Source organism: Haliotis rufescens, unplaced genomic scaffold (genome assembly GCF_023055435.1).
Source record: "Haliotis rufescens isolate VD_foot unplaced genomic scaffold, xgHalRufe1.0.p SCAF_16, whole genome shotgun sequence".
NCBI lineage: Eukaryota > Metazoa > Mollusca > Gastropoda > Lepetellida > Haliotidae > Haliotis > Haliotis rufescens.
The window spans coordinates 14867951-15093513 of NW_025963846.1; the positions used below are offsets into that span (position 1 = coordinate 14867951).

A 225563-nucleotide genomic window follows, 5' to 3' on the forward strand; every position below is an offset into this window, starting at 1 on the left:
TTCTGGTAGTTGGAATGTTTGCTGCCTTCATGAAAAAGGACGTATTTGTCTGCAGAATTATATACTGCAACTACTCAGATGAGAGTTGATAAATATTGGATCAGGTTATTAGGAATGAATGAGATCAAAAATCCCCGTCACAGTTACACTGTGCTAAGGAAAATTGGATGAAATTGGAAAAACAAATTGGACATCTGAAATACGCTATTTTAAAATCTCTTGCGGAGTTTCACATGTATGGATTGTACAAGACGTCGGTGATGATAGACAATTCTTGTATATATTAAGACAAAAATATAAACAGATATGTACATCCAGACCTGGCTTGATGCAATTACAAGTTCTAACTTTATCTTGTCTCATCACAGTGCCGTGAAAGTATCTCCCCTTGAATCAGGATGGTATATCAACAACCTAGATGATAGAACCATAGAATGATTTTTCTTTAAGTTTAGAATATTTTTACATAACTTTAAGGTTAATATTCCAGGATGAGAATCATGTGGTCTGGAGAATGTTCACCCACTCTACCTGCCGTGCTTGTGCCAACTGTCGTTGTCATGTTGGAAAATGAGTAATTAAAGAGTTATGGCCCTTGCTCCATGATTTTCAACTCAGTGCATACTGCGTTAAATGAGGACAAGTTTTCTCAGAAACTGCTGAAGTTACATGAATGAATGCTTGCATGCTTATCTAAGAGATACTTGTCATGAATGAGCTCGAAAATTGGTCCCGTCAATTTGTTTTACAGAGTTATGGCTAAAAGCCGTGATTTTCGTCCTAGTGCATCGTGTGTGCAATGTTGACAAGTATTCCCAGAAACTACTGAAGTTTCATGAATGAAAATTTATCAAGAGACACGTCGAAAAAATGGTACCGTCAATTATTATTTTACGGAGTTATGGCCCTTGATTCATGTTTTCTTTCTTGATGCATAGTGTGTGCAATGGGGTCAAGTTTTCTCAGAAACTACTGAAGTCAGCTTATCTAAGAGATACTTATCAAGACTGAGTAGTTTTTTTCCCCAGAAAATTAATTAATTTCACAATTAATCATGTTTACTGATGACGTAAAGTGTCCAAAGGGACTATTGCTTCTCAAGGCTTTATAGGACTCCTTTTATAGTTATATTCACAACTATATGAACCAAAAAATGTTAATGTGACCCATGGCGGGTGATAGTGATAACGCTGTTTTCTTGTTAATCGTGAAAGATATCTGTTATGTTACAACTGACTTGATCAAGTTGGCAATGCAGCTTTACCTAATTATGTCAACGAAAACATCTTTGAGAATGTACATTTATGTAGATCTATGGCAGACGGGAATCTAAGCTGTGATAGGTATGCCTGATCTATTTACTGTGCATCAAATTTGTTTAAACTTTGAGTGAGTGATTGAGTGAGTTGGGTTTAACGCCGCTTTTAAGAATATTCAAATTATATCACGGCGTGTCAGCTTAATGTGGGAGGAAAGCCCGAAGTGATGCAGGCCTCAGACGTTTACCACTTCGGTGAAAACCATGAGCACGGGTATGGTGCTGACAAACCTAGAAACATAATCGGGGCGAACTGGGATTCAATCATAGGTTTCTGGCGTGTTCAAGGCACGCAACTCTGCACAGCGAATCGCGGCGCCTTAGACGACTGGGCCACCCGTGCCCCCTTTAAACAAATCAACAATACAATTACAATACAGTTAATATGTCTCACAACTTCATTTAACCTTGACTATATATGATATTGAGATATGTGGCTTTACTAATTTGGCAGGTATTGAACGGGACATTTATAAACTGTGCTGAGAGTCGATGCCAGCATTCGTGTATACTTTCCAATATTTAAAAACTTGGAAACACAACAAGGTTTTGATGACAGATAATTTGTTTAATCTGTCCAACTCTTTGAATCATATACGTTGCCTAAGAAAGGCCATGTGCCACGCCTACATTTATATGGTACTGTTACAGCACTGTGATAAGACACAAAAGATGAATGGATTTCAGCTTCTGTATTCTCTGTATATAACGTTCCAGGTATTAACTTCTGACCTTCCTCTTGGCAAACGGTCTTCATATTTAGTATTTCTGTCAACTGCCAACTTCTAAATGCATATCAAAGACCTTTCGGACATCTAGAATTGCAAATACAAGGCATCAGTCTGTCGATATTCATGTTTACATTTCGGTCTCAAAGGAATTAATCAGATGTAAAATCACACGCAGTTGGGAACACGGCTACAAAGCATCGCCATACGGAGACAGTTATATAGCTATGTATAATCCCATCCTCTGGAGTCATCTAGATGCCGGAGTTTCCGGACCAGCGAGGCAGAGTCTGACGTCCAGAACCACATCATCACATCGCCACGTAACTCTCACACCACATACCACCTTCCTCAAGCTATTAATTAGAATATGTTTGTTTGTTTTGTTCGTTCTGTTGTTTGTCGCTGCACTCAGCAATATTCCAGCTATATAAAGGCTGCCTGTAAATAATCGAGTATGGACCAGACAATCCAGTGATCGATATTATGAGCAATCTTCCTCGCCGTTGGGGTACGATCACACGCCTTCAACCAAGTCACCGAGCCTGACCACCCGATCCATTTGGTCGCCTATAAGGACCAGCATAGGTTGCCAGGGACCAATTTTAACCCGGAATCCCCATTTTAGTATTAACTAGGACATACTCCATATGACGTGATACACTTGATCGTCCATGTAACGTCTATATGACATCTGCTGTCATACACTTGAGCACTCATATGACGTCTATGAACCGTCTATTGTCACATACATGAGCGTTCTTATGATGTCTATAAGACATATACTGTCACACACTTGAGCGTCAATATGATGTCTATAAACGTCTCATAGCCTGGCAAGGACGACGTGGTACAGTAGCACAGTTGATAGTCCGTTCGTTAATGATTGCTTCGTGTTCATATATTGATACTGCAAGTGAAGCTACTATGTCTAAACCATACTCCTTCAGTGACTCAAACGCATCAAGGTCTTCTCAAGAAAATCCTGAGCTCTGCGATAAGCAACGTTGAAAAAAGTCCCTTGTCAGGATAGTTCATGTTATTCTTGATCCCTGTAGATCGATAATGAAAACAGAGGATCACCACAACGACATTCGACACTGTAATGGGATCACCAACAGTCGACGCTGTTAGAGGATCACCAACAACATTCGACACTATTAGAGGATCATGAACACCATTCGACACTGTTAGGGGATCATCAACAACGATCGACACTGATAGGGGATCATCAACAACATTCGACACTGTTAGGGGATCATCAACAACATTCGACACTGTTAGGGGATCATCAACAACATTTGACACTCTAATGGGTTCATCAACACCACACGACACTGTTAGGGGATCATCATAAACATTCGACACTGTTAGATCACGAACGACATTTGACACTGTTAGGGGAACACTGAAAACATTCGACACTGTTAGGGGATCGTTCGTCAGGCTGAAGACCCGTGTTCGATTCCCCACATGGGTACATTGAGTGAAGCTCATTTCTGGTGTTCCCCGCCTTGGTGTTGCTGGAATATTGCTAAAAGCGGCTTAAAACCCTACTCCCTGACTTACTCAACAGTAAGGGACGCCACATTCTTCCCAACGTACGCTGGGGTCCACCGTATAGCACCACGGCACTTGATTGCCTGTCATCCGACAGTAGTTGCTCTCGTCAACTAGGGCGGGGTCCTCGGCTGACATTCCCCGGGGGAAATACAGACGATTGTGTGGGATGTCAGTGTCCCACCTCTGACATGTCCGGCCGGTGTTGGTAATGTTCAGGGTTCCGAGATAGAGCGTCGAATTCGTGATGCATAACTCCTCTGCAAAAAAGAACGGAGGCAGTTCATCATCATGTCATCGACGCCTTCCTTAAATCGTAAAATATGTCTTATGATGCTCATAAAATTGGGTCAGCGAAAGCGCTTGTAAAATCTCCATCATCATCAGCATCATCATCATCATCATCATCATCATTTTGCTAGCGATAAACATCATCATTGAGTTTTGATCACGCGAATACGATCCGGGTAAAGGCAGTAAGGTGACGGCGAGCAGCTGTATTTAGCAATGTGTTCAAACCAGTTACTGAAAGCACCCGATGAATGTGGACATGTACGTAGTAGCATGTTTAATACGTGTTGAATGTGGCCATTATAGTGATGAAAGGCTATATTAGCAATGTGTTCAAACCAGTTACTGAAAGCACCCGATGAATGTGGACATGTACGTAGTAGCATGTTTAATACGTGTTGAATGTGGCCATAATAGTGATGAAAGGCTATATTAGCAATGTGTTCAAACCAGTTACTGAAAGCACCCGATGAATGTGGACATGTACGTAGTAGCATGTTTAATACGTGTTGAATGTGGCCATTATAGTGATGAAAGGCTATATTAGCAATGTGTTCAAACCAGTTACTGAAAGCACCCGATGAATGTGGACATGTACGTAGTAGCATGTTTAATACGTGTTGAATGTGGCCATTATAGTGATGAAAGGCTATATTAGCAATGTGTTCAAACCAGTTACTGAAAGCACCCGATGAATGTGGACATGTACGTAGTAGCATGTTTAATACGTGTTGAATGTGGCCATTATAGTGATGAAAGGCTATATTAGCAATGTGTTCAAACCAGTTACTGAAAGCACCCGATGAATGTGGACATGTACGTAGTAGCATGTTTAATACTTGTTGAATGTGGCCATTATAGTGATGAAAGGCTATATTAGCAATGTGTTCAAACCAGTTACCGAAAGCACCTGATGAATGTGGACATGTACGTAGTAGCATGTTTAATACGTGTTGAATGTGGCCATTATAGTGATGAAAGGCTATATTAGCAATGTGTTCAAACCAGTTACTGAAAGCACCTGATGAATGTGGACATGTACGTAGTAGCATGTTTAATACGTGTTGAATGTGGCCATTATAGTGATGAAAGGCTATATTAGCAATGTGTTCAAACCAGTTACTGAAAGCACCCGATGAATGTGGACATGTACGTAGTAGCATGTTTAATACGTGTTGAATGTGGCCATTATAGTGATGAAAGGCTATATTAGCAATGTGTTCAAACCAGTTACTGAAAGCACCCGATGAATGTGGACATGTACGTAGTAGCATGTTTAATACGTGTTGAATGTGGCCATTATAGTGATGAAAGGCTATATTAGCAATGTGTTCAAACCAGTTACTGAAAGCACCTGATGAATGTGGACATGTACGTATTAGCATGTTTAATACGTGTTGAATGTGGCCATTATAGTGATGAAAGGCTATATTAGCAATGTGTTCAAACCAGTTACTGAAAGCACCTGATGAATGTGGACATGTACGTAGTAGCATGTTTAATACGTGTTGAATGTGGCCATTATAGTGATGAAAGGCTATATTAGCAATGTGTTCAAACCAGTTACTGAAAGCACCTGATGAATGTGGACATGTACGTAGTAGCATGTTTAATACGTGTTGAATGTGGCCATTATAGTGATGAAAGGCTATATTAGCAGTTTGTGCAAACCAGTTTCTGCACGTGATGAATGATGAATATTAGGGATAACATGTTATATACGTGATCAATGTGGACTTGTCAGTGATAGCATGTTATATACGTGATGAATGTGCACATGTCAGTTAAAGCATGTTACATACGTGATGAATGTGCACATGTCAGTGATAGCATGTTACATACGTGATGAATGTGCACATGTCAGTGATAGCATGTTATATACGTGATGAATGTGGACTTGTCAGTGATAGCATGTTATATACGTGATGAATGTGCACATGTCAGTTATAGCATGTTACATACGTGATGAATGTGCACATGTCAGTGATAGCATGTTATATACGTGATGAATGTGCACATGTCAGTTAAAGCATGTTATATACGTGATGAATGTGCACATGTCAGTGACAGCATGTTATATACGTGATGAATGTGCACATGTCAGTTATAGCATGTTATATACGTGATGAATGTGCACATGTCAGTGATAGCATGTTATATACGTGATGAATGTGCACATGTCAGTTATAGCATGTTATATACGTGATGAATATGCACATGTCAGTTAAAGCATGTTATATACGTGATGAATGTGCACATGTCAGTTAAAGCATGTTATATACGTGATGAATGTGCACATGTCAGTGATAGCATGTTATTTATTACCACCTGGTGAAGATACAGGTGGTAAGATACTAAATCCGTACGTCACACGTGTGTCGTACAAGGTTGACCTTGTTTTATTCGTTTTGATGTGATAACCGCGACCTCTGTCACACCGGGACTTCTTTTTTCATGCATAAAAAAATCATGAGACGTCATTCATTTTTGCAACTACAAGGCAGAACTGAAGCAATCTCATGTGAGCGAGAGATATTAACAAACACTTTATTAAACCAAACAAGATAGTCACACGCATCAAATTCTGTTTGCATCCTATATAAGTTATGCATTGAGCTTCCACAGACATTATGTAATCGAGCTATATCAAATTTCAATGAACGACTACCATTCAATATGTCGAGGGTCCCAATGGGCGTGATGTACCTGACCACGTTCGCAACTTCCAATTTGATTTAACGTAGCAGGATAAGCGTGGTGAAATGAAGTCAGTTTAAACTATCTGGACAGATATCTAGACTTACTTGGGATGATTCGGGCGGTCGGGTAGCCTAGTGGTTAAAGCGTTCGCTCGTCACGCCGAAGACCCGAGTTCGATTCCCGACTTGGGTACAATGTGTGAAGCCCATTTAAGGTGTCCCCCGCCGTGATATCGCTGGAATATTGCTAACAGCGGCGTAAAACCATACTCACTCACTCATTCACTCACTTGGGATGATCCGGTTGTGCCATCAGTGTCCTCTTCGAAGCGTATTTTGTGGCACTGTTTCGGGAGTCGTTTGTTCACGACTGCACAACCAGATCACTCAAAGTGAACATTTCCGTTACAAATCATTCGAAAACTCCGTAGAAGTGTGCCTGATTTCTGATTATGTGGCCCAAATATCCCATAGGTGAGCAATAACATTCCCTATCTCTAGCGTAAAACGGTTGTCTTTTCTTATTCCGGTGGTGATCTTGCCCTTCGTTCGAAGCTGTCACTGACATGCAAGCAGATTTGAGCGTGTTGATTTTCACGTCTTCAGTATAGGGTGGTACAGTAAACATGAATGTCTTTGGCGAACGCTCTGATTTCCCTCTTCCAAAATGGTACGGACATGATATAAATTCAGCTGATAGATCAAGGAAACCGAACCATTTTGAATGCACAGACGGGACCCCGGCAGTGCGAGTGACCGACGGTTGGTCCGATATTCAAAGCGCAGCTCTAATGTGACTATTCAAATTTTCTTATAGGTGTCCTGCGTACTAACAACATGGCACTTGAATTCTCATAAGTTGAAGAAATTCTTCCTAAAGGATATTGAGCGTCGGTGCTGTTATGTTTGAAAACACAACTGCAGGCGCATGTTGTTAATGCGTATGCAAAGGAGTGTCAGCAATGCCCATATTTGGGCATATATCAATATTCATGCACAACCAGATTTGGCAACCGGTTTCAGTTTGGTCTGTCAACGAATACAAGTTGTTATGTATTTACACTTACATACATATTTAACCAGGGTAATAAATAAAATACCACATTCATTCTCGTTAGATACCATTTTTACGAAACTCGTGAACTTTCTTTTCTCGCTTTCGCTCGGTCAGATACCATAGAAAGTCAACTCGTTTCGTAAAATTGGTATCTAACGAGAATGAGTGTAGCATTCTCTATATACGTAATGAATGTCGACCTGTCAGTGATAGCATGTTATATACGTGATGAATGTGCACGTCAGTTATAGCATGTTATATACGTGATGAATGTGCACATGTCAGTGATAGCATGTTATATGCGTGATGAATGTGCACGTCAGTTATAGCATGCTATATACGTGATATATGTGCACATGTCAGTTATAGCATGTTATATACGTGATGAATGTGCACATAATAGTTATAGCATGTTATATACGTGATGAATGTGGACATGTCAGTGATAGCATGTTATGAACGTGATGAATGTGGAAATGTCAGTGATAGCATGTTATATACGTGATAAATGTGCACATGTCAGTCAAAGCATGTTATATACGTGATGAATGTGCACATGTCAGTGATAACATGTTATATACGTGATGAATGTGCACATGTCAGTTACAGCATGTTATATACTTGATGAATGTGCACATGTCAGTTATAGCATGTTATATATGTGATGAATGTGCACATGTCAGTGAGCATGTTAAATACGTGATGAATGTGCACATGTAAGTTATAGCATGTGATATGCGGAATGAATGTGCACATGTCAGTGATAGCATCTTATAAACGTTATGAATGTGCACATGTCAGTGATAGCATGTTATGAACATGATGAATGTGCAAATGTCAGTGATAGCATCTTATAAACGTTATGAATGTGCACATGTCAGTTATAGCATGTTATATACGTGATGAATATGCACATGTCAGTGATAGCATGTTATATACGTGATGAATGTGCACATGTCAGTGATAGCATGTTATATACGTGATGAATGTGCACATGTCAGTGATAGTATGTTTTATACGTGGTGGATGTGCACATGTCAGTGATAGCATGTTATATATGTGATGAATGTGCACATGTCAGTGATAGCATGTTATAAACGTGATGAATGTGCACATGTCAGTGATAGCATGTTATATACGTGATGAATGTTTACATGTTAGAGATAGCATGTTATATACGTGATGAATGTGGACATGTTATTGACGGTTAGCTATATGCGTGATTGGTCGTGGGCATGTTGTCATGATCTGTTTATAGAAGTGGACAGGTTACCTTGTTCACATTCGTAGGTCCCGCCCCTGTCTCTACACGTTTCGTTCACACTACACGGCCTTGGCCCACAAATTCCGGCAAGTCGCTGAAAAGAAGATCAAATTACATTGGCTTTTTGATACCGTGATTGTTTTAGTTTAGGGACGGTTGTTTGAAATCAAATCTTTTCTTTAACTTTCTAAGTTAGATACAGTATATATACGAGGGCTGGTCAAAATGTTCTGAGCCTAACAAACAAACCAATTTTGTGAAAGTGTTTTTAATTTTATTTGACAACATAATCTCCATTCTTTTCAATACACTTCTCACATCGACAGTGAAGCTTTTCAATTCCAGTCAGGAAGAAATTTCCTTAAGCGACCCTGAAATACCCATTCACGGCAGCTTTGAGGTCGTCATAGCGCTTTCAACGAAGGTGTTCTTTCAGTTTAGGAAACAGGTGGAAATCACTTGGCGCCACGTCTGGCGAGTATGGAGGGGGAAGAAGCTCTTGGAACCCACATTGTCGCCCAGCAGCCTTTGCAAGTTGAGGTGTGTGAAAAGAGGCATTGTCACGAACTCCAGCATTCCCCGCCCCTTTTCTTTGATAGAATCTCTTAGGTGATGAAGCAAATCAGCATAGTAGGCACCGGTAATCGACCTTTGCCTGTCTACGTAATCAGCAAGGATCACACCCTTTGCATACCAGAATACAGTGGCCATAACTTTCTTCGCTGATCTTGAAAACTTGACTTTCTTTGGTGCCGGAGAAGTGGAATGGTGCCATTCCATGGATTGACGTTTTGACTTGGGAGCATGTTTCATCACCCGTTACTAATCTCTTTTTGAATTTGACGAAATCCTAAATTTCCACATGTTTCTTGACCTGCTATTGGGCGAACAACGACTGTCAGAGGACAGAGTGAACAGTGCTGATGATGATGACAAACAAGACTCAGTTGACGAGAGTCTATATCCGAAGTTCATGGAACTCAAGTGGTCTGTTGACCAATGCAAGGACTGCATCCCATGGTAACAGATTTGGTTTGGCATCGCAAAGATGGGCAGCTGGTAACACGACTTCTCTCTCTGCCGCCCATCCCAAAAGCATGCTCAGAGATCATGTCATGTGGATGCTCCAAGGAATGCCTGAGTAAACTCTGTAGCTGCAGGAAAATGCGCTTACTGTGCATTAAAGCTTGCAAATGTCACATTCATGCAGAAGAATGCAGTAACATTCTACCTGATGGTACATAAACTATGTCACCAAGTGGTCCTCCACACACAGTTAGTTATGTAAAATTACAACAATTTTATATAAAAGATAAAAGTTTGATATTTCTGCAATGTTATAAATGTATCATGCATGGATTGATATTCAATATGAGAAACGTTAAAGAGATGAGATTTCGCTTTCACTATGCAGCTCATTCCTATTCTACGTGACCCGTGAAGATTCCGGGGTAGAATAGGTCTTCAGAAACCCATGCTTGCCGTAAAAGGTGACTCTGCTTGTCGTAAAAGGCGACTAACGGGATAGGGTGGTCAGGCTCGCTGACTTGGTTGATGCATGTCATCGATCCCAATTGCGTGGATCGATGCTCATGATATTAATCACTGGATTGTCTGGTCCAGACTCGATTATTTACAGACCGCCGTCATATAGCTGGAATATTGCTGAGTGCGGCGTTAAACAACAAACAAACAAACAAACCTATTCTACGTTGATCATTGACAAGACTGTGGGAAGTTTCAATCAAAAATGTTGACGGTGAAGGCAAACAACTATATTTAACTATAGCTGTATCATTTACAGTTAGTTTCTCCCACATTACAACCATAATAGTAAAGTTGAGTCACTCATATAAATAAGACTCCGTTTGCATCAGAAGCAGTCAGTAATCGAATTTGCCTTAATATGGCGGCCATCTTGATTTCTTGACATATTGAGGGTTAACGTATGGTTTCAATGGATTCCTTGTACATGAAAACATACAGAGAAATGTTGTTTTTTTGTGGTCCCACCATGTTAAGTACCAAAGATATGACAAAAATATTTGTTTAAAGTTTCGGTGGCGGCCATTTTGATTTTATCAAATTTGTGGGTTAACCGTTGAAGATACAGCCGGGCAAACCCCCTAAATTAATTTAGAGCATATCAATACGTCTAGAATAGTTGTTTGCCAGCCGTAAACATGAAATGCCACCACCATTAACATTTTCTGAAAATTTGACTAGTCTATTTGTTACATTTTGTGCTTTCTGCATTTTCGGCTGGCCTGTCCCTCTTTGGGACTCATGTGTGTGAGTAGGGTACACATGCTTATTGTTAGTTTTAGTATTGGCAATATTTCTGTTTATGTATTGATAAGATTTCTATTTTCGTATATTGATATTATTTCATTTTTGGCTGCTCTGTTTATATACGTTCGAGTAGCTGTCCATCCCTCAGAAATAGAGTTAGTTTGGCCTTCGCTATTGCATCTCGTGCCTCTGGGAGATCTACGACAGATAGGGAATCTAACTGCAATTCCTGTTTTAACCGAGCCCGGGCTTGGGCTCTTGACATTCCAGTAACAAGTGAGCAATGGATTCAGGTTGATTGCAAGTTGGGCATACCTTGTCATTGTGCTTTTTGTTACTAGGTGTTAGGCGTCAGGTGGCGACTTCAACTTTGAGTATGAGTTTGGCTTTTGGTGGACCTTGGGTTCAATTTTGTGTAGTCATCTACCGATCTTTGGGCAATGGAGGCTTTGATTTTGCTTTTTATTTCTTGTTTACTGAAGGGAATTCCACTTTGTCTAGAGCTAGCTTCGCCAAAGTGTCTGCTTTCTCATTTCCATATGTGAGGCGCTGACCTATAATTTTGTATATTCGTGTAGAATATTATTGACAGTGTTTTGTCACGAATTTGAGTTTCTGCCGTTGATGGCTTGAAGTGCACATAGCGAGTCTGATAGGATGACTGCCTTCCGGAAGTTCCGGTATGAGTTTGAGTGAATGATGAACTGCCTCCAGTTCAGCAGTGAATACTGTCTGACCATCATGCAGGCGAACCTAATGTGCTTGGGGTTTGGAGCTACGGATTTGGATCCTGTAACCAGCACTGGTGTGGATAAGACTCTTGGATCTATCAGTGTATATATGGGCCCAGCTGTCCCAGGTAGTTTGAATTTTAGCAATAGCTACTGATCGTAGTGGGGGTTGTTTTTTTTTAGTGACTTCTGACGTTAAAGCAGTGTCAACTATGGGAGGGTGAAACCCTTTGTATTGACTTTCTAGTGGTTAAATGTCATCATAATTGTTACTTATGATCAGATGGCTTATCCCAGATGGCTTTAGTGAGGGATTTTTTCCGAGCTAGGGCCTAATCTCGGGTATTTTTGTATTGCCGTATCTTTTTCACCAAAGAGTTTGATGTTCGCCCCCACGATAATATTTCCTGCTCTCTTCTTAGTTTCAATGGGAGTTCTCCTGTTTGTAGACAGTTTTTGATGCTGAGGTGAGGTGAGGTGAGGTGAGGTGAGGTGAAATGGGGTTTAACGTCGCGTCCAAGGTTATTGCATTTATATAGCGATGTGCATGCTCGTGTGTGTGTGGCTGCTTGTACTAGTCCGGACTGATGCCGATTTATAGTGCGAGCACACTTTGATATCATGCTGCAATTGAACATAAATACCCAACTCAGACACAGTATACTGACTCCGAGCCGACCAGTCCTTGTTTTAGCCCTTTAATGCCGAGCGCCAGACAGGGTTACAACAAGTACCATCTTTTAACGTCTTTTGTTATGACGCGGCCTGGGATCGAACCCCGGACCTTCTGCTCTCCGGGCGGACGCTCTACCACTAGACCGAGGAGGCGGTCTGATGCTGAATGAAAGGCATGTGGCATGTGGATCTGCACCATATTGGTGGCATGTGAATCTGTACCCTACTGGTGACATGTGAATCTGTACCCTACTGGTGGCATGTGGATCTGCACCATACTGGTGGCATGTCGATCTGCACCATACTGGTAGCATGTGGATCTGTACCATACTGGTGGCATGTGGATCTGTACCCTACTGGTGGCATGTGGATCTGCACCATACTGGTGGCATGTGGATCTGCACCTTACTGGTGGCATGTGAATCTGCACCATACTGGTTGCATGTGGATCTGTACCATAGAAGTGGCATGTGGATCTGTACCCTTCTGGTGGCATGTGGATCTGTACCCTACTGGTGACATGTGGATTTGTACCATAGTGGTGGCATGTGGATCTGTACCATACTGGTGACATGTGGATCTGTACCATAGTGGTGGCATGTGGATCTGTACCATACTGGTGACATGTGGATCTGTAGCATAGTGGTGGCATGTGGATCTGTACCATAGTGGTGGCATGTGGATCTGTACCATACTGGTGGCATGTGGATCTGTACCATAGTGGTGGCATGTGGATCGGTACCATACTGGTGACATGTGGATCTGTACCATACTGGTGACACATGGATCTGTACCATAGTGGTGACATGTGGATCTATACGATACTGGTGGTATGTGGATCTGTACCATACTGGTGACACATGGATCTGTACCATACTGATGACATGTGGATCTATACGATACTGGTGGTATGTGGATCTGTACCATACTGGTGGCATGTGGATCTGTACCATACTGGTGACATGTGGATCTGTACCATACTGGTGGCATGCGGATCTGTACCCTACTGGTGACATGCGGATCTGTACCATACTGGTGACACATGGATCTGTACCATACTGGTGGCATTCGGATCCGTACCATACTGGTGGCATGTGGATCTGTAGCATACTGATGACATGCGGATCTGTACCATACTGGTGGCATTCGGATCTGTACCATACTGGTGGCATGTGGATCTGTACCATACTGGTGCAAGTTGGATCTATACGATACTGGTGGCATGTGGTATCTGTGCCATAATGATTAACTTGTGATTACGATCGACATGTGCCTGATCACTAAGTAGTGAATGGGTACCCGGTAGGATGTTGTGACCATGTGACTGCTGTGACGTATGCCTCCAACATACAGTTTTGGTAGAGTATAAAAAGGTGCACCTGAATTCGTTAATCGGCGTCCTACACTGACACACACTTGGAGCCCTACCTTCCACGGGTCAGTTTTAAGAACAAATGTTATATTCATTATTTTTATAATATTTATAATTATTATTACTTACCGATGGCATATGTGACGCGCTTGCATGGTTCCAACCAGAGGCAGCCACCATTCCAGAAGGAGCCGTTGTCGAGTTGTCGTAGTTGAGCTCGCATTGTCCCGCCTTGAAGTTCAAGCTGACGCAGCGAGACTGCTGCAAACATGACGTCACACAGTCCTGTAGGGTGAGGGTCTGGAGCACGAGGTAGACTGACCCCACGAGCCTACTACTAGCCATGAGCCCGGGGGTGTTAACCCCTCGACTGCATGTCCCCGTGACTTGACCACACCCTGTCATCAGCTCCACAAGCAACATTGTTGTCAGAAAGCTTTTCATTTTGTAGGTTTTTAAAATTATTTCCTCATAACATTATATCATTAATCAAGGTCGTCGATGTCCACTCGTGCAGTTGTGACGTTAAGTATGTGTTGGACAGGTCACTTCCTTACCTTCTTAAAAAATGTGTCTCTTGACTGTTTCACACGTCTGTTATAAAAGCTGTGTTTATTACAGTCTTCTTAAAATCAGTGTTTCTTGTCATCCATACACTAGTAGTTATTTCGTCACTCTGTTATGAAAATGATTAGTTTCACGATATATCATGGAAGGAAAATATCACTCCAAGCATTCTGCGTCCGTGTTGCCTTCAAGGCCCTGTGCATGGTTGAAACAGAGGGCGCTGAGTTGGTCTTTCACGTTCCAGGCGCAGAGTACCCGAGCGCATTAGTCGTCTTCGTCTGATCCACCTAGAACATCGTTGTTCAGTACGCATCCGGGTATTTAACATAATAGTCAATGTATGCAACTTAATTAATTGTAGAGTTCATGTTGGTGAACTGAGCATTGATAACCGGATGACTGATTGTTTAAAGACTGAAATGACTTAACTGTGCCCTGACATAAACAATAAGAAGTATTCCTTTGGGGTGGGGGAGGGGGGGTTCAACGGGTCTTTCTTCGGCAAATTGAATGTATTACTCAGTCTTGTGTGGCTAAGTGAATTACTTAATCATCAATCAATTGATTACAATTCCCAAGATCAAACAGCAAAACACGCTACAGAAATTGTCTCAATGAATTTAAAAAATATTTGAAATGTCGAGTGCAGATGCCTTTAGAGTGTAATATGTGTATAGGCTGACTATATTGAGCGTCCTTCTAAACAAAACGCTCTTCTGAATCATTGATGACAAACCTCGTCCGTATCCATTGTGACGCACGTAACAGACCAAGTCAACCCTGTCTGCTTCAGCGGGTGAAAGAATTGTTTTTCACTTGATATCGCAGACGTTCATTAACCACACTGCCGCTCATTAGTTATAACGGCAACTGTGATGTAGCAGATATAACCGACAGCGACGTTTAAATATGATCAAACTATTAAACTTTTAGCCAACGTTTGACCCGGTGGGGAACTGCAGGTTCACTTGGCACAAGTGTTATCGTCTTAGAAGACAAGGTGTGGACCAGCATGGCGCGCAAACGGCATAACTATTGACGCCAGTATGTTACCTCGGTAGAACTGTCCAGTGACCCTTCCTGAACAATACACAGTGGCGTCCAGACAGTCAAATTAAATATTTCAATTTCTTTATTCAACGTACTGAGGAGGCCACAGGCCTATAGTACAATCATGATTACAGGAGCAATTGGTACAATCATATAATTTCCAAACTTGATTTTCTTTGTATAAAAGCATGATATATGTACATAGAAAGATTTCTTATGGTTTCAATGTTGCTAGTGGTCAGTAATAGTTTAAACTTAAATATTTTGGTAAATATACTTTTCTTAGTTCATCATAATGCGGACATACTAGTAAAAAGTAATACTCGTCCTCAATTAATCCTAGGTCACATAGTGGACAGAGTCTATTTTCTCTCGGAATATTTTGATATCTACCTTTTTCAATTAAAAGATCGTGTGATGAACATCGGAATTCTTGCAAGTGCTACCCTAACTTTTCTAAGACTAACACTGAAAAGGTATTGCTCTGCATTGATATATGACTTGAAACTGCTATATAACAGGGACTTTGGTGAACGCGTTAGAGTTGCATTCCATGACTGAAAATATAAATCTTTTAATCTTTGTGTTATAGCATTTATGAACAACTTCGGATAAGCAATATGTTCTAATTTAAAAATGTAACCAAAACCACAATTATTCAGCAGGTTCCTTAAGTCGGTTACCCAATTTGTTTTGCCATTGCTATCATACAAACACATCATATTGTAACATTTCTTAGGATATCTTGAGGAGGGCATATTAAGTAGTCTTATCCAAAATTTTATTATTTTCAGACGTGCTTCTATACACAAAGGGACTCGTCCACATTTACCATAAACCATCACGTTTGGGGTATTCATTTTAACTCCTAAATATTTCTTACAAGCATATAAATGAACTTTTTCCAGAGCATCTATTTGTGTAAATCCCCAAATTTCTGCCCCATATAAAAGAATGGGTTTAATTTTCGTGTCAAATATTTTGAAATATATTCTATAGTTTACAGCCCCAACATTTTTTAAACTACTGAACATGCCCAACAATATTTTCTTTCCCTGTACAGCAGCATTATTTCCATGTGTATTCCATGCCAACGTATTGGGAAAATACACACCTAATTATTTATAACCCTTAACTACTTCTAAACACTGACCTTTAAATAACCACTTTTCAAACCTTGATAATTTGCCACCTTTTTGGAAAACAACGATTTTTGGCTTATTTGTATTAATTTTCAAATTAAACTTATCACAATGAACTTCTAATTCTGCTATTTGTTTCTGCAATCCTTTCACCGTACTAGAAAACATGATAATGTCATCAGCAAATAACAGAAGGAAAAGCTTGACAATGTCTGGATGAAGTTATATACCATCTGTACAGTTCTGATGAACAGCTGTAGCTAGTTCATTAATAAAGAATACAAACAAAAAAGGGCTAAGTATACATCCCTGGCGTACACCAATGCTGCAGTCAAAAGCGGTGGACATTACACCGTTATTTCTTACACATGCTTTTACATTATTATTGATGCTACATAATAGTTTTACCATTTTACTGCCCAGGCCATGCTTGGTAAATAATATCCATAATTTACTTCTATCCACAGAATCAAAAGCTTTAGAGAAATCAACAAATAAAACGTAAAATTTACCCCCTTTGCTTGATATATAGCCCTGAATGAGATTATACAAAATCAAAAATATTGTCCGTGGTTGAGTATGCTTCCCTAAATCCTGCTTGTGCCTCACTGATTTTACCTGTAGCGTTGGACCAAAAAACTGGTCTTTTATTGATGATATACAAGAAAACTTTACTAAATATACCAAGAAGTGTAATACCTCGATAATTGTCAGTCATATTTGGGTCATCATTCTTGAATAGGGGTATGATAATACCAACATCCCAACATTTAGGAAAGTAAGATTTTTCAAGCATTAAACTAAACATTACCAGTAGGTATGGCGTTAATAAATCTTCAGCGTGTTTGAAAAACTCCGGGATAAGGTAATCTATTTCCGGGGGATTTATTTTTTTTAAGATGCCGAATGCTTACTCTTATCTCATCTTCTGAAATTGGTGGATCTAAGATATCCCTTGTAATATCATTCTCAAAAGTATTTTCCAAAACTGACTCGAAATAATTATGAAAATCATTAACATCTGAGCCATTCTCTTCTGATCTATCGTCAAATAAACCCTTAAAATGATTAAACCAGTCTTCCAATTTTATCGTATTAAACGTATAGGCAGGCAGTCATAGTGATCCCGCCCCGCATCATTACATACCCACCCACCCACCCAAATCTGTCATGTTGCCTTGGTTTGACTTTCGCAAGAGGTTCGTTAGGACGCCTCCAGGGACGTCCACGCCGATCCATAAAGTCCAGAGTGGATATAGACTCATCTGAAAACATCACATGAAACCATCGGCGAGTCTCACAGTTTCTTTGCTTTGAAAACAACTGGCGTCTGGCTAGAATGTGTTGATGTGTTAACGGTGGTACAAAAGGTTCCGTCGAGCATGCAGACATTTTCTAAATGTATTGTCAGGATGTTGAACTCCGCTTGCCTGGCGAAGGTGAACAGCGATTTGATTCGATTACTTATAGCCTGGTTTCTGATTGTTCGGTTCTTGTACTGAGACCATTAACATTCTGTGTCTGCCGAAAGCTGTTCCACAGTCTGTAAATCACACACTGAGACACATTAAACATATTTGATACCCTTTTGAAGCAGGCCAATAGCCCTTAGGCGTTCGTCACGTTGTGAAGGATGCATTCCAAATCTGATCTGAAATACTGCATTGAAGCAAGAGTGGAGAGTTCACTGTGGATAATGAAAATTAACAATACTTATGGCTCAGAACGAATTGATGACCTTTCCCTGAAGTGTCAAAATCAAGAATGACCCCCTATCCTTGTTCACAGAGATCTTCCTACCGATGACCGATCATAACATTTATATTTCATACATTTTTGTCGGAGAGTATAATATTGCTAGTTTTTCGTTGAATATGAATGTTTAATCGGCGATTAACCAGTAAAGGAATGCATCTAGTTGGAGAGACTTAAATTTACACGCACGTTAAGACGAATATACTCTGTTACTCGCTTCTGGTTATAAATCACTATCAGGCGTTCGCGAAAAGGTGAGCACCCGATGGCACCCGTCAACGTGCACTTGAAAGAAACCAATCAAAATTATCATAAAAACAAGAACGATTTTATTTTGCAGTAATATTATACTCTCACCAAATAAGCTGGTGAATGCAGCATATGAGGTTATGTATAAGATGCATAAATTGTAACAGAAGTTTTAATCTTATTTAAGCTATACCAGAGAGCACGGGGTTAAATTATGTATGGTGGTTATCTCAATCGCGATAAGTTACCAGCATTTCATGGTTGAAGCATAAAGTCGGAACAGCTCTAATAGGTCAATTCTTTCACGATTGAAGAAGAGAGATGACATCCTCTTCAAAAGGTATTTTTTATTCCATGTTTTAGAAGTTACAAGTGAACAACCGGGGTAGAATAGGTCTTCAGCAACCCATGCTTGCTTTAAGAGGCGACTGTGCTTGTCGTAAGAGACGACTAACGGGATTGGGTGGTCAAGCTCGCTGACTTGGTTGATGCTTCGTTCATTATGGAATTAGCTCACGTGAGGCACTGTCTTCATCCGCTGATGAACGTCAACAAATACAACTTCAATCCTTAATTGAACCATACCTAATGTCACTGCCTGTAAACCTCAGATTAAGCCAACTCGATATAGATTAGGTAATCACTATCTCCCAACAGAAACTGGTGGATGGTACAGGGTAAGTAGAGTGAGTGAGTGAGTGAGTGAGTGAGGTTTTACGCCGCTTTTAGCAATATTCCAGCAATATCACGGCGGGGGACACCAGAAATGGGCTTCACACATTGTACCCATGTCGGGAATCGAACCCGGGTCTTCGGCGTGACGAGCTAACGCTTTAACCACTAGGCTACCCGACCGCCCCGGGTAAGTAGAGAAAACTGAATGTGTACATGATGTAATCTTGGAATAGGTGACGAGCCACAATCTTCTCTGTATCACATGTTGTGATTTATAAGATTAAACTTGACTTGACACAAACACATGCACCGGCATGCGCACTACAAACAACTGACTCAGCGACTAGAATGACATTTAACCCTAGGTTCTGTGATAACGGTATGAAAACATTGCCTTGTGTTGATATTGTGAAACATGGGAACACGGAAACATTCGTCGTATGGAATCACGACACATAAGTTTTCTCACTGATGTGGCAGATTTGGAAAGCAATTGATCAATTTACTCCTCGTATACGGCAAACAGAAGTTTTGTTGTTTCACCTTTGATATTTGTGTAACTTGAATTACCGTATATGGCATATATTATTTATGTTGTTGCACAGTGCACATTCTTCTCTGTCAATCCCCCACCATGACATAGCTTTAACATAATTAATTGCTAAATTGCTAAATTCACCTTTGACATTTGTGTTACTTGAATTGCCGTAAATGGCATATATTACTTATAAATGTTGTTGACATTTGTGTAACTTGAATTGCCGTAAATGGCATATATTACTTATGTTGTTGCACAGTGCACATTCTTCTCTGTCAATCCCCCACCATGACATAGCTTTAACATAATTAATTGCTAAATTGCTAAATTCACCTTTGACATTTGTGTTACTTGAATTGCCGTAAATGGCATATATTACTTATAAATGTTGTTGACATTTGTGTAACTTGAATTGCCGTAAATGGCATATATTACTTATGTTGTTGCACAGTGCACATTCTTCTCTGTCAATCCCCCTCCATGACATAGCTTTAACATAATTAATTGCTAAATTGCTAAATTCACCTTTGACATTTGTGTAACTTGAATTCACGTATAGGTTTGACATTCCCCTGGGGAATACCAAACGAGTGTGTTGGATGTCAGTTTCCTACCTCTGGTATGTCCTGTCGGTGTTGAAAAAAATCAAACAAGGAAAGTTCACATCAATCCATTACATCTTAAATCTTAACATTGTTTTCTGAGACTCAAGTATTGAATGCGGAATCACGTCCATTGGAAGCGCTTGTAAAATCTCAAAATCTCCATCTTCATGAAATGGCCCCTGAGAGTAAATAAATATTCTTTCTTTATTGGTACTTTTTTCCTGGTGTACATGGACATATGAAAAAAACACCTTGTATAATGGATTACTAATAAGGTAAAGTTTATATCAAAGATGGTACAATAGAGAAATGAAGACATGTTACAAAATGCATAGACTTCGTAAGTGGGCTTTTCGAGATGAATCAATGGATCTAAACAATGGTTGCTTTCTTTGGTTACATTAGGCATTCCATTTACCTTTGTATCACGGATAACAGTAATTGATTTTAGTTATTGAATAGAAGATGGCATAAAGACCTGAATTTCACTTGGTGTTTTTACAAGTGGAAAAGGCATTGAATTTATCTATGTTATATGCATGTATAATTTTCCTTTGTAACAATTCAAATATTTAAAAGAATATTTTAGATGATTGTTGTTAAAAGATTAAAATGCCATTATGGGTTTTTTTCGAATTCTAGAATCATTCAAACAACCTATCTTCGTACACTTCTTAGGGGTATAATTTAAAAGCAAAACAAATATGTATGATAACATTCAGAATTCATAAAACTGACAAAATATGTTTGTGACAGGTTACTATGGTTCCTAGGGTGAATATATTATTTCCGTAAATCTGCAAATTCTTTACATGGAAGTGAAACATTAAACTCATTTTCCACAAAGTTAAAGCCATGTCGAGAGCAATAGGAACACAGTCGACATTCCAGATCTACGCCCCTGTTCAATCATTAGGTTGTGACAAACGCATCTCAATCTGGATAAGGCTTGTTTATAGATTCTTAGCTCTGTATGAGTAAAATAGCGCTTGACGTTTAAAAAGAGATATTTGTACGTAGAGTATGTTGTCAATTTTATGTATGAGTATGATGCTATGATGCATGAGGAAACTTATTGTCGTCCATTAAGAGACGTTTGGTCCAGAAATTTGTAACAACATGAGCAACAAAAACAAAATTCCTCCAACAGTCTCCTAGCACTGCAGCATACATGTATATGTAGTTTTTTTCAGACACATGATTTATTTTGTCTGGACTCTTTCAACTTGTTCCAATCGGTGAAACCCCCAAATTTCGGCTCCGTCTATCAAAGTAGGTAATTCCATGCTATAAAATAGAGTTACTGCAACGTTAACTGGTAATCGACCAGATTTTAAGTAACGGGCAAAAGAAACGCCACCATACAATTTTCTGGTCTAAAACAAAACAGACGCAAAATTTAGTAACAGTTAATGTTTTATGATGACGATGATGATGATGCTGATGCTGATGCTGATTATTATTATTATTATTATTCTAAAAACAATTATTCAAAAACGGTATTTGGAAATAACAAGATAAAAAACTATGTACTTATGCTGGGTGCACTGTCCAGTATTCGGTCACACCCGGAGACTCGACTTCAATATCTTTTAAAGTCCCGTGCTACACACATGGCTGGGTATTGGATGTGACCCCCTCCATCAACGATGCAGGCCCTAACACAACGTCGACAAGAGTACACGAGTCTCCTGACATTCTTATTAACGATCCTACGCCATTCTTCCTGCAGGGCAATTGCCAAGGCATCCTTCGTCAATGGCGGCTGTTGGCATTTCCGAATCCTGCGTCCAAGTTGGTTGCCATTTCTCTCCTGCCACTGCTGTACAGTCCTGGCCCATCTCACTCTGTGACGTCGGTGTAGAAACTATAACGTCACGGCACGGCACGGAGACCATACAGGCGGAGTCGTCTAGCAACGGTCCTTCTGCTGACTGGATGTCCAAGGCTGTTTGCGGATGATGACGTCACAGTTAGGAATCTGGACCCTAGGTGAAGCTCCCGTAAATACCGGTCTTCCTGTGGGGTCGTGACCTTGGGTCTTCCACTCCTCGGCCTGTCTGCAGTACCGCCAGTTTGCCTGTGACATGTGACAAGTCTGGCGATGGTGCACTTGAGGCAGCCCATGATCCTGGCAACGTGCTCCCATTTGCAACATACCGATGGCTCTCTCCCTCTGCTCTGCGGTTAGTCGAGGCATGTTCGTTGTTTTAAACGGTATCATGTGACGAGAGAGTACAATCCTGCTCATGTTTTATACCAGAATTTCACACGGGTAACTTTGTGCACATTTTGCATTTTTTAGTGATTAAATTCACTTTTCTCGCAAATCACGTGAAGCACGTGCACATGTTCACAGGGAATAGGTAAGTTGCATTCCATCTGTGTGTTCCCAGCTGTTTTCGTGCTGTTTGGCAAATTTGTTGAAACTGACGACCATTATTTATATGGTGGCGTTTCTTTTGGCCTCTTTGTTTATAACGAAGTAGATGAATAGATCATGAGACAAACATGTTCTGCTTGCGGTGCTAATGTTTTTGGTGTGAACACTAGTCCAAAATGTTTGTAATAAGACACTACTTTAATCTGTTATCATTTTTAATAGTATTTTCATAATTACGTTACTACCATCCGTCTTGGAAAACAACAATCTGAGATTTATGGATGTTGAGAGAAAGTCCCCCTTAGGAACAAGAAGTAACATGAAGTTACTGAGGCAATCAATCTGTTGTTGGAGTCTCCCTGCTGTGTCCGTTGAACTTGTTACATCATCTGCATGTATTTAGAGCGTCTTCAGAGATAGATATTCCTTTGCAATCCGATGTTGCCATTTCAATTACCAGTTCGGTGATAAATAATGCGAAGACTAGAGGACTAAGCATACATCCCTGTCTGGTGCCTGTCATCCTCCCGAGGCACGCGTGTCCACTAGCCTATATCAAAGCCTAGTTTCTACCCTTGCCACATCAAGGCCACTTTTCTTGGGGTAGATCGGGGCGGTCGGGTAGCCTAGTAGTTAAAGCGTTCGCTCGTCACGCCGAAGACCCGGGTTCGATTCCCGACATGGGTACAATGTGTGAAGCCCATTTCTGGTGTCCCCCGCCGTGATAATCCTGCAATATTGCTAAAAGCGGCGTAAAACCATACTCACTCATTTGGGGTAGATCACGAATTTTGCCCCTTGTAATGAAAACGCGATATCCAATCAGATCGCTATTCTTATCTCGTATAGCTTCACTAAAATGGCGACTACCATAGGCGACGACCTAGTCGATCCGATAACGAAAACATTCGTGATTTAATTCTGACACAACAACAAAGGGAATCATTAGATATACACGTGTCAACAAAGACGGGCGGCGGTAAATCACTTTCATACGAAGGTGTACCAGTCGTGGATGTTGATTTTGTGAAACGTTCTCTGATTGGACTATCGATATATGTGATAGTCTAATCATATTTAGCACAGGGAAGCGGGCTGGATGTGGCAAGGGTGAACACAAGACGTTGATAAGAAAGGCTAGTGGACACTCTTGCCTCGGGAAGATGGGTACCCGTAAAACACTTGAACTATTGAGTCAGGCCACTTTCTGTTCTTACACATGATCGTCACGATATGGCTGAAATATTGCCGATGTGACGTAAAGCTTTAACTCACTCACTCTTACACATGGTTTGGGCTCTGAGTACATACTTCTTATAACTGCCAGAATATTGCCGTGGCTGTATAGTGTATGAGTGGATACCAAGTTATTAGGCACTCGTTTGCTGATATATTGTTTGTAGTTTTAGATACCATCTAATTCTTCAGGTCCTTCCACGTCTTAGTATTGTGCTTAATTGACATCCGTTTATCTTTAATACTTTTCTTTCTTAATGCTTCTTTATTCTTGTTAACAAACATCTTTAAAATATTATTTCAACCTTTTATATTTATGAACGTCTGTGTGAGAATTTGTCACACGGAATATATCAAAAGCATTATATTTGTTTTGCTTTGTTACAATCAGAATGCACCACGCTGGTTGTGTGACCTCGTGTTGGTCACGTGATCGGTATCGTTTGCTTCTGCAGTCTGCCCTACTGTAAAACTCACTGATGCGTTTAGCTGCAATTTCAATATCGATATTATTACCCAGGTTATTCTTTTTTTCAAGTTAAATGTGCTGTTTCATCTGTAACTAATTCTTGGAAAACATCAGTAAATCGAGTAGCCCAGACGTGTCTCGTCCTGCCAGAGCTGGCAACATTTCTATATCATTTGAGCAATCCATATCAAATCCGCATATAACTGGAAATCAGTCAGAATCATCTAAATCACAAACCCTGAAGTCACTGATAGCTGAAAATGATGAACTTAAAGTAGTTTATCATGGAAACTGTCCATTGTTTATGTAAAATCTTCATTTGTATCACCTGGGAATTTCCAAATAACATTATGTAAACAATAAGTACAAAACGTATTTAGCAAACGCCTTCCAAAGTTATTTAGAAACATAATCGGGGCGAACCGGGATTCGAACCCACAATCATAGGTTTCTGGCGTGTTCAAGGGACGCAACTCTGCACAGCGAAACGCGGCGCCTTAGACGACTTGGCCACCCTTGCCCCCCCTTTCATAAGAAATATCTGCCCAAAACAGAATCGATTTTACGATTCCGACAATGTAATATGTAAATGTTTATGAAGCACTATCACATAGCGACAATACCAGGTGTTCGCGAAAAGGTAAGCATTTCCTGCCAGGTCGCTGGCACAATGTCGATCCCGATCCTAAATGCAGAACTTGTTGATATTCAACGTTGGCAGAAAGCAGAGCTTGTTGGGGATAGTCTAAAATATATCCATGAGATTTGCATTTTCAATTACATTGATAATTGACAAATGTTATATTTGGGGTAACACCTTCTCAGTAAAGAACAAATTCTTTACAAAGAGAAGTTATGCCAATGGCAACATTTGTTACATTAGACCACTTTCTAAATGGCGTTTTGTATTCATTGATAATTGATGTGAAGACTGCCGGAGGGTTGTATGGACGGAAGAGAAGAGATATATTGTTTCTATATTGATATAGTTGTGTGTGGTAATGTCATAGAAAGGACAGTGGTTAAAATCATGCATATAATGTGCAGTGAAAACGCAGCAGTTTATATCGTAACGATAGCCAATGGTAATTGTCCTGTAATTATAATCATGCATTTAAACACCGCGCCGACCAAGTAAGTTGTCACTCTTTAGGTCAGCGCCAACCTGTGTTTGTTATAAAGGCCTTACATACAAAAAGATTTCTGTTCGATCTCATGTAGTCAGTCTTTGACCTTGCTACGCCGTTACTTTCTTAACTATACTTAGGATAGTACATGGCAGAAGTGACAGTACGTCTTCAGCAACCCACTGCTTGTCGTGAGAGGCGCCTAACGGGATCGGGTGGTCAGGCTCACGGACTTGGTCAATGCATGTCATCGTATCCCAAATGCGTGGATCGAGGCTCAAGGTGTCAATAACTGGATCGTCTGTCTACAGGCCGGAATATTGCTGACTGTGGCGTTCAACAACAAACAAACAAACAAACAAACAAACAAACAGGTGTTAACGACACTAGTGAATCCAACGAGCAGGGATGTGTAGCAAGTCGACTATAATACAGTGTTATGTGACCTCATGTAAATCCCCCTATGGGGGGTACATGTTTTTTCTGGGATATCATGGCGTTGCTGAGGGGGGGGGGGGGCTGCTGTCATGCAGGTACACGAAGATGGGTATTATGCTGACAAACAAAGAATCATGGTGTGAGTATAGAATTCGAAATCACGACCATCGGATTCTGGTGCGCCTAAGGGACGCAACTCTGCTGGACAGCGACTTCCGTTGCCTAGGACTCGGTAACATACCTCCTTTTAACAAAGTATAAATAAGCTCAGACCGTTCTGTTGTTGGGATGGAACGTTAGTCAGTCATGGTAACTTAACAATCCATTTGAGTGAAAGAGTGCATTAACAACCTAAGTTGTTGGTTGGTTGGTTTGCTGTTTAACGCCGCACTCAGCAATATTCTAGCTATATATATATGAAGGCGGTCTGTAAATAATCGAGTGTTGACCAGACAATCCAGCGATTGACATCATGAGCATCGATCCACGCAATTGGGATCGATGAAATGCATCAACCAAGTCAGCGAGCCTGACCACCCTATCCCGTTAGTCGCCTCTTACGGCAAGCATAGTCGCCTTTTACGGCAAGCATGGGTTGCTGAAGACCTATTCTACCCCGGATCTTCACGTTTCTGTTGCTAAGGACTTGACTTTAAAATTCCTAAAGGCAGTGACATAACACAGGGCATCAGTATTTAATAGACAGTATTAATCATACGGTTCGAGGCATACTAAAAATATGTTGTTCTTGACAATACTGGATCTCTATATTGACAGAACATAAATTGCTGCATGGCCTAAAGACTGCTAAGTCTTTGTAAACAAAATCGAAATATATCCGCTTCTTATTTAAAAAATCAATAGAACTGCACCGAACAAATGATTGTTCGATAATGACAGCATTTAAAATGTTCAAACACAAAACAGACTGACGTCGACAAGAAAATTGGTCATATTGATTCGGTGATTAAAACTTGTCGAAGAATAGGAGAAAAGGTAAATTGTGTTTTTGTTTTGTGAAGTACATTACAACGTAATGACATTGTATCTCAATCATTCAAAAAACATACAACATCAGACGTTCTCATAATATAATAATGCCTTTAATGAATAGTATTACAAAGATATGTGAATTCTCGTTTACACCAAACTGTGCTTAGATATTAACACATGCTTGACATGTTTCAATCCAATTAACCACATTCCCATTATTATTTTCGCTGATAGATCCTGAACACGTTCAGACTGAAAGCATGTTTAGATCCTGTAGAACCTAAACATGTTCAGATTTGAAACACAATGCTTAACATGTTTAAGATTTAAACATGTTCAGGCCTCTGGGTGCGTTACAATAATTGGACAATTAACGTGCTAAGGTTTATGTTTAGCATCTATTAAAGCTAAAATGGATAGGATCATCATTAACTTATCAGAAATGAGCGGGCCACTGTAACTTGATAATGCCCTAATGTTGTTTGACAAAGGGCCTTTATCATGCCCGTTGTTAGGTTTGTTCTGTGACGTTTCTATATTTGTAAAAGTGGGTAAGTGACACTCGTGTTGATTGCAGTAAATGTTTCCAAATCGATATTGTGTTTTTTATTTTTATTTGACAACAAATTCTATCCATTTTAGCTCTAATAACGGTAAGGCTATTTTTCTTGGCATTATCATTGGCAGAAGCCATCCGTCATTACAACTGCCCTCTTTTGTCGGGCAGTTAATGGAATACCTCGGGCTTCTACAAATGATAATGCCCCGAAAAATAGCTTTACCCTTTGTGGCGTGTTTTACGGCGTTAGTTTGTCGTAGGAAGACTTAATTAACCAACAACACGTCAGCTGATCCAGAGTAGCATTTACTTCTCAAAGCTACATTGTAGGAACAGAGTTACTTCCCTTGTTACCGTACATAACAATTATGCACGCTTATCATAAATACGCCACACCCTTATCAGTCCATCCTATAGCAAATGGTGGAATATATTAGCCTTTCAGCCCTAGCCTTTCAGCGAAGAAATATTGAAGCCTTTCCTCGTCTCAATTCCCGTTAACAAATAAAATCTAGTGTACATTGATCCTTTGACCGAGCATGCTTTAGGATGTGTATTTGGCGCATTACATATATGTACATTACTATAAGGGTAACGCTATTTTTCAGGGAATTATCATTTGCAGAAGCCCGAGGTTTTCCATTAACTGCCCGACGAAAGGGGGCTGTTGAAAAGACCGAGGGCTTCTGCAAATGATAATGCCCTGAAAAATAGCGTTACCATTATTAGAGCTAAAATGGATGGAATTTGTTATCAAATAAAAAGAAACAACAATATCGGTTTCGAAACATTTACTGCAATCAACACGAATGTCACTTACCCACTTTTACAAATATGGTAACGTCATAGAACAAACCAGATGACGTCACTATTGAACGTGACGTCACCTATCCCAATCCTATGACGTCACCTAACAACAGCGTGATAATTGCCCGTCGTCAAGCAATGTGAGGGCATTATCAAGTTACAGTGGCCCGCTCATTTTTGATAACATGCGGGCGGCTTGTTGATAATTTTATCCATTTTAGCTATAATATAGATTAATTAAGTGACGCCGTATTTCTCACTGTCTTGGCAACTTTGACATTATGCGTACAATCGTATGACAAAGCGAAAGTACCTTAAATAATTATTCATTTAAAAGCTGCTGTATAACCCATGTCATGTCACATATTCTTTGTACATGCTCGTATGCCAATTTTTATAATAAGCCTGACGCGGTGTGATACACTGATTATTGTTAATTGTGAAAGATATATATTTTGATGCTAGTTGGCAATGCAGCTGCCGGTAATCCTATCAACGAAATGTACATGCATCTATGAATAAAACAAAATGGTTTTAGTGAGCAGTGCTCATGTCTCTAATTCTCTTCTTACATTTCTGCATTTAATGTGTAAATTGTAAATAGGCAAGCGTGTAAATCCATAGCAGAGGGCGATATAATATGTTATATGTATGCCAGATCCTTTTTTCTTTTGTAAATTCATTTTGTTCAAACTTATAACAAATCAACAACCCAATAATAATGCATCTGACATTTTGAAGAAATCATTTACCCTGACTTATAATGGTTATGAGATGTAGGGTTTTACCAATTTGGATGGCATTGAACGTGTGAGAGTGAGTTATCCCGAGTGGGTGATATGTGCTGCCAAGCGGAACTGCCTGTATAGTGAATGAGTATGGTTTTAAGCCGCTTTTAGCAATATTCCAGCAATATCACGGCGGGGAACACCAGAAATGGGCTTCACACATTGTACCCATGAGGGGAATTGAACCCGGGTCTTCGGCGTGACGAGCGAACGATTTAACCACTAGGCTATCCCACCGCCTCTATGCCTGTGGAGAATATGACATGTACCCTTTATAAAATGTATATTAAGCTGTGATATGTTTGTCTGATGTTTTCACTGTGAATAAAGTTTGTTTAAACAAATCAACAAATCAAAAATAATGTATTTAATATGTATGACAAAATCATATTACCTTGACTAAAGGTAAGATGTGACGTTTTACTAATTTTGCTTGTATTGAACGTGATATTTATTATATTTATGACGTCTATAACGCGTCCACTGTCACACACTTGAGCGTCTATATTACGTCTATAAACCATTACTGTCACACACTTGAGAGTCTATATGACGTCTATAAACCGTCCACTGTCACATACTTGAGCGTGTATATGATGTCTAAAAACCGTCCATTGTCACACAGGTTTCAACGTATAAATTGTTAATTGCCCTGCATTCCAGCGTCACTAATTGAGGCCTATCAAACGCGGTGTCGTACAGCAGCACAGTTGATCCTGAGTTTGTTCATGCTGGTTCGATTTCATGTACCGGTACTGCACGTGAAGCTGCTATGTCTACTGTTGTGATGTGCAGTCCCAAACGGTGTAAGCCACTGTCTCATACGCATCAGCGTCTTCTCAAGAAACCCCTGTACTCTGCTACAAGCTCGTTAAAAGAAATCTTCTGGTATATGCGTCTGTTGGGCACAATGAAATATTGGTGTATCGCAAGCATGGATCTGTTCACGGCAACCTTCGTCCTTATGTAGCCATGCTCAATCCTGAATCAAACGCCACCCCCACCCCGTCAGAACAGTTCATATTATTGTTTACCTTCCTGACTGCTGTGGGAATAGCACCATGGACCCAAGTGGACCCACCTTCAACTACCAACGAAGTGTTTTGGGATTACAAACAAATCGCCACAGGCAGAGGATCATGGCGTAGTCACGGCATCTTATTGGCTGAAGTCTCCCGGCGGGTTAAACGCAGTCCCCACCACGTCACCTGCTAATACCACCCCTCCCGTACATAGCCACACACCCAACCCCACCTATACACACACACGCACGCACACATCGACTCATCCCGACTCGACCCCTTTCCTCTCCCCCCTCCTTTCCCCCTCCTTCCCCCCTTCTTTATCGTGTCTTCCCTGGCGTCCTCTCCCACTACAACCCACCTACGGCCTTCCAACCCACCCTGCCGAGTGAACTTCTGTTGGTTACTATACCTCAGTATTAGAGACGATCGATCGGTTTATCGAATTTATAGATTCGTGAATTACATGCTGGCTAGTTGACACGAATTGAAGGGCCAAGATTGTAGATGGTAGTCAGTATACAGTTAAACAGATAATCCCAAGGTACAAAATGTAACAAACACAATCAATTGCTCCCCGGGATTGATTCCACACATGGGTAAAATGGCAGAACCCCCCTTCTGATGTTTCCCGTCGTACCATTGCTGGAATATTGCTAAAAGCGACATAAAACCCTACTCCCCTACTCACTCAACAGAAAGGGACGTTACATTCCTCCCAACGAACGCTGGGGTCCACCGTATAACACCACGGGATTGTGTGCCCCGGCATCCGACAGAAGTTGCGCTCGTCAACTAGGGCAGGGTCCCCGCGTGACATCCCCCTGGGAAAATACACACGATCGTGTGGGATGTCAGTGTCCCACCTCTGACATGTCCGGCCAGTCTTGGTAATGTTCAGGGTTCCGAGATAGAGCGCTGATGCCGTGTAGCATAACTCCTCTGAAAAATATCAACAGAGGAAGTTCATGACTATGCAATAACAAATGGACGCCTCCTCTATTTCTGTTTTATGCGCCTCAAGTAATAACGAGTGCGTAAATCGGGTCTACCCGAAGCGCTTGTTAAATCCCCACCATGATCATCATCATCAGCAGCAGCAGCAGCAGCAGCAGCATCAAATGGTTCCTGAGAGGAAATAAATCCCCCGACCACGTTCCTAAAAAGAGGTAACAAGTGAAGTGTCCTCTAGAGCTAGAGAGGAAACAAGACTCTATTAACCCAAGGAAAATTCATATTGCACAGGGGGCACGGGTGGCCCAGTCGTCTAAGGCGTGCAGGGTTACGTCCACGCAAGAAACCTATGATTGTGGGTTCGAATCCCGGTTCGCCCCGATTATGTTTCTAGGTTTGTCAGCACCATAGCCGTGCTCGTGGGCTTCACCGAAGTGGTAAACGTCTGAGGCCTGCATCACTTCGGGCTTTCCTCCCACATTAAACTGACACACCGTGATTTAAATGGAATACTGTTAAAAGCGGCGTTAAACCCAACTCACCCACACATATTGCACAGTTGATTTGCATTTAAAATATGAAAAAAGAAAACGTATGACATTAAAACATGTACATAAGAAAATAAGACACATGAGACTTAATATATGTCTTAATGAATACTCGTGGGTACACCATTGGTACAAAAACCATGTGACAATGACCATGAAATTGGAAAGACATGTAGGCGTTTCAATCACAGGTTGTCATTTAGTGAGTGATTGAGTATGGTTTTACGCCGCTTTTAGCAATATTCCAGCAATGTCACGGCGGGGGACACCAGAAATGGGCTTCACACATTGTACCCATGTCGGGAATCGAACCCCGGTCTTCGGCGTGACGAGCGAACGCTTTAACCTCTAGGCTACCCGACGGCCCGGTTGTCATTTATAAAGATAATAAGTGGTCTATAAGTCCTGCCCTCTTAGTCAGCTTTCTGTGCACATTAATCCTTTATGTGCTTCATTCTCCAATATCTAAATCAACATGTAATCTAGTTCTTTTGAAAATAAATCTGCAGATATCTATCCCCTCAAAGTGAGTTGTGGATTGTAAACACAGTTTAACTATGTAACTTGTCGGATGAACTTCAACAATAAGCTCTGAAAGGACCAGGCTTCGTGGGTTATCTTAATGAAATAATTAATTTTGCTTGACGCGGCTGGGCGAAAGGGTAAAGAAATATAAAGGCGCCCTTAAAATAACCAAGTCTGAACAAGCCAACTAGTGATTGGGAGAAAGAGCTGCACGTCATCATCGCAATGACACGCAGTCAGCCAAATCCAAGAGCCTGACCACCTGACCCGTATCTACCGGCTGTGACGGCATACATAGGATACTGTGGACTGCCCAGGGATACAGGGATGTTATACTCCAGCAAAAATGACTTGAATGACCTGAATAGCTATATTTATCTACCAGGGCCCTCTACCAGGGCCCACTTGCACAAAACGATCTTAGCGCTACGATTATTGTAAGCCTATGTTAAAGTATGGGAGTTAAGATCATCTTAGCGCTAAGATCGCTTTGTGCAAGTGGGCCCAGATGTAGTGCCAGGCTGTCTCAGTCCATGACAAGAAAGTGGAGACATACAGAATACAGAGGTCAACATCACCAGTTGGGCCCGTGAGTCACCGCCTTCTGGCATAAGGCTCTAGGCAGTTTATTCCACCCAATAGTGTGAATTCATACAGGTTAAACATGACCAAGACCAAAATATACATTAAAATACAAGACGCGTGTGCATATACAATATTACGTACAGGGCTTGGCATGACCAGCCGATTGTAAAGACCGGCCCATCTTACCACCTGTTTTGGCGAAGTAAGGGTCAAAGTAGTGTGTTTGGCAAAGGAACACAGTTCCTGGAACCTGTGCCCTCAACTACCAGAATCCCGTCCTCCACCGACACAGGGGCGCAACCCACGGCAAAAAGGGTTGCCCAATTTAGTCGCCTCATACGATCAGCAATGGGGTGTTGAGGACACATTCTACCCCGGGTCCACATGGGGAATATACGTGATGAATGTGGACATGTTAGTGAAAGCATGTCATATACGTGATGTATATTGACATGTAAGTGATCGCACACTATATACGTGGTGAACGTGAACATGTTATTGATGGTGAGCTATATGCGTGATTTATTGTTGGCATATTGGCATGATCTATTTATACAGATGGACAGGTTATACATCACCTCGTTGACATTCATAGCTCCCGTCCCTGTCTCTACATGTTTCGTCCACACCGCAAGGCCTGGACGCACAAATACCGACAAGTCTCTGAAAAGAAGACCAACATTCATAGGCTTTGTCGTACCATGGTTTCTGGGCCGTTGGTAGATGTCAATTTTTTTCTCTCAAGTCAGTGTCAATAGTATCGGTCGTATCAGATTCAATTTAGTGAAACAGGCGTTACGTGAAGAGATTAAAGTCTCCACCCGAAAATGTCATCTCACATAAACGAATTCTGTTCCGGTGAATTTCTTAACCATTTAATAAAAAAACGTCGCCTCAGTGTTAGAATGTGATTCAATGAAATATGTTTAGGGGTCCATATTTGAACAGGGTAAGTTTCACTCGTTCACGTGAGTATCACATCATACAGCCCAATCTAGCGGCTTAAATAGTTTTTGTCTTGAGATCAGACTGTTTATATAATTTCTATTAACCGTAAACAAAATCGATCGTCATGTTGTACGAACTACATGCGGCGGTATCGGACGTTACACGGACAACGTGGATACCATGCAATATCTCTACTCCTTTATGTAGGCATCATGTAAGTAAAGGGAACGGAATTGGCCGAGTAGTCATTCATAGGAAAACAAGGTTCATTCTGGCGATGATATTCCAGTTCGTTTGTTGTTCATCGCTGCACTCAGCAATAGCCAAGCTTCATGACAGCGGTCTGTACACATTCGAGTCTGGTCCAGACAATCCAGTGATTGACATCATGAGCATTGATCTTCGCAGATGACATGCATCAACCAAATTAGCGAGCCTGACCACCTGATCCCGTTTGTATGGGTGACATGTATGGGTTGCTGAAGACACATTGTATCCCGGACCTTCACGGGTGTATTTGGCAGTAGAAGCCATACCGAGACATCCGTCCCTTACCGACCAGGATCCGCTTGAGGGAGAGGGTAGAGGTGTCCATTCCCCCGATCTGCCTTGGTCTGGCCACATACCCGTGCTCGCGAAATTCCAACATTAAGCTGACATATACGATTTCGAAAAAAATATAGAGCCATACATTAATCAGTTATGCCATGATTATAGTATTATGAAAGAAAAGGGTGGTTATAAACTTTTTACGTATTTATATAACGCCATTACACAACCATCTTCCCGTGGCAAGAGAGTTAACTGACCATAAAAGTCCAGTTTCAACCCTTGCCGAACTAGGCTGGAATTCCAGTGGCTATTATGAGTTATGTCCCTTCTAAGCCTCTCCTAAAAGCCAATCAGATTCCACCTCTCGTATCACTTGCATTTGCTTCAAACAAAAGAGCGGCGCTCAGTCAAGACGATCTGATCGATAATCAAGGTCTATATTGTGATAAAACGGGTCTTACATCGCGAAATCCATCAAATCACGTGAGCACCTTGATAAAAAACATGAAACGATTTGGAAAATATCTGTTGACAACGAGTTGGCGGTACACATGCTTTGCAAATCCCGCAATCGACCGAAATCTGCACGACAGTTTACGAACCGGATTTCGATTTCGTTGCGCGGTTTTGATTGGACTATGCATAGACTCGTTGGTCAAAATGTTACTCCATAATACTAGCCTAGTTCGGCAAGGGTGGCAACTGGACTTCTCTTGCCTCGGGAAGATGTTACCGGTGCTTTTTGATTCAACACTAGGGATCAGGCCGCCATTGTTCCATCAAACATCATCACTAGTAAATATGCAAATAGACGGTCTCTGAGTTAAAAGCTTGCATTAATAACCTTCCTATTCGCAAGGCCAACCTTATTTCAAGTTTCAGTATTTCCATTAAGTTTATGTTTTATTCATAGCGAAAGTATACGGTCTATTTCACATTTAAAAAAATACCCGTGAAGATCCGGGGTAGAATAGATCTTCAGCAACCCATGCTTACCGTAAAAGGCGACAATGCTAGTCGTAAGGGGCGACTAAAGGGATCGTGTGGTCAAGCTCGCTGACTTGCATTTGCGTATATCGAGGCTCTAGATGTCAATAACTGGATTGTCTGGTCCAGACTCGATTATTTACAGACCGCGGTCATAGCTGGAATATTGCTTAGTGCAGCGTTAAACAACAAACAAACAAATCAAATCCAGATAGTTAACAAAGGGGTATGTTCCTCCCGGCTTTTACATGGATGGGGGCTAAACCGATATGGTTGCCAACGGACTACACATGTACGAGTGAGTGAGTTTGGTTTAACGCCGCTTTGAACAGTATTCCAGTTATATCACGGCGTGTCAGCTTAATGTGGGAGGAAAGCCCCAAGTGAAGCAGGTTTCAGGCGTTTACCACTTCGGTGAAACCCACGAGCACGGTTATGGTGCTGACAAACCTAGAAACATAATCGGGCAAACCGGGATTCGAACCCACAATCATAGGTTTCTGGCGTGCCCAAGGGACTCAACTCTGCACAGCGAATCGCAGCGCCTTGCCCAAAGGGACTCAACTCTGCACAGCGAATCGCAGCGCCTTGCCCAAAGGGACTCAACTCTGCACAGCGAATCGCAGCGCCTTAGACGACTGGGCAACCCCACTTAAAAGTGTGACTTTCAGAGGATCTCATTATTCAGAATTCAAAGTTATTCAAAAAGGAATATATAAATGAGTATGACTACGTTAATACTTAAGTAAATAGTGTACCAAGTAGTGTTTATGTTAGATGTTTCACTACAACAAGATACGACTGAACTTGATTCGTAGACCGCGGCTAAGATCGCCTACATTTTCCGGCTGCATAGTCACGTGACACAGCATTTCTGCATTTGGAAAACAAAACATATCATTGATTTTGACGCAATGCCAATACCTAACCTCACTACTTTTTCTGTAGGTTTGTGTGACACATGGGGAATTTAACTGATGCGAGTTGGCAACGAATACCATCTTGTGTGGTGTTCAGAAGGTCGGTATACAGTCCGTGTGTTGTTGCTTGTTAATGCGGCTAGAAACTGCTAAGGTTAAACAATCGATTATTTGTTCAAGATTCCAGAGATTTTAAGACTATTTGTATAAGAAAAAAAAGATAGTGTATTTTACAAAATAATTAGATACAGCATGTCCCGAATAAGGATTTTCTGTCGTTAAACAAATTAAACGATTCATAAATCTTTTAAATGATTAAATATCACCACGATTACTATATCTTAAGTAAATATGTTTTAAAATGAGCTATACGAGGAGCTTTGGGGGAATAAAACACTTATTTTTAAAGGGAGGGGTATCATATGTGGAAATAATAAGATGTCACTTTATGAGTATACAGTGCCTTTAAGAAAGTGGTCAAATGTAACATCTGTTATATTTAGGAGAATACTTTCTTAGTAAAGTACAAACTATAGAACTGTTTCGGGTTGTGTTGTGTGACTGATTAAAACCCACACTCTCAGAGTGAAACACCTAATCGCCAGCACTCAAAGTACAGCGATCTATCCCACTCAGCTACCGAGGCTGGAAGTCCGACAGGTGGTAGTCTGGATCACGTACTGTGTGTACCCCTCTGATTTAGTGAGTGAGTGAGCAATATCACGGCAGGGGACACCAGAAATGGGCACCACATTGTACCCATGTCGGGAATCGAATCCGGGTCTTCGGCGTGACGAGCGAATGCTTTAACCACTAGGCTTCCCGACTAAATTTCTGTTCAAAATATCACAAACAATTCGAATACATTCTGCTACACCTTCATTAACATTATCAGATAGACCGTAGATAACCACATTATTTTCCCTGCTATATTGTTCCTGATTTTTTCAATTCCATTCTCAGTCTATTTTAATCTGTCCTCAAGTTTCTTCAAACCCGTTTCGTCACCTGGTCATACTGGTGACATGTGACTCTCTACCGTACCTTGGTGGCATGTGGATCTGTATCATACTGGTGACATGTGACTCTCCACCATACCTTGGTGGCATGTGGATCTGTATCATACTGGTGACATGTGACTCTCCACCATACCTTTGTGGCATGTGGATCTGTATCATACTGGTGACATGTGACTCTCCACCATACCTTGGTGGCATGTTGATCTGTATCATACTGGTGACATGTGACTCTCTACCATACCTTGGTGGCATGTGGATCTGTATCATACTGGGTACACAGTCGGATAGTGTAAAGTTAGTGACCAAGTTAGGAGCACGACATTTTGAACAGTATGTTCACGATACATGAATATGACGACGTCTTAGCTTAATGTGGGAGAAAAGTTCGACGTGATGCAGATCTTAGATATTTGCCACTTTGGTGAAACCCACGAGCACGGGTGTGATGCTTACAGACCAAGGTTACATCTGGTAGGTTAACTAGTGACTTGGATCAATGTGTGTCCCATCTCCAAGTAGTGAATGGGTACCCGGTAGGATTAGGTGACATGTGATTGCTGACCTTCTAGCATCCGACATACACTTGAGTTCTCTCGATGGAGAATGATATATAAGTGCACATGGATTCATTACTTATGGTCCGACACTGACACACCCCTGGAGCCCGACCTTGCAAGAGTTGACGCTTAATGACACTGCTTACTTTTATTATTATCATGATTGTCATTTGTATCATTATATTTGTATAATTATTATTACTTACCGATGGCATATGTGACGCGCTTGCATGGTTCCAGCCAGAGGCAGCCACCATTCCAGAAGGAGCCGTTGTCGAGTTGTCGTAGTTGAGCTCGCATTGTCCCGCCTTGAAGTTCAAGCTGACGCAGCGAGACTGCTGCAAACATGACGTCACACAGTCCTGTAGGGTGAGGGTCTGAAGCACGAGGTAGACTGACCCCACGAGTCTACTACCAGCCATGAGCCCGGGGGTGTTAACCCCTCGACTGCATGTCCCCGTGACTTGACCACATCCTGTCATCAGCTCCACAAGCAACATTGTTGTCAGAAAGCTTTTCATTTTATAACTTCTTCAGATTAATGTCCACACGTTTGTCTTGAAAGCTGAGTTTAAAACCCGTTCTTGTTACCTCCCATTCACTTGTAGATATTACAACATCACTATGTTGTGACAATGATTAGTTTGACAACATATCATTAAAGGAAAATATCACTCCAAAGACTCTGCGTCCGTGTTGCCTACAATGCTCTGCATGGTTGAAACAGAGGGCACTGAGTTGGTCTGCCTCGGAGTACCCGTCATTGATCGTCGTCTTCTTATCCATCTAGAACATAGTTGCACGCATCCAAGACTGGCTTTTAACAAAACGGTAAAATATATACAGTTTAATTCCTTGTGGAGAACATTGGTAAACTAGACGGCATCAATAGCAGAAAGACAACGAACGTGACTATCAGTTCACGCCACAATATAACAGGTCCGTGAAATGACACAAGGCTTGATTGATTTCTGACTTCATGCAACAGTTACTCAGCTTCCAACGATTGATTGTTTTCTCTATACGCCCTGACATAAAGGTATTACTTTCCATGATGACAACATCTTCCAACTACCCATTTCGTTTCAATGACATACCACAAGCCAGAACCCTTAGCAAGTGCACCTGCGGCAAACAGTGCTGTTGGTAAGGGAGAGTGGTAAGTGTTCAACAAGCATATGCAGAATGGAATATTTCGTGAACCTTCACAACCTGTTACCATTCAGAACCATATCCTTGAACACGTTCATGTATAAAGCATGGCAAAAGTAAGTACTCGAAAGAGGCAGATTCACTTTCTTCATCCGTGATGACACGGCGGTGCAGTTTCAATCTCCCTCAGGACCTGTATCTTCGAGCAAACATGGGAAAGAAAGCCGAATTGTCGCACAGGAGACAGCTCAAGAATCTCCTGAACAGCCGCATATTTTGTAAAACAATCACCGTGTTGATCCAAGAATTAACATGGTCCCCATTGAAAGGATAACGATTCCGTCACCGTCCGACGTCGTTGTTTTCTACGTCAGGATGAAACGTTATCTCGCTTTCAAACACTAGACAATAATCTATGAAACTTCCTACAGGAACAAAGAAGCATTTCCAGTTTTAAACAAACTGACGCCAGGAAGCCAGCTTGTTTGTCAGGTTATCGGTTGGCTCTAGGTGCTGAGACACTATTGACCAATGAGCGTGAGGTTGCCAACGCGCGTGTGACGTTACTAATTAAACTAATACCGTTAACAAATATGCCTATTATTATCCAGCGCTACCCGTGAGATCTGGAATACATCGGTAATCTAATCTATGGCAAATGAAGGACTTCCCACACTTCAAGATCGATAAACAATAAATTGAAGAAAGGACACGATTATTCGGATGTAGCGTCTAGCTTTTCTAGCTGAGATTTCACCTGTACTAAAGTCCCCAAACAATATGGTTTTTTTTAATGAGATGTTGTTGTCGTTGCTCAATGACATTCGTATGAGAATTTTTTTGGACATACTTTACCCATGTTAATTTTATTTGAGGGGAAATTCTTCATACTTCATAGTGAGTTTTCAGGGAGGGTTCAAGGGGTCTTTCTTCGACGACCTAAATGTATAGCAGTATGCTATTGGTATACATAATTATGTTTCTCATACTGTTCGCGGAGGACATGTTTTATGCTGAGTCAGCTGCAAAAGATATGTTTGGGCGGAGACTTTAAAACTGCGCTCAACTGTGTTGCAAAACGAATATTCCTTAACGTTTTTCTTTACTTATGAATAGCAAAATATCTGAACTTGTACACAGCAGACGTAATTCAAATTAAACTTACCATTTTTATTTGTTTCAACAAAATCAGTAATGGTACTCTCGTGTCACTGGATTTTCTGGGTCATCGATCACTTGTTTGTCGGGTTTGTTTATAGGCTAACGTCGCAAGGCAGGAGTACTGCTGTGCTGCGTCAGGCAAAAATTATTTTTTTAGGCAAATTGTATGAATGGCGGGGGCTACCGCTAGGGCAGGACATGTTTACCCTTTTCGAACACCTGGTACCATCACTCATTTTCAGTGATCCATTCATAAAATTTCCACTGCTATTTTCCCTTTAAGCCAAGTGGAAACTGTTTCGGTTGAAAATCTAGGCTGGTTATTCTCTTGCACTGACAATTTATATTTGTTGTCCGAACCACATGTTGGATTGCAGAGCTTCGTTAATACTTTATATGATTACGACTTGAATGGAGGCTCGATGTCAAACAATAATTATGGTTTTCCGCAATGGTGGAAAACTGAGATCGAACGAAGAATGGCATTAAGGAAATAAATCATGAACTTGAAGTTGTAGATAGTTTTAACTATTTAGGAAATGGTCTAAAATTTAACGAATCATTGTCCATGACACAGAAAACATTAACAGGAAAGGGATAAAATGTATGAATATACACCCAAAAGAACTATGAGTGTGAGATATGGGTCTTTGCCAACTGTTTAGGTATGGACAGGATTCATCTGAAATTTTGTAAATAAATATGTTAATTAAAAAAAGTAGTTCTGTATGAATTTTGGGGAACTTAGCAGATGCCTTTGCATATAAACATTTATGTTCCTATATTGGTTTAAACTTCTAGTTAACTGTATATTACAAACAATGTATACAATTTCACTTATTTTTTTAACAAAAAAATGTACTTCTTGGGCTAAAAATATGTCATATGTGCATGGGGTTTGGTAGTTCCTGGGAGTATCCCACGTATGTAAATAGTAGGTACATACGTGGGATTTCCAGGTACTTTTAAGTAAAGATTGGTTGATGTATTTATGCAGAAACGACTAGAAAATATGAGCAGCAATGGAAATCAGTTTGTTGTTGAAGACGAATATCACGATATCCTTATCTGTCCCAAATGTGTAAATGAACGTAAACTATATATTAAAATGTAGTAATGGGTAAATCTTAATGTTTATAAGATTGTACAGTTATTTATGTGTAAAAACAATAAAACCTTCACGCTTTATTATGTCACCATGCCCTATATATATGGATATGTATATTTTGGACGTGGACACAGTTGGTTCAAGAATAAAGTTTCTGTTCTGTTCTGTTCTATCCTGTTCTTTTCTGTTCTGTTCTGTTCTGTTCTGTTCTATAAATCAGCCTCCTGTGCGATCACGTGAATTACCGCATCATCAACTGATTACATTTTCCCTTTCCAAAAAAAGGGTTTTACCAAGATATTTGATAGAAAAAATATTGACCGCTCCCATTGTAACATACTTTAAAGATCAAATCCCTTTTGTGTATTTTATTGAACGTGATAATTGTTTTCAATACAAGTCGCAGACATTCGCTCAGACACTACATTATAACTGATGCACGCATTTTCAAGAATAATCGACCTATGATCTGTTCACAAGAAGTTTTAAAAGGTTATGCAGGCAATATATACCTTCCGGGCGGCGTTGTCTGCAAATTATAGACCAGAACAGGTTTTGAGACTAAGTGTGAATAAAAGCATACGTGAGTGAGATGGATTTTGCGCCGCTTTTAGCAATAAAATATGGGTGGGGGTGGGGGTGAATCATCGGGTCTTCCTTCGGCGTCGTGAACGTATTACTCAGCCTGTACCCAGCATCATCACGGCGGGGCACACCAGAAATGGGGTTCACGCGTTGTACCCATGTGGGGAATCGAACCCGGTTCTTTGGCGTGGCGAGCGAACACTTTAACCACAAGGCTACCCACCATTGCTACCCGAAATATTTGAACGTAAGCAAATCACGGTTTAACCTCAGCCGATGTTCTTGGGAGATGTTGCTAAAGACAATACAAACGTATTGAGAAAAAATTAATCATGTTGACGGACTCATATTTTGATTTTCTTCTGAAGGTGAAAATTCGTCCTTTTGCTGTAATTTTAGCCATTCCTGTATATTTGATGCCATAATGAACATACGTCCATACCATTGTACACAGTTTTCCGAGTTAAACGATTTTACACATACAAGTCAATAACGTATTGAAAACAAACACGACCATCCCACAATAATAAATATACGATTATTTGCATCAACGGTGTTTACTATCATGGTTATATGTTGGCCATCGTAGGTTTTCGATTTGGTTAACATTTTCGATATCAGTGTTTTTAGATCAAATACGTTTATTATTTGTTAAAATGTTTAATTGCCGAACTGTAAGTTGTTTTCCTAAACAATGCCATCGCCCTTCAAATATTTGAAGAGTGTGAGTCGGATGAGTGCGGTGCCTGTGGTGTTAACGTACGTGTTTCAGGTGTATTATTTATTTGAAGATAGATTACCCGTGAAAACAGGAAAATCGAAATGTATAGGTAATGTACCCATTGAGTGTAATAAAGATCAAAGGGCTTTGTCGGAACTATGCGTAATTGATCACACGCCATGTTAGTAATGTCACGGTCGCGAGGGATGTTGTTCCAAGGAATTTCACTATCATGCGAATTGGGAAAATGTCACGCCCCTGCGATTGAACACTTTAGGAACACACACGTAGACGTTGCTATATAAGTGCAATAATCTTGAGCGATGTGTTTAATCCCATTTCACCTCACCACTATATTGAGAAAAATACTTATGACCCATCATGTCCAGTGGAAATAAAACTTAGACCAGCTGTCATGGATTAAACTTAGCATACGTTGTGCGGGTGAGTGAGTGAGTCGTATTTTACACCACCTTGCACAATATTTAGGTTACATCACGGCGTGGCAAGTTATTATAGGAGAAAAGCCTGACATGATGCAGTTTTCTAGACGCTTGCCAGAAATCTGTAACTGGTGCTGACAAACCAAGGATCATAATCAGGGCGAATGGGACTAATACAAGGCTTGGTCGGGTCACTCAGTACTCTGACTCACACACACACACACACACACACACACACACACACACACACACACACACACACACACACACACACACACACACACACACACACACACACACACACACACATCCACACACACACACACACATCCACACATCTACACACACATCCACACACACACACATCCACACATCTACACACACATCCACACACACACACATCCACGTCGCCATACTAGTGCAATAGTCTTGACCGCGGCGTTATTCCCATTTCACCTGATAAGTTTCAATACATTATCAGTTTGTTAAATCTTCATTCGGTGTTTTCTATTTCCCTCTTTTTCACTTTCAAATGGAACATACATTGGAACGTCACATTTTCTCAGATCTAGGATTCGAGTTATATACTAAATAGCAGCTAAGTTTATATAAATAATACGACCGGTCATTTCCCCAACTGTGTATAAAAAGGGCACTTTCATGAAAAAAATAATTCTCTTTTAAAATGCTTTACAATTGGAACCGAAAACGACCAAACTTGATGAGAGCTCATAAGTAAACTAATATATGTATTTGTTTTTGAGTTTTGTAATCTTTTAAAGAAATATCAACAGTAAATAGCGGTTCAGATAAAAAAAATCAACGGGGGGAATGTAGAAGCCCTGTGTTCGGGCCACCCTGAGGTCAAGTCGCTTGGGGGCAGGGGCGATGCTAGCACATATGTCTTATGTTGGTGGGGGTTGTGCCATCAATGGACCGCCCTGTGTTGATACATTTGCTAGATATACCACCAACAGGGTAACCACATTTCTTGATAGGCAGTTTTTACCATATGTGTTTGTATTTGAGTGAGTGAGTGAGTGAGTATGTTTTTACGCCGCTTTTAGCAATATTCCAGCAATATCACGGCGGGGGACACCAGAAATGGGCTTCACACATTGTACCCATGTCGGGAATCGAACCCGGGTCTTCGGCGCGACGAGCGAACGCTTTACCCACTAGGCTACCCGACCGCCCCTGTTTGTATTTGATCATGTTGTAGTTCAAATTAAGGATTCTCTGAACATTGCAAAACAGATGTCAACAGGAGATAGGACACAAGGAATATAAGCTTGATGAAGTCTCTAAGGACATGTAGTGTGTGGTGCAGACTTCAACAATCAATGTATATACATGTATTATCATGGATTGTTAAAGGTTTGTTCTAACTCTAAGTGTATTTCTAATTGGGTATTTTACTTATTTGTTTTTTAATTATTTTAGCTGATGAAATGCATGTGTTCTTGGCACATGGTGGTAATATTTTTGTTCAATCATTTTGATTATTGATTGATTTCGTATCTCCATAGATATGCACATAGAAGTTTTCTATTTTTTTTATCATATTTCATATAATGAACCCTAAACCCTTGTGTGAGTTTTACACCGCAAGGAACACTATTCCAGTTATATCCTGCCATGTCAACTTAGTATTGAAGGAAAGCGCAAAGTGATGCAGGGTTCAGACGTTTACCACTTCGGAGAAGCACACGGGCACGGGTCCGATGCTGACAAAAAACATCATTTTGGCGAACCGGGATTCGAACCCATGATCATGGCGTGCCCAAGGGACGCAACTCTGCTCAGCGTTTTAGATGACTGGACCACCCGTGCCCCTCCCCCATCACCCCTAAACAAGAACCTAAAATATTAGTAATAGGTCTAATGTGGTTGATAAAGTCTCGAATATGCAAAGGTTATACACACACCTCTAGTTGCTGTGGACTAGACCAAATGATGTAAGGGTAGAGAAGAACTCTGGCTATATTTTATTGTCTCATGAAATATATTGCATTTTGACCACAACACATATATTTGGAGTTGTGATTCATTAATGCATCACTGTCACCAAACATTGTTACAAAGCATGAAGAGGTGCTGGCATCTTTACTGCCATAACTCTTCAAAGTTTGAATCAAGACTGAGAGTAATCGGCTTTTCATCTTTCTTTTAAAAGCCAAAAGAATATGATTCATATGTTTCATTATTACTTCATGGTATGTTTCAGAAAGAACGAAGCCACAAAGTCATTAATACTTCTCGCTGAAGTCCTAAAAATTGAAGTTCCAGGTCATCCAATAGTCCACAAACACGCCCAACGGTCCCTGAATTTAAGTCCACTTCCAAATGGGTAACCGGGTGCCCGCAAGGCTCCCCGTACACATAGGTCAAGTTACCGTAAACATGTAATAGACATGTGAAACATCGTATGTAAATCATATGACGCCTACCGATTCTCTGGTTACATCGCACACCGTGTATGGGCTTGCCCCCTGGTGAGGTGAATGTTTGTTTAAGGGGGTAAGGGGGGAAGTGAATGTACGTTGACAACCCTACCCCCGTACACCAACCAACAATCCTCACACACACACACACACACACACACACACACACACACACACACACACACACACACACACACACACACACACACACACACACACACACACACACACACACACACACACACACACACACACACCACTCACAAACACCCAAAGTCCACACGCACCCACACTAGTATATATTATGGAAACACAGCAACCCGGTCTGCTATATGTTATAACTTTACTATACACTGGGGTAACCATCAAGTTGTGTGGATAACGTATATAAACAGAGGAGCAAAACAAGCAATATCTCTCAGTTGATTTCATGTCATCTTTTATTTTAAATAGAAAATATCTTACGTTAGTGATATTATATCCAAAACATGAACTGTACTGGGGTTAGTCAGCACTCAAAGAAAACTTCCATATGGATCTATTTTTTTAAATATAATTTGATTCTTGATATTCTTCGCATAATACACAACTGATGATGGGTATCTTAGACATTTTATCTTTGAAAAATCAATATATTTGTTTTTTGGGGTACAGATTTACATTATTACAAACAGGGCAGGGATGTATCTTCATTTCTTACCCCAGTCTTCATTGAAGCAATATATCTTTATACAAAACCCTGCCACAGATTACCCACACTGTTGCAGGAATGAGTGATGATTAGTTTCATATAACAACCATTCCAAGCGGACATAATCAAATTTAACTTCAGTTCTTTCAATTACATAACAAAAACAAAATCGGTATACTATCTGTTATGGACATGTTGAAACTATGTGTTACAACAGTCTCATATTGACGTCTTGATTATACCCATGCACATATAAAAAAACCAGTTGTTGTCTCAAATAAGTATGGCCGTAAAACCATATGTTGATGCCGTCCATCAATCCGTAGTATCACGACGAAAATCACTCTCCTACCCAGAGTTCCATGCGGCCGGCAGCCAGCTAGCATAGTACCTCTGCCACAGGCCAGCGCCATGTGACGATTCGTCTCATCTTTCACAGTCCATTCAAGATATTGCATATGCTTTTCATCCGTTTCATGTTGGACAAGTCTACACATTTTCATAAACAAATGTCAAAGAATGGTTAACTTTCATTGAGAAAGTATGCAAATACGTAAAAATCTACTTGTTTTTGCGTAGTTATCCTATGTTTACATTGGTTGTACGGCTCCACGTGCTGTCATCGAAGCCCAACGGAGAGCTAGCGACACGGTCACTTTGATGCATAAATATATATTGTCATGCAACTCACTGTCGCAGTTGTAGTAGCATATCTATATAGTTATGCAAAACAATATGTAAAGCGCCCCCAAATACTTGCATTAGTCCGTTCTATACTGATTTCTGAAAAAGCGCGTTTGTTAACAAACAAGAGAAAAGTCCGGTCACGTGATATGCAAATTAGCCTGTGGCAGTGGTGTTTTGCTGAGTCACCACTGCGACGGAGTGTGGACGAAAATCATAATTCGAAATGAAGTTTTTCACGACTGCTTCAAAAGTTATTCGCGGGCATTTGTCATACTGCAGATGTATCTTATCACAATTAACCTGGAACCACACTTGTTCATATACATGATTATACCCTGAGAATATACTTAGTATATACTACAGCGTTGATGTGTTATTTTAAACAATTTTTTATTTAAAGTTAGCTATTTAGTCTATTTATGGGCGGTTTATACTTGAATATTTTACAGGAGACCCTAACAATTACCGCGTGAAGATCCGGGGTAGAATAGGTGTTCAGCAACCCATGCTTGCCGTAAAAGGCACTATAAGTGATAGAGATGACTAACGGGATCGGGTGGTCAGACTCGCTGACTTAGTTAATTACCTCTCATCGTATCCCAATTGATCGATGCTCATTCACTGGATTGTCTGTTCCAGACTCGATTATTTACAGACCGCCGTCATATAGCTGGAATATTGCTGAGTGTGCATACAAACAAACGGACAGACAAAACAAAGTATATATATTTATCAGTATGCTCGACATCGACCCCTAGTGGTTGCAGTCGCTAATAACACAGGTTCCAGTCACGAAATATCATTTAACATTTGACAAACGACATTGGAACAACGATGACACAGTATGATCGTCATTGAGAGCATACAAGGCGTACAATTGTGGCAGATTCTGATAGAACTGAAAGGTGCGGTTATACTACTCAACTTTTGATAGCGATAATTATGAGAATAAGATTTATCATCCAAAACTGGCTCCCACAGGAGATATCGCTTGGATGAGATCAAGCGATATCTACACTGTAGATATCGCTGCAATGAAATTACATCACAATGCTTTGCAGACCATTGTGACATCACTGGTTACCATGACGTCACAATCAAATGACATCACTAATGGCTCTGCTACTGAAGCCGTTTGCAGTACTTTTTACACTGAAGACACTACTAATTACTGTCTACAAATTGAAAAAGTTGAAAGAATGATGTTGGATGATAAATAAAATCTCACCCTCGTGTCTTTTGATATCAAATATATCAACACTCGTTGATAAAAGTGGCAAAAATCCTCGGCAAGCCTCGGATTTTTCCACTTTTATCAACTCGTGTTGATATATTTGATATCAAAAGACACTCGGGTGAGATTCTCTATTTGTGTATCATGGAAAGATAAAAACAAATATCCCTATCTAACGTAGAGTAGTATATATTGCGAACGTGGACAGCACACCATAGACTTCATGTTACGTCAGTAGATATTAAGTTGTATATTTCACCGTGGTGAAGACGATCACACCGCTGACACACGGTACCTGATACATGTCCCTTCCCCGAGTAACATATTTCGGCGATAGCGAATTGCTTTTCACCCCAAACAATGAATCTTCTGTCTTATTGATATGTTTTACAGTATATATTTAAACTTTAATAATTGCTGTAATGTGGATGGGTTGTGTTGCAAAACACACATGTCAATAGAATTTGTCAACACACACACACACACACACACACACACACACACACACACACACACACACACACACACACATGCACGTACGCACGCACATGCATGCACGCACATACACAAACACACACATACACACATATAAACACACACATACATACACACACAAACACACACATGCTCCCACACAAACGCACACACATAAACACATACGTACACACACACGTACAAATAATTGGTTGAACGTCGATATCAACGTAGATGATATTTCTTTTAATGTGGCACCAACACGCTTCCATGCAACACACATGCAGTTGTGTCTAATATTGTTATTTATTTAGGACGCATTGATACTTATACTTATTTAATACTGATACTCAAACACTACAAACTATAATAAATAAAGGTTTCATGATTATGCAAAATACGCCACGATGAAATATATCACTGTCTGTCCGAGGACGTGTTGGAGTTCCGTCAGTATTTGTGTTCATTACAGAAAACTAATATGTACAGACCTGTGAACAAATATTTTCAGTAAACATTCCCCTTCCCACGTGGCGGCGAAGGCATTACAGTGATGGGAGCCGTGCATTCCCTGATGCAATTCCAAATAATTCCAACTTACAACTCCACTCGTCATGTGACGTTGTTGTTAAAACATCCAGGCAAGTTCAATCAAAAGCATTACCGTGACCTTCCAGTGGATGCGATTTCAGCTAACTGTTGCATAACGCTTACTCAAGATGGGCCGCCCGTCGGTCCAGATGGCCTGCCCTGGTACCGCAACACGCTCACCCCTCCACGGGGGTCAGGATGTTGGGGTCAGATTCTTGTGTATTTATAACTGGCTGACACTGATGGACAATCATATTCAGCTTCTGCCTCCAACAGACAGGTCTATTGCAGCCTCAGTGATTTGTAGCATCGTTATCCTGTGTTGTTGGAGCGTTCTCGACAACTGTAAAACTTTTACTTACTATCCTTTTCAATTGAGTCTTAGGTTTTTCAAAACTTCCTAGTAGCCATGGACGCCATCAAGAAGAAGATGCTCTCAATGAAGTCCGACAAGGACAACGCACTTGAAAAATCCGAGATGTTGGAACAGCAACTTAAAGACATTGAGGAACAGAAGGCTAAGGTTGAGGAGGACCTCCACGATCTCCAGAAGAAATTCTCCAACCTCGAGGTAGAATTTGACAACGTCAACGAACAGCACCAGGAGGCAAATGCCAAGTTGGAGACATCTACCAAGAGAGTCACCGAGATGGAACAAGAGGTCAGTAGTACGTCCTCCAGGGCTACCATGTTGGAGGAAGATCTGGAGAGGTGCGAGGAGAAACTGCAGACAGCCACTATCAAGCTGGAGGAGGCATCCAAGGCTCAGGATGAGACGGAGAGGTCACGCAAAGTTCTGGAGAATAAGAGCAGTGCTGACGATGAGCGCATCGATCAGCTAGAAACTCAACTGAAGGACGCTAAGTATATCGCCGAGGAAGCTGAAAGAAAGTATGACGAAACTGCCCGTAAGTTAGCCATGACAGATTCCGATCTGGAGCGAGCTGTCACCCGTTTTGAGGCTGCTGAAACCAAATCCATTGAACTGGATGAAGAGTTGAAGGTCGTTGGAAACAACGTGAAGTCCCTTCAGATCAGCGAGCAGGAAGCTTGCCAAAGAGAGGAGACTTTCGAGGAGACCGTCAAAGACCTGACCCACAAGCTCAAGGAGTCGGAGCACCGCGCTGTGGAGGCTGAGAGGACAGTGTCCAAACTCCAGAAGGACATCGACCGCCTGGACGATGAGCTACTTACAGAGAAGGAGAAGAACAAGGCCATCCATGACGAGTTGGACCAGACATTCGCCGAGCTCGCCGGATACTAACTGTGAATGTGTACTACAGACAGGAAACTTGCCGGTGTTCTTCAAATCTCCAGTGGATATTTTCTGTAATGTGTCACTGATCTGTGAGACCCTGTGCTCAAACGGTAAACACTTTTTGTCTACTTTGTGTGATGCTTGTAATTGTCATCTCATGAGTCAGTGATGCCAGTGATTGCTTGCTCGGATACAATGGATACCACTGGAGGCCTGGTTGAACACTCAAGTTTATACTTGAAACTTCGAATCTCACATGAACAATATCAAGCTTTCTTTGATTTTAAATGTACCCATCCACTGCTGAATGTTGTAAATAGCCAAAATTGTATCAACTCATTACAACTATTTATTATTTATACAGTAAGTCTACAGACATTCAACTGTTCATTTGTGAATAAAACCTGAAAGTCCATGATACAAGTTGTTCATATATTGAATACGACCTGCCACCCAGTGTGACACCATTACTGTTCACAGCACCTTTTCACACACACGTGGCTTTTGTAGTTTCCAGGAAGTACTAACGGAAATCAATTTCTCGTCGGTGAGTGCATATTGTCTGCCGTTGTCAGCAACTTTACTGCAATATGCTGGATGTTATCCCCATCAGGTAAACCAGCGTGTAAGTTATTTTTTGGTCGGTAAATAAATAATTCATTGTTATATTTTAATTACTGTTTTAAGAAATCAAGTCAATGTTGCTGTTGTTTCTATTACTTAACTACAGTAAACTACGGTTATAACGAACACGCTTATAACGAACTGACGGATATAACGAACTTACTTTTGGGTCCCGACTATTTGCTGTTGTTATACTGTATATATGCTGATAACGAACTACGGTTATAACGAACTAAAATTAGTAGTCCCTTTGAGTTCGTTATAACCGTAGTTTACTGTATACTACTTTATATCTTTACTGAATATAAGTTTTTTAAATCTTGTCTAGAAACAAACTGGTCACTATTTTATAGGAACACTGTTTTTTAAGGAACACTCTTGTGGTCTGGAAACTTCACTTTGAGTTGTGGTATGAGTAATTTCAAAAACATATTTAATATTTGACTCCAAAAACCAGAAACCAGAACATCGAGTATGTCATAACAGGGCATATCTACAAAATATATCTGTCAGACAAGCACGTGTGGACACATGTACGTGACTTCAGAATACCCGATTGTGCTCATAGTGCATTAGTATTCCAATAATTATTATTGAGATTATAACTGGGAATTTTCAATATAGTTTATAAGATAAATGGGGGCATGGAAATCTAAGTACAATGAACATATAATATTACAGAGCGTACTTGCTGTTATCAACGACTTCAATGAAGAGAACGCTCACATTCATCTTCCCAGCCAGTTTAAGGGCTCAGTAAAGCTTTCAAAATGTTTTATAGTAGACATGGTGGACGTTTCCGAATTTAAGGCTTCAGTGACAAAATCCCTTGTTTTGCAGGCCAACAATTTACTTTCCTTTGCATGTGTTTTTGACGGGTGCCACCGGTGCGGCAGAATACGCTTATCTTTTCGCGAACACAGGGGATCATCACTATTTGATAGTCATTCAAAAAACATTTTTATGATATTGTCGGAATCGCACAATGCAGATTTCTTCTGATTATGGCAAGGGTTTTGTCGCTGTCATTGAACTTGTGGGTATTTAATATGCATTTCATGGCGCGCACGGAATGCCTCCCTGCCAACGCTTAGAGTACCCACCTTCAATAGAAACACACATAGAATTGAAAAAAGAGTATTCTTGTGATATATAGTTATGCATTAGGTTAAAGATATATATAATTCAAATGAAGCCCAGAAAAAATGCTGAATTTGAGGGCTGAGCTGAGGCAATCTAGACTTGCCAAATCATTCTAGGTTCGAGTTAGATTCACTTTTTATTTTGCTCTCTTATGTCTGTGAGATAGACTAGAAGACCTATGACAAACATGTTATGCCTCTGTGAGTTTGCGGCGACAACTACTTGGCAACAGAGGACAATTGGGAGACCCCTTACATCCCTTATACCTGGTAGCAGTGACCCACTATGCAAACCAACGGTACCGCTATTTCCAGAGATAAGTCACAGTATCTCACGTTTATCGGTGATATATCTAAATACCACGAACCATTTGCGGCAATCCAGGAATCTGAACAATGCTAGCATCACTCTTGAATCACACATGTAGGTGCCTATGTGCAATGACACTGTGTGAATATTCCTACACGTGTAACAGGACTGGTTATTAAAGTGATGGTCCTCTGTAATCTTTGCTGCAACTGTTTGTTTGTGTTACAAAATCCGTTTTTTTTTGTTCCTTCCAGTCTTCGTTTTGTTACATAAGGGGCCGGCAATTTGATATTCTGTACTGAATCAGCTACAGCTGCAAAACCAAATATTTTAACTGACACTTTGAGTCTATATATTTCTTTTGAACAAAACACCTTGCAACAATGTTTTTTGTCAAGCATTTTCTTGGCCAATAATTTCGTCGATAAAATCCCAGATCCCGACCCCCAGAATATCAAATGACTGGTCCCTAAGTAAGTGGGGGTGGGGCGGGGGGTAGTAGTGGGTGGAAGGGGTGGGGGTGATGGTTTATAACTAGCAAACCGACAAATGGTGAGCAGTGGAACCCACACACACACAGGGAAGACTAAAGCGCCCACTTGTGTCGTGCTAAATCATGAAGGGACATTAGAAGTAGTCCAAGTGGGTTGTAAACCAGCCGACTTCACCTACTTTAAGAATACTCTTGATATTGCGGTGTAAAATATGTGTCTTGCCTAGGATAGCCCAGTGTTGCTTATCGAAAAAACATTAAACGTCAATGCCAGAGTATAACACATCTCCATTAATTGCCGACACAGTTCTCCGAAAATCAGTGAGGACACCAGGTCAGCCCTTTATGTACTGATTATGTATCCATAATGACATCTAAGATATGTGTGTGAGAGTGTGAGTATGTGTGTGTGTAAATGACGCATCAGTTGCATTTCGGAATTCGTTTATTTGACTGATATGTTCTTTGCAATGAACACTGACACACACCACACATACCACACATACACACACACATCCGCGCGCACACACACACACCGCACATACCACACATACACACACATACACACACACACACCGCATATACCACACCCACAAACACACACACTAGCACGCACGCACGCACACACGTAAAAGGCAAAATAGCTGTGAAAAGTTTATGAATTATATGAAAATTATAAGTATTTTATATGATTAATTTCTTTTAGGGTCAAAATTATACATAATTTGAATTGAAATATCAGCAAGCATAAACAATTACTCTATTTGTATATACACATAATCAAAATTTGATTAAAGAATAACATTTTAAATGTATGTAAGTTGATATGTTCGTCAGTAGGAAAGGGAATGATATCTCAGTGTGAAATATGCACCCCATGGACACCCCCCCCCCCCCCCCCCCCCATACACACACACACACACACACACAAAACAAGTATCATAATCAGGGCGAATATGGGATTCATACCCACGGTCATCGGAACCTGGCATATCTACGGCACATAGCTCTGTACAGCGAATTGCGGCGCCTTGCACGACTTTAATATAGAAGTGTTGGAGTTGTATCAATGGCAGTCCAATAGCCTGTTGTGGTTAAAACGTTCGCTCTTTCAATTCCCAACACAGGTGAAATGTACGTGTGCAGTCAATTTGCCATTTCTGTCCTCCACGTCATACAAAAAGATATTAAAATGTGGTACTTGTTGTTGTCCTGCCTGTGGCTCTCGGCATTAAGGGACTAATACAAGGCTTGGTCGGGTCACTCAGTACTCTGACTCATACTAACACACCCACACACACACACACACACACACACACACACACACACACACACACACACACACACACACACACACACACACACACACACACACACACACACACTAACAAACAAACACACACACACACACACACACACACACTAACAAACACACACACTAACAAACACCCACACACACACACACACACACACACACACACACACACACACACACACACACACACACACACACACACACACACACACACACACACCTGTCTGATTATTGACATTTTGATGCGTCACATTTTTATGACCCCAATATGCATTTACACGGCACCAAGCTAAGCCAAGATAATTATTTGGTACAATGTAGTCTGTCATGTAGACCCTGAAAAAATATATCCATACATCTGTAAAACATATCTCAAAATTGTCGAAATGAGTTTACACAAATATGTCTGTCACCAACATCATAACAAAGGTTACTCGTGAAGAGCAAATTCCGAACATGAAATGCCTAAATATATCTATACCATCCATCTTCACGAGAATGCAATAACATTGCTACGTGTACCAGAACATATCAAGTCTATTGTAAACATGCATAAGATATATGCGGGGGCGGGGCGGGGTGGGGAGTTTGGGGGGTGGGCGGGGAAGTAGGAGGGAGAGGTTCGAGTAGGGGCTGAAGTAAGACTATAAGTGAAGAAGACCCTCTACCCCCTGGAATTATCAGCTGCAGGTGGTATGCACATGTGTTCGTGGGTGATGCATTAAGGTAATGAATTCTTTACGGTTCAAGAGAATCGAGGATCTTGCTTACTCGTGGTAATGATTATTGCAGCACCGATTGCATAAGATGAGTTGGCTTCTCCTTGTTAATGCCCACATCTGACCGCCGCGTGGGGTGTTGTACGACCGGCGTGCGGGGTGTTGTATGACCCGCCGTTTTTGCAGGGTGATGCGCAGCATCAGTGTCAATCCACAATCATAAACTTCAGATTTATGTGTTGGTGATGGGCGTGTTAGTCGTGCATGGATACTGATTGGCAAAGAGATGCATGTGTTTATTGCCATTGGTTTAGGCAATCTAGATTCCTAAGAATGTTTAAAGAAATGAGCAGTCTTGCAGTTCCTGAACCATAATATTTTCCCTTCTGCCCATCCCTTACTGTAGTGCCACTGCCCCAAATGAAGCAAGTCTAGATATTTTTCCACAGGTTCCGATATCTCCCATCTCACTGGGGCTCCTTTTCAATTTGAATGTAGTTGGTTGTTTCTATCAAAATTATATTTTTTCAGTGACTAAGCGTTTGTCTATTCACATTTTATCAACATGCATTTATCATCTTTCTTCATCGAAATACGTTCTAGATCCGTAAAGATCTACCTCGATATATGTATATGCAATAACGTCATTTAGTACATCCGGATCCTACACGGGTAGTCATAAAGATTACAGCAACGCCATCCAGATAACTAATAACATTAACTTAGACAAATAAAAGCGACAAAACCCTTTCCATATTCATGGAATAATCTCTGCAAAAAGCAGAGTTGATTGTACGATTCCGACTATATCACGAGCATACGTTATGAATCATCATCAAACAGTGATGATACCACCCTTCCAAAGTAAAACACATGCTTAAACAACACAAATGGATAAACTGGTATTGAAAATACCCCTGTCAAACACCACAGCAAAGGGAAACATCGTGACAAACGAAACATATGAAACAAAATGGTTTATTTCAAAAATTATACTTCAGCACATCGGTCAGATCATTAAAAGTTGCTATGTACATGGTTGAAAGAGCGGTAGTGATGTTCCACATACTGCCACGTTAGCTGTGACAATATATCAACACAAGTACTTCATGTATGGTTGCAGCATATGGAGAGAAGTCACTGACATCCTTCGGAGTCAGTAACGAGCACATATTTTCCTGGTAGAAACGCCGCTCGGAGTATAGCCTTATGTCACCTGTTGACAAGCACTATTGTAAAGCACATTGTTAGTTCAACCGTTTTGGGTTTATGTGTGTATAGTTGGCAAATGGAACAATCAATATTACGGCAAGATTGTTGAAATAAATATAAGCATAAATTAACATAAATAAGTGACAATTTTCCTATTCACCGTTATGTCCAAATCCAGTATCCGACGAGTCACAGTATAGAAAATATTCATTAGAAGTGTGAAGAACACTGACATCTTTCATGGATGAAATACACATTCAGTTAGTATCCGGCGAGCTCGGCGAATGTCTGGTCCAACTCGTCATGGATGGCCTTGTTCTTCTCCTTCTCTGTAAGTAGCTCATCGTCCAGGCGGTCGATGTCCTTCTGGAGTTTGGACACTGTCCTCTCAGCCTCCGCAGCGCGGTGCTCCGACTCCTTGAGCTTGTGGGTCAGGTCTTTGACGGTCTCCTCGAAAGTCTCCTCTCTTTGGCAAGCTTCCTGCTCGCTGATCTGAAGGGACTTCATGTTGTTTCCAACGACCTTCAATTCTTCATCCAGTTCAATGGATTTGGTTTCAGCAGCCTCAAAACGGGTGACAGCTCGCTCCAGATCGGAATCTGTCATGGCTAACTTACGGGCAGTTTCGTCATACTTTCTTTCAGCTTCCTCGGCGATATACTTAGCGTCCTTCAGTTGAGTTTCTAGCTGATCGATGCGCTCATCGTCAGCACTGCTCTTATTCTCCAGAACTTTGCGTGATCTCTCCGTTTCATCCTGAGCCTTGGATGCCTCCTCCAGCTTGATAGTGGCTGTCTGCAGTTTCTCCTCGCACCTCTCCAGATCTTCCTCCAACATGGTAGCCCTGGAGGACGTACTACTGACCTCTTGTTCCATCTCGGTGACTCTCTTGGTAGACGTCTCCAACTTGGCATTTGCCTCCTGGTGCTGTTCGTTGACGTTGTCAAATTCTACCTCGAGATTGGAAAATTTCTTCTGGAGATCGTGGAGGTCCTCCTCAACCTTAGCCTTCTGTTCCTCAATGTCTTTAAGTTGCTGTTCAAACATCTCGGATTTTTCAAGTGCGTTGTCCTTGTCGGACTTCATGGAGAGCATCTTCTTCTTGATGGCGTCCATGGTTACTTGGTTGGTGGTGAGTCGTTAATCTAAACGGAAAGTACTTTATACTACAAAGTTGTAGAGATAATCTCAAGGAGCGGACTGTAGGTTGTTGACGGCGGGAGGCGAAGACTGAATATGCCCTCTCGTTCAATATCGGTCTGTTTTATACCACTTACTGACCCCCATGTGGTATTATAGACAGAGATGGTAACCGCCATCTTTGAAACGACCCCCTGCCACGGCGCCAGTGTACCTCTCCCTGTACCGGCGGGGGGTGCATCTGTTTGAGCATGTGCTCTGCCCGTGTACATCGTCTTATGTCAGAAAGTATTTTGATGGAAATAATTAAATACTCAAAACTTGGCCACATAATCCTTAGAGGGGATATCAATGTCCTCGTAGTATCTGATGATGGATGCATAGATAATAGTAATGGTATCCACTTGCCTGATCTTCCTACTGACATAGGGTTCATCCTTCATACACCAGTGGGCACTAAATAATTTGTTGAACACCAAATGACAGTGCTTCTTGTGAAGCACACATTGATGCCTTCTATGCCGGTATATTATCTTCATTAATATAGTGTCAACAGAAGCAGGCAGACTTGTATATAATCTGCCTAAAACCCTTGGCATGATAAATAGGTTTGAACATTATTAAATAAACTTTGGTTATCTAAAAAATATAAAAGGTGCAGCCAGTACAAGGGTGTAGACAGCAAGTGGATCTCTTAATCAGGATTTCTTAATCCAGAAAATAATGACCACATTCCAAACTGTAACGCTATTTTAACTACTCAATCAATGCTGAAAGGGTCGTGCAATGTGTTTGATAATTAAAAACAAATAAATCTAATTACAGAGGCATAGCTGCACGCAGTTGTATGGGAAGTTATTAGTTAGATTATTAATGGAAGAAATGCCAAACACATGGACAATAACTCTATGCATGACATTTCACAGTCTGGATTTAGAAAACAGACCTCTGATATCAGATTTGTACTCAGAACCTTATTTGTCTCAGCAAAATCGCTAAAAAGAAGTTGTACACATGTTTTGTTAATTTCTAAAAGGCATTTGACACAATAGATAGATCACGTTTGCCATCTAAACTTTTATTAGTTGGTGTTTCCAGGAAGGCAATTCATATTAAATATTCGCTTCATGCTGACTCGTATTTCATATAGAGTAAATACCAGTAAGGGAGTGTCACAAACATTCCTATCTGATATTGGATGAGACAGGGATGTATCCTGTTTCCCACTCTTTTCAACATATTTATACACGATCTTTAGCAACACCTTAATTCTAAGCAAAATAGTGTAACTCTACATGATCTCAACATTGTCACTGCTTGCGGGTGAGTTTCTATTATTCGTAGACAGCCCACCCAATCTTGATACTCTTCGGGGGCACGGGTGGCCCAGTCGTCTAAGGCGCCGCGATTCGCTGTGCAGAGTTGCGTCCCTTCGGACACGCCAGAAACCTATGATTGTGGGTTCGTATCCCGATTCGCCCCGATTATGTTTCTAGGTTTGTCAGCACCATACCCGTGCTCGTGGGTTTCACCTAAGTGGTAAACGTCTGAGACCTGCATCACTTCGGGCTTTCCTCCCACATTAAGCTGACACGCCGCGATATAACTGTAATACTGTTAAAAGCGGCGTTAAACCCAACTCACTCACTCACTCACTCACTCACTTGATACTCTTCGTGTCTTCTGCATTAATAAAAAATAAATGGAGATAAATATAAAGTTATTATATTTGGCATATTCAGTAATTTGAATGCAAAATATTAACGGTAAAACATTGTGTGATACAAATCATTATAGTTATTTTGGAATAACGTTTGATCTATCTGGAAGGTTCATCTGGAAGGCGCTACATTATTGTTTAAACAAGGATTGGGAGCATACCACAAACTCCAAACTACCATTTTCAATCAAGATATTCCAGTACATCAAGCATGAAAACTATTCAAATCATTCACAGAACCTATCATTTAATACATCAATGCAATTTGGGGCATTAGTTCAATTCTATAAAACAGATTAACATTTTTACTCCTGAAAAACTTAAACTTCGATTCTGCAAATTCAGTGTTTGGGGCCAGTAGAACTACACATAACTGGTCATGCAGAGCAGGGTAAGGTTAATATCCTCTTCTATGTAGTACAATAGCTAAAATGGTAAATCACCACCATATTACCACCTCAGACAATATCATTCTCCGAAACGCTTTTGCTAAAAGTAAATCCCGAATCCTTAGAAGAATTGTTTATTTGCTGCTGGTCAAACGCTACATTTTAGTTACTCAGCATTAACGTCATTATTTGTAGTTGATCCAACCATCCAACAGAAATTCCAAACCCTTAATATACATTCTCTTTCAGATGCAGAATCTATGGCTACTGGCTCAGGAAAAAAATAAGAACATATAGAATAGTTAAAAATGATATTAAGTTAGGAACTCTTTAAGAATATCTCAAGAAGATATCGTGTTAAGTTGATACTTAGTGACCATTAACTTAAAAGTGAGCTTGGTACACGCACAAAACCGCCTACACCAATCCATCAAAGACTCAACTGCTCAACTTCACATCAGTAGTAAATGATCTTATTCACTGTATAAAACATAGCCAAGATTGAATAGTATTATATAATATTATTAGCTAACGAAGTTTCCAAAATAATATACTTACATTGAGTTGGCCTGTTCCAACATGCCCTCAATTAATACCATTTGTTAACATGTTTATAATTTCAACCAATAAATCCTAATACATCAACATAACCATCTTTAAAATATATTGTTTTATTCTTGTGTTTTATATACGCATTTTTCATGAGTTTGTGTAAATGTAAATTGTAGCTGTTTACATTTACATCTTTTATTTAAGAAATGTATTGCAATATAAATGATCTTATCGTATTTTATCTGAAGACGGAATTTTCTTACGGAGAAAGTATACATCAAACGTTGCGCCATTAATGGAGATTATCATAGAGCTATTAAGTAATTACCATCTCATCTTGTGAACATGCGAAGATAAGGTAGCATCTTGCGACATCTGGGTTACATGACTGTGCACTTTCACCTTCATGGTGGGGGGCGGGAGTGGGGGAAGGGTTTGCGTGCACCCCCGTGTTTCACACTGAAACGGGAGAAGCTTGCAATGTTATCACGTTTCATATGCATATATTCATCAGTAATCAGTTTAGATTTTGGTATTCGTAGGTTTGTACATGTTTGAAGAGCAATAGATCATGCTCTTTCTTCCAACATTACAAAGAGCGCCATACAACTCTTGCTCAGAAGTTGTTTGATCAAGGTTACAACTATCCTGGCCTCAGTAAACTTTGAACAAGTTTTATGTCAGACATGTGGAGGACATTTCCATGCAATTACCTATTTTGACTTGTACCATATGCTCCCGGTTTTTTTTAGGTGAACAATTGACTTGTCTTTGCATGTGTTTGTGGCGGGTGCCAATGGTGGGCAGCATGCGCTCACCTTTTCGCGAACACCTGGTGTCATCACTATTTGATAGCGATTCATAAACACATGCTAATGATACAGTCGGAGTCAGAAATCGAATATTTCTATGATTGCGGGTTCAAATCCCGGTTCGCCCCGATTATGTTTCTAGGTTTGTCAGCACCATACCCGTGCTCGTGGGTTTCACCGAAGTGGTAAACGCCTGAGACCTGCATCACTTCGGGCTTTCCTCCAACATTAAGCTGATACGCCGCGATATAACTGGAATACTGTTAAAAGCGGCGTTAAACCCAACTCACTCACTCACTCACTCTTATGACTATAGAAAAGGTTTTGTTGGTTCTGTTTGATTACTTTGCCTGTGGAATGTGATGTTGATGCATCTGGTATACAACTTCCAATCAGAATGTGATTCCTTCTAATTGAATGAATCTTTAATTCCCAGACATTCAGAAATAATGTATGTGATTAACAGCTCACACTATTCCTTTTACACGACTATGCCATCTTCCTTGAGAGCGGGTCGGTGGAAATCTAAAACTATTACTGATGATGGAATATGGAGTGAGTGAGTGAGTATGGTTTTACGCCGCTGTTAGCAATATTCCAGCAATATCACGGCGGGGGACACCAGAAATGGGCTTCACACATTGTACCCATGTCGGGAATCGAACCCGGGTCTTCGGCGTGACGAGCGAACGCTTTAACCACTAGGCTACCCGACCGCCCGATGGAATATAGAGCTGAAAGTAAAGGATTGAAGTCTGACAAAGCACCCGATATAGATGCTGTCCCTCCTGATTTTTATGAAAATACCATGGACATGTAACCGTATTTAACCATATATTTGATATTGGTGAATTTCCAGAAGATGTTGATCCCGCTGTAAAACAAGGTGATGTTGAAAACGTCCACAATTATGTTGTACTTTTACTATTAAATAATTTTGGTAAAATTTTCACATCAATTCTAGAACTGAGACTAAGAACTTTAATTGAAGTCAACGATACGGTGGATTAGGAAAAAATTACTCTATAACTGATCAAAGTTTCGTTCTCTTTGTTAGAAATATCTTAGAAAACCAAACCATATGTTCTAACATTATATTATTGATTATAAAATAAACGTTCGATCATATGACAGAAATAAGTTATAACTGAGAAGAAAAGGAAACTATACCTCACAGTTGATTTGATCATATGTTTGATATTCATTTTAAAATATCTTAAGTTAGCGATACATATAGTCAGCACTCAAAGAATATTTCTACATGGTTTCATTTTTTAAAATAAAATTTTACTAAAGAAACCTTTTTAAAATAGCAAAGATTTGCATTATACACAATGGCTAATGTGTACCTTACACGTTATATCTGTGACAATTCATAAATTTGCTGCTTTGGGAACAAATTTACAACATTTCAGACAGGGTGGGGTTCATGTGGTTGCAAATTAATAATTATTTCTTACCCCAGACTCCATTGAACCAGTTAATGTTTACACAAAATTACCCTGCCACAGATTACTATGTACAAACTGTTGCTGGGTGATGGTTAATCGTCTACAACAATTGTTTCAATTTTCAATTACATAAAAAACAAAAGCGTTACATCTTTACGCCTCAATTTACGTCCTAGTCGACAGGGGCATTCATGGGGAAATGTTTACTAACCTTTATAATATGTATGAAATTAACAAAACCTGTGCGAGGGTGGGACATGTGAAAACATAAATTTAAAAAACCAACACAGGTGTTATACAAGGTTGCATGTTTAGTCCAGTTCATTATATTTTTTGTTATGAAGGGACATGGATTAAGTGGTAATTTTGTACAAACAACAACCATTTATTCATTTTTGTTGATGATGTAACTATTGTTGATGATAGTATGACTGGACTCCATAGTAAAATAGATGTTTCAGAATCGTATTGCCAACCATTGGGACTAGAGGTTAATTTCGACCAAAAGAGTAGTTTTAGAAATAGTGGTTACTTAAGAACTATGTAGCAACGGTTGAATAAAGGTTCCCAAGTTAAAGTAGCACCATGCTCTAAATATCTTGGCATATTATTTTCTTGAAGACCTGTCTGGACTAAACCTTATGATACTCTATCTCTTCAGGCAAGAAAAGCATCTACCCCAGCCTTCATCATGTTGAAACATACTCTCGACCAATATAACTGCTGCTAAAATATTTGAATCAATGCTGCTCCTGTTATTTTTGCTATGTTTCAGAAATCTGGGTATACACCTAGAGAAAAAATATTGAAAAGGTTCACCTCAAGTCCTTTAAAAGGTATATTTCTGTTGCAAAAAGAAGCTCCACAAATGCTATTTGGGTGAACTTGGAAGAACTCCCCTATGTGTAAATTATTATAGTCGTTCTGTTACATATCGGTGTAGATTCGGTGAAAATAGATATCCTGGAAGCTTTGGACGACAATGGTAAAACAAAATAAGATTACCATTGTTTCAAACTGGGTTTTCATGTGTATACATTTCTCTAAACTGTGGCGATTTAAATTGTATCATGGCTTTTTTTAACAACGATAAAACGATTTCAAAACTGTCATTTAATGTAACAAATTCGTCTCTTGCATGTATAAACGCCACTCGTACCATAGAGACCTATCTATTTAGCCCCGGAAAGAGATCTCCGAACAACTTCATGTTGATTTGTCCATTTAAGAAACAAAGAGAGAAAGCAGAGAAATTATATGAATGAATCACTGTAAATCAGTGTTGGCACCAGGTGTTCATTGAAAGGGTAAGCATGGCCTGTCCTACCGGTAGCACCCGTCATGTCTTTGTAAACATGGGTGATGTTAACCGTTAGAATCCAGTGGTGGTATAACTGTTGCTACTGGTAGGGTAGGACATGCTTACCATTTCCGCGAACACCTGGTGTCATCACCTATTTTTCAGTGATCCATTCATATAGCTTTTACCGCTATTTTTCCTTTTACACTCAATGCAATCTGTTTCGTCGTATAATCGAGACTGGTTATTCTCTGGTGTTGACGTTGTATATTTATACACCAGGTGGAATGCCAGGTGGAATGCCAAAATATGAAAAACTTGTTTTATGGACGTGCAGGTTTTATTCACAAATGAACAAACGCATGTCTATTGACACACTGAATAAATAATAAATAGTTGTAATGAGTTGATACAATTTTGGCTATTTACAACATTCAGCAGTGGTTGGGTACATTTAAAATCAAAGAAAGCTTTATATTGTTCATGTGAGATTCAAAGTTTCAAGTATAAACTTGAGTGTTCAACCAGGCCTCCAGTGGTATCCATTGTATCCGAGCAAGCAATCACTGGCATCACTGACTCATGAGATGACAATTACAAGCATCACACAAAGTAGACAAAAAGTGTTAACCTTTTGAGCACAGTGTCTTATAGATCAATGTCACAGCATTAGAAAATATCCACTGGAGATTTGAAGAACACTGGCATGTTTCCTGTCTGTAGTACACATTCACAGTTAGTATCCGGCGAGCTCGGCGAATGTCTGGTCCAACTCGTCATGGATGGCCTTGTTCTTCTCCTTCTCTGTAAGTAGCTCATCGTCCAGGCGGTCGATGTCCTTCTGGTGTTTGGACACTGTCATCTCGGCATCCGCTGCGCGGTGCTCCGAGTCCTTGAGCCTTTGAGTCAAGTCTGCGATGGTCTCCTCAAACGTCCCTTCTCTCTGGCTAGCCTCCTGCTCGCTGATCTGAAGGGACTTCATGTTGTTTCCAACGACCTTCAATTCTTCATCGAGTTCAATGGTTTTGGTTTCAGCAGCCTCAAAACGGGTGACAGCTCGCTCCAGATCGGAATCTGTCAGGGCTAACTTACGGGCAGTTTCGTCGTACTTACTTTCAGCTTCCTCGGCGATATGTTGAGCATCCTTTAGTTGATTTTCTAGCTGATCGATGCGCTCATCGTCAGCAATGTTCTTGTTTTCCAGAACTTTGCGTGACCTCTCCGTCTCATCCTGAGCCTTGGATGCCTCCTCCAGCTTGATAGTAGCTGTCTGCAGTTTCTCCTCGCACCTCTCCAGATCTTCCTCCAACGTGGTAGCCCTGGAGGACGTACTACTGACCTCTTGTTCCATCTCGGTGACTTTCTTGGTCGACGTCTCCAACTTGGCATTGACCTCCTGGTGCTGCTCGTTGACGTTGTCAAATTCTACCTCGAGGTTGGAAAATTTCTTCTGGAGAGCATGGAGGTCCTCCTCAACTTTAGCCTTCTCCTCCTCGATGTCTTTAAGTTGCTGTTCCAACATCTCGGCATTTTCGAGCGCGCTGTCCTTGTCAGACTTCATGGAGAGCATCTGCTTCTTGATGGCGTCCATGGCTAGTTGGAAGGTGTTGTGGCGTAAAATGAAACGGAAAGTAGTTTAGATTACAAAGTTGTAGAGATAATCTTAACAACCGAGCGACGAATTGCTTATTCAGGTAAGAACTGAGAGCGGACCGTTGGTTGTTGACGGCGGAAAGTGAATATGGCCTCTCGTTTAATATCGGTCTGTTTTATACTACAGACTGAACCTCATATGGTATTATAGACAGAGATGGCCAGCGCCATCTTTGAAACGACCCCCTGCCACTGGGCCAGTGTACCTCTCCCTGTACCGGCGGGGGGTGCATCTGTTAGACCATGTGCTCTACCCGTGTACATCGTCTTCTTATATCATTACATGGATATTTCTTACGGAGAAAGTATACATCAAACGTTGCACCATTAATGGAGAATATCACAGCGCTATTAAGTAATTATCATGTCCACCTGTATACATACGAGGATTGGGTAGCACCCATGCGACATCTGGATTACGGAGCGGCTGTTTTCAATGTCCATTGGTAAAGGGTCGGGTTGGGTCCCCGGGGCGGATTGGGTCCCCGTGGTTCACACTGAAACGGGAGATGTCTGTAATAGTATATGTTTTCTGTTTCATATATTCAGTAGGTTTCTGTTTTTGTAGGTTTTGTGCATGTTGTATGTGAAGGTGTATCTTTGTTTGTTTGTTGTTTAACGCCGCACTCAGAAATATTTAAGCTATATGACGGCGGTTTATAAATAATCGAGTCTGGAACAGACATCCCAGTGATAATGATCACGAGCATCGATCTACGCAATTGGAGTTGGTGTATGTGGTGTACCACTTCCATGCTTCTAATCCAGTAAATCTTCTTTAATTCCCACTCATTCAGAAAAATACATTTGATTTACAACTGAGAATATTCCTTTTATACGATTATATATCTTTAAGACTGCCCCCGTGGTCTGGGGGATAGAGCCTCTGGCGTCTGGCCGGATAGAGGAAGGTCGGTGGAGACGTTAACCCCAATTCACCTCACCTCACCTATACGTTCAGAAAGTAAGCACTTCAAAGTCGAAAACAAACAAAATATACAAGCAAACTCGAAAATTAAAACCTGACATCTGTTTTATAGAACAACAAACATAAATTTAACTTATATTTATTCTATTCATACTATGTTATACACCACAGTATAATCATTTCAGCATGAAAAACCCAGTTTTTTTCTTTGCCGTAGATTTAGAAAGTGAGTGAGTATGGTTTCACGCCGCTTTTAGCAAAATCCCAGCAATATCACGGCGGGGGACACCAGAAATGGGCTTCACATTTTGTACCAATGTCGGGAATCAAACCCCTGTCTTCGTCATGACAAGAGCGAACGCTTTAACCACTAGGCTACCCGACCGCCCCAGATTTAGACAGAATCAACTGTTTTAAACGTTACATAAACATGTTAAGTTCATTTATTCATTTTTTTCATTGGCAAGGCCAATCCTTTAAGGAATCATTTACAAAACAAATATTTTAGAACAAATGCATAATTTTGACATAACTTTACAAGGTAGTTCTATCTTAGTAGTTAGGAAAAGAAATAACTTCGAGAAAATTTTAAATAAAATGCATTTCTTAATTAAATGAAAATCCTTTTCTTTTATCGCAAGTTGGCGTCATATTAAGTGCTGGGTAGAAGAAAGTACACACCCCTGTTTGATGGTGGCTAAAAATGAAACAAACAAGACATTGTTAATCGAGGTTGATGAATTTGATACGGGTATCATAGTTGTGTTTATGGACCTTCCGTTTGCAGTGTTTCGGGCTACTGTTTTCAGCCTAGTAACTTCTTTCAGTGGCATTTAGAACTTGGTGTGAAGTTAATATCACAAGAAGGATTTATAAGCCCATTAACAGGAATGTAGTCATAAGATCGATACGGATAGTTTCCAAGTTTGAAAGTCACATAATTATGAAAGTACGCTTGATTTATATTTTGGTATGCAATGTTTGTAATTAGTTGTAAACAAACATTATGGTGTTGTAAACATCTGCTATACATGGCTTATGTAATACTCTGTGTGGGATAACTTAATCATGTGAAATTGATATCAAAACTGTTCGTGTTCATATGTTCGAAAACGATCTGTATAACATGAGGGGGCACGGGTGGCCCAGTCGTCTAAGGCGCCGCGATTCGCTGTGCAGAGTCGCGTCCCTTGGGTACGCCTAAACCTATGATTGTGGGTTCGAATCCCGGTTCGCCCAGATTATGTTTCTAGGTTTGTCAGCACCATACCCGTGCTCGTGGGTTTCACCGAAGTGGTAAACGTCTGAGACCTGCATCACTTCGGGCTTTCCTCCCACATTAAGCTGACACCCGTGATATGACTGGAATACTGTTAAAAGCGGCGTTAAACCAGACTCACTCACTCACTGTATGACATGATTGCACCACGGCGGTATATTTGTTCCTCTTTGTCGCCGTGAAAATAACTGAAATACTTCCCAAAGAGACTTTAAAACCAACTCACTCACTTAAATATATATATAAAACGCCAGTCTCTATTATCTACCGATACAGATTCCATAGCGCATAAAAGGCAAACTAGCGATGAAAATAATATGAATGGATTACTGAAAATCGGTGATGACGCCAGGTATTGTGCACTCCCAGTCGAACCCACCACTCGCACAATTTCGATAAAATAGTGAGTGTTGTCTGACAACGCGCAGCAACACTCCTGTCATACGGTTGTGGCATATACAATCGAGTCTTACCAGACACTCACGTGATAGATCAGACTGTCCTACGCACGATAGCGCATTTACTGATTTTGTTGAAACTAAAACGATTATGTTACTTTTGAATAACGTCTGCTTCAAAGACACACCTGCAAATTTACAGTAATGCTTTATGATATAATTCTTATTTGAGAAATCTTTTACATATGCAATGCGAAAATAAAAATATTTGTATTGATATTTTGTTGTTGTTGTTTTTATGTATTTGTATGTTGTTAGTCTAGTCCACTTGGGAATAAGGGGAACAGGTAGGGGATTATCTGCCCACTGGACCATGAACTGTGTTGTTTTAAACTGTTATTGTTGTTTGTTTAAAGCCGCACTAGGCAATATTCCAGCTGTATGACGGCGGTCTGTAAATAATCGAGTCTACGCACTTGAGATACGACGACATGCATCAACCATGTCGGCGAGCCTGACCACCCGATTTCGTTAGTCGCCTCTTACGACAAACACAGTCACCTTTTACAGCAAGTTTAAAACTGTATAGTGGTGATTTGGGGAGGATGTCGGGTTTTTTCCGTTGCTTGTTTGTAGTATGATCAGAGTCATTGTGATTGTGTATACGCGATGTGATGCTGATGGTCGACAGACTGTAATTATGGCACAACGGGGTGCCTTTTCAATACATTAGTCAGGAGTGCACCGAGAGTTATTGCTTTATCTTATGTAATAAGCTATGGCGGTTTGCCCTACACGTGCCGAATGCTACCGTGTGTATCAAGTTACGACATTTCTCGCGCACTTGCCATGTCTGAGATCCCCGGGCATATGTGCTGCATTTCGTGTATAGAGTGAAATAACAGATCTTCAATAGCATGTTAGAAATACACTGAAATACACAATGCCATTTAGAAAGTGGTCAAACGTAACAAATCTTATTTTGGGATAACACTTTCTTAGTGAAGTACAGATTTTCGTACTTTTTTGGGATGAGTCCTTGGACAGAGCCCCCAAAAGTACGAGAATCTGTACTTTACTGAGAAAGTGTTATCCCAAATCAGAGACCATACATTTGTTACGTTAGAAATACACTGGTAACTAAACTGATGAAACCAATTTGCATTTGAGCAAAATCATACGGCCTCCTATATTCAAAGAGTTGACCATGGCTACCCACATTGTGTGAATGCATGAAAAATAAACATGATGTCAAGAAACAGGGTTTAATGGAAATCACACTTCATAATTCCTTGTTCCTGAAAAACTAGTTCCGCAATCCGTTTTAACGGTGGTTTCACTTTTGTAAGAACTCATATTTGTAACTCACAAACGAAAGAGTTCTAAATTCGTCTGCAAGCAGGTGCGTTGTCTCACGATGCTGATAAAAGTAAGAATTGTCAAAGTCATGACGTAATTAAAGTTGATAACACCTTGCTACTAAACATTTATCGAGACAATTTCAATGTAAACACCTGTGATCTTGGAGGCCATTTAGAAAGGTTTGTAAACAACCGTGGGAGCTTTTCAGACGTGCTTACTTCACTGGTTTACAAACCGATTTCGAGAGTGTCAAAGTCATACGAAGAAACAGAGACCATTTCTCCAGAAGAAAGTACCTGATGTTGAAGTAAATCTAGCTTTCTTTTGACGCTAGATGCTACACAGGGCAGCTGGCCAAGGACTCCTTGAAGGAGATGTGGAGCTTTGTCATTTTGATTATAACAATGTTATGTAAATGTTTCATTTACAAAATTGTGTCGATCTACACTACATTTACAGAAATGTTCTTAAATGTATCTATTTGCATTTGTTATCGAAGCCATTTCATAAGATTTTACCCCCATGTCAGTTCCGTGTCATAATTCTTTGTTCTGGTCACAAGACACGACTAAATGGATCGGGTGCAATACTCCCTACTTAGATCCAAGTCTACCGAGTCTATGCATAGTCCAATCACAATCACATAATGATATCAACATCCGGTTCATAAACTGCCGAGCAGATTTCGGTCGATTGCAGGATTTGCAATGCATGTGTTTCGTCAACTTAGAGTCAACCAATATTTTTCCAATCTTTTCATGTTTTTAAAAAAATCAACGTGATCAAGTGATTTGATGCACTTGGCAAAGTACGATCCGTTGTATTACAATATAGATCTTGATTATCGATCAGATCATCGTCACTGGGTGCCGTCGTTTTGTTTGAAGCAAAGCTAGTGATATGAGAGATGGAATCTGATTGGTCAATATGAGGGACATAGAAGGGACATAACCCGTAATAGCCATTGGTGGCTCTACGATCGTGCCCAGAAGTTCCAGCCTAGTTCGGCAAGGGTGGAAACTGGACTTATACAGTCAGTTAACTCCATTGTCTCGGGAAGATGCAGTTGAACTGTTACGATTCACTAGCGTATTCGGTGACTAGAACTGTATCCTTTCATGAATTGAATTCATTAATCGTGGTCACTAGAATCGAGTATTTACAAAACAAAAATGAAAAGAGATTTTTTAACTTGAAGTTGTCTGTTATTTATAAAAAGCAAGATATGCAAAATGGAATATATACAAGCCATGCAGTAGTACGTTGTGTGGGTCATCTACAACTCCAGTTCAGTCAACGGCTGATTGTCCATAATGCTCATGAGTTATTTGGACCCCAAAGGTAGTGTTGTGGCGTTTGATCACTGTTTGTTTTTTTGCAACCATGATTATGCAGACATGTGCATTTACATAACCTGTACCTGTACAAAATACAGAAGAACTTATTATATGCCTACGTAGATTTCTTCAAAGACATCACTCTTATATATTTAATTTGACAGCAATGTGGTCATTGGATATTGTCGCCCTTGAACAGATACTAGTACCTGGATAATGCAGTATATAAATGTATGATATTATAATAATAATTAACACTGTCAACATGGTCAAACCATGTAAAATAATTTATTTTGTTATTGTTTCACTGAATATAATAAATAATACATCAACTGCTGGCTTGTTATTGTATTTGTATATAAATATTCATAATCGTTACCCTATATTCGTGATACGTATCGTATTCGCCTCATAGTGTATTCGTTGCAGCCCTAATTCTCAGTGAGATGTGATGTTCACACCAATGTATATTTTACAAGTGAAGAATAAGGCATTCCAACATTAAAATCCCATGTCACTGGATGTCTTTTTAATTCTTTACAGCTGTAACTTTTTTCTACATTTTACTGAGCGCATTCAAAAACGAAACCCTTCATACACAGACGGGTAGTTTGTGTGTCCCAGCCAGTTGATATGATGAGGCAAACAAGATGCAATCTAGTCTGGGATTTCACTTATTAGAAATGATGATATATTACACATTAAAACATGTTAAAAGAATTGTTACACAACCAAAAATTAAGAATATTTGATCCAGTTCAAGGGTATCATTTGTGATGTTTTTGTAATCATAATTTTGTGATTGGTATTTTCACAGGTTCACTGAATCCACAATTGATGTCTCACAGTTTAAAACAAACTACATGTACTGGATTATCATGCAGAATTTGGACCCAGACACATTGATATAGTCATGGTAAGTATGACCGTTACTTTTTGTTAGTTTGCCCACTTCATTCTTATATCGGGGGGCGGTCGGGTAGCCTAGTGGTTAAAGCATTCGCTCGTCACGCCGAAGACCCGGGTTTCGAATCCCAACATGGGTACAATGTTATTGCTGGAATATTGCTAAAAGCGGCGTAATACCAAACTCACTCACTCACTCATATCGGGGGCACAGGTGGCCAAGTCGTCTAAGGCGCTCCGAATTGCTGTTCAGAGTTGCATCCCTTGGTCACGCCAGAAACCTATGATTGTGGGTTCGAATCCAGGTTCGACACGATTATGTTTCTAGGTTTGTCAGCACCAACCCCACTCATGGGTTTCACCGAAGTGATAACGTCTGAGACCTGCATCACTTCGGGCTTTCCTCCCACATTAACCTGACTCGCCGTGATATAACTGGATTACTGTTAAAAGCAGCGTTAAACCCAACTCACTCACTCAGGAAATGGTATATTCTTTAGGGATGCAACTTAACCTTGGTGATAACATATGGGAATCACACCCAAAAACCTTTAGGCCACACATTTTTTATTTTTCGTTTCACTTGCCCACAACCCCTACTGAAAAGCAGCCGGTCTAAGAAATAAATTAAATATAAAGTATTTATGTTTATGATGTGTCCCGCTGGTAATATAAACCCTCTTATGTACAATGCAAAGTGTTAACAGGTATTCATAAATTCCATGTCCACCTGCAGTTTTAAATCCATGGCAGAATGACTTTCATTTAGATAAATAAATGATTGAATTTTGTTAATTCTATTTCAACCGACCTTGTGTTGAAAAGTTGGAATAAATCTGTGAAACATAAAATTAAGTGTGGCCTTAATTTCTAATTGATCCTTTTATAGGATACCTTTAGACGAAATGCTTAACACGGATACCCCACTGAGACTCAGTATACTGACTCTACATGAACCAGTCCTTGTTTTATCCCCTTAATGCCAAGTGCCAAGCAGGGTAACAACAAGTACCATCTTTTAATATCCTTTGGCATGACGTGGTCGGAGATCAATCCCTAGTCTCATCTAAATCTCATCTTGCTGTTTGCTAACGCTAAACAAAGATCTGAGGACACCCCATAACAGGTCATGTCAGAACGACCTTTCTGAACATTGACTGACCAATGTAATGACTAACAAGAAGTCGACATTGTCAAACAGAAAGCAACTTTCTCGCGGTATAGGTGATGAATTTCGCAGATTCAGTCTTAAAGCCCAGAACTGTTGTTCAGAATAGCCCTTGTTAACCTTTTCCAAGGTTGCATGATTAGAAAATACATTCCGACTGTCACTTTTCTGATCTGGTAAGCAACGCTCTGGTTGGATGAAAGGTCGGTCTGATGTGAGCCTTAATGGCATGTCCTCAGACCTTTATTTAGCGGAAGCGATTACTTAGATCTGATTTTATCAAATGGATTGATCTCCATCCACTAGACCAAGGAGAAGGCCTCTGATTTGTTTTGGTCTTGTTAACCTCTCTGATGAAAGTCCTTATTTTAACCCTTTTATCTACCTGTTATGCTTGTTGTAAGAGGCAACTTACGTGATCGGGTGGTCAGGCTCGCTGACTTGGTTGATGCATGTCATCGTATCCCACTTGCGTAGATCAATGCTCATGATGTCAATCACTGGATTGTCTGGGCACGACTCGATTATTTACAGACTGCCGTCATATAGCTGGAATATGGCTGAGTGCGGCGTTATAAACAACAAACAAATGATTGCAGGTCTACATATTCGGCAGTGAGATGTTGCCCATAGTTTGATATCTAGCACTAGTTTGTCTGGTCTACGTATACGATGGTTACCTTCACCATTACAAATTATGGCTGACATCCAGCAGTATCGTTTTTCATACATCAAAATATATGATTGTTATATTCTTCCAGATCAGACCATTAAGAAATCTGCGAAGACTGCTGCTTGGCACTGTGACGTTTGTTGTTCCGGTCACAGTCACATTCATAGACCTCGTCGGATGTGTGGTAAAAGTCGAGGGAATTTCAATGCAGGTAAGCAGATTGTATAACAAATATCTGAGTCACATACTTTTTAAATAGGTCTTTAGCAACCCGTAAAAGGCGACTTCGCTTGTCGTAAGAGGCGACTTACGGGATCGGATGGTCAAGCTCGCTGACTTGGTCGATGCATGTCAATTATCCCAATTGCCTGGATCGATGCTCATGGTGTCAATCACTGGATTGTCTGATCCAGACTTGATTATTTACAGACCGCCATCATATAGCTGGAATATTGCTGAGGGCGGCGTTAAACAACAAACAAACTAATTGTATATGACTACTTGACAGCAACAAATCGACTGGATGGCCCCCAGACTAATTCTGTTTGACCTGTTCCTGCAGCCGGCCCTGAATCCACTAGGCGATGGCAGATCGGCAGTAGATTATGTGTTCCTCAACCGTTGGGCAGCAAGTGCATATCACTTCCAAAGAGGAGAAATTGTGTCACTAAGGTAAGTACTTCTGTCAAGTCTCCTAATACTCATTGATGACCTAACTTTCACAGACACCAGTCCACATGGATGGACATTATGATCGTGTAACAGACCGTGTAGTCATCCCACAGATGACATTCTTACCTTGTCAGCTTGCTGATGGGGTTAACCTCTTTGGTCATGTGTACAAGGCATCCAACATCGGATCAGAAGATTCTTTGCTTGAATCCCATCCCATTTTGTAACCATCACAGAGATTTCTGTAGACTTGCACAGAGGCCAATATTTGGCCACAAATCTGCCAAAATTGTCAGTAAAATTTTCAAATGGAAATTAAAAGGTTCCTATCTCATGTAGATAAAGTTCCAACTAATGTGATTGTTTGGTGACTTGTAGTCCACCTACAAATAAACCAAATAACACTAGACCACCCAACCAGCATTTTTTTAAATTTTACTGGTCCTGAAGAAAATACGCTAGGCTGTGTTAGTGTCACTGAATGCATGTAGATAAGAGAATGAATGTGCTGGGCCGAGTTGTAATTGGTGATGTCATATACATATATTTTTATATTTGTGTTTTACATGATAAAATATCAGTTTCATGTGTTATTTATTTGTTTTATAATGTTCCTTTATTTTATGCCATGTCTCTGGTTTGACTGTTACCTGCAAGTGTTGTGGATATGTGAGTGACACAATCAGTGGTCCCGCTGGCTTTTGAAACTGCCAGTCCTTGTGGAATGGCAACTCTAAAAATTACAAGTCCCCCTAATTTTTACCAGTCCCAACTTTCAACAAATAAAAAAAAGTATGAACATTTTTTAATTCTTTCAACATCATTTTCAGTGCAAAGATGTCATCTCATAGGTAACTTAGTTAGATCTATATGTCATTCACACAAACTTCAGTCAAAATTTTCTCTTCTCTGTTTTATATTTGGAGACGAAGTCGCTACGAATGGATATTTAACCTAGAAATAGACAAGGGGAAACCCTGATGGTAACAGACAAGCTGACTTTGTTCGAAAAATGTACTTATATGAATATTGCCAATGTTTTGTTCAACAACAAAGATTTATAACATACTTTATTTGCCGGTCCACGGGGAATGGCTGTCACATGAATTTATTACCAGTCCAAGCCTTATTTTACCTACCGGTAAAAATCTGGTAATTACCGGTAAACGGGAACGCTGCCCAATCTCCATAGTTGAGATCAGCAGGAGCTAAGACATGTAACATGTCTGCCCTGTGAACCAGTAAGGATGTAAACTTGTCATGTACATACAGTGTTAGAAATTGGCACTTGTCCCGTAGTCCTTGCCAAACTGCACAATAGTTAAGGTATAATAAGGACTAGTACAAATTTGCCATTTTTAAGGGTGTAACTATATGTTATAATTAAAAGGACAAGTGGATCTAAAACGTTAGTTTCTACTGCTGACATACATTCTTTTATTACTCATCCATGAAGAGATCACCTATTTAATAACAATGGCTATCAATACAGATCACAGAGATTGTTAACTGACCATTCACCTGATGAAGGAGTAAGCATATACTCCGAAACATTGTGTTTCGTCATAATACAGATGTTGACATCCATAAATTCTCTTCCTTAAATATTGATCAATGACGATAAATATTGGAGAAGTTTGAGCAAAAAAGCCGTAAAGAAATCAACATATTCACCCTCTGGTGAGTGGTGGCACATTTATGCATGGATTATGCTTTCGTTTTCGGCAATTGACATGATTGACAATAACAAGTCTGTTTTGGTAAATCTAAACTTTACTTCATCACAATAGCTTATGTAAGAAATTATCGATCACACAATTTTTATATCGATAACCGTTAATATTTCTTCCCATCAACGATTATTCAGATAATCGATCTTTTTAACCAGCCCTAATAATACACCTTTAGAACATATTGTGGAATAACATCAGACGTGGATGGGACTATTTGGGGCGTCAGCTAGTCATTCGAATGGGGGCATCAGGAGCACTATGCAACTGTTCCCTGCAAAGTCAACTCTACTCCCGACGGACAATACTATTTTCCATACACCATTGATGCAAAGACACACCATGTATCAGCATTAGAAATTGACACCAGTCCTGAAGTCCTTGCCAGACTGCCCAATAGTTAGGTATTTAAGGACTAGTTGAAATTTGCCATATTTAAGGGTTTTGCTTTATGTTATCATTGTAAGGACCAGTGAACTAAATACCGGTATGTTAGTTTCCACTACTGTGTATGCATCTCAGAACTGTATTATTAACATATTTTTCTTGAGTTTGTCCAGTCCATGACTTTTTGCACTTTCCTCTGACCTATCGCAGAACCTGCTAACAAATACGTTTGAAACAGAGTATACACCTTCTAGTGCAAGCATCATGGAGTTCTACAGTCAGTCCAATAACTAGCATGATTAATGAGAATGAACATAAATGAATGAGATACATTTCCTGTCACAAGTGTTTAATGTTCAAGAAAACATTGATAGCTGTAGAAATAAGCAAGAGCTTTCTCATTCTTTGTGAGTCTAACTTTCTTGGTTGAATATATATTTTATGAGTGTTTCTCAGTCACTTTACAGTTAGATTTTAGTAAATAGTTGTAGTTATGTAAATTTTCTATACATTTTCATTGTTAAAGATAGAACTTTATATGAAATTATAATGGAAAAATGAAGTCAAACAGAAGGATGTTTGCTTTAAAACTAATCAAGTGATAAAAAATAGTTGACATCCCTAGCTTGTTGTAATGCTCTCATACAGGAGTTATTTCCCTTGTATTGAGATGTGTCATGGTGTGTGCCAGCTCATATTCCTATACTAAATCGGTTTAATGAATAGTTTTATGTTTGTAAAATTGAGTTATTTATGTGATAGGAATTGATATAAATAAATATAATTATTTTTACAGCATGCTAAAACCTTTAACAATATTATTCTTGCCAAGTTGAAGTTTTATATCTTTTCAAATCATGCCACAACACACATTAGAAAAGTCGGTCAGCAACATCACTGACCAAAGATCATAAACAGCTGTTAACTAATTATCATACCTAAATGAGACAAGACTCTCAAGTTGGCTGAACATTAATATATATATGTTAAAAAGTTTTTTTACCAAAAGGACTCAAAACATATTAAGAATAAATGCCAGTTATGTCGACCGTGCGCTCCACTGGATGCAAAGGATTAATGACGTTGGATTGACATGATAATAATAAACTTGAAGTATATATTTTAGATTTATCTGGTATTTCTGACAAATACAATGATGACAATAAACGTTCGAACAACCCAGGTCAGATTTTTTAACTTAATCACTAAATTTTGATTCAAACAAGGAAATCCCCATCTATGTTTTTAACAGTCCCTTAAATTGGTTGATGTCTTTGGCACTTTTGTTGTTGACGGAAATGTTGTTCGAAAGCTTTGGACTGGCCTTTGGAAAAATCGGTCACCAAGTGACATAGTTCTGGTTTGGGGCACAAACAGGAGCTGACGGTTACCAGACCTGGGTGATCTTTTATGTCATGAAGTGCTTTGTATACTAACACAAGTATTTTGAGTTTGATGCGCTTTGCGATCGGGAGCCAGTGTAGTTGCAATAGTACAGGGCCCCGTTCCACAAAGCGATCATAACTACAATCAATCTTAGAGACTTACGTCGATTCTAAAATTGTCTTAGCTAAAGTTTACAACCGTTCCAGAAAGCGATCTTAGGGTGGTTGTAACTTTACAAGTTCTTAAGTAGCCGATCTTAACAAAGATCGGAATCTTCAGCCATAAAGATACGAAATTTTCCCTTGGTCATGTTTAGCAGACGACGCATTTCCTTGCACACCATAGTAAAAGTCGCCATCTTTGTTGTTATGGTACAATATTTAAGATCGATTTTAGCAATCCTAAGTTGGTCCGGAGCAACTTAGCATTTTGATCTTAACTTACAACTCTCTTAGTTAAGATTGCTTTGTGGAACGGGCCGCTGATCGTAACAAAAATTTAAGATCGCATACTTAGTGAGTTACAATCAACTTAGCCCTAAGATCGCTTTGTGGAACGGGGCCCAGGTGTAATATGTTCACTTTCTAGCATGGGTTACCTCTCTGGCAGCTGCGTTTTGAACACGCTGAATCTTTATGATCTGGTTTTTAAGCAACCCATACAGAAGAGCACTGCGATAGTCCAGTCGAGATGTACCGAAAGCCTGAATGAGAGCTACATGTGGGTTGATGCGTTTCCTCAAGAGACCAATATTTCTGATATTGTATGCCAGTATGCAGATGTTTCTGATGTGATTGTAGGAGGGCGTGGAGTCATCCCACAGATGACATCCTTACCTTGTCAGTTTGCTGACGGGGTTAACCTCTTTGGTCATGTGGACAAGGCGTCGGAACTCGGATCAGAAGGTCCGTGGTTCGAATCCCATCACGGGACTCGGAAATTTTATGGCCGCTACATGATCATTGAGGCTTAAACCAGAGTCCTGTATAACCCCAAGATTGCTGCCTGTGTTCTTGTCACTATTACCAATTTTAAATGGTGGTGATGACAGGCTGCGCAGTCTCGATTTGGAAAATAAAATAAAGTGGCTCAGTCATGTCGTTGAGTTTTAAGTAGTGAGTGGCCATCCATTCTCTGATCTGATCTGATCTCTTGGTGAGACAGTCGCAAAAGGATGTCCTACTGATGTTCTGCAGAGAGGTTTGAATGCCATGTACAGCTGTGTGTCATCTGAGTAAAGATGAAACTGTAGATTGAATCTTCCGACAATGTCCCCCAGGGGTGATGTGTAGATAGTGAACAGGATCAGTCGGAATAAATTTCTGTTGTGTTTTCTGCACTAAATGTTTTGCCACACATACTGAATATCGAAGCTGCAAATTCGGTTCCAAATTCAAATTAGTGCTGTTAAATCTACAGGTAACCTAGCTCTACATTGCAAACACAGCATATTTATCTCCTAAGTACATAACCGCCTCCGTGGTCTAGTGGTAGAGCGTCCGCCCGGAGAGCGGAAGGTCGGGGGTTCGATCCCCAGCCGCGTCATACCAAAAGACGTTTAAAGATGGTACTTGTTGTTACCCTGTCTGGCGCTCGGCATTAAGGGGCTAAAACAAGGACTGGTAGGCTCAGAGTCAGTATACTGTGTCTGAGAGGGGTATTCATGTTAAACTGCGGCATGGTATCTCAGTGAGCTAGCACTATAAATCAGCATCAGTCCGGACTAGTACAAGCAGCCACACACACACACATACATGTGCATGCACGTCGCTATATAAGTGCAATAATCTTGGACGCAACGTTAAACTCCATTTCACCTCACCTCACCTCACCTGAGTACATAGAGTGGTTGTTAAACAAGGGGGGTAACTCTGCTTGGCTAATCTGTCTACCAGGCCTCCTGTTGTCTGAGGAATGCTTTCAGTCTCACAGTATTTTCCCAGGCTGTTTGTCTCTTCAGATCCATAACCTTTTTTCAAACATCCAATTTGTCACAATTTATGCCCGTGGCATTTACCATGTTTGTTAAAGAAAAGTGTTTGAGATTTTTATCCATGTTGCCTTGGCAAGTAGCACAGTGATGGCAGCAGCCTGGTTGCTGATAAGAGCATGCAAACACAAGCACCTGTCAAGATTAGACTATGTCACCGTTTCCAGAGAAAGACACCTTTTGTCTCTGTGACTGTAACAGACTGTAACATTAGTATGTGAGATTTGACTGATATCAGCCTGTAATACTCCCCTTGTAGCACCTTTGTATGATCATACTTTGGATGGAATCTTTAATGACCGTATTTCCTCTAAAAAGAACATGCTGTGTAATAGGTGCCAGCCTCCAAAAAGTGCTGGGTATGAAGCAGTGTACAACACAATAGTATGCCAGGTATGTTAGATTTATGTTACGTCTCTCTCTGTGGAAAAAATAAAAGCTTAGAAAAGGTCTTTAGCACTGCATGGCAAGAGTCTTTGGTTAAAACTCCATTGTGTTTTTGTTGCAATTTCATATTACTTCCAGTATGTTCATGTCCACTCTCTATCTTGAAATAATTTGAAGAATATCAAATTCTATTGAATGTCAATTTATTAGTGACTACAGCTTATCGAACACCATAGATGACATATTACCATATATCGCTGTGTATAAGGCGACCCCACATATAAGACGACCCCCCTGTACAGGCCTTCGAAATCAACCCAAAATCCTAAACTCCGTGTATAAGGTGACCTGGAATGAAACACATTACAAGTGCGCGCACAAACCTTATATATGCAATAAAAATATGTTTATCTTGCGTTGTTTTTTTCTACGATGACTGGTCGTGTGTGTAACTCCAGCACATGTCGCACATGTCGCCAAATGCTGGGCTGGCTATCGAACGCCGGTTGACATCGCCAGTGGAAGCTGAAAGTGACACACCTGGAAAAAAACGTGAGATCTTCGACTCCGTGTATAAGACGACCCCCCTTCTTAACCCCCCGCATTCTAGGTACGAAAAACTCGCCTTATACACAGCGATATACGGTAAGCGCTGGGTCTGTAATTGCCACTGGGCCTTCATTACACACCAGGTTTTGAAGCTTGCTCAGTGAATAAGTACTGGGAGGAGATACAGTGTGTGGAATTTACTTTTCTGGGAGTGCTCAAGACGCATGCAAATGACATGCTCTTTAGGCAGGATGGAGCTGCTAGGTGTGCACTGATGCTATCGTGAGTGAGTGAGTGAGTGTGGTTCTATGCCGCTTTTACCTATCTATATTCAAGCAATATCAGGGAGGGAATACCAGAAATGGGCTTCATACATTGTACCCTTGTTGGGAACATTATAATAATAAAGATGATCAGGATAATGATGATGATGATGATGATGATGATGAAGATAATGATGATGATGATGATGATGAAGATGATGATGATGAAGATGATGATGATGATGATGAAGATGATGATGATGAAGATGATGATGATGATGAAGATGATGATGAAGATGATGATGAAGATGATGATGATGATGAAGATGATGATGATGATGATGATGATGAAGATGATGATGATGAAGATGATGATGATGATGATGATGATGAAGATGATGATGATGATGATGAAGATGATGATGATGATGATGATGTTGCTTGTACCATACAACTTATGCTCAAATAGCAACAAATAAAAACATGGACAGACTTTGGTCAAAACACCTGAGAGGTGAGTTTTCAAGAGATGCTTGAACTGAAATAATGGAGCAGCAGATTTTAGATCCATTGACAGGGAATTCCGTAGATCGGCAGAGACATGAGCAAATATCCGAGATCAGAATGTGGGTTGTAATTGCTTTGTTTATGATATTGCTAAGTACAGTGTTTATCAAGTGTTTGCAAAGCATGTCAATCAGGAATGTACCTTGCAATCTGTCAGCTTTTCAGCTTGGTACCGGGAAACTCAGTCTCTAGACTACCAAGTTACAGCGTTATGAAGGTTTGAGGTACAGTTCGTTGTTGGGGACCATGAAGATCTGGGGTAGAAAAAGACTTCAGCAACCCATGCTTGCCGTAAAAGACGATTATGCTTGTCGTAAGAGGTGACTAACGGGATCGGATGGTCAGGCTCGCTGACTTGGTTGATACATGTCATTGTATCCCAATTGTGTGGATCGATGCTCATGATGTCAACCACTGGATTGTCTGATCCAGACTGGATTATTTACAGACCACTGTCATATAGCTGGCTTATTGCTGAGTGCGGCATTAAACAAAAAATAAACAAACAAACCTGTGTTGGGGATTTGCTGTTAATTTTGTTTGCTATGAACTATGAGGTGTTGTAAAAAATACAACCACTATATTTTAACCCTTTAAACTACTAAATTAATTTCAAGGTTTGAAAAAATAAACTGCAGTATTTTGAAAAATGAAGTTCTCATACAAATTGCATTGTTTACCCATTTAACCACCACCCACAGAATCTCAATTTTACCCCAAAAAAACATTTTTATCCCTGAATTTAATGTATGAACGGTTAAACTTCTGGTCACACTAAAAATTGTTAAAAAAAAGTAGATCGGAACAGGATTTTTTGTATTGAATGATTTATGAATAATATGGAAGTAAAAAAGCCTTGCCATAGTTGCTGCACAGTTGCAGTCTGGTAACATGTTGACAGTTGGTATGATATTCATGTATTCACCTGGGGACCACCCAGTTACACCTGTGACCCTCTCCGATGCCACTTGTCGCAGACACCTGTCTTGTTCCATGACATATGGTTGTCTTCGACACAATCATGTTCCGTAGTCAGGGTCAGATGTATTTAACACTTCACGATATTGGATATTCCGACTATAACGCCATGGTAACAGATGTGTGTTCCGTGTGTGGATTCCGGGTTGGAATAGGTTCCAGGAACCTTTGTTGGTCGTCAGAGGCGACCAAGTGGATTGGGTTGTCTGGCTCAGTGATTTGATAGCTTGAGTGTCATCGTGCCCCGGCTTGGATCGTTACTCACAATATTGATCACTGGATTGTCTGGTCCAAACATGATTATTTACAGGTAGCCATCATATAGCTGGAATCATGCTTAGAGACACACACACACCACACCACACCACACCACACCACACCACACCACACCACACCACACACACCCACCCACACACACACCACACACACACACCACACCACACCACACCACACCACACCACACCACACAAACACACTGTAAATAAAAAAGCTTGGTTATTTCTTCACATCCTTTATTGCACATTCAGTATAAAAAAATTAATTTGATTTCATACAATTCAGTATTTTGATTTATGTATTTCATTAAAACCATAACAAGAGGGTAGCTAGCCAATTATGCTACCATATAATGTTGTTTTCCATGCACAACCAAACATCACTAAATCGCAAAATGAACACATGACATTTACAAAGCATGTCGAAATTACTGAAAATGTACATATTAATTGTAAATTACCATATTCTGCTTTTTTTAAATAACCAATATTGGTATTTTCATTGCCTACAATATCTGGTTAATAATTACATGTGACATTTTTTTAATTCTGGTTTCTAAACACTTTTCTGGTGATTTCTTTCTGTTTAATTGAATGAAGTATTTTGGGGGTTTGCACAAGGTGAAAAAGCAAATATCAGGCAAAAGTATGATAATGTCTGTTTTTTGGGGGTTTTTTCTATGTGGCATGTCTTCATGCAGTATATGGTTTCATAGAATTTCTCTGCATGCTTAGAATGTAATATTTATTCTAATCTTTAGGATGAGCAAGGCCCTTGTGAAACTATTGATTTGTTATACGATAAGAACAATTACTGTACAAATAAGGGTACAAAACTTAACTTGGCAGTGTTGAAAATAGGGATAAATATAGTTGTAATCTATGGCACTGATAAACATTCAAATAACAACTTCCACATAAAATGTACCAAGCATCACTCTAATGAAGCTCAAGAGGACATATAATCACGTCTAAGTTGTCATCACATATATATATGTATTTCATGTTTCAAATTATGCTGAAGAACATTGTGTATGTACGGTAGCAAAGACATTTTTATACATGATTTCTTTTATCAGGCTGGTGTTTCAATGAATCCATAGGCCTTATATTTTTTAACTGGTTTACAAGATTGACCAACATAAACAAAATCTGATATTTGAAGAAGAAGAAATATGACTCTTGATGAAAAATGTTTTGGCCGACTCTGTTTTGCAATTAGGTGAAATGAAAAAAAAACCCATAGATTTTATCACTGCTATTCGTAAGGGGAATAATGGGTATAAAAATCTATATTCTAACAAAAAACAATGAAATATCTTTCAGTATGTTGCCATGTTAAAACTTGTTTGTTTTTCTCTTGCATCAGTACTAAACTGGAAGTTGAAATTATAGATATATATATCTTATATTTTCTTACTACCTTTATTGACTTTTAGACCAGTTTTATTTGTAAACCAACAAATAAACAATAGAAGGCCTAATTACTGAATATCACTGATTATGCATATCATGTATAACATTTAAATAATTTATGTCTAATTACATACATTAGATATGGACAATATCTGTATGAAATGAAACTGCTTAAGAAAACTGCCCTAATTTGAATGATTCTACTCATAATTCATTTCAATTATTCATGATTTCTACATATTGATGACATTTTCTGGAAGCTGTCAAGCATTGTCTTTTGATTATATTCCGATATGTATGCTAATCAACAATGATAATGATAATGAACAACAAACTTGCACCGTGAAACAATATAAACAACAATATAATTCCATCTGTAACAAATCAGATATATACAGGTACATGCTACAAGTATACAATGGACCTTCGCATGACAGGCTTTATGAAAATATGCAATAATACACAAGACTGAAATGAAGTGTGTCTGTAACAACTTGTCACTGTGAAGTCGGAAATCAAATCAGAGCTTGTTGAAATCTAATCCAGGCCACGTTCCACAAGCAGTTTAGCAATGTACACAAAGTAGGGATGTTGATTGGAAACTTTAGTATCGATATGAAAACTCAAAAGTATGATAATATATTGGTATAAAATGAATTATTAGGTATGTATGAACATAATTACCGATGTAGACCTGCAATTGAATTTTCTGCTTACTTACTGTCCATCTTAACCATGATTATCATAATCAATGTAAACTTTTCTTTGGACTTAATTTGGTATCGATATTCACAAATTTGTATCGGTACAGCATCAATGTTACAAATCTACTGAGACATAGGTTACCGCTATGTGATAACATCCGTATCCCACAATGGTAGTGTTATACCTTGTCTTCAATGAACAGGGCCCAGGAAGCAGAGAAAAGCATACCACAACAACTTTTGTGATGATGTATAAAGGCTCCATGCCTCAACACAGTCTGAAAGTTATGTCAGTGTAATTAGTCTCTGTTTAGCTGCCTAGCAACTGGAACTTGGACCGTTTTGTGGAAGACTGCTCTGACTTGACTTATTGGGTATTTGTGTGCATGTTTGGGGTTGTACTTTCTGGCAGAGCCAGTTCTCAGCCATCGTGTAAGTGATTTTTGACATGATAATAATAGTTTTAACTAGCTTTTTCTCAAAACTGCTACTTTCTAAGAAACAAGATCTAATTTAAGAATGCATCCATCCATCCCCTTTTTGAAGCATACTATCCTAGTAATCATAACTGTAACTAAAGCATTTGGTGACAAAATAACATATAACTAACTAATTTTTCACTAACAAATGAAGATTTCTCCCCCCACCCCCCCCCCCCCCCACCCCCCCACCCCCCCCCCACCCCCTCTGAATTTTGAGCTAGCATGTTTGTATTTTAAGCGCACTCCCCTTCTTAAAAAAGCTGTGCAACCCCTTTTCTAAAAAGCAGTGCCCTGTCCTTCTTCAAAATGCTGTGTTCACCCTTTCCAGTATGCAAAATATGTCTTCAAATTCTTCGCAGTACATTGGAAACGCCCGTTAAATTCCCAATTAACTGACTAACCTACCCTTTTCTCAAAATGCTGTATCCCTGCCTGACATGAATCCTACTTTTTGTTTTGTATTCCATACCATAATTATTATTCTGCCATAACACATATGAACTTTGTTAGGAATAGCCTTGTGAAGATAAAGCTTTTATCATCACAGAAATGTAAATCAAAATAGGATCATGAAAGTGACAAAATATCATGTTTTGTTCCTGAAGCCAAATGGATATCTAGCCTGATAATGGGATATGGCTCTCGTGAGTCCAGAGTAATAACGCAGTAGTGAATGTTGCTTCATCATTTCATTGGTCTGCTATAGTATCATTACATTGGCACAGGCAGTACATATTCACAATAGCTACATTGTTACTGTATCTGAGTGTACTAGGTGCACTCTATGAATTATACACAGTTGAATAAAACCTATTATTATTTCCTCTACAAAGTGGATTCAGCTTGTTTAAATGATGGGCATGATACACAGATTATATAGGACACAAATGAGTGTCTTTTCACATCGTTATACTCTAGCAAGCATCTGATACTTTAGGACTGTTTACAATCCTTGCTACAATCTTTGTTGCATTGGTAGCTTGATATAGAGGGTTTTGAGATCATGCGGAAATAATGTGGCATCTGCAGTTGTGAAATGATTCAGGAAATATACATCTGTACGTTGATTCTGAAATCAGTATTTCATGACATATTCATTAAGAATGTTTACTAAAATCATTTCAAATTTGTTATTTATATAAAAGTTTATTATATAAAACATGACATGAGGAAAATTTTGTATTTAAATGTCAATGTCAGTGACTAATGTCTAGTCTCTGAAATGAACACATTTTACAGAAAAAAAGTTGTTAAATTATACTTACAAAATATAATAAAAAGAAGCCCAGAGACATACTGCAGTAATCTAGACTTGCCAAACGTTATAGACTTGCATGGGCTGTATTGGATATATTTGTTTCAGTGTCTGTATGACAGACTACTCATTGACATTACTTATTTCTCGTTTCTTGTCCTGAAAGAAGAGATGTTGCTTCAAAGAAGTACACTTGTATATGACAGAATATACTTAATGTCGATTTTTGCTTCCGAAACAATAATCTAAGGAACACATCTTGGAGTCATTTTGAGTTATATGAAATATGTCCATTCTTCATTCTATTATTTTTCATTTATGTTGATAATAATCTTTTGTATCAAGAAAATATCTGTTGCTATGAAAAAAGAAACAAAAACACAGTTAATATGTTTTCTTTAAATGTGAATATTTAAATTTATCTCTTTTTCTAAATAATGGAATCTTTGACAAAACTTAACATATGTTGGTTGGTAGGTAGGTGTAGCATGTGAGATAAAAAAATCATATTCGGAGGTTGCATTATGAAAACAGTTTACTATTTTAAAAAGCAGAAACAAACGTACAATAAAAATGCCAAATTATGTATTATTCCCTATTTGCAAAGTAAAAAGTGACACTAAAAGTGGCATGTCATTGAAATAATAGGATGGTTAATATGATTAAAATACTTCAGTTGCGCGTTATTGTTGGAAAAAACAAACATTGATATATGGCAGTTTCTATAGACTTGTGACTTCATATTGGTGACATGGGGCTTGATATCACTTCAGCCACAGTGTGCAGCATTCATCATGACAAGTACACAGATCTCTGTACCAAAATTCTGCACTATAGTTACTGACAGGATAAACGAAACGAAGCTATGATCGCGAATGAATCCAGAGAATACGTATCGTAATAGAATAGAAATCTGGTACACTGGATAATTAAGAATGTCGTGAATACGGAGATGTTTATATTTGGGCCAGTGGACAAATAATTAACCTATGGAATTGTTTGTGAATGCTTGAAGCAGATCAGAAAACAATAGAAATATGCACCATGAGACCGAATACACATTTAACTATGAAACAGTAGTATTGTTCAACAGTTTGATTGGGTTGTTATAATAAATTTGACATTTAACATCAATTTGACAATAAACCGTTTTGTGGAAATAGCTTTGTCTAGTATTCGTTTTAGGTTTTAGAATCCTCTGATCATGAATACTGAACGTTACATTGAAACACATTTCACACTGTCATAAACACTACTCAAAAGATGCTAAAGACACTCATATTATTATGGTAAATATGTCTTGTCATGACAGATCCATTATGGAATATGAAAGAATCAGGTGTTCTTTGACTTCTTTTGAGTAGCATGTATGTAAATACTAAATTCAATTAAAAAATTTTTTTCTAAATGAGCTTGCAATTTCTATGCCCTTTTAATAAGCAGCATTCTAATCAAGTACCCAAAGAACTTGAGAAAGAATGACTATTTTTCCTGTATTACAATATTCATACATTTTGCCTTAAAACACATGTGGTCCTGATGAGAAGGTTTCAAAATATGTGTGTGTATCAGTATCCAAGTTATTATTTTATATTTCATTTATCAGATAAACATATGATATTAGATTCACAGCAATGACATCAAAGAGCAAAAGAGTTATTCATTCTTACAACTGAACTTAATAAACACTTCCGCTTTGTTGACACCCCTATCCTTCCATCTGGACCACAACTGTTTTCTGCATCATTTGCTTTTAATGAAATGGAGTGTATACCAACTTATCAGATTAAGTTACTTACATATGACTGTATGCCAATTGTCATATGTTAGCAGTAAACCACATATCATTAGAAGTTTTCCACCTTTTCAGATGTTGGATTCTAATATATGACCATTGTATGCCAGTTTTCATATATCAGTGGTAAACCACCAGTCATTATTAGAAGTTATACCACCTTTTCAGATGTAGAATTCTTATATATGACCATTGTATGCCAGTTTTCATATATCAGTGGTAAACCACCAGTCATTATTAGACGTTATACCACCTTTTCAGATGTTGGATTCTAATATATGACCATTGTATGCCAGTTTTCATATATCAGTGGTAAACCACCAGTCATTATTAGCAGGTATACTACCTTTTCACAAGTTTGGGTTTGTTTGTCTGTTAAACGTTTAACGCAGCAATCAGCAATATTCCAGCTATATGACGGTGGTCTGTAAATAATCAAGCCTGGACCAGACAGTCCAGTGAATGACATCATGAGCAACGATCCACACATTTGGGATACAGTGACATGCGTCAGCCAAGTGACATCAAGCATAGTCGCCTTTTATGGCAAGCATTGGTTGCGGAGGACCCTTTTCACAAGCAGCTGCTCTACCACTTCCAGTCTGTTGAACAGGGCTACCTATTTCATACAGAAGGTGCAATAACACATTTTGATGCAACTTTCCATGTTTGTAAATTATTGTACCACCTTTCACACTGTTAAATCTGGGAATGTGGCAGCAGAGCTGTTCTGGAGGTGCACAGAGGGGTACTTGGGGGCTGGTACAGATTATCCAGGGGAATCTGAGACAGGGCGTCGCCCTTGTCCGGCTCCGGGTCCTCGTAGTCTTTCCGTTTCTTTAACTTTTTCATGACGGTGAAGATGCAGCACAAGATGACTGTGACACCAAGCACTGTGCACACACCTGCTATAATCTTGGGTGTTGTGATGCGTGTGATGCCTTGCTTGACACTCAGTTCATGTTTGGTGGTGATATTGCGGCAGTGGATAGTGAACTCAGCATCATACACAATACAGATTTCATATGTCGTTAGAGGTTTGAGACCTCCAAGTGTACATGTAGTCAGTCTTGCACTCAGTGGAACTACCTCACTGTCACCACCACTGCTCTCTTTATACTTCAGCTGAAAATTGGCTAGTTGACTCTTTTTTATGGATCCTCTTAATTGTAATGTTATGTAGTCATTTGAAATACTGATTGGATAGAACTTGAGATCTTTCTGTAGCACGTTCACAGCAGTTGAACTAATGTCGTACGACACAGCATTCTGGGCCTCACATGCATACGTCCCTTCGTCAGAGGTCCGAACGCCATGAACAGATATGGCAGTGTCTTCTACCAACATGACACGATCATTAGTCATGGAGGAGTTTAGAACCGTGCCATCAGGCAAAAGCCAATGAATCTTTGGTTGTGGAACACCAATAGCCTGGCACTCCAGATAGAGATTATCACCAACGGTGGTGTTGTACGAGTCTGTGAAGAGTGGAAGCGTAGTTGGGGGACAGACAGGGGGTAACTGGGAAAGTGGGACCTGCTTTAGCGGCATGTTAGATTTGCTGGTTGGAGAATCACACAAAAGCTTGTCAGCTTCTTTGATGTACATACTTGTGTCGGAACTGGAATTCAAACTCTCTTGTAGTTCTTTCTTGATCCAATACACATTGCAGTCACAGTGCAGGGGATTGTGGTAGAGATGGAGGTTTTGCAACGATGGCAAGCTTTCTTTGATATTCACAGACACTGCCATTAGTTTATTGTTGTGGAGAAATAATGAATTCAGTTGGGATACATTTTGAAATGCCTCTTGGTGAATGAAGATGAGATTTGGGTTGTCATGAATCATGAGATTAAGCAAACGAGGCAGGTTCTTAAAAGCACCTTTTTCAATGACTCTCAGCTGGAGTTGGAAGCTCAAGGAAATTTCCGTTATGTTGGAGTTGGTAAAGTCATTAGTTTCAATCCTCTGGAGCTGGTTCGAGTCCATCAGCAGAATCTGCAGCCTTCCAATGTCAAGGACACACTGAGGCACGTGCGTCAGCATGTTCCGAGAAAGATCTATGACCTTAATGCCATGCACATTTGTAAAAGACGTAGAATGTATTCCATGGATCTGATTCCCCGACAAGTCTAGGTGGACAAGATGAGGCATCGTGTCAAACACCTTGGGCTCTAGTTTTCCGATCTTGTTGTTGGCCATGTGTATCTCAGTAACCGATGACATCGATTGTAACCATAGTCTTTTTAGTTCATAAAGGTTGTTGTTGTTGATTATGAGTTTCTGAAGATGATTCAAACCACCAAATGCATGGATTTCTATTATTTGTAATGCATTATAAGACAGATCGAGAACGTCAAGATTTTTGAGACCGCTAAAGCTACCATGTTGTAGTTTAAGTATGGAATTGCCCTTTAGGTTCAGAACTTTCAGCAAATGGACATTTTCGTAAATCCGTTGATTATCCAAGTAGCGGATGTGATTATAGGACAGATCAAGACATTTCAGGTACGGCAGGTAGGGAATATAAGACAGGTTTCTCAGATTGTTGTGATGAAATAGCAGAACTTCCGTGTCAGGGGGTATGTCTTCTGGGAACTGTCTAAGATCCCTGTTACTGCAGTTAACCATATGTAGTCTTCCATTGAAACTTGGGAAGTTTTTAACGGAGCATGTACACGTGCTCGGGCATGAGGTCCTGGTGGGGTGGTTCTGTGTCATGTCGAGAGACGAGGCAGCCATCAGCAGAGCCCCTGCAAGGAAAAACCCTTGTGGCCTCATGCTGGAGGGGAAGCAGACATCTTACCCACCTGTTACGTTTAGGACTAACTGCACGTGCACTCTTTTCGCCATTTTGGTCGTTTGAAATTTCATATACCTTTCACATTTCCTTCCAATTAAGAACACCAAGGGTATTGCAGCAAACTTTCCACATGAAAATCACATATTCCATATGACAATGGTTTTCACGCTGTGCTCACAGAAATATGTTTAGCAAATCTTATTCCTCGTGTAGATGTATAATCCAGTGCCTGTTAAATATCTCTTGCACAGTTGTTAGGTAATTAGTATCCACATTCCGAGACTGGCATCAGACCGCAGTAGTATAACCTGTAAATAGTACAAAGAACATGATCAATACTTTAGTACCAGCATTATTTAAATCATCTGTTGAACTGGTCACCCGCATGTGTTTAATCAATGATACAACAATGGCTTGTACATTTGAATTCACCACAGTTCACAGTTCATATGATCAGAATCGTGATAGTGTTTGAAACTGAAAAGCATCCTAGATATAATGACAACCACAACAGGCATGAGTGATTAATGTTCACAGATTCAACAGTGCTGTTAGTGTCCATACATAACATGAACGATTTCTAGTTTGTCCATAATGACAATGATTTATTTTCAGTGTTAAAACAGTATTCCTGTTGGGATATGTTTGGTTTTCATCAAAGCTACTGATTTTTATATTGTTCTATCTATCATGTCTAATTGGAAATACACCTGTCTCGATAATCAGGTGCTGTAGGAAAAATTTCGTGTAAACATGGTACATTGTAGTCTATGAAGTGATAATTACTTGTTTTTAATTTATAATACTTTCTAAGGTAAAATATGTCTGTTTTACAAACAGATATTGATTAAGGACAGCGAGTGTTTTAATTTCATAGTCATTAACTGTTCTCTATGATTTGGTGTGATAGTCCCACCTTCGAAATTCACACGTCTGCTAGCCCAGGACTACTAATTTGTGTTGAGGAAAAGTAAAAAGCCAATGATGGTCGTCCTTATTTTGACTCATTGGCTATAGTTCGGAACCAGTTTTCAGTGCTTCAATTTATCTTCAAATTGGAACTGAATAAAACTGACAGACTATGTAAACACAGTAAAGAAGGACTAGCTACAAATGATGAAATATGGTCCAGTTTTAGAAAAGACGAATTCCTAAATATATCAGTTTCCAGTGTGTACATGGAGGCTTGAATAATTCCACAAGTGGGAGATGACTTTCCCCTCCCTCGACCATGCATTGATCTATTTCTCACCGTAGACACCACCTTCATGTAGTCGGCGTAACGTTCTCACCTAACCAGTTCAGATGCTTCATAGAACATGCACACATTTTTTATGCTCTGTATATTTCCAGGAGATTCTTGACATTTACCTCGAAGCTGTAACTACACACTGTAGACATTCACACACTTGTTTCATCCACTGCTGGTGCTAAACTGCCGGGACAGAATTCCAACTTTCTGGAACTATATGTAATAATATAGAGGTTGTGATAATGATACACTCGTGTAACAGTGGATAATCACACTGTGAATATAGATGTTTTCTCCTTTGTATGTTTTCTATGACATATGTAAGTGTTGACGTGTTTGGTCCGTAGAGCGTAAAGGAGGAGGGGAAACTGGCATTAGTCCAACATGGATGGACCCAAACAACGTAGTTAAGTAGTTAAGCTTACAATCCATAAGACTGCAATAAGAAAATGTTGAAAAGTTTTCCTATTTGTCATTATTTGAACATGTGATCAGCTGATATAGATATTTATGCCTGCTATATGTGCCTAGTATGCTGTTATGAGATGAAGTTAACACTAATTTATCAGTTTGTGGTAGGTAAGATATATATACTACTTAAAAGAAGATAAAGAACAATAAAAAATGTTCATATGGCTATGAATGACAGATTAACTATGTAAAAAATTGAGTGTACTTAAACTTCTTTTGAGTAATATACAACACAAATATGACATGGCAGTAGTGTAAAAAGGGATGATGAAATCCATACAAAAAGATAACATGTGGCTATGAATGACAGAATAACTATGTAAAAAATTGAGTGTACTTTTACAACACAAATATGACATGGCAGTAGTGTAAAAAGGGATGAAATTCATACAAAAAAATAACGTGATATGATCTATTCAGTGTTAGAAATAAATGTATATTTTCACTAGTCTGCTAATAAGAACTGCTACAGAGTTGCCATCTATCTAATGGTAAAAGTGGTAATCCAAATGTCACATATCCTCCCTGAATAGTACTGGACTCAGACGTTTGGACTTGTGATAACTCCGAACGCTGTTATTTGTACAGATACTAAAAGGGTATGGTTTAGGTGACAAAGGTGTACCTTCTTCTAATCGATTTGATACATATGAAGTATCAGTGAAAATTATTTATTGTTTCTTGCTGCAATTTTATTCATTTTGAACTGAATACAGCGTTCAAAATATTCCACTGAAAGATACAAGTTATGTACATGAAGAGTAGTTATGTCATCGTATATCGCGATATCGATCGATACTGTATCAATACAAATTCATGAATATCAATTCTAAATAAATAACTTACTGCAACAGAATCATTTACATTAACTAAGCTTACCATAGTTGTGAGATGGACAAAGAGAAATAAAATTCATTGTTAAATATTTATTGGCTCAGGCTACTTCATATTTAGCATTAAGTTGATTAATTGCAGGTCCACATAGTTAATATTTATCTTTGCACATTCAGCATAAGTAATTTTATTATTAATCAATATATTGATACTTTTGAGTCAATATATCAATACTATAATGTCTAATCAATGCCACCGCTAGTCATGGACCCTAAATATAGACACATTAAGTGTCCATTCTTTAATGAAGAGTAAATTTTAGCTTACAAAAACACTGTGTTGTGTCACCAACCATTTATACATATTGCCTCACCTTTGTACACATTCAAACAGGTTGTTGCTATCCTATACAAGAAATAGAACATGCAGTCATAAACATCAAGAGCCATATACCTTTGAGTCATACATCATAACACAGGGATAAAAGATCATAAATACTTCAAATATATATCTAAGTCATTCTGACCAAGATGTTATACTGCCGGTTTGCAAAGCCAAGGTTGTCTCATGCTAAACAACAGTGGAATGACAGACATCCAATACAAACCTGATGGTTGCAACTGAGGTCGAAAGAAGCCCCAGTCCCCCTTATGTGACAGGGACATTTGTCAGAGTTAATCACAGTCCCCTTAAAGTGGTCCAGCAAAGAAGGTTATAGCACTGCCAGCACCTGTGTTCGTTCAAGTAGAATCCAGCGTAGACCCAGCATCTCATAAAAACAGCCCAAGTTGTAGCAGTGTGTTATGCTTGTGAGCACAAAGAAGGTATTGATAGTGCCCTAACTGCCTTAATCAGACTATTAGAACACTCGGAATCCTCCCCAGAGGAATTTTTACTATTGTGGCACATCACTTCTCACCTGATTTTGGCAGTTGACAAGAAACTGGCCTGTTTGTAGGCAGTTTTGTGAACATGTGCACAGCAAGGTGTTGACATTGTTAAAAACTGTAAACAAACACATCATGTGTCCTTATCATCCTGCTGTAAACTTTGGGTCGAATCTCTGATAAATGCTACAACAACAGCCAGCACTGAGATAAGATATGTTTACACAGGACTATTTGCAAAACGCAAGATGACTGCAGATTTACCTGTTTGAAAATATCCCTGGAAAGTTTGTAGTGTGTACTTGTGGAATTGTGCAGCGTTGTTCGTGCGGTGCAGTTGAGTAGTGTACGTGAGAGTATAGAGCAAGAGACGTGCTAGCATTGATTGGCTCGTGAGCGAGATGCCAGCTGGCAGCATAGATAATGAGTAACTGGAACAGGTCAGACACACTCTCAGTGTAATTGGACGATTCATGTTATACTCCACCAATCACAAAACACCAGTCTCCAACTAAAAACTCTTTGGTAAACTCTAATTTTTGCTCTGTCAATGATCAAGAAGTTTCCAACTCTGCTCGAGTTTAGGAACGTGAATGAGATCGGAATCTAGCTTTTTTGCATTTTTGTGTGGAGGATTTAAGGGTTTCTTTGATCATTTTTTTTCTCAAAATGCAGTGAGTTGAACTTGAGTTGAATTGATTATTTAGAAACGGTTGTTCAATATATTAAAAGCTATGTGTTGGAAAGTAAGGTCATTGTAACCAGGAGGAGAGAGGTTTTTGTACTACAACCGAGCAGTGTGCATCTGGTTTGCTATTATTAGATAAGGTAGCTGCTGGTGTCAATGTAAGGCTAGGTTAAGCTGTAGTCTGTATATGAATTGAACAAACTGGTTAGTTTGTATTTATAATAAAATGGTAACTTCGTTTGAATAATACTCAAAATTGTACTGCATATGACCGAGTACTGGGTTTATGGTGACTGTCTAGAATGAGAGACTGAAATACGGCTGTCTGGATCAGCAATGCATTTCGGGATTATAGATTACTGAAGTTGTTCAACAAACTTTAGACACCAGTTCAGTTTACAAGTCATATAATTGAAATGTAAAGCTAAGCAAACATTGAAATGAATACTCACAAATTGAAGACACTCACATCAGACAACTTGACTGAAACATGCCCCTGTTGAAAAGTGTGACCTATTGACAAGTCATCAACAGTACGATAAACGGAGCTGGGGGCAGACACGGTGTTAAATCAATGAGGAGAGAGGAGAATGTGTTTTGTCTCTACACTGTAGTCAATGAAAGACCTGCACTTGGTAGCAGATGATTCAGCAAGAACCACCCTTGTAGCCAGGTACACATTCGAAGAAGTGACGCCTATCAACTGTTGAAAATGTACTGTTCAATAATCGCGCTGAAATCAATCAAGAATTCCTGAGTGCATTGTCAATGATGCATTCTTAAAATCTATTGTAAGTTTGTCTAAAGATAAGAGGGGCCTGGTTGACTCCATTTGCCCTCAGACTGATCAATAAAACACTTTTCGTGTTATCTGTCGAACAATTGATTTAAAAATTATTAATCAGATATTGAAATAATATAGAGAATTGTATTTATGTTTAGGTGGGTTTTCAAATATAAGCCATGACTTTGGGTATATATGCTACTCAAAATAAGTTAAAGAACACCCAATTCTTTCTTATTACTATAATTAATCTGTCGTGCAACTTTTTCCCAATTCTAAATGTTCTCAAAGGACATTAAATTACACCCGATTCTTTCATATTACTATTGTTGATTTTTCTTGGCATTAATTTTTTCCCAATTCAGTATATACTACTCAAAAGTACATGGCATCATCGCAATGGCATGACAGTATAACTGTAGTAAAACTGTGACATGAAAGAATCAGGTGGTCTTCTACTTCTTTTGAGTAGGATATTTAGAATTGGAAAAACAAAGGAAACAGAATCACAAGTTAATATGAACCATTTAGTTGTGTGTACTTTTTCAAAGATGATAATCACTTTCTTTGATGTTTAGATAATTATATAAGCATGCAATATACTAATCCGTGTAACCTTTAGATGAAAAAAAAGAACATAATTGCCAATGATACATGTAATAACAATAAAACAATTACTGTCAGATGACAGACAGGACTGTTCAATTGGATGCCTTAACGATCTGGACAAGTGCAAGTTATCACAATGCCCAGGGCATACATTGCCAGAGCCTACAGTGGTAACACAGAAAGTAATTCAATTAGATCATGATAGACGGCCATTGTTTCCCTCATAAACCTACTGAAAATATATTGACCCGGGCGAATATGAACATATGTACTCTATATTGACAGAACCATGGTCAGAAGACATGTTGAAGTTAATTACCACACAATGCAGTGAATTGCAGGTGGTTGAATATTGAACATCCACATCAGGGATGATAATGCAATTACCAAGACTTTACAGCCTGACCCAGCAGGTGTGCAAGGTGGTTTACAACACCTGTAATTAATCTGCAAAGTCCAGGTATATGTAGATTCGATAGACGCTTCATCGGCTGGTTGACCCTGGCAGACATTATCTTCTAGTGGAATTATTTTATGACTCTTTCCCTGATTTAATCAAACCTTAAGAGGAAGCTATCAATCCAGCCAGTGGTTTTGCACCTCCGACAAAAATTGATATGTCTTGATTATTGGATTGAAAGTGTCAATGGAAACTGGTTTGGGGAGAAAAATGGGTTTTATCTTTTGTGATGTTTATGGCCTTTTGACTGTCAATAGGTTTTATTGGTTGGTTTGTGTTTAGAGGGAAATCACTTGCACGTGGCTGGGAATATATTGACAATATTGTCACATCTTTACTTGTATCATCGTACATGTTTCTGGTTGAGTGAAGAAGACCGTTTGTGTTCCAGTACAACATTGATTAGATTTTTTCAGGGTATGACACGAATACATTAATTGCTTGTCATGTTGTGGCACACTGTCATAACGTGCGTGTTAGTTAGGGCTATTTATTGTTGCTTGGTTTCATGGATGATCTTTTCAAAACAATAGTGGTTAACGTTATTTGGTCGGATGAAATAAAGATATTATTGACCTGTTTTTTTTTCAATTTGTTACTACATAAATAAGACAAAGGATTCTGCTGCAAGTACAATAGATTGCTCTCAGATATTAATTTTATCCTAGATTTGTGGAATTTTGGATTGGCAGATCGGTTAAACATGGTTTAGAAAAAACTTAGCTCATCAATATGTTGTTTTTTTTACAGGTACAGTGCTGAATGTTTTCTTTTCTTTCATTCAGTCTACATAGCAAGTTTTTTTTTTCTTTTGTCTCTAGTGTTTATGGATGCTGGAAATCATTTGGAATATGTGAAGTATTTTATGTTCAGACTTTTTCAAACTCTGGCACTTATCGATTTTGTAGGATGGACTAAATGTCTGAATAATGAAGTCATTGTCTGTTATCTTAAAGGTTTTTAAAAAAGAAAAAAATTGATGAAGGCATTGTTAGAGCATACCAAGGTTCTCATTTATGATTGTAATGAATGTTGCTTTGGTAATTAATATGTTTTTATTCAATAAAATACTGACATTAATGCTTTATAAAGTCAAACTTGTATCTTGTACATCATTCAACTGTGGTCTCTAGGGAAAGAAAACATCTCGGGGGTGACGTATTTATTGGGTTTTAACAGTTTTCAATCACAGACTGAAACTGCTTTATCTCCGAGATAAGATTCTCATAATTACAACATAACCCCTATCGAGAGATGAAATGTTTTCATGAATTATAAATACCCTCATCGCCAACTGTTGATATTTTACCTCCTACTTCACAAAGGGGAGTTATTATCAGCAGCACCATGCTGGCATTAAATATTTAGAGGAACGTGGTGTCTAACAGCGTGAGGCTGGTGATGTACGAGATAGGATCTGCCAGGGTACACTGTGGCAGATAGGTCTTCAGGGGTACACTGGGCGGGTTTCTATAGGCTTTTCATGCAAGCTGTGATGTCAGATGACAGGTGGAATACATGAATTATTGCACGGCTATTAATGAATACTGGATTTAGGGAATGGAGAACTAATACAATTTTCTATTCAAATACCTCATATTTTGAGAGTTTTACTTCAACGTAGAATAGGAGCTGCATGGTGCATAAAAAGGGTTTGTGGTTTGGGTGTAAGATTATTTTATTGTACATATACACCCACTAAGGGCCGGGTACAAACAGCTAAGACATTATATAAGTGAGTTCATGGCGAATCACGATCACCAGTACTGGAAGTCATAATTTCCATTGTCACGCCTTTGAGCATATTTAAGAATATGGATCAGGTGTGTTATAAATAATAATTATTGTTGTTGTTTAATTAATTTAATATTATTGTTGTTAATATTTTCCTCCAGGATATAGGAACAGAGTTTATCCCTCGTTCTTTCTGTCTGTCCTTCCATTTCTCAAAAACTATTTAATTGAGAAAAATGAAATTTTACACACTGATGTTACTAGTCATAATCTCAAATGAGTTATGGCCCCTGCTATGTACTTGTCAACTTAGTGCATACTGTATGAAATGGGGACATGTTTTCTCAGAAACTACTGAAGTTACACAAATAAAAGTTTCCATGCTTATCAAAGAGATACTTGCCAAGACTGAGTTTGAAAATTGGTCCCATCAATTAGTTATTTACAGAGTTGCAGGGGCGGTCAGGTAGCCTAGCGTTTGCTCGTTACGCCGAAGACCCGGGTTTGATACCCGATATGTGTACAATGTGTGAACCCGGGTCTTCGGTGTGACGAGCGAACACTTTAACCACTAGGCTCACCCCATGCTTATAAAGTAAGCAATGTAGGGATGCTGTTACAGAAATAGCAATATAGCCACTTAGGTCTAGTACATGGAGCATTGGCCCGCAGAAATGAAGGTCACTGGTTCAGTCCCTGACCGCGTCATGATATAAGATGGTACTTGTTTTTTTCATGCCTGTTGCGAGACATTAAAGGAATAAAATAAGGACTGGTTGTTTCGAAGTCAGTATACTCAACCTGTGTGACTGGAGTATCCATGATAAACTGCGGCATGGGTGTCTCACTGGCTAAACATGGTATCTCAGAACTATAAAACTGGCATTAGTTCCAGACTAGTTCAAGCAGACACACACAGACAGACACATCAATCCCCATTTTTTTAAAACTGGCATTAGTTCCAGACTAATTCAAGCAGACACACACAGACAGACACATCAATCCCCATTTTATCTCACCTACAAAAATTAGGCAGCTGAGTTTGTACTTCCGAGTCTCTGGAATGGTCTGGTTGCTCAACTGTTACACCATACCAAAAACGTGTTGGTTAATGCAGACAACTCGGGAGGGGCACGGGTTGCTCAGTCGTATAAGGCTCCTCGATTCGCTGTGCAGAATTGCGTCCCTTGGGCACGCCACAAACCTATGAATGTGGGTTCAAATCCTGGTTCGCCCCGATTATGTTTCTAGGTTGGTTTGTCAGCACCCGTGCTCGTGGGTTTCACCGAAGTGGTAAACGTCTGAGACCTGCATCACTTCGGGCTTTCCTCCCACATCAAGCTGACATGCCGTGATATAACTGTAATAATGTTAAAAGCGGCGTTAAACCCAACTCACTCACTCACTCATTCACTAATGCAGACAACTCAGCCATTTCCTAAGTAAATATCACTTTCAAATTCAAGATTCAAGATAACTTCAGTTACAATTGAGATCAAAAGACATTAGCCAATCATAGCTACTCTTCTCATAGGTCAGGCGATTGTAGAGAAAATATTCCAAGTGTGACAGAGATGCTTGAAGAAACTAGAGATAATCCTCTGTTGACATGGTATTGTTCTCTGCCTCAGTGACACTGAAACAATGCAGTAGAATGATGTAGGAAGTGGATAATTGGATGCTTGTTTCCCAGGAGAGGGTAAGCTGTCAGCCCAGCTCATGTCATGCTGGTTGATTTGGCTGGCTCCATAGGTCAAAGTAACTCCATTAACAATCACCATCATTTTTGATCTCAGAGAAGTTTTAGTGAGCATGTTATTAAAAAGCCTCCTCCCTGATGAATTATGAGAATCATTATTATGTTTTTTTCTTAGGGAAAAATGAAAGAGAAGTGGGATTTTGGTATTTAGAGTTATTTTTTGAGACAGCCCTTCGGAATTAAATTCAGTGGTTATCTACTGAAATAGTTTGTTTGTTTGTTTGTTTGTTTGTTTAGTTGCTTGTAATGGGAAGTTAAATGAATTATAACTTGTTAGGGAAGAAATTATTATTGCCAGGTTTAATTATTTTGTATGTTTCACAGCATTCATTGTTAACTACTGACTTGGAACTTTACATCCAGACGTGTTCAGTCATGATTAGAGACGTCATCTTGCTTAAGATGATGCAATGTACGATAGGAATGAACGCTGTCTGTAGCATGGGAAAATGAAAGTGACAAGAACCATTTTCATAATCAAAAGAAATCTCTGGAGTTTATTGTGCGACTATCTCAAAATTATCGAACTAACAAATAGTGATGGTAGCAAGTGTTTGTGAAAAGGTGAGCATATCCTGCGAGGGGTGCGATGACTGAGTCAGGCTGATGTAGGGAAACTTCTGTCAAGGAGGATCCACTGGATGCAATGACTGGGTGGTTTGGCTGAGTGGACCCTTCTGTCAAGGAAGGTCCACTGGATGCAATGACTGGGTGGTCAGGCTGATGTAGGGAAACTCTACCTAGGAAGATCCACTGGATGCAATGACTGGGTGATCGGGCTGATGAGTGGACCCTTCTGTCAAGGAAGATCCACTGGATGCAATGACTGGGTGATCGGGCTGATGAGTGGACCCTTCTGTCAAGGAAGGTCCACTGGATGCAATGACTGGGTGATCGGGCTGATGAGTGGACCCTTCTGTCAAGGAAGATCCACTGGATGCAATGACTGGGTGATCGGGCTGATGAGTGGACCCTTCTGTCAAGGAAGGTCCACTGGATGCAATGACTGGGTGATCGGGCTGATGAGTGGACCCTTCTGTCAAGGAAGGTCCACTGGATGCAATGACTGGGTGGTCAGGCTGATGTAGGGAAACTCTACCTAGGAAGATCCACTGGATGCAATGACTGGGTGGTCGGGCTGATGAGTGGACCCTTCTGTCAAGGAAGGTCCACTGGATGCAATGACTGGGTGGTCAGGCTGATGTAGGGAAACTCTACCTAGGAAGATCCACTGGATGCAATGACTGGGTGGTCGGGCTGATGAGTGGACCCTTCTGTCAAGGAAGGTCCACTGGATGCAATGACTGGGTGATCGGGCTGATGAGTGGACCCTTCTGTCAAGGAAGATCCACTGGATGCAATGACTGGGTGATCGGGCTGATGAGTGGACCCTTCTGTCAAGGAAGGTCCACTGGATGCAATGACTGGGTGATCGGGCTGATGAGTGGACCCTTCTGTCAAGGAAGGTCCACTGGATGCAATGACTGGGTGGTCAGGCTGATGTAGGGAAACTCTACCTAGGAAGATCCACTGGATGCAATGACTGGGTGGTCGGGCTGATGAGTGGACCCTTCTGTCAAGGAAGGTCCACTGGATGCAATGACTGGGTGGTCAGTCTGATGTAGGGAAACTCTACCTAGGAAGATCCACTGGATGCAATGACTGGGTGGTCGGGCTGATGAGTGGACCCTTCTGTCAAGGAAGGTCCACTGGATGCAATGACTGGGTGGTCAGGCTGATGTAGGGAAACTCTACCTAGGAAGATCCACTGGATGCAATGACTGGGTGGTCGGGCTGATGAGTGGACCCTTCTGTCAAGGAAGGTCCACTGGATGCAATGACTGGGTGATCGGGCTGATGAGTGGACCCTTCTGTCAAGGAAGATCCACTGGATGCAATGACTGGGTGATCGGGCTGATGAGTGGACCCTTCTGTCAAGGAAGGTCCACTGGATGCAATGACTGGGTGATCGGGCTGATGAGTGGACCCTTCTGTCAAGGAAGGTCCACTGGATGCAATGACTGGGTGGTCAGGCTGATGTAGGGAAACTCTACCTAGGAAGATCCACTGGATGCAATGACTGGGTGGTCGGGCTGATGAGTGGACCCTTCTGTCAAGGAAGGTCCACTGGATGCAATGACTGGGTGGTCAGGCTGATGTAGGGAAACTCTACCTAGGAAGATCCACTGGATGCAATGACTGGGTGGTCGGGCTGATGAGTGGACCCTTCTGTCAAGGAAGGTCCACTGGATGCAATGACTGGGTGGTCAGGCTGATGTAGGGAAACTCTACCTAGGAAGATCCACTGGATGCAATGACTGGGTGGTCGGGCTGATGAGTGGACACACTCTATGCCAGATGATCCCATGACTGGGTGATCAGGATAATGTACCAGCATTAACACAACCTTTGTGAAATGATAACCAATGCAATTTGAGTTTTCTTATTGAACAGAAAGTACTCCTGCCATGCAAAGAGTCAACACAAAGCCTGCACATGAAAGCAGAACCATGACTGACGTTCTAATAAAGTAAAATAGTTCAAAGAGAGAAAAGTAATTTAACGCCGATGGGAAATAGTAATAAAACATCAAAGGATATTAAAGCATATTGAAGCACTGCAATGAGAACAAATACAGCATTGCTAAACAAAGGTAGTTAAGATTGTAATTCAGCAGCAACATGGCCTAATTTAGATTTACCACACAGAATGACTTTTCTGTACTTTATTATGCAAATTGTGTGAGTGAGTGAGCAGGACATGCTTATCCTTCCCGCAAACACCTGGTGTCATCACTGATTTCCAGTGGTCAATTCATATCATTTTCATCACGATTTTGCATTTTATGCCCAATGGAACCTGTTTCCGCAGATAAACGAGACTGATTATTCTCTGGCGATGACGATAAATACCGTATTCGAAATAATAAGCACCCAGGGCGCTCTCAAAATTAGAAATAGGGGGCTCTTATTGGAGTTGAAAGTTCGTAAATTTCGTGGTTTATACTGACAAACTGAAATATTTATATACGACATATATATTTTTCCAGGATTTAATTGCTCATAATTAAGGGTGCATATAACACACAAGTGCGTATTATACACGTATAAATAAGTCTTGTGTACATTGATAGGAAGGGGTGCTAATTGAGATTGTTCACTAGCCAATATATTAGCAAATAGCGCCGTAGGCGCCTATTAGAGTGGGGCCTTATTACGTCGAATACAGTATATTAAGCTGAGGTAACTAGACCGAACAGAACTTTACTAGACTCAGGCTTTGGACTAGTGGCTAAAGCTACATACTGGAGAGGCATGCGTAAATTCTTGGTGCAACAAAAAAACTTTGTTAAGAAAACAAAGATATTACACACAAGGAAATGGGGATGTGTAAACATTACACACAATACAAATGAATGAAAATGTCAGATTTTCCCTTATCGCTTTGAAACGTCATGATTGCAATGACAAGGATCAGCATTTGGGAACACAGAAAAGCTGTTAAATAAAACATTGATCCCATTGTGTTGTCAAAGCTTTTCAAGGCCACTGAGGCAGCTAGCTCTCAAATGATTGATTGAATGCAGAAAAAACCCAGTGACCTAAAGTGTTCCGGCTTCATAATGATGGAGGAAAATAACCAGGATGGTGATATATGTTGTTTGCCTATCTGCCATAGATCCAACTGTTATGAAATCAATGTCAAAATGAGCTTGATTTTAAGCCATGCTCCAGTTGTGTTTGTGAGTGTTTGAAAATGATATTGAAAGCTAGATTGTGCATTAATGAGTTCAAATGAGTTTAAATTATTTTCGCTTTGTGGTGACACGATGTGCAGTTCTGATTGACTACAAACCAGGCATGAAACAGCATGGATTTTTAGTAGTCATTAGTTTGTGTAGCTGTTATATAGCTGACGATACCTCGTTCAGTTCAATTCAGTCCAATCCATCTGTTTGTGTGTTTGTTGTTGTTTAATGCCGCACTCAACAATTATTCCAGCTTTTTGATGGTGGTCTGGAAATAACTGAGTTGGAAACCAGACAATCCAGTGATCAACATACTGAACATTAGTGAGCTGAGGTGAAATTGGGTTTAACGTCGGGTTTTACGTCGCGTCCAAGATTATTGCACTTATATAGCGACGTGCATGTATGTGTTTGTGTTTGTGTGGCTGCTTGTACTAGTCCGGACTGATGCCGATTTATAGTGCTAGCTCACTGAGATACCATGCCGCAGTTTAACATGAATACCCCACTCAGACACAATATACTGCCTCCGAGCCGACCAGTCCTTGTTTTAGCCCCTTAATGCCAAGCGCCAGACAGGGTAACAACATCTTTTAACGTCTTTTGGTATGATGCGGCCGGGGATCGAACCCCGGACCTTCCACTCTCCGGTAGGACGCTCTACCACAAGACCACGGAGGCAGTTCATGAACATTGGAATATAATGACATGCAATGACCATGTCAGCGATCCCGACCACCCAGTCCTGTTAATAACCTCTTACGACAAGAATGGGTTGACAAAGACCCATTCTAACCTGAATCTTTACAAGGGGAATCCATCTGGGTATACCTAGTTTGACAAGATACCTTTTAATAAACCTAACTAGTTAATCTAAGAAAAGTAAGACTGCTTCATGTTAAACAAGTTCTTAAGACAAGTTCTTATCACATGTTTAAAGTAATCAGGAGCATGAACATAGCCTTAAATAAGTATGCTCTTTTATCTTTTGCTTTTGGTATATTCTTTTTAGTCCAAAAAAACCAACCACACTTTAAGATGTTTCAACATTTTTTAAGGACTTCTGTCTTCTGAGACCAGTGAAGATCCGGGGTAGAATAGGTCTTCAGCGACCCATGCTTGTTGAAAGAGGTGACTAACGGGATCAGGTGTTCCAAGCTCGCTGACTTGGATGGTGCATGTCATCTTATCCCAATTGCATGGATCGATGCTCATGATGTCAAACACTGGATTGTCTGGTCCAGACATGATTATTTACATACCTCGATCATATAGCTGGAATATTGCTGAGTGCAGCGTTTAACAACAAACAAACAAATCTGTCTTCTGAAATAGGCTTCATATTTGTTATTCAAAGTGAATGTTATAATGCTATTGTGGCCAACCATTTCAATCAGTTGAAGTCAGGTGTTCTGTCTATTTACTGTACAAGATAGCAGTGATAGCTTCTTCTTGCTTGCTAGGATTGAGGGCTCGCATCCCGGTTTGCCCAGATTATGTTCCTAGTTTTGTTAGCATCATACCCATGCATCAGCATAGGGAAAATTATTTTTATATTTTTTGAGTCAAGAAGAGTATTGTGTAATATAAGATTTCATAGACTAAATGTCAGGCAAGGGTTCAACCAAAGTGGTATATGCCTGAGACCTGCATCACTTCAGCCTCCCACATTAAGCTGACAAGGAGATATAACCGGAATGCTGTTAAAAGTGGCTTTAAACCTAACTAGCTCACTCACTCACTCACTCACACTCACTCACTCACTCACTCACTCACTCACTCACTCACTCACTCACTCACTCACTCACTCACTCACTCACTCACTCACTCACTCACTCACTCTACCACCCACTCACCCAGGCTTTCCAAACCGAAGAAGCATTCATGCACCAGTTGATGATTTCAACTCAAAGACAGTACTTACTAAATAGCAAGCAACAGGGGTGGAGATTAGAGGCCGGCCAGAGTAGACACAGAACTGTGTTGTCTGGTACAGCAAACTAGGTGATAGATAGACTTCCAGTGATGAATGACAGCAGTATATTGGCCTGTCACTATCAGCCAGATCCGATGACTGCCATGTTTCAGTGCAGCTCCGTAGTCTTTAGTCTTCGCTGGACATTCAAGGAGTTGCCATAGCATCTGGAAGATTGCTCCTGACTGGGTATGTGTCAGAAGCTTTGTGATGGAAGTCGTTGGACAAATTTCAGATTTTTCATCTGGAAATGCAAGTTACACTTAATGTGTGTACATGAGGTTGCCTTTTGACCACAGAAAGAACCTAATTTGCTGTATTTGGCTGATGCAGTGGACCAGACTTAGGAGTAAAATCATAGGTTCATCTCTGGACTTGCTTCCACACAATAAAAATTGTTGGGTAGATGATGTTAAATTGACCAAATGAATTATTTGAGATTATTTGAGATAGAGATTGGAATACTTGTGAAGGCAGAAGGATAATCACCAGTTATCTTAGAAGTCTACACAATACAATTAGCACTGAGAATATACCGGAACACCGTTTTGAAGAAACGAAGAATGACCATTTTCAAATACCAATATCTTTCTTTTGACTTTTTGAAGATGAAGTCATTAACTAAAATTAATCTAAACAGTCACTTCCTCTGATGTTTGACAGGCTGCTGGTATTCCTGTGAATTACTTAGGTCAATGTGTTCAGTTAATTATTGGTGTGATAAGTGTCTCACATTGAGGACGGCAGTCACTGCCTGTAATGACCCTCGGTGAATGAGGTCACTGTGAAATCACTTTGACTGATGAGGACCACTGTTCTCTGTTATCACTGTAAACTAGTAGGGAGAGACTTCAGACTGATGGAGCATGGTGGAGAGAGAGAAATAATCACGGAATAGTCAGTGTTCTTTTACTTGGAGCTCGTGATCATCCTCTGAGGACTGCTTTGATAAATATCATAGTTCACCTGTTCATTAAGGGCTGGGAGATTTTTGTCTTTCAAGTACTCTGGAAATGGATCTGAGATTCACCTTAATCAAGTTCACTCTGACTGCTTCCTCATTGCATCTTCTTTCATTGGTATTTATTTCAATCAATACCAGTGAGGATTAAAATTTCAGGTACACGTATCTAAATTGTTCCATGGTAATAGCTGGTCAAAATGGTGACATTTATCTACACCGCAAATAAGCTACCATTTATTTAGCACCTATTTGGTATCGTTGGCTAGTGTTAAGTTTGTTTGGTCATCACACTGGAAAGTATTATTTCCCATGAGGGTACAGTTTGTGAAGCCTGGTGTCCGACTTGCTAGAGCTGGTTATAGGCCTTTGTGTAAAGTGCGCTGTCTTCAGAAAGGCTTCATATGTTGTTCCCCATGTAGGTACAGCATGTAAAGTGTCTTCATTCTAGATGTGGGAGCACGGGTGGCCCAGTAGTCTAAGGCGCAGCAATTCGCGGTGCAGAGTTGTGTCCCTTTGGCATGCCCGAAACCGTCAATTGTGGGTTTGAATCCCGGTTTGCCCTAGTTATATTTCTAGGGTCTGTCAGCACCATACCCATGCTTGTTGGTTTCACCAATGTGGTATATGTATATGACTTGGGCTTTCCCCTCACATTTAAGATGACACTCTGGAGCATAACTGGAACCCAACTCACTCACTCATTCTAGATGTTCTGGCCATTATGTTTTGAAAAGCAACTTAAGAACCTCTGCACATCCTCCCCTATACTAGTGCTTAGTCTCTGAAAATATATTATTTTGATAGAAACAAGCAAAAACATTCAAATTGAAAAGGAGCCCCAGTGAGATGGAAGAGAGGATAACAGACCCTGAGCTAGACTTGCTTCACTTAAGGCTTAGCAGTCTAATGTAAGGGCTGGACTGCTTGTTGTAAGAGGCGACTAACGGGATTGGGTGGTCAGGCTCAGTGACTTGGTTGATGCATGTCATCGGTCCCAATTGCGTGGATCGATGCTCATGTTGTCATTCACATGATTGTCTTGTCCAGACTCGATTATTTACAGACCGCCGTCATATAGCTGGAATATTGCTGAGTGCGGCGTTAAACAACAAACCAAAACCAAAACGGAGGGGAAAATGAGAGGCACTGTGAGATAGGCTAATCCTCATCCACTACATGTTGCAAAGTGACTTGGGACTCCTGAATATTCATTCACTTAAGTGTCAGAGAAACTATCAGGATCACCTTGAGTGGTCACTGCATTAAGATTTGAACTTTTCTTTCAAATAAATTCTGTCCTGATCTGTATTAGAACCAGTACCTTACCACAGACTTGTCTTCTTTTTATCCATTAATTGAATATAACTGCATCTTTAATGCATCAAATTTGATCATTTGAAAATCAATAGGAATATATTTCTGTACACGTTGATTTCGATACATACTACTCAAAAGAAGTTAAAGAACACCCGATTCTTTAATATGACTATAGTAACTCTTGTCATGGCATATGAAAAAATCAGGTGTTCTTTAAGTTCTTTAGAGTAGTATATTTTTTCTCTTTGTTTGAAAATGTAGCTGTCTGAAATTGAGAATTACTCAGAAGATAAACATTCTGTGTGTTCAATGTGGAGCTAGGTTACCTGTAAGTGTTACCCAGCAAAGTTGAATTTGGAGTGAGTGAGTGAGTTTGGTTTTATGCCGCTTTACGCAATATTCCAGCATTATCACGGCGGGGAACACCAGAAATGGGCTTCACACATGTTGGGAATCGAACCCGGGTCTTTGGCGTGATGAGCGAACGCTTTAACCACTAGGCTACCCGACCGCCCTGTTGAATTTGGAACCTACAGTTAACCTATCTCTAAACTGACAACACAATATGTTTATCCCCATTCTGTGAAATTACACAAAGGTAGTGAGTGGAGCGACATGGGTTCAGTCCAGTGTTATGAGTGAGTTGTCGATCTAAAGTTAGGAAAAGACTTTAAACTAACTATACTGCTTTATATGATTGAACATTATTTTGTTTACATCAATATACTTTAGTCAAATATTATATGCTTTGAAAGTGTGTATCACGTCTGCTTCGTAAGCCAACATGAAGTGGGCAGCCCCCCTGAACAAAATATTGCAAGCTATTCAAGATCTACACCACGCATCACTATCATAGCAACATTTCGTTCATTGTAACACCGAAGATATGATGTCACAGTTGACTACAGAAAAGTGGCAAATTTTAAGCTCTCTGTTGTCCCTTAAACTTGAAAAACGCTTTCTTAGTTGATTTATATCCTGTTTTTTACCTGTATTTTCACACATACTTTTAAGATTGTAGTATCGCAACTCTGCATTTTGTAAACTATAATTGTACATATCATGATTTCAAAATGCCTATCCACAGTGATTGAGAAAGAACTACTTTTCTAGAAATAATAACATCCAGCGTGATTGGCCATCAAATCAGCTGTTTCAATCAGAGATGGTTATTGTGATTTGAAACCTCTGATTGACCAACCAGAATCAAGTATTTTAAAGTGCATGGTAGAATGTACAATACCTCAGATTAACATGTTTATACTTTACAAGAAAATAAAGGCAGTCACAATACAAATGAAAACCAGTTTCAAGAGATAAACTCGTCACTATATGGCTGAAATAATGCCAATGCAACGTTAGATTTTAACTCATTCACTCACTCACTCCGTCAAGAGATGAAAGAAATAGAAGCAAAGACCTTATGTAATAAACATCCCATTGAAGCAACATTGTAAAATATATTATAGCAGGTAGGCATGCTACAGAGGTATGCTAATGGCCCCAGTTTTACAGCCGTGTTAACAGACTTCCTGCCAGCAGATTATGAGCATGTTGGACAAGGGGGATAGGCCTGGGAAGCACAGGAAAGTGCCTTGTTCTGGGAACTGGAAGTGTGTAGAACCATAATGAAGGCTAAAGAGTGATGAATGGGAATTCAATACAAAGGAAGCGGCAGGGGGAAGATTGATGCTTGGCTAACCCATCTTGGCAACCTCAATAATCAAGAAGAAAGTGAATTAAAGAGGAATCTATGAAATCTTAATATTGGATAAAAAGTCATAGCTAATTCTTTTCTTGTAATTGCTTTCGGTTCAACATGGACGTGTTACCTGGAGCGTTTTCAAGATTTTTATGAGTACTACTATAAAGGGATAAACAAGCATCGATTCGTTTGGACTGACCATATTTGCTGAACCTTCTCTAACTCAGAACAATTTATATCAACGATAATATAGTTGTCCTTGGAAGCCAAGTATGCCTAAAGGTTCAGTGGAAGACGACTTGTCAACAGTTTAATTAGATTGGTTAGCTGCTGTGATGTTTAAAGAGGGAACTCCATACACTGACCCTGCTAGAACAGTGATGGGGAGCTTGCACCCACTCCAGACCAACTGCTACTATTGACCAGCCATGCTTCATTCTCCAAATGACTGTGTATGAGTGCCGTCAGCCTACTAATGTGTTCCCAGCGCCACAACTTTGGTACAGAATTTCCAAACAGTCTGCATATATTTTAGCGAATCCATTTTACCAAATGAGATTGTCAAATTTCCAGCCATTTGCATTATACTTCATTCAGTTGTAATGACTTAACTGTCAGACTTCAGATTACTTTAGATTGGGTTTTATTTTACTAATCCTAGAAAACATGCACATATATTTGTCATTTGTTTTTCCCTGTCAAAATGAATAATGGTGGAGGCCTGGCCTCAAAGATAATCTGACGCATCTGAAGACATCAGCCGCACAAATTAAATTTCAGAGCAGGAAACATGGCTGCTCCAGAGACAAAAAGATGAGATATTCACTTTAAGACTGCTTTGACTTAATTTTGAGAATCCAAGTTGTGGTTTAGCTGCAAATATGCCCACATCTGACATATAAAAGATATGGTGAGAAATATACCTCGATTCAGAATATGATGTTAGAATCATAAGTGCTATGTCAACATAGAGTTGAAATAGCTTCAGCTCTAAGATTGCCTCTGTTTGTTTGTTGTTTACGTCACACTCAGCAATATTCCAGCCATATGACAGCGGTCTGTAAATAATCTAGTATGGACCTGTCAACCCAATGATTGACATCATGAGCAATTATCTACCAGGGATCCGGAAACCAGTATGTGGGCCACAATTTTCTGGTTCTGCCTGCAAAATGTTTGATTTGAAAAAGTGCAAACCGGACATTTCAAAATTTGCCAACCGCATATTTTTAAGGAAGGACTTGCCTGACAATACGGCCTAAAACCAGATATCATAACAAAAGATTTAAAAAAATGATGTGCAGGCGGTCTGACATGTGTTTTTTTGTTGTTGATTAGTGTGTATATGTGACTTGCAAGGGTGACCAAGCTCTGTAAAAGAACGGTGAGTCACCTCACACACGATTTTGCCAAAAATTTTAACAATAGTGAATGAAATTTTGAATAAATTTAATGGAACAGATTGCAAAGATGAGTCCACATATACAATGAACACTTTTTATAACCAGATAGTGTAAAAACAGGATTAAATTGTGTAATTCAGTACGGATTTGTTGACATTTTCTTTCTGGCATTATGTACTCAAGGTTATGGCTTTAGGTTGTGTTGGAGGAAAAAACATCAAAAATCATTGTGGTGTGTTTTATGGAAAACTAAGTGCACACTATACTCAAGAAAATACTGTATGATGTATAAATATGAGAAAGTGACTCTTAATGTTATTCTTTTCTAATTTTATTCATACATGAAAGTCGTAAGAGGTGACTAATGGGATCAGGTGGTCAGGCTTGATGACTTGGTTGATGCATGTCATTGATCCCAATTGCGTGGCTCGATGCTCATGATGTCAATCACTGGATTGTCTGGTCCAGACTTGATTATTTACAGACTGCCGTCATATAGCTGGAATATTGCTGAGTTCGGATTTAAACAACAAACAAAACAAAATACATAAATGAACGTCCACCAGTAACTGTCAAATATGAGATGGGAGTGACCAACACACAAATGTCCGATTGGCAAAACCAATTTTCCGTATCCCTGTTGACATGCATCAACCAAGTCAGTGAGCCTGACCAACCGATTTCGTTAGTCGCTTCTTAAGTAACAGAATCCAGCAAATTTAAGTGGTCATTTGAGAGCAGATTTGTAGCTTGATTACATGTAATACCGGTACCTATTTGAGTTGTACATTTATCTTCCTAACCACATCATCAGTTGTGGAAATCACACAGAAAGAATATTGATATTTTTTCAAAAATGACTATGTTATAACAAAGTATTATCAGTGTTAGAAATTGGCACTAGTCCTATAGTCCTTGCCAAACTGCCAAGTAGTTAAGGCATCATGAGGACTGGCAGAAATTGGCCCTTTTTAAGGGTTTTGCCATATGTTATCATTATAAGGACTAGTGGACGAAAACTGCTAGTTTCTACTGCTCATTATACAAATATATATTTTTGCCAAAGCTGCTTCTTGGATCATTCCCTTGCTTGTCACTTGAATTTAAGAATTTAAGTTTGATATCCTTCTGATCTAGTCAATTATATGGGAGATGAAAAATATGAACAATGCTTCAACATGAAAAGTAAACAACAACATTACCCGAGAGTGCCAGTAACTTAATTAGTACATGGATAATTTCAACTTGTTTTCAGCCTTGGTATAAGAAAACTCCATCTATGTGTCTATGTTTTCATCGTTGTTAAGTTTAAAGAGAGAGTTGATAACTTATTGCACAACAGTAGTTTCAGATCTCAGTCAATTTTCACTTCCCCAACTTCCATGATTTGTAAATAGTCTGAATTTCTGAAGAAAGAGATTTTTCTGATTTCTAATACTTTCTATCAGATCTCACTGTTGACTCTTGAAGAAAATACCCAACTTATGGGCAGATCAATGAACAATTCAACTGTTATCAATCCATCCTCTGACAAAAAGACCCATCTTCTTAGCGAAGAAGGCAATTGTTTAAGGAAACTGCGTGAATGATCAGAAGTGTGAAAGTACAAGAACTTACATGGAGAAGTCGTGGAAGAGATGTTCCAAGGGCAGCATTGATCAAGGCTACCACAGTGTTTGTCCGCTTGGAGTGTTTGCACTGACGCTACTCACAACCTCACGATGAAATAATCCCATCAGCAGCGGCACTCTGTAGTCCGAAGAGTGCCACCGGACACCACTCCATCAGCCTAACCTCTGCCCAAGTGGTCGGGAGCAGTGCCAAATTTCACACCCAGTTCATTACCATTTCGCCAAACTTTTTTACCGAGTATTTGCAAATGTCATCTGAGGCATACTTTTCCGATTGCATCTTTAACTGTGAAAATAGTTTCCATTTGTGCCTTCCGTGATATTGCGTTTGGAGTCCGTCTTCGGTGTAACAGGGCTGATTGGGCAGTGCCGTACAGAGCTCAGATGCATGATTAAAATCAATATTGAGCTGAATAGCTCATCTGTGAGGACATTGTGAGAATCACCATCTCTACTCCCAGCGACACAGCCTCCCCACAGAGCCCGATTTCCTCGGACACCAAACGAGGATTTCACCACAAGCAGGCGGCGATGAATTCATCAAGCTGCAGCTTTCACATTGACACATCAATAGCCAAATGTATCAAATTAATCCAATCTATGGTCGCTCGTAAACCTTGCAGTCACTTCTTGACTTCACTAAATGCTTGCACACGAAGGGTTTGGAATCGGCAGATTGCCACAACACCTTCCAACATGTTTTATAAGGGGACTTTTAGAAAGTTCTAAACTTTGTGAGTTTAGTGTTTAACTTTGTTGTATGTATGCTGTTAAGCCTATTGCTAATGTACACTTAAAATGAACGGAGTAGTGTGTTGCTTTTTTAAAGGAGTGTGTTAAGACCATATTCATTTACTTGCTCATTTATTACTTATTAAGTGCTGTGTAGAGGCCTGTAAAGATCCGGTTTAGAATTGACCTTTGGCAACCCATGCTTCTATTAAGAGGAAACTAACAGGATTGGTTGGTTAGGCTTGGTGACTTGGTTGATGCATGTCATCATGTTACAATTGTATAGATCGATGCTTATCAATCACTGGATCGTCTGATCCAGACTCAATCATCTACAGACCGACATCATACAGATTGAATATTGCTGAGTGAAACATTAATCAGAAACTAACAAATAAACTTGCTGTTTGGTTTTTGCCTGAAATGACTCACTTAGTGTAACCTTATTATTCCGCCTGCATGTGTTACTCTGTGGTGGGGAAGTTGTCACCCTGCAACTAACACACTCAAGCAAAGGATTCAAGCAGTCTCTTGGTTAATATGTTTGTTTGCCTCTGCATCCCAGCTAGAACCTTCTTTTATTGGTAAATGCGCCATTGTGTCACTGGATTTTCTGGTCCATCACTTGATTGTCTGGTTTATTAACAGGCCACCATCACATGGCAGAAGAACTGCTGTGCGACCTCAGGAAACATTAAATTTCTTTTTTTATGCAAATTGTGTGAGTGGCAGGTGGTACAGGTAAGGCTTGACATGCTTATGTAAGCAAGGATTATATCCTACCTAAATATTATCCCGGGGGAAGTTTTACTCTAGAGTATAGTATAGGATAGGATTAAACACACTGGTATGGGTTCAAATTCACTAGGGAGAATCATCCTGACACTAGAGAATTTCATCTCCGGGATAGAAAATAGGGTAGGATGATATTCACTCTTACACTTACGTGGTGTCATCACTGGTTTGGTTGGTTTGTTGTTTAACGCCGCACTCAGCAATATTCCAGCTATATGACGGCGGTCTGTAAATAATCGAGTCTGGACCAGACAATCCAGTGATTAATATCATGAGCATCGTTCCACGAAATTATGACCGATGACATGCATCAACCAAGTCAGTGAGCCTGCATGACCACCTGATCCCGTTGGTCGCCTTTTACGGCAAGCATGGGTTGCTTAGGACCTATATTCTACCCCGGAAGTGTCATGACTGATTTTCAGTGATCCATTCATAAAATTTTCATCTCTATTTTACCCTTAGGCCCAATGAAAACTGTTTCAGCGGATAATCAAGACTGGTTATTCTCTGGCATTGACGTTATGTATTTATTCGTATGGTTCAGAGTTGTTTCCCTCACTGCATGAGTCATTGGAATCTGCAGAAATACAGTTGAAAAGAATTTGACCAGGCTGAAGATGTATGAGAATTAGCGTCACACATGATCATTGCTTAACCATTTTGTATTGCTTTTAATGTGTGACATTACCATGTGTTTGCCAGATCCATGTTTAGTTGTCAACCATACAGTATCCTATCGTCAACACCCCACGGCACTCTCATTAATAGTGTGCATTTATACTGCATTGCCGTCAAGGAATCACTCACTGCCAACTGGCGCTTCTATTTCAGTTTCTTTAGCTTCGATATTCTGACACGCAATTTGTCAAATGCTTTCTGGTCACATGATCATGTGCTCAAGGTTGCAGTGTTTTCGTGAGTACGTTAATTCAGCCATGCATTGTATCATTGATTAAGCACCGGCCTGAAGACGGAATTGATGGCACAAGCAGAACAGCCATGGTTCCATTTAATCAGATCATTGATGGTGTTTTTTCAGTTTGATTAATAGAAGCAGGCCCTAATAACCAATTTTACATCAAACAGTTAGGCTACTATGATTCCTGCACCACTTGTCGTGTCACTTGTAGTGCTTAACACATGTTTAAGGGAGGTGATTCAGTCCTAATGTCACTCTATTTGAATGGCATTATCAATTTCCGCAATTTACAGGCAGAGAATAATCCTTTTTACTACTTAAAATAGCCCTGTGTTTATCAATTATTGTGGGCTAGAACCTGTTCTAGCTACAGTTTTATTTCCACGGCTGTCACCAAGATGGTTGGCCGCCTCTGTGGTCTAGTGGGAGAGCGTCTGCTCAGATAGCGGAAGGTTCGGGGTTCGATCCCCGGCCATGTCATACCAAAAGATGTTAAAAGATGGTACTTGTTGTTACCCTGTCAGGGGGCTAAAACAAGGACCGGTCAGCTAAGAGTCAGTATACTGTGTCTGAGTGGTGTATTCATGTTAAACTGCGGCATGGTATCTCAGTGAGCTAGCTCTATAAATTGCCATCAGTACAAGCAGCCACACACACACATGTGCATGCACGTTGCAAAATGAGTGCAATAATCTTGGACGCAACGTTAAGCCCCGTTTCATCTCACCTCACCTCACCAAGATGATCATGTTGAATAGTGCTATTGAACAGTTGGAAGTTCAGAGGAATCAACTTCCATGCCATGTCATCTTTTTCATCAGTCATATGTAGAAACAGAAAATACATGAGTTTTATCTTAAAGCCTTGGACATTATTGCACCTTATCATGCCTGCCCTGTCCAATCACTACAAATACCTTCTCCCTTGGACCCATCTGTTCAAGTGAGAGTCTTTCAGCCAACAGGTCTCTACCAATATTGATCCTAGGATGCATCAAACCTATCTTTTCACCAGCAAGTGGCAGGGTCGTGTTTTCTTACCATAGGATACATCCTTCTGCCTCAGTGCACCATTCACAAGATCTCAGGGCAGACCCGTGTAGCAGATAAAATCAATACTTCAATCATTCAGGCATTACCCATCATTTCGATGACTCGTAAGAAATCTACACCTCCACTTTTGGGATATGTACACCTATTTGACTTGGACTTCTAAAGATCTATATGGTGTAGGATATGTAGACTAACATCAAGTCTCTGAAATTCACATTTTTTATAGAAAAAAAAGAAGTTGTTAAATTAAAGTTATAAAATATAATAAAAAGGAGCCCAGAGACTTTCTGATACTGTAGTAAACTAGACTTGCTAAACATTATGGACTTGCATAGGCTGTATTGCATGGGCTGTATTAGTGGTTTCAGTGAAGGGTTCTTTTTTGGAGATGTTGCTAATTATGGGACAACTAATTTAGCTAACAGCATTTTGTGACATTTATGCCGAAACCTCTGCAATTATTTGTGATAATTATCTTGCAAGGATGATCCTGTCTGCTTCAAGATGTGTCAGAGATGTCCGATTAGAGTTTTAGTGTTCCATTGATATGTCGTTTCTTGGCTATTAAAATTGATTCCTACAAATTGTGAAGACGTGTAGTAGGAAGTACTTTTTGTATCTTTTATAACTTTAACAGTTTTTAACTTACACTCCAATTTTTGTAGAAATGAGGATGTTGTGAATAGTCTGTGATTGAGTAAAAAGGTACACCAAAACATGGTTTCACAGTTTTCTATCTCATTAAAATCAGATCTTAGTTTTCAGGACCGCTAAACAAAGATCTGAGGACATCCCATAACGGGTCACATCAGAACGACCTTTCGCGAACTTTGACCGACCAATGAAATGACTGACAAGCAATCGACATTAGCCAATCAGAAGGCAGCTTTCTCGAACTTTGCGACACAAGTTTCAAACTGGCAACTACGCTTCGAAACATATTTTGACGTATTCTCGATTTAAAATTTTTTAAAACTGATAAAAAGAACATTCTGGAATAGCTTATAGATGGCCAAGATTGTATGGAAAGATTAAAAAACGCGTAACTGTTGTTCGAAATACCCTCTGTTAATTTTTTCGTGGTTGCATGATGAGAAAACACATTCCGTCCATCACTTTCATGATCTGGTAAGCGACACTGATTGGTTGGATGAAAGGTCGTTCTGACATGACCCTTAATGGGATGTCCTCAGATCTTGGTTTAGCGATAGCGAGAACTAAGATCTGATTTTAATGAGATTGCAGTTTTTAAATTAAACTCCCTTTTTCGCGGAAATGATGCCAGGCACTCAGACAGAGTTAAAATGCTCCCCAAAACATGATCTATAGAAAATAATTCAGAAAATTAGAACATATTTGGACAAGAAATAATGAAAACGCACATATATTTTTTTCAGTAGATTTTCAGGTGGTTTGCTGTTTCCAGAATGTCTGTTGCTAGTGTGTTGCGGATGCAAGTGCATGACCTGGTTCTGATTCTGTAGACCTGCCTTACTCGCATCCATTGCACATGTGCTTGCAGCCAGGCAACTCATCCAGCTTATTTAGAGTCTGTTTACAAGTGTGTGCACTTTGAGTTTAGAGGGACTTAGCTGTGTGCCATAAAGATGTTGCAGTCTGCCTTCTAATTGATCTGCTAACGTCATTAAAGGGCAAACATGTGGTTCTGGGTCTTTGGGGTAGGTTTAGGAATGTGAGGATTAACATGGTGGGATCTCTCACTGTCAGACCAGTACTTAGGCAAGCGGTCTTTAGGATGAATAGATCATTTTTGAGAATTGTTTGACATATTGATTAATACCTGAAGTGATATGACTTGACAGTATATTAAGATGATATAAAAACACCACTTAGAAAAAAAACCAAAAAATTATATGAGTCAATGTCCCAGCATATGTGTTTAACAACATTTGTGCGGGTATGCAAAGCCTATAATTGGTTGTTGATCCTGAGGGCCAACTGCTAATGCAAGTACTTGTTTTTGTGTTGTCAGTCTCAGGTTGGTAGATTGTCAAATTTATGACATACAGTGATCCCTAACTACAACGCTACCATCAGGGTCCAAATAATTGATGAGCGATATAAACCATCAGCAGTTTAACCGTGGTGGAGTCGTAGAGGGTAGATCGTATAACCAACAAAACAAAACATAAGTCCAGATAAACAATGAACACCTTTTTATAACCATATATAATAATAGTATTAAATTGCCTACTTCAGTTCGGAATTGTTGACTGGTATTTCTGGTGTTATGTGATCAGCTGGTAATGGGGTTTTTTTTATGGGGAAAACATCATGTCATTGGAAAACTTGAGTTTATTAAATATGTAATTTTGGGAGCCAAGCTTTACCCCTCGATATAACAGAGTTAGCGCTAAATTTAAGAGCGCAACAGCGAGGGAACACTGTTACTTAAGGAGTGAGTTAGGTTTTAACAGCATTCCAGTTATATCACAGCATTTCAACATAATGTGGGAGGAAAGTGATGCTGGTCACCACTTGGATGAATCCACCAGCACGGGTATGGTGCTGAAAAGCCTAGATACATAGTCAGGGCGTTTCTTGGGGAAAACAGCTGGATGTACATCAAGGTACTGCCTTAAAGTAGGGTATTACCTGTCTCTGGTAAAAGCATTACAAAGCATTCGTCTGGAGAGAACGTTTTAGAAGGGAAAAAATAATTGGAGGAGAGATATATGTCCCCTTTCTATGGGTGGGCATTTGTAACCTATGGACTTACATCTATCACTATTTGCAAGGGTCCCTTGAATACTAGTCTCTTTCCCAGACCTGAGAATGTAAATTTAAAAAGGAGCCCAACTCAAGTCTAGAATGATTTGGCAAGTCTAGATAGCCTCAGTTCCTGAAATTAAGCATTGTTCCTGGGCTCCATTTGGATTTTATTTTTTTTAAATTGTGTATATATATATTTTTAAATAAGATAACTATATTTCTGGAACTACATGTCAGTCTACTTGATTACTAAAGTTGCCAAGTGTTAACATGGAGATGTTATATCACTTACTGGTAACTCTGGTGGCCACTAATCAACAGATGAGCTGGCATTCGGGATGTTCTAGTCTTGCACCATGACCGTGGAATATATTTATTTTATGAAAAAAACATAATCTAGAAATGCCTACAAAAGCAAGTCTAGCCAGCTCAAGCTAGCTCTATTCCACATTTCTATTCTGAAATCAGCATAGGGAATTTTATTTTTATTTTTAGAGTCAAGAAGGATATTGTGTAATATAAGATTTCAGAGACTAAATGTTAGTCTAGGGATGTTCATGTTGGCTGCAGTGTTAGGAGGAGAATGACCACACATCTCACACTAACTGATCCCTTTCAATATGTCACTGTTAGGAGGAGAATGACCACACATCTCACACTAACTGATCCCTTTCAATATGTCACTGTTAGGAGGAGAATGACCACACATCTCACACTAACTGATCCCTTTCAATATGTCACTGTTAGGAGGAGAATGACCACACATCTCACACTAACTGATCCCTTTCAATATGTCACTGTTAGGAGGAGAATGACCACACATCTCACACTAACTGATCCCTTTCAATATGTCACTGTTAGGAGGAGAATGACCACACATCTCACACTAACTGATCCCTTTCAATATGTCACTGTTAGGAGGAGAATGACCACACATCTCACACTAACTGATCCCTTTCAATATGTCACTGTTAATTGGCTCTTATGGCCTGTTTTTACAGCAGATATATGATCATGCAGCTCCTAATTGTCTGTTTATACAGGTAAAGTATTAGGCATGGCCCATAGGAATCTGCCCCAACTTAGAGGTATCATTTGGGCAAGTAGAAATTATGGACGTTTGCTCCTAATTTAAAGAAGGATGGATTATGCTCAGCATGTGCCTGATCACACTATTCCCTGGAGAGGGTAATTGCAACACTAAGTAATGACAAGAATATTAAGTATGGTCTACTTGGAATAACATGATGGAGACTGTGGTGAGATGGTAAAATTGACTCCTGGTCCCCCATGCTTATAAAGTAAACAATGCTGGGATGTTGTTACAGAAATAGAAAGACCGCCTCTTTGGTCTGGTGGAAAAGTGTCTGGCCGGCGAGCGGATGGTCAGTGGTTTGATCCCCACATTGACCGCATCATACCAAAATGTGTTAAAAGATGGTAATTTTTCGGTCTGAATTAAGGGGATAAACAAGGACTGGTTGGCTCGGAGTCAACATACTGTGTCTGGGTAGGGTATCCTTATTAAACTGTGGCATGGTACCTCAGTTAGCTAGTACTATATTTTGAGGTCCACATGCACACACATGTACATGCATGTTGCTATATTAGTACAATATTCTCGAACATGACGTTACACCCCATTTCACCTCACCTCACCTCATGATGGATGTGGTGCATTCCATTTTGTGGTTATTTTTGTCTCTTGGACAAATTTAACCCACCCTCACAGCAACAATGCCATTTAGCAAACTCATAGAAGCAAAACAAATTACATGATTTTCGACAACACAGGTAATGAGGTGAACAGAATCACTTCTGTGGCTGAGAATTGGAGTTTGCTGAGCATGACACGTAGAATCATTATTGGCAAGAATGCACCTGAATCAGTGTGTGAGGGTTTGTTTGATGCAATCACAAACATATAAGGTTGCTCACGTGGGTTAGGGGGTACAGCAGGTGAGGTTCAGGAGACAGGTGCAGAGAATACCCCTGATGATTTACAGTTTTGTACAGGAGGTAAATGATAGTCATTCAACATGACTGTGGAATGTATGCATTTTATGAAAACAAAATCAGTCTAAAAGAGCAAGTCTAGCCAGCCCAGGATCAGCTTCAGGAAAAACATTTTTTGAAAGAAGGAAATGTATTGTGTCATATAAAATTTCATATACTGTATGTTAAGCCCCATTCACATGGACAAAATTTACTCATGTAAGCAAATTTACTCATGGAGTATATTTACTCATGTAAGCAAAAGTATATTTACATTGCATTCACATGAAGTTTATGCAAGGCAAAAGTAAACATCATTTCATAAATAAATTGTGGACTTTTATCATTTGAGGCCATGTTGCTGTCGAAGATAGTCAACCAGAGGCGAAAGAGAGATCACATGACCAGAAATACTCCAGGAGCATTTATACTTATGAGTAAATATACTTTTACTTGACCTCATCAGTTGTAGCAAATATACTTTTACTCATGTCTCTTTACTCCTGGAGTATATTTACTCACGTAAGCAAATGCGTTCACATGCCACCATAAGTAAATTTACTTATGTAAGTATATATACTCACGTAAGTAAAAGTGTCCATGTGAATGGGGCTTTAGCCTAAGTCTAAGTAAATGACTACTTGGATCAAAGATGATTGAAAGTGTGATATTATGTAAATAAAAGAAACAAGACCCTTTCCATTATCATAGGAAATCTCTGCTAAAAGCAGAGTCAGTTGTATGATTCCGATTATTTCATAAGCATGTGTTTATGAATCACTATCAAATAGGGGGCAGTCGGGTAGCCTAGTGGTTAAAGCGTTCGCTCGTCCCACCGAAGACCCGGGTTCAATTTCCGACATGGGTACATTGTGTGAAGCCCATTTTTGGTGTCCCCTGCCGTGATATTGCTGGAATATTGCTAACAGTGGCGTTAAACCATACTCACTCACTCACTATCAAATAGAGGTCTTCGTGAAATGTGGAGAATCCACACTTGCTTCAGAACAGGTCAACTGTAGCTCATGCATAGTCCTGCAGTTCAGTGTACCAAATTATTTTACAAGTACCAAATTTTCCACACCATGTGTTGTGATTTCTCTTGAGGAATTCCAGGGTTCTAAATCCCATATGACCACATTTTTCAACCGAATAGATCGGATCACACCCTCACATTTCCTTCCACAAGTAACGATATGCAGACAACTGTTTTGTATGTACTACACATTATGTGTTGAAAGCCCTCACAGGTGAGGGTCTGACTGGCATCATCAGGTGGGGTTGATGCCCCAGGGGACAGGATACTGTCAGATGCACAGGGCAAGATGGTTGCCATGTGGCATGGTGATACTGTACACATATTGTTTTGTTGAATATCTTCAGTTTTTGACATTAGGGTCATGATGAGAACTCCTCCTCAATAGGGGCGGTCGGGTAGCCTAGTGGTTAAAATGTTCGCTCGTCACGCCGAAGACCCGGGTTCGATTCCCGACATGGGTACCATGTGTGAAGCCCATTTCTGGTGTCCCCCGCCGTGATATTGCTGGAATATTGCTAAAAGCGGCGTAAAACCATACTCACTCACTCACTCACTCCGCCTCAATAATTATCAATTAAATATGAAACAGCATCGCCAGAGAATTGTCAGTCTTGATTATCTGCCGAAACAGATTCCATAGGCGTAAAAGGCAAAATAGTGGTGGAAATTATATGAATGGATCGGTGATGATACCAGGTGTTCGCGAAAAGGATACCCTACCAGAAGCATCCATCACTCACACAAATTGGAAAAAAAGAAAGTGTTTGATTCACCGAATTATGGATGTTTGCCAATTTTTGAATTTGTGAAGAGAAATCCAAATTGTTTTACATGAACCATGTTACAAATCTTCATAACAACCAGTTAATTTAAAAAATGTTATATTTGGGATAAAACTTTCTTAGTAAAGTACAGATTTTCGTACCTTTTTGGGTTGGGTCCCGTCCGGGATTCGAACCCACACTGCCAGAGTGAGGCACCTAATCGCCAGCACTCAAAGTCAGCGATCTAACCCACATAGAACATCAGACTCCTTAGTAAGTTTTCCTCTTCACTTTCCCTCAAATGTAAATTCCAAGTAAAGTTTTCCAATCCTTTCTGTAAAGTTTTCATTCCATTTGGCAAGTAATGTAATATCAAACTATCAAGATCATTTTATGGTGAAAAAAAACAGAAAGTCAATTTCTATCCTTAGATGAAAGGACCTTTTTCTCATATCCAAAGTTCCAATAAGGTTGAGAACACTCTTCTGAACAAAAACCCCAGTAATAACAAACCTAAAACCACCCCCTTGAAGCTATGAACACATCCACCATTTCATAATCTGTATCTCCAGACACTCTAAGCTCATAAGATCTCTTCAAAATTGCTTCAACAGGAATTGAATGCCCAAACTTATCTAACCTTGCGGCAATGTCAAGTAAAATGATACCCCTATGGGAAATGAAATGCAAAAAACAGATGTGATTGCCTGCAGCGTTTTGTCAGTGTCTAATAAAATAGCCTGAAGGAGCATCATGTACCTTGTGGAGAAGTACCGGTATTTGTGTTCAGCAATGGGTAATTTTTTTGTTTAATCTTGTATTGTAAGAAAACCTCAGTGACATATCTTCTTATTTTCAGTTTAATTCCAGTAGTGTTTTGAGTAGTGTTTTCCCTGATACTGAAAAAAACACAAAGAGGTTGTTTACCTGGGATGAACTAGACTATCCGACGGGACTATCTGATGACATGTCAGTGGTATTCTTAGCAAATGAGGAGACGGTTCTACCTGACAGAAACTTCGTTTGAGTCACACTTCATTTCAGTGAGAGGTAGAGAAGAGGGGAAAAAATTAAAATAATGTAAGGTTTCTCTTGTATTAGTTAAAAAACAACTGAATTAGCTGAATAACTTCCAAATGTTCTCAATGATTGGAATGTGCCCAAAAAAAGTGGTGTGAGATTCTTTGTGTTTTTATAGGGGAACGTACTGTTGACATTAGACTTGCACAAGTCTGTAAGGCAATAATTATTTGTTTAAATCATAATTTCTAGATTATGTATGTAGTAAGAACGAGTTGTCCCCATAAAAGACTTGCATCCTGAGATGCACTGTCGGCTTATCTGCGCGTGTGTATTATAGGGACAGGATTACTACGCATCCATGGATGTATACTACTTAAAAGAAGTTAAAGAACACCCAATTCTTTCATATTACTATAGTTAATCTCACATGCCAAGAAAAATTAACTATAGTAATATGAAAGAATCGGGTGTTCTTTAACTTCTTTTGAGTAGTATATTTTCCAGTACAGCCTGGGCTGTGTTGACATTGGAAATCTGTAATACGTCTTTGATTTCTCAGTATTGTATCACTGCAACCTTGCGGTGGTGGGAGGTGTGACATTTCAGTGTAACATGATCCATGCTGTTGGGTTACGATGACACTAAGAAATGCAGCCAGACTTCAGGACTAAGTGGTGGAGTTTGTGTGGAAGACCCATGCTGTTTGGGTACAGTGACACATCCACACAGCCAGACTTCAGGACTGAGAGGTGGAGTTTGTGTGGAAGACCCATGCTGTTTGGGTACAGTGACACATCCACACAGCCAGACTTCAGGACTAAGTGGTGGAGTATGTGTGGATGACCCATGCTGTTGTACAGTGACACATCCACACAGCCAGACTTCAGGACTGAGAGGTGGAGTTTGTGTGGAAGACCCATGCTGTTTGGGTACAGTGACACCTCCACACAGCCAGACTTCAGGACTGAGAGGTGGAGTTTGTGTGGAAGACCCATGCTGTTTGGGTACAGTGACACATCCACACAGCCAGACTTCAGGACTGAGAGGTGGAGTTTGTGTGGAAGACCCATGCTGTTTGGGTACAGTGTCACATCCACACAGCCAGACTTCAGGACTAAGTGGTGGAGTTTGTGTGGATGACCCATGCTGTGGTACAGTGACACCTCCACATAGCCAGACTTCAGAACTGAGAGGTGGAGTTTGTGTGGAAGACCCATGCTGTTTGGGTACAGTGACACATCCACACAGCCAGACTTCAGGACTAAGTGGTGGAGTATGTGTGGATGACCCATGCTGTTGTACAGTGACACATCCACACAGCCAGACTTCAGGACTAAGAGGTGGAGTATGTGTGGATGACTCATGCTGTTGTACAGTGACACATCCACACAGCCAGACTTCAGGACTAAGTGGTGGAGTTTGTGTGGATGACCCATGCTGTGGTACAGTGACACCTCCACATAGCCAGACTTCAGGACTGAGAGGTGGAGTTTGTGTGGATGACCCATGCTGTGGTACAGTGACACTTCCACACAGCCAGACTTCAGGACTGAGAGGTGGAGTTTGCGTGGATGACCCATGCTGTTTGGGTACAGTGACACCTCCACATAGCCAGACTTCAGGACAGAATGGTGGAGTTTGTGTGGATGACCCATGCTGTGGTACAGTGACACATCCACACAGCCAGAAGTCAGGACTGAGAGGTTGAGTTTGTGTGGATGACCCATGCTGTGGTACAGTGACACCTCCACACAGCCAGACTTCAGGACTGAGAGGTGGAGTTTGCGTGGATGACCCATGCTGTTTGGGTACAGTGACACCTCCACATAGCCAGACTTCAGGACGGAATGGTGGAGTTTGTGTGGATGACCCATGCTGTGGTACAGTGATACATCCACACAGCCAGAATTCAGGACTGAGAGGTTGAGTTTGTGTGGATGACCCATGCTGTGGTACAGTGACACCTCCACACAGCCAGACTTCAGGACGGAGAGGTTGAGTTTGTGTGGAAGACCCATGCTGTGGTACAGTGACGCCTCCACACAGCCAGACTTCAGAACGGAGAGGTGGAGTTTGTGTGGATGACCCATGCTGTGGTACAGTGACACTTCCACACAGCCAGACTTCAGGACTGAGAGGTGGAGTTTGCGTGGATGACCCATGCTGTGGTACAGTGACACTTCCACACAGCCAGACTTCAGGACTAAGTGGTTGAATTTGTGTGGAAGACCCATGCTGTGGTACAGTGACACCTCCACACAGCCAGACTTCAGGACTAAGTGGTTGAATTTGTGTGGAAGACCCATGCTGTGGTACAGTGACACCTCCACACAGCCAGACTTCAGGACTGAGAGGTGGAGTTTGCGTGGATGACCCATGCTGTGGTACAGTGACACTTCCACACAGCCAGACTTCAGGACTGAGAGGTGGAGTTTGCGTGGATGACCCATGCTGTGGTACAGTGACACTTCCACACAGCCAGACTTCAGGACTAAGTGGTTGAATTTGTGTGGAAGACCCATGCTGTGGTACAGTGACACCTCCACACAGCCAGACTTCAGGACTAAGTGGTTGAATTTGTGTGGAAGACCCATGCTGTGGTACAGTGACACCTCCACACAGCCAGACTTCAGGACTAAGTGGTGGAGTTTGTGTGGATGACCCATGCTGTGGTACAGTGACACATCCACACAGCCAGACTTCAGGACGGAGAGGTGGAGTTTGTGTGGATGACCCATGCTGTGGTACAGTGACACATCCACACAGCCAGACTTCAGAACTGAGAGGTGGAGTTTGTGTGGATGACCCATGCTGTTTGGGTACAGTGACGCCTCCACACAGCCAGACTTCAGGACTGAGAGGTTGAGTTTGGGTGGATGACCCATGCTGTGGTACAGTGACACATCCACACAGCCAGACTTCAGGACTGAGAGGTTGAGTTTGCGTGGATGACCCATGCTGTTTGGGTACAGTGACACATCCACACAGCCAGACTTCAGAACTGAGAGGTGGAGAGCATTTGTGTGTTTTTACCAACCTTTAACTGGCTGAGCATGGCTTGGAGACCTTACTTCAAGACCTGAATATACTGTTCAAAAGAAATTGCCATGGTTTAGTCTTTAGTTTTGTTTTGGCTTGCTTTAGCTTGAGGGCAAACAGGCTTGACCAGTCAAATTATTGTTACAGACCTTTTTCATATTTTCTTTTTAAAGAGCACCAGAAGGATAGATATTTTATTGACTTCTTAAGTTTTTGACATCATTGACATTAGTTTGATATTAGAATAGAAAATTATTATGAATGGGAGAAAAAATTCAAGATAAACCCATCCTTATCTTCGAGTCACTAATGCAGTTCTCAAACAAACCCAGAACACATGCACTGAGCCTTGACCTACTGACATTGTTTAAGCTTACAAACAACATGACCATCATGATTTCCAATATGCTCACATGTAATAACATGGCAACTACACAATCAAAATAATGAAAGGGTTGAACAGATTACCCCAGTTTCCCAGCAATGCAGGTTACGTGGGGGAACTGTATTGAGGAGAAACTTGGCTCTCTGTAGTCTAGAACGTTGTCTATTGTCTTGCATCACTCTGTGCACTTGATGACTTGGGCCTATGTATTCTTCCACTCTAGCTGTGTTTGGGTCATGTTTTATTCATCCATGTGTAAATCCCAACTCACTATCAGTACGGGGACTGTGTGAAATATTGATGGTAAAATACTGCAATCTGCTGATACAGACACCTGCATGTTGTGAAAATTAGCACAGGGGATGGAATTCTTCATTACACAACTCAAAATTCCTACTTTTTGGGCTTGATTAAATTTGTATTGGTGAATGGTTGTTTGGTATCAGTAAAAATCCATTTTCATGTTAACAAAATGGTGTTACTCGGGATTGTTATTGCTGTTTGGAGAACATTGAGTTGTTTAATGATTGATTATTGTCAGACAATTCTTCAGTGATCAGCAGAGGCTGGCACTTAGTTGTTGATTGTTTACACACAAGATAATGGTTTCTTTGGATTTGTCAATAAAAGCCTACCTGGATCAGGTGTGTAGTTTGTTTGCAAACCCATTATGTAATTGCTAAATGATGCAGCATCCTAAATGGATTGTTATAATATATGATGGAATTATTTGTTCACCATTTTCACATTAAATGTTCATGTTTGGTTTAAAAGAACTGTATATAACCTTGAATTGTCATGAAGTTTTTGGAATTTAACAGATCAGATCAAATTTAGTAAGTTAGATCACGAATACAAAGGCCTGAGGGATCTGACATCTGACATCTGACAATTTGTAGCCTTACCAAGTCAACAGAAATGAAGAGCCATTCTTACAAAATTGTTTGGATCATTTTTAGAAATGGGGTGTCATTTTCAAATTGGGAGCCACAATTACTTGGTTATCCTTTCTCTCTGCATGGCGTGTCAGGGTGCTTGTCCGAAAATATTACTGCTTATCCTGCAGATGAATTTGCATTTATTGAATGCACATCAAAAGTCGATAATTTCCTATCCTGTTAAGTCAGCAACCAAGACAGTAAAGTCAAAACGGTCAGTCTGGAACGATGTTTTGCCCATCATGACTGCAAGACTGACATTGGCTTGTCACCAAATTCATGAAAGGGAGAGTCTGCCATCGACTGTCTCATCTCAAGATTTGCCATCATTTTCCATTCTTTGTTTCCGAGTAAAACTCTATGGCATCTTTAGGCAGTTGACACTACAGCTGTGTTGTTGATTTTCTGACAAGAGGATAGAAAGCTTTGTCCATAATGTCACTATCATATTGATATGATTGTTTATATATGACAAGAGCCAATCAAACAGCCTGTTTAGCAAGTCAGATACAGCAATAAAGCTCCTAACAGCGATACTTAGTTCCCTGTGCTGTAATGTGACAGTGTTATGAAGTGTTGTGCTTGCTGCGTAACATGGCACACTGCTCACTTCTGTCTGACATTGGCAAAAGAAGCATGTTGACGATTGTTATAGCTAAAATGGATAGAATTATCATTAAACCGCCCGCATGTTATCAGAAATGTGTGGGACACTGCAACTTGATAATGCCCTCATGTTGCTTGACGACGGGCCATTATCTCGCCCGTTGTTAGGTGACGTCATAGGGATAGGTGTCGTCATGTTCAATACTGATGTCATCTGGATTGTTCTATGACATTTCCATATTCGTAAAGGTGGGTCAGTGACATTCGTGTTGATTGCAGTAAATGTTTCAAAACCGATATTGTTGTTTATTTTTATTTGATAATAAATTCCATCCATTATAGCTATAATAACGGTAACACTATTTTTCAGGGCAATATCATTTGCAGAAGCCCTCGGTCTTTCAACTGCCCTCCTTCGTAAGGCAGTTAATGGAAGACCTCGGGCTTCTGCAAATGATTAAATGCCCTGAAAAAGAGCATTACCCTTATATTAATGTCTTAAAATAAAGCATTTTGAAGATTGTGAGTTTCCTCCACATTAGATACCATGCACCCAACTGACACATGTGGATCATAATTCTCGCATCATTATTGAAAAAGACACAGTGGTACCGCACACCAGGATGAATGCTGTAACCATCTTCAAATGGACATCAAATTTTATTTCGATTCTATTATTGCATGTATTATCTCATACCTGTAACTGATATTTTTTAGACAGTAAATGTTATGACTGTTACATGTCCACAAGCAGGGTAGTTCAGCTGACTTAAAGGGCAATGGGGTAGCCTAGTGGTTAAAGCGTTCGCTTGTCATGCCGAAGACCCGGGTTCGATTCCCCACATGGGTACAATGTGTGAATCCCATTTCTTGTGTCCCTTGCCATGATATTGCTGGAATATTGCTAAAAGCGGCGTAAAACCATACTCACTCACTCACTCACGCACTGAGCTTGCCCTTGACATCAAATTTACAGATGGTCGAGTCACTGAACAGGCTATTCTTCCCCTCTATGGATATTGTTGTGATGGAAGTGGAAGTTAATGTGATTTTCTGAAATGGTAGCATCATGTAGCACATCTACCCTTGATAAAAGAGTGCAGTACCCCTGGGAAATTGCCAGAAAGCTCAAGTTGCAGATTCTAGTTGAGACAAGACAAGGAAGATTGAACCGTAGCCGGCAGATAGACGCCTGCTGTTGGTAGGCTTCGTACATCACCAGGGATATTTGTGTCTCAGGACTTGTAGACTGTAACTTTTTAAACTTTTTTACTTATGTGGCTAGTGTCAGACATTATTTCGTTTGGTTTGGTTTGTTTGTTTAACGCCACACTCAGCAATATTCCAACTAATGACGGTGGTCTGTCAATAATCGAGTCTGGACAAGACAATCCAGTGATTGAAATCATAAGCATTGATCCACGCAATTGGGATACGATGACATGCATCAACCAAGTCAGCGAGCCTGACCACCTGATCCTGTTTAAGTCGCCTCTTACGACAAGCATAGTCGCCTTTTACAGCAAGCATGGGTTGCTGAAGAACTATTCTACCACGGATCTTCACGGGTCAACATTATTTCGACAGACCCAGGGGTACTAGACACGGTGACTTATGTGTACAGTTGAGTGAACTCTGCACATGCTCTTCCCAACATGTGGTTCATGCAACAATGTATGGAACTGTCTGTTGTCGTCTGTTGTCTATTAACTAATGGGCGGCACCATTGATCTTGCCTCCAACCATGATAGATTACTTGTTACACAGAGAATAGCATGTCACATATCTGAGGGTTGTATTAATGGTAGTGTTTTTCAGTAGAACGTCTCTTCAAAAACAAACTCATTAAAACTCCATTTCTACACGAAAGTAAGGCTTGCAGTTACACAAAAGGTGCTTGAGCATCATTTGAGACGTTTGTAGATTGGAATACCTGGAAGTTACTGTTACACATTTAAAAACTTTTGAAATATGACAGTCGGCCAACAGGTATGTATGTTTCTCCTATGAAAAACCTCTCAGACAGCACTTTATGCTGACAAGCAAAGATAGCAGCACATCATGATTATATATCACAAAAGGGCGGTCGGGTAGCCGAGTGGTTAAAGCTTTCGCTCTTATCACGACGAAGACCCGGGTTCGATTCCCGACATGGGTACAATGTGTGAAGCCCATTTCCCGTGACTCCCGCAGTCATATTGCTGGAATATTGCTAAAAGCAGTGTAAAATCAAACTCACTCACTCATATCACAAAACCCATGGGGATTCCGGGTAAGAACAGGTGCCAAGCAACCTATGCTTGTTGTAAGAGGCGACCAAACGGATCATGTGGTCAGACTAGGTGATTGCGTGTCATTGTACCCTGATGGCATGGATCATTGCTCACAATATTGATCACTGGATTGTCTGGCTGCTGTCATCAAGCTTATATAAGAATATTGCTGAGTGCAGCGTTAAACAACAAACAAACGAAACATTACAGTCTTGATGCCAAGTTACAGATCATCACAAGGACTGACGGGGCAGGACCCCCTTACTAACAGACCCACATTAGATGAGATGGTCAACAACCAGGATGTAATGACGTCCACAGTAAGGGAACCGAAATGAATTGGGTACAGGCAGGTGATAATAGTCCCCCACTTTAAATACTGTTAAGGTTCTTCTGAAGTGTCATTGACCTTTTGTGATTATTGTTTGACTGTATAGTCTTGTGCTCTGTAAGAGATAGCAAAGCTACTCAGTTTGTAATTGCGCTCTTGGATAGAGTGATAAGTGTGCTTGTTGGTTTTGACTGTTTTGCCTGTTTTAATGTTTGTTTTTTGTTTAACACTGCACTCAGCAATATTCCAGCTATATGACAGCGGTCTGTAAATAATTAAGTCTGGACCAGACAATCCAGAGATTGACCTCATGAGCATCGATCCACGCAGTTGGGATATGATGACATGCATCAGCCAAGTCAGCGAGTCTGATGACCTGATCCCGTTAGTCTCTTCTGATGACAAGCATACGGCAAGCTATTTTAATGAATCTGGCAGAATTGCCTCAGTTATAAAAAATAATTCTAAAGCTTGATGCATCTGTGACAAAATGATGATACATTTTCCTAATTTGACTTGTATCATATGTTCCCATTTTTATCAGGTCAACAATTGACTTGTCTATGCATGTGTTTTTATGGGTGCCACTGGTATGGCAGGATACACACTCCTTTTTGGTAACATGCAGTATCCTCCCATTTGGATAGTGATTCGTAAACACATGCTAATGAGTAATGATAAACATATATACCGTATTAGACGTAATAAGCCCCCAGGGCACTCTCAAAATTAGAAATAGGGGGCTCTAATTAGGATATTATTTTGTCGAAAGATCATAAATATTGTGGTTTATGCTGACAGCCTGGAATGATACAAAAGACAAATATATTTTTCCAGAATTTGATTGCCCATAATTAAGGGTGCATATAACACATGAGTGCGTATTATACACGAATAAATAAGTCTTGTGTACATTGATCAATTGGAAGGGGTGCTTATTGGGATTGTTCACTAGCCAATATATTAGCAAATATCGCCGTGGGCGCTTATTAGAGCAGGGCGCTTATTTCGTCGAATACGGTAGTTGGAATTGTACAGTGGACTCTGCTTTCAGCAGAGATTTCTTTTGAATTTGGAAAGAATTTTGTTGCTTATTCTATTTTAAGGACATGTAACAATTTGATCTGTCTTTAAATATACCTCAGTGATACCGAGATTAGCCTAAGATGCGTTTGTAGTCCTAAACATATGTCCTTCGAAGATCAACTTTGTCCCTACAAGGGCGGTCGGGTAGCCTAGTGGTTAAAGCGTTCGCTCGTCACGCCGAAGACCCGGGTTCGATTCCCGACATGGGTACAATGTGTGAAGCCCATTTCTTGTGTCCCCCGCCGTGATATTGCTGGAATATTGCTAAAAGCAGCGTAAAACCATACTCAGTCAGTCAGTCAGTTGTCCCTACAATGTAACCATGATGACAGCCAGACAGCTGTAAGACAGACAGACAGTTTCATGCCATCCTCACCTGCGCAACCCCTATCACCCTACTTCGCCTCCCTGCACCCCTACAATACAGTACAAGCTATCTGTTTGCCTCCCTGCTGTTTACATTAAGCACTCTGTCAGAACACAAAGCCCTCCTGATGCGAACAGAGACGACAAACCCGGAGAAGAACTACAGACCATATCCAAGCCCTAATCTCTGCATATACTTTCATGCTTGTGATTTAGAAATATCATATATCACTGTGTTGTCCTTAGCTCAGTGCTGTTGTATATGTTAGAAGCAATGGATGGATACAAGTTGGGTAAATCACAACAAAGTCAATTGTTGTGCTTACATTCTTTGATAAATGTTATTGAAGTATCAAATAAAAATATGTAAATCATTGACATTTTTTTATTAATTCAATGGTTCAATTTTCAAAGAGGTACTTTTACAGTGTACTTCTGTATCAAGATTGGCATTGACCAAATTATACACCGATTTACTTTTTAAGGAAACAAAACAGTGTGTATAGGGGCATGTGCATAATATATGCCACAATGAGTTTTGATGTTTTTTTCCCTACATGTATATGACATTTATTGAATCCAACCCTGATGCTTCCTTACATTTATGACTATGAAATCATGAAATATTCATGACCTGAATCATAGTTTCAGTCAGAAGCCTGTCTCGAGTAAAATTTCTTTCAGTCTAGTAAACTCACCGGATAATAGTCAGTAAATTACCATTGAAATGTTCTCAAAAAGGATAACAAGATACCAGTTAAGGCTAGGAGATTCAAAAGCTTTTGGCAAAGACTTCAGGAGAGATGGAAATTAGGGCAGTTTCCTTGTTGTTGCTGTAGTTGAAATAATCCTAAGCTTTTTAATCTGTTGAATTTTCCATAACAAGCCATTCCCAATGGATATTTCATTGAAAAGTAAATCCCTACTATCCTCTTTCACAGAAAGCCAAGTCCTGGGCAGATGTTGAATGGATGTAGTAACCTCTGATCTCTTGTAATCTGGTATTGCCGCCTTCCCCCTAACCACGTCCATTAAATCTCCACCCCACACCTGGCATATTGTGTACCTGGCTGCTGGCGCACAGCGGTGTGTATGGGTGCCTGGACCCGCTAGTGTCACGCAATATGTTCATCGCTGTGCAGTCATGGCTGTGATTGCTGGAGAAGGTGCTGCGATCCCCCGTGCATTAATCTGTCAGCAGGGGTTTGAGGAGCTGAAAAAGATATCCTAATGGGGATCGTGTCACTGAATTCTACATCAGAAGCGCAAAAGCAAAGGGCTTAATACACTCTATGTTCAAATGTGGGATAGATTCAATGGAGATAATTTAGTAAAACTGTTTTAATTATCATGTGTAATGTGTTCGCTTGCTCTTCATGTGCTCAATATTCCATTCCTATGTGTATTGACATAGTTTTAAAACCTATTTACACTTTTAATAGAAGTTTCATATTGTCACTTTTCTCTCTTGTCTTTTGTTAAATTCATATTTTAACAGAGTTCAATCCTCATGTAAAATCTTTAAAATTATGAGACCAAATTTATTATGAAGGAAAATTTATTACAATATTAATAGCCACAAGCGTGACATTGTGAGATTGCTTGAGTTCACATGAACTAGGCCCATGAAGATCTGGGGTAGAATAGGCCTTCAGCAACCCATGCTTGCCGTAAAAGTTGACTCATGATGCTTGTTGTAAGAGGCGACTAACAGGAACAGGTGGTCAGGCTCGCATGCATGTCATCGTATCCCAATTGCGTGGATCGATGCTCATGATGTCAATCACTGGATTGTCTTGTCCAGACTTGATTATTTACAGACCGCTGTCATATAGCTGGAATATTGCTGAGCGCAGCGTTAAACAACAAATAAACAAACAAAATCACATGAACTAGATATACAGTCGTCGATGTTAGCTGCTAGTCAGAAGCCCGAGCCTAGTACAGCAGCCTCTCAGACTAGTGGAACATCTTTTGTGGTAGCCCTAACGGTCTAAGAATGTTTTCCTCACATAGATGTGTCATCAAACAGTTGAAACTTGTACAGTGAAACATTCAGCAACATTCAGGATTAATGCTCCAACACGCATTAAACACATCATTGAAATTGAAAATTTCGAAAGTATTCTAAACTTAGTCTATGTTTGTAAACCTGCCACAGAACATGCAATGGTTCTGAAACTGTACCATATCGGGCTAGTAAACCAAAGCCTGCCCCTGCTAAACTTTCAAGAACAAGTCTTTGGGTGTGTGTGTCTGCTTGTTCTAGTCCGGACTAATGCCAATTTGATAGCACTAGCCAACTGAGATTCCATGCCGCAGTTTAACATGAATACCCCACTCAGACACAGTATACTGACTCTGAGCCGACCAGTCCTTGCTTTAGTCCCTTAATGCAGAGCACCAGGCAGGGTAGCAGCAAGTACCATCTTTAAATGTCTTTTGGTATAACGCGGCCAGGGGATCGAACCACCGACCTTCCTCTTTCCCTCTCAAAAATAACGTTGTCCAATTTACAACGTCATCAAGCGTATGTTCGAATCTCCAGAAATGATGTCATGATTGAACAATGTTTTATCATGAAATAAACCACACTTCGTTCTTCATTGTTCTTTGCGATTTATCGCGTAGCTATATATGGATTTAAAAGGTAATAGTGGAACAATATGTTATATTTCATAATATTTCTTTTCTTCAAAGGCACACATTATTTGAACTATTCTGATTGAAACCAGGAATACAGATATGAACAATGATCTAATGTGAAAATAAAAGAATTTGTTGGAATAGAATAAATAAATATTTTGACAGGTAATTAATCACTCAAGAATCCAGCAAAAACTTTGTGCTTATCCATTTCCATCTGTGCTTGTCTGTCAGATTAAGTTTACAATCCCACGAACAAACATGTTGTTTTTTTCAATCTGCTGATGCTGATCTTAAAGGATCATTATTCTGGTTGATTAGGTTGTTAACTGGGGCAAAGGCTTATTTTCTCCCCGCCCCAGGTACATGTTTTTCTCAGATCAGCATATGTGAAGACCTAATCAAGCAGTGGCAGGATGGTTGCTGCTTTGAAGCTCTACTAATATGTGATGGAAGCAGTGGCAAATTGGGTTTCCTGTGACCTGAATTCAGAACTTCTAGTTGTGGTTACTTGTCAATTTAAAGATTATTTTTCTTAAGCTGTTAGCTTCGCGTCTGAATCATTACAAAAAGACAGGCTTTTTTTTGTATGTCCAGTTTTGCGATGCAATCCGAGGCTCAGTTCAGCCAGAAGTAGTTGTTGCAATGTATGAATAATCCAGTGGTATTCACAGTGGATAGTCCCTCTGAGTATGAGTTATGGCAAGATTTCAAGAGATTGACCCATTCCAAAATGGTAGAATTGATCTTTTTGACATTGAGAACAAATAAAAAAACACATTTGCATTTTGAGAATATTCACCAAACGTTTGTTGTCTCCATTCGAATCTAGAGTGCTCATTCCTTTCTGTATAAACACAAAATATTCAACTTCATTTGAAAGAATGCAGTCAAAAGAAAGAGCATGATGTTAAACCCACATTTACCTCCCCTCATCTTTATCCTACATTTTCTTCTGTGAATACCAGTGCATGGTGATATTCTCACACAAAGAGATATGATACTCTATCAGCATTTGAAAACAATCCATTTCAGAGCCATCATCGGGGTACAAATAGGAATTGACATATTTCAATTGTGACCTTAAGTCTGAGGTCCTGTGTCGGTCCTTGTTGCCATCTCTGAATTCTCAGAGGCCTGGTAGACATTGATCTGTGGTAAATATATATTGATCCAGTCTGATGTAAAGGAAGCGACCGAGATTGACACAAAGTGGCTCAAAGGGTACTCAAGTGTTTTCCTTTCCACAATCCTGAGATGGAAAAACATTTTGTGTCTGATGTGATGCACAGCCTGTTGGTCCAGGATTTCATGGTGAATCATTACCCGAGTGTCAGATTCTGAGAACAAACTCGCCAAAAATTTGATAAGAATATTTGCCTCTGGTTTATAAATTCCAGTTGCAGTTATTTTGAGAGCGTGTCTGTTTTTGTGCGGATCTCTGATTCTTAAGAGGTTGTACAAGTCATGTTAGTTGATCCTGACCGAGATCCTCTTTGGCTTAGATGGTGTTGATGTTTGAACACTTGTCATATGTGATAGCCAGTCATAACATTACAAACTAACAGACACTTTCAGTAATAGGCTTTGAGAATAAATAGTTATTGACTCTGTGGGAATGGTGGAATTGAGTAGAAGTTATTTTATGTCATGGTCTTATGATGTCATATTGTCATTACGTAATCTGGTTATAAGACTTTGGTGTATTATACAGTGGAAACTCCAGTTACAGTTCTGACAGAATAGGATATGGCAACTATTTCCAACAACTATCATCCAGAACTTCAGAAACCCATAAAGATCTGGGTTAGAATAAGTCTTCAGCAACAAATACTTCTTGTAAGAGGCCACAAACGAGATTGGGTGGTCAGACTCGATGACTTGGTTGATGCATGTCATTGTACCCCAATTGCGAGATTGATGCTCATGATTGTCTGGTCCAGGCTTTACTATATACAAACTGCTGTCATAAAGCTGGAATATTGGTGGCTGCGTAAAACAACAAAAAACAAACAGAACTTCAGAGTATTTTTCATTAAGAAATACGCCCTGGGCAAATGACATTATGCTTGTTTCATGCAAGAATGGTTGATGCAGATGATTTTCATGAACATCAGTAACATATTGTTCTATGCTGTTCAGACATTTAACAAATGAAGAAACCTAGGTTAAATGGAGGCTTTGATATTCTGTTTTTACCATGTAGCTTTGTCTCAATCTTACACCAGTGAGTTTCAGGCAGAAACTGAGCTTTCAATTTGAGAGTTGTTAACCTTAGCTGAAATCAATGGAAGGGCTTTAATGTCTTCAGGCCTCAGAGTTCTTTAGAATTCTATAAAAAAAAACACAGAAAGGAAATTGTGTGCTGCAGTATAAAATCAGTCCTTGATTTGATTTGACCAAAAAAAAGACTAGACCATAATCTATTTAGAATCTCATTGCTCCAATCTTCCAGCAGTCTCAGGATGTGACTTGATGAAGAAGCATCGCCATTGCTTCCAGACCATCTTGACAAAAATGAAGAAGAATGATACTTGAGTTCCTTATCTGTTTTGTTGGAATCGATACAACTGAATTAACTTGAAAGAAGTTCAGCTCAGTATGTATCCCTTTGAAAGTACATGTACTCAAATCAAATACTCCATCTGTCCTAGTTTTATGACAGGATCAACTGCTAAGAACCCCTGGGTATCCAATTTTAGAAAATGTAAGTGTGTAATACATAGTTCTGCAGATTAATTACTGTTGTAGCTGTGAGTCAGTAGACTCCTTCAGAGTGTAATTGAATATTCTGACCTTAAGTATTTCATAAGCTGTACTCATCGCTCATGACAAAACAATAGCTCTCCAACAGCTGAGATCTTTTTTAAAAAAACATCTAAACTTACCTACCTACTGAGGCTGTGTATTGGCAAAAAAATTGTATTGCAATATTTTGCGACACTGGTATGTCTATGGCAATATGTAGTGCGATATATTGGGAGGTGAAGTGCTTGACAGTGATTGACAATAATTGTGTATGCAGATCCTATTTCCTACATGCTTAAGTAAATGTTACTTTACAATGTCAAAGTCAGCATGGTCACCCACTATGAGAGAAACATCACTTCCACGTTTCTGCTGTTTTGTCAATAAATTTTGAAGGCAAACATCATTTGTAAATGAATTTCTGTGTAGATTTTAGTTTAAATGTACCCATTTATCCTGAACACAGACAAAATATTGCAATGCATATTGTTTGAAAAGCGTATTGCAAAGAGAATTTGCAGTATACTCTTACTATCTACCCTATTTAAGTTAAGTGAAATATAATTGAAACTGCTACACTTTTTAGGCCTAACATTTTAAGGAAGGTCTTGTGTGATCTTTGCAGGTATGTGGAGTGGCCATTTGGTTTAAATTATCCACTTGGCTGCTCAGTTTTGCAGAAATGAATCTATCCAGTGCATTTGGAACACTGTCTCGGATTTCCATTTTGGTCACTTTAAGCCTTGAAGGCATGGCATGCACAGAATTTCGATCTATACTGGTCAATTCCTCTTAGCAATACAAACTGTCATATGTGTCATTTATTATCATGTTCAAGCTGAATATTTTAAATCAATATTTGTTGCATCCAGCACAAGGGAAGAAATAGTCATTCTGAAAACAGATTTTGTGTTTAGATTTCTATGGCAGTTGCTATTAATACCAGTCTGCTATTAAAGTGCCACCAATGTTGGCATACCAGTACATCATGTTAGGTCACTGGGAAATGAGAGGTGGAAGAAGATGGCAAATTAATGGATGTAATTTGATGGCATTCCCATGTTCAAGGCAGGGATGATCACACATGTGTTATTAGTTGTGTCAGGTTGAACCAAGTAGCTTTCATCATCACATTTCAAATCATATGGAGATATGAAATGACATAACTTGTTTGTTTTTTGCTGTAATTGCTTTTCTCAAAATAGTTGTGTGGTAAGTAGGATTGAGACAAGAGTGCGGGAGGAATTGGTTTCTTGGCACTGTGATCAAGAATTGACTTCCATATTTTGTACTTTTATGGAAGTATGAATATAAAATCCTTTGTGTAAATAATATCACAAAACATGTCAATTTTTATAAACAAATATGTCAACAATAATAATTTCACAGACTTCTTATTTAATCATCAACACACAAAATTGTAGACAACAATGTGAATTCAGTGACATCTTTCAGCACTATTATAGAAATTAAGTCCCGCCCATTCTATTTTCAGCCAATTAGGAAACAGTATCAATGCCATGAATTACTTGCGAATTAATTCTTCAGAGTCCTGTTAATGCTCTCAAGTAAATAAGTTTATACCACTGACCGTGCTAAAACAACTCCTTCAAACTTTTGTTTGACTTTGGTGTTCTTGAAGGTAAATTGGAATTCATTGCAGACAAATCTTGCAGTAACTTTTCAAGTTATTTTTGTAACTGCAATGTTATCAATTCATGCAATGTTCTTGTTCCGTGAGCCACTTCAGTAAAACTAATACTTCATTTTCTATAAATGAGAGCTTCCGATTTCATTTGTCGATTCGGTTCAAACCAATATGAAATAAGTCTGTTTCTGTAATATTGTTCATTTAGTGGCAGCGAGCATTTAATCTCCCATCTTCCCACTCAGACATGTGACAGACAAACTGTGGCTTCCTACTTCCAGTCCTTTCATGTATTCTGCCCTTGTTATCTGACACACAGTCCCTGTGCTAATATTGACACTTTAAAATTCTTTATTGTATGCCCAGGGTCCCTTCACATGGTACTTCTAACACTGTGCTTTTACCAGTATCTCCAGGAATCGATAAACTGTCTTCTGGATACTTCGGTTGCCAGATGTATTGAATCATATAAAATCTGCCTTGAATCGAAACGAATCTGTATTGAATGAAATGTTTATGCAAGAGAAAAACCAGTCTCTGTTATCAGGTGAAATAGATTCTAATCAGCATAATAGACGAAATAGCTGTGAAAATAATAGGAATGGATGACTATTAATCAATGCAAAACGTTATTATAAAATGTCATAAACAGGAAATTACCTACAGTTAAATTTGAAAGTATTATTTGAAGTTATGTTTTCACATTTAAAAAAGTTCTATATTATGATGAATATATTTAAATTTTGATAATGGGTTAAGAAAAGTCTTTGATAGGCATTTAGAAGATGGAAATCAATGTATAAAAAGTAATGCAATTTTGTCATTATCATCTGAATCAATGATGCTAATCTGTGAAACAAATACATTATGATTAAGTCCAGCTTTGTATCAACTATCATAATTAGATAATTACAAATCATTACAAGTGATATAATTACCAGTTATAGCATGCATTTACCAAAAAGAATATCTTTGATCTACACTGGCAAATGTGAAGCTGCTTTCATACCGTTTTGTTGATAGATTTTTCTTCATCAACTTTTCTTCCTAAAATCTCCAATTCTGAAATCAGTGAGATGAAAAATTATCATGGTAATTGATTTTCCATAACACTCTGGTCAATCTGTTTGGCTGACTAAACACAGAAGTTTAGCACAGCTTGGTTCAACATTAGGGATGGGTATTGGAGGTTTAAAGTGTGTCACAATATTTTGCGATGCACAAGGCCGTATTGCAATACATATCACGAAATATTGTATAATTCTAAATTTTGAATTCAGAAGCAATCTGATACATTAAGGTATGAATTGAAGTTCATAAATGGAACGAAACAAGATGCTGGTACAACATGGTTTTTACTCAGTCAATAAATATGCAGCCATCTTCCAGCCCTTGGATGCATGCTGTGGGGCAGCGAAGGCATTTGGCAAGAAAATAACATTAATAACATGATAAAACTCGCTATTCGAAATCACCCGATACATCAAGCAAGAAAAAATGATATTGTGATACGTATCGTGAAAGGAATGAACCTCAATTTACCGATATATAGAGATTACTACATGAGTGTCTGTCAGATACCATTCAAAACGTATCTAATGGCAGGTGTGTAAGAAATTGATAGTACGTACCGCACACCCTTATTCAACATGCACCAGGCAGTCCCAGCTTATAACCTGGGTAGAGGAACAAGAAATGATATGTTTGGGTCCTGAACTTCAAGATCAGCATGTGAAGCAGTATTATGTAAGGGATAGAGGACGAGTGCCAGTACCTTCTTGGTTATAAACATACCGTCAAGAGAACAAGTTCTCTATCTATCTTAGAGCACAGGCAAATACATGAGTTCCACAAACTATACGCTGCAGATTGCACAAATTCCACCATTCACATTTGAAACAGATTGCACGATTTCATATAAACTGTAGTTTGCATGCAAGGAAGAGACTATATTGATGTATAGTCTCTTCCTTATGTGTATCACTTCTAAATGCCTTTCAAAGACCTGTAGTTTGTATAGATAAGTTTTTGTTGTATAAGGCTTGTCTTGCTGAAATGTACATATTTGAAACAGATTGCATGATTTCATATAAACTGTTCAGTTTGTATCGTCAAGTGTTTGTTGTTAAGGCCTGTCTTGCTGAAGTGTACAAGTTTCACAAAGCACGAGAGTTTCATGCCTCTATAAATTGTATACTTTACAGTATTTTTATCGCATATAAATGTACTCCACTTGTCCGAAATGGTGACCGCCCATGAGGTGAAAGTACTTGCCTTATGAAAATTGAAAATGAAAAACAGAAGTATCACAAATGTAGGTAAAATAGGATGAAATACAAAAAGGTAAGTTCAGTAAAAGAACACCGTTTGGTGCTGCTCCAGAACTTCTGTTGGAATGATGTTTCTGTTCTTGTGTTTGAAAATCTCTTTGAGGAAGTCAACATTTTGACAATGAAGTTTTAGGTGGGTATGGTGTCACGGAATACTTTTTTTATTTTAAATACTTAAATACTGCTCCTTCATCTCCACAAGTCTCTGGCAGGGAATTATGGAAGAGAAGGACTTGATTATGTCAGTTTGTACAGAGAGGGCTGTCAGGGATGGCTAAATTGCAGCTGTCATGAACTACAACAATACATTTCAGCTTCCTTGCCCTCATGAAGGTAGCTAGCTGACTTTCAGAGAATCACAGAAATAAATTGTCTGTGTAGACATGAGCAGCCCTTCATAAGGTTGACCAGAACGTGACCATTCAACAGAGGTCAGTCTTCTTGCTCTGCAATTACAGTAATGTGATTAATCTGTCAACCTTGATGAGTCCATTGCCAGTAACTCAGGGACGAATCTCCATCCTGACAGGCACCAATATTGCCTCCAGACTTCAGGCACAGCAACTCCCATTCATCCTGGCCTTTTCCATTAAGATGATCATTAGTTTTATGAATTACCTTTTATGAGGAATTTCTTTTTGTACTGAAGAAATGATCACCTGATCCCAGTCCATGAACATTTTGAATTGTTAAAAAAAAAGAATTTATCTTTGCAATTTTATTTTTAGCTGATCAATCTGAAAATTTTATCCTGCCAAATTTAGTCTGTTAGTTGGAACATGGTTAGAAAACCTTTTATTAGTAGTGTATAGGCCAGGCTTGATCTTTACTGTACAAATAAGGCGACTATACTTGTTGTGAGAGGCGACTAACGGGATTGGGTGGTTAGGCTCGCTGACTTGGTTGATGCATGTCATCGATCCCAATTGGGAGGGTGGATTGTCATGATATCAATCACTGGATTGTCTGGTACAGACTCGATTATTTACAGACCGCCATCATATAGCTGGAATATTGCTGAGTGCGGCATTAAACAACAAACAAACCAACCGACTGTACACACATATTGAGATGGGTATTCGTTCCTCTGTGTAACCACAGAGCTATCTTACCTACACCACTTACCTTATCTACCTGTGTATAGTACACACTTTTTCCCCCCACAAAATACAGCTGTATAGGGGATGCACATGATACACATATACAATGTGTAAAACACAAAGTCTTTACCATGAGACCGTAACACTGGAAATAGCATGTCAAGAAATAAAGAAATTATTATTTCATTATCTGGTTATAAAAAGTTTTCATTGTATTGTATAAGAGATACAATGTAGTTTTCAACTGTGCGCTATATTTGGAATAGGTATATCCCCCATAACTTCTACCATCGATGGGGGATGTGCATAAGGCTTGGGTCATACTTAATACACAAGGAAATATATGGTATAATGCCAAACCTGCAACACCAGGTAACCAGTAAGCTATGGCAATCAATGGCATGATATGTTTTCTGTATCCTGGCAATCAATGGCATAATATGTTTTCTGTATCCTGGCAATCAGTGGCTTAATGCGTTTTCTGTATCCTGGCAATCAATGGCCTAATACGTTTTCTGTATACTGGCAATCATTGGCAAAATATGTTTTCTGTATCTTGGCAATCAATGGCATAATACATTTTCTGTATCCTGGCAATCAACGGCATAATATGTTTTCTGTATCTTGGCAATTAATGCCATGATACATTTTCTGTATCCTGGCAATCAATGGCGTAATATGTTTTCTGTATCCTGGCAATCAATGGCATAATACATTTTCTGTATCCTGGCAATCAACAGCATTATACGTTTTCTATATCCTGGCAATCAATGGAATAATATGTTTTCTGTATCCTGGAAAATCAATGACGTAATATTTTTTTGTATCCTGGAAATCAATGACGTAATATGTTTTCTGTATCCTGGAAATCAATGACGCAATATGTTTTCTGTATCCTGGCAATCAAAGGAATAATACGTTTTCTGTATCCTGGCAATCAATGACGTAATATGTTTTCTGTATCCTGGAAATCAATGACATAATATGTTTTCTGTATCCTGGAAATCAATGACGCAATATGTTTTCTGTATCCTTGCAATCAAAGGAATAATACGTTTTCTGTATCCTGGCAATCAATGGACTAATACGTTTTCTGTATCCTGGCAATCAATGGAATAATACTTTTCTGTTTCCTGGCAATCAACGACATTATACGTTTTCTGTATCCTGGCAATCAATGGACTAATACGTTTTCTGTATCCTGGCAATCAATGGAATATTATATTTTCTGTATCCTGGCAATCAACGACATTATACGTTTTCTGTATGCTGGCAATCAATGGACTAATACGTTTTCTGTATGCTGGCAATCAATGGAATAATACGTTTTCTGTATCCTGGCAATCAATGGAATAATACATTTTCTGTATCCTGGCAATCAACGACATTATACGTTTTCTGTATGCTGGCAATCAATGGACTAATACGTTTTCTGTATCCTGGCAATCAATGGAATAATACGTTTTCTGTATCCTGGCAATCAACGACATTATACGTTTTCTGTATCCTGGAAATCAATGACGTAATATGTTTTCTGTATCCTCCTCCTGATTGGAAGCCCGAATAAGATGTTTCCAAGTGTTTCAACGGTCCGTTTCAACCCTAAGTACTTCTTGACCTTTGTTGGTCTACAGTCATTACTCAACTGTAGACATAAACCATATACTGCTGTGCATTTTTCGGAAGGCTAATTAGGAACTGTTAATCTGACAACAGCAACACTGGTGATTGATTTCGTGGATACACATTTAGAAACAAGTTTGTCTTCAGATAACCTGAGCCCACTTTTAGGGCATAAGAAAGTGTAAAAAAACATTCAAAACTTTGACATCACTACAGAATCGAAACCCTGCCAGCTTTTCAAAAATAAATAGCCCATATTTTTGTGCCTTGGTTCTTGTTCAGTTTAGGAACACTATGCCAAATGTGAAATCTTATGTAATCAATCAAAGGTGAAACACATGTTTGCTGACATGTGTCTGTTAAGAATGGAAGTGTCAGACAAACACTAGGATACAGTTCCAGAGCCTGTTTACAGACATTTAATTGCTGTGTGATGTATTCCAACAAAAATGTTGTCAAGAAGAATATTATGAAGCTGTAAGAAGGATGTCATGAGGCTGTCAAAAGGATATATGATGATGAAGCTGTTAGAAGGAAGTCATGAGACTGTAAGAAGGATGTCATGAGGCTGTAAGAAGGATGTCATGTGGCTGTAAGAAGGATGTCATGAGACTGTAAGAAGGATGTCATGAGGCTGTAAGAAGGATGTCATGTGGCTGTAAGAAGGATGTCATGAGGCTGTAAGAAGGATGTCATGTGGCTGTAAGAAGGATGTCATGAGACTGTAAGAAGGATGTCATCAGGCTGTAAGAAGGATGTCATGTGGCTGTAAAAAGGATATATGATGATGAAGCTGTTAGAAGGAAGTCATTAGACTGAAAGAAGGATGTCATGAGGCTGTAAGAAGGATGTCATGAGGCTGTAAGAAGGATGTCATGAAGCTGTAAGAAGGATGTCATGAGACTTAAAAATGAATATCATGAGGCTATAAGAAAAATTTCATGAGGTAGTAAGAAGGATATGAGGCTGTAAGAAGGATATCAAGATGCTGTAAGAAGGGTCTCCTGCGGCTGTAAGAAGGATGTCATGTGGCTGTAAAAAGGATATATGATGATGAAGCTGTAAGAAGGATGTCATGAGACTGTAAGAAGGATGTCATGAGACTGTAAGAAGGATGTCATGAGGCTGTAAGAAGGATGTCATGAAGCTGTAAGAAGGATGTCATGAGACTTTAAAATGAATATCATGAGGCTATAAGAAAAATGTCATGAGGCTGTAAGAAGGATATCAAGACGCTGTAAGAAGGGTCTCCTGCGGCTGTAAGAAGGATGTCATGAGGCTATTAGAAGAATGTCATGAGGCTGTAAGAAGGATATCATGAGGCTGTAAGAAGGATATCACAAATAAGTCCTTTTTCAGAAGGATGACACTAATACGTCTTAAATCAGAATAATGGCATGGATATGTCCTTGCTTAAAGAGATTGGGTAAAGAAGTCCTTTGGTAAAGTGATTGAGTGAACAAGGCCTCTTTCAGAAGGATAGCCAGGATAAGTCCTTGTGTACAGAGATGTCACAAACAAGTTCTTTATTAAAGAGATGGTGTGACAAGTCCTTGGGTAAAGAGATGGTGTGACAAGTCTTTGGGTAAAGAGGTGGTGTGACAAGTCTTTGGGTAAAGAGGTGGTGTGACAAGTCCTTGGGTAAAGAGATGGTGTGACAAGTCCTTGGGTAAAGAGATGGTGTGACAAGTCCTTGGGTAAAGAGGTGGTGTGACAAGTCCTTGGGTAAAGAAGTGGTGTGACAAGTCCTTGGGTAAAGAGGTGGTGTGACAAGTCCTTGGGTAAAGAGATGGTGTGACAAGTCCTTGGGTAAAGAGGTGGTGTGACAAGTCCTTGGGTAAGGAGGTGGTGTGACAAGTCCTTGGGTAAAGAGATGGTGTGACAAGTCCTTGAGTAAAGAGGTGGTGTGACAAGTCCTTGGGTAAAGAGATGGTGTGACAAGTCCTTGGGTAAAGAGATGGTGTGACAAGTCCTTGGGTAAAGAGGTGGTGTGACAAGTCCTTTGGTAAAGAAGAGGTGTGACAAGTCCTTGGGTAAAGAGGTGGTGTGACAAGTCCTTGGGTAAAGAGATGGTGTGACAAGTCCTTGTGTAAAGAGGTGGTGTGACAAGTCCTTGGGTAAAGAAGTGGTGTGACAAGTCTTTGGGTAAAGAGGTGGTGTGACAAGTCCTTGGGTAAAGATGTGGTGTGACAAGTCTTTGGGTAAAGAGATGGTGTGACAAGTCCTTGGGTAAAGAGATGGTGTGACAAGTCCTTGGGTAAAGAGGTGGTGTGACAAGTCCTTGGGTAAAGGGGTGGCGTGAACAATCCTTGGTTAGATGCAGAGCATGAACAAACCATTTAACAGAAGGATTGCAAAAAATAGAAACTCTTACAGACGAATGGCAGGAACATATGTTTTGTTAGAAATTAAGTATGAACGGGACAGTTGTTTGTATGACATTAGCAGATCTATTGTCAGATTGCCATTGTTGGCTAATGAAATCTGACTAGGCAATTTGAACAAGCCAATAGACAAAAGGATTAACTAACCTATGGGGAACATACCTTCAACTTTCTTTGCCCTGAAAATATCTCATTTACTTATTGAAAATATCTCATTTACTTATTGACCTTTGGAGTAAACAAGTGATCATATCGCTTGATGTCTTCCTGAGATCATCACTCCTATCTTGACAAACAGCCTTAACTTGAGATTTCATTAGATAGACCCAAAAAATATTTTCCACACATTAACTCATCGTTTTTGATAACCCCTCTTTCTGTTCTCTAATTTGATGTCAGAATCCAAGTTTTTCCTTATGACTGATCGCACAAACTGTATCCTTTGCCAGGGAAATTGAGCTGCACAAAATGTCATGATCTTTTGCCTAATGCTCCATTATGCCACATTCTTGCATGATTCTGCCCATGTTAACACATGGTATTGGCTACGCATGTGTGTCTTGGCATGGGATGTATGTATATGACAACACAGGATTATTTATAACCACCTGATGCCAGCTAGCTTGTGTACCTGTGATTAACAGTGACACTAAGGAGCGCGTTTGATTATAGCGGCTGTCGTGGATGTGTACCAATGGCGAGAATATGAACAAGCTTAATCTTTTGATATTTATATGATTTTACGTAATATGTGTGATCTTGATGAAACGTTTTAAAGATTCATGATTTCCCATTATAATATTTGATTTTTATGATGAAATATTTTAAGATCATATTTCACATAAGTGATATTTATTATGAACTAGTTTTATGATTTTATGATTTCACATAATAGTATGTGATAGTTTAATAGTAATAATACAATGAAATATTTTTAATATTTTATGATTTCACATATTAATGATGAGATAATATAAGGTTTTATGATTTCACACATTAATAATGTGTGATCTTTACAATGAAAGATATTTAAGGTTTAATGATTTCACATATTTATGTTTGACATATCTTTAAGATTATATTTCGCATAATAATGTGTGTTCTCTATTATGAAATAGTTTTAAGATTTTATGTCTCTCAAAATAGTATGTGATCTTTAAAATGGAATATTTCAAGAAATTATGATTTCACATATTAATGTGTGATCTTTATGATGATATATTTTAAAGATTTTATAATTTCACATAATGTATAAGTTTTACAATAAAATATTTGACACTGCTGCTACATGCAATGCTCTAATCATCATATGCCAATCTTTGATGGTAAGCTGAAATATGTTTTCAAGGAATAAACAAGCCAGCTACAGACTACCCTGGTTTAAGCGGCCGCCCGGAGAGCGGAAGGTCCGGGGTTCAATCCCCGATCGCGTCATACCAAAAGACGTTAAAAGATGGTACTTGTTGTTACCCTGTCTGGCGCTCGGCATGAAGGGGCTAAAACAAGGACTGGTCGGCTCGGAGTCAGTATACTGTGTCTGAGTGGGGTATTCATGTTAAACTGCGGCATGGTATCTCAGTGTGCTAGCACTATAAATCGGCATCAGTCTGGACTAGTACAAGCAGCCACACAAACACAAACACGTACATGCACGTCGCTATATAAGTGCAATAATCTTGGACGCGACGTTAAACCCCATTTCACCTCACCTCACCTCACCTATCCTGGTTTAATGCACATGCATGCCCATGTGATCATGTTTCAACATCCTTCCTGTAGAGAGCAGCATGGAGTGACCTGGAGAATTGACTCGAGACACCTTCTGGAATATTCTAACTGATGTAGAGTGCCACACATTTAGTATCTCCCTGATTTACTGCATGATATCATTGCTGGAGGGATGGTGTTACATTCTATTTTGAGAAAATCTCTGAAGACTTAGATGATTCATCTTTATGGTCTTAGAGCCACGTTGTGGAACCTCATCCCAACTGCCTTCCCGCCTCATGACCGATGTGACTTATGAGTGGGACGGAGCAGACCTGTGTACATGCAGAGACCATCAATTCTTGCACAGACAGATCAAATCAGTTTTGTGGAAAGCACTATTCCGTCAACATCCATTGTATCTATTATTAACCGTGGTCCCAACTGAACATATTCTTCTCATGCCTGCTCCATACAAGTGTTCAAAGGTGTGCACTCTGTACCCAAATTTTGTCTTCAAGAAACTCAGCAAATTCTTTGTCTATTATAAATGACTTCATTAAATTCAGATGGCCGTGGGGATCTGGTTTGAATTTATCTTCAGCAACAAATGCTTGTCTTAATAGGTGACTAATGGGATTGGGTGGTCAGGCTCACTGTCTTGGTATCCCAACTACGTAGATTGAATCTCATGATGTCCATCACTGGATTGTCTGGTCCAGACTCGATAATGTACAGACCGCCGTCATAAAACTGGTGTAAACAACAATCAAACAAACACACTAAAGTACTCACGGAAATGAAAAAAAACTGTTTTTTCAACCTCAGATTTTAAATAAATGCAGTTAATATACAAAATATATAAATATTCAAACAACTCAATTAAGTACATAAAATTTACACGTAAAAGTGTGTAAAAATATGAACAAAACAGACTATTGTGAAACTGAGCATAACCAGGTGTTAGTAGATCAAGGTGAATGTCCATGACCTATGACACCTTGACGACAGGTGAAAACAGTTGCTTGAAACCCACGTGCATGTGATTCGTCAGTGGTTAGTGATTTGTGAGTGGCATTGTGGGATAGTGAATCATTGTCAAAATATCAGAAGGTAAAAGTAACATATTCCCTTCTCAAACAACAACTTACATGTCATTATTATTATGTACATAAACATAGCTGTTTTTTTTATTGTTGTTTTGATAACTTTTTTCGAGGCTAATTTGCATAATATCTATAGCCTGTTTCTGCCATGTCAATTTGGACTTAGTTTTATTTTTGAATGTTGAAAGTGCCTACAAATTACCTCCTGTAAAGTACATTTTGTATTGAGCACTGAGATAAAACTAGCAAATCCACACTAGTACTTTTCCAGTTGTTTTTTTATTTCGTATTTACATCTACGTAATGCTTTGTGTCGTCCAGCAAAACAGGGTGTTTTTCATTTCCATGAGTACTTTAAACTCAGGCATTTACATGTAAAATGGCCATTGCAAGAGAGCTGCCCCATCCAGCTGGGTCAGTTCCATCAGAGATATCTATTAGACACCATGACCAATTAACGGTTGCATTTGAAGATTTGAAGTAGGCTATATGTAGTTGTAATATGCCAAAGCAGTTAGAAGGATAGACTCACATATAGTCTATAAAATCATTTATGACTCATTGCTCTCTTCTAAAACAAGTTTTCTGTTCGCTCAATGCTGATGTTGCGGATACAGATAGCTAGTCTTGCCTATTTTCATCATGTAGATTGGTTTTGATAACATTAATGCAGATATTACAGTGCAGGACTTTTGGAAGGACACTAATATATATGCTGACGTGAAGTAAGGCTAGGTGTTGTGGGATTACGTGGACGCAGTTGGAAGGATGCTAGCTTTTTAACAGACTTGAGGTAAGGCTAGGTGTATCCAGGGACTATGACGACACAGTTGGAAGGATGCTAGTTAATAAACAGACTTGAGGTAAGGCTTGGTGTAGTGGGATTATGACGCCACAGTTGGAAGGATGCTAGTTTAAAAACAGACTTGAGGTAAGGCTTGATGTAGTGGGATTATGACGCCACAGTTGGAAGGATGCTAGTTTAAAAACAGACTTGAGGTAAGGCTTGGTGTAGTGGGATTATGACGCCACAGTTGGAAGGATGCTAGTTTAAAAACAGACTTGAGGTAAGGCTTGGTGTAGTGGGATTATGACGCCACAGTTGGAAGGATGCTAGTTAATAAACAGACTTGAGGTAAGGCTTGGTGTAGTGGGATTATGACGCCACAGTTGGAAGGATGCTAGTTAATAAACAGACTTGAGGTAAGGCTTGGTGTAGTGGGATTATGACACCACAGTTGGAAGGATGCTAGTTAATAAACAGACTTGAGGTAAGGCTTGGTGTAGTGGGATTATGACGCCACAGTTGGAAGGATGCTAGTTAATAAACAGACTTGAGGTAAGGCTTGGTGTAGTGGGATTATGACACCACAGTTGGAAGGATGCTAGTTAATAAACAGACTTGAGGTAAGGCTTGGTGTAGTGGGACTATGACGACAGTTGGAAGGATGCTAGTTAATAAACAGACTTGAGGTAAGGCTTGGTGTAGTGGGATTATGACGCCACAGTTGGAAGGATGCTAGTTTAAAAACAGACTTGAGGTAAGGCTTGGTGTAGTGGGATTATGACGACAGTTGGAAGGATGCTAGTTAATAAACAGACTTGAGGTAAGGCTTGGTGTAGTGGGATTATGACGCCACAGTTGGAAGGATGCTAGTTAATAAACAGACTTGAGGTAAGGCTTGGTGTAGTGGGATTATGACGCCACAGTTGGAAGGATGCTAGTTAATAAACAGACTTGAGGTAAGGCTTGGTGTAGTGGGATTATGACGCCACAGTTGGAAGGATGCTAGTTAATAAACAGACTTGAGGTAAGGCTTGGTGTAGTGGGATTATGACGCCACAGTTGGAAGGATGCTAGTTTAAAAACAGACTTGAGGTAAGGCTTGGTGTAGTGGGATTATGACGCCACAGTTGGAAGGATGCTAGTTAATAAACAGACTTGAGGTAAGGCTTGGTGTAGTGGGATTATGACGCCACAGTTGGAAGGATGCTAGTTTAAAAACAGACTTGAGGTAAGGCTTGGTGTAGTGGGATTATGACGCCACAGTTGGAAGGATGCTAGTTAATAAACAGACTTGAGGTAAGGCTTGGTGTAGTGGGATTATGACGCCACAGTTGGAAGGATGCTAGTTAATAAACAGACTTGAGGTAAGGCTTGGTGTAGTGGGATTATGACGCCACAGTTGGAAGGATGCTAGTTTAAAAACAGACTTGAGGTAAGGCTTGGTGTAGTGGGATTATGACGCCACAGTTGGAAGGATGCTAGTTAATAAACAGACTTGAGGTAAGGCTTGGTGTAGTGGGATTATGACGCCACAGTTGGAAGGATGCTAGTTAATAAACAGACTTGAGGTAAGGCTTGGTGTAGTGGGATTATGACGCCACAGTTGGAAGGATGCTAGTTAATAAACAGACTTGAGGTAAGGCTTGGTGTAGTGGGATTATGACGCCACAGTTGGAAGGATGCTAGTTTAAAAACAGACTTGAGGTAAGGCTTGGTGTAGTGGGATTATGACGCCACAGTTGGAAGGATGCTAGTTAATAAACAGACTTGAGGTAAGGCTTGGTGTAGTGGGATTATGACGCCACAGTTGGAAGGATGCTAGTTAATAAACAGACTTGAGGTAAGGCTTGGTGTAGTGGGATTATGACGCCACAGTTGGAAGGATGCTAGTTAATAAACAGACTTGAGGTAAGGCTTGGTGTAGTGGGATTATGACGCCACAGTTGGAAGGATGCTAGTTTAAAAACAGACTTGAGGTAAGGCTTGGTGTAGTGGGATTATGACGCCACAGTTGGAAGGATGCTAGTTAATAAACAGACTTGAGGTAAGGCTTGGTGTAGTGGGATTATGACGCCACAGTTGGAAGGATGCTAGTTAATAAACAGACTTGAGGTAAGGCTTGGTGTAGTGGGACTATGACGACAGTTGGAAGGATGCTAGTTAATAAACAGACTTGAGGTAAGGCTTGGTGTAGTGGGATTATGACGCCACAGTTGGAAGGATGCTAGTTTAAAAAGAGACTTGAGGTAAGGCTTGGTGTAGTGGGACTATGACGACAGTTGGAAGGATGCTAGTTAATAAACAGACTTGAGGTAAGGCTTGGTGTAGTGGGATTATGACGCCACAGTTGGAAGGATGCTAGTTTAAAAACAGACTTGAGGTAAGGCTTGGTGTAGTGGGACTATGACGACAGTTGGAAGGATGCTAGTTAATAAACAGACTTGAGGTAAGGCTTGGTGTAGTGGGATTATGACGACAGTTGGAAGGATGCTAGTTAATAAACAGACTTGAGGTAAGGCTTGGTGTAGTGGGATTATGACGCCACAGTTGGAAGGATGCTAGTTTAAAAACAGACTTGAGGTAAGGCTTGGTGTAGTGGGATTATGACGCCACAGTTGGAAGGATGCTAGTTAATAAACAGACTTGAGGTAAGGCTTGGTGTAGTGGGATTATGACGCCACAGTTGGAAGGATGCTAGTTTAAAAACAGACTTGAGGTAAGGCTTGGTGTAGTGGGATTATGACGCCACAGTTGGAAGGATGCTAGTTTAAAAACAGACTTGAGGTAAGGCTTGGTGTAGTGGGACTATGACGACAGTTGGAAGGATGCTAGTTTATAAACATTCTTGAAGTAGGGCTACCAGAGCAGATGTCAAAATGGGTGCAGTGGGATTCAAGCAGATGGAAAGATACATGGTATTTATGCAGTATTTTAAGTGAGTCTTTGAGGCTGAATGCAAGGATGGGTGTAGTTATAATATGATGAGGGAGTTGTAAAGGGATATAAATATCAAGTGTACATTTTATGGCGTCAGTCTGATGAAAATCACCTGTAGGTTGTTAGAATCAGTAAACATGATGTTGTGTGAGACTTCACACTGCTACACTTTACACTAGTTTGGCACACTTGTAGGAGAGTGTGTGTGTGGCAATCAGGTTGTATCTTTTTTCCTCCAGATATTTATTGTTTTAAGCTAAGAATTAAAGTGGCTTCACTAATTGAGTTCAGCTAACCAAGATTGGGATGATGGAGCATGCCAGAGTGAAATGGAGACCTTCATCACTCCGAGGAAAATGATGGAACAACGATGGAACAGTGATGGAACATTGATGGAACAGTGATGGAACAACGATGGAACAGTGATGGAACAACGATGGAACAGTGATGGAACAACGATGGAACAGTGATGGAACAACAATGGAACAGTGATGGAACAATGACAGAACCCATGATCATCTGAAGGGCCATATCACAATAATCATCATTTCTCTGTAAAATGGTAGCATATGTAAAAACGTCATCACCAATCAGTCTCAGTTATCCGACAAAACAGATTCCTTTGAGCATAAAAGATGAAAATAGTGGTGAAAATTATGTGAATGGACTAAAAATCAGTGATGACACAAGGTGTTCACAAAAAGGGAAAATATATGGTAGCACCTGCCACTCACACAATTTGTGAAAAAAGTAACTATTTATTTCCTGATGCCGCTAAACAGTATTCCTGCCCTGCGATGGCAGCCTGTAAACAAACAATACAATCAAGTCATGGACCAGAAACCCAGTACATTGATGGTGCATTTACTTATGTTTTTCAAAGTAAAAACGACATGATAATTTGGTCTGAGGAAGCTTTCTACAAATGCAGAGATTCTGTTGCATATAAGTAAAGAAAAATGTGTAAGAATTTATGAACCCTGGCCTATTATAGAAGCGTGAATGGTATGTCAATCAGATATGAGGCATCAATGTTGTTGTGTTTCCAAATCCCTCAGCAAAAATCTATCGGATGCTGTTTTTGTGTCTCCTGCTTCAGGCTTCCAGACTTGGCAGAAGAAAATTGGTGCACCCAGCTGAGCAACATGTAGTTATTCTGTAGGCTACTTGGCCATCATTGACAATCAGGCCATCACAGTTTGGCAGACTTCCATTGTCAAGCTGGGATGAGCGTCCCACTTCAGACCAACTTTATCTTTACGGACCAAACCGATGATTACCCCTCTCCAAGCCACTTAAATCAATGGAAGACTCATGCTAAAATCAACCAAACCTTGCACCAGTATTGGCCATTGCTTCTGAAAACACTGAAATTCCATCAAGACAATTACACAACCCCTTTCAAGTTGGAATGTTTTCAAAATACTGTCTGTTTTAGAAGCAAATATTGGACATTTTGTTATTGCCAATATGACTATGGTAGTTGGTTTTGCATGCAAGGGAAGATACATCTGTTTCCAACCGACACTTAAGGTTTGAAAACATAATGAATCTTTGCATCTTATTTCATTAGAAACATATGTTGATTTACCTTTGTGAGAACACGTGATTCGTCTGTGTCATCAGTGGTATGATTCGAAAAATATGTTGAAGATTTGTTTTCTTGTCAGAGATGAATGACTGTTAACTATATTTACTCCTCATTTCAGGGTTGTGTTAAATGTATTTGATCGTTAATTCATCAGGTTTGCATTTTACGGCTCATGTATGTGATTTTTCATCAAATTGAATGAACTGAACCCAGTGTTGTTCTGTGGATATGGAGAAGAGTTTGTTTGTGTTTTATTTAACACAAACACGATGTCCTAGTAAATATAGAGTACTTGTTACAATATCTTGAATTAGCCAGAAACAAGTATTAACACATTGGAGGTTGGCTAAGTATATCTAATGTTCGCTTCTCTCAAGGACAACTTGAGTTTGATTCCACAGACAGGTGTAATGTCTGAAGCCCATTCTTGGTGCCCCACCATAGAAATGCTGGTTAGAATTGGTCTCCAGCAACCCATGCTTGTTGGATCGGGTGGTCTGACTTGCTGACTTGGTTGATGCATGTCATTGTAATGCATTTGCGTAGATCGATGCGCATGACATCAAACCATGGATGGTCTAGCTGGTCCAGGCTCAAATATGTACGATCTGCCATCATAAAGCTGGATATTGCTGAGTGTGCTGTTATACAAACAAACAAAACGCTGCTATACAAGTGTTGAACCTCATTCCGCCATACACTCATACTCAAACGTGCACTGTCTACTATACTGATTAAAAAGGGGAAGTGTCCCTTTAAATATAGAGATCTGAGTGCAAAGAGACTTATTCTAATTTCCTGTCTGACTCTCCACATGTAGGATTGTGTCTTGACTCACCAGAACCAGGTCATTCTGTCCAGTAACACAAAGGCATATCGAACCCTGTTTAAATCATCGTCATTAATAACACAAATGGAATTGGCAGTTAGAGATCTGTATCAAGGATAGAGGATTATTAGATGGAGTAAATCATGCATGAGGAATTTATCAAGTAAATGATACATCATATATTGATCAGTGTCGTACAAGGTAATATTTCATACACCTAGCATTACCTGTATTGATCCAGGTGGTGAAATTACACACCACTTATTATTGACATAGTAATCCGATAACAATTTAAAGTAATACCATACTGTCAGTTAACCATATTTTGATTTAGATTTGCTGTTATGATAGGAGTGAGTTTGGTTTTATGCCGCTTTTAGCAATATCATGGTGGGGGGCACCAGAAATGGGCTTTACATATTTAACCCATATTGGGAATTGAACCCAGGTCTTTGGCGTGATGAGTGAACACTTTAACCACAAGGCTACCCCACCACACCTGTTATGATAGGAATTAAGGGGCTGAAGTAGACAACACTGTCTCGTGTTTGAGACATTCGGTCCTATGCTGTTGAAGATTGCTGGAGATGAATTAATATCATCTGCTGAGTTTGTAAAAAGGTATCATTTGTAGTCTGTCTCACTGTCCCCGGACGGTATTATTGTCCCTTCCGCCGAGCCCTTACTGTAATGAGTGAGTGAGTGAGTATGGTTTTACGCCGCTTTTAGCAATATTCCAGCAATATCACGGCGGGGAACACCAGAAATGGGCTTCACACATTGTACCCATGTCGGGAATCGAACCTGGGTCTTCGGCGCGACGAGCGCATGCTTTAACCACTAGGCTACCCGACCGCCCCCTTTACTGTAATGCTCTAGCCTTGAATGAAGCAAGACTAGATTTTCCACTGGCTCTGAATCTCCCTTCTTACAGGGGCTTCTTTACAATATAAATGGAATTGCTTGTTTCTATCGAAATTATATTCTGGTCCCTTAAATATTGGTAAGAACGTTATCAAACATGTTCATATGACTGCCAACTAGTCTTTCAGCTTTTGTAATGTGTTAATTTCTCGCGTGAAGAAAGGTTAAAATAAGTGAAAATGGGTGAGAAATTCTTACTATGAGCAAGATGATGACAAAGATGAAGTGTTTTCATATGTCTGCATGTTCCCTACACCTGCTACGTTTGGGTCTCTGATGATGTTCAAACATAAGAGAATGGTCAATGAAAAACTAAAAAAAAGAGCCTTTTAGACAGAATGTAGCCTTACCTTTACATTTAGTAGTGTTATAAGGCTAGGTGGTTTGATGACTTACGTAATGATTTCTAAAGGCTTGACTAATTTCCTAAATTATTATTATTATTAAAACATTGTTCACATATATTTAGAATGTTCTCATGTTAAAGTGAGTGAGTATGGTTTTACGCCGCTTTTAGCAATATTCCAGCAATATCACGGCGGGGGACACCAGAAATGGGCTTCACACATTGTACCCATGTCGGGAATCGAACCTGGGTCTTCGGCATGACGAGCGAACGCTTTAACCACTAGGCTACCCGACCGCCCCTCTCATGTTAAAGAATTCTGGGACGAATGTAATGCTTTCATAAATGTTATTTTTGGTCATGTTATTACAAAACAAGAAAATTATGAGTATCCAGGGGATCAAAAAGCAACAGTATGATACCTTGTTGTAATGAACAACCCTAGAAAGCCTCCACTCTCAATGTGCAATGCGACTGTGATGTTTAATAAAACTACAGCACGAGGGATATTCATCATTTCGTCCAGCACGGTTACCGTATCATCATTGTCCTAGCACTGCCATGTTTAATGTGCTCTCCTCCTGTTGCCGGTCAGCACATGTTTTATAATGTTTCTTCTGGTTGTTATGGTGATAAAACCATTTAAACTCATGGTTTGACAAGCAAATGAATAATCATTTCCCTGGAGAGCTCTTCACCAGGAATAGAAAAATGATTGTGCAAATCAGTTTGTGTGTTTCCTATGGCTCCGAGCGACTACTTGCTGTTTGTTCAGCAAAAATGGAATTGTAAAACAGCTTGAAAAATCACTATGTTTATGGAACGATGTTTGAAGGTACTCTATGATAAAGTGGTTGCTTAGTGTAAGCTAATGAAAAATACCAGATTTGCGAAATATATAGTTATGTTTTAAACTCTCTTTTTTTTGCCTCTGAGCTATTTTGATGAAAATCATTTGGCAGATAGAAATCTGATGTGTATTGATGTGTGACGCATGGCATTGTAAAACTGTTTCATGGCCGACATCCTTATGCAGCATTGCCTGTGGAACTGTTTGGAAGTGAAAGTTCTGTCAGAGCTGCACTGCTGCACTATTTCAGATTGGGCTATTATTATTTTTTATTTGTTAGATCAAGGATGCACTTTGTCAAAGTCAGAAGTCGGAGGATGGAATAAAAATACTTTAATAACTTCACATTATGCCATGTCGATTAGGTCTGGCATCAATGCTGAGGTCAAATGATGAATTTACCATATTTAGCGTAATCGTCTGCTGGAAACTTCGGTTTTTATTGGAAGACAAAGGAGTTAATATTTGGCAAAGTCTGCATATCAAAAACAAGGGAGGTAATTCTAGAATTATTATGTAAGGAATTACGTTGACTATGATTTGGCGAAATATTAAATGTTAACTTGAACATCACAACTTTCCTAGATGATTTTTTTTTAAGAACACTGCGTGACCAAAAATATTTTTGCATGTATGATGTGTTTCGATTATTTTGTTATCTCAAATTATGAAGAAAATAGTGACGGCGAATTCATGATCCAACAAATATAAACATAATGGCCTTATTAATGTGAGAAATTCACAGCCATTCGTGGCTATTGAGGTTAAAGCACCCCATCTTTAAAACAGGGTTAGAAACTAACAGTTTTCGGCCACTAGTCCTTATAATGATAACATAAAGCAAAACCCTTAAAAAGGGCAAATTTCTACTAGTCCTTATGATACCTTTACCATTGGGCAGTTTGGCAAGGACTGTAGGACTAGTGCCAATTTCTAACGCTGTAAAATGGTAAAGAGATGAATATTGTGTATATATGCACACACATTATGCATACAGGGCCATAAATTAGTATCCATATACCCATATACATAATGCAAAACATTGCAGAGAGGATTTTAAAAACATATTTATGCAAGCTGTAGCCAATAGAACCATGGGAAGCTGTAGCAGATTGTCCAATTCATTACGATCCATGGTAGTCATGTAGGTATGTATATCGTATTTCCTCTATTAGATGGCCTAGGTGTCTATTCATTTCAAGCTTTTACCAATCGTCTATTAGAGGGCTGGTGTCTATTCTGTTTAATGCTGGCACAGTGGCAACTCAAGACCTTATCGAAAAGCGAGTGCTACAGTCAGTCATACAGAGGGTACATTTGCAGGAAACGGTCATTTTTATTTACCAACATATCACAGAATAAAATAGGAAATTGTTATCTTGAGACCGAACGTCGAAGGGAGTGCAAGAGTGTGTCGGAGAACTGGCATGTATTAGCATCTAATAGAAGAACAACAGTAAGCAATATCAGGGATACTAGATGTCTCATCTGTGGAACTTGTCTACTGAAACTGATAAGGCAATTAAATTAAATACACATAACAACAGTCTGCAACTTTAGCCTCTGGTCCCAACCCCAAGTCTAGTAAATATCTGTACTGTCTTGTAAGCTTGGGTAATAGTAATAGTCTCTATCATAAGACTAAAATCTACTGAAATTGAAGCTTAGAGACATGTTCTGTCCAGTAAACTCAGATGTTTTTGGCACAGACTTTAACAATAACCGTGAGTGAGCGAGTATGGTTTTATGGCGCTTTTAGCAATATTCCAGCAATATCACAGTCGGGGACACCAGAAATGGGCTTCACACATTGTACCCATGTGGGGAATCGAACCCAGGTCTTCGATGTGAAGAGCGAAAGGTTTATCCACGAGCCTACCCCACCCCCCTGTAACAATTTGAGGATGCAGATAGGATGTATATTGCTGTTGCCGGTAAATAGGTCTGGCACAGGCAAACTAGTTTTGAAATCATGAGCACCAATATACTGTGACAGGCAGCCATATCAGGATGAGAACTTCATCATCATCATCATCAACATAACTTCAACTATAGTAAATAATAAATAAATCCATTAGCAATATTTTCTGTCATAAAGCCCGGTAAATGGTTTATTTGCCCATCGATATTGAGCACATATGTGACATACATTCCGTACCCTGGTCTTTGATCATATATACTACTCAGCAGTTTACAAGGACCAGACCTTTTACTGAGGTATCTATATTGGTCCTTAGCAAATATTGAGTAGTATATCAACAAGTTTCCAGAATCTGATCTTAACATTGTCATCTTGTTATGTACAGGACAGCCAATCTATTGATGCTGCTGATGTGAATCAACTTGGAACCACATCAAGTGTAGTGCCCCGAGCCATGTGTTTGTCCGTGTCTTGCACAAAGGACCGGAGATTCACATACGAAGACAACCTCTGGATTCTATATATACAGCACCATTGCACTGGATGCTCGAGCATTTGATGGATGCTAGAATCAATCTGTTATTAGATACGCACCACTATAAGCCTGGCCCATCTGCAACATTGTTATGTTCACAAATGTATTGACCACAGTTACAACTGTATGGACTACATGGGGTCAGCCTATTATGCTTTACATTGGTGTCACAACTAACCACTCCAAGTTTGACTTCTTCGATTGGCTGTTTTATGGAGACATCTACGTATTGTATTGGATGAGATGATGATTGTAAGGATTGTTTGTTTGTTTTTTAACGCCGCCCTCAGCAATATTCCAGCTATTTGACGGTGGGCTGTAAATAATCGCATGTGGACCAGACAATCCAGTGATTGACATCATGAGCAATTGATACACAATTGGGATACATAGACATGCACCAACCAGTGATTTATATCATGAGATTCGCAACTGTGATACAATGATCTGCATCAATGAAGTCAGCGAGCCTCACCACCCGATCCAGTTAGTCGCCTCTCAGGACAAGCATGTATTGCTGAAGGCTGTAGGGAAGGGTCTGTTGTTGGACATTGGCATTGAACAGAAACTGGTTGTAGCGTTTTTGCTTTGTATGAAAGAGAAGTCAGTTTGTTGTTGCAATCATTGATGATTACAGGGGTCACAGAGTTATTGGTGTTGATCCACAGTTGTTAAGACATTCTGGAGGAGTGGCTATATAGAGAATCTTGCCGAATGACTTGTGATGGAAATAACTTCTTGTGGGAGATTTTCAATATTTAGGAACCTGGTCAACCATATTTATATGATCAATAATGTAGAAGACTTATGAATGTAGTTGTTTATCTTCATTCAGGACTTGTGTTGAATATTGTTTCTGAATACATGCTTTAGAGTGAGTCAGTCAGCCTCTTCATCCCTTGGATGGGTGACTTTTCTTACTTTGAGCTCTCATGCCTCAATGGAATAAATAGATGTAGTTAACACTCTATTGTGCATACCCTCAATGTGAACTGAATTGTATAACTAAATGCATATCTTAATTTGAACTTGGTGCTTGACTGGACTTGTTCAACATAAGTAGATACTCTGAATGCAGTTGCCTCGGGTGAAATAGTGCAAACGTTTCTGTCAGTACTATACTGGTTCATTGTGAAGTAAAGAGAGCTTCATCTGCTCATCTGGGCGAGGGGCAGTCGGGTAGCCTAGTGGTTAAAGCGTTCGCTCGTCACGCCGAAGACCCAGGTTCGATTCCTGACATAGGTACAATTTGAAGCCCATTTCTGGTGCCCCCTGTCATGATATTGCTGGAATATTGCTAAAAGCGGCATAAAACCATACGCACTCACTCACTCATCTGAGTAATGGGGTAACCTAGTCATTAAAGCATTTGCTCATCATGACGAAAGACCTTGGTTCCATTCCCCACATGGGTACAATGTGTGAAGTCTATTTCTGGTGTCCCCTGTCATGATATTGCTGGAATATTGCTGAAACAATATTCACTCACTCCTCTGCTCATCAAATATATGATGCACTTTACAACCTCCCTTTGAAGTTGCGTATATACATATATTGATATCAATTTTTAACACCAATACCTTCAAAATCCATATATATCTTGTTTCTACAATCTGAAAGTTTATGATGTATGAAACAATTCCATATGCTTTCTTTGTTTTGTTGTTTCATGCCACGCCCAGAAATATTCTAGCTACATGACGGCGGTCTGTAAATTATTGAGTCAGGACTGGACAATCCAGCGATTGACAACATGAGCATCAGTCCACGCATTTGGGATATGATAACATGCATCAACCAAGTCAGCAAGTCTGACCACCTGATCCTGTTAGTCGCCTGTTACGACAAGCATAGTCGCCTTTTATGGCAAGCATGGGTTGCTGAAGACCTGTTCTTCCCCAGATCTTAACTGGGATTGCCTCTCTGGGCCCAGACAATCAGGGAGGGTGGGTTGCACACATGGATCACTCGAGCAGCACACAACACACCCAGAGGCATACCACTCACCAGCAATAGAAACGAACAGGTTTACTCCACTAGTCCTTATATTGATAACATATATCAAAATCCTTAAAAATGGCAAATATCTTCTAGTCCTTAAGGATAACTTAACTATTGGGCAGTTTGGCAGGACTACAGGACTAGTGCCAATTTCTAATGCTGTTCACTTATACAACTGATATGCATGAGTGCTATATCTTCCAGTACTTCTTACAAAATAATTGTGTGCACTTTGTCGGTTGCTTGTACATGAGGGGGGAACTGAACTGGAAAAGCTAAGAAATCATTAATCTATAATTATGAGATAATTTGGACCGGATATTTCAAGAAACATGTAGATTTGTAATGTACATCTGTCAATAATTAAAAAGGCAGCTGATAGCTTTCATCATACAACTGTGTACCCAGTAATTATCCAAAACCTGTTTATGATATGGTCATTCACCATATGTTGTTATGAATTTCATAATTATACTTAATTATAGTACATGGACAAATGAATTTTACATCCTCAATTAAGAAACTTAAAATGAGATAAAATTTTAGTTGATGGAAATGCACTTTAGGAAAATATCTTCTTGTGTCTGAAATATCTAATTATTGTTTAGGAAATATGTACCGTACAGAGATAGTAAGCAGAAAGAAATTCAACACAAAAGAGGCCATTGTGTCTGGTTAAGTCGTGGCCCAGAGATACCATCAGAGTTACATCCAGGCACTACTGCCGTTACATGCCGACTGAAAACTGCAGGTGATGTACCAATGATAAATACTCTATGCTCTGTCATCCATTCAAATCACATGAATACCATGAAGATCCGGGGTAGAATAGGTCTTCAGCAACCCATGCTTGCCGATAAAGACAACTATGCCTGTCGTAACAGGCGACTAACAGGATCGGGAGCTGAGACTCACCGACTTGGTTGATGCATGTCATTGTATCCCAACTGCGTACATCATTGTTCATGATGTCAATCACGGGATTGTCTTGTCAAGTCTCCATTATTCACAGACTGCCATCGTCTAGCTGGAATATCTTTTGACGCCTTGTTAAAAACAATAAATCAAAAGGAACTTGAACTATGTAAAATACGGTAGATGCGTTCTGATGACACAATCCTCTGTTCTTCAGTTGGCTTGTGTTTACACAATGCAACATAAGACTTATTGATATCTAGGTCACAATAATGCACCACAGTGTAGTATGTTTATATTGACATAACACCTGTTACTATGCCATTGTCAATATCCAGTCAGGTTCAAACTGAGTGCAAAGTAGGATTTTTAATTCTTCTATATAGAATTGCCATAGTGCTAAGTGAATGATGTAAGCAAACATATGATATATTCACACATTGTGGCCTACATTCAGCTGTTTCAAACCAAGATTGATTAACAGACAGCGTCCATGTCCTCTTTGCATGCACTTTCAACATTGATGATTAAAGTTTCTCGACAGGTAATGGGGTTGTCACACTTTTAAAAAGAAAGAAAAATTCTCATGTTTGAAAAACCAGTGCTGTGTCAAGAGACAAACGGTTTTGGGGTTGAAACATGACTCATCAATAGTGATGCAACAGCATTCGTATACCACATTCATTTCAACCAATCCGAAATTTTCAAGTAGTGATTATGGAAGAGGCAGAGTAAATTGTGGTGTAAGTGGCATGGCTCATATTGATCTGTCCATCTGACACAGCAGGGAAATGTCACACGGGAAATTGATTTTACTCATTACGAGATGATGGATAATAACTGGGCACAGTTCAGGTGTAAAGTGTACTGTGAGAGTGTACTGTGAGTGTACTAGTACTAATGGACGCAACACCAAGGGTGTCAACTTGTAATATAACTGAATCAATACACATCCCTGCCGTGCTTGTCGTGTCATTTCATGTCAGTCGTCTGTTTTTGACAGGAGTTTGGTTTAGATAGTTGGGCTGAGTCGAAAAAAATGATCTCATTCTTGTCATTCGTCCATGAAAACACATTAGAGTTTGCATTTTTAAGGGGTTTAGTTGGAGGTGCACAGCATTACTGGTATAGCACAGTATATGAAATACTAATATATACATATCATGAAAGCTTTCACGTATCGCAATATATAAATCATTATTGCAATAAATTGTGATACGAAATTAAGGCCAGTGACCGTCACTTGTTTTTGTAATTTACTTTTAGTTTCAAATCAAGAAATGATTTATATACTGAATACACAGCAAATTTAATCAGTACTATTCCTGTGTGAATACTGATATTAGCACCAATGCATTTTAGCGATTGTCAGTGCTGATTGGTCAGTTGAAGCCATGTGACATTATGGTGCTTCATTGTTGAGAAAATTACGATATGACATCATATTTTGTTCATGATGTCACAAAATGATCACTGCGCGTCATCTGAATAATGTTTGCCTTCACGGAAGTTTCTCTGTAGCTTGACATTTCATACGTCTGTTAATCATTTCTCTCTTAAAATGCCCATGTGATATATGATATGACCTACCCAAAACCCAAAATTTACTGATTTTCTTTCCTTTGAATGAGGGGCGGTCGGGTAGCCTAGTGGTTAAAGCGTTCGCTCGTCACGCCGAAGATCCGGGTTCGATTCCCGACATGGGTACAATGTGTGAAGCCCATTTCTGGTGTCCCCCGCCGTGATATTGCTGGAATATTGCTAAAAGCGGTGTAAAACCATACTCACTCACTCCTGTGAATGAAAGGCTTGGGATTGACAACATTCGTTCTATCGGGACATCAAATCTGTAATTCCTCGTAGCTCATTTGGTATTCCCTGATTAACTACTAATAACTAGATTACTTGATGTACTGATTTTGCTGATTGAAGGAACGAAGTCAGACACATGTTACAAGAAGGTTTGAAACAGTATTTCCAGGCTAATGCATATACACATATGTAGTCTAATCTTTATAAAAGAGCCAGCCTGAAACACTCTGATGGATACATTCTAAATAGTAAATGAGTCTAAAAGATACTAGACTGTTCTTCTTCAACCTTTCTTCATGCTTTCTGAAATTTATACCTTTTTTTATTTTTGTCCTTGTTGCTGACTGACACTGAAACAACTTGATGTTTCTATGTAGAGAGACTGTCCCGAGTGTCTTGATATCAAATATATCAACACATTAGTTGATAAAAGTTTAAAGGACCCAGGCTTGATAAGTGTTGATGTATTTGAGCTACTAGCATGAGATTCTATTTATACTGTAGAATGAATCTTCCAATTTTTTTTAGCTTGTAAACAGTTAATAGCCAGTATCTTTAGTGTAAAATGAACAGCTAGCCATCTGTGCAGGCCAGTTTTGGATGATAGATGAACGGGCCTATAATCTCTGGAGTGAGTGAGTTGGCTTTAACGCTTTGAAACAGTATTCCAATTATATCACAGCGTGTCAGCTCAATGTGGGAGGAAAGCCCGAAGTGATGCAGGTCTCAGACATTTATATGTAATTACCACTTTGGTGAAACGGACATGGTGCTGACAAACCTAGACACATAATAGGGGCAAACCGGGATTCGAACCAACAATCAAAGGTTTTGGCATGCCCAAGGGACACAACTCTGCACAGCGAATTGTTGGGCCTTAGACGATTGGGCCACCCATTCCCCTCCTATACACAAGTACCCATTATCACCTTCATCCTAGCTTCGTCAAGCAGTCTCATCTTTTTGTCATAGCAGCTTATCAGACAATCATGAGGTAACAGTTTCAATCAGAACTCCTGAAGCAAAGATCTACTCAATTACAGGCGTTAAGCCTTTCAGGATACACCTTGGCCTGGCTAATTGCAGCAAGACAAAGGAATGTGTGTGCTGGGTGCTATGACTGATTAGTTCTACCTAGACCACTGACGCCATGGAGAGATGGCGGTTCCTTAACACGAGGCATCTGGTTGCATCCCCATCAGGAGGAAGGGATGCATGTCAGTTTGTGTATAATCAACTGTGTCTGCATGACTAACACTGGCCTGCCATTCAGGAAGTGCAGGCTGACACGGATGACATCACGCGTTGCACTATCAGTTACCTGGTGACATGGCGGCAATCAGTATGAGTGTCACAAGTTGACACTGAAAGCCATTTAGATATGTGTTGGAGAATAATTTTTAATAAATTTGGGTATTATTTCATAAGTCTGTATCCTTTGATTTTATGTATTATATGTTTATTTAACCCTATTGTTGAAGGTGAACGTAATTTGCTTTTTTAAGTTTGTACCTTTTCTTGTTTGGGAACCTAATTCTTAAGATTTGATTCTGAGCTATATTTCCAGACATCCCATAGACGTAATAAACTTTAACCTATTCTACAAAGACTATGAATATCAAATACTCTGAGATGCAGTTTTGCATCATAAACTTGCTTCATGTTTCTACATGATTCCCCAACATAATATGTAAATATTTACCATGAAACACATGTGGTTGATGGTACCAGCTTGGAGAACTGGCCACAGCTCCAAAAGCCATCCCAATCAATAAATATAAGATTAAAAGCTCACCGTAACCACCTCCCAGCCACTGCCTTCTGGATGCCTTGGTCAAGTACATCAGTGCTAGGTATTTCCCACATCAGCAGATGACAAGATGCCAGATCTTCACCAACTCTCTCCTCAAAGGATCAATTGTCAGACTTGCTCATGTAATACACAGCAGTGATCATGTGCCGAATATTCACGCAGGAGTTGGGCCACAGCACTGTAAGGAGAGGCTGTGGATTCCTGTAGTATGATATTCTGCGAGGGTCTCACTCAGTAGCAGTGGTATTGAGGTGTTGAGTCCTAACTGCCTAAGGGAACCAGACAATGCTTGTGTTGTCATCATTTTATTTTGTCATGCCACGAAGCTGCTGATGGATAAATTGATTTCCCGCCAAATGTCATTTGAAGCCTGTGTACTTAATATCTCTAGTTCATTGTTATGTTGAAGATGTTATCTTTCGATAATTGTTTCAAAATTATTATTAAATGTATTGTCTTTCCAGTGGAAAATGGAAAAGTTTTCCTTTGATTGGAGATGGGGATAGTATTTTAAGTTATGAGAAATTCTTATACAGTCAAACATCATTGTCAAATCCAAAGGCACAGATTGAGGTGCCAGGACAAGCTGAATCTGGGTTCAAATCCTGGATCACCCTGATTTTGATTCCTGGTTTGTCAGCACCTGCAAAAACCTGCATCTTGCTATGCAGAGTTCGGCCCCAGGTGTGCCAGATTATCACTGGTTGCAATCCAAGGTGTGTCCTAATTGGGATCCTTGGTTAGTTAGCACCGTACCCATGTTTTGAGTTTCACTGAACACTTTTCCAGATGCTAATGTGGTTTTTTTTCCTTGTTCTTCCCTGTCTTCGTTTTGGGTCCAGACAAATAGATGCATAGTTGAGTGAATTCTCATTTTGAGCAATTATCTTGTGATTAACATATTCACTGCATACAGTGATCTACATTTAAACACAGTGATCTAGATTCAAACTCAGTGATTTGCATTCAAACTCAGTGATCTACATCTAAACTCAGTGGTCTGCATTTAAACTCAGTGATATACATTTAAACTCAGTGATCTACATTCAAACTCAGTGATCTACATTCAAACTCAGTGATCTACATTTAAACTCAGTGATCTACATTCAAACTCAGTGATCTAGATTCAAACTCAGTGAGCTACATTTAAACTCAGTGATCTACATTCAAACTCAGTGATCTAGATTCAAACTCAGTGATCTACATTCAAACACAGTGATCTACATTCAAACTCAGTGATCTACATTCAAACTCAGTTACCTACATTCAAACTAAGTGATCTACATTCAAACTCAGTGATCTACATTCAAACACAGTGATCTAGATTCAAACTCAGTGATCTACATTCAAACTCAGTGATCTAGATTCAAACTCAGTGATCTACATTTAAACTCAGTGATCTACATTCAAACTCAGTGATCTACATTCAAACTCAGTGATCTACATTCAAACACAGTGATCTACGTTCAAACACAGTGATCTAGATTCAAACTCAGTGATCTACATTCAAACTCAGTGATCTAGATTCAAACTCAGTGATCTACATTTAAACTCAGTGATCTACATTTAAACTCAGTGATCTACATTCAAACTCAGTGATCTACATTCAAACAGTGATCTACATTCAAACTCAGTGATCTACATTTAAACTCAGTGATCTACATTCAAACTCAGTGATCTACATTTAAACTCAGTGATCTACATTCAAACTCAGTGATCTACATTCAAACTCAGTGATCTACATTCAAACACAGTGATCTGAATTTAAACTCAATGATCTACATTTAAACTCAGTGATCTACATTCAAACTCAGTGATCTACATTTAAACTCAGTGATCTACATTCAAACTCAGTGATCTAGATTCAAACTCAGTGATCTACATTCAAACTCAGTGATCTACATTCAAACAGTGATCTACATTCAAACTCAGTGATCTACATTTAAACTCAGTGATCTACATTCAAACTCAGTGATCTACATTTAAACTCAGTGATCTACATTCAAACTCAGTGATCTACATTCAAACTCAGTGATCTACATTCAAACACAGTGATCTGAATTTAAACTCAATGATCCACATTTAAACTCAGTGATCTACATTCAAACTCAGTGATCTACATTCAAACTCAGTGATCTACATTTAAACTCAGTGATCTACATTCAAACTCAGTGATCTAGATTCAAACTCAGTGATCTACATTCAAACTCAGGGATCTACATTCAAAGTCAGTGATCTGCATTTAAACTCAGTGATCTACATTTAAACTCAGTGATCTACATCTAAACTCAGTGATCTACATTTAAACTCAGTGATCTACATTTAAACTCAGTGATCTACATTCAAACATAGTGATCTACATTCAAACTCAGTGATCTAGATTCAAACTCAGTGATCTACATTCAAACTCAGTGATCTAGATTCAAACTCAGTGATCTACATTTAAACTCAGTGATCTACATTCAAACTCAGTGATCTACATTCAAACTCAGTGATCTACATTCAAACTCAGTGATCTACATTTAAACTCAGTGATCTACATCTAAACTCAGTGGTCTACATTTAAACTCAGTGATCTACATTTAAACTCAGTGATCTACATTCAAACATAGTGATCTACATTCAAACTCAGTGATCCACATTTAAACTCAATGATCTACATTCAAACTCAGTGATCTACATTCAAACTCAGTGATCTGCATTTAAACACAGTGATCTACATTCAAACTCAGTGATCTACATTCAAACTCAGTGATCTACATTCAAACACAGTGATCTAGATTCAAACTCAGTGATCTACATTTAAACTCAGTGATCTACATTCAAACTCAGTGATCTACATTTAAACTCAGTGATCTGAATTTAAACTCAATGATCTACATTTAAACTCAGTGATCTGAATTTAAACTCAATTATCTACATTTAAACTCAGTGATCCGCATTTAAACTCAATGATCTACATTTAAACTCAGTGATCTACATTTAAACTCAGTGATCTACATTCAAAGATAGTGATCTACATTCAAACTCAGTGATCCGCATTTAAACTCAATGATCTACATTCAAACTCAGTGATCTACATTCAAACTCAGTGATCTGAATTTAAACTCAGAGATCTGCATTTAAACTCAGTGATCTATATTTAAACTCAATGATCTACATTTAAACTCAGGGATCTACATTTAAACACGATCTACATTTAAAGTCAGTGATTTGCATTCAAACTCATTGATCTACTTTCAAACTCAGTGATCTACATCTAAACTCAGTGGTCTACATTCAAACTCATTGATCTACTTTCAAACTCAGTGATCTGCATTTAAACTCAGTGATCTACATTTAAACTCAGTGATCTACATTTAAATTCAATGATCTACATTCAAAGTCAGTGATCTGCATTTAAACTCAATGAACTACATTCAAACTCATTGATCTACTTTCAAACTCTGTGATCTACATTTAAACTCAGTGATCTACATTTAAATTCAATGATCTACATTCAAACTCAGTGATCTGCATTTAAACTCAGTGATCTACATTCAAACTCAGGGATCTACATTCAAAGTCAGTGATCTGCATTCAAACTCAGTGATCTACATTTAAACTCAGTGGTCTACGTTTAAACTCAATGATCTACATTCAAACTCAGGGATCTACATTCAAAGTCAGTGATCTGCATTTAAACTCAATGATCTACATTCAAACTCAATGATCTACATTCAAAGTCAGTGATCTGCATTTAAACTCAATGATCTACATTCAAACTCAATGATCTACATTCAAACTCAGTGATCTACATTTAAACACACTGATCTACATTTAAACTCAGTGATCTACATTCAAACTCAGTGATCTTAATCTACACTCACACCGAGCTAATTAATTTACTCACAGAACACCACTGTGGTCTAGTGGTAGAGCGTCCATCCAGAAAGTGGAAGGTCCAGGGTTCGATTCCCAGCCGCGTCATACCAAAGATGATTAAAGATGGTACTTGTTGTTACCCTGCTTAGTGCTCGGCATTAAGGGGCTAAAACAAGGATTGGTCAGCTCGGAGTCAGTATACTGTGTCTGAGTGGGGTATTCATGTTAATCTGCGGCATGGTACCTCAATGGGCTTAGGACTATAAAATCAGCATTTAGTCCCGGCTAGTACAAGCAACCACAAACACACGTCTGGATGCATGTCGCTATGTAAGTGCACTCAATCTTGGACGTGATGTTAAACCCCATTTCACCTCATTCACTCGCTGCATGCAACATTACAACACTGCTATTTATTATGTCATGACTGACAGGGATGTCGGTGTGCCCTGCAGAATATCTGAGATGGTTGTAGGCAGCCAAGTGTGGATATATTGCTGTAAGCTGACAGCCAGGTTTTTTTGTGCCTAGAAAGCGTGATATTTATCATTTGCAAAAACTCCAGTAGTTCTTCCCTTGAAAGGATTACACAACAAGGTTAGTGCCCAATGATCACACACATCCACTCTTCACTGTAAAGTCCGCAGTGATCTCTTCACTCTGTTTTTCCAATCACCAGCAGAGAAAAAATGTAAACATTATCATTTGATGTTAGTTTAATTGTGAGGTGATTTGTAGTTGGAGACGAAGCAGATACATATCTTAGTGTGTGTTCCAGTGATTGTTGCATGGAATGCTGGGAATACCCATGAGTTACTCGAGTTATTCAAGTATACAAATCCTGGGAAACTATTTGCGTGTCTCTTTAGGTTCCGGAAATCATCAACTGGAAGGACTTTGGCTGGCTCGCTTCCGACATTTCAAAATCAAAAGAATCTATATCCCATTCAATCCTGATTCTGTCTGGTTTGTTTCAATGCAGTCATTCTACGATTTAATTCCTCAGCTTACTAGAACCCAAAGTCAAAGGTATAGAGCATGTTTGTCTATATCTAGCTAACCTGAACAGCCTTCAAAATCCATGTTTGTCTGCTAGCCTGAGACTACTAAAGTTTGCTGAAGGCAAAAATCCAACGATGTTTGTCCTACTTGACTATTTTTAGTGGCCTTTGAGGGCCATAATTCAGACCCAGTTCTCAATGCTTCAGTTTTGCTATAAATTGGAACTGAATAAAACTGAAATCGTAAACATAGTAAACATTTTTGTCTTGTTCAAACAGGACTCACTACAAACTCTAAAGAACCGCCTCCGTGGTCTAATGGTAGAGCGTCCGCCCGGAGAGCAGAAGGTCCGGGGTTCGATCCCCAGCCGCGTCATACCAAAAGACATTTAAAGATGGTACTTGTTGTTACCCTGCCTGGCGCTCGGCATTTAGGGGCTAAAACAAGGACTGGTCGGCTCGGAGTCAGTATACTGTGTCTGAGTGGGGTATTCATGTTAAACTGTGGCATGGTATCTCAGTGAGCTAGCACTATATATCGGCATCAGTCCGGACTAGTAAAAGCAGCCACACAAACATACACACACACATACACGTGCATGCACGTCGCTATATAAGTGCAATAATCTTGGACGCGACGTTAAACCCCATTTCACCTCACCTCACAAACTCTAAAGACCAGTGTAATTAGGTTTACACTAATCATCTGGACTAGTCCTAATGACATAAATTCCCAAAGCTGCTGCATCAAATGTCCAGTTGGCATTATGGCATGGCACACCGTTTGTTGTTTGTTGGCAGGAAAGCAGTACATTTATGAAGCTAACACTGACACCATTAGTTGTGTCATGAAGCTGATTGAAAATTCTAATCCAATTGTAAGCCTGGCTAAATTATTAAACAACTGATCTATTTTTTCCTTGATAATGATGCTACTTTGATGTATGCTTGGCCATTAATAGATTAATAATGATGTATCCTGTTGCACCATGTGGGGATCCAGTGTAGAATTGGTCACAGTCACCTATGCTTGTCATGATTTCTTTTGGATGGGATTTCTGATCATGCAGCCTCGAAAACTTTAACTACGAACGATAGTTACGGGTTTAACGACTGTATCCATACAATCTAGACCATCTATTAGCCATTCCAGAATGTTCTTTTGTTCAGGTTTCAAATTTGTAATCGAGAATTTGTCAAAATATGTTTCAAGGCGTAGTTGCCAATTTGAAATTAGTGCCGTAAAGCACGAGAAAGCTGGCTTCTGATTCGTCATTCCATTGGTCGGTCAAATTCGCGCAAGGTCGGTCTGACGTGACCCGTAATTGGATGTCCTCAGATCTTTGTTTAGCGGGAGCGAGAACTAAGATCTGATTTTAATGAGATTGTTTTGTTTGTTGTTTAGCGCCTCACTCAACAATACACTGGCTTTATTTTGTTATTATGACAGTGCACTGTCAAACATATCTGGACCAGACAATCCAGTGATTGACACTATGAGCATTGTTTGTTTGTTTGTTTAACGCTGGCCTTAGCAATATTCTAGCTATATGACGGCGGTCTGTAAATAATCAAGTCTGGACCAGACAATCCCGTTAATGACATCATTAGCATCGATCCATGCAATTGGGATACGATGACATGAATCAACCAAGTCAGCGAGCCTGACCACCCGATCCTGTTAGTCGCCTCTTACGACGAGCATAGTCGACTTTTAGGGCAAGCAAGGGTTACTGAAGACCTATTCTATGAGCATTGATCAACACTGTTGGGATATGATAACATGCATGAACCAAGTTAGTGAGTCTGGCCACCTAATCCAGTTAGTCGCCTCTTACGATAAGCATGGGTTGCTGAAGACCAATTCTAATGCTGGTAATGAGAGGCAACTAAATGGATGTGGAGTTCAGGCTTTGCGACTTGGTTCCTTGTGTGTCATTGTTTCCCTATGACAGGGACGTTGACCTTTATTTTCATATATCAAGCTATGGTAAAATTGTCTGATCCAGACTCATTAATTTCAGGCTGGCTTGACAAAGCGGGAATGTTTTGCAGACATCAAACAGTAACCTAGACTTGCACGTCTCTGATGCAATAATTATTAGTTGAAATCATAATTTCTAGATTGGGTAAATAATAAAAACAAGTTGTCGCTATAAGAGACTGGAGTCCTTAGTGTCAGCATAGCTAGACTTGCGTATTAGGAGGATAGAATTACCACACATCAATGGACTTATTTGTCAGTACAGCAAGACTATCAGTAACCAAAAAAATCATGTTGCATGTTCTTATGATCCAGGTGGACCATAGTGTTTTGCTGATATATTCTTTATTGTATTCAAGAATATGTTTGGTACATATTGATCTTACAGCAGACTGCTCACAATGAAGATCAAAGGTTTAGTTTGCCTTGTAAGAACTAAGTTTGAAATACAGCCTCATGAGAGCTAACTTTGAAATGTTTCTTTGTACATGAATGTACAATCTTTGAAATATTCTTCTTCTGCACAAACAGTAGCTTCAGCCAACAAGGTTATTGATCTCTGCTTCAGCTGTTCGGAAAGTAAATTGAGCGTTCATGTATAAAGTTTCCATGATCAGTGCTGCTTGACATTTTCAGATTGATTAATCTCTGCTTATTATCAATCAACATTGACAGGGCATATTAAAAAAATCCAATATGTTTGAGCAACATTGATGGGTTGTCCTAGTGCAAGATCTGAGGAAGATTAAAGCTGCCACAGTGTTGTATTGTTCATGTATGAGGACGCCATCAGTGGTATTGGTCATAATGTAACCTCATCAATTTTCGACAATTTTCATCATAATATCATAATATTGACTAATGTCTACATTGATCACCATGGCTCTGAGGCTCTGAGGTTACAGTAAGCCATGGTTTATCTCGTCTGTAATTAGCATGCGGATGACATTTTGCTAAGTCAGAGGTGGGGTGGGGTGAAATGGGGTTTACTGTCGTGTTCAAGATTATTGCACTTACATAGTGACATGCATGCATGTGTGTGTGTAGTGGCTGATGGAATTAGTACGGACATGGTTTCATGGTGCTATCCCACTGATATACCATGCCGCCGTTTAATATGGATACCCCACTCAGACACAGTATACTGACTCCTGGTCCACCAGTCCTTGTTTTAGTCCCTTAATGCTGATCACCAGTCAGGGTAACAACAAGTACCATCATTTTACATCTTTTGATATGCCGTCATCAGGCCAGGGATCAAACCACAGACCTCCTGCTCTCCAGACAGACGCAGGAGGTAGGTTAGCTATGTGTTAGGATGTGATATATGTTAATATAACATCAGAGTGATACTCAAATAGACACATCCCTGGTAGGTTAGCTATGTGTTAGGATGTGATATATGTTAATATAACATCAGAGTGACACTCAAATAGACACATCCCTGGTAGGTTAGCTATGTGTTAGGATGTGATACGTGTTTATATAACAACAGAGTGACACTCAAATAGACACATACACAAGTTCGCTATGTGTTAGGATGTGATATATGTCCGTACATCACCAGCGTGACACTCAAATAGACACATACCCAGGTTCTCTTTGTGTTAGGATGTGATATATGTCCGTACATCACCAGCGTGACACTCAAATAGACACATCCCTGGAAGGTTAGCTATGTGTTAGGATGTGATACATGTTTATATAACATCAGAGTGACACTCAAATAGACACATCCCTGGTAGGTTAGCTGTGTTAGGATGTGATACGTGTTTATATAACATCAGAGTGACACTCAAATAGACAAATACACAAGTTCGCTATGTGTTAGGATGTGATATATATCCGTACATCACCAGCGTGACACTCAAATAGAAACATACCCAGGTTCTCTATGTGTTAGGATGTGATATATGTCCGTACATCACCAGCGTGACACTCAAATAAACACATCCCTGGAAGGTTAGCTATGTGTTAGGATGTGATACATGTTAATATAACATCAGAGTGACACTCAAATGGACACATACACAAGTTCTCTATGTGTTAGGATGTGATATATGTCCGTACATCACCAGCGTGACACTCAAATAGACACATACCAAGGTTCTCTATGTGTTAGGATGTGATATATGTCATCACCAGCGTGACTCTCAAATGGTAGGTGTCACTCTGTGTTAGGATGTGATATATGTCTGTACATCACCAGCGTGACACTCAAATAGACACATACCCAGGTTAGCTATGTGTTAGGATGTGATATATGTCCGTACATCACCAGCTCAAATAGACACTCAAATAGACACATACACAAGTTCGCTATGTGTTAGGATGTGATATATGTCATCACCAGCGTGACACTCAAATAGACACATACACAGGTTCGTTATGTGTTAGGATGTGATATAAGTCTGTACATCACCAGCGTGACACTCAAATAGACACATACCCAGGTTTGCTATGTGTTAGGATGTGATACGTGTTTACGTACCATCAGAGTGACACTCAAATAGACACATACCCAGGTTTGCTATGTGTTAGGATGTAATACGTGTTTATATACCATCAGAGTGACACTCAAATAGACACATACCCAGGTTCGCTATGTGTTAGGATGTGATACGTGTTTATATACCATCAGAGCGACACTCAAATAGACACATACCCAGGTTAGCTATGTGTTAGGATGTGATATATATCCTTACATCACCAGCGAGACATTCTGGTACATCTGAGTGATGAGAATCAGGTCTGGGTAATACATCTGTTTACTTTAATGACATTAATTGGTGTCTGAATTAATGATGTTTGGCCTTGGTTCACAGACCACCAAGGAAAAGTGGTTTATATGCCATAAAAATGTCCAAATGATGCTGTTATTATATCAGTCCTGTCTGTTTATCCCTCAACATCAAGACAGTCGGACACCAGCCAGGGGCAAATGGTAAACCTGCCTACCACAGTACTCATTAAAACAGTTGGCAGATATGGAATGTTTTTAATGCTATGCGCTTATATTTTTTATTGGTTGGTTTACAAACATTTTTATCATAAAATTACATGTAGGTTGTCAAAAATATAAATTCAAAAGGGTAAGCTTCCAGGTTAGTACTGCTACTACTGAATGAAAAACAAAAAGTTTTAACATGGCAAGATACATGAAAGACGGTTGATTATTATGTTTAGATTTTTATACATATTATTCACCATTTCTTATGAACACCGGTGATAAACTCTTGTCTGTGTTTTTTCATTTCACTTAATTTAAAACAGAGTCGGACCAAGTATAAATTGTCTCTCTTTTTTGTACTTATTTCAGGGTTGGTCTTTTTTGTCGGTCGGTCTCATAAAGCAACTGAAGAAAAATAATATAAGGCATGACTGAAGTTAGGGAGGAGGATGAAAGATATGAAAATAAGAACATGTGATCGATCGCCAGAATGTTCATTTTCACAGACATAGCAACACATTGTGATGAAGCAAATATGGAACAGCCATTATAATGGAAGAAAATGTAAATCAACTTAATATGTTGGTAAATTACATGGTAGTCTAGATAATGCAGAAAATGTGTTATGGTACTTGATAGCTTTATAAAGGATGGATGATAGGCAAAAGAAATGTCTAATAACTTCCACATCATTAGCAAGAGGGAGAATGTAGCCAGAACCCAATCAGCTTATTCATGCAGATGAAAAAATGCCATAAATCTTACTGGTAATTGTCCAAATAATATCAAAGATGACAACCAAAGTGATGGCTTTAAAAAATATTCTTGTCTTTGAATGGCATTTTGTAGTTGTTTTTTTACATGAACATATATAATATGCTGTCTGCCTCTTAGCCTTCATTCACCTGATGGAGCAAGCATATACTCCAAAATGTTGTGATTCTTACATAATAAAGAAGTTGACATTCATAAATTCTCTCTCTTAAAAATACTCTTGATATCAGTTCCAACATTTTGGGGTTTTGAGAGCACTGATCCCCAAACTAATGATTTGAAAACCACCTGCCTACAGTATGAATGATAAGTGGGCAGTCCGATGATGGCAGCCACTGATTCTGCAGCTGCGCGTGCTGTCTAGACACACGTACCAAATACGGAACAAGTACCTATTGTTCTATCCATTTTCCAGGATTATGTGAATAACACCAGGAAATTATTCCTTATGTAAATACTGTAGGTCCTCAGGGATACTCTCCTGTCAGCATGTGCTCTCCAAATAGAGATTGTGAGTTGTTTATGAGCATGTTTTTCTACTCATTCTCTCGGGTGGATGAAACTGAGAGAAATGTTTTGTTTTGTTTTCTCAGGGACTAGACAAGGTGAAGTATTTTTGCACTATATTTTGCATGTCTTCTAATTTGGAAATATAAGAGGTTACAAGCCTTTTCAGGTGATAAAAAGAAATCTAGCAATAAATATTGTATTTGATGTAATTAGACAGCTAGAGTCTGGGGTGGGCATTGAACAGTTGGAAGAACATGAAGGCATGAAACCTTTGTGGATAACAACTTCCTTATTGTTTGTAATGACACTTCAGGGTTACTTCTTACCCCTTCATCGGGTGTATACAACCCTTCAACAGGTGTATATGACCCCTTCATCAGGTATACATGACCCCTTCATCAGGTATACATGACCCCTTCAACAGGTGTATATGACCCCTTCATCAGGTATACATGACCCCTTCATCATGTATACATGACCCCTTCAACAGGTGTATACGACCCCTTCATCAGGTGTATATGACCCTTCATCAGGTATACATGACCCCTTCATCAGGTGTATGCGACCCCTTCATCAGGTGTATACGACCCCTTCATCAGTTTTTTTTTATACATGACCCATTCATCAGGTGTATATGACCCTTCATCAGGTGTATATGACCCCTTCAACAGGTATACATGACCCCTTCATCAGGTATACATGACCCCTTCATCAGGTGTATACGACCCCTTCATCAGGGTTTTTTTTATACATGACCCCTTCATCAGGTGTATATGACCCTTCATCAGGTGTATATGACCCTTCTTCAGGTGTATGTGACCCCTTCATCAGGTGTATGTGACCCCTTCATCAGGTGTATATGACACTTTCATCAGGTGTATATGACCCCTTCATCAGGTGTATTTTACTTCTTCTTTAGGTGTATATGACACTTTCATCAGGTGTATACAACCCCTTCAGCAGGTGTATGTGATCCTTCATCAGGTGTATATGACCCTTCATTAGGTCTATTTGACTTCTTCTTTAGGTGTATATGACCCTTCATCAGGTGCATATGACCCCTTTATCAGGTGTATTTGACCCTTCATTAGGTCTATTTGACTTCTTCTTTAGGTGTATATGACCCTTCATCAGGTGCATATGACCCCTTCATCAGGTGTATTTGCCCTCTTCATCAGGTGTATATGACCCTTCATCAGGTGTATATGACCCCTTCATCAGGTGTATATGACCCCTTCATCAGGTGTATATGACTCTTCATCAGGTGTATATGACCCCTTCATCAGGTGTATATGACCCCTTCACCAGGTGTATATGACCCTTCATCAGGTGTATATGACCCTTCATCAGGTGTATATGACCCTTCATTAGGTCTATTTGACTTCTTCTTTAGGTGTATATGACCCTTCATCAGGTGCATATGACCCCTTCATCAGGTGTATATGACCCCTTCATCAGGTGTATATGACTCTTCATCAGGTGTATATGACCCCTTCATCAGGTGTATATGACTCTTCATCAGGTGTATATGACCCTTCATCAGGTGTATTTGCCCTCTTCATCAGGTGTATATGACCCTTCATCAGGTGTATATGACCCCTTCATCAGGTGTATATGACTCTTCATCAGGTGTATGTAACCCTTCATCAGGTGTATTTGACCCCTTCATCAGGTGCATATGACCCCTTCATCAGGTGTATATGACCCTTCATCAGGTGTATGTAACCCTTCATCAGGTGCATTTGACCCCTTCATCAGGTGTATATGACCCCTTCATCAGGTGTATGTGACCCTTCATCAGGTGTATGTGACCCTTCATCAGGTGTATGTAACCCTTCATCAGGTGTATGTGACCCTTCATCAGGTGTATATGACTCCTTCATCAGGTGTGTATGACCCTTCATCAGGTGTATATGACCCCTTCATCAGGTGTATGTGACCCTTCATCAGGTGTATGTGACCCTTCATCAGGTGTATGTGACCCTTCATCAGGTGTATATGACTCCTTCATCAGGTGTGTATGACCCTTCATCAGGTGCATATGACCCTTCATCAGGTGTATATGACCCTTCATCAGGTGCATATGACCCTTCATCAGGTGTATGTGACCCCTTCATCAGGTGTATACGACCCTTCTTTAGGGTGTATGTGACCCCTTCATCAGGTGCATATGACCCTTCATCAGGTGTATGTGACCCCTTCATCAGGTGTATTTGACTTCTTCTTTAGGTGTATATGATCCTTCATCAGGTGTATGTTAACCTTCATCAGGTGTATATGATCCTTCATCAGGTGCATATGACCCTTCATCAGGTGTATGTGACCCCTTCATCAGGTGTATACGACCCTTCTTCAGGGTGTATGTGACCCCTTCATCAGGTGCATATGACCCTTCATCAGGTGTATGTGACCCCTTCATCAGGTGTATTTGACTTCTTCTTTAGGTGTATATGATCCTTCATCAGGTGTATGTAACCCTTCATCAGGTGTATATGATCCTTCATCAGGTGTATATGACCCCTTCATCAGGTTTATATGACCCTTCATCAGGTGCATGTAACTCTTCATCAGGTTTATATGATCCTTCATCAGGTGCATATGACCCCTTTATCAGGTGTATTTGACCCTTCATTAGGTCTATTTGACTTCTTCTTTAGGTGTATATGACCCTTCATCAGGTGCATATGACCCCTTCATCAGGTGTATTTGCCCTCTTCATCAGGTGTATATGACCCTTCATCAGGTGTATATGACCCCTTCATCAGGTGTATATGACCCCTTCATCAGGTGTATATGACTCTTCATCAGGTGTATATGACCCCTTCATCAGGTGTATATGACCCCTTCACCAGGTGTATATGACCCTTCATCAGGTGTATATGACCCTTCATCAGGTGTATATGACCCTTCATTAGGTCTATTTGACTTCTTCTTTAGGTGTATATGACCCTTCATCAGGTGCATATGACCCCTTCATCAGGTGTATATGACCCCTTCATCAGGTGTATATGACTCTTCATCAGGTGTATATGACCCCTTCATCAGGTGTATATGACTCTTCATCAGGTGTATATGACCCTTCATCAGGTGTATTTGCCCTCTTCATCAGGTGTATATGACCCTTCATCAGGTGTATATGACCCCTTCATCAGGTGTATATGACTCTTCATCAGGTGTATGTAACCCTTCATCAGGTGTATTTGACCCCTTCATCAGGTGCATATGACCCCTTCATCAGGTGTATATGACCCTTCATCAGGTGTATGTAACCCTTCATCAGGTGCATTTGACCCCTTCATCAGGTGTATATGACCCCTTCATCAGGTGTATGTGACCCTTCATCAGGTGTATGTGACCCTTCATCAGGTGTATGTAACCCTTCATCAGGTGTATGTGACCCTTCATCAGGTGTATATGACTCCTTCATCAGGTGTGTATGACCCTTCATCAGGTGTATATGACCCCTTCATCAGGTGTATGTGACCCTTCATCAGGTGTATGTGACCCTTCATCAGGTGTATGTGACCCTTCATCAGGTGTATATGACTCCTTCATCAGGTGTGTATGACCCTTCATCAGGTGCATATGACCCTTCATCAGGTGTATATGACCCTTCATCAGGTGCATATGACCCTTCATCAGGTGTATGTGACCCCTTCATCAGGTGTATACGACCCTTCTTTAGGGTGTATGTGACCCCTTCATCAGGTGCATATGACCCTTCATCAGGTGTATGTGACCCCTTCATCAGGTGTATTTGACTTCTTCTTTAGGTGTATATGATCCTTCATCAGGTGTATGTTAACCTTCATCAGGTGTATATGATCCTTCATCAGGTGCATATGACCCTTCATCAGGTGTATGTGACCCCTTCATCAGGTGTATACGACCCTTCTTCAGGGTGTATGTGACCCCTTCATCAGGTGCATATGACCCTTCATCAGGTGTATGTGACCCCTTCATCAGGTGTATTTGACTTCTTCTTTAGGTGTATATGATCCTTCATCAGGTGTATGTAACCCTTCATCAGGTGTATATGATCCTTCATCAGGTGTATATGACCCCTTCATCAGGTTTATATGACCCTTCATCAGGTGCATGTAACTCTTCATCAGGTTTATATGATCCTTCATCAGGTGTATGTAACCCTTCATCAGGTGTATATGATCCTTCATCAGGTGTATATGACCCCTTCATCAGGTTTATATGACCCTTCATCAGGTGCATGTAACTCTTCATCAGGTTTATATGATCCTTCATCAGGTGTATGTAACCCTTCATCAGGTGTATATGACCCTTCATCAGGTGTATGTAACCCTTCATCAGGTGTATATGACCCATCATCAGGTGTATATGACCCCTTCATCAGGTTTATATGACCTCTTCATCAGGTGTATATGATAAAGGTGTAACAAGTAGTACTGAAATGTCATTACAAACAATATAAGAAAGGACCATGTCTTATTTTCAACTGTTTCCTAATAACAGGCAATGGCTGTTGTCATCGTTATGGTGTATGAGAGTGTATTGTTGTTATGAGGGCCTTCCCTTCCAGGACTGCTTGTTTTTAAGCCCTGGGCTTAATCAATTACAAATTTTGCCTACCTCAATTGAGTAGCATTTTATCTACATTTTAGCCCAGGGCTTAAAAACAAAGGATAAAACCATGATAGGAAAAATGAATATCCCAAGTTTAATGAAGAAATACCCCCATTTGAATGAGATTGCAAAACCATAACATAAGACATGATTTTCTTTTTCAACTTGAAAATAATGAGTAAAAAATCCATTAATTTTTCAACTGAATATAAGCCCATAGGCTTAAAAGCATTTTATTTTTCCATTTTTAAGCCCATGAGAGGTGTAACCTGGCGGTCATGACTTACTGTAGTTGTTGTACTGTATGTACACCAGTGGAAAATATCAACTTCTCAGGATGGGAATATCTACCCAAAGGGGACTGTTATTCAAAGGGTGGGACAATAGACTGAGCCAATTGGACTTGTAGTCGCAGTATAAAATGAATTCAATGACAGAGGGCAAGATAAAGACCACATGCAGCATGCAGACAACTGAAGTCATGACATGTAAGACTGAACACACTTGCATTACCTGCTCAGTGGGAAAGCAGTGGGTTACTACTAAACATGATATGTGAAGTTGCAGGTTAAAATCAGGCCATGGAATGTTTATGGGATCTTTTTGTGAAATGATTCTTTTAACCAGACTTTTAACCAATCAACAATCAACATCAGATGCATATTGAAGGCTGTTTATACAATTTGAATATAAAAATTGTGATTTTTGACCAATCAAAAGTCAACAATCGATTTATATCAAAAGGCCAGTTTATATAACTTCAATTGTAAAACTTGGGTCTTACAAATTAAATGTAAAACCTCAAAGCAGGTCATTCAGTTCAAACTGTGAAACCTAGGTCTTATAATTGAAATGTAAAACCTCTGAGCAGGTGCCACTTGAAAGAAGTACCTCTCACCAGGTTGTTGCTAGATAACAAGATACCCACAATACTACAATACTGTACAGGCAACAGTGGCAGTAGGTTGATAACATCAGCCAAAGGGCATGTAATTGGACATTTTCAAGGTAGGGAGGAGACTGAGTGTTGTGACCTGGTGGTCATGACTGGCTGTATTTGTTGTACTGTGTCCGAAGTACCGTATTCAACGTAATAAGCGCCCAGGGCGCTCTCAAAATTAGAAATGTGGGGCGCTTATTAGAATATTATTTTGAGTTGAAAGATCGTAAATTTCGTGGTTTATGCTAACAGCCTGAAATGTTTACATACGACAGATATATTTTTCAACAATTGAATTGCCCACAATTAAGGGTGATATTACACACGAGTGCGTATTATACACGAATAAATAAGTCTTGTGCACATTGATCAATCGGAAGGGGTGCTGATTGGGATTGTTCACTAGCCAATATATTAGCAAATATCGCCATGGGCGCTTATTAGAGCGGGGCGCTTATTAAGTCGAATACGGTAACTGCCTTCCCACCTGCCCGTGGCTGTTAACTTTTCTGTCAGGCTGGATCATATTTTCCTCCACCTGCCCAACTGTCTGGCAGAGAATTATAAGACTACTTACATATTCAGTGTAATTATAACTCCTGGTACATTCTCACGTAATTGTTTGCATTATTCCAACTGAATCGAGACTTGATATGTCTCTTAGTTTTTGTGAATTTTCACTATTTATAATGCCTGAATGCGAGGATGTAACTTTGAAAATGGGCAGGCAGCACAACTGAGTCACCTGCCCGACTGTCTTTTGGGGTTTCAAAATTATCTCATACTCTGAAACTAATAATGTTACAAAGTCATACAATACATGACCTCCAATCCCTCCACAGGGGTAGCCTTGTGGGTAAAGTGTTCGCTTGGCATGCCATAGTCCCGGTTCTGATTCCCCATATGGTACCATATGTGAAGCGCTTTTCAGGGTACCTTCACCATGATATTGCTGAAATATTGTCAATGGCAGCATAAAACCATACTCATCTCTCATTCCTCCTCCTCAACCTCCTACTATATGTCTGTATACATATATCTACCATATGACTAAACGATAGGTTGAGACTTTAAGTTCAGAGGGCACCTGCCAGATCATGTACGGTATCCTTCAAGCCCCTGGAGAAGCAGTTCCATCTTCCCCTGACCATTAAGCAGAAAGACATTCAGTGTCAGTCATGAACTCAAAAAATGAAAACATTGAAAAATCGTGTGTTTTGTTTCTTTTGGCACTGGTGGAATGTTCCGATATGTTGTGGAGTTCCGTCTCGCTGAGATGATGAAGGGATACCTGTTTAGACAGATCCTTTGGCCATCAGGGAGGTGAGGGGGAATAAGACACGCCTGAATGGCAGATGGCAGGGAAGTGAAGGAAGCAGAATACAGATTGACCATCTTGGATAGACTGGCATCTAGTCTCTGAAATGAAACTATTTTACAGACAAAACAATTGTTTAATTATCTGATAAAATGAAAGGAGGCCAGAGACTCTCTTTACTTTCGATCCCCGGCCGCTTCATACCAAAAGACGTTAAAAGATGGTACTTGTTGTTACCCTGTCTGGCGCTCGGCATTAAGGGGCTAAAACAAGGACTGGTCGGCTCGGAGTCAGTATACTGTGTCTGAGTGAGGTATTCATGTTAAACTGCGGCATGGTATCTCAGTGTGCTAGCACTATATATCGGCATCAGTCCGGTCAGTACAAGCAGCCACACACACACGTGCATGCACGTTGCTATATAAGTGCAATAATCTTGGATCGACTTTAAACCCAATTTCACCTCACTTCACCTCTTTATTTGCATTCTGAAACTGTAGTTTGCCAGTTATTATGGTCTTGCATGGGCTGTGTTGGATATATTGGTTTCAGGGTCTGTATGACAAACTACTTCAGCAACCCATGCTTGCCGTAAAAGGCGACTATGTTTGTCGTAAGAGGCGACTAATGGGATTGGGTGGTCAGACTCGCTGACATGGTTGATGCATGTCATCGATCCCAATTGCATGGATCAATGCTCATGATATTAATCACTGGATTGTCTGGTCCACACTCGATTATTTACAGACCACCGTCATATAGCTGGAATATTGCTGAGTGCGGCATTAAACAACAAACCAACCAATCTTCAGGTATGCAGTGCTACATGAATATATACGTACTTAAAAAAAGCGCTAAAGAACACCATATTTATTCGTATTACTATTGTTATGTCATGTTCATATGAAACAATCAAGTGCTCTTCAACCTCTTTTGAATTGTATATAGGGAACCTCAGAATCACCCACATTGTGCTGTATGGGTCGAATGATCAAGTTGATCATATATTTTTCTCAGAAAGAAGGGTATTACAAAGATGCAAGCAACAAACTACAGGAAGTAATGTAGTTCGTAATAGCCAGTTCTTACAAGTCATCATCAATCTCCACTTTATGGCGTGATGGATGGAGGAGAAGGAATTCATCATGAATAGCTTTTACTTTTCTTGCTATTTTTTTTATTGATGGTTTTACTAATAATGTGGCTTCAAAATTTCTGTGTGTGATTTGTTTTCATATTACCTGAATAAGTGACACAAGATCGATGTTTATAAATTCTGATTAGTTAATCAATCTTGCAGGCATTGACAAAATTGATTATTTGAACACCTATAAATACCTTCTGATTTTATGTGATATTTGAGATTTTGGTTATTGTCAAATTCTTTGAATGGAGCTGATTTTTTCAGTCCTAAATGATAATCAAAAATATCCGATATAATGCCCAGCATTTCTAAATTTATTTTCAAGATGGTTAAATCAGTCCTTGTTTATGAGTGCTGAAAACTGAACCCAGCTTACATTACCACTTAATTAGGGATGTAACCTCATGCACATGTATATTGGGATGCAGCAGATCTGTTTGCAAGGGTTGTGAAACAAGGTACACCTTCTGGATCAGTTACCCTATCTCTCAACATGGGAGGAAGATGGATCAGTGAACAGACTCCTCACATCGGGTCTAGAGCTGGCTGTAAGGGAATGGTACAACAGGTTGGCAGAATGAGAGGGGTGATGCGGGGGTACTTACCTGGGTCATCAACGAGCTGTAGGTAGGCTGCAGCATGGCGATCACTCAGAGGGGGTATTATCTGCCTCGTTGGCATCTGAGGAGATGGTCGCATGTTGGCCCTGAACAAATCTTCCATGCTCTTGGAAGTGTCATCAAAGCTGATGTGATATGTGTGCAGTGTTAGAGATTAAGTATGAAAAAACATGGGGTCATTAGCAATAGCCTGGTGTTAAATATTGAACATTTAGGGGGTTCCTTGATTCAATTGCTCATGCATTCACCCACCTTCTCATGCATCCTCCACAGCCCAAAACACACCATTCATGGAGCCTTTAACACAACTCACAACACACCATTCATGGAGCCTTTAACACAACTCACAACACACCATTCATGGAGCCACACAGCCTACAACCCACCATTCATGGAGCCTTTAACACAACTCACAACACACCATTCATGGAGCCTTTAACACAACTCACAACACACCATTCATGGAGCCACACAGCCTACAACACACCATTCATGGACCAGTGCAACCCACACCCCACCATTCATGGACCCTCACAGCCTACCAAACACCATTCATGGACCCTCACAGCCTACAACACCATTCATGGACCTACACAGCCTACAACCCACCATTCATGGACCTACACAGCCTACAACCCACCATTCATGGACCAATGCAACTGACACCCCACCATTCATGGACCCTCACAGCCTACCACACACCATTCATGGACCTACACAGCCTACAACACACCCTTCATGGACCCTCACAGCCTACAACACACCATTCATGGACCCTCACAGCCTACCACACACCATTCATGGACCCATACAACACACCATTCATGGGCCCATACAACACACCATTCATGGACCCATACAACACACCATTCATGGACCCATACAACACACCATTCATGGCCCCTCACAGCCTACCACACACCATTCATGGACCTTCACAGCCTACAACACACCATTCATAGACCCTCACAGCCCACAACCCAACACTTATGGACCCATACAACACACCATTCATGGACCCATACAACACACCATTCATGGACCCATACAACACACCATTCATGGACCCATACAACACACCATTCATGGACCCATACAACACACCATTCATGGACCCGTACCACACACCATTCATGGACCCATACAGCACACCATTCATGGACCCATACAACACACCATTCATGGACCCTCACAGCCTACCACACACCATTCATAGACCCTCACAGCCTACCACACACCATTCATGGACCCTCACTGCCTACCACACACCATTCATGGACCTTCACAGCCTACAACACACCATTCATAGACCCTCACAGCCCACAACCCAACACTTATGGACCCATACAACACACCATTCATGGACCCATACCACACACCATTCATGGACCCATAGAACACACCATTCATGGACCCATACAACACACCATTCATGGACCCATACAACACACCATTCATAGACCCTCACAGCCTACCACACACCATTCATGGACCTTCACAGCCTACAACACACCATTCATAGACCCTCACAGCCCACAACCCAACACTTATGGACCCATACAACACACCATTCATGGACCCATACAACACACCATTCATGGACCCATACAACACACCATTCATGGACCCTCACAGCCTACCACACACCATTCATGGACCCATACAACACACCATTCATGGACCCATACAACACACCATTCATGGACCCATACAACACACCATTCATGGACCCATACCACACACCATTCATGGACCCATACAACACACCATTCATGGACCCTCACAGCCTACCACACACCATTCATGGACCCATACAACACACCATTCATGGACCCATACAACACACCATTCATGGACCCATACCACACACCATTCATGGACCCATACCACACACCATTCATGGACCCATACAACACACCATTCATGGACCCTCACAGCCTACCACACACCATTCATGGACCCATACAACACACCATTCATGGACCCATACAACACACCATTCATGGACCCATACAACACACCATTCATGGACCCTCACAGCCTACCACACACCATTCATGGACCCTCACTGCCTACCACACACCATTCATGGACCTTCACAGCCTACAACACACCATTCATAGACCCTCACAGCCCACAACCCAACACTTATGGACCCATACAACACACCATTCATGGACCCATACACCCCACCATTCATGGACCCATACAACACACCATTCATGGACCCATACAACACACCATTCATGGACCCATACAACACACCATTCATGGACCCATACAGCACACCATTCATGGACCCTCACAGCCTACAACACACCATTCATGGACCTACACAGCCCACAACACACCATTCATGGACCTACACAGCCCACAACACACCATTCAATGGACCCACACAGGCTACAACACACCAGTCATGGACCCTCACTGCCCACAACACACCATTCATGGACCTACACAGCCCACAACACACCATTCATGGACCTACACAGCCCACAACACACCATTCATGGACCCACACAGCTCACAACACACCATTCATGGACCCTCACAGCCTACCACACACCATTCATGGACACACACAGCCTACAACACACCATTCATGGACCCTCACTGCCTACAACACACCATTCATGGACCCTCACAGCCTACCACACACCATTCATGGACACACACAGCCTACAACACACCATTCATGGACCCACACAGCCCACAACACACCATTCGTGGACCTTCACAGCCTACCACACACCATTCATTGACCCACACTGCCTACCACACACCTTTCATGGACCCTCACTGCCTACAACACACCATTCATGGACCCTCACAGCCTACAACACACCATTCATGGACCCTCACAGCCTACAACCCAACACTCGTGGACCCACTCACAACAGCAACATTGTTAATTTGTGAAGCAATAGCTTTTCATAACTTCAGTTTTGTCAATAATATTTTTAACAAGTTATGTCTTGCAAATGTTGCAATTCTTCAGTTCCCCCTAAGGGAATCAAGATAAGTTGCTTGTCTAATGTGGGTGGGCTTTTTGCAGTCATCTGGGACCTGAGACTTCTTTAAAATGTTGTGTGGGCTTTTAATCAGCTTGGACTTCTAACTAGTTGTTTTTTCTGGTAATTTGTTAAAAGTATTTTGACTTTCAAGGTAGAAGGACCCATGGTTGCGTCCTTTCCCACTTAGTAAAGTGTCGTTGAAGAACAGCAGAAGTCATTATTGCTGGTAAATAGAAAATAGTGGGGAATTTGCTTTCTTCTCACCAATACAGATGTGATGACTTTAACTGCATCTGCATGTAATAATGCACATCAGGCTTTCATAAGTTTAACACATGAGATATTTTTCATTTGAGATCCTGAAGTGTACAGGAGACAAGTGCTGCAAGAGTTGTGTGTATCTCAGCCGTTCATGCTTAGTTTAGTTAAGGCTTTGAAGATGAGATGCTTTTACTGATGGATCATGAATAAGATCTCGTGGTGAAGTAGGTGTTTGGTAAAGTGATCAGATGCCAAATCATTCCTTTGTGGGAAATACCTGAGAGTAATATTTGACTGCTGTAATGGCAAGTTAGTTATCATGTGACCCCTGTGGGGAATCTGGGTCCGAGTAGGTGGGGGAAGGGTAGCCTAGTGGTTAATGTGTTTCCTCATTTCGCCGACCACCCAGGTTTGATTCCTTCTTGTATAATGTGTGGGCTCATTGAAGATCCGAGTTAGAATAGGTCTTCAGCAACCCATGCTTGCTGTATTTAAAGGTGTCTTATGCATGTAAGAGGCAACTAATGGGGTCAGGCTCACTGACTTGATTGATGCATGTCATGGTATATCTCAATTGTGTTGATCAATTCTCATGTCAATCACTGTATTGTCTGGTCCAGACTTGATTATTCACAGACCGCTGTCATATAGATGGAATATTGCTGAGTGAGCCGTTGAACAACAAACAAACCAACAAAACAAACATTGAATGTTAATATTGTTAGATATTCATAAAACAAATCTCATGGAGCTGACTAATGTGTGGATCCGTTGGTCAGGCTCCGTGACTGTGCCACACCAACTCCATCAACCACTGGTTTACCAGGCCCAGGATCAACTGTATACAGGCCACAGTGTATGGCTGGAATATTGGCATAAAACATGTCTGTTATCTGTTTCTGGTATTTATTTAACATATGGTTAAAATTGCATTCTGTGTCGAATATTCAACAGAATCATGACAAGATTCCCCCCCATGGTCCAGGGTTAGAAATTGGCACTAGTCCTATAGTCCTTGCCAAATTGTCCAATGGTAAAGGTATCATAAGGACTAGTAGAAAATTGCCATTTTTAAGGGTTTTGCTATATGTTATCATTATAAGGACTAGTGGACGAAAACTGTTAGTTTCTAATGCTGCGGCGCCACCCCAAACCTTCAATATACAAATGACATTCCATGGATGTTCAAATATGAAGAGCATGTAACAGATATTTAGGAATTATTTGTATTATGCAAAAAGGTAGTAATAACAAGAGTCGCAGCCAGTTAATGATTTTCACTGTAAATATTGTTTACTGTCAAATTACAAACATAAAACAACACTGATATAGGTTTTCTTGAACTCTCCTTGCTCCTGATGAAATAGTGATGCTTTTCTTAAATTAGACAAATTGTGTGCTGTGTATCTGCCATGAGTCTTTCTGTTGACATAAACATCCAAGTATGTGGCATCTTGTTGTCTTACCCTGTGAGGTCCATCAGGTACGTGTATCATCACCCTGTGTGGTAGATTACTCTTTCCACAAGAACTAATAAACGCCACAAAGCCGTTACACAATATATTGTCTTTTTTGATGACCCTAATCTGATGGCTGATGACTGATAAGAGACCCGAGGTCGTGCCAGTTTGAAATAAAATCTGATGGTTTAGACGAACCAGTTTACCATTAAGAAGGAGCTAATTGAATTAGTGATGCTTGACTGTTTTTCCAGAAACTTAAGATTGGGAAAATGTGGATAAGCGATTGCGAAAATTAGTCGCCTCTTTACGAATACAATGGAAATTCCTTCATGAGTATAAAAAAAAGTTTGGATATTGCACCAAGGGTCTTTGATTACCCCTTCTGGGAATGACAACCACAGTGGGATCTGTTGTAGATGCTGGTGAAACAGCGTAATGCCCCAGCCATATGTGCACTCAGCAGCTTGTCAAATGGTTGTGGGTGTACAGGTATATAGGTTCTCCTCATATTGTAAAGTCCTCGATGTATTGAACATTCTAGACCTACGAAACCACCACTAGCTAGGATCATGTGTCAGGATTGGTGGCAGAGCGATCAGACTGATGCTTAGTTTCTGAAAGGTATAATTTTGATAGAAACAAGCAACTACATCATAATTGAAAAGGATACCCAGGACAATCTAGTCTTGCTTCTTTTTGAGCTGTGGCATTGAAGTATTAAGGGCTTGGTGGAAGAAGAAAAGAATATGGTTCAGGCACAATTTCATTAAAGTCAGATTCTTAGTACTCGCTAGTAACCGCTACATAAAGATCTGAGGACATCCTGTTACAAGTCATCTTTTCAATTGTGAAACTTACAGTTTTGAGTGAGTGAGTGAGTGAGTGAGTGAGTGAGTATGGTTTTATGCTTTTAGCAATATTCCAGCAATATCATGGTGGGGACACAGAAATGGGCTTCACACTTTGTACCATTGTGAGGAATCAAACCCGGCCCCAAGAATGACGAGCGAACACCTTGACCGCCAGGTTACCCCACCGCCACTACAGTTTGGAGCATATGTATCCAGTAATCACTTAGCATATACCAGAGGTCAGAGTTATAACCCTTGTGATATATGACACATTGTGGAGACCACTATCTTGGTTTCCGGACTGTGAGTGTTAAGTTTCAGGAGTGATAGTTACCATATTCGACATAATAAGCGCCCCGCTCTACAATCCCAGTTAGCACCCCTTCCGATTAATCAATGTACACGAGACTTATTTATTCGCGTATCATACACACTCGTGTTATACGCACCCTTAATTATGGGAAATTTAATTCTGGGAAAATATATCTGTCGTACATAAACATTTCAGGCTGTCCCCATAAACCACGAAATTTATCTTTCAACTCTGTTTTTTTTCACCCAAATAATATTCTAATAAGACCCCCTATTTCTAATTTTGAGAGCACCCTGGGCACTTATTACGTCGAACACGGTATACAAAGCATCAGACATGATTTAGTGAGTGATATATACCTGTTATGGAGATAGTCGTAATGGTTGCATGATTCTTGTATATCACAAACCTTATTTCCATCCCGACAGGACCATGATAACACATCCCAGCAAAACGGCAGTAAAGATCTCAGTATTTAGATTTATGCGCCTCAATGTGGACTTTAGTGTTCAGTCACAGTGTTTTGTAATGCTAAATAATACAATTAAGCACAATTCCGATCCGTTGGTTTGTTTGAGAATGTCAGATTTATACCACAGAGAAAAAATAGGCCATGATTCACCATCTATTTTATGGATTTGCTCTTGGAACATACGGAGAGAATAAAAACGTAACTTCAAAGACTGTTGTGGAAACGCTTTTGATCAGCTGTAAATTCCTGATCCTGGAGAAAATAGCTGCATGTTGGATAAGGAGGGAACAACAGGGGGATAAATGATGGGACATGCCACGGACCTTCATGAATGCTGATCACGGAAAAGTGGAATTCATGGCTTAGACACTTGGAGTCTGATAATGATAATAGAAGTTGTCATGCACATTGACAGGGATAATGGGTTATCTGGTTATCCCTGGATTAAGGGATTAGGCCGGGAGAGATGGTCGCAAGCTGTTGTGCATGTACTATTGATCTGTATAGTGGCCATGTTTTGCACTGGAGGCCGTATTCAGAGGCAGTAGAGGCAGTGAAATCTGATATTCCTCCTGCAGTTAATGGACCTGTAATGCGGGTTTTGAACTCCTGCTCTGGCTGCAGCTGTTTTGTTCTGGACCACTTGACCAGGTCTAATACCCCTCACCATAATCACCATTCATCTAACTAGCCTGTTCACTCCCATTCTTTTTACTGTTGTCTGTCGGGATGTAAGGGTAGAATTGGTTCCAAGCTCCTTGTAAATGTCTAAAAGGTAACTATATTTGGATGACCAGAGCATGTGATGATGAAAACTTTTTGGGTAGCTGACCATGATGCTTTAATCTGTCTGAGAATAAACTACAAAATGAATCCAATTCAAGTCTACAATAATTTGGCAAGTCTAGATTGATTCATCTCTGAAATTATCATTGGCCTAGGGCTCCATATGGCTTTCGTTTTTTATCTTGTATATATTTTTAAATAAGATGACTTATTTCCCTGACAGTACATATGTATCAAGTCTCATGCAGTCATGTCAGGGCTACATTGTAGAACCTCATAGACTCAAAACTAAAGACTGACATTCTTGACATATTTTTACTGCATTGAAAAGGAATCTTCTTGCTCTGTTTTGAAAATGAATTTTCTATCTCTGTCTTTTCTTGCTGTCTAATTTCTGGATATTTCTTTCAAGAATGTTTTGGTTAAGTGCACACTAGGGCTCGGACGAGTCCAAATTTACAACCCAGGTACCCACCCCCTATTACCCTACCCTACCCGGGTACCCACTGTAGGTCTCAAGAGGTAGGTACAAACTGTCCGATTGGGAAAAGTTTGACCGTAGCCCTGGCAAAATGCATTTAGATACAGGTATGAAATGATCTGGTCATGCATACACTGAAGTTTACTGCATTGAGTTTTATCTTTATTCAAACCTATAAAGGTCAGACGGAATGGGCGTAGTAGTCAGGAAGAATTGCGAAAATTAGTGCCTTGTAGTTTAAACATAGAGTTGTAGATAATTTTTGTCATTAAACAATATATCACATGACTAACCACAGGTCCGGGTAGTCCTGTGGGTACCCGGGTCCTACTCAGTACCCACCCGACCTGAGTACCCAAGTTACCCATCCCAGCCCTAGTGCACGCCAAGTTAATCCCTGCAAGACACATCAAGTGGGGATATTTCCTGATTGCTGGGACATTAGTGGAAAATCTAGAAATGTTAGCAGGATCATGCTCCATATTCAGGCATCAACACATGCCATGGAACACAATTGCCTATCAGATACACTGAGTGATGTTGATTGGAGGATATCTTGAAATCGTTAGTGTGTAAGCAAGGCGTGGAGGGGATGCCTTGAACTAATGAGTTGTATTGTCATTCAACTTGCAGCCCATGAAGATGATTCAGGGGCAGAAAGGATGCCATGCTTAAAACGATTGGTAGGTTGAGTGAGTGAGTAAATAATATTCCTTGTTAGTTGTATTGTCATGAAACTTACAACCCATGGGGATTCAGGGACAGAAAGAATGCTATGCTTGTATGTAAGTGAGTGAGTGAGTGAGTGAGTGAGAGTAATATTCCTTGTTAGTTGTATTGTCATCAAACTTACAACCCATGGAGATTCAGGGACAGAAAGAATGCTATGCTTGTATGTGAGTGAGTGAGTGAGTGACCTCAGTGATTTGTGTCATGGAATCCCCAAAGCAAGGAACCATACAAATTAGCAAGTATTACCACTGAGATTGTGCAAGATGTGTTTTTGTTCCCGTGATAAATTCCAGGACATGTTCCTTTAACTATTTCGAGCAACTGTAATTTCTCCAAAAAGCAAATAGAGACATTTTTGCAAATGTTTAATCATACATTGATGAATCAAATTAAGGACAATAAAAATTCAGGCTCTCGCTGTGAGCGAGCAAAATTGGAAATTTTAAAAGATCTATCGATCAAGAGCAAGTCCAACGAAAAAGTACTGTTCCTTGTGGATGAATGGGAGAATGCTTCAAGGGGACCCAGGGGAGCAGTGATGGAGGGAGTAGTGGTTGGTAATTAAGCAGGTTGTACCTCCTGCAGGCGCACTTAGTAACAGCCATTGATCACCAGATCCCTTGTGGACATGGCAGCCATTTTAGGGGAAACAAGGACAGAAATTGACCTTTTCGTCCTCTTTCATGATCACAGCATTGAAACTTTCATTCTTTTAACAGACAGAAGAAATGTGTTTATTATCCCCCGCCGCGCGAAAGCGCGAAGCGGGGGATATAGTATTCACTACCGTCCGTACGTCCGTCCGTACGTCCCACCTGTTTGTTGCCGCGATATCTCAAGAACTAAACACTGGATTGTCTTCATATTTGGAACTATGGTGTATATACAGACTCCGCAGACACCAGTCGGTTTTGGTGACCTTGATCCCATTTTCAAGGTCACAGCAGACAAATCTGCTTTTAGAGTTGGAAAACGGTGTTGCCGCGATATCTCAAGAACTAAACACTGGATTGTCTTCATATTTGGAACTATGGTTTATATACAGACTCCGCAGACACCAGTCGGTTTTGGTGACCTTGATCCCATTTTCAAGGTCACAGCAGACAAATCTGCTTTTAGAGTTGGAAAACGGTGTTGCCGCGATATCTCAATAACTAAACACTGGATTGTCTTCATATTTGGAACTATGGTGTATATACAGACACCGCAGACACCAGTCGGTTTTGGTGACCTTGACCCCATGTTCAAGGTCACAGCAGGCAAATCTGCTTTTGGAGTTGGAAAACGGTGTTGCCGCGATATCTCAAGAACTAAACACTGGATTGTCTTCATATTTGGAACTATAGTGTATATACAGACTCCGCAGACACCAGTCGGTTTTGGTGACCTTGATCCCATTTTCAAGGTCACAGCAGGCAAATCTGCTTTTAGAGTTGGAAAACGGTGTTGCCGCGATATCTCAAGAACTAAACCTCTCGATTGTCTTCATATTTGGAACTATGGTGTATATACAGACACCGCAGACACCAGTCGGTTTTGGTGACCTTGACCCCATTTTCAAGGTCACAGCAGGCAAATCTGCTTTTGGAGTTAGAAAACGGTGTTGCCGCGATATCTCAAGAACTAATCGCTGGATTGTCTTCATATTTGGAACTATAGTGTATATACAGACTCCGCATACACCTGTCAGATTTGGTGACCTTGACCCCATTTTCAAGGTCACAGCAGGCAAATCTGTTTTTGGAGTTGGAAAACGGTGTTGCCACAATATCTCAAGAACTAATCGCTGGATTGTCTTCATATTTGGTACTATGGTGTATATGGCGGGGGATATTTCGTCACTCTGTGACAAATACTTGTTTTACCATACCTTTACTCTTGACAACAAAATGTTTTTCCATTTGCAAATCTGGTTTCTGGGTTAAGTTATCTGAAAGTGGCTAACACTGAATAGCTGACATTTACATGGATGCCATGTATGTGGATATCCACCTGAAAAAAGAGGCTGACTGTCTTTGACATCATGGTAACTGTCTTGAAAGACGGACTGTCTGTGACGTCCTGATGACTGCCTTGCAAGAGAGAGAGACTGTCTGTGAGGTCATGTTGACTGCCTTGCAAGAGAGAGAGACTGTCTGTAAGGTCATGTTGACTGCCTTGCAAGAGAGAGAGACTGTCTGTGACGTCATGTTGACTGCCTTGCAAGAGAGATGATCTGTTTGTGAGGTCATGTTGACTGCCTTGCATGAGAGATGGACTGTTTGTGAGGTCATGTTGACTGCCTTGCATGAGAGACTGTCTGTGAGGTCATGTTGACTGCCTTGCAAGAGAGACTGTCTGTGAGGTCATGTTGACTGCCTTGCCAGAGAGAAAGACTGTCTGTGAGGTCATGTTGACTGCCTTGCAAGAGAGACTGTATGTGAGGTTATGTTGACTGCCTTGAATGAGAGACTGTCTGTGAGGTCATGTTGACTGCCTAGCATGAGTGACTGTCTGTGAGGTCATGTTGACTGCCTTGCAAGAGAGACTGTCTGTGAGGTCATGTTGACTGCCTTGCAAGAGAGACTGTCTGTGAGGTCATGTTGACTGCCTTGCCAGAGAGAAAGACTGTCTGTGAGGTCATGTTGACTGCCTTGCAAGAGAGACTGTATGTGAGGTCATGTTGACTGCCTTGAATGAGAGACTGTCTGTGAGGTCATGTTGACTGCCTTGCATGAGAGACTGTCTGTGAGGTCATGTTGACTGCCTTGCATGAGAGTCTGTCTGTGAGGTCATGTTGACTGCCTTGCAAGAGAGACTGTCTGTGAGGTCATGTTGACTGCCTTGCAAGAGAGAAAGACTGTCTGTGAGGTCATGTTGACTGCCTTGCATGAGAGACTGTCTGTGAGGTCATGTTGACTGCCTTGCATGAGAGTCTGTCTGTGAGGTCATGTTGACTGCCTTGCAAGAGAGACTGTCTGTGAGGTCATTTTGACTGCCTTGCAAGAGAGACTGTCTGTGAGGTCATGTTGACTGCCTTGCAAGAGAGACTGTCTGTGAGGTCATGTTGACTGCCTTGCATGAGAGACTGTCTGTGAGGTCATGTTAACTGCCTTGCAAGAGAGAAAGACTGTCTGTGAGGTCATGTTGGCTGCCTTGCCAGAGAGAAAGACTGTCTGTGAGGTCATGTTGGCTGCCTTGCAAGAGAGAAAGACTGTTTGTGAGGTCATGTTGACTGCCTTGCAAGAGAGAAAGACTGTCTGTGAGGTCATGTTGACTGCCTTGCATGAGAGACTGTCTGTGAGGTCATGTTGACTGCCTTGCATGAGAGACTATCTGTGAGGTCATGTTGACTGCCTTGCAAGAGAGACTGTCTGTGAGGTCATGTTGACTGCCTTGCAAGAGAGACTGTCTGTGAGGTCATGTTGACTGCCTTGAAAGAGAGACTGTCTGTGAGGTCATGTTGACTGCCTTGAAACAGAGACTGTCAGACAGGTCATGTTTACTGCCTTGAATAGAAGACAGACTATCTGTATCGTCATGATTGCATTGTTGCATCCTTACAGTAGATTGTCCTTTTGTGTTCACCTAGTTCATGGTTCACCTAGTAGTCTTGTGGTTAAAGCATTCGCACGTCACACCAAAGACCAGGGTTCGATTCACCATAATATGGGCACAATGTGTGAAGTCTATTTCTGGTGTCCCCTGCTGTGATATTGCTGGAATTTTGCTAAAAGTGGCGTAAAACCATACTTACTCACTCACTCACTCACTCACTTAGTCCATGGAGTCAAAAAAGGTTGTTGAATTTGTTTCCAAAATAGATACTGCCAAGGAAAAAGTTCAAAAGTCAGTCTGTCTTGGGCATGTGATGTAAAAGCCTGTCTCATTCTGTCTTTGGACACATTTATCATAGAAATCGCTTTGAGAAGTGATATAAATAAATGAGGAATTATCTGGGGTTCGGATGTCATTGTCTGAGGATACATTTCTATTCTAGGGTGCTTCTCAACAGTCACTACTGGAGACCATGTTCTGGGGGAGGGATTGGTGCAATGTTTGCAGGACTTGTAAACAGCACCTTTCAACGGTGCTTTTCAGCAACCACTACTGGAGACCAAGATGCTGGCATGTCCTGGGGGCAACTTGAGTTACGTTTGTGTGACATGTAAATAGCACCTTTCCTCCGTGCTTCTCGGCAAGTGCTATTGTAGACGAAGACATGGATCATGTATGGCCTTGTGGGAAGATTGAATGTCATCTCTGACTGTCTGCGTTGCGGCCGTTCTTTCATATAGTTATAAAGTTTGGCCATGCCTCTTGGGCAGGGAAGCCAGAAGCTTGTAGCATGTCCATTATACAGTCCACGGAGACAAGGCAGGCATTGGACCATGTTGGGACTGGTTGTTGTGTGTGGTATGTCTCTTCCTGAACCAAATGACCTTGTGGTTACTGAGGTGGAAGAATCAGTAAGTTCGATATTCTTGAGGATGGTTTTGTTAAATTTATTACCAAACTGGGACCAAATATGTGGTGGCCGAGCAAGTCCCTTCTTTTCAGACTATAAGATGATGGTTATTTATAGTTAGGTGGATTGAGTTTATGTGAATTTGTGGCCTTATGAGAATATACTTGATGTTTGCTGTTTGGTGCTTGTTTATTACTGTCTGTGAACCTTTCAAATTCCCAATATATTTAAGTTCGCACAGAGACCATACCATTCTCTGGTTCACAATTTGACAGTATAAAGGTTTTTTTTCAACATATTAGTGGGATATTGCTGTTTTTACTAAGCTTCACAAATACCATTCTCTATTATTACCAAGCTTAATTTCGCTCCATTCCCTTATGATAAGAACACTTGACCCATTCACAATCATAGTTTAGTATTGAGTCACATTTGATGACATACTCTTAAAAATAGCCATCCGGTCAAAGTCACCATTACTGGAATTGTCTCAAATTGAACTGGCAATGTCTTGTAAGTAAAGGATTTCCCTTCAATGCATGTAGAAAGAGCCAACTGGCTGTGGCTATGCACATGGGAATGTGTCTTTCCTGCATGTAGAAGTGAAAGCCCCTGCTGTCTTTGGCTATGCACCTGGGGAATGCATCCTTTCCCAGTATGTAGGGAATCAAGCACATGCTGTATGTGGCTGTGCACCTGGGGAATGCATCCTTTCCCTGCATGTAAAAGGGCAAGTACCTGCTGGCTACAGCAGGGAATGCATCCTCTCCAGGTATGTAGGGAATCAAGCACCTGCTGTATGTGGCTGTGCACCTGGGGAATGCATCCTCTCCCTGCATGTAAAAGGGCAAGTACCTGCTGGCTACAGCAGGGAATGCATCCTCTCCCTGTATGTAGGGAATCAAGCACATGCTGTATGTGGCTGTGCACCTGGGGAATGCATCCTCTCCCTGCATGTAAAAGGGCAAGTACCCGCTGACTACAGCTGTGCACCTGGGAAATGCATCCTCTCCCGATATGTAGGGAATCAAGCACATGCTGTATGTGGCTGTGCACCTGGGGAATGCATCCTCTCCCTGCATGTAAAAGGGCAAGTACCCGCTGACTACAGATGTGCACCTGGGAAATGCATCCTCTCCCGATATGTAGGGAATCAAGCACATGCTGTATGTGGCTGTGCACCTGGGGAATGCAACCCTTTCTCTGCATGTAGAAGGGCAAGCACCTGCTGATGGGGGCTTTCCATCTGGGAAATGCATGCCTTTCTTTACATGCAGAGATGCAAGCACCTGCTGATAGCGGTGTTGTACCTGGGAAATGCATTCTCTCTCTGCATGTAGGGACGCAAGCACCTGCTAGTCGTGACGGTGCACCTGGGTAATACAGTATCTGACAGTCTCACAAGTCGCTCTACATCAAAGCACTTTCCTATTGCCTCCAACTACATATTTACTTCATGATAACTGAAGGAAATGTAGCACGGCAGGTTAAAGATAAAAGCTGACCTCAGTTACGAAAACACGGTTTAATCTCCGATGAAATGCAAAATACATGTAGGTTGTGTACTTGTAACCCAGCTTCCTAATGCTATTGTGTTGACATTCTGATAACCAGACATTTCATCAACCCTGCAAAGTTATTGGTTATAAAAACATTCCCATTTCAATTTGTGGACAGGCTGAGTTCTTCCTGCTCAGTGGGTGCATGCTGTTTCCAGGCAAGGGATTTTTGCACAATAAAAGAAGGAATTTGTTGAGGATTCAGTTGCCCCATAATACATTACATCTCATTTCTAGACTCTGTACCGTAGTGTATTCAAATGAACACCACTGATGAATGCCTAGTTTTCATACATTTTCAGGCTTGACCAACCATGATGTATGATGATGAATTTAAGACTTTGGATTGTAATTATTGATTTATAGGACCAACCATTTGATATTCAGGGAGCAGGGGGTGGAGGTGAGGGCTTGGATTTTGTATGAGCTACAGTTGCAAAACCAGATATATTTTTTTATTAAAACTATGAGGTTAAATATTTTATTTTTTTAACCTTTTGCATCAGTGTATTTTTTTGTGGCAGACAAAAATATTTTTAATAGTCTGAAACATAATACATTTTTTCAAGTATTTATTGTTTATATAAAAATCACAGGCGCACGCACGCACGCACGCACACACGCAAGCACACAAACTCACACGCACGCACACACACACACACACATGCACGCACGCACACATACAAACACACACACACACACACACACACACACACACACACACACACACACACACACACACACACACACACACACACACACACACACACACACTCACACACACACACACACACACACACAGCAGTCCCTAAGTAATGAGGTTCTGATGTTGGTCCTAAAAAGGGTCACTGTTGCAGGTATTGTTTTAACAATAAACGTTACAGAAGAGCTTTATGTGTAGCTGTGCACAATGATGGGGCCGGGACTCCCCTCCAGGGATGTAATGGGATGCAGCAGAATTGCATGGAGAGAGGTATGACTCATTAAATCATCAAGGATATTGTTAGCTTGATAAATCAATTGTAATAATAAACAATTTCCCCACTGTTCTGAAAATTGGCAAAAACTGTTGTAATCAGTTATGCATTTTAATAATCGATATTAGTTTCCTCTTCAAAATATTTGTGTAATCATTCAAATCAGGTTTTGATTTTGAAAAAAAGGGATATTAGTTTTAGTTATTTGGTGTGGCCAAATGTTTGAAGTTTGGATGTGATATTAGATTATTTGATCAATTGTAGTCAGGTGAGATTTATTTGAGGGTAATATTTCCGTAACTTTTAAGTTATGATGACAGTGTAGATAGCCTGGTTTCATCCTCTGCTGATTTAACAGTCAATAATAAATGGCTTAAGCCGCTTTCATGAAGATTAATATTTCCTAAAGCAGCTCACATTGTTTTCAACAAGGATAACATCATTCTGTTCACTGTAAGTTAACAAGCTTATGTTTAGACTGAAATGCACCCTTGCCAATGAGAGATTGAGATGTATCAGTGTTTAATAATGGACTACTGTAATTTTGTGTGTATTAGGGTGTGTGGCTGTTTGTGTGTTTGTGGGTGCATGCATGTTCATAAAGATTGGGCTTCACTCAATGTACCTATTCAGGGCACAAAACACTTGTCTTGGATGTTGTGAAATGATAGGACAATGCTTTAACTACTGGGCTATCCCACTGACCATCTCAGAGCTGTACATATGTTGATGTAGTCTGTCTGTCTCTCTCTTTCTTTCTCTTTCTCTCTCAGTCTTAGTCTCTGTCTCAGTACAGTCTCAGTACTCTCTCTCTCTCTCTCTCCCTCTCCCTCTCCTTCTCTCTCTCTCAATCTCAGTCTCAGCTGTCTCTGTCTCAGTCTCAGTCGCAGTTGCAGTTGCAGTTGCAGTTTCAGCTGTCTGTGTCTCTGTCTCAGTTTCAGTCTCAGTCTCAGTCTCAGTTTCAGCTGTCTGTGTCTCTGTCTCAGTCTCAGTTTCAGCTGTCTGTGTCTCTGTCTCAGTCTCAGTTTCAGCTGTCTCTGTCTCTGTCTCAGTCTCAGTTTCAGCTGTCTCTGTCTCAGTCTCAGTTTCAGCTGTCTCTGTCTCTGTCTCAGTCTCAGTCTCAGCTGTCTGTGTCTCTGTCTCAGTCTCTGTCTCAGTCTCAGCTGTCTGTGTCTCAGTCTCAGTCTCAGTTTCAGCAGTCTCTGTATCAGTCTCAGTCTCAATTTCAGCTGTCTCTGTCTCAGTCTCAGTCTCAGTCTCAGCTGTCTGTGTCTCTGTCACAGTCTCTGTCTCAGTCTCAGTCTCAGCTGTCTGTGTCTCTGTCTCAGTCTCAGTCTCAGCTTCAGCAGTCTCTGTATCAGTCTCAGTCTCAGTTTCAGCTGTCTGTGTCTCAGTCTCTGTCTCAGCTGTCTGTGTCTCTGTCTCAGTTTCAGCTGTCTCAGTCACAGTCTCAGTCTCAGTCTCAGTTTCAGCTGTCTCTGTCTCAGTCTCAGTTTCAGCTGTCTGTGTCTCTGTCTCAGTCTCAGTCTCAGTTTCAGCAGTCTCTGTATCAGTCTCAGTCTCAGTCTCAGCTGTCTCTGTCTCAGTCTCAGTTTCAGCTGTCTCAGTCTCAGTCTCAGTCTCAGCTGTCTCTGTCTCAGTCTCAGTTTCAGCAGTCTCTGTCTCAGTCTCAGTCTCAGTTTCAGCTGTCTGTGTCTCTGTCTCAGTCTCAGTCTCAGTTTCAGCAGTCTCTGTATCAGTCTCAGTCTCAGCTGTCTGTGTCTCTGTCTCAGTTTCAGCTGTCTCTGTCTCAGTCTCAGTCTCAGCTGTCTCTGTCTCAGTCTCAGTTTCAGCTGTCTCTGTCTCTGTCTCAGTCTCAGTTTCAGCTGTCTCTGTCTCAGTCTCTGTCTCAGTTTCAGTCTCAGTCTCAGCTGTCTCAGTCTCTGTCTCAGTCTCAGAGTCAGTACTCTGTCTCTCTCTGGTGGTAGACTGATGCAGGCAGATAAGCAGATATAGACACAGCATTGGCGGATCCATCACTTGAACCTGGTCTGGCACTGGGATCTGTGACTGATCTGCTATACAATCACAGCTGATGTACTTCCCAGGGACATAGCAGGAAAATACAGTTGATGGTAACAGAGTAGTTAAACATGGCATGTTACTATGTGCAGCCTTCAGATGATGGTTATCTCGATACAGTTTCAGCTCATTTACCATGACCGTTTTATGCAGACTTCTAAACTATTCTGATACACTCAACTGAAATGAATGTTGACACATACTGAAATAGACTGAAGCTATTAAGTCAGTTACCATGGATATTGACAAATGCATTAGATGTAATAAACACCTAATACATTCCACTAGAGCCATAATAGACTGATGGCAACAGCCATGGTTGTAGGCTCTTCATGTTCACTGGTATTGGGTCTGGACAGGAACTTCCCCAAACCATTCCTAATCCACAAGTGTCAAGACTAAATATTTTAATCGTCCATATGATAACACAAAAAGCTACTAAAAATAAGAGCCAAGTTGGGGCAAAAACAGTTTTCGTGAGTGAGTGAGTATGGTTTTATGCCACTTTTAGCAATATTCAAGTAATATCAAGTAATATCACGGCAGGAGAGACCACATATGTATTTCACACATTATACCCATGTGGGGAATCAAACCCGTACCTTCAACATTAGGAGCAAGCACATGAACCACTGGGCTACCTTACTATTGAAATGTTTTGGCACAGGATATACAGTATGTTTGGTTTACTTACTAATGATAACTGCCAGTGCAGTTAATACAGCATTGGTTATTGTTTACAAACTATATTATTCATGGACAAAACAATTCCTCTGAGGCCAGAATTTGCCTCATCGTGATCCCAGCAGCAGGTGCTTGGAGCCGTTATCCATATTTGATCACCTTGGTGTATTATTGTTGTAGCATTGTTTGTGTTTGTAATAGACATAGAGATACAGCACAGTGTCAGCATCCCTCAGTGAATGTCAACCAGTATTTGCACATACCCACAGGAGATCTTAGGTTCCTGGCCTGGGAATGTTCTGTAAAGCGATGTTAGCGCTAAGATGATTGTGACCATAATGTTATCATTGCTGAATCTCACTACAATACAGTGCTTCTGAAGTCAACGATATTTACACATACCCACAGGAGATCTTAGGTTCCTGGCCTGGAAAGTGCTTTGATGTAGAGCGACTTGTGAGACTGTCAGATACTGTATTACCCAGGTGCACCGGGAATAATCTGTAAAGCGATGTTAGCGCTAAGATGATTGTGACCATAATTTTATCATTGCTGAATCTCACTACAATACAGGGGGGGTCGGGTAGCCCAGTGGTTTAAGCGTTCGCTCGTCACGCCGAAGACCCGGGTTCGATTCCCGACATGGGTACAATGTGTGAAGCCCATTTCTGGTGTCCCCGCCGTGATGTTGCTGGAATATTGCTAAAAGCGGCGTAAAACCATACTCACTCACTCACTCACTACAATACAGTGCTTCTGAAGTCAACGGGTATTTACACATACCCACAGGAGATCTTAGGTTGTTGGCCTGTCCTGTCATCAAATACCTTTGTGAAACCTCTGTTAAGAATCTTGCAATTCCATTGGTTATTCCGTACTGAAAAAATACATTTCAATGTAGACCACCAAACCATGTGAGTGACACTGACCTCGAATATTGACTCATCTGCGAGAAAACAAGATGGTGTCTGGTACTAACATTGCACGGTTCACAGCTAGGTTACTGCAATGAAACAGAGGAAGGTTTAGAGACTTCATAACATAACAAATGATTACTCTTGATGTTGTAAATATGCAAAAAGTATGTACCCAAGGACCCGACCCAGAGGTGGTCTGACCGGACCGAGGTTGCAACTATTTGTAGAATAGTATGCTCCTGAAGTCAGAAAGTATGTACAGTCAGAGAGCACAGGCAAATACTTTCATCCAGTGGGTGGTCACTATTGTGGTCAGGTGGAATACATTTATTTAAGAAATGAACGACTTGTGGTCAGCCCGAGTGGGTTTTTCTCCATGCAGTGTTTTATTGTATGATAAGCAATGCCCATGAGTTATTTATTTCTTCTATGAGATATCAACATTTTGTACAGCCTCTTTAAGGATGTTTATTATATTTACAAGCTTTAAAAATATTTACCCAAATTTTAATAATGACTCCCTGAATAAAATCTGACTTCAGAAATGTCAGAGAGGTCCATTTTTCGACCAGGTGGGTTAAGTTTGGTATTCTCCTCATATTCTCACAATCCTCACGTCAATTGTCTGTACCTTTTCTCCTAATACCGATCATTTGGCCACAGCGTTTTCCCATAGATGTAGCCCAGCTAAATGAATGGGGAACAACTTACTAGACACTTACCTCTAAAAAATAACATTGTCCAATATATGACGTCATCAAGTTGCGAGCGCATATTTGATTCTCCAGAAATGATGTCATGATAGAACAATGTTTTATCGTAAGATAAACGATATTTTGTTCTTCATTGTTCTGTGTGACTTATGGTGTAGCTATCTAATATATTCTGATTAACACTGATTGATCAGATTGTTCCATACGAAAACATATCCAGCAATAGCAATCAGCTGTACCAAAGTGCTACCCTTATGGTTATTAATTTATTTCACATACTGTATTCGACGTAATAAGCGCCCAGGGCGCTCTCAAAATTAGAAATAGGGGGCTCTGATTAGAATATTATTTTGGTGAAAAAAAACAGAGTTGAAAGATAAATTTCATGGTTATGCTGACAGCCTGAAATGTTTATGTACGACAGATATATTTTTCCAGAATTTTATTGCCCATATTTAAGGGTGCATATAGCACATGAGTGCGTATTATACGCGAATAAATTAGTCTTGTGTACATTGATCAATCGGAAGGGGTGCTAATTGGGATTGTTCACCAGCCAATATATCAGCAAATGTCACCGTGGGTGCTTATTAGAGCGGGGCGCTTATTACGTCGAATACGGTATATATAGTAAAGCTGCAACTAAAACAACATGATATTGGAATAAATTATTCCTCATAAAAATATTGTTACAGATACAATTCTTCACATCATTGTATAAAAATTCTTTAAAGTAATATGACTGGGTACTTTTTTACCGAATCAACGGTAGATTCCGAGAAACGTGTGCAAGCTGATTGCTGCTTTTGGTTAGTTTACGAGACAATACACACAGTAATCAAAAGCTCTGCATGTAAAACAATGCCTAGCAGAACAGGAAATACAATTTAATCAGTAAATCATCATGTGTAGTGATTTCAATTTGATTTCAAATTTCAAATTTGTATTGACCAAGTTTAATTGTTATGATATGTTCATTTCCCTGAATTTACTGAAGAGATACAATGTAATTTTTTTCTGCGGAAGACAAACCCATTTTTTTGCAAATGTAGGGATTGTGTATGCCCTGGTGACGTGCTTCATTCCAATTCACTTTATAGACGGGGTATATAAATTAGCAGCGATTTGGAAGTCTTGTACAGGGGGGTCAACTTATATGTGGGGTCGCTTTATAAACGGGAATATACAGTACTGTATACATATTATAGAGTGTGAAACTCTCGTACTTCTTGAAACTTGACTGCATGAAGCATACAGTATATATGAAACTGTGCAATCTGCTTCAAATGTGAATGGTGGAGTTTGTGCGATCTGCCATGTGTAGTTCATGGAACTCGAATATTTGCCTGTAGTCTTAAGATAGATGGAGAATTTGTGCCAGTACTTAATTGGGATATAAACATACTGTCGCCTTGCAATATGTTTATATCTTGATAAAGTACTGGCACCCATCATCTATCTATTACATATCCACAGTAGATCTTACATTCCTGACCCTTTATTTTCTCCCGAAGTTGTGAAGTATCTACGTTTTCCAAAAGGGAACCGCAATATTGGTATTTTAATTACACACAACATTAGTGTAAAAAACACCAAATAGGCCCACTTAATAGGTTATCTGAGTTCTGTAACCTGTAAAAACCTTCTCATTAAGTCTCATTTTGCCATGATGTATGCTCATCAATGTCAGTTTTTATGATTGTTCATTATGAGCAAAGCCTGGGGAAAAAAACGTTCTGTTCTATTCTGAAAATGATGAAGCGCAGCCTCGTCTTGGACGTTTTTCATGATGATATGTATCATAGTTTAATACTCAAAGGTCACTCGGTGAACCCAGTACATACTGTTTTTAAATACAAGTGTATTTCAAGACACGAGTGAGACGCCACTGGCTACTTGCATTTGCTTTCATATTTTGTTCTAGTATGGGCGGAAAGATTTAGTAGGCTAAGTTTTAAGCTAGTGGCTAAATTGGCAGACTTCAGCAATTTTCTTATGGTTTCTGCCCAGATAACTTTATTACCATGTGTACATATAGTCGGTCAAACACCAAATGACCTCAAGACATATGAAAATTAAACACCAAATGAAAGACCTCAAGACATATGGACATTAAACACCAAATGAAAGACCTTAAGCCATATGGACATTAAACACCAAATGAAAGACCTCAAGACATATGGACATTAAACACTACATGTAAAGACTATATGCCATATGTACATTAAACACTACATGTAAAGACTAAATGCCATATGAACATTAAACACTAAATGTAAAGACTATATGCCATATGAACATTAAACACTAAATGTAAAGACTATATGCCATATGAACATTGAGCTCCAAATGTAAAGACTATATGCCATATGAACATTAAACACAATATGTAAAGACTATATGCCATATGAACATTAAACACTAAATGTAAAGACTATATGCCTTATGAACATTGAGCTCCAAATGTAAAGACTATATGCCATATGAACATTTAGCTCCAAATGTAAAGACTATATGCCATATGAACATTAAACACTACATGTAAAGACTATATGCCATATGTACATTAAACACTAAATGTAAAGACTATATGCCTTATGAACATTGAGCACCAAATGTAAAGACTATAAGCCATATGAACATTAAACACTACATGTAAAGACTATATGCCTTATGAACATTGAGCTCCAAATGTAAAGACTATATGCCATATGAACATTAAACACAATATGAAAAGACTGTATGCCATATGAACATTAAACACTAAATGTAAAGACTATATGCCATATGAACATTAAACACTACATGTAAAGACTATATGCCATATGTACATTAAACACTACATGTAAAGACTATATACCATATGAACATTAAACACTACATGTAAAGACCTCATGCCATATGAAACACCACATGTAAAGACTTTATGCCATATGAACATTAAACACCACATGTAAAGACTATATGCCATATAAACCTTAAACACCACATGTAAGGACTATATGCCATATGAACATTAAACACCACATGTAAGGACTATATGCCATATGAACATTAAACACCACATGTAAAGACTATATGCCATATGAACATTAAACACCACATGTAAAGACTATATGCCATATGAACATTAAACACCACATGTAAAGACTATATGCCATATGAACATTTAACACATGTAAAGACCTCATGCCATTATACATATATATTCAATCAAACACCAACTGTAGAGTTATGAGCAAGCATTTGACCCAAGCTGATTTCCTCCAGAGGGTTTCCTCACAGGCTCCATCATAGCAAGATTTCTCCAGAAGTTTGTAAATTCAACCTGTTTGCTCATATTTGCAATATATTTACCAAGCCATAAGTTCAAAACAAGTGATAGAAAGGAAAACTAGTTGTCTGATGAACATGTCTTGTAACTTTCGCAGCAATATCTTTCACACAATTTCTTATGGCTGCCTTGTCCTTTGTCTACTTTAAGGTGAAAGGATGGCATCTGTAAAAGATGATTGTGATTCCTCATTACTATTGGCTTTTGGCTATTCAAAGCATCCAGTGTGGGTGCTCTACCACTTTACAGGAGCACCTCTCACTCATGCACAGTCATTACAGAATTATCTCCCTTGATACCAAGGAGTCCATGATCATCCAAATATTGCAAACTGCTGGTTGGTCTAGTGAAACTTACCAGCAAATTTGCAGAAATAGATTCTCACCATTCATACTGTTGTCATATATTGATGACCCATCCCTTCATTTCCTGATAATGTATATCATCTTTTTTCCGTCCTTATCAAATTTACAGATTTCACTGTGGTTTGTTTCAGGAGTCCTTCCAACCCTGACCAGAATCTAATCAAAAGAATTGTCGCCTTAGAAGGGGATTTGGTGAGGTGAGTGCCATTTAGCATTCTCGTTCAAGAGCCAGCATGCCATTGTAGGTCTCATCTATGAGGCCAAATCAACCTTATTGCAGACTTTTTGTAAAAAGAATTACAGAAGCAAGCAGGGACCAGCTTAGTTTCTGACATTGGTATTCCTGCACCCATAGCTGAAATTTAGGCTTTTGATATTTCTCATTGAAGGTCAGCTCTGTTTATTTTCCATATTTGATGTAATAAGTGTCAAGGGCACTCTTAAAATTAGAAATAGGGGGTGCTTATTATACATAATTTTGGTGAAAAAAACCCAGAATTTGAAAGTGCATAAATTTTGTGATTTGTCCAATGTAGAAAACGATCGATTTTGGCAATGTTGACGGAATGCCCGTTAATAATTTCAAAATAAGTTGCTTATTTGCTCATCGAATACGCATAGTTGCTTCACAATATTTTGACGATGCACAAGTTTTATTTTTGTAGCGTATCTGTAATGTTGGTTGCTTATTTGATACGCTTGGATCTTATTTTACTGCGTATTTCTGCATTTCTGATGCGTATTTTACGCAGATACGCAGCTTATCTGGAGCTCTGATACTACTAATATTGGGACTTGTGTCATGTCATGTCACTTCACTTCTAGGCTATGTCAGATGATAACTATTGTGTCATCTGACAGTAGCCTGATTTGTTGCTTCACTGGTGGGCTATGTCAGATAACCACTATTGTGTCATGTGACAATAGCCTGATTTGTTCCTTCACTGGTGGGCTATGTCAGATAATAACTATTGTGTCATCTGACAGTAGCCTGATTTGTTGCTTCACTGGTGGGCTATGTCAGATAATAACTATTGTGTCATCTGACAGTAGCCTGATTTGTTGCTTCACTGGTGGGCTATGTCAGATAATAACTATTGTGTCATGTGACAGTAGCCTGATTTGTTCCTTCACTGGTGGGCTATGTCAGATAATAACTATTGTGTCATGTGACAGTAGCCTGATTTGTTCCTTCACTGGTGGGCTATGTCAGATAATAACTATTGTGTCATGTGACAGTAGCCTGATTTGTTGCTTCACTGGTGGGCTATGTCAGATAATAACTATTGTGTCATGTGACAGTAGCCTGATTTGTTCCTTCACTGGTGGGCTATGTCAGATAATAACTATTGTGTCATGTGACAGTAGCCTGATTTGTTGCTTCACTGGTGGGCTATGTCAGATAACAACTATTGTGTCATGTGACAGTAGCCTGATTTGTTGCTTCACTGGTGGGCTATGTCAGATAACAACTATTGTGTCATGTGACAGTAGCCTGATTTGTTCCTTCACTGATGGGCTATGTCAGATAACAACTATTGTGTCATGTGACAGTAGCCTGATTTGTTCCTTCACTGGTAGGCTATGTCAGATAATAACTATTGTGTCATGTGACAGTAGCCTGATTTGTTCCTTCACTGGTGGGATATGTCAGATAATAACTATTGTGTCATGTGACAGTAGCCTGATTTGTTCCTTCACTGGTGGGATATGTCAGATAATAACTATTGTGTCATGTGACAGTAGCCTGATTTGTTCCTTCACTGGTGGGCTTTGTCAGATAACAACCATTGTGTCATGTGACAGTAGCCTGATTTGTTCCTTCACTGGTAGGCTATGTCAGATAATAACTATTGTGTCATGTGACAGTAGCCTGATTTGTTCCTTCACTGGTGGGCTTTGTCAGAGAACAACCATTGTGTCATGTGACAGTAGCCTGATTTGTTCCTTCACTGGTAGGCTATGTCAGATAATAACTATTGTGTCATGTGACAGTAGCCTGATTTGTTCCTTCACTGGTGGGCTTTGTCAGATAACAACCATTGTGTCATGTGACAGTAGCCTGATTTGTTCCTTCACTGGTAGGCTATGTCAGATAATAACTATTGTGTCATCTGACAGTAGCCTGATTTGTTCCTTCACTGGTGGGCTTTGTCAGAGAACAACCATTGTGTCATGTGAGAGTAGCCTGATTTGTTGCTTCACTGGTGGGCTATGTCAGATAACAACTATTGTGTCATGTGACAGTAGCCTGATTTGTTCCTTCACTGATGGGCTATGTCAGATAATAACTATTGTGTCATGTGACAGTAGCCTGATTTGTTGCTTCACTGGTGGACTATGTCAGATAACAACTATTGTGTCATGTGACAGTAGCCTGATTTGTTGCTTCACTGGTGGGCTATGTCAGATAATAACTATTGTGTCATGTGACAGTAGCCTGATTTGTTCCTTCACTGATGGGCTATGTCAGATAATAACTATTGTGTCATGTGACAGTAGCCTCATTTGTTGCTTCACTGGTGGACTATGTCAGATAACAACTATTGTGTCATGTGACAGTAGCCTGATTTGTTGCTTCACTGGTGGGCTATGTCAGATAATAACTATTGTGTCATCTGACAGTAGCCTGATTTGTTGCTTCATTGGTGGGCTATGTCAGATAATAACTATTGTGTCATGTGACAGTAGCCTGATTTGTTGCTTCACTGGTGGGCTATGTCAGATAACAACTATTGTGTCATGTGACAGTAGCCTGATTTGTTGCTTCACTGGTGGGCTATGTCAGATAACAACTATTGTGTCATGTGACAGTAGCCTGATTTGTTGCTTCACTGGTGGGCTATGTCAGATAATAACTATTGTGTCATGTGACAGTAGCCTGATTTGTTCCTTCACTGGTGGGCTATGTCAGATAACAACTATTGTGTCATGTGACAGTAGCCTGATTTGTTCCTTCACTGGTGGGCTATGTCAGATAACAACTATTGTGTCATGTGACAGTAGCCTGATTTGTTCCTTCACTGGTGGGCTATGTCAGATAATAACTATTGTGTCATGTGACAGTAGCCTGATTTGTTGCTTCACTGGTGGGCTATGTCAGATAATAACTATTGTGTCATGTGACAGTAGCCTGATTTATTCCTTCACTGGTGGGCTACGTCAGATAACAACTATTGTGTCATGTGACAGTAGCCTGATTTATTCCTTCACTGGTGGGCTACGTCAGATAATAACTATTGTGTCATGTGACAGTAGCCTGATTTGTTCCTTCACTGGTGGGCTACGTCAGAGAACAATTACTTGTGCCTGATCAGCTGATGTTGTGTTGCAGGACTCTTGCATACAAGGAGGCAGTCGTCCACGTCCCTTCAGGCCACTGCTGGGTGGAGGGAGACCATCACAAGAACAGCATGGACAGCAACTTCTTCGGTCCGGTCAGTGTCCACATTATACCGTTCAACACATGATAGAGATATGTCGCGTCCATGTCCAGGTTGATGATACAGATGATAGCTACACATTAGATACAAGGGCTGTATCATGATACAAAACGTTGTGGCCATGGATGTGTGTAGGCTTGTGTTGTAAGATATAGGTGTGTCACTATGGGGATGTATTTATGTCTCAACACCACATCGTCAGTAGGCTGTATCATGATACAAAACGTTGTGGCCATGGATGTGTTGGGCTTGTGTTGGGGTATCTAGAGGTGTCCGGTCAGAGTAGGGATTCATTTACGTCTCAATACTTTTGTCAGTCATAACATAAGGTAATCCAATGGTTGAGCAGACAGAAAAGGACATGTACTAAACCATCCGAAGCAGAAGCAGGCAAAGGGGGAGTCCCTCCGATCATCATTATCGTTGAAATTGTGCAGCACTCCAAGCAGTGGGAACCCGTTTTAACATCCAGGAAAAGGGGATTCCCCATAACTCGTTTATGGGGGGGAATAGGTCTTCAGCAACCCATGCTTGCCGTGAAAGGCAACTATCCTTGTTGTAAAAGGCAACTAACGGGACTGGATGGTCAGACTTGATAACTTAGTTGATGCATGTCATCAATCCCAATTGCGTGGATTGATGCTCATGATGTCAATTATTTACAGACCACCGTCATATAGTTGTAATATTGCTGAGTGTGGCGTAAAACAACAAACACACACACACTGTTTATCATTAAGTACATTGATTAGATTAGATAACTGAGATCTTGTCTCTGTTTCCATTAAGTCTGTCATTTATTTATCATTAAATACATTGAATATTTAACTGAGAACATGTCTTAATTATATCTGGATTTCTGTTGACTGGTTAGCAGGAGATGCATTGATCAGATGAGTGACCCCATGCTGTTGTTTGCAGGTGTCCCTGGGCCTCATCAGTGCCAAGGCCTCCCACATAGTGTGGCCTCCGTCTCGGTGGCAGAGGCTGAGGGTCCAGGCCTCCGAGGATCACCGCGTCAATTCTCTTGATACCTTTCTGGAATGCTGATGATGTCCCGAGTACTAGTTATATATCAATACTTTCCATGATTGTCAGTTGAAATGTGAAGGATGGAAAAGTCATCTTTATCCAGTATGTGTTCATTAGTTGATATTAAGAATCAGTACAGAAGTGTCAGTGTGTTAGTCTTGTGTGAGTGAGAATAGATCGTATACTTTGTGATAAAATATTGTACATCTTCCAGATCAGGAGTGAGTGGTATATATATGATACAGTCAATGTGTAAAATCAGTCAATTTGCAAAATGTCAATTTTCACTCAGACAATTTACAAAATGCCTCATTTTTAATAACGAATTCCATACATTTTTATTTTGAATTTCATCTCCCAGTGACTGAAAATGGTAGGATTAAAAGGAAATGAAAGTCAATGTATATGTTATATATTTAAGCCCTTTTTATCTTAATAGTTTTTTGTAAAACGACTGAAATACTTTGTCATTTTTTAAATGGCCTAAGGGGATCACATTTTTCACATCAACTGATTGTACACAATAATTGTAACGTATATATATGACATTATTGTCTGACATTTCACCTTCAACCACAGCTGAATATGTCCTTGATAATCTATGTTACAGAACCGTAGATTTAAACTGCTGTCAGCATTATATGTTCCACACACAACCCTAGGGAACCCCTCAGTACTGTATGTTCCAAACACAACCCTGGGGAAGCCCTCAGTACTGTATGTTCCACACACAACCCTGGGGAACTGCTGGCTTTGAAAGTCAGCCCTGTACGTTCCACACACAACCCTGGGGAACCCCTCAGTACTGTATGTTCCACACACAACCCTGGGGAAGCCCTCAGTACTGTATGTTCCACACACAACCCCTAGGGAAGCCCTCAGTACTGTATGTTCCACACACAACCCCTAAGGAAGCCCTCAGTACACTGTATGTTCCACACACAATCCTGGGGAAACCCTCAGTACTGTATGTTCCACACACAACCCTGGGGAAACCCTCAGTACTGTATGTTCCACACACAACCCCTAGAGAAGCCCTCAGTACTGTATGTTCCACACACAACCCTGGGGAAGCCCTCAGTACTGTATGTTCCACACACAACCCCTAGAGAAGCCCTCAGTACTGTATGTTCCACACACAATCCTGGGGAAACCCTCAGTACTGTATGTTCCACACACAACCCCTAGAGAAGCCCTCAGTACTGTATGTTCCACACACAACCCTGGGGAAGCCCTCAGTACTGTATGTTCCACACACAACCCCTAGAGAAGCCCTCAGTACTGTATGTTCCACACACAATCCTGGGGAAACCCTCAGTACTGTATGTTCCACACACAACCCCTAGAGAAGCCCTCAGTACTGTATGTTCCACACACAACCCTGGGGAACCCCTCAGTACTGTATGTTCCACACACAACCCTGGGGAAGCCCTCAGTACTGTATGTTCCACACACAACCCCTAGGGAAGCCCTCAGTACTGTATGTTCCACACACAACCCCTAAGGAATCCCTCAGTACACTGTATGTTCCACACACAACCCCTAGGGAAGCCCTCAGTACTGTATGTTCCACACACAACCCTGGGGAACCCCTCAGTACTGTATGTTCCACACACAACCCTGGGGAACCCCTCAGTACTGTATGTTCCACACACAACCCTGGGGAAGCCCTCAGTACTGTGTGTTCCACACACAACCCTGGGGAAGCCCTCAGTACTGTATGTTCCACACACAACCCTGGGGAAGCCCTCAGTACTGTATGTTCCACACACAACCCTGGGGAAGCCCTCAGTACTGTATGTTCCACACACAACCCTGGGGAAGCCCTCAGTACTGTATGTTCCACACACAACCCTGGGGAAGCCCTCAGTACTGTATGTTCCACACACAACCCTGGGGAACTGCTGGCTTTGAAAGTCAGCCCTGTATGTTCCACACACAATCCTGGGGAACTGCTGTTCTTGAAAGTCAGTACCGGAACTTTAAATGCAATCAAACAAACTGTCATTGCCAAAATTTGTCACTGTAACATCATGGTCAGTACATAGTAAAGTCAGATTATCCACTCTTGGGATTGTTTCTAGTCTTGTCATGAACGATGCACACAGCAAGGCGAGGTGCCGCACTTGCACAACTCAGGACTGTTGTTTAACTCCATTTCTTAAGCAAATGTATTACCAATATTATGCATGTAGGCAAGAATCAGACTTCAGATCATTTATCAAAGATACAGCAGTACTGCATTTCCTATTTATCAAAGTAAATCAACTTTAATTTTGTGACAGGTCACCTTTTGATTAGCTCTGTAATATTCTTTAACTATAGCATCACTGCATTGTAGCCTCTTTACATGGCATCAATATTCCAGCTGTATGAATCTGGACCAAACAATCCAGTGATTGACATCACGAGCATCGATCCACACAATTGAGATGCGATGACACTCAATCAACCAAGTCAGTGAGCCTGACCACCCAATCCTTTTAGTCGCCTCTTACCATAAGCATCTATGCTGCTGGAGACCTATATTCTTATTCTCATGTAGCTGGAATATTGCTGAGTTCGATGTTCGACAAAACCTAAGATCAACCCATCTTTGAATAAGCCAAGTACTCTTGGCCCAGTCGTCAAATGTCCTTGAATTCCCTTACAGTTCTATCCTTTCGGTGACATGAAGCTTACCACCAATTTTATATTTTATTACATCTGTTAATCCTGAGGAAATTTACTGTGAATATTGTAAATAAAACATTGTTGATGATTATTGTGATATTGTATTTCTTGTTGAAAAACCAATGATGGTCCAACTATAAGATCTGTATGATAGAGCCTTCAACAGAAGCCGTTGGACATTGGTGTCATGACAGGGATACTAAGAAAGTGATGTACTCATGTAGGATGTAGGACAAGCTAATGTTGAAGCTGATGAAATACCTCAAATCCTAGGACTGCCTCCGTGATCAAGTTGATGGAGCATCTGTCCAGAAACACAAAGTCAAACGAGCTTATGGCAATCGTCGATCTAGTTATCCATGCATTGTTAACTTTTACATTTCTGACATCACTGAAACTATAAGATGCATGGGGTCTCTTAAGTTTGCACATAGAATTCTGATCAGATTTTTATGAAGCCACCGTTATAAAACTGTGACTTTTGCCCAAGACTCACCCATTTTTGCATGTATCACTATGAACTTTGAAACAAGTATTAGATATGCAGAATGACGTAAATGAAACGTTTTTGGCATAATTTGATTTTTGATCAAGTTATCTATGACCTTCACACATCGCCGTTTTTCAACTGTAACAGCATTTTCAACGTTGCCTCTGAAACTACTAAGACTAAGAAGCTGAACATTGCATGAATGATCCCAACTGTGGTCTTTCTTAACTGTGTTCACGGAATTGTGACCTTATTTAAAACATGGCCGCCACGGTAACCATACTTCAAATACAATAAGGGCCATCTCTCAAAAGATATATTTAAGTTGGTTGTACGTGTATAGTTAGAAGGAAGACATTACATTGTAATGTTGATTTTTGTGTTAGTATGAATTATTACTTTGATTCCACCTTTACACTTTAGCAGTGTAATAGTTGGTGCCACCAAAGTTTCATCGAATTATGTGCATAGATTGGGGAGCAATGGCAACATGTAAAGGACCTACATACAGCCCTTCAAGGAGGGGGCTCTGTCTTGTTGATACTAACTTCGACACTTTGAAGTGGATAGACCTTTGCACTTTTCTGTGTTATTTTGATCTTTTCCTCCGTAACTGCTGGACTGATAAAGCTGAACTTTGGCATGCATGTTCCTTCAAATGAAGACATCTTGTTTTGTTCAAATCATTACAATTTTATATCAAGTTTTTGTGTTTGAATGATAACGGCTACAAGAAGATTCAATTTTTTTCGAGACATCATGATTTGCACTTGTAAATGATGCTCCAAAAGGTTTTTTTTCACTTTTTCCTGGCAAATTTTGATACAACTCACACAGATATTTTTGCCAAAATAAGGCTGAAGTGTCATAAAATTATTTCTTCCTAATTCAAGTGATCTGGAGAGGCCACTTTTCTCTTTCTGTCACTTTCAACACTGTCAGTGGGGAACACTTGGTTTCACAGTTCAACACGTTTAGAACCAATTTGTTGTATGTAATACTGGTTTGAAAACCTGTACTGAAGGTATTCAACAGCAATGAACCACAAGTGGGGTACAAGTAGCCAAACTCCAATTTCCAAATTGCACCAGGCCGGGGATACATGTCTTCTCCTGATGACTCTTGTTCATGATTTGGAATGCACAAAACACGAAACTATCAATTGCCTCCAAAGTTAGAGATTTGCTTCTTCTGAGGACATTAATTGATGTATGAAAACTTGTGTCTGGCTTGTTGATGGACTAGGATGGATCCATGGCTTCAGCAGAATGTGCAAATATTGCAACCGTCTCCTGGGTGTTGTTAACACAAGTTATTACAATTCTGCAGTTTTGGCGTGAATAGATTATTGTATGCATTGTACTTATGCAAATCATATTGGTCTTTTGTATGACTAAACCACAAATGTTGTCATAAGTAGTGTAACATTTTTAACTCATAACAGTGAGTGAGTGAGTATGGTTTTACGCCGCTTTTAGCTATATTCCAGCAATATCACGGCGGGGGACACCAGAAATGGGCTTCACACATTGTACCCATGTCGGGAATCAAACCCGGGTCTTCGTCGTGACAAGCGAACACTTTAACAACTAGGCTACCCAACCGCCCCGACATTTCAAAGAAACACTTCAATGAATATGCTACACTTGTTACAACATTTTCTATTTAGCCATGACTAATTATGGTCGTGATCATTGCATTATTTCTGTATGTCTGATCCATATTAATTTTAAACTTCATAAATCAAGAAATTTAAAAAAGAGGCCTAAATTGGTTGTATTCTCCCCAGGGAGGTGACAATGAAAATTGAGTACACACTAAACATTGATTTGGGGAAATAATAAAGTAGTGCCATTAGAATTCATTGACTGGAATCATCATCATCATCATCATCATTATTCATTCTGGAAAGTGACCACTCAGATGATGATGTAGGGAATCAAACCCGGGTCTTCGTCGTGACAAGCGAACACTTTAACCACTAGGCTACCCAACCGCCCCTTAACTCATAACAATATTCTTAGAACAATATCTCATTAAAATCCGATCTTTTACTCCAATACGTCGCCCCCGAGTGAAGATCTGACGACATATCCACTGGAGGTCACTGCAGGTGCACAAAAATTTTAGCCAATCAGCAATGAGGATTCTACATTCTCTGTAGTGAAGCATGCAGACAAGAATATCCAGTCAAAAGTCACTCAGGGTTTACCTGCTGAGGTCTTCTATGAAGATCTCATCCGATTTTCTAAGAGATAAGTATCATATCGGAGTAAAAGATTTGATTTTCTTAAGATTACTTAGAACACTAATGAAAGAAGCATATTACCACATTTGTAGAGACCTCAATGAAGGGGACAGCTGATCATCTTCAGTGGCCGGAGTAGTAAACAAACAAATCAACATGTATTGTCAATGTATTTAATCCTTCACAGTAATCAAAAATCTGTATTATCAGTAGATTGTCTGTACATGTATAATGATTTATTCTACCACCTTCGTTTTCAAACATAATATCATATTCTCATTCAAACATAAAGCTATATGCTAATACTGTGTACTTTGACCTATCTGGCTCTTAACTGAATTATGCTAACTGCTAAAGAAAGACAGAATCAGTCAATTTGCTTTTGAGTATTGCTTCTTTGTTAGGATACTATTTATGGATGAACAACTTCTTTATTACAAGAACATTTTATAAAGTTTGAACAATTTTCTCAATTCTTAATTTCAATGACTTAAAGTACTGTAATCACCAGATGAAGCACCCTTTTCCAATAAGCCTGCACCCTATCAAGACTGAAAATGTACATGTCAGTCCGAATGTCTTGTTTATATTACAGGTTTCCTTTTACAGAAAACAGCAGTGCAGAAGGAGAAGATTATTACCCAGTTAATTCGTGTATGGTTTTAATAGGTAATCCCCTCCATGTTCTACGGCAAGTATGGTAAGCCCTCTTATGGGCGAACACTTACCAAAATATTCTGTAACAAATTTTAAGGTAGGATAGGATGATTTTACCCTTTGAGCCAGATGAGCTAACAATTTGTTTGTTTGTTGTTCAATGCCGCACTCAGGATTATTCCAGCATGAACATCAATCCACACAATTGGGAAACTATGACATGCATCAACAAAGTCAGCGAGTCTGACCACCCGATCCCGTTAGTCGCCTCTTACGACAAGCATAGTTGCCTTTTATGGCAAGCATGGGTTGCCGAAGACCTATTCTAACCCAGACCTTCACAGGTCTGAAGAGCCAACCACACCATTGAAGAGTTGTTTCACAAATAAGCAGCCTCTTTTTTTCTCCTGATCAAATGCTTGAGGCTGGAGAATTAGAAATACATTTTAAATATCCTTAAGTGCCTGTCTTTGTTGACTACACATCCAGGTGAGCTACAGTGCCGTGGCACTATTTTTTCAAATATAGTGAGTGAGTGAGTATGGTTTTACGCCACTTTTAGCAATATTCCAGCAATATCACGGCGGGGGACACTGGAAATGGGCTTCACACATTGTACCCATGTCGGGAATTGAACCCGGGTCTTCGGCGTGACGAGCGAACGCTTCAACCACTAGGCTACCCGACCGCCCCCTTTTCAAATATAAACTCAGTGGAAATTCAGCCCTAAACACAACTTACAGGTATTTTGACATGCAAGAATTCATGGATAAGAGATGCTAGAGTATATGGGCTGGTATTTTGAATATTTTTAAGCAGCATTTAGAAGTAAAAGTATCAACAAAGACAGGGTTGACATCGATTTCCATTTCACTGAAGAAGACCACCATACTCAAAAGTCACATTAAAAGACATAAACAAGTTCAAATCCTGTCTTCATATTGGGAATTTTGATATCAGTTAAAGCCTCAGAACCGTCCTTCCAACCACTCACTTTAGCTAGAAAGTAACAATTCAATAAAAACACAAGAAAACTTCCCATTTCTGTAAATAATGATTAACAACTGTAGGGTTAGCAGAGAGAACTGGTGACCCAACTAGAGTGAGTGAGTGAGTTGGGTTTAACGCCGCTTTTAACATTATTCCATTTATATCAAGGCGTGTCAGCTTAATGTGGGAGGAAAGCCCGAAGTGATGCAGGTCTCAGACTGACCCAACTAGAAACTTCACTATGTATTATACATTTACTTACTCAATAAACCAAGATATGAATAGAATGAGAATTTACATCTAAAATGATAAACAAATTTGTGTTTATCACGAACAGACTTTTCGACAAAAGATAATAAAAAAAGCACAAAAGTGAAACATGGTTTGTTAAGTAAACAAAATACATTCAATGAACATTATAGAATCTAAAAACAATTTTTAAAGTATATGGAAGCAATGATCTTCAACACCAAAGGGATTAAAACATACTTAAATCCTCCCCACCCAAACTGAAGAATCTTAAGAAGCAGGATAAAGTCAATACTGTTATCATACATGTAATATTTTTGATCTGTATGCAGTGTGCTGCAACCTTTAGAATATAATGCCACTGACACTGTCATGATCACATATTAAATATTCATGACAGTGTCGTTAAAATCTGATCTTCACATGTGAAAGGAAGAGAGTTTATGGATGTCGAGTTATTTATTATGAGGAACACAACGTTTCAAAGTACATACTTACTTCTTCATCAGGTGAATAAATGCTATAAGGCAGAGAACATATATATGTGAGGTGAGGTGAAATTGGGTTTAACGTCGCGTCCAAGATTATTGCACTTATATAGCGACGTGCATGTGTGTGTGGCTGCTTGTACTAGTCCGGACTGATGCCGATTTATAGTGCTAGCTCACTGAGATACCATGCCGCAGTTTAACATGAATACCCCACTCAGACACAGTATACTGACTCCGAGCCGACCAGTCCTTGTTTTAGCCCCTTAATGCCGAGCGCCAGACAGGGTAACAACAAGTACAATCTTTTAACGTCTTTTTGTATGACGCGGCCCGGGATCGAACCCTGGACCTTCCGCTCTCCGGGCGGACGCTCTACCACAAGACCACGGAGGCGGTCACATATATATGTACCTGTAAGAATAAAAGAAATAAAATAGAAAAGCAGCGGACATCCATAAATTCCACCTCCCCACTGTTCTAAATGACCAGTCCCTTAAGTGAACAGCCAGAAAACCAAACAATGTATGATCGTCTTGGGAACTGGATTTGTTCCATGGAGGTAATATGTAAGTAAATATATGTTAAATTTCATATGCACATACGTACTAACTACCGGTACTACTAATAAACTTTCATTTTTGTCACATTGTTCCTACCAAGTGACTTAGACCTTCAATGTCATCCAATCAAACAATTTAGAAATATTGCCTCCTACCAATGAAAACTGTCATACTGCAACAAAAAACTGACATATGTCAACAATACACGAGGACAAAGTAGACACAATTTATGGACAACAACTTCTTTAATAAATGTAAAGGCGACGTTCTGTTATAGGTCCTTATACCGTTGTCAAGGAAGACTGACATCTTGGAAGTCTTGCTTGACAACAGTATAAGGACATATACCAAAACGTCACCTTCACAGTTATTAAAGAAGTTGTTATCCATAAATTGTGTCGACTTTGTCATTCGCCAACTTCTAAGTAATGCCTATCAAACAATTTAATACACGAGGAATCGGTAACATAATGGGTTGGTTGGTTTGATGTTTTACGCCGCACTCAGCAATATTCCAGCTATATGATGGTGGTCTGTAAATAATCGAGTCGGGACCAGACAATCCAGTGATTGACATTTTGAGCATCGATCCACACAATTGGGATCGATGACATGCATCAACCAAGTCAGCGAACCTGACCAAAACAATAAGAACGTAAATCATAAATCTGAGAGCAGAACAAGAAGGAAGTTGACAGTCATGTGATGAGGATCAACAAACAACAGGTACATTTACATGTTACAGCGGAATATTCTATGTTGGCGCTGTAAGGTGTGAAGGTTGATCCTCATGCCAACCTCCTTCTCGTTCTGCGCATGCCTAGTTTGGAAGGCTGCAGTCTGTGTGTTTTAGTGATGTGTTTTCCATGTTTTCGGCAGCATGCTCTCAGTTTTATGATGCTGTTGCTTAGTTTTTGGTTTTGCTCAATGTTTTCTGTTGCCGATTCTTTGTGTATTGTAGACATATGACAGTTTCTGTTTCAGTCTGTCAGTTTTCGAGGTAGGCCTGTACAAGAGGTATATAAGGCATGAAGGCTCTAACTTCTGTCACTTACCTGTTCTCCATAAACGTTGTGGAGAAACAAGCGTATGACCTGGCACTGAGAATAGCAATTGCGAAAATTTGAGCATAACCAGGAACCACTTCTTCTCCATGATTAATAATGCCGTTGACAGCATCCACAATAATGGAAAATCGCCACTTGTGCCCATCTTGCAGACCTTTTTTTGATTTAACCAAAGCATACATAGCAAACAACTGTCAACTTGTTGAACTACTTGCCCAAAGGATTTGTATTTTTACATGAATAATTTCTTACAAATTACCTTGTTGCTCTATTGCTGACAATGCTGATGTGATGTTAAACGTAAAATCTGGAACAGGTTATGTTTACAATCTACTGACACATTTTCTATAAAAAAAAACCCGTCAAAAACTAAAAAGAGAGATTATTAAAGTGGATTTCTTTGATAAAAGAACTGGTTATACACATACTATAACTGTCATTGATTGCTACGGTGACGAGTCCTGCAGGTTACGGAGGGGGTGAGTGGAGAAGAACGATTTACCTGTTCTCCATTCAAGTCACGGATAAAAAATGAGATCTGGGTGCCGTTGTACAAAGCGATCTTAGCATTGAGGTGATCCGGGTTAGACTAGGTCCCCCAGCAAGCTGTGCTGGTT

At 39.9% G+C, this 225563-nt stretch overlaps 7 protein-coding genes across 18 annotated transcripts; 2 read left to right on the forward strand and 5 right to left on the reverse strand.

The window, feature by feature from the left end:
• Nucleotides 1-1626: 1626 nt before the first annotated feature.
• Nucleotides 1627-14853, reverse strand: LOC124136539 (plasminogen-like). Its single transcript, XM_046502461.2, has 3 exons — nucleotides 14117-14853; nucleotides 8927-9011; nucleotides 1627-3866 (listed from the first exon to the last, which is right to left on the reverse strand). The coding sequence occupies exons 1-3, from the start codon at nucleotides 14429-14431 to the stop codon at nucleotides 3616-3618; spliced, it is 651 nt and encodes a 216-aa protein (XP_046358417.2). The 5' UTR covers nucleotides 14432-14853; the 3' UTR covers nucleotides 1627-3615.
• A 16120-nt stretch (nucleotides 14854-30973) lies between these two features.
• On the reverse strand, nucleotides 30974-39218 carry LOC124137205 (plasminogen-like). Its single transcript, XM_046503403.2, has 3 exons — nucleotides 38192-39218; nucleotides 33581-33665; nucleotides 30974-31332 (listed from the first exon to the last, which is right to left on the reverse strand). The coding sequence occupies exons 1-3, from the start codon at nucleotides 38504-38506 to the stop codon at nucleotides 31082-31084; spliced, it is 651 nt and encodes a 216-aa protein (XP_046359359.2). The 5' UTR covers nucleotides 38507-39218; the 3' UTR covers nucleotides 30974-31081.
• Nucleotides 39219-49544: 10326 nt separating this feature from the next.
• LOC124137226 (tropomyosin-like) lies at nucleotides 49545-50949 on the forward strand. The gene has a single exon (XM_046503443.2). The coding sequence runs from the start codon at nucleotides 49686-49688 to the stop codon at nucleotides 50538-50540; it is 855 nt and encodes a 284-aa protein (XP_046359399.2). The 5' UTR covers nucleotides 49545-49685; the 3' UTR covers nucleotides 50541-50949.
• A 5152-nt stretch (nucleotides 50950-56101) lies between these two features.
• LOC124137234 (tropomyosin-like) lies at nucleotides 56102-57570 on the reverse strand. The gene has a single exon (XM_046503455.2). It carries the CDS (start codon nucleotides 57463-57465, stop codon nucleotides 56611-56613), a length of 855 nt encoding a protein of 284 aa, XP_046359411.1. The 5' UTR covers nucleotides 57466-57570; the 3' UTR covers nucleotides 56102-56610.
• Nucleotides 57571-64034: 6464 nt separating this feature from the next.
• Nucleotides 64035-65437, reverse strand: LOC124137242 (tropomyosin-like). The gene has a single exon (XM_046503469.2). It carries the CDS (start codon nucleotides 65302-65304, stop codon nucleotides 64450-64452), a length of 855 nt encoding a protein of 284 aa, XP_046359425.2. The 5' UTR covers nucleotides 65305-65437; the 3' UTR covers nucleotides 64035-64449.
• A 3885-nt stretch (nucleotides 65438-69322) lies between these two features.
• LOC124122535 (mitochondrial inner membrane protease subunit 2-like) lies at nucleotides 69323-218285 on the forward strand. Of its 3 annotated transcripts, none has more exons than XM_048396910.1 (7): nucleotides 69323-69400; nucleotides 71488-71586; nucleotides 73506-73628; nucleotides 73980-74089; nucleotides 211178-211243; nucleotides 214381-214483; nucleotides 215411-218285. In XM_048396910.1, exons 2-7 carry the CDS (start codon nucleotides 71584-71586, stop codon nucleotides 215537-215539), a joined length of 534 nt encoding a protein of 177 aa, XP_048252867.1. In that variant the 5' UTR covers nucleotides 69323-69400; nucleotides 71488-71583; the 3' UTR covers nucleotides 215540-218285. The 3 variants fall into 3 exon arrangements, with proteins under 3 accessions (XP_048252867.1, XP_048252869.1, XP_048252868.1); XM_048396912.1 differs by having other exon boundaries at nucleotides 69355-69373; XM_048396911.1 differs by lacking the exon at nucleotides 69323-69400 and adding an exon at nucleotides 69409-69512.
• Nucleotides 86900-168485, reverse strand: LOC124136550 (leucine-rich repeat neuronal protein 1-like). Of its 10 annotated transcripts, XM_046502491.2 has the most exons (3): nucleotides 167892-168485; nucleotides 95641-95684; nucleotides 86900-91364 (listed from the first exon to the last, which is right to left on the reverse strand). In XM_046502491.2, exon 3 carries the CDS (start codon nucleotides 91032-91034, stop codon nucleotides 88953-88955), a length of 2082 nt encoding a protein of 693 aa, XP_046358447.2. In that variant the 5' UTR covers nucleotides 91035-91364; nucleotides 95641-95684; nucleotides 167892-168485; the 3' UTR covers nucleotides 86900-88952. The 10 variants fall into 10 exon arrangements, with proteins under 10 accessions (XP_046358447.2, XP_046358475.2, XP_046358497.2 ...); XM_046502519.2 differs by lacking the exon at nucleotides 95641-95684; XM_046502541.2 differs by lacking the exons at nucleotides 95641-95684; nucleotides 167892-168485 and adding an exon at nucleotides 113264-113685.
• Nucleotides 218286-225563: the final 7278 nt, after the last annotated feature.

Bases quoted from the DNA above. Each gene is read 5' to 3' on its own strand.
- LOC124137205 (XM_046503403.2), bottom strand. From the start codon at position 38,506: ATGAAAAGCTTTCTGACAACAATGTTGCTTGTGGAGCTGATGACAGGA. The intron at 33,666-38,191 runs GTAAGTAATAAT...TCTTCTTTTCAG, and splicing joins GCGCGTCACATATGCCATCG to AGACTTGTCGGTATTTGTGC. The intron at 31,333-33,580 runs GTGATGTATAAC...GATATTTTTCAG, and splicing joins GAGCTATGAATGTCAACGAG to AGGAGTTATGCTACACGGCA.
- LOC124137234 (XM_046503455.2), bottom strand. From the start codon at position 57,465: ATGGACGCCATCAAGAAGAAGATGCTCTCCATGAAGTCCGACAAGGAC.
- LOC124137242 (XM_046503469.2), bottom strand. From the start codon at position 65,304: ATGGACGCCATCAAGAAGCAGATGCTCTCCATGAAGTCTGACAAGGAC.
- LOC124122535 (XM_048396910.1), top strand. The intron at 74,090-211,177 runs GTAAGTACTTCT...GGTTTGTTTCAG, and splicing joins GGAGAAATTGTGTCACTAAG to GAGTCCTTCCAACCCTGACC. The intron at 214,484-215,410 runs GTCAGTGTCCAC...TGTTGTTTGCAG, and splicing joins ACAGCAACTTCTTCGGTCCG to GTGTCCCTGGGCCTCATCAG.
- LOC124136550 (XM_046502519.2), bottom strand. From the start codon at position 91,034: ATGAGGCCACAAGGGTTTTTCCTTGCAGGGGCTCTGCTGATGGCTGCC.
- LOC124136539 (XM_046502461.2), bottom strand. From the start codon at position 14,431: ATGAAAAGCTTTCTGACAACAATGTTGCTTGTGGAGCTGATGACAGGG. The intron at 9,012-14,116 runs GTAAGTAATAAT...TCTTCTTTTCAG, and splicing joins GCGCGTCACATATGCCATCG to CGACTTGCCGGAATTTGTGG. The intron at 3,867-8,926 runs GTAACCTGTCCA...TCTTTTTTGCAG, and splicing joins GACCTACGAATGTGAACAAG to AGGAGTTATGCATCACGAAT.
- LOC124137226 (XM_046503443.2), top strand. From the start codon at position 49,686: ATGGACGCCATCAAGAAGAAGATGCTCTCAATGAAGTCCGACAAGGAC.